This window comes from Impatiens glandulifera, chromosome 3 (genome assembly GCF_907164915.1).
Source record: "Impatiens glandulifera chromosome 3, dImpGla2.1, whole genome shotgun sequence".
Classification (NCBI taxonomy): Eukaryota; Viridiplantae; Streptophyta; class Magnoliopsida; order Ericales; family Balsaminaceae; genus Impatiens; species Impatiens glandulifera.
In genome coordinates, this window is record NC_061864.1 from 1926963 (window position 1) to 2146804 (window position 219842).

The following is a 219842-nucleotide window of genomic DNA, read 5'->3' on the forward strand; positions in this document are numbered from 1 at the left end:
CAAAAATTTTTCTTGGTCTAGAAATCATACATGTTGCCAATGGCATTCATGTGAATCAAAGAAAGTATATATTAGATCTAATAAATGATGTTGGTCTAATTGGCTGTAAACCAGCTAAAACCCCCATGATTAGGGGTATCAAATTGCATGAAGAATTGCATAAATCTATACCTGAACCAAGCAGGTTTATGAGACTGGTCGGGAGATTGCTTTATTTAAATTATACTCGACCTGATATTGCATATGCTGTGCAACAACTATCTCAGTTCATGAATGAACCGTCTATTTGTCATTGGGAAGCAGCTCTTCATGTGGTAAGATACTTAAAAGGTAATGCTTCTATTGGGACATTTTATCCATTTGACAATGAAATTAAATTAAATGCTTATGCAGAATCAGATTGGGGATCTTGTCCTCTTACTAGAAAGTCACTCACATGTTACTGTATTTTTCTTGGGAATTCTATTATCTCTTGGAAAACAAAGAAACAGTCAACAGTCTCTAGATCATCAGCTGAGGCTGAGTATCGTTGTTTGGCGGCTACGTCTTGTGAAATTAAATGGATTTCATATCTGTTTACAGATTTTCAAATTGAAATGTCAATTCCAGTTACATTATATTGTGATAATCAAGCTGCAATTCATATTTCTGAAAATGCAGTATTTCATGAACGTACAAAGCATCTTGACATTGACTGTCATATTGTTAGGAATCATTATTTGGCTGGTTTTATTAAACTGACATATGTTTCTACCAAGAATCAAATTGCAGATATATTATCTAAAGCTTTGGATTTTCCGATGTTTAATTATCTTCGATCCAAGCTATTTCTCCAAGATGTTCATCTTGAAGGGGGAGTATTGAGATAAGTAATATTAATTTGTTATTTATAATTTTATAGTAACTAATTTGTGAGTTAATTTGTGCAGAATATAAAGTTTAAAGATAATTTGTTAGTATAATAAGTTCAATACCTTACTTAAATATAGAGTAATATTTTGAGGACTATTGTATTATTTGTTATAACTGAAAGAACAATCGGGGCAAATGACCCTTGCTATGTATCAAACATTGGTGTTAATCACCGACTACTTTTTCATCAATAATATTTTTCAGACTTTCTACTTCTTGATCTTGATTCATCAAATCCATGATTCTTCAAGTCTTAATATTAAAGAACAAAATAATATCCATATAAACAAAACATACATGTCATAAAGGTTAAAACTCAAAAAATTCTTTCAACTTAAATGATTAAGAAACTAATTTCTCTGTAGCTTTCTCTGTAAAAAAATAATTTACATCCCAACTTTATAGTATGATTTGAAAATTTAATGATAACAAATAAAATTATTAAATAACAATGTACTTAATTATTCAAATCATCCGGCCGAAAAGATTTGAGAACTGAAATAAATGAATGTCGACATTAGGTTCAGTTGTGACATTAAAATAAAAAGTAAGGATAGAGCATACAAATAACTCATTCAAATGATAATTGTGTGTATGTTTGTAAATTAACTTATTCCGGCATTAAACTGAAAAAATGAAACATAACAAAAACATACATTTCACCTATGTTAAAAATATACATTTCAGTCGAAATGAACTGCGTCCAAGGCTTCGATGAACTGCACCCAAACTTCGATGATGAACTCGCCCAAAATTTAATATGGGAATCACAACAACGTCGAGAGACGAAGAAGAAGATAAGTGAGAGTAAAAGAGATACAATCTAGGGTTTTTATTTATGGCTTTTAATTTTTAATTTTATTTATTTTTAATACGTGGTAATAAAAAATTTTGTGGCAGGAAAAAAAATACGAGACGAAATCTCAAATGGTTAAATATGTGAAAGTTAATCCCCATATGGATCATTTGAAAGTTTGAGCCCCATGTAGATATATATGAGATCAAATCCAAACAATTAGGAGGAAATTGACGAAGATCAAAAATGAAAAAGTTCGTTTTACCTAGCTAATTTCTCGATGCAGAAACCAGGAAAATGATAAATTCAGCGAAAGAAAGTAATGTCACGAATCCGACGTTGACCCCACGTCAGAATTTGAAAAAAAGTCCTGAAATGCACATTTCGGGTTTGGGATCCGAATTTTTATTTTATTTGATGAACCTGAAATGTGACATTTTTTATTTTTCTCTCTCCTACTCATATACATTCATATGCATATGCATGTGTGTCATTCCTGGACTTAGTTTCTCTGCACCATCTCTGAATTTATCATTTTTCTTAAAATAAATACTTTAACCTTTTTTGAAATTATTTCCATACAAATCAATTGAAATTATATACAAGTATATTTCATTTAATGATGTGACTAAGAGATTGTTAAATTGATTAAGTTTATAAAAAAAAGGCTTGAGCTTAGAATATCTTACTCCAAATTTCAATATATACATATATAATTATATGTATAATGAAAATCAACTTATAGAATCACAAAATAAACACAAGTAAGAGATATGCTAGATAGAAAAAAGGAGATGGGTTCTAAAAAACTTCAAACTCTAGATTTTTGTTAGACTTTTTTTTATTAAAACCAAACAAGCCCTTAGAGTGGGAAAATAATTGGGGGGAAACAACTAACTTCCCAAACCGGCGCTGCTGCAGAGATTTTGGTTCAATTTCTTGAAGCTTTGCCCGGTTACTAAAGAGAGATTCTCTGCGCTCATCTTAAACGGTTCAAATTTTTTCCTAGGGTTTCGGCGAGGTTGTATTGTATGGCGTCCGACGATGTGGTAGTGAGACGGCGCCGGTGACAACCATCGTCAATCTACCTGAAGAGTCGAAGATAGCCAGTGAAGGAGTTAAGGCTCCTACTCATGCTTTACTCAATATCTGCAAGTCTCTCGTCGCCGGTGGCATTGCTGGAGGAGTGTAAGTTCTTTCCCTCATCGATGCAATGCAAGCAATGATTATCTTTTATGAATATGCTTTCGAGTGAAGATTATATATGGATATTGAACATCAGCAGAAATGAAAATTGAGTTTGATTCACTTTAAATCAACTTTGGAGGGTGACAACTGACATGAATAGGTTCCACGTTGTTCATAGATGAGAGTATCAACTTGATGTTTCCTTATTCAATCTTTGAATTCCTGCAGCAATTGACCTTATCCTTATTGTGCGATTCTCCTGATGCATAAATGTTAATCGCAGCTATAGAAAAATCTCATTATTGAATGGGCCTTGATATAGTTATTTTTGCCCTTGCATAACCATGCATAATTTATGAGTCTATGACTTGACCTGATCTGCTTGGCTTCTTCTGGTGTGTTGACTGAAATATTCTTTCACCTTTTATAATCTCTAGTTTCTTTGTTCTCCGAAACTATGTTGATCACTTGAATTTTATGTCTGTATAGACGATTTCCAGATTTCTTCATGTTCATATTATTATTTTTTTCTTATAGAACTCATATCTAAAAGGTGTCATTCACAAGTGCTTTGTGATAATATATATTGTTGCTAGTACTGTATAATATAATAAACAAAACTACAAAAGGAATGATTAAGGTAGGGAAATGGAAGAGGAGTTACTCTCCCCCCTATCTGATTTAAGTCATGACTATTTGAATGGAATTCGAGCATACATTTCCAGATGCAAAATAACACATTTTTTAGACTCTAGATAGTAATTTATCTAGAATATGGTCTTTTGGCGTTATTGAAAGTATATTGGAAATGAAGATGTCACTACACTGTAATCTAGAAATGTGTTTTCAGTGACCAATGTTCTGTAGAACTCATTCTTAAGTTCATTTGTGTAGATTTACACAAATGTGGAAACCGGTAAGAATCTCTATGCCAAGACAGAAGTTATGCGCTACATTAACAGGAACAACATTACACAAGAGAGTCCTCAACAACCGGCTCAGTGGAGCTCTCCTCAACAGCCAACTCCTCTACAACAGGTTCAGTGGAGCTCTCCTCAACAGCCAATTCCACTACAACAGGTTCGGTGGAGCACTCCGCCACAGCCAAGTCAGCAAGAGAGGGTGACCACAGAAGATGAAGCTAATAACGGAACATTGCCAGTAAGTGTGAAGTTTTACACATTTGTTCCCGTTGTTTAATTGTTTCTCTACACTTCAGTTTACTTGATTTTTTATTTATCTTGTGTTCCATTTTGTTTGCAACTCTTTTACAAGACAAATGAAATGCTGGACGGGTTGCCTTCTGGATGGAGAATCGAGGTGAAATCTTGTAAAAGTGGTGCACATAAAGGGAGAGAGTACAAGGTAGTAAAATATGGGTGATTTTTGTGTATTTGCCAAATATTTTCCTGGCCAAAGAATTTGTTTAGGTATTGTATTATGTGTACTGTTTATCTTCCATTTCGTGGACTATTTAAAGGCAATGGCACTAATTGTGCCCGCATAGTCCCCAACTCAGCAGTCAAGTTCTTTAGCTATGAAGAAGCATCTAAGTATGTTGCCTCTCTTTGTTTCATCTTCAAATTATATACCCCTTTTATAAGCAATAATTTGAACTAGATTTCTTCATGTTATATGATCTTAAGCTCCAAGAAGATTTATAGTTATTTTGTACCTGCATGAAGTCTGAACTTGACTGCTTTTCAAGTGGTTTTACTTTTGATGCTATTCTTTTTTCTTTGTTGGTTCTTCTTAAAGCTGCATTAAGTTTGAACATATTTCCTATTGATCTCATTCTCTTTGTCATATTTAATATTTTTAATGTATGCATTTCAGTATCCCTTATGTTTATTTACCATTTGGCATCAAACAGGGGAATTCTATTGCTTTATCAGCGGCAAAGTGGAAAGGGTAAGTTTATCCTTCCTTTCTCGTTTATACTGCCCTTTAGTTTCACTCGTGACTAAGATCTGGTTATATGTGCAATGAGCCCGTGAATGAATTTGAGAAATTTGTATAGGCTCAGATTTATTAAAAAGTATAAACTATAAAATTGTGGGTAAAAAATGAGTGTCTACAAGTTCAATTAGATTCAAATATAGAAATTCATGTTGAACTAAATAACTAAACAGAGAACTAATCTTCTTCTTCATCAATGGCTGATTGCTTCTGCTTTTTCCATTTGTATGCAGCTTCAAGTATCTTCAGAGTTGGTGCTTGCGTTTCTTCTGGGAACAAGTAGTCAATGTATTCTTCGTAACTGTTCATTTTTAAACCAATATTATTCCTCATATCTTCTACCAAAACCAAACCAAAACAAAACAAAACAAACTACCCTTCAAAACCATCCTCCGCTCCTATCTGCCGTCTCCTCTTTAGTTTCTTGGAATCTTCGAACGGACTAAACTCTCATCACCCAACTCTCCAAATTTGCGTTCAACATCCAACCACTTCTCCAACAGCATATCTCTCTCTTCTTTCAGATCCGGGGCTGATGTTCAAAAATGGTGATTTATGGCTCTCTCAAATATTCCTGAAAATTCAAAGGGAGATATATCAATATAAACCAACAAAACACATAATTCAGCATCGGTTGGTTGGTTTGTTGCTTACCTTTGCTTCGTTCAAGGCATTCGGCTGAGTCCAGGCTTTCCTCAGCAGACGCCTCGAATTCAGCATAACTAATTCAAACCTTAACATGCTTTGTTCTATCCAAAAGCCTGTCGTAGAGTTCTCTAGCTCTTTTTAAGAGAATTTTATTAATGAAAGACAATTTTCCAGGGATGACTTAATTTTTTCCACATGAAAAGTTTTCGTTTTCCAAAATTTGGTTATTGGCTGCAGAGTTTGAAATAAGGCAACTCAACATGAAAGCTTCTAGACAAATCCTTGGAAACGCCATTGGAAGATGCCCGAAACACAAAGTGAGTAAGCATCCATTTGATTTGTAACATTAATAAAATATACTTAGCTTGGTTGATTGCTAAAGTGATAACCCATGCGTTTAGTAGTTTAGAATTTTGATATGAATTTGCATTTTCCGGGAAACAGATATTCAAGAAGTACATCGAGATAGAACTAAACCTTGGAAACATTGATCGTTGTCGAAAGCTATATGAAAAGTATTTGGAATGGTCCCCCGAGAATTGCTACGGTTGGATAAAGTATGCAGAGCTAGAGAAAGACCTAACTGAAACCGAGAGGGCTAGAGCTATCTTTGAGCTTGCAATTGCTCAACCAGCTCTCGATATGCCTGAAGCTCTATGGAAGGTAAATTCCTTTTCTTTCTTGAAACTTGAAAGTCAAATATATTATTATTATTATCTAATTTTGTGCATCACTTGTATGCAGAAATACATTGACTATGAAATATCATAATCAGAATTTCAAAGAGCTAGAAAAATACGTAGAGACTTTTGGATAGAACAAAGCATGTTAAGGTTTGGATTAATTATGCTGAATTTGAGGCGTGTGCTGAGGAAAGCCTGGACTCAGCCGAATGCCTTGAACGAAGTAGACGTAAGCAACAAACTAACCAACCGATGCTGAATGCGGGTGCAGATCCAAAGGATGTGTAGGTCGATCTTGTTGGTGGATATGGAATCTAACCACTTGTTCAGGCTTATCTGTCATTACAATTTGGTCGAGATTCAGCTCACCATTTCGAAAGTGAATGAATGATATATGCGCGAGCAAGTGATAATGGAGAAGATGATGATGTTCTTCTACTACTAGAAGAGATGGATTGGTTAGAAAAGATTTAACACAAAAGGGAAATTCATGAGGTTTAAAATTTTGTATTTTTTTTTTTAAAACACTATTAGTTTTAAATAAAAATTACTTTTCAGAAACAAGAAACAATGTTTGAAAGGAATCATATTTGTAACTTGTATGCTATTGAATAAATTATCAAACTTCTAAGGCTTTTAGAAGAATAATTAATTTCCCGATCGACTACATAACACGAATTTCAGAAAGCGTCGTAATAATAATTTTATAAATGATACATATTAAACGATTGCGATCATTTAAGGTTCAATAATTTCTCTTCAACCAGATAGTTTACAAAAAATAATCGGGATAATAACTTAAATATGTAGGTTCTGTTATAGAGTTGGGCATAATACCTAAACAGTTATATTCGTCTCGGACAATTCATGTTATACTTTTAATCGTGCCGTGTTGAAACTCATTATCTTATGTGTCGTATCATGTCTTGATCCGTTCAAATTATCATGATACACGGGTCTATTCGCGTCGTACTAACTCATGTCAATAAGTTTATTCGTGTTTTGTTAACCCGTCTTCAAATTCGTGTGTCGTGTTGAGTCGACTAGAACTGATCATCGTGTCGACCGAATCGTATTGTGTCGAATTAACGTGCCTTAACTTACTCAAAATATTATAATCCAGGTCCATTCAATTTTATTATCTAGTTTTTCAAGTTTAATCATGTTAACCCTTATTCAAGTATATTTGTTTTTGTTGTGTTCATTAATATTATTATTATAATATATATATATATATATATATTATGATTATTTAATTTGTCTCCAATTATATATATATATATAGTTTACGTGAGTCTATTGCTCAACTCTAATTTACAAAAATTCTCATATTAACTCTTTGAGCAACGGAAAAATCTCCGAGCAATAAAACCAAGTCACCGGCCCTATTCCAATAAATGACGCCACTAAAGTTGAGAACCAATGTAGCCAAATCAATAGCACATGTTAGCATTCTTCTTCGACTTACTTATAATTGTTAACCATGCCCCTAAACTGATGCTATTATTATTCCCGTACAAAAACACCACCTTCACCCAAACCAGTCAAATCAAAATAAGTGTCGTCTTCACAACTCGATCTGACAAGAACCGTCGTTAATAACTTATGATTGTCACCGGTAATTCCGACTTTTTCAATTATTTTCGGACTATATAAAACCATGACGGCTTGTCACGTGCTTGTTGAAACAAATTAACCCCAAAAGTCACCCATGACTATTTTTTTGCGACGATTATCTAAGGAAATTCCAACAACTTTTTTAATTTTGACTGGGTTGAGGTTTGCCTCGTCCGGCGAGTCAGAGATGGTGAAGGGTTTGTTTAGCTTTGGCAATCCGACCTTGCATCATAGCCAACGGGATGATTTTGGCATTACTAACACTCCGGACCCATAACCATATGACTTTTAAACTATTTTCGAGAAGGCGGAATTGGATATGTTTGGAAATTATATATTGATCATGGTTTATATGAAAATTGTATCAATTAAATTAAGACCCAAATTTTATTCTAAATGACTAATTTTAGTTAAGTGCTAAGATGTTAAATAATTCAGGCAAGGATGTGAGAAATCTCAAACGGGACGCAAACAAGATCCCGGTAATATAGACTGGAGCAATTCCATAGCGTATCGAACGCCGACTCCGACTCCTACCACGAATCGGTCCACCATCAGAAAAACGTAAATAAGGGCGAACCCCATCAACACGACACAAAAGAAGAAAATAGTCGCAGCACTTACAATGGATCAAGTTCGATGTCAATAGATCCGACGAGGGAATAAATATTGAGTATCCCCGTCAGAACCTCCAGATGAATATAGGATAATTTAAGATCTTTTATGCTTGTATTGTGTTGTATTCGTGTTTGTGTCTTGTCGATTTGTAATCGTGTTAATTTGTAATTTTGTCGTGATTGTTTTATCTCATGCTTTGTCGTGTCCAACCCACAACTCGAATGAGATAATATTGTATTGTGTCGTTTCGTACCAATATCGTATTGAATCGTGTTTATTCGTGTTGACCTAACTCATTGTTCTATTCTAGTCCGTCTCTCAATCTAAAGTTTTCAAATTATAAAAAAAGTTAACAAATATATTGACGAAAATTATATAAAAAAATATCTCAAACAAAAAGTTAACAAACATATTGATGAAAATTATATTAAAAATAAAGTAAGGTAACCAAAAAAAAAAGATAAATTAATTTCTTTAAGGAAAATCAACACAAGACTCCTCAAAATTTATCATATACTGTCTTATTAGCTATTATTAAAATCTCATACTATTATTTGGTCAAACTTGATTATGAGAATTGAGAATAATAATAATGAAGAGTAAGTTTATTTTGACTATAAGTTTGGGAAATCTCTAAGTGTACGTACGGTTGGAATTGGTTAACGGTACTAGAAAAGAAAAAGACGATTGAAATAATTAATTAGTTAAAACATGACATGGACTGAATTGGAACACGAACAAAATCAATAAGCCCTATTCTCTTCTCTTCTATTATTCTAAGTCCTTTCTAGAATAACGCGGTTCTACTAATTGTTCATCTTTTTTGAGGTGAATAAAACAAAATCTTTAATTCATTTATTACATAATCTAAAATTTCCTATAGAGCAAAAACATTACATTTCAACATTACATCTGTTTTAGTTTTTTTTTTATGTCATCATGATTAGAATGAAACCCTTCAATTAATCAAATTTAAGACATATAATCTCTTAAATAATATTTTGTCCCTTAAACTAGCATTTCTGTTTACTAAAAATTAGTTGTGGAGAATACAAAATAATAATAATAAAAGTCTAAAATACTTTTCATATAAAAATTAAAATGATTAAATAGCAAGTTTTAGAACTATTAGTTAAAGTATTGTTGTTATATATTGACTTAAGAAGGATGAGGGGAGGGGAGCAAAGCATTATTAACGCGGTTTTAAGATTCTATAATCTCATCATCAATTTTAATAATGATAGATTAAATCACATTAAAAATAATTAGCCAGTTTTGAATTGGTCAGCCGTTGGTTGGGACATCATCCCGTACACTATTACACGTCTTTACTTTATTTACTTACTTGCTTTATAATATTGAATCAAATTTACTTTTCAATAACCTTTTACTCTTTTGAGCTTAGTTTGACTTGGATTTTTGAATTTTTATTTATTATTTATAAATTCTTACTATTATTATAATCATCAAATTATTTATTTAATTAATTAAATTATTATTATTTTATCTTTATAAAAAATAAATTTTAAATAAATAAAAAAATATTATAACAATTTAACAAATAAAAAATTCAAATAAAATAATTTTACATCAAACAATTTTATTTTATTTTTTATTTATAAAATCAACCAAAAAAATACCTATATAAAACAAGTCATTTGTTTCTTATAATAAAACTTCGATAAATGAATGTTCGGTAAATGATTTCGGTCTAATGGACTTAACGAATAACATTGCAGAATGAATTAACGAATAAATACAAATGAAGTTTTTATATGTCTTATGTAAATATAAACGAATAATCACTATATTTCAAATAATATATTTTCATTTATATAAAATATATCATAAATACATTTTATTTAATGACTAATTTTTAAACACATTAATAAGTGATATTTAGGAGGTATTGAGTAAATATTTTAACTCCAACTACATATATACATTTAGAATTCAAAAAATATGAATGTAATTAAAGTTTACATTAAAGTTATAACTAAAAAATAATAATTAGAGTTATAAAATGATTTTTCATAAAGATTAAAAACACATGCACAAGAGATAAATGATGAAATTTTAACAAATTCTGGTTTGTTTTTCTCTTTTCCTATATGATTTTTCACTTACTTCTCATTAATATATATATATATATATATATATATATATATATATATATATACATGAATTTTTTTTGAACTTTAAAAACTAAATAACCCTACACCACTTAGTTATGAATCTCATTCCTTTTTGTCTTGCATTCATGAAATTGTTTTAAAAAAATATAAATAAATGATTGTATCATAAATTGTGATCCTAAACAATCCCTAAACATGTGGACTTCCACAGTATACCAAAATAAAATAATATAGTATCAATTATTTTTGGAAAAAGGAGCCCCCACAAATAGGATGGGAGAGAGATAAATTAAGATCCCTTTTGAATTGGTCAGCAGAAAGAAAACAACATGTGGACATTCCACACTATAATACTTATACTCTACTCGTTTTCTCAGTCAAACTTGTTAAATGAATCTCCATCTCTTTAAATTCAAATCAATTCCTCCTCTCCATTCTCATCATCATCATCAATCAATCATCACCATATCTCTAAAATGGAGAATGGATGTAAATGGGATCAAAATGCTCTTATGACTGAGCTCAAACAAGGAATGGAGTTAACCAAACAGCTTATTAATGATATACATCCAAATGTCTCTATCCCTTCTCCTCTTCCTCCTCAACACTTCCAACTCCTTCTTCAAAAGATACTTTCTTCTTACCAAAACTCCTTACTTATCCTACAACCTCAAACAGTGCCCGTGGTAGTCGTCGAATCCTTCTCTTCTCCCCATCATGTCGATGATGCCGAATTCAGCCCCTATTCAACCTCCAAAAAAAGGTAAACACTCTTCTACTTTTCCACTTCCAAGAAAGAAATCACCAAAAGACCTTCAAACTTACAACTATTATTGTTTCTTCACAGGAAGGTGTCATCTTCTTCGTCATCAGCAAGGACAAAGCAAGTGAGAATTCGATCGGAGAATGGACTCGAGAGCCCTAGTGAAGATGGATATAGTTGGAGAAAGTATGGTCAAAAGGACATTCTTGCCGCCAAATATCCAAGGTTCCCCTAACTGTTCTTACACACAACTATAAATAACTGCTCTTTTTCCAAACTTGTTTGTTTAAAAAAAATTATTCTGTTTATGCAGAAGTTACTATAGATGCACTTACCGAAATGTTCAAGGCTGCTGCGCGACTAAACAAGTGCAGAGATCGGACGAAGACCCTTCTTTGTTTGAGATTACTTATAAAGGAAATCATACCTGCAATTTGCACAGATCTCTTCCAGATTCTCAAATGCAGGAAAATCAACAACAAATCAACAATGAAACGCTCTCGAATTTAAGAAACAGCTTAAGAGTTGATACCCATAATAATAACGAACAGACGATGGCGGCTCACTTCTCTTTTCCTTGTACTGCGTTTGATCCATTCTCCACCCTCTTTGCTGACGACGACAATTTACTAGCTGGGTTTTCTTCGTCGGATTACTCAAACAACAACTATCTACCGAATAATTCATGTGAAAGGAATGGATTCGGAGGGTTTAATGATCTTTCAGAGATAATTTCAGCCAACACTTCAGTTACCAATTCGCCAGTTGTAGGCTACAACCTGGATTTCTCTATTCTGGATTCAGCTAATAATTGTAATTGGTATTAGAAATCAATTATATTACCTTGAATTGAGGTTTTTCTTCTTTCAAAAGTAAGCATAATATGTGTGTCTTCCTTCACTCTTGACAATATACAATGCATTTAAAAAAAGAAAGAAAAGGAATCTACAAAGGTGGGTTCTTCTTCTCATCTTCAACAATGGCGGAATCTGACACCTTTGCATCCTTGAGTTTCCTAAGAGCTCCCATTAGTCCTAATACAATGAATAAATTGGTAAGGGTGAGAAGCGATTCAGCTCCGCCGTGCAGCCAGTCTACATTTGATAAGGATGTCCCGTAATGCACCTTTGCTGATCAGGGTTTGATTTAGTTAAGTTAGTTTCACTGTTAATTTCGTATTAGGGTTGAAAACTTATGATCAGAAGACAATATGTACATACCGTATATTCCAGCAGGAACTGTTCGAAATAGAAAGAGGGAACAAACATGGAGTCAGAAAATTTAAAACCCTGAACGAATTAATTGAAGAAAAGAGAGATTAGGGTTTAAAGTAGTCTGACTTGTGGCGCCTACAAAGGCGAGCAGGAAATAAAAGCCGAAGAGGGTGAGCTTTGGGGCAGTGTTGGATTTGGTGAGGAAGTAGAGGAAGCCGGCGTAAGGGAAGATGGAGAATGCAAAGAGCTGTGACGCTATGCTCTGTGAATCAATGCTGGGTGCCCATGGATCAACAGGTAAGAACCCACCACAGATGATCCGACGACTGTCTTTCATGTTCTTCCCCAAATATCTTCTGTTTCCATGAAACTCGACGTGTCGGAATGACCCGGATAATTTCGATTGGAACGATGACGAAGGAACAAGGAAAGCTGGGTTCTTGAGAAAAGGCTGAACAAAGTTAACGATCATTTGATCAATCTGTAATTCAACTAACCTTTCCGAGTTCTCTAATGGCAGAAAGAGAGTGAAACAATTTGGAAGGTGTAGATTGCTGATTCAGTAAGTAGATAAGTCAACAAATATCTTACAACCTTTTTAATGGAGCTGGAGATGGTGATTGGTGAATTTAAAATAACTTCTTTTATTTATTTATTTATTTATTATAATTGAGATGATCAAAATTGTAGTTTTTATTTTTTAAAATTTATTTGATATGAAATTATGTTTAACTCGTGATTCAAATTATAATATAATTTTCTACTTTAGTTAGTTACTATATAAGTTTTCCAATCATAATTCAAACTATTTTTTGGAAAATTACCATCTAATCTAAAATCTAATTTTGAGCAAATAAAAAATGAGGAGAAAAATGGCTAGCAAATACAATTTCCAAGATGAAGGAAGAAGTTACATAAGATTGGATAAATAACAAACAAACAAACATTAATGATTTTAACTCATCTCATCATCCAAAATCAAACAAGAACAAGGTTTCTACTAAGATCGTATTTAAGTGGCGGTTGGCTCAAGAATAGCCTGTTCACGCCAAATGCCATTAAGGTTGGATTGCCACAACCTAACCGCCCCATCGCTCCCAGTTGATGCCAGTGTCATTCCACTCATATCCCATTCCATCTGCCAAACCTGTAACCATATGTTAACAATAACAATCATCATCATCATCATCTCCTCACAATTCTTGCAGATAAGATGAATGAATGAATGAATGAATGAATACCCACCAAACCGTTATGACCAGAGAGTGATGCGACCTTCTCCACACCAAGCCTTCCGTCCATCTCGGGATTCAGTCCCAAATTCCATATTGAGATTCCCTTCTGAGTTGCTACAGCTATCTGTTCATATGGCCTATGTATATGCAAATTCCCAGTCAGCTAAAAGAACTGACTGTGATCTTAAGCACAAGATAAAGTGTAATATCCTTCTAATTTACTCGTTCTTAATACATTAATCAGCATTACCTGCCAACATTAGGTGCCCATGCAACAGAATAAACAGGATTACTTTTATCCTCTGGTAATGCTAACTCTGCAACTGGAACCCATCTTTGATGATCTTGATCAAACTCCCACACCTGCAAATTCACTCATGAGATCTCTACCAAAACTTGGATCTTGTTTTGATGTAGAAATAATTTAGAAATAATCTGTTTAATTTTTTTATAAAGAAATCTAGTTTGATGTCAAAAGTGATTTATTGGGTAAAATGACTAAAATATCTTTAGTATTTAATATTCTAAAATGTTATAAAGAATAAAGTACAGGGTATTTTGGTTGATGATGAATATTGATATGATTGAGGAAGTGAAGGTTGATAGGATATGGTTTATTTGGAAACAATCTCAAATAATCCATATCAATCAAACAAACTCATGGTGTGGTGGAAGGAAATTTTCCTATTTCTACATTATCTGAAGGATTTCACACCATATGAATAACTTCCAAGAATCTGTATACTTACAATTGTTGTAAATGTTACACCAACTATAAAGTACCAAATTGTTAATTGATATATTTTTCCAAAATAGCTTCACGGCATATTAGTCAAGAAAACGGACAAATACCTTGGCAGAATTAAGTTGGCTTATATCCGTATTGTAAGCAATAACAAAACTTTCTTGCCGGCATTCACCTATTTGGACTTTCCAGGAAATAGATGCAGACAAGCATGTACAACTTCCAATTTTTGAAACTGTCCCAATGACATTCTGATATTCAGCCTACATAAATGGTGACCAAATTAGTGTAGTTAAAAAACTCATGTGTGATCAAAGGACATTAAATATTCCATTTTGCATTAGATTTTGTTGCCAATTTAAGAAAGACAAGGACAAATAGCTATTAACTAACAAATATATTACACCTCTAAACCTAGTGACCAGGAAACTAATAATGTATTTCAGTTTCTAATTATAAACTTGATTGATATACGTATCCTAAGCATTAGGAGTCTAGAACCAACATATAAGCATTTTTATTTTTTGAGACTAGGTTTTCCCTGGAGGAGGGTTAGCACAATATCTCACTGTCATTACCCACAATTAAATCAAGGGGCAGTGGGAATCGAACATGAGAGCTTAGCCGCTTAGTTTAAGACTCTTATCACCTAAGCAACCCTGGGTGGGTTGAACCAATTTATATGCGGTAAATGAGAGAAACAGAGACAAGAAACAAAATTAATCAAGATGAGTATATATCTTATGCATAAGAATTTCTTTATGATGGAGAAGGAAAAACAAATTGAACTGGATAGCAGTAAAAAAACAAAAAATAAAAAATCACAGCTTTTTCAAGCTTCCCCAGTAATAAACAATCACCTGAAGTTGCCATTTCCTCAGGTCTAGTAGGTCCAAGAGCTCATATATTTTCACATAGCCATCAGAATATGCAGCAACCTATCATATGCATAAACTAAACTGTCAAGAATAGATTAATTGTATAATTATTTACATATAGTTGAGCCAAACAATGCTAGAAAATGACCAGCATGACCGTCAATTAGAATAATAGACAACTGAATGATTTAAACCACAGAAACATTGCGATTTTTCAGAAAAGTATTTACATAAATGCAAATAAACAGGAATGATAGGAGAGAGAAAGAGAAATTGTGGAAGAGCCGATCAACTCTCAAAGGGACATGCTCAACAACCAAATTAGATAATTCATCAATAACTACGTATTTGATAAATTACATCATTATTTATAAATGAAAGGGCGTTGGATAATAATATAATTACAACAAAAAAAGTATTTCATGATAATTTATATAGTATCCAGTCACCAATAAACTGCCTAAGGAAGTATACAATCAAGGAGCTATTTCTAAATGAAAATGTTATTTAATTTTTCTCAAAAAAATAAAAGAAAATGTTCTTCAGTGATTCTAAAGATAAGTGTTCAATCAGTAGTAAAACACATTTTGATTCCTCTTTGCAGGTAGAAAACCTGGCTTCTTTAAACCATGTCCTTTGCTACTACAGCTCTAATGGAATTATAAGTTTATATTAGCAACTTAGAGTAGTTTACAAATATGTGAAAGTCATGAAACAAAGGTAATATATGAAGTCACACGACATACCAACTTCAAACTTTTAGCTGAACCTCCAAATTGGACATCTAGCACTCGGTTAGAGCCTCCCTGAAAAGTTTTGCAGAGCTTCCACTCAAGAGGTCCTGACTCTAGAGAATCAAACATGACAGAACAAAAGAAAAATGTCATTAAATACCAAGAGACGGTTTGGAAATCCACTTTTTTTCTCATTGCACAAAGTTTTACAGCATAGCAATCATCTCTTGCAAAATTTTTTACCATTTTATATAGCATCAACCATTTCCCACAGCAATAATTCCAAATGATCAGGCACAAGCAATTCATCATCATTTGGAATAAGAGCTAATTGGTAAACACACATGATAATATTACAAATAAATGAAGACTGTGAGAAGGGAATTCTAACTAATTACCTTCTGAAACCTCTTCCCACAATGACAAAGATCCATCTGCTAATATACAAGCTACTGCATCACCATATTCCGGAGGAACCCAAACTAATTTTGTAACACCACTGCCATCGTGAATCTAAGAACAGAACAAACCATTCAAAAGAAGCATAAGAGCTAATTGGTAAATACACATATGATATAAACAAAATGATTGTAATTCAAAATGGCAGGAATAAAGGAGCAGGCACGAACCTTGGTTCTCGAGGTACATGTGAATGAAGAAGAAGAAGGGTCAGTCGATTCGAAGACAGCTAAGGTTCCGTCAATGGAGCCAGTGGCTAATCTCTGGCCACAGTAGTTCCACGCCGAGCAGGTAGCTCCTTTGTCAAGCGACACCAATGACTTTTCCATCTCTCTGACTTCCGCAAGCATATCAAATTCACAGCATTGTTTGAATCTTAAGCGCCAAATCAATCTCCGGTCCGGTCACTGCTAAAACCCCGCTAGGGTTTTTTTTCGCAATTCAATGCTCCAATTGGTTTGCGAAAACGACGTCACTTTTACGCTTTGTAAGGGAACCGATCGATGTTGCTCAAGATGACTGGAATACCCTTGAATTTATCAAATATTATAATTACAGCCAGAAGCTTTAAATTATATTAATTACACCCTGAAAATTTAATTTTTATTCTCTAAAATAAAAGATAAAAAGATTATCTTCATAAATTAAATATATTGGTATTGCTATATTTTGATATTAAAGGCATGCATGCATACGGAGAGAGTTTTATAATAAATAAATGAAATGTTTATAATTTAATTATTTAAGTACACACAATATTTGATTAAAAACAATATAATAGTTTAATCTAAAAATTATCAAAAAAAAATAATGTTTTTCATCCACTCCTCTTCACCTAATAATATTTTATCTAATTTAATTGCATCTATAATGTCAAAATGAAAACAAAATCTCTTTCACTTTTAACAATTTTTTAAAAAAAAACTCATGATTATAATAATAAAAATAGTAATTTTCAAATAATTTCAGTTATTCAATATTTAACTCCACTGTCACAACTAACCTTAATAATTATCCTAGGGTAAGCTCTTAATTAACAAGGTAATAAATCAATTACAGTACTAAATTATTTTTGTATTAACTTTAATCCATGTATTATTATATATCTCAATTTAAAAAAAAAAAAAAACACACAAAAATGTATTAAAAAAATTCATCCATTTATAAAATTATTTTATTTTTATTTTTCAGATCAACTAATAATATATATTAATATAGAAACCTAACTTTATAATCTGACAAAGTTTTTTATTTTTTTTATACAAATAAATTAGGTTATAAATCAACTAGAAAATATCGATACAAATTACAAGGACCAAGAGCAGACTCACCGAAATAATTCTACATAAATGTTTCCATCTGTTGTACAAATTGTTTCACGATTACTAAATTGAACTTTGAATTCATGGTTGGGGACGTAAAAAGAATGGGATATTTTAAAATCGAAAATTTTCAATTTGAAATAATGCTCGAAGAAGATGATACATATCAGTTACTACATTTGCGTCCGATTTAATGAGATGAGAAGTTGTTTAAAGAGTTATTAGTGCATTTTATTTAAGATTTTTTAAATATAAATATTTTTTTATCTCTTGATACATAATATTCCAAATATATATATTAACTTCTCATTTATATTTCAAAGTAATATATAATAATTAATTGAAATAAGAGATCGTGAGAAGAGCGTATGAGAAAAAAAAAAAAAAAAAAAAAGCAAAACGAAGACAAAGGAGAATACATTATTAATTTGTCAACTAACATAGAATTTGGATACCCATGATCAAGCGTACGTCAAGTGAAGAACATGTTCATAAACAATTAATTAATTAATTAATATATTATTCCACAATAATAATAATTAAGTATTGTTGAATCAAATAATTAAGCACATGAAATATCGAGCGGAGCGGGTTCAGTAAACCGCTCCGATACAGACCGTCGACGCCCCACCAACGACGACATCTCCGGCGAGAAGCCGTTTCTGCCGACAAAATGACCTGCCGCCGCCGACGTCTGATCCTGGGAAAAAACACTAGACCTCGTAGAAGAAGAAGATAAAGAAGAAAGATCAGATCCTCCGGACTTGTAAATCTCGTCTTGCATCTTAAACCGAGAATCAGTACTACTAATTGTTTTATTATTAATCTCATGATGTTGACGATGTCTTGACCGGAAAAGCATCCGAAGAAGCTTCTGAAAAGGGTTGATGAATAATTTGGAAGACTTTTTGGCTGCAGGAGGTGGCGGCTGCGTTTGTCGACGACGATCGGACAAGTGAGGCATGGAGAGGGTTCTTGAGGCTATGGCGGATTTCAAAGTGTCTTGAAATGATTTGAGTTCAAATGAATCGTATAGAGAGCTACCAGTGTCCCAAACAATGGGCTTATAAATATTATGCATCTTCTTCTTTGTTTCAACTTTGCGATCTTCCATCTATCTATCTATCTATTTACTTTACAGACTCAGGAAAAAAAAAATGATGTTTCGAAACGGAGAGTACGCGTTCAGTTTTAATTTAAGGACGTCAACTTATAATTAACAAGGAAATTAATTTCAACCATTAAATTAATTAATTAATTCTTTCTAAAGGAAGTTTGGTGAAACACCGTCCATACTTTAATTTACACGTTTCACTTCATATTTTAAGATCCTCATGTTTTGCATTTATTTACTTTTAATCAATAGGTAGGTGTAATGTTTTTATGTATTTAATTAATTGAGTCTTATATATATGATTTGGTTTAAAATTTTACATTTATTTTTTTGTTTAAATTTACTTTATAAATACTTAAAATTTGATGACACTATTAATTTGTATTTTTTTATTTTATTAAGTTCAACCTTAGACAAATAGGTGACATTTGTCTTTAATGTCTTTGTCAGTTTTATTTATCAAACTACACTTCTCTCCATTTTCTTGAATTATCTCCTTCAATTTCAATATTTTTTTTTTATCTTTTAAAGATCATTTTGGGAACTCAACACAAACCAACAACATCTAAATATTGAGGAGAATAATTCGTCGTCATAATTTCCAACAACGTTGTCTGAAAATGGAACAGAGCATGCACTTGTATCGTCATTTAAGAATATGTGAGAGTTTTGTCCCTAATAGGACTTAAAAAAATAAAAAATATAGATATGCCACGTATTTGAGTAATCTATGTTTATTTTCAAAACAAATTAATGGTGTTATAATATTTTAAATATTTATTAAATAAATTTTTAAAAAAATGTATAATAACATAAACATATTATATATATAATAAATTAAAGATTAAAAAAAAGCACAAAAATTGATTGAGCTCACTTATAAATAAAATAATATTAATTATTTGATTCCTATTTTAAGTAGCTCAAAATGAGAATTATTTTACTAAGTAACATAATAATCACGGGATTTCATATTAATTAGTGAGGTATTGTGCACTCTTACAAATCTTACTATATAAAACAAAATATACACAGTTTATAAGAAAATAAATAAAAATCTTAAGTTAATGTCTAGATGGATAGTTAATTAATAAGAGAAAAAATCATTTGGGAATATTAATTATTGATAAAATATACTAAATAAATATGTAGAGGTTCACATGAAATTAAATATCAATACATGGGACCAATTAACATTAACTATTTTCTACGTACACATTTGCAGTTGAAGAATATTTAATATATTTAATTAGAATGACATGACATGTCGATCGATAATACATATTAATGTATATATATGCACGTTATGAGCATAATAACTGCTGATTGTTTGCCAAATTTCTTACATAATCCTGGAAATAATGGAAGACAAATCCATGTTTGCAATTTGGTGATGACAGTAATTATGTTAAATAATTAATCATTAAATTTGAGTAGTAATAATCTTATCTAAAATAAAATAAAATTTACAAATTCAATTTTTACCAAATTCGTTTAATCTTAAAATATATATATATATATATATGTGAAGGTAGTGTTATCTTTTAAAATTATAAAAAGAATAAAATATATAAAATAATTATAATTATGATGTGTCTGCACAATTGAGACATTAATGGTTAAGATAGAGTATTATAGATATTGAGAGTTCAATTTCTTAAGCCAAGTTTATTATTTGAAGAAATTTACTTCCCCATATACTACATAGTAAATAGTTTTCTAACTTAAAAGTATTTTTACTATAAAAAAAATGATGTAAAACAAGTAACCATTTAAATTAACTTAATCATGAGAGAATGACATAAAAAAATGTTTAGTGAGATAAGATGTGGAGGATGATCAATTTGATTTGCAAATATATGTCTTAATTTTTTTTGCATGGTCTACCCTAGGCTAAGTCAATTAGGCAGCATTTAGGGCTAACCTAACTCAAAATAAGAGAAGAAAAAAATGCCTAATAAAATTTGAACAAAATTGTCGAACACTATTTAAAGATAGAGTACAATTAGAGAGCGGAAAATTAATATTATTAATGGTGTCGGAACTGATGTGTCAATTGAACTTAAATATAATGACGGGCTCGAACACAGAATCTTTTAAAGAAGCTGGACCTCTTTTTGTTGCCAGACTAGAAGAGAATATTATTATTTTGCTAATGACAATACAAATTATTATATTAATTCAAAATAACAAAAAAATATAATAAAATAACTCATTAAAAAATATATTTATTCAAGATAACATAAAATATAGTAAAATAACTCATTCAAAAAGCTCAGATGACAAAATTGATTTCTACTAGTAAATGTTTTATACTCATGAAATATATATATATATATATATATATTTTATTTAGGACCTCCTATATTTCTGAGTCGCTAATACTATTCATTATTTGTATTCACTTATTAATTATAAATGTCATTTTTAGAGTTATAAAATTTGTGGGTGGAACTTATACTATTCGTTATTTGTATTCAAATACTTGTTAATTATAAATGTCATCTTTTAGACTTTTAAAATTTGTGGGTGGAACATATATTTTATTTTATTCATTTTTTTAAGGTGAAACTAATTCCATTAATCCCTTCTTCTTCTTTTTCAAAGTTGGCACAAGAAATGATAAAAATCCATCAAACATAAATTTGTTCAAGTTATTCATACATTAAGAAAAAATAAAACTCTAAAGAACAAAAAATGACATTCAAATAAGTTTGCAATTTTCTGTTAACTAAATTAACCTACTGCTATAATACATACAGTGTGAGAATACTGTATAGATTTAATTTATTTTTTCTGGCATTGAGATTTTAACACAGACCAAATAAAACTTCAAAATATTCCTCCTTCAGAACAACTGTACTATTCATTATTATTTTTGAAAATAAAATTAATTAAAAATCAAAATTAAGATTATTATTAATTTCTTAAATTTAAAAATAAAATAAATAATTGTAACTATTGTGTATGATTTATTAAAAAAATTGTGGTGGGTCAATTCTCACATATTTAAAGTTTTGTCTTTTTAAGTAAAATTTATTATTGAGAAACAATATGAATATTAACTGGTTCTTGTAATATATGTTACCATAATATCGAAATCAACTTAGATTATGTTAATTTTTTTTAATAATAATATAAATTATTATATTTATTTAATATGAATAAAATATATAATCTAAAATAAATAAAAAAAATAAGAATAAATTTTATTTTTGGTTTAGGATACTTAACTGAGGACATCTATTGATAATATGCAATATGGTTGAAAACTTAAAACGGATGTTAATGATGCAATAGACTTATTTTGTTCAATGGATGATTGAGATAAAAGATGTGTATCATCAACTTATATTAGCTTTATATTATAAGAAAACTAATTTCATTAATCCATTATTTGAAGAGGATATAAAAACAGTAAAATTTTATAAAACAATTAAATTTCAGGTTTTGACATGATTTTCTATTATGTTAAAAAAACCAAAAATTTCACACACCAAAAAAAGAGAAGAAAAAAAGCATTACATTCTATATTAAATAGCATTGGGGCCTCAAAATCTTGTACAATAAGACATAATAATATTGGGAATGCATGAGATTTTGTGTCAAGCATAATTAACCTTGTTAAGAAGTTTATAAACTTCTTTTCATTGTACATATTCTTAGCTATTTCTCCTTTTCATTTATTTGACAGGATCTTCTTCTAAAAGATGTTTGAATTATAAGTAGGGTCGATTTGGATAAGCCCGCAAGCCCTCAGCCCAATATCCATTTCAGCCCATTTATCAAAACTACTAAAGATATTTAGTTAATTTATTATAATTTTAATTGAAAATTTTATTTGGTTATTAATTCAAATTTTAAAAATAAAATAATATATATATATTTTTATCAATTTTAAAACTAGACTGTCATGAACAAATTTCCAACCTTCAAGCTTTTCTTATTCTCATTTTCTTGAATAGTCTTCAAGTTTATTATAATACAAACAACATTTCTTTTGAATTTCAATAGCATCATTCCATCCCAAAATTTATCACCAATTTCGCAACAAAAACAATAAATTGAAGGCAGCTGTTCTTCCAGCTTTACATCCATTACTTTTCTAGTTTGAAATGTTCTTAGATTGATTGATTAAATAAAATATATATACAATAAAATAACTCAAATCAATATAGAGAAGACATTAGAGCTCTGCTTTTTTCTATACACTTTTTTTTTTTCCTAAATATAATCAATTTCTGCTGTTTGGTGGTGTATCCATTATCCATATATGTTTGTAAGCCTAGCTAACTAATCAACAACCTCGCTGCTGAAGAGCTTGAACTTGTTAGCATCAAGAACTATCTTCCTTACAGACGAAAACGCGCCCAAGAGCCCCGCACATGTGAAAACCACAATTATGATGTTGTTCATCCAGTAAGTAATAGATGATCTCTTAGGCTTGAAGGTCATGTTGTAAAGAACCATTGGGAGTACAAAGTCCAAAGGAATGAATCCTATTGCCCCTACAACAGCGTTAATATCTCCGAAAAAAGGCAACATAGCAGCAAAAAACCCACAGAAGATCATGTACAATGTCCTCAGAATTATCCTCGGAACTAGGTTTCTTTTCGAGAACATCCCCTTCTTTACGTCTGCAGTTTTCTTCTCCATTATCTCAAACGCAACTTGAGAGTAAACCTACGATCAGACAAATTAAAGAAAAGAAACCCTGTTATTTTTCTCAACTGAAGAAGAAAATTCATTGCAAACCTTACCAGACCGATGGCTAAGAGTTGAAGAAGCACGAATATAACCGCGAGAGCTATAGCCCATGTAGGAGCTAGAGCCGGTCCTTCATCGGGCAATAGATTTTTCAGAATATTTGAATTGGATTTGTTACCAAATACAAAATATCCAGATATCGCTGCAGAATAGAACGTTACGAAGATTACTGAGTAACACATTATCAAACCTTTCACCATCTTCCCAGTGGTTGGTGGTGCAAGAGTTGCCTGTAAATTTACACCATTAACTTTTATTCCAATCAACGTCAAGAAGAAGAAGAAGAAGAAGAATTACTTGAATCTCTGGGAGTATTCCGTTCCCAAATATGGCTGCGATTATTGAGATAGAATTGAAAGCACTAAAAAGCTTGGCTGATTCAGAAGACTCTAAAGAATAACTTTTTTCAGGGGCGTGTTTAGATAAACCTGCAAAAACAAATATTAATTCCGGTTGAAGCATATTATCAAACAGGTGGAGTGCAAACTTAAAATTGAAGAATTACTTACCAGCACCAATGCAGGATAGGACGACGAGCAGAGTGTAACCCAAGCTAAGAAAAAGTGATCCGAGGTTAATATGTCTGAGGGAATGGAACGAAGGAAGTTGAGAAAGAACTATCATAACTAGAGTCACCATAGCTATGAACTCGTACAGCTTCAGTGGGCCGTGTGGAGATATGTTCGAATACATGAGCTTTGTAAACATAACAGAGATGGAGATTAGGAAAAGATTAATGTTTGACGGAAATGGAATCTGGAATCTGGAAATAGAATTAATTACCTGTAGACATTCACCGGCGAGAAGAATGGCTCCGATCCCTATACCAGTATTGATGGCTGTTTGGATGAAAATCACAAAATAGAACATCCATCCTGACCCTATACATTGTTTGAAAGAAAGAGATTAAAGTTTACAAAATTTTCAAATAATCAATCAAAACAGAGCTTTCTTCTCCATAGACACAATTCGCCGGAGGGACAGTAAATATGGGAAATCAATTAAAATGACAAAAAAATAATTAAAAACAAAAAAAAAACGTGTTATTTTCCGGCATCGCCTTTAAACGCCAAACCCAATTGACAGAACCGACCGACAATCGTGGGAAGAGAGAGAGAGATACCTAAGACGTCGGCGGCGAGTTCGCGGAAGCGAATGTGGCGGCGGCCGTCTTTCTCGCAGTAATCTAGGACACGAGACATTAGGTAATAAGAGTAGAAAGTTACTATTCCCATTACCGTTAAGGCCATAAACCCTAATCCCCATCCCAGGCCACGGAAGGCGTACGGCAGCGTCAGAATCGTGGGTCCGACGATCGCCGTCGTGAGATGGTATCCGGCGTGCCACCACTGCCCTGTACAGGCATCCGATTATGAATAAAACAGTAAGGAATGATTCAACAATAATTAAACCGGGGTTACCTTTAGATTCCAAAACGAAGGCGGCACCTGCATCGTCCTTTAACCGGTTCGCCGGAGAGATGTTGTTGACCTGTGAAAGCTCTATTTCCATATATATGGGGGGTAATTATTAAGTTTTGAAGGTGAAATTGAGATAATGAAAACTCAAGATGTAGAAGGAAATATCGAAGAAACCGGATTAGTACTAGTTCTTAATGATGTATGTATATATGTATGTATGTTAGAGAAGAGAAAAACTGGTAGCTTTAGATGATGGGAAAACGGAGAAGGAGACATTTGTAGAGAGATTAAAATAAATAAATAAATAAATATTTGAGATTGTTCTCCTTTCTGACGTGATTTGTTGCATATTTTTCTCAGTTTGTTTTTATATTTTATTTATAATCAAAGGGTGTGAAGAGGGAGATCTTTGTTTTTTGAAAACAACTTTTTTTTTTTTTAACCACTTTTTTTTTTTTTTTAATATATTTGTATGAATATTAGAGTTTAGCCGATGGAAGAATGAATGGCGACAATAAAAAAATAAAAAAAAAAAAAAAAATGAAAGAAGGGAGAATCGATGGGAGGAAGACAAAGGCATCTTTTGCGTTATTTAATCTAAAAATGACCGTTTTACCCTTTCATGAACATTGTTATCGATAATTAACTAATGTGAAGTGTTTAGTAATATTATTGTTTTTAGCAATTGGATTATATGGGTTGACTAGCTTTCAACGTTAGGTATAATTTTATGACGGCGACAGGATCTGATTCTGATGTTATCGTACGCTTTATTTTGTGTGGGATTTGGAGTAGTGACTTTCTACTTCTATTATTTCATTTTCTCGATTGATTCACTAATATTTTAGATATTATTCTGTCTCGACAGTGGCGCGACAATATGTAAATAGTGTTAACAATCGTTCACAAATAATGAGTTTGAGTTGTGTAATAAGATGCAAAGATCGTTTTAGATCAAATCAATTTATTATGATCATGTCACAATTTATATGGCATTATATATGTTTATATTTAGTAGTTTATCATATGTAATCACTAGGTATTATGAAATAATATTTATTTTCTCACTTAACTAATTAGGGAGAGTTCTCTTATTACCATGCTATTTTTTTTTCTATGTTTTATAGTTTATTATATGCAATCACTAGATATAGTCTTTTCACCTAACTTATTATTGTGTGTTCTCTCTCATTACAATCTTATTATATTATTCATATTCTAAAATAGTATCATCATCCAAAGTATTATGAAATTGGAAGAAGGATTGTAAAAAAAAATGAGAAAAAAGTGTTTAACTTTTTAATATTTTAATTGATTATTTGAATTATTTTATAGTGAAAAAAATGAATGATGCCAATAATTTTATTTTGAACAAAATATAACACTATTTTGATTACCTTCATTAATTAATAAAAATTGCTAGCAAAATAAGTAATCATCACAATGGGCTATAAAGAAAAACTCTTTCATTTTTATATTGATCATTTTCTCTTTATTAAGGAGTTTTGAATAAGACATTAAACTAACAGTGTAAAATTGATAAAATAAAATATTTGCTCATGTTTACAAAATAAAATAGTGTTTGGTTGGTATAGGTTACGTGGTCTATTTTATGATGATATGTTTTATATTTATTCCAATTAATTGTAAATATCACGGTTTGATATTAATATTTTGTAACATTTAAATACTTACTCAAATAACTAAGAACTCTAAAATAAATAAATAAAAAATCTTACCTGATTTGATTAAAAACAAATATGGTAATAATAAATATATATATATATTTTTTTATAAATTTCTACATTATTCAAATGGAGTCAAATCTGCTATACCAGATCATGTTTCATTTTTTGAACCATCCTTCAAAAACAAATAAACTATACATTATAAATAGATAAAAAAATAAATTTTATTATTGACCCCTATTCAAATAATAATTAATTTATAAATTAAAGGAGTTTTAATTTAAAAAAAAAAACTCAATTAGACATGTGTATCTGAATAAATAGCTCACTTATGAACTAAGTTCATTTAAATCTACTTATTATTAGGGTCATTTAGTCTCTTTTAGTAACCAAGTTTAATTGTTTTTTAAAATTTTAATATTTATTAATTAAATATTCATTTTTTTTATCTTGTTCTTTTTTTATTAATTAATTAATTTATTATCTATTTTTACTATTTTTTATTAATTAATTAATTCATTTATCTTTTTTTACTATTTCTTCTTTTATTATTTAATTATATTTTTTTATTATTTTGTTTCTTTCTATATTAACCTAAATTATTTTAAAATTAGTTGTGATTAATACTTGAATATTATAATATATAAAGTAGTTCAATGTTTTTGATACTCTAATATTTTCATATTTTATTCAAGTATTTTTATTAAATAATTACTTGTATAATCTTTTTTCAATGAATTAAACAAGTTAAACTCAAATTATGTAGTCTGTCATATTTATACAAATTAGAGTAAAAAACACAAAGAGGACAAATGAATATATTGTTTCTCATATTTATACAAATTAGAGTAAAAAACACAAAGAGGACAAATGAATATATTGTTTTATAAGCCAGTTAATTAAATATTATGGTAAATATTAAACTACTTTATACATTACAATATTCAAGTATTAGTCCTAAAAGAGATCAAATAATTTTAAATTAATCTTTATGATATAATAATAAGTAAAATATAGAAAAAATAAAAAGAACAAAAATTAAATAACAAAAAAAATATAGTAAAAAGAGATAAATGACTTAATTAATTAATAAAAAAGAATACACAAAAGAAAAATAGTTAAAAGAAACAAATGAATTAATTAATTAATAAAAGAAAATAGAGAGAAAAAATGAATATTAAATTAATAAATATTATTTAAAAAAATAAAAATAATCATGATTACTATTAGATGCTAAATGAACAAATTTTTAATATTAGGTCCATTTAAATAATTTTTTTTTAATAGTAAATACATTTAAATAATTTTTTATTAGTTTATACTCAAAGTAACTGAGATAGTTATATATATATATATATAAAGCAAAAAAAATCAATATTTTTTAAATTTTAAAATTAGTAGTATATGAAATTCTTTTTATTATTATTTTGTAAATGACTTACATTTTAAAGTATTTTAAATGAAAATTAAACTTGTTATTTTTGGTCTTGAATAGTACTTTTGACCATCTAATTATTATCTATTTTATAAAATGATCATTTAATATAAAAATAACACTAATACAATTTATGTTATTCATTATACTGTAGATCAAATATTCTACCATCTTATTATATTCTATATAAAATAATTGTATACTGAATATATATTTATAAAATAAAATATAATTGTTCAATTTTTTTTTCTGAATTTAAGTTTGATTTTAGATTATAATATATATATATATATATATATATATATATATATATATATATATATATTCTAGTTTAATAGTTTAAAAATCTTGTTTCAAAATGAGCCAAGTTCATATTAAATAGTATTGTGTTTCTTTTATTGGTAGATAGTTGAAAATATATAAAAAAATAAATAAATTGACTTAATTATTATGTCTACTTTAGTGGTAGCTTCATTATATGTTTGAAAGTAAAATTAACTTTGCATATATATTAGTTTCATTTTTATTTTATTTTATTTTTTAGTTGATTTAGTCAAATAGCTAATGGATGTCAAAACATTTAATATATCATTTATCACCACGCCAACCGACAACCAAAGTGGCTATTTCAATTCCCACCCGCATTTATTTAAAGCATGTTTCATTTGTTTTTCTTTTGTTTCCAAACAAAATGGTCAATTTAAATACTATTTTATCAAATAAAAATTAAATTAAAATGACTTGAATTAAACAAAACTTTCATTTTTATTAATAATTAAATGAGAATGGTTATTGATAATGAAATATTTATTAGTGTACAGTCACAATAAGACGTCATCATTACATAAAGTCAAAATTCAAAATATATTGAAAAATTAAAAAATATCATTTTATAAGACATTGTTTGGTATAGGTTTAAAAAAAACCCATAAAAAATCAAATATCATTTCACCCCTTTTTATCCATCACATCACTCAAATCATTAATCAAAATACTAAAATACTCTCTATTTTAAATTATTATTTTTTATTTTATTTATATATATCAATACCTTTTAAGTCTTTTTACCAAAATAATCATCACCTCCTCAAAATCATCACTAATCATTATTTTTTTCTCCTTCTAGATTTTAAAAATAACTCAAACCCGAAAAAACTCTAAATATAGAATAGCTGAAATGTCATAAACTTTTTTAAAAATAAAATAAAATATTAGATATTTTTTCATTAAGAATGCTTGATTATACAGAAGAAGAAAAACTGATAAAAAATAGTATAGCTCATTAAAAAGACATGAATTACACTATTATAAGACACTTCTTAATAGTAGCATACTAATCATTTCAAAAGTATTTTGGTTCATTCTAGGCGTCTTAATTTTGGTTTTTGTATTTTCTTTAAATAGTCATAAAAATTCAAACTTATAAGTTATTGAAAAGGAGTTTTATATTTGATTACAATGAATAATAACATATTGTCTTCTCCTCCATCTATCGATTCTCTTAGGCAATTTCGGTTATAATGTCAACCGTTGTCCATAAAAATCGTCTCAAAATAATGATTACCTGGTTTTTGAATAAATGTCATAATAAATTATAAGAATGTGGATAAAAAAAAAGAAGAACAAAAACAATATATGAAAATATTATATATGGGATAATTATATATACGAATGCATTAAGATTCAAATTAATGTTTAGTAGGGGCAATGATAATTTAGTCTTCAATCCATAATATCATAACAACTTAGAAATTTACCGTCCCTAAATTAAAAGGGTACAATTAGAGATAATTGAGACAGATTGGAAAGGAAAATGAACTTATCATTCCAGTCTGTTCAACTTCAAAGAATTTTCTTTTACTAAAGTTGGTATTGTACTTAACAACAAGAATCTCATATGCACGATTAAACAACCATGTTAAATCTTTTGTATTCCTTTTTAGCTCAGATCTATTCTTTTAAATTGTTCCTTTAGTTGAATTAATAAAAAATGGAGTGAAAAGTGAAAGGCTTTCCAACAGTGGAGACAGAGCAAACAAAATCAGTCAAACGAATATGAAAAGACTGTCGGAGCCTTATTCTAACCTTAACTGGTCGGGTACAATGCTTTGATTCTTCTTTAACTGTTTATAAACTATAAAGTTCGGTTGAGTGTGTTTATAAAATTAAAATATCTAGAGGAATATGTACAATTTTTTTATATAATTTATTATTTTTATATGATTAGATCTGTATAAGCAACCTAGCTCAAGATTCTTTTATCATATCCATAAATATATAATCTAGGATGCCCATTCTAGATAAACAATTAGCATAATCTTATTATAATTCATACTTTATTGAGATATCATAGCTTTTCTTCTTTTCCAGTTTGCTTTTCCATTAATGTCAATCAAACAAAACGATTCCCAAGCTACTATTTCATAATCACACATCTTATATATTTTTAAATAGCTTTAGATTTTTTTTTTTAAAGGATGTCCATAACTAATAATTCCATTTTAAACTTCACAACCAATTCTTGGATGATTTTCACATTGGTTTCTATGTTAACAATTTTTTAAAAACTAAAATATATTCTGCAAAGTTAACTAGCATGACTCTCTACTCAATTCTGGGGCCCTGAAGATTGGATATAGTTGGATCTTATGCTAACTTTTTTTTTTTCAATCTCTTTTATAAAAGAATATAAAATATATAATATTTAATGTTAAATTTAATAAAAATAATTTAACTTATATAATTAGTTATGTTATTTATAACTTTAATGGTATAAATGAAGGATTCAAAATTCGAGAATATATATATATATATATTTAACCTGAATCTATGTTACTTAACCTATATTAGGTATATTGTATCACCATATGAATTGATCATGTCCCCAACTTCAACTTAAACGATTTTATTGGGAATCAAATCTAAGTTTTTTTTTTTTTTTTTTTGTCTCTTTCCAAACTTCAGTTTATATTATTCTTTTAAGATAAATGACAAAAACTAATTAGCAAAATTTGAATAAGTGAAGGAGAAACATACCTTAATATGAAAATGTAACATTATATTTGTCAGTTTGACAGGAATCTTGGGACTTTCATTCCATATCCACACATCTGTCTTTGAACTCTGTTACAAAAATAGGAATAAGAGTAACTAATTAACAATTGAGTAATGACAAATAGAGACAATAAAGTATTTTAAGTAAACTCACGTTGGAGCAAGTTGGCCGATGCTTTTCAGCTCATGGCCTGTGTACTTATCAAAAACTCTACCAGAGAACAAAACCACATAAGACTTATTTCTTGTAGTTGGAAGGCCTCTGTTAGCAAGTAAATCTAAGTCTCTATCGTGTAGTTCGCGTCCATTCACGTAGATTTCAGTGTTTCCGCCTCCACAGCGATCTGGCATGGGACAACTTAATTCCTCGATAAATGGCTGCAAGATAATTGCACAATTATTGCTTGAAAATTTAAAAAACTATGCCATTATATAATCTCTCACAGGGATTATTCCAAGGCAAGGATGACCAATTACGCCCCAAAATCCAGCTTGGAAATCATACCTGATCGATCAGAACAAGACTAATGATTCGAATCGAATTGGAAAAATCCAGTAGAAAGTAAAACGGAAAAGCTAAAGATATTTTTACTTACCAGTAGTTTCCAGGTTGAATAGGTCCAGCAAACTTTTCAGCTTTCTGGACTATATGATCTGCCAAAGGTTTCCCATTAATAAATACATTTGGTTTCATTTCAACACTTCCACTGGAGCTTGGGATTTCCTTGCCTAGATCAGTTTTATTATGATTCCTTTCTTGGCTAATCCCAACTTGATCATCCATTTCAGTTTCTACTGATGTATCTTCCTTATGATTTGTCACTAGGCATTCATTCAATTCAGTTTTCATCGTTCCATCTCCTTCTTCCATTTTTTCATAGGGGGAAATGCTTTTTTCTAAAGTAGCCTTCTCCTGATTACCAAATTCACTCTTTCCCACTGACACTATATTGGATTCAGCGACTGTGAAGTGGAAATCGAAACTAGAATTATCAAAATCAATGGAACAAGACTCTTTGGTACCAAATCTTTGATGGTTATAAGTATGTAAGTTTGTCCCTGATGTACCAACTTCATTCAAAACCTGATTGGATGCTTTAGGAATGGGAACAATCTTGTTCTTCTCAATTCTGATAAAAAATATAGCAGAACAGTTTCCACAGCAGAGTTGTTGTTCATTTCTGACATTCATGACACCCTTTCGAGGCAACTTCAACAATTCAAAGCAACTAGTGCACAGCATAAATGGGGCACCACCAGCTATAGGCTTATAGACCAATTTCTTTCTAAGGGAATCCACCATCTTTCCAGGAGACTGATGAATAAAGTCAGAAGTCTCTGGAACTAGGATGTTATCAGCATAACATTTCAAGCAAGAGCAATCAGGCTTATGATAGAAAGCTTCACGGTCATCATGTGAACGATTCCCATCAAAATTCCTGTGATAGTTTTTCCCTGGGTAATGAGATTGTATCTGGTCTGAAGGCCTTTTGGCTGTTTGATTTGGAGACCAATTACCGTTATGAACAGGATAAACCTCATGTGCATCCAGATTGAACTTATGGATGGGAGGAAGAGGTCTATGATTATATTCGCCATAAGATTCATGTGAAACGTGCCTATTATGCAAATTGTTTGAAAGATTTGGTGTGTAGTATCCATGCCCGGCATAATGGTTAGTCCCAGTAGGAACTATTCTATTCTTGTGAAATCTTTGCCTAGGGCTCTCTGTCACAATATCACAAGATCTGATAATTTGATCCTTTAGTTCATCAATCTTCTTCAGGAGCTCGTCTCTTCCATTGTGCTGCACGTGGTCAACTCTATCTAAGTAATGGTTAGCAGTTGTTTGCTCATACTGATCGACATAAGGTAAATTTGAAAACCTCATTCTTCCTGGAAAACGTATGCCGCTCCCTTCAATTCCAATCTCATTCCTCCTAGAACTCAAATCTTCTATGTAAGACCTAGTTCGTGATGTACAGCCTGCAGGTCTACCGCCATTGTTTTGCTCCATCCCGTTCATTTCCACGCCATGTCCATCGTCGAACACTGATTTATTATAACTTGTCTTTCTAATATCATCCTTCAAGTCATCAAACGTAAAATCCATATCTCCAAACACTTTCTCTTACTTATTACATGCTACCATAAGATCAAGTACTACTAGCTAGGTTATTTATGCTATTAGTTTGTTTATCCTTCTTAGAACCCTAACTAAGCTCATTGCAGACAAAGTCTCCAATAATTCATTACTGATCAAACAGCTTATGTTTGCTTAATATCAAATCCAGTCATCCAGCATCACATAATTCTCAAGAACTTAAGATGTTGCGATAAAAGTACGTAGGAAACAGTTATGAAAAGAGAATCACACCTGAAGAACAGCAGCGAGAGGCAGCTACGAAATGAGATTTCCGCGCTTCAGGCATCCAATTCCAATCACTTTCATAATCATAATCATCATCTTCCTACCTTCCATATGTATATACACCACAGTATAATGGATGGAATTGTTCAAAGTTCTTGACGAATGCCATTTGTTCTCTTCCTTCAGCAATATATATGAAGTTGAGAGTCGGTCGTTGAAACTGCCATTAAATTTATTGCATTATAGCAGTTAGTCTAATTAAAATTTATATACCATATTTTCATTATAATACACTGATAACTTATAATAAAAAAGTTTATTTTGTTTGCGCAATAATATACAGTACAAATCAAAAAGTACAAATATGATTATTATGTTTAATAAAATTGAAAGGGAGGTGAACCAACTTAAATTTCCTGGTGACCCCTTCTTCTCCAATTATATATGTGATTATTATTATTAGTTATTTTTATTGAAGAGTTGTTGATTGACATAAGATAAGAAGAAGACTTTATAGGATTTGCCATCCACTTTCAATTATTTAAAACTATTGTTATTTTTCATGACTGCACGTACGTACGGTTGAATATTATGCATGATTAATTGCTTATATTATACTGTTTTAATTAACTGTAAATATCTTATGCCAACTACCTAGATTTAGTGCTTTAACACAATCTTTGCTTATCAGAAATTAGACTTTAAAATATATAATTTTTAGTTTAAGAATTAGTACTTCTCTGCATTATTATGTTCTTTCATTTCAACTTAAGACATTTTTAGTAGGAATCAAGTATAATTTTTAAAAAATAAACTCTTACCCTATTATGTTAAAATTTTGATAACCACTATATTTAACTTATATAATTTGTTGACTTAAGTTTTGTTCTTGTCATTGGTGTATTGTTGCCACCATGACTTCTTCAACCATTAAATTAGAAGTTGACATTGAGGGAATTGTTCAACTACTTGAAAACATGACTTCTTCTATTTTGGATGGTTCCTATATATACACAAATTACAATGATGAGTTTATTACAAAACCCTTCCAAGCCTGTATTTTAAAATGTTTAAAAGTTTTGATATAAAAAAATACAACTACTTAAAGAGATTATCCATGGATTACGGTACAATGGTTTGAAACTATTATTGGAATAAGAGACTATCTATGTTGATAAAATGTTTTAACTATTATTGGAATCAGAAATCGATTTACATTAGGTTGTAGTGGGCTAAAGCTCACCAATTTTCTTTTATTTTTTTTTTAAAAAAAATTGCTCACCCTAATTTCAAATTCTAGATTTGCCCCAATTGAAATGTAACTTGAATCAATTAATTATTACATATTTTGGTTGTGGTTTTGTTCTTCTTCCATAAACCAAAACTCTTGAAAATCCCATGAAACCTAAAATTGTGTGTGTGCTTGTCCTTGACCACGTTTGTTGTTGCAGAATCAGGAGACCTAATTATTTTGTTTTTGTTCCACTTGATAGGGCTGCTTCTTGCAAAACATGATATTCTTCTTCTTCTTCTTCTAATATCTTCTTCCTCCTCCTGCTGCGTGTTGTTCTCTTTCATGTGACGTTCGATATGGCGGACGACCGAAGCCAATTCGTAGGAATCATACAACCGACTTCCACAATCCCATATTGTGTTTTCTTTTCTGTCTCCCTCTAATTCATCTCTTATCTCCATTACAATATAATTCAGCCGACAATTAGGAGGAGAAGATCGAGATATGGCTTCAATTCGTTCTTCTTCCTAGCTAATTTCTCGATGCAGAAACCAGGAAATGGCGTTTTGGGCGGTCTCTTCTGATTTTTGTATAATAATAATATTATTATTATTTAAAGACATAGAAGAATAGGTGATGTGTTGACTCTTAATTTGGATATTCATATGTGGCTTTTCAAGTATAAGATGCCGATTAAAATAAATACCTTAATTTTCTTGGAGTTATTTCCATAAAAATCAATTGAAATTATGTATATCAAGTATATTTTATTTAATGATTTGACTAAGTGATTGATAATTTGATTAAGTATATAAAAGGGCCTTAAACTTAGGATATCAAAGTCCAAATTTTATTACATAATGAAAATCACTTTACAAATCACAAACAATACAAAGATTTTGGACAAAATAACAAACACCACCACCTTAAGGATTTTGGACATTAATAACTTAATTATAAATTTTTTTTTGGACTATTGTTATTTTTTAGATTCTAAAAAATAAACAATTATTCTCTAAGAAAGTTAACTATGAAAATAACTTATTATGAATCTGACGATAAAACAATTACACATAAACAAATAAGAAGTTAAATTTAGAGTTTGTCAAAGATTTATGTTAATATCAATTTCATATATATATATTTCCTTTAAACTATATATACGGAAGGGAATTGGAATTCTCAAGATCATCACTAATGATAACATAAAAAAAAAATCATTAAAATTATTAGTGAAAAATGTAACATAAACTTACGAATAACTTTCCGACTAGAATTTCAAAAGAAGATCTCTTTCGACTTAAAGTTGTTACGTTCATGTGTTCTCATGTCAGCGTCGTTCACTAGAATTTTTTTTTTTTTTTAAATATAGAATAGTACTCAAGTGTCTTTGTTCCTATTTTTTTTTAAAGATTAAATGTCTAACATTTGATTTACACTTAAAAACAACTTAAAGTTGAATTAGATGATCAATAATCCACCAATTTTTTTTTAAAAATAAATCTCACAAAGTGTTGCAATAAAATTAATTAAATTTTACATAGTAATGTATTGGTCATATATAAGTCTTTGTTTGAATACCATATTCTTGTTTGAGAGTCTAACCAATATTCAGATCTTATTCCAATATTTGCCTTTGAAAGAAGATGGGTTCTAAAAAACTTCAAACTCTAGATTTTGGTTAAACTTTTCTTTTTATCAAAACCAAACAAGTCCTTAGTAGAATGGGAAAAGAATTGGGGAAACAACTAACTTCCCAAACCGGCACTTGAGAGATTCTAGTTCAATTTTCCTTTTAAGCTTTGCCCTGCATCTCGCGAAAACAATTTCATTTTCCTTTTCTGCTGCAGAGAGATTCTCAGCGCTCAGCTTAAACGATTCAATTCTTCTCCTAGGGTTTCGGCGACGTTGTATTCTATGGGGGCGTCCGAGGATTTGGTAACAAAGTCGACTGAGACGGCGCCAGTGACAACCATCGTCAATCTGGATAAAGAGCCGAAGATAGCCGGAGTTAAGGCTCCTACTCATGCTTTACTCAGTATCTGCAAGTCTCTCGTCGCCGGTGGCGTTGCTGGAGGAGTGTAAGTTCTTTCCCTCATCGATGCGATGCAAGCAATGATTATCTTTTTTGAATATGCTTTCGAATGAAGATTATATATGGATATTGAACATCAGCAGAAATGAAAATTGAGTTTGATTCACTTTAAATCAACTTTGGAGAGTGACAACTGACATGAATAGGTTCCACGTTGTTCATAGATGAGAGTATCAACTTGATGTTTCCTTATTCAATCTTTGAATTCCTGCAGCAATTGATCTTATCCTTATTGTGCGATTCTCCTGATGCATAAATGTTAATCGCAGCTATAGAAAAATCTAATTATTGAATGGGCCTTGATAGTTATTTTTGCCATGCATAGTTTATGAGTCTATGACTTGACCTGATCTGCTTTCTTCTGCTCAGATCTCGTACTGCAGTTGCACCTTTGGAGCGTCTAAAGATTCTTCTCCAGGTAAAAAAAAATGCGTATCAAGTTTTCCCTGACTTCCTCGAGTTAACTAGCATGCAAAAGTTCACGATTCATCTTCCAACTATTTTATTTCTGGAGATTATTTATGGTTGGAGTGATGGATATAGTATTCAAAATGATATAGCTGAATGACTAGATTTGTTGACATACCAAATGTGTTATTTGTGTTAGGAACCTTCAAAGAAATATAATAGACATGTTTGATGCATATATAGACATTCAGAACAATATTAGATAATGAAACATTGTATTTCTTTCTTACTCTGTAATCTGAGCTGCTGTCTGCAATTGCAGAAAGATAGGGTGTTTTGCAGTCTTTTTCATGTAGAGTTGTTTATGTTTTGTATTGGAAAATTTTGCAGGTTCAGAATCCTCATAGTATAAAATACAATGGAACAATTCAAGGTTTGAAATATATATGGAGAACTGAGGGTTTTCGTGGACTATTTAAAGGCAATGGCACTAATTGTGCCCGCATAGTCCCCAACTCAGCAGTCAAGTTCTTTAGCTATGAGGAAGCATCTAAGTATGTTGCCTCTCTTTGTTTCATCTTCAAATTATATACCCCTTTTATATGCAATAATTTGAACTTTATTTCTTCATGTTATATGATCTTAAGCTCCTAGAAGATTTTATAGTTTATTTTGGACCTGCATGAAGTCTGAACTTGACTGCTCTTCAAGTGATTTTACTTTAATATTTGGGCAAGTGATGTGATTTTACTTTTGATGCTATTCTTTTTTCTTTGTTGATTCTTCTTAAAGCTGCATTAAGTTTGAACATATTTTCTATTGATCTCATTCTCTTTGTCATATTTAATATTTTTAATGTATGCATTTCAGTATCCCTAATGTTTATTTACCATTTGGCATCAAACAGGGGAATTCTATTACTTTATCAGCGGCAAAGTGGAAAGGGTAAGTTTATCCTTCCTTTCTCGTTTATACTGCCCTTGAGTTTCACTCGTGACTAAAATCTGGTTATATGTGTCAAGTTTGATCATATTGTAGTGGGTTGTTTTCTTTTTCTCATTTTGTTCTTTCTTTCTTGGTTGGTGCAGAAGATGCTGAGCTTACACCTCTGCTACGGCTTGGAGCCGGAGCTTGTGCTGGAATCATTGCCATGTCAGCAACCTATCCAATGGATTTGGTGCGAGGGCGCATTACAGTCCAGGTATATTTCTAATTTCACATCTCTTCTCCGGTTTAACAGTTTCCTGCCTTATTTGATTTCTGGATACCTCAAATGACAGACAGAATCATCTCCTCGCCACTATAGAGGAATTTTTCACGCTCTATCAACTGTTTTTCGCGAAGAAGGTCCACGTGCTTTATACAAAGGATGGCTCCCTTCCGTCATAGGAGTTATACCCTATGTGGGCCTCAACTTTGCGGTTTATGAATCTCTGAAGGACTGGTTGATCAAAGCTAGACCATTCGGACTAGTTGAGGAGTCTGAGTTGAGCGTCACAACAAAGCTTGCATGTGGAGCAGCTGCTGGTACGGTTGGCCAGACCGTTGCTTATCCTCTAGATGTCATCCGAAGAAGGATGCAGATGGTCGGTTGGAAAGGAGCTGCATCAGTCGTAACAGGCGGGGATGGAATGGAAAAAGTTGCACCACTGGAATATAAGGGTATGATTGATGCTTTCCGAAAGACAGTTCAATACGAGGGCATTGGTGCTTTATACAAAGGATTGGTTCCCAATTCTGTTAAGGTCAGGTCAATATATATATATATATACATATAATCAACAAATTTTCAATACTTTTTAAGACTTTTTCTTCTTTTAATTCAGGTGGTACCATCTATTGCAATTGCATTTGTTACATATGAGATGGCGAAAGATGTTCTTGGAGTGGAGGTTAAGATATCTGATTGAGCCATTTAGAGAATGATGTATATATTGTATTGGGAAGAGCAAGCAGTCTGGACTGGAATTAAAATGAGTAGCCTAATAAAAGAAAGAAAGAAAGAAAGGGATAAATTTTCAATGAATTGAATACTTGGATGCAAATTCATTCATTCTTCTTCAAATCTCTTGATTATTTGTTATTGTTATTTAAATAATGAATGTAATATTCACTTCTATCTCAAGTAAATACAACTTGAATAATTATCTTAAAACTAGTTCTTAAATAATGATATATGATTCGAAGAAGGTAACAGGTTGTTGTAAATACAACTATTGCAACTTTCAAATAATTGAGGATAGAGGGATAAAAGAATTTTCACTTCTAAAGAAACAACTGCCCTTTAGTACATACAACATGGTCAATTAGCTTCAAATACAGAGATTCATGTTGATCACAAAACATTAAAAAAAAGAAACAGTGAACTAATCTTCTTCTTCATCATTGGCTGATTGCTTCTGCTTTTTCCATTTGTACGCAGCTTCAAGAATCTTAAGAGTTGGTGCTTGTGTTTCTTCTGGGAACAAGTAGTCAATGTATTCTTCGTATCTGTTCATTTTTAAACAAATATTATTCCACATATCTTCTACCAAGAACAAGCAAAGCAAAGCAAAGCAAAACAAAACAAAAGCATACCCTTCGAGACCATCCTCCGCTCCTATCTGCCGTCTCCTCTTTAGTTTCTTGGGCATCTTCGAGCGGACTAAACTCTCATCGCCCAAATCTCCAAATTTGCGTTCAACAACCAACCACTTCTCCAACAGCATAGCTCTCTCTTCTTTCAGTTCCGGGGCTGAGGTTCTAAAATGGTTTATGGCTCTCTCAAATATTCCTGAAAATTCCAAGGGAAGATATATAAATATAAACCAACAAAACACACAATTCAGCATTGGTTGGTTTGTTGCTTACCTCTACTCCGTTCAAGGCATTCGGCTGAGTCCAGGCTTTCCACAGCAGAAGCCTCAAATTCAGCATAACTAATCCAAACCTTAACATGTTTTGTTCTATCCAAAAGCCTCTCGTACAGTTCTCTAGCTCTTTGAAATTCTGCTTGTGATATTTCATAGTCGATGTATTTCTGCATACAAGTGATACACGAAATTAGTATATTATACTATATATGACTTTCAAGTTTCAAGAAAGAAAAGGAATTTACCTTCCATAGAGCTTCAGGCATATCGAGAGCTGGTTGAGCAATTGCAAGCTCAAAGATAGCTCTAGCCCTCTCGGTTTCAATTAGGTCTTTCTCTAGCTCTGCATACTTTATCCAACCGTAGCAATTCTCGGGGGACCATTCCAAATACTTTTCATATAGCTTTCGACAACGATCAATGTTTCCAAGATTCAGTTCTATCTCGATGTACTTCTTGAATATCTGTTTCCGGAAAATGCAAATTCATATCAAAATTCTAAGCTCCTAAACGCATGGGTTATCCCACCCCAATCACTTTAGCAATCAACCAAGCTAAGTATGTTTTATAAATGATACAAATCAAATGGATGCTTACTCACTTTGTGTTTCGGGCATCTTCCAATGGCATTTCCAAGGATTTGTCTGGCAGCTTTCAGGTTGAGTTGCCTTATTTCAAACTTAGCAGCCATTAACCAAATTTTAGAAAACGAAAACTTTGCATGTGGAATTAAATTAAGACATTCCCTGCAAAATTGGCTTTTATTAATAAAATTCTCTTAAAAGAATTTTGAACAATTCTAAGCATGAGCCCGAAGTAAAACTTACCTGTATACATCTCTAGTCCGGTTCATATCTTGTGCATCAAGTTCTTCATATAAAGCATAGTTAATCCTGAATTAGAAATTAAGAAATTAAAATAAAACAGATAAGAAAATATGAACTACTGGAATATGATGGAGTTTCATGTTTCATTTATACCACAAATATATATAACGCTGCCAATATCGCTTCTCTTCAGCTGGAGGAACGTTGGCGATAGATCTCTCGTAAACCTCGCGAATTCGATCTTTGTTTCCTGCGCTTTCTTCCAACTTAATGTAATCAAACCACGTGTCGTAGTTCATTGGGTTCTTCCTCACTTCATCCTCGTACTGAAACCTTCTCTTCGCAACAATGGCATCCTCTATACCATCCTTATCACCGTATTGCTTCTCAAAAGATACAAATTTTCTATACAGGTCTTCTGCACGCCCTTTTGGGATGTGATCAAGTGAGTATTTGTAGATACACCTCGCTCTTTCTATCTCCTTACACCGTTCTTCAAATTCAGCAAACGCGACAAACAGCTGCTCTGCATCTTCGTCTTCAGCAAGCAACCCTACAGCCCTTTCATAGCAATTCCTTGATCGTCCAACCTCTCCGTTCTTCATTTCAAACTTACAATATCTAATCCAAGCACTGACTTTTGGATGACACTGCACAAATCTCTCGAAGATTCCTCTTGCTCTTTCGATTTCGTTGTAACGGAGTTCGAACTTTATGTAGGAAAGCCAGCCTTGTTGATCGGGTGACCAACCCATCCACCTCTCGAAGATCTGACGAGCTCCTGCAACGTTTCCAAGCATCTCCTCCATGTGAATGTACTTGTACCACAGCTGATCAACTCTAGGAAGAAGAGTAACGGCTCTATCCCAGACATTTCTTGCGTGATTGACGAACTTGTTCTTCATCTCAGTTTCGGCGTACTTTAACCAAAGAGTGTGATTCCTGTAATCGACTTCTAGTGCTCGTTCCCAAATGGAACGAGCACGGTTGAAATCCTTCTGTGATTCCTCCCATTGGGCGTACTTCACCCATACGCTAATGTTCCATCGCACGCGGCGGATTAGATCTTCGAATTCCTTGCGCTTGCGGAGACAATAGTCGTTCAATTCGGTGACATCTGTGATCTTTTGCTTTGGTGGTCGGATTTCAGCCTCTTGCCTTTCTCGTGCTTCACGGAGGATCTGCTCCGCAGTGATCTGAATCGAGGCAGGAGTCTTGTTCTTGACACGAGTGGGACGAGGAAGCTTAACTTCAGTGTCTTTCTTGGTAAGAAAACCTAGGGAAGGGTCTGATTCCTTGTTATTCCCCCCCATCTTCTTCTTCGCTGGCTCAATCTAACCCAAGTCTGATATTTTAAAGCAGGACAAAGTTTGTTTGTTTCAAATGATGATAAAATAGCAATTAAGTCTACTAGTGTGGTATTATTTTACACATTGACAGTAAGCATAGAATGAAATCTACAATAGTCTAATTCTAACAATGCAATACATCAACTGGAGTGTTCACCATCTTATGTCATATCAACAATCACAACAGAATCGTCTTCCAATTTAAGTAATGTTAAAGTTAATGATGATAAATTCCAGAAGATGCTAGTTCTCAAAATTAACATACTAACATCATCATCATAATTCAGCTAATTCAACCTAAACTAACAGTCTAACACTACGAATATCTAATTAAACTAACCTACTTAATTAAACTAAGAATTGATCTATGTGCATAAGACATTTAGGAATTAGGGTTAAACTTTTAAGAAGAAGAAACATAAATTAATCTAAGAATTCATCTACGTGCATAAGACATTTAGAAATTAGGGCTTAACTTTTAAGAAGAAGAAACATACCAATACAAAGTCGGCTGTCGTTCGCTCGCTCGCTCGCTCGCTCGCTCGGAGAAGACGGTAACTGGAGCCTGCCTGCCTGCCTGCCTGCCTGGAGAACAGAGGAAGAGCTGCCGCTCTAGGTCTGGAGAAGAGGAAAATCGCCACTCGCTGAAGAAAGAAGGAAAGGCCTTTTTCGGATCGATCGGGGAATGAGAAAAATAAAATAATGTGGATATATGAGTTAGGGTTTCTTATTATAGATAATATTGTAATTAGGGATAGTATATATATATATTAGAGAATAAATATATAATATTATTAGTTATATTTTATTTATATGAATATAAATGTTTTTTTTTTAATAATTGTTTTTATATTTAATTTTTTATATATAAATGATTTAATATTAATTTTATAATGGAAGCAAATGTTGGATACGATCACCAAATTGAACGGATTAGTTTTGATTATAATCTCATCTTTTCATTTTCCCTAAATTCTTTCCAATAATAATATTGCTATTTAGTTTCTAGGAACAAATATTTGTAGAAGAGACAAAGGTTTACAATCTATTGTCTTGAAGAGACATCTTAAAGCACCTTTCATCAGTAATTGGGAATCTGTTTTGTTTTCATTCTATCTCTATTGCTGGGAAGGGATATGCTGCATAACTGGAACAAACTGAGAGTTTCAGACTACTTATGTTATAGAAATTTAGTGTTTTAATCTAACAAGGGTTACATGATCCTCATAGAAAAATGTTACATTGGTTTAATATTGCTTACAGGTTGGTCTTACTTAGTTTATATATTTTCGAGATAAAAAATTTTGCAGCATTAATTAGTTATAATGATTAGAAAATTATTTGGTTTTGTTGGCAGGCATATGTAGGATATGCAAAGAAAGAATGACCTTGCAGGTATAAATAATTTATAAGTTTAAATCCATAACTTGATTAGCTAGGTTTGGCCACATTCAAGTCATGTCTAAGAATGACCTTTTTTAATGGATCAAGGTTCATGCATACATTACTGCAGCTTACAGAATTGGGTTCAAGATCTATACTGATGCAATGGTAATTAAGATGATATGTTTTTTTACTTGTAAAGCCATATTAGATAAGATGATTCATCAAATTTTTTTTTTTGTAGGGTTCTTATTTGTTTAATTTAGTTGATGAAATCTGATCCTTTAAAATATATGTTGTTGTATATATATATATATAGGTTTTCCCAAACTCTATCATGATCCACATCACATGTGTTAATTCAGATAAATCCTTTCAGATTAAACTTATTACTATGCTCTTTTCATATGATTTGGATATGAAAAGAAGGAAGTCTTTTTGAAAGACTAAACATCTTGCCTTGACCTTGGTAATGAGATTGTATCTGGTCTGAAGGCCTTTTGGATGTTTGATTTGGATACCAATTACCGTTTTGAACATCCAGATTGATCTTATGGATGGAAGGAAGAGGTTTATGATTGATTATATTCGCCATAACATTCATGTGAAACGTGCCTATTATGCAAATTGTTTTGGAAGGATTTGGTGTGTAGTATCCATGCCCGGCATTAAGGTAGATTTGAAAACCTCCTTCTTCCTGGAAAACGTCTAACCGCTCCTTTCAATTCCAATCTCATTCCTCCTAGAACTCAAATCTTCTATGGAAAGCCTAGTTCGTGATGTACAGCCTGCAGGTCTACCACCATTGTTTTGCTCCATCGCGTTCATTTCCCCGCCATGTCCATCCATCATCGAACACTGATTTATTAGTAGGAGGCTTCGAAGGTTGTCTAAATCTAGAATCGTAATAATATCATCCTTCAAGTCAAAAATACAACTACTTAAAAGATTACAAAAACCTTCCAAACCTATATTTTAAAATGTTTAGAAGTTTTGACATAAAATTTACAACTACTTATAAGATTACCCATGGACGACCGGTATAATTGTTTGAAACTATTAGTGGAATCAAAAGACTATCCATCTATGTTAGTGGAATCAGAAACCCAACTACAGAGATTCATGTTGATCACAAAACATTAAAAAAGAAAACAGAGAACTAATCTTCTTCTTCTTCATCAATGTCTGATTGCTTCTGTTTTTTCCATTTGTACGCAGCTTCAAGTATCTTCAGAGTTGGTGCTTGTGTTTCTTCTGGGAACAAGTAGTCAATGTATTCTTCGTATCTGTTCATTTTTAAACAAATCCAATTCCATTATCCATTATATATATCTTCTATCCAAAACAAGCAAAAACAAAACAAAAACATACCCTTCAAGACCATCCTCCGCCCCTATCTGCCGTCTCCTCTTTAGTTTCTTGGGCATCTTCGAACGGACTAAACTCTCATCGCCCAACTCTCCAAATTTGCGTTCAACAACCAACCACTTCTCCAACAGCATAGCTCTCTCTTCTTTCAGTTCCGGGGCTGATGTTCTAAAATGATTTATGCCTCTCTCAAATATTCCTGAAAATTCCAAGGGAGGAGATATATCAATTTAAACCAACAAAACACACAATTCAGCATTGGTTGGTTGGTTTGTTGCTTACCTCTACTTCGTTCAAGGCATTTGGCTGAGTCCAGGCTTTCCTCAGCAGACGCTTCAAATTCAGCATAACTAATCCAAACATTAATATGCTTTGTTCTATCCAAAAGCCTCTCGTAGAGTTCTCTAGCTCTTTGGAATTCGAATTCTGATATTTCATAGTCAATGTATTTCTGCATACAAGTGATACACGGAATTAAATAATAATAATAATAATATAACTGACTTTCAAGTTTCAAAAAAGAAAAGGAATTTACCTTCCATAGAGCTTCAGGCATATCGAGAGCTGGTTGAGCAATAGCAAGCTCAAAGATAGCTCTAGCCCTATCCGTTTCAGTTAGGTCTTTCTCTAGCTCTGCATACTTTATCCAGCCGTAGCAATTCTCGGGGGACCATTCCAAATACTTTTCATATAGCTTTCGACAACGATCAATGTTTCCAAGGTTTAGTTCTATCTCGATGTACTTTTTGAATATCTGTTTCCGGGAAAATGCAAATTCATATCAAAACTCTAAACTACTAAACGCATGGGTTATCACTTTAGCAATCAACCAAGCTAAGTATGTTTTATTAATGATACAAATCAAATGGATGCTTACTCACTTTGTGTTTCGGCCATCTTCCAATGGCGTTTCCAAGGATTTGTCTAGCAGCTTTCAGGTTGAGTTGCCTTATTTCAAACTTAGCAGCCATTAACCAAATTTTAGAAAACGAAAACTTTGCATGTGGAATTAAATTAAGACATTCCCTGCAAATTTGGCATTCATTAATAAAATTCCCTTAAAAGAATTTAGAACAATTCTAAGCATAAGCCCAAAGTAAAACTTACCTGTATACATCTCTAGTCCGGTTCATATCTTGTGCATCAAGTTCTTCAAATAAAGCATAGTTAATCCTGGATTAGAAATTAAGAAATCAAAACAAAACAGATAAAGAAAATATGAACTGGAATATGATGGAGTTTCACGTTTCTTTTATACCACAAATATATATAACGCTGCCAATATCGCTTCTCTTCTGCTGGAGGAACGTTGGCAATGGATTTCTCGTAAACCTCGCGAGTTCGATCTTTGTTTCCTGCGCTTTCTTCCAACTTAATGTAATCAAACCACGTGTCGTAGTTCATTGGGTTCTTCCTCACTTGATCCTCGTACTGAAACCTTCTCTTCCCAACAATGGCGTCCTCTATACCACCCTTATCACCGTATTGCTTCTCAAAAGATACAAATTTTTTATACAGGTCCTCTGCACGCCCTTTTGGGATGTGATCAAGTGCGTATTTGTAGATACGCCTCGCTCTTTCTATCTCCTTACAACGTTCTTCAAATTCAGCAAACACGACAAACAGCTGCTCTGCATCTTCGTCTTCAGCAAGCAACCCTACAGCCCTTTCATAGCAATTCCTTGATCGTCCAACCTCTCCGTTCTTCATTTCAAACTTACAATATCTAATCCAAGCACTGACTTTTGGATGACACTGCACGAATCTCTCGAAGATTCCTCTTGCTCTTTCGATTTCTTTGTAACGGAGTTCGAACTTTATGTAGGAAAGCCAGCCTTGTTGATCGGGTGACCAACCCATCCACCTCTCGAAGATCTGGCGAGCTCCTGCAACGTTTCCAAGCATCTCCTCCATGTGAATGTACTTGTACCACAGCTGATCAACTCTAGGAAGAAGAGTAACGGCTCGATCCCAGACATTTCTTGCGTCATTGACGAACTTGTTCTTCATCTCAGTTTCGGCGTACTTTAACCAAAGAGTGTGATTCCTGTAATCGACTTCTAGTGCTCGTTCCCAAATGGAACGAGCACGGTTGAAATCCTTCTGCGATTCCTCCCATTGAGCGTACTTGATCCAAACGCTGTCGTTCAATCGGACGCGGCGGATTAGATCTTCGAATTCCTTGCGCTTAAGGATACGATAGTCGTTTAGTTCGGTGACATCTGTGATCTTCTGCTTTGGTGGTCGGATTTCAGGCTCTTGCCTTTCTCGTGCTTCACGGAGGATCTGCTCCGCAGTGATCTGAATCGAGGCAGGAGCCTCGTTCTTCACATGGGTTGGACGAGGAAGCTTAACTTCAGTGTCCTTCTTGGTAAGAAAACCTAAGGAAGGGTCTGATTCCTTGTTATTCCCTCCCATCTTCTACGTTGGCTCAAAATCTAACCCAATGCTGATATATATCACAAGAAGAAGGACAAAGTTTGTTTGTTTCAAATGATGATCAAATAGCAATTAAGTCTACTAGTAAGCATAGAATGAAATCTACAATAGTCGGATTCTAACAATGCAATGCAATGCAATGCAATACATCAAATGGAGTGTTCATCATCTTATGTCATAACCTAAATAATCTTCCAATACAATGCATAAGACATTTAGGAATTAGGGTTTAACTTTTTAAGAAGAAGAAACGTACCAATATGAAGTCTGAAAAATAGAGGAAGGATTTAACGGTTGAGAATTTAAAAAGGAAATAATATATTAAATTATTATATATTTCGATTATTTTAAATTAAATATATATATAGGGTTAGTTTGATTTAGTTTATTCTCAACTTATTGACATCAGCTTATTCAGTTTATTCTTAATATGATTTCAGCTTATTTAATCGTTAAACTTGAGTATGTTTGATAGAGCTTATACACTAACTTATTTATTTTTAATATTTATAATAATTAATATTATTTAATAATTAATATTATATATAGATATAATGTTATATATATATATATATTTATTAATTTAATTTTAAATATTAATAAATGATTTAAATTAAAAAATAATATATATTTAAAAATAAATTATATTAATATATTATTTTTTATAAATTTTGTTAATATATAATTTTAGTTATTAATAAATGACTTGAATTAAAAAATAATATATTTTAAAATAAATGATATGTATATATTAATTTTATAAATATATAATTTTAAATATATTTAATATAAATATGATATAAAAAATATATAGATATATATAAAAGTATTTAATAATATTTATTAATATATTTTTTTCATATTTTCACACTCCTCCTACCCAATTTTTAATTGTCAATTTATTTTAGTGTTTTCTCACACTCTTAGTGTTATCATTCATTTCGGGATTCATCTCAATTGTAATCAATATTTTGACTAGTTTAATTTTTAAAACTATAATTATAAATAAAAAAATGTCAAAGTATATTTATATTAAATATTTTGTTAAATTATTTTATATATTAAGATACATTTATTATAAATAATGAATAAAAATATATTTAAATGTATGTTTTTTATTATAATAATTTTATATAAAAATATAAAAATATTATAAATATATGAAATATACAAGAGAATGAATAAAATAATTAGAAAAAGATTAAATAGATGAAAGATAATGAATAAAATAATTAAAAATAAATGAGAGAGAATTAATAAAAAAATATTTAAAAATGATGAGAGAGAAAAATGCATTATAATTTTAAACATTGAGATTATAATCTTAAAACTGAGGAGGGAGGTAGAGAGAAAATTGAGTTTAAACGCAGTGTGTGTTTGATTGTAATTTTTTGCCTGAACTTATTACACTACTGTATCACGGTTTATAAACAACGCTAAAATTAATGAGACCATTAGAGAATCAGCAGCGCACAAGACCTCTGCCCTCTTATTTTGTGAAATCAATATTCCACATCAGCAAAAAGCGGACACATATTATACTTGGCCAAAACACTCAATGCTTCCGTCCGTCCTCTTATCTAAATAATAAATTTTATTTATACTATTTTAAATAAATAAATAATTTATACTATTATAACTAAAGCAAAATTTGAGATTTTAAACCCTAAAACGTATTAATATAATTAATAAAAAATATATATTAATTTATTTAAAATATATATTTATTAATTAAATATATAAGTAATATTCCTGTATTATATATATTATAGGAAATTTTGAAAATTTCATCCTTAAAACATGTTAATATAATTAATAAAAAATATAAAATATTTTTATAATTTAAAATATATTATAATATTAAAAATATTACAAAAATAATGAATTACAATAAAACACATAAAATTTTAAACCTTACGGACATTATGGACATTATAGAATTGTGAAATATGCTCCACCAAATCGGTTTGTAATTGACGAAATTTTTGTTTGTCACAATATAAAACATGTTAATATAATTAATAGAAAAATATATTAATTTATTTAAAATATATATTTACTAAATAAATATAAATATAACTAATATTAAATACATTGAAATATAAAATATTTTTATAATTTAAAATATATTATAATATTAAAAATATTAATAGAATAAATTTGAGAATATAAAACATATATTCCTATATTATAGGAAAATTTGAGAATATATAATTAATATTTCTATATTATAATAAAATATAAAATATTTGTATAATTTAAAATATATTATAATATTTTTATAATTAAATATATAATTAATATTATAATAAAATTTTAGAATGAACGATTAAAAAAATATGTTTTCAAAATCATTCACTTAGTTAAGGTAATTTTATTTTCCTAATTTATCTCTCTCCTAATATATATATTTCTATTTTTTTATAAAAATTATGATAATTATTAATTTATATCTCTTTTTATATTTATTAATTTTTTATTATTTTATTTCTCATTTATATATATATATTATTTTCTCTTCATTAATTTTATATAATAACTTTTATATTTATATATTTAATATTAAATATATATTTATTTTTATATATAAATATTTATAATATACATATTATTATATATAACGACGCTTAAAAAATAATCTCTCCTCGTCATGATATCAATATCAATTATCTTTCTTAATTTATCTTAATTATTTTTTCTCTCCTAATATATATATATATATATATTTTTTTTTTTTTCTTTTTTAAATATTTATAATAATAATAATAATCTTTAAACAATATATATATATATATATATTATATATATTTCTCTTTTATAAATATTTATAATAATAATAATAATCTTTAAATTTTCTTTTTATGGTAATTACTAATTTATTTTTGATGAAAGATTTCATCAAAATTTAACATCTTTTTTATTATTATTTTTATTATTTCTGGATGAAATATTGTTACACTAAATTCTTTTTATATTTTAGATATTATTATATTTTTTTAATATATTATTTGTACACATGATTAACATCTTCATCAATTTCTTCCCCAATGACTCAATCCTCTCCACCTTCACTTTCGCCATCTCTAATTCTCTCCTCCTCCCGACGTCTATCATTGCCGGCTTCAACTCCCGCTATAAGATTTGGTAATAATAACAGATTAAATTTGAAAATGAATAAGATTAGATATGAAGAAACAGAGCAAAAGTGGAAACTAATAATTTTATATATAAATATTTATAATATATATAATTAATATATAACGAGGTTTAAAAAATAAACTCATCACAATCATTCATATGATCCAGATAATTTCTCATTCCTAATATATATCTTAATTATTTTATCACTCCTAATATATATATATATATATATATATATTTATTTCTCGTTCTTTTATAAATATTTATAATATATATAGTAATAAAAATCATCCAATTTTATTTTTATAATAATTATTAATTTATCTCTTATATATATTTATATATTATTTTTTCTCTATTAATTTTATATAAACTCATTAATAATTTATATATTTAATATTAAATATATATTTATTTTTATATATAAAAGAAGAGCCGTGGTCTCCCGCTCTATTGGAGAAGAGGAAAAGCGCGACTTGCTGAAGTAAGAAAGGAAGGAAAGAAAGAGAATATGGGCTACTGGAGTCTGGGCTGAATGTCTTCGGGCCTGTACATTTTTGTTAAGAAAATGGGTGTGCCGGATCTGTCTATATCGTTGGACCTGTAGCCCGCACGCCTAATAACATGAAGGCCCATCATTGTGGAATGGGTAAAAATACAAAGAAGGCCCATGTGACATGACTGTGTAGTGGGTAATACAAACAAGGCCCATGAATATGCTCAAAAATCATCAAAAAACCAAAACAATAGTCCATCCTTTATAAACTTTAAAAATTTAGTATTTATTAAAAATAATTGTTTAAAAAAATACTAATTATATAATTAAATATAAAATTAATTTAAGAACCAATGAAACTAAAAACTAAAAAGAAGTTATTCATTTATTTTGATAAAAAAAAAATAATAATTTATAATACAAATTTATTTTTATAAAATCTTAAAATCATAAAATTTAATTAGTTTATTAAATTATTTAAATCACTATAATTTTATTTTTTTTAAATTATAAAATTTAAATCAAGTTTTAACTGCTTTATTTACACCACAAACTTACATACTTGGTATGCAGAGAACAGGTTAACATATGGTTTGATCCAGATTGAAGTAACAAAACAAAAATATTTAATTATCTATCAAACAATTTTTTAAAAGTAATTTTAGATATAATTACTTTAAATAACATTTTAGATTTGATTATCTCAATATCTCATTGGCCGACCTTCCTATTTTCTTTTTTTAAATAAAGATTATCACATAAACAATTCTATATGGTAAAACAAAACCTCTGTCTTACCATGAAATTGCAAACCGTGAAATGCGGAAAGAAAGACGTGACTATAATTGTAATTGTATGTGAAAAAACAAAAAGAAAAATTAATAAAAGAAAGAAAGAAAGAAAGAAAGAAAGGTGTAATGTTTGTTGGTTGTGTAAGGTCGGAGAAGCACGTGGTGGTCGTTGGCCGCCGCACGAAGGTAGAACGTGGTGGGTCCCACTCACATAATATTGATGATGGTCTGTCTGTCTGTCTGTCGGTCTCTCTGTTTTGTTTACTTAACAACAATTGTCAGTCAGCAGCTGCATGCAGCAACAAATAACCCTCCATCAATCAATCACATGCAGTTTATTGTGATTTTTTTTTTTATTATTATTGAATAAAGATTATGGTATCATATTTTTTTTTATTATTATTGAATAATGTATGTTGTTATGTCTTAATTTAATTATTTACTTTTTCTGTAATAATATTATTAATTTATTATGGTATCATACATACATTAACTATTGACTATTGATCATAGTACAGAGAGAAGTATTGTTGGTAAGAAAAATATATGAAAACTGTTTCATCCTTTCAAAATATTTTTAATTAAAAAGTAAATTAAGATATTAGCTATTTTTAAGGTTATGGTGAGTAGTACATAGTTTGTTTTTTGGTTGATTAGATGATAACCGGTTAAACCTTTTTAGCAGTTTGAAACCTTTGGTTGCGTCGTGGACCTGTTTTATATATGGTCTAAGAAGTCTTGGAAATGTTGATATTAATTAATATGATTTAATTTTATTTTTTTAAAACGATTTACTCTCATTTAATTAAAAAAATTTAAAGAAGATAAATGAGTTTCAAGAAACAAAGCTAAATGCTAAACAGATCTTAGTTTTTGATGAAAACACTAACTGAATTACAGAAACAACAAACAATTGAATTACAAACAATTCATCAAACAATAACTATTTGAACCTTCTTTCTTTATAATTATTTTATAGGAAATATTCTACATTTGACTAAATTTCAACTGTCTTCATTAATTATAATTCCCCTTCATGTATGTATGAGAGCATTGTCATCAGAAACAATATTATTTCAAATTTTTATTTTTGTTCTCTTATTTATGATATGAATTATTGTATTTATTTCTCTCTAGGTATGGTAGACTAGGGCTCCAAAGAAACATTTGTAAACATTCGCGTAGAAGCTATCGCTCCTAGCATTTTTCTTTACGAGTTCTATGATTTAATTTCATATATTTGAAAAGTTAGTGATATTTATGTTCGGAATAAAATTGATCCACAATTTGGATACAAACACGCACTTTCCAAATATGTGGTCGATGCTTTCCTTTTTTTACTGCGCAGGTCGGGGCAATTGAGTTATTTGAGCTATCTTTTATTCCTTTTGTTTAATTATTAACATATATGTACGTTGATGTTGTCTAAATTAGATCAAACGGGGTTGAAAGATTATTTAACTTTTAAGAGTAAGAAAATGGAATGATGATTAGAATTAAGAAAGACATGGAGACAAAAGGATATGTTGGGAAGTTGTGCATGTTTCGGCCTTCGTGGTGGGGGCTCAACGCGATTGCTGGGGCTTTCCAAATCTACTATATATACACATCTAGGGTACTGTTTGGATTCTTCTTATATCTAAAATCTCATAATTAAATTTGTTAATTACTATATAGAACGTCGGCATGTTTTGTTAATTATATAGCCAATGGGAGTTGATGTTTTAAGATCCTGATCATGGATCATGTTTTTTATTTGTTTATTTTGTAGGCTTGTAACTTGTATCCAGTACCATATATTCATCAATCTTTATTTTTATATAATTTGATGATCTGAAAGTAAGTTTATTAAAGACCACAACTTCGACATTAGATATTTAATGAAGAATAAAGTTGAGGGACAAGGATCATGATTTAACACTATGTATATGGACCCTAGCTATTACAAAGGGCTAATCTTTCAATAATGTATACTTCTTTGTGCTTAGAAGAATAAATGTTTGGGGTCCTTATGACGATACCCCATAAATACAAGATGATGGTTGAGATATTATTGCATGGTCCATTTTATCATAATTTTGCTTAATATCTTGATAGAACATGGGGTTGTCTATTAAATCTATAGGATTCTTTCACATTACTAGCTAAGATTTGATTGATAAACAACAGTTGATTTTAATTAATTTCATTCCCTGATCGTTCCAAGAGACTTAGATCAATGTGGGCACGGTTCCAAAACCGACAACCCACGTGAGAAAACTAACTATTGTGTTATTTGAGGACTATGATTTGCTAAGAATTGAATTTTGTGGTTCTAAAAGATTTTTCAATGTAGGGTTTTAAGAGGATTTATACCCTAAATCACTCAATTCAGTGACAAAAATATTAATGTACCTTTATTTTTTATTCAAAATTTAAATATAAAAAGTATTATTTAAATTAATTAAAAATTCAAAAATAAAACCTATTCTTTCCTCAATAATAAAATAAAACCTCAAATAAGTTAAGTATATACTTCTCTATCAATATTGATAATTTAACCAATTATGGAATTTAATAAACTAAAAGATAATAATATATAAGGTATTGTTTGGTTGGATTATTCTTTAAATACAATCATAATTAAATATAATTTATTCAAGTCTCTATTTATCAACATCACTCAATTCAATAGTTAAAATATTAAAATATTTATATTTAAAATATATATATTAATATTTTTTTAAGTCTTTTTACAAAATAAAAACAAAAAATCACAAAAGAAAACCACCCGTCCTCAACATTTTTGTAAATAAACTCATACTTATTTAAATAACCCCGAACTCAAAACCTAACGGAGCCAAACGAGATCTACAAATAACTCGTTATTTTGTAGTATTATCTATTTTGGGTAGCTAGTGATGATAAACAGAAAATTAGTTGAATATTATTACTGCAAGACATTTATTCTTATGGAAAACTTTCAATGCTTCTAACATGAAGGTGTGAATCTGAATTTGAGCCATGTGAGTATCTTAGTGATCGGGAAGGAAAGAAAGAAAGAAAGGGACCGACCTCAAACGGACATTAAAGAGCATTGATCATCTATTTATCTTCGAATCATATGATTGGGTTCACACTAGTCTTCATTCATACTACTGTTTCTTTATTTTTTTTTAAAAAAAATTGAGCGCTATCATTCTTGCTTTATGGGCACGTTTGATTCTATACTTGTGTTTAGCGTTTGAGTAATAATCTGATATATTAATTTTACGTAATAAATTAAATATAAAAATTATAATTAATCATATTTTACGTTTAATTATAATCTAAATACATGTATATTTAATATAGGTCATGGGTTACAATTATTAAAGCAAGGACCGACCAATGATTAAGTCTCACGAGTATGAAACCATGTTAGTGTGTTTTTCAAGTGGGCCGGGCCTTAACAGTTAGCTAGCAACCGAACCATGTTGATTGACACATGTAGTGTTGCTGATTAATTAACCTTAGCTTAGCTTAGCTTAGCTAGTTTGGCATAAACCCATGTTATACTAATTATTTATGTTATTTAATATAATTAAACCCTATAACTGGATTATTATTTATAATTAACAGCCGCGATTAGTTAAACCGGTTCCAGACGGTGAGGATTCAGGTTATGGGAACGCTGAACACGCCGTGACCGTCACAAAACCGGCGCTATCCGGTCAATACGGAAACCTGTCGTTTTGACTGATCCACTTTTAATTTTTCTATTTTTTAAAATAAATAAATAAATAAATAAAAGGAAAAAGATAAAAATGTTTGTTTTTTCCTTTGGTCTTCCACTTCATCGGCTTCAATCGCGGGAGAAGGCCTTTCTATTTATTTATTTATTCATAAATTAACAGTTAATTAATAATTATATGTAAATGTAAACGCCACAGCATCGTCGGTGGCCATTTCTTTTTATTTTTTATTTTATTTTTTCGGTTATAAAAATAGTACAGTCAATCTTGAAAAAAATGTAGATGAGTATTTTTTGTCGAGTTGTCGAGCAACCGAATCACATTAGATATGGCTACTATTCAATACTCTTTTTTTTTTTTTTCTTTTTCTTTTTTTAATTCATATTTCCTTATCAATTTTATCTTTCAAATTATTATTTTAAAATAAACACTAGATCAAACAACAGTTATTCTATATAGTAAAATTCATATTTCCGGAACTAATACTCCATTTAAATTAGATATATTTTTAAATAATCTAGATATTTAAAATTTTATTCAGTTTTAAAATTAACATCGTTTTATTTTTATTACAATTTTTAGTATCTAACCTACTAAATTAAAAATAAAATAAAATTGCTGCCTATTAAAAATACATTGAATTGATATGGAAGTTTGTCTCATATTTAGGAGTCGTAATAACCTATTAAATTAAAATAAAAAGCATTAATTTCAAGTGAAATTTAACTAACAAGAATTAAGCCTTTATGATGAATTCAATTATAATTTAAAACATTTTAATTATAGTAATATGATATTAATGTTAGTTCAAACTAACTTCATAACTAATAAACAATTAAACAAAACTAAATTTTTAAGTGATTAAGCCTGATTTTGTAATTTAAAATTATATATATATATATATATATATATATATATAATATTTATATTAAAAATATTTGTAGAGTGGTATTAAAATTTGTATTAATAAAATTAGTGTAATATAACTCTTAATTCTCATTAACATATGGTAAACAATATACAAAAATAGAAGAGTTTTTGGAAAAAAAATTATTGGAATGATTATCTAAAATTTTGATAATTTTTCGATCTTATCGAAATTTAAAATTATTTTGTAGTTTTATTTATTTATTATTATTTTTTTCTTCACAATTATAATATTTCAACATATCTTTCACTATTTTTAATAAAAGTTTATTTATTTTTTTTAATAAAAAACTCTCAATAAAAAAATAATAAATATTTAGACTAAGTTTTTAGCACTTGGTATACGTTTACTTTTGAGAACACAATCATTCTTCAGTAGCATTGAATCATTTTAAACTTGAAATTAATTTTCTAAAAGTCTCAAATATTATATTTTCTTTAAATATTTTCTGAAAAAATGATTTAATCAGTACGTAATGTTAATAATTTTGATATTTTAAAATTCTTTTGTCCAAATAAGACACCTAACTGCTACTAGTCTAGTACTAGTGGTAAGTTGTAACTGCAACATGTGTTTAACTTTTGTCCCCCACTAGGTAGTTACAAAATTGTTAGGAATGTAATTTTATTTTTATAAAATATATTAATTAAGAAACAAAAACAGTTAATTTAAAAATAAAATCCCACATCACATTGTTCTATGTAATAATATATACTGTATATATAATTGTTGAAGAAATGCAGTAATTTCCTGCTATGCTATGCTATGCTATGATCTGTAGAAGAATCCAAATCCCACCTTCCCAGGAAAGAAGCTCTTTAGAACACTCTGTTCTTCTTCTTCTTATTATTACAGAGTTACCCTCTTTCTTTGGTTAAATTCTCTCCCTCTCCCTTCTTCCATCCATAAATACAAATCCTTCTCTTTCCCCAAAATCCCATTCCCTCTTCTTCCTCTTCTGAGCTTAATCGATCAGCATTGTTAAGTTGGTCGGCCTGTAATTAATAATGTCTCCTTTGCTTCTTCTGCTCTTCTGTTTTCTAATTCCTGGAGCTTTCGCCGGCGGCCATGATTATGCCCAAGCTCTCACAAAGGGTGTCATGTTCTTTGAAGCTCAGAGATCTGGTTATCTCCCTAGTAATCAAAGAATCCAATGGAGAGGCAATTCTGGTCTCGCGGATGGAAAGATCAACGGGGTATTAATTATAGATTAGAATCAAAATGTTATAACTTTTAATCATGGAAGTGTAAAAAAAATGGGTATAACTAACTAACTTGGTTTTGATGCAGGTGGATTTGGTGGGAGGATATTATGATGCAGGGGATAATGTGAAGTTTGGATTGCCAATGGCGTTCACGATAACAATGTTGTCATGGAGCACACTGGAATACGGAGGGCAAATGGGTGGAGCTGGAGAGCTTGATAATACATTGGAAGCTATTAAATGGGGAACTGATTATCTCATTAAAGCTCATCCTCAGCCCGAAGTTCTTTACGGAGAGGTATTTATCTTATTATTTATTAGTATGAACCCTAATAATAATGTTCATTAATAATTCATTCATTGATTGATTGATTGATTATAGGTAGGAGATGGGAATACAGATCACTACTGTTGGCAGAGACCAGAGGATATGACTACATCACGTCAAGCTTACAGGATCGACGTTAACAATCCTGGATCTGACCTCGCCGGTGAAACGGCCGCCGCCATGGCTGCCGCTTCTATTGTTTTCCGACACCGTGACGCTTCTTATGCCAAGGAGCTTCTATCTCATGCTCAACAGGTGTGTGTGTTGTCTGGTTTTGAAATCTAGACCGTTCAAAAATATGATTAAAAAAACATTCAAACTCAAGACAAAATACATGTGCCCTGTATTAAATAGGGGGGATTATTTTCCATTGTTTTACGCTGCTTCTTCGTGTCAGCCATCCACGTTAAACATCCGTAAAAATCGGTTCTTTAGGATTGTCGGTGCTATTATAGTACTAGCTAGCCTGCTTAATTGGTCCCACCACCTAATTTGATTTCTTTTTCTTTTTACTTTTGATCATTTCAGCTGTTTGAATTTGCGGACAAATACAGAGGGAAATACGATGGCAGCATCTCCGTTGCTCAAAAGTACTACCGATCAGTCAGTGGATACGCAGTATGTGATCTGATCCCAACCACATGAAGAATCTAGAAAATATTTACATAATTGTAAAATATATATTTATAAGATTGATTTGTAAAATTATTATAGGATGAATTGCTTTGGGGAGCAGCCTGGTTATACAAGGCCACCAACAACCCATATTACTTAAGCTATCTGGCTAACAATGGTGAAGCCCTCGGTGGAACGGGTTGGGCCATGACCGAATTCGGATGGGACGTCAAGTATGCCGGAGTTCAAACCCTTGTTGCTAAGGTAAATCAAATCAAATAAAACAGTTTTTTGTTTTTGATATTTAATGTTGTTGTTGGTGCTAATTGCAGCTACTCATGGGAGGGAAAGCAGGTTCATATGTAGATGTGTTTGAAAAGTATCAAGAAAAGGCAGAGTATTTCATGTGTTCTTGTCTAGGAAAAGGAACAAACAATGTTCAGAAAACACCAGGCGGTCTCATTTTCAGGCAAAGATGGAACAACTTGCAGTTTGTAACCAGCGCTTCCTTCCTCCTCACTGTCTACTCCGATTACTTGTCATCGGCTAACAAGAACCTCCATTGTGCCTCCGGCACTGTCTCCCCTGACGAGATCCTTTCGTTTGCGAAATCTCAGGTTGGTTACTTATAATTTAAAACAATTCAAACCAAATTATCAATTCTTACAATAAATTCACTCAGGTGGACTACATTCTTGGAGACAATCCGAGAGCTACTAGTTATATGGTTGGATATGGAAACAACTACCCACAACAAGTTCATCACAGGGGATCTTCAATTGTTTCGTATAAGGTTGATTCGACTTTTGTTACTTGTCGGGGAGGTTATGCCACTTGGTTTAGTCGTAAGGCTAGTGATCCGAATCAACTCACGGGTGCAATTGTTGGGGGTCCTGATGCCTACGATAACTTTGCTGATCAAAGAGATAACTATGAGCAAACTGAACCTGCCACCTATAACAATGCTCCTCTCCTCGGCACTCTTGCCCGTTTACATGGCGGCCAAAGCAGCTATAACCAGCTCCTACACGAGGGTAATTAAAGACTTTTCTGGATCTAGATTAAGCTCATTATCCGTTTGAGTTTTATTTAGCTAAACTTTTGGATCATATTTGTTTTTGTTTTTGCAGAAATCATCTTTCCAGCATCGAAAACAACACAACCTAATCCAGCTCCTGAAGCCATAGTCTCACATGAGAAAAGTACCTTATCTTCAATTGACATTGCCATTGAACAGAGGAAAACTTCTTCATGGGATCACGAGGGGAAGACTTACTACAGATATTCGACAACCCTGACGAACAATTCAGGGAAAACAGTGAAGAATCTGCAGCTGTCTATATCGAAACTCTATGGTCCTATATGGGGGTTGACGAAATCTGACATTGTCGCGGATTCATACGTGTTCCCAGCTTGGATGGAATCATTACCATCGGGAAAGAGCTTGGAATTCGTTTACATTCATGCAGCCTCTGAAGCAGACGTATCAGTTAAAAGTTATACGTTGGGATAGAAGATTACATTGAGAAATCTTGATGGAACTACTAGTACAAATGTGCATTACTTTGTTTAGTTTAGTTGTCAGTTACTTGCTGATGATGAGTTGTTAGGTTTGAAATAAGGAAAAAAAAAAGGTATTATGAAGATTGGATGGAGGAAGAAGGGAGTGAAGAGACGAAGATTTAAGATGAAGTGCTCATCCTCTTTCTCTCCTCCATTTCATAACTTCTAGTTCTGCTGCATTATTTCTTTCAATGATCATGATATATAGTTTAGTAGAGTGTGTCCTTTGAGAAAACAAGATACAATTTCCTTTCATTTCCTCGAACAAAATATCTGTTTTTATCTTCGATCACTCTTTATTGATTTGTTTGTGAAATTAGTTAGAAAAACTTTTCTTTCCCAACTAAAAAAAGTATGGGGAGGTTAAGCACATAGCCCAAACTTGACGTCTGACAGGCTCGAACCCAGAGGTTAAGCACATAGTCCAAACTTGGCGTCTGACGGGCTCGAACCCAGTACCTCTCAAGAAAAAAAAAATGTGGCTACAAGGGAGTTAATTGTTAAGCACATAACCGTAAACACATTTAATTTGGCGTAAAATTTACCGGATGTTGGACTTTGGACTCGTACATCTCAAAAATATCCGACTCTTATTGTTACTGTAACAGACTACCTAGTAACGTTAATTCCCCTTCAAGAAAGGCATTTCAAGAAAGGCATTACCTATTCAGGATATGTCACATATATCTAAGGTGTTCAAAAATTATAAAGGATATATATATTGTTTTTTTGGTTAAATGATCACATTTGAAAACATTGTTTTTTTATGCATAAATCTTTTAAAAATTAATTTTGTTAAAGAAAAAATAATAATTAATTTTTATTTGTTTAGTACACTACATACCCAAGTTAAAGAAAAATAAAAGGGTTTAGTCTTATGTAGTGCACTTTAGTTATAAAAACTTTAATATTTAAAAAAGTAAGGGATTGAGAAATCCAGATCTAGTATGTAGGTCTAATTTCACCGCATGAAGTTTGATCTTCACTGTAAGTGATTCGATTTCAAGTAAGGGATTTTGCTAGAACCCATTCTAGCCAAATTCCACGGCACTTGTCCGATTTCTCCTAATCGGATTCTCGATTAAGCAAGTTTCGAAATGATTGGTAACTCGATGATTCAAGTCTCTGCACACCCTGCAGTGCTATCTTCTCCTTCATCATTCATTTCTAGCGCTAACATCCATGCCAAATTCTCCCCTTATTTGCCCCCAAAGCCGCACAAAAGGATCTTGAGAACCAGAGCTGCTGCTTCTTCTTCTTCTTCTTCCTCCGCCGCCGCACAACAGCCGTCAGATTCGAAGAACAACTCTATAGCCAATATTTTCGATGTACCTCGTGCCCTTTGGAGGAAAACCTTACGCCCTATGCGCGATTTTGGGTTTGGCAGAAGGAGCATTTGGGAAGGTGGGGTTGGGTTGTTTCTTGTGTCTGGCACGGTTCTTCTAGCTCTAACTTTAGCTTGGCTCAAGGCTTTCCAGGTCAGGTCCAAATTCAGGAAATATCTGGCCGTATTCGAGTTTTCTCAGGCCAGTGGGATCTGCACCGGCACACCGGTTCGTATCCGAGGAGTTACCGTGGGCAATGTTGTTCGTCTTACTCCTTCTTTGAAGAACGTCGAAGCTGTTGTCGAGGTTAATCCCATTCATTTCTCTTAAATCTTTTAAATCTTGTCCTGCTTAAATTCTGCATTTACTGACATATATATATGTATGTATGTTACGATCGGTTTATTATAGGTTGAAGATGATAAAATCATTATACCTAAGAATTCGCTTGTTGAAGTGAACCAGTCAGGTTTATTAATGGAAACCCAAATTGATATCACACCTAGAGACCCAATTCCATCTCCTTCGGTTGGACCCCTTGATGCCAACTGTATCAAAGAAAATTTGATTGTATGCGACAGACAAAAGATGAAGGGTTCTCAGGGTGTGAGTTTGGATGAATTGGTTGGGATTTTCACTAGACTTGGTCGTGAAGTTGAGGAAATAGGTATTGCCAATGCCTATTCCCTGGCTTACCGTGTTGCAGCTGTTATAGAAGAGGCAAGACCATTGCTGACAAAGGTGTGATTCTTCTCCTTATCTGAATCTCTTAACTTTGTTTTCTTCGATAACACGAATTGTTACTTCCTGGAATGTGCTTTTATGTTTCACTAGGTTGGGTTATCACGATCTTTGCTACTGCAATGAGAGGATATATTCTAATGCAGGTAAATGTTGTTTTTGGTTTAGTAATGTTTCAGATACAAGCCATGGCTGAAGATGTTGAACCATTGTTATCTGAGGTTCGCGAGAGTGGTCTGTTAAGGGAAGTTGAAGCCTTAACCAAAAGCCTTACACTGGCTTCGGAAGATTTAAGGTCAATTATATTGTTAAATCTCTTTGTCAAATGTGTTCCTATATATTTGGATAATGATTTTACTAATGCAATGCAGAAGAGTAAACTCGTCAATTATGACCCCAGATAACACCGAACTGATTAGGAAGTCCATATATACGCTAATCTTCACTCTGAAAAATGTCGAGGTACATGATTTAATGTTTTTGATTGATTGATTGATTGAATGAATGAATCTTTTTGAGGTATCAAACATTTGTTTTGTTTTACTGCAGAATATAAGCTCCGATGTTTTGGGATTCACTGGAGATGAAGCCACTAGAAAGAACTTGAAACTGCTGATTAAGTCTCTCAGCAGGCTGTTGTGATAGGTTTGATCCAGTTTTGATTTATGAAGTTGTGTTTTTATTAGTTGTTCATGAAAAAGAAAGAATTTATCCTTCTTCTTCTACTACTGCTGTTGTTATATTGTCACAGATTTACTTGATCATCCTGCAAGTATTATGAACTGTTGAGGGGGAAAGGGAATATATATTTGATTTTCTATTTGACATTTGAATTCCATTTTTAATCTTAATTGCAAGTATTAGTTGAATTACATAATTCATAATTGAGATCCATTCTTGTTTACAGTACATTATTACTATGACTGCTTACCCTTCTTATGAACATGAAGAAACCTTTTGCAGACAAACCAAACAAGACCTATTAAAAAAGAGAAACATCATTTTACATTAGTGGGGGAAAATTAGTCTTTTTCAATTTCATGAGAAGACATAATCAACAACTCTTAAGAACTTCTAGAAACCAACAACAACAAAAAAAGAATGATAAAATGAAAATTCTTGTCTGCCAAACAAATAATAATCACACAACAGACTTTATTACGAATGGTTCCAAATTTGACTCACTATCTACACCACAAAGCGAAGCAAAGAATAACACGGCTAAAGTCATTATCAACAGCCAAGCAAAAGTCACATTCAAACACTAATTGTGCTGAAAACAAACAGGGCATAAGACCAAAACAATGCCTAGACAACACTCGCCTCCTAGGATGGAACACCAAATTGAAGCAAACCCTCAAACTCTAATTATACATCAATATTTTCAAAAGCATCAAATCTAATAACATTCTTCTGTTTTGGTTTATCAATCAATATATAGTTTACATTAAACATTGGATTTTCCACAAAGAGTTTTTACTATTCTATCTATAGAACCAAGTAAAACCAACAAATAAATATAGGATAACCATTAGTAAAAATCCAAACAACCCATTACATTCACTTCCCCGAGCTTATTGGACGCGAGACAAGTTACAAACTCGGGGCGGAGGTTTATGATGATAATAATAATAATAATAATAATAAAGTCATTAAAATTCACTACTACTTCCTACCAGTTTGTACTATTTTAAGTTAAGGTCTCCTTCCTTCCTTCCTTACTTACCCACTAAGGCCAATGTAATCACCTAAACAGCATGGATAGGATTGTTGCTGCTAGAGCCGGCTGTTGAATTCCCAGAAGCTGGATTGGCATGAAAAGCAGACTGCCTTGTCGAACCGTCAAGCAGTTTTAGGGATAGAGATGGATCCCCATTTCCATCTGATTCAGCTATGCTCAGTTTAGACATTCCAACAAGTTCATCTACATTGATTGGGCTTTTCGAATGAACAGCAGTTGGCCTAACCACTTGGTGAGTCTCTATAATAGCAGGCTGCTGCTGCTCCTGGTTATTATAAGCAGGAGGAGAAGGCCATATGGGAACAGAATATGGAAAGAATGAAGGGACAAATGCGGGATACAGAACTGGATAATAGCATGGCTGAGCATCTGGAATTTGGGGGACTTGTTCTGGTTCTTCTTCATTGAAGTTGGTGGTGGAATCCATTGATTCTATCTCTATCTCTTCCTCTAGAGCTGGAGGAGATGGTAAGGAGAAAATGCCCTGTGTTTCGCCTTGTGGAGGAGGGTTTTCTGCAAAGAAATCGTGAGACACCATCGGAGCAGCACCGTCTCCTCCCTGTAAAGAAGCAAACAAACAAACGCAGGTATAAGAAGCGTGTATAAACAAAACAAACGGTGACATTAACAAATGTTTCTTTACTAACTTCGTCAGCTACAATGTCAAAGAGGCTGGAGCGTCTCTTCCGTCTGGAAACATTGCATTGCCTGATGAAATACTTCTGAGCATGGCTTGCAACCTGAGTGGGTGTTCTTGAGATGACGAAATTGCGGGATATCCCACGCCAATCTCCTTTTCCCAGCTTCTGCAAACCAAGTAAGAACATTCTATGTTCCTCTTCTGTCCATGGAACACCTGCAAATTCCAAACAGACAATTTGTTTTTGTTTCTCCTCCACTATAATAACAATTGAATTGAACCAATAAATATAGATGTAGATCGTTTCAAATTAGAATCTTCAATCAATGCCTATCAAGTAAGGTTCAGGGTCTTAGCAGAATTTCACAACCAACCAATTTTACAGATCCGAACATAGAAATTCTCTCAAGGTAAAATAATCACAGAAAGAATTCAGAACAAAAGAAAAATCGAACCTTTCTTCCTTTCCCTACTCGAAGATGACCCAGCAACGAAATCCTCAGACGCATATCCGTCTCCGGCACCATGTTCCGGCGTATCCCCAGGTGAATCGTGACTTCCTCCGGCGATTCCGTTCAAAGGGGTGCCGTTATTGGATCCGGATCCCGTATAGTGAGCCAAATTCCCCATGCTGGCACTCTTCCGAATCAACCCGTCCGTCAATCGGACTCCAAATAGCTTGACCCCTCTATTTGGACAAGTACGAGAATTGTGCCCATTGTGACTGCAATGGGAACACCTCCGCGTCATGGCCGCTGCCTCCTCCTCCTCTAAACAGAAATTCCGATCAAACCCAGATAGATAGATAGATAGATAGATAGATAAATAGATAAACAGATAGAACAGCCAACAAAGTTACATGATCCGAAAGAAAGAACAGGGTTTTGCGAATTGTAAGTCCTCGAGATTGTTTATGGGTTTGGTCGAGTATCGGTTGAAGCAAGTATCTTTAAGCTTCCTACAAGTTTACTCTCCTGGCTTGGCTGGCTGGCTGGCTAGCTGGATAAGAGAGAGAAGAAGCAAACGGATCACAACACAAATATACAATCCATAAATTAGGTTTTACACAGAAAGGGAAATAATGGGCTGCTTCAAGCGTGTACTTTCACAGATGGTGTACCTCTTACAAGGACCGTCCATTTAATCCATCATCTTGTTTTTTATTTCAAAGGATAAAACCAGCTTTCACACATTAATTATATCTTTCCTTTTTTATTTTATCCTCTTATTTATATTACATATCCTATTAATTAATCACATCCCAAACAGATATTTAGCTCTTTTAAAATGATCACATTTTTTATATTTATAATTATAATAATAGATTAAAAAATGTGAGATTTAATTCTCACTAAAAAAAAATATTAATATATTACTAGACTAGGAATTATATCAGTTATGACAATTTATTTTTTTTTGTATGGAAGAAGATTATTGTCAAGCTATTTTAATAGATTAATATTATTAAATAAAATAAATAATAAATAAATTGATAGAAATCATGTTATTTTTAAAAACTAATTGTATTAAAAAAATCAAATACAATGAAAATTGATTAAATCTTCATTGAATATTTTAATTTATTTTAGAAATTAAATGATATTTTCTATTAAAATTAAAAGTTATTACCAAATTCAATTGAAAACATTTATGGTATTAAATTATTACATTATTTTAATATAATATTTTTGTTTTTTAAAAAGATTCATGTAATATTATATAAATAATAATTTAATATAATATTATTTTTAAAAGGATAGAATTTAAAATAATATAAACTTTGTAACTATTAAAATATTATATTATTTTTTATTCTTGGAAATATATATATATATTAAAAATGATAAAAATTATTTATACGCATTATATTACAAAAATAAACTAAATTAAATAAATAAAACGTTACGAAACTCGTAAGTATTGAGACGAACAATTAACTCCCGACGGACTTTACCGACTTTTTAGAATTAATTTCAGAAAATATCATAATAATAATAATAATATTATAAATGATACGCATCAGACGATTATGATAAATAAAAATTAGACAATTTCTCTCTAACCAGATAGTACACCAAAAATTAATTGAAATGTTAATCCAATTTTGTAAATATGTCATATAGCCGTATCAATTGAATTTATCAACAACTACCTAAAGACTCGGGCATCACTTAATGAATCTAAGTGATACTTCACAAATGATTTAAGATATTAGACACTCTTCGAAAATTCAAAAGTAAGTAAATTGCCGATTCAACTCCTCGTGACACATACAATAACGACTAACTGTAATACAATTTTTTTTCATTAACATATCATCCGTGTAAGAAAAAAAATATTATTATTATTATTATTAATGTGAAAACATAGTATATATATATATATATATATATATATATATATATATATATATATATATATATATATATATATATATATATATATATATATATATATATATATATATATATATATTCATTTTCTCAATTTTTTTTAATTTAACTATCATCATTCTTTTTAATATATATGGACTATTTAAATATATATATATATATATTATTATTATTATAAGTTAAAATAATTCACGTTTGTTTTTACACTATTAAGATTTTTTTTTAAAAATTCAATTGAATTATTAACAATAACAAAGAAAAATAAAAATATATACTTATTAAACATCAGTCTGTGCACAAATTTATGTTCGTCCCGGTTTGATTCCGCCACATTATATATATAATACCTTTATTTTTTATATTCCATCTAACCTAACATGATTTAAAGGATAATAATATAAGTGTTACATTGTCCCCCTTTTTTTTACTGTATCTATTTGAACCATTCAAAAAATTATATTACAATATTATATTTAAAAAATTCTATCATACGATTACATTTTAACTATATGATTATCAGACATTTTCATATCTTTTAATATTAATATTTTTTTTTACTGTTTAGAGTTGTTTTTAAGGGCATAACACAAACACACAATACCTAAATATGCAGGAGACGAATGAGTAATTATTCTCATCGCTGCCTTAGTCTGCAACATCCATGTTTGGAAATGAAATATAGCACATGTGTTGTCGTTTAAGAAGGAAGTTGAAGTATTCATTTCAAGATGAAGGTGAAAGCTTTGCCTTTTAGGATTTAGAAAAATGAATATACACATATAAAGATAAATTTTTACATATTTCAATAAAAATTAATAGTTTTATAATATTTTAAATGGTTTTAAATATTTAGATATAAATTTAAAATTTAAAATAAATGTATAATAAGTAATTTTAAAAAATATATATAAATATTTACACGGAGTAATTTCAAACAAAAATGAAAATGAATTGATCAATTTATAAAAAAATAAAAAATAAATAAATAATGAATCTATATAATTGAGGACATATTTTAAATTTAATTAGATGTATATGTACTGTTGTACCTTTTTTTCTGATGAATATTCTAAAATGGTTGCAATTTAAAATTTATTAAACCATATATACATTATTTCAATAAAATATTTAATCTAGGTTAGTATATTTATTTTTTAACAACATGATGATTAAATTATTATTATCTATATATATATATTTTTTTTTTCTTCAAAAAATCAATATAAGTTAGTATATAGTATATACCAATATAGACTGATGTTTATTTTTCTTACTCTCTTTTTCTCCATAAAATTATTTTAATTCTAAATATCTTAGGCCTTAAACACGCCATAAAACTGTGGAAATTTCGAAAATAAAGAACTGATTGTTAAAAAGAACAATATAGAAATTATGAAAAAAGGAACAAAACTCGTGAAAAAGCATTAAATTTAAGCCAACTTTGACTAGTTTTTCATTCATCACATTAGACACGTTGATAAATAGACTAATATATATTGACCATCTTTTTGTAAGTGGGTCCTGCGGCTAGCTTTCTAAAAAAAAAAAATAGAGAAACCTTATGTTGAGCTAATATTATTGATCTCATTGAATGCTATAGTTTTTTTTTTTTCTTTCTAGATTCATCTATTATTAAATTCTAATTACATTTTGTTTCATTTAAACTTTTATAACTGTTTGGTTTATCATTGTTAATTTTTTCATGAAAAAAAAAGAATACCAATTCCAAGATAGCCCTAATCGAATCAATGGTTCCAAATTTGATCAAATAATACTAATAATCTTATTTTTTTTGGAGATGAAATATCTTGATGATCAATTTCAGATCTAGGAAATTAGTGCATATAGGGGCAATTTAGCATACCTTTTACCAATTGTGTGACAAATTAAAAACTTGTATTATGTAAGTTTGTTTTTTTAGGATAATTGATTTTGTTTAGAATATTAATGATTTTTTTACTTCAACTTTTTTTTTTGAACTGCATATTTTCAACTCATTTTCTGTTTCGATATAAGAGCTCGCTTTATTCAACTTAAAACTCAAATTATAGTTTCATTATTTATCAAATTAATCTGGTGATCTCAATTTTAAGTTAACTATATTGTTTTCGTAAAAAAAATATTTATCTTTTATCTTTCAAAATAATAGATTGATTCTCAACCAATTCATGAATATATCTTTAATCACTTACATGATCTCTTATTATATCATTCAGTTTGAATGACTAGCCACATATATAGAAGATATCTTGCACAATTTTCTTTGAAAAATTACGTTTAATAAACTAAGTATGATTTTTACAAATTTGGGTCGTTCACTAATTCAATTGGTCATTAATTAACCTAATTTAAATGTTTTTTCAATGCATATTTGATCAGATTTTAAAGTTTTTTAAATAAAAATAGGCATCTATATCTTTTTAATAAAAAAATAACTTATAATCTTAACTTTAAAATATCAGCAATCAGGATCAATGGAATATATTTTATACTTTCAAAATATGGACCAATTTTTTATTTTCGTATAATTTAAATCAAGAACAAGTCATGTAAATCTCTACGAGATATCCCAAATCTGTGAATATTAACAAATATTAAAGGATTAAATATTAGAGCTTGTTTGATCTTGGATTATTTTGAAGGAAAAAAAATATATTTAATGTAAAGTTTTTTATTTTAATTAGTTGTATAAATAACTAAAATGTTTTTAATATTAATAATTTAAAATATTGCATTATTTAAGTTGATGATTTTAGGATGATTTTTTTGACAAAGAAAAAACAATATTTAATTTGTAGCGGAAAATACAAATTCAATAATGTGACATATTTAGACATGAACATCAACTAACCTTAATATATATATATATATATATATATATATATATATATATATATATATATATATATATATATATATATATAAAAGGATATGGTTTTTTTATATCAAATTTAATTTTAAAAATCTACCCAAATAGAATATAAAATAAAATTTCACATAGTGACAATGAACAAAACTCAAATGGAAACAATAAAATAAAAATTGAAATGAAACCAACAACTTAAGATACCTTCTTACTTTGTTTATGCATTCATTTCCGTCCAAAACTTATTCTTTTATTTCATCATTCTTATATTCTTTTTTTTTTTTTATTCCATTTTTAAATAAATTTCGTATTCGGATGTAACAAAAGATCCTTCAGGAAGCACAAAACCTTTAGGACTTTGGCTCCAATTCGTTTCCAGATAATTTCAAACAAAAACACAAAATTCCTCTAAAATTGCTTTGGATTTAAGTATTTTTTTTTTAAATATTTGATTATTTGTAAACAATTTCAATTTTTCATATAAAATGGTTATGTTGGAAATAATGAAACTGAGTTTGATACGAGTTTAAACGAACAAATATTATTAAATTTGTTAATATTTATATTATTAAAATATATTTTAAAATATTATTTCATTTAAATTAACATCTTAATAAGATATTTAAAATTTTTTAAAAATCGGCCAAATCCAACTCAAACTTCGAAGTAGTGCGTAGGAGTGAGCAAATGGGTAAAACCAATCTGTTTTGTCTGATCCGTATTAAATTCAAACTAAATTTATCCAATCCGTAATCCAACTATTTTACTAATTAATACGGATCGGATACGGATTAGATTGAAAATGGTTTGGATAATCCAAACTAAAAAATATTTATATATATCAACTTAAAATTAGTCAACATTTTTTTTTTAAAGAAAAATTCGAATTTTTTATTATTATTAAATTTGAATCTGAAAAAAATAAATAATAAATAAATAAATAAATATCGTTGTCAAAATATCCTAAGTAAAATATATATTATATTAAGATGAAATTTAATTTAAAGAAAAATAAATTAAAAAAAATATTTTTATTTAGATAGTTTGGATAATTTGGATAATCCTAATCCAATCCGATTTAACTTAATCCGATCCAATCTCAATCCAATCTAAAATATCCAATCCGAATTAGTATTTAGGCTTCAGATTGGATTGGATTGAATTTTGGATTAATCCACCTAATGCTCACCCTAGTAATGCGTTTTCAAACTGGACCAATTGCTTTCAATACCAACAAACTCTTAGGTTTGCCTCTTTTAGGGAAGAATGTCAATTTTATTACTGAACTACAATGGAATATTCACGTATATCACTGAACTAATTTTTGTTCGCTCATACCACTGAAGTTGAGATTAATATTCATTTATATCACTACTTCACCAAACATCTAACTCCGTTAAGTTTCTGTTAAATGAAACGACATGTGGAATTGACATGTCATCTTTTTCAATTAATATATTGACATGTCATCTTTTTTTAATTAATATATATTATATATTTATTTATTTATTTAAAATTATAAATAATAAATTATTTACAAAGTCATTAATAATTTCTCTCTCATGCCCTAATTAACTAAACCCACAATTCTTCTTTTCTTATTCACCTAATCAATCACATAGATTCACCTTTCTAAAACATAGATAAATAAATGCTATCCTCATAATGCATTTTTGTTGATAATATAAACCATAATCAATCAGATAGATTCATCTTTTTAAAACGGAACAATAATCTAGAAATATAGGAAGAGAAAGAAGAACAAACTCTGAATAGATAAGAAAGCATATATGAAGAGAACAAGAACAATAATCCAGAAATAAGCCTTCAACAGAAAGAAGAAGATTTGTAAACTTCATTACTTGTCATCATTGTTCATTGTGAACTTTGTTTGAGACTGGTCGAAGTAAGAAGAAAAAGTTGAGGTCTAAGGCTCAGCTAAATGTCAAAGTTCGTTGTGATAGGGTTCTGAAATCAAAATCTCATCTCACATTGCCCTCAATTCTCTCGCTAACTCGTCAGTCTCCCTTCGGTTCTTTTATTTGAGAAATCGAATCTTTTGAAAACAATAATCCAAGAAGAAGAAGAATTGTGGGTTTAGTTAATTAGGGCAGGAGAATGAAATTATTAATGACTTTATAAATGTTTTATTATTTATAATTTTAAATAAATAAAAATATATATAATATATATTAATTAAAAAATATGACATGTGAATATATTAATTAAAAAAGATGACATGTTAATTCCATTTGTCATCTCATTTAACAAAAACTTAACGGGTTAGAAGTTTGGTAGAGTAGTGATATAGATGAATATTAATCTCAACTTCAGTGGTATGAGCGAACAAAAATTAGTTCAGTGATATACATGAATTTTTCATTATAATTCAGTGATAAAATTGACATTCTTTCCCTTTTTTTATGTGTGGATAAAATAGGAGCAACTAGAAATATTAGTGTAGAGGAGAATAATTATGTGTTGCCAAACAAGGAACAAGAAGAATAATATATAAAAAAAAAAGAAAAAAAAAAAAGTAAAATTGATCGATAATGTTATTTCACGGCTGAAATTAGGCTCACCCTAACGTTGGGTTGCGTAGTAGCCATTAATTGTTCATCTACTTTTCAGAAACTAACAGGATTCTTACACGTGGATGATTATTGCAATGAGAGGATATTCTTCCGCATATAATCTAGCACAATATAATTAAGTAATATAAATCCTAATCTTATCCATAAATATCCAAACTTTTAAATAATTTCATTACCTGTCATTCAATAATTTAACTTATTTTTATTTTATTAGATATAATCACCAATCACATAATATTACTTCTTTTAAAAAATAAAATATTATTACCAAATTAATTAATTATTTTATTTAATAATAAAAAATAAGAGGGATAACATATAAAATTGGACGGTTGCTATTTCATTATGGCCCACGTAATCCCCCTCCCAATGTATTTTAAGAATTTTTCTTGTTCCCATATCATATATATATGGTTATCTTCTTCTTTTCTAAATAAAAAAAATTGAACTCATAAGACATTTTCTAGTACACAAAAATTATAATCATGATCACTATTTAATTTAAGTTTTTTTTAGTGAAAATTAAACAGAAATATTTAGTATATATTTGACACAATTTTTTTCACTAACTTAGTTAATAATATTCTCATATTTTTATTTTATCAAAATTTATAAAATTAAACATATGAATTATTCATAAGCTGTCAAATCAAACATGCCTAACATGTATGCAATGAAAAATTGGGGCAAGAAAAGTTTCTAGAGCCTACCAAATAGAAGAAATATTATATATATTCTTAATTAACTTAATAAATAATAATAAAAAAAGGATTAGGTAAGATCATGATTTCATATGCTTAAGTTTTTCCATCTAATGTCAAGTTAATAAAGCCAGATAGAGAGACAGGAAATAAATAGAGAAAAAGAAACCAGAATTTCATGTTAGATGGATTTTTCTAGCATTGGTTCTTCTCATTTAATTTATTTTTAAAAACTATTGGGGTTTGGTAGACAATAAACCGGGGTGGCAAACAAGCCAAGTTGTTCGCGAGCTCGGTTAAAATTCGACTTGAGCTTGAATTTTTCAAGTTCAAGCCGAATCGTTTAATATTTGAGCGCCAAATTCAAAAGTTCATATTTAAATACTCAACGTCATATCATATTGTCCTATTCCAAAACTCTAATAGGTACCCTAATACCTAATCATAGCCTAGATGTATTATAATAAGGAAGTTAAGTTCCTTCCATAAACAAAATTTATAACTAATATACCAGACTACCAGACTTGTTGTCACATAATAATATACTCAAGTTAGAGATTTTCAATTTTCAAATTTGTACTCATATGCTAAGAACTGGATATTTCAATTCAGAATGAAATTTTTATAAGACCACTGTTTGTTTATTAATTGCTCTTAATACATGATATGAATCGGTGTGGAAAAGCCAGCCATCTAAGGTTGTATTAGGTCAGGCCCATCAATGCCTAGGCCCATTAAATTAATACCTTTGAAACTCTCATAAGGAATTAGTGGCGGTTCTGGGTTTTTACAGCCATAAGCTATTTTTAATTTTTTGAAAAAATATGTTATTAAATAAAGAGACAAAATTAATATTGGCCTAACTTGAAGAAAAAAAATATAAGGGGACGCCTTATGAAAAGACCCACATTGAGTATCACTAAATTTGAATAATTAAGAAGATGGTTTTAAAACCTCACGATTCTTTATATTCGTAATAGAAAATTAGTAAAGTCCGTCGGAGAGTTAATCGTTTTTCTTGAGTATTTACGAGCTCAATAATCTATTGAGTATTATCGTTATATCAATGTTTTTTTATTATCATTTTTAATATATATAAACTTTTTAAAATAACAAATAAAATAAAATATATGAAAATAATCAAAAGGATGGATAATGGATAGTAAATGAAAAAACTGTTCATACAAAATAAATAGAGCATTCTTATAATAACGTTAAACAAACTAATTTTTTTTAATAATCAAGGTTATTATTTAGTATAATCTCTATGGGGTCTTGTTTTTCACTTAAAAAGCTTTCAAATAATAAGATTTAATTATGATAAAAAATGAAGTGTTAAAAGTTAAAGACATATATATATTAAAACTTAATTGTAAAAGTAAAAAAAAAAAAGGTTAGCACGGGGTGTAAATAGATATAATAGCTTTTCTTGCACGACCATAGGACATATAAAACGGGCAACAAATATTTTGTGGGATTATTATTAATTAAGATGTCTTATTCTTCTTCTTCTTCTTCTTTATGAATCGATCGGCACGTTGACTAGATCTGGTTTTGACCAGAAGTGTGCACGTGGGATACAGCATGTACACGTGTGCTTTGCTGGACTTGATTCTCGTGTTCCACGTAGGATTCACGTTCCACTTCACATACAAAAATGGTGGTATCAAACTTGTCTCTCTTTTTTAGATGCCCCAGACAATATAACGTGCCACAAGATCCTGTTACTTAATAATTATTACCCATCATTGCTTATCATAAACATAATTAATTAGCTTATTATAATAATAATAATTATTATTATGATTGTGACGGTTATAAATGTTTATTTTAATCAAACATACTTAATTTAGATACTAATTAGAAATCCTTACAATTAATTAGGAGATAACTTATAAATTCATACAACAATTAGACAAGGATCCTTATTGGATCCATTATACAATCCCTCAATAACTGTGTTTACTCCAAGTCCATGAACAATATTGAAACCCAAAATATTGTGTTCAATAGTTAGTTAATTGAGTAGCTAGGTAGATTGGGAATTGGATTTGAATTTTAATAGAAATATATATATTAATTTAGATGAAATAATGTGTTAAAATATACTTTAATTTTATTTATTAAAATTTCATTTCAAACTTAATTCTATCTCACCTCTCATTGAAATGTTTTCATATATATATATATATATATATATATATATATATATATATATATATGTTTTCACATTAGAGATATATTCAACTCTTTGAAATTATTTCTGGCAACCCATCAATCATCATGACTCTGAATAGTACTCTATAGTTTAAACAATAAACTCATATTAAATAATGTAGTGATTGATTTTAATATGGATGATCTAGAATCTAGATCCACATATATATATATATATATATATATATATATATATATATATATATATATATATATATATATATATATATATATATATATATATATATATATATATATATACGAAAACCTTGTTTAGATTTGATGAAAATATCTTTGAAATTTATTTATAACTAAGTTGGCTTGCTTTGGTTTTGGTGCAGGCATGATGAGGCCTTGTATGGTCCAGGAATATAAGTATTGACTATTTATTCATTCTCAGGCCCTTGTTAGAATTAGGGTTATTTGATAACCGCTATTAATGAAGTAGATTGACAAAACTAATTATGCATTAATTAAAATACTTTATTTATTTATATATTTCGGAGTTTAATATTAAGTTGTTTTTTTGTCACAATCTCTTCATTTTCTTTCATTTTTTTAAATAAGAAGATATTACAAAAGTAAAAAAAGTATTTATATTGAAATACCTGGAAATAAGATAATAATGAAAGGCTAAAAATAAACAAATTAATTAGCATAAATTATTTTAAAATATCTATTAACTAATATGTAAAATTTTACAACTATCTTTATAAATGTATTAAGTTAAAAATGAATATCATGAATATAAGGATTAAACTAACTTTCTACATAAATAAATAAAATTAAAAAAATCCGATCTAAACCGCACATAAATGAACGTCAGTTTGGTCAATAAAATAGATATAAGTTAAATTTGAGGTTGTTGAAAGTTTGACCTGTTGTTTCAATTATATATTTATCACAAAACTACTATTGCAATCATATTATTCACTTTTACAATTATTTTTTCACTCAGGGTGACGTCATTTTTTAAAAAATTTTATATTTTTTTTATTAACTCAACTATTAAATTTAAAATTTTAAACTACTAAATAATTTAATTTATCAATTAATTTATTTAATTATTATTGGATTTTTTTATATAAGGTTATTTAGAAGTTTTAGTATATGTAAAAATTATATCCATATTATTTTACAAAATATAAATTATTTAGATTTTAATTAGTGAATTATTATAATATATTTTTTGTATTTAAGTTTTATAAAAAAAAATTAAGAATATTTTATTATTTTAAATGAATAAATTGAATGATTTAATATTAAAAAAAGAAATAAAAAATTGAAATTATTGGAAATTGTAATAAAAAACTGAATTGGAAAACAAGGATAAGAATTGAGAGGAAGGGGGAGAGGGGGATAAAATGGTAAATTGTAGAAGAGGAGGAGGAGGGAGAGCTGTTGGAAGGTATTGTCACTGGGCCGGCGATTCACGTGGAAATCACATGGAGGGGGGAGGAAGCTGCGTACGGACGAGAGAGAGAAAGAGGAGAGAGAAGGAACACGTGGGACAGCTAGCACGCACCCGTGGGACAGTTAATCATCATCACCCGACAACGTGTCGGACCACTCATCCATCAACTAATTATTTCTCCTATCATTAATAAATATATACACTCCCCCCACCCTTTCAGCGCGTGTAACCCACCTCCACCCCAACTCACTCATTTATTAAGGAATTATGTTGACCATTATCAATCTTCCTAAACCCAAGGAATTATTAACTAAGATTTTCTAATATTAATTAATTAATTAATTAATTAATTGCACGCTCATATATTATTATTATTATCCTAGCCTAGCCTAGGGTTTCTCAATTCCTTCCACCCGCTGCTGCCCTACTTCTGTTGTTGTTGCGGCTCTATATATAATTATTTAATAATTAAACACAATGATCACTTTGACCGGTGCTAATTAATTCATTATCATTCGCTTTAATATAATTGTTGTTATGTCAAGCATGTTTAAACTTAAAACATTTATTAATTTTGTTTTTAATTCAGAAAAATAAAATTGACATTATGTTTAATAAAAGAAATGATGGGTGGTAATTAATTAATTAATTTAATTAAGGATTGCATGAGAGGAGAGGAGACAGAAGAACAGACCCTCTTCCTCCTTCTCCCCTTCCTCCTACAAATATTTAATAACTAGTCACATGTATGCAATATTGCACTGCATGCATCATCATCACATATATATATATATATATATATATAATAATAATGATGAATTGATGATGATGATATAGTGTTCATAAATTGGGACCAAATGATAAGCTCATATAAGTAGCAGGGCCCTGACTTGTCATTTTCATAACAATTGCGGTTGCACTCATTTTCTATCTATTTAATTATTATATATATATAAAAAAAAAAAAGGAACACCACCATCCAATCCCATCCAACCCATTATTATTACTATCTCGAATGTCAAAATCATACTTAAACAACAAGATTAATTTTTTAAAATAATTTAAACATAGGTCCTATATAATAATTAACTTGCAGTAAAAAATATTTTTACCATGCATGCAGGTCCCACAACTGTGTGTATGTGTGTGTGAGAGAGAGAGTTCAAATGATTGTGGAGGATATTGTGTGTCGGATAAGCTTGAGACACCCTGACATGCACGGCTGTTTAGTCTCCCCACATAAATTGTTTTCTTCTTCTTACCACCATTTTTAAGGCCTAATTATCTCCTCGTCAGTGGCCCCTTTAATTATTCGGTTTCAATTATTTCATATTCATCCCAAATAACCATACATTATTATTCCATTTTTAACCACAATATATATATATAAATAAATACATTTAAATAACTTTATTTAAGTATTTATGACATAAAAATGGGTTAGTGGGGCTTATATGGGTAAAAATAAATTTGTATTGGTAACAAATTAAAAATTAGAGTCTGGAGGTGAGTGTAAGAATTTGAAGTAGCTGGAAACAATAAAGAAAAAATAAGGGATAAAAGAGTTAATAAATTTGTATTTTATTATTATTTTTTTAAAACAAATAAATAAAACAAAATGAAAAAATAAGAAAATTAACCGTCTTTTCACATGTTTATTGTAAGAAAATTATTTTTCTCATAACGGGGCATAAAATTTTAAGGCGGGCTTAAAAATAATAAAGAAAACTAGTATATGAAGATATATTTTATTATTTTTTAAAAATTATATAAACAATTTTTTTTTTATATATAAAATGAAGAGGCGTGTCATAAAAAAAATTATCATTATTTGTTTTCAAAGTGGACTGAAAAACACATTATTCCTAAAATAAATTACTATTAATAGATGCGTCCCTCTTTGTTCTCCTATTCTAAGCATTCTTACCTTTACTAAAATTCTTTTAATTATATTTTTATACTAAATTTAATTCAAACAATCTTTTACAGTCTAATCAACAATAAATTTATTCAATTCACCTAAGATTCAAATTCCTCCTACTTTATTATTTATAACTGAACTTAAATAATCAACTTGTAAAAAAAATATAAACATAATTATCAAATATCTTAATCTATGGTGATTGAATAGATATAGATTAAAAATAAGTGATGTTTGATGTTTCTATACAAAATAAATAACCAAAATCAACTGAAGGAAATGAAAATGGTGTTTGTCAAAAGGTACAATCAATCACATTCAATTTGAAATTAATTATTTGAACAAAAATGATGAGAGAATAGAGATATATCATCTTTTCTGTTCAAAAGATAAGGTTATATAAGAATAGTTACCGACATCTAAAATGAACGTTGAAATGTTAAAAAATAATATCATTTAAATATTATAATTAAACATATTTTATCTTTAAATTAAAAAAATTATATATCTCCTTTTTAGTGTTTAAACTTATATACACGCTTAATAAACATACCCTCACCCTAATTTAGGAATACTTTTAGTTTTTGCAAGTGAAAGATGGAATATGAATATTTTATGAAGGATATATAAATATATTAATTAGTCTCATTTGATTCATGAGACACGTGTCCACCACCAACGCATGTTTCGGGGCACGTGACTTTGAAATGTGGTCAACCAACAGCTGTAGAGAGAGAAAGAGAGAATAATGAAGTAATTATTAGAGCTTGTTTGATCTCAAATTATAATTTTATTTTAATAATCAAAATAAAAAGAAAATATAAAAGTATATGAATTAAACAAGGTGTAGTTTGAGTCTTAGTCAGTCAGTCTCAGTCAAGTCCCCCATGTCACGTGAACTCCACCATCCCTTGTCCGACTTCTTCTTCTTCTTCCTATTCCTTTATTGGACCCCATTTTGACAACCCACTCTTTTGTTTTTCCATTTCAAATCCAAAAAATCATATTAATAATAATAGTAAAAATTTCATTTAATGTGACATCGATATGTTGCCACAATTAATAAGTAGGAGGAACCAACAATAATATGTTGATACAAAGTAAAAAACATATATATCAATATTAAAATAACAATTATATATTTATGTAAGTTAAATTAATAATATATGGATGGAATATTTCCCTAAATGTCTATATAAACAATCAAAGGAGTAATGATTTTGTTGATTGGAGAATGGCATGCAGTTGGCTTCATTCAGAATATTTGTTTGTGTACAATGATTTTGGGTTAATAATTTCAGAACAAGCTGCTAGGCATAACTAATAATTAATACTCATGACTATGTAGAAAAAATAAATAAAATTATTTTTACATATAAATAATTGTCATATAACTCTAGTTCAAGTCTAAGATTTCTTAAATTTAATTCTCATTAATAAATAAATAAGGTTGTCTATCTAGAACTTGACAAATTTTCATAAAATAATAATTATGTCTTAATTTATCGTTTGTTCAAAGAAAATTCCTCTAAAATTCAGTCCAAATATACGACCAAAAAGATAAACAATTAAAAAGGGAGGGTGGAGAAATGGGGTTCTAAGAAGTACCTCTATTATTTAGAGCTTGTTTGATGATGGGGTTATTTGAAAATTTTGTTTTTTATTCAGAAAAATAATTGTTTGATTAAGAGTAAGTTATTTGAATTATTATATTCTTTTAAAGTATTTTAATTAATAGATTAATTAGATATTATATATTATATATTTTTTTGAATTTTTGTTTAATTGGTTAATATAATAATTTTTAATTTTATAAAAAATAATTTAATATCTTGATTTCTAATTTAAATAATTAGATGATTGAAAATGATATAAAAAATTAATAAATAAAAAAAATCAAAATTTCAATATGAAACTAAGGGTTTGTTTGAGGAAAGGGTTTTTGAGTTTTATCCCAAAAACTCTTATTTGATAAAAAAAAAAACTGGTTTTTAAAATTTGAAGACTAATTTACTTTTTGACTTTAGAAGATATGGTGTAAGTGAGAAAATGATGATTTAGAGAGATATAATAAAATTAGAAGGTAGTTTTAGTATTTATATGATAAAATTATTTAATTTAATAGCTGATAAAATATTTAAATTTTGGGATAAAAACTGAATTTTAAACTTTATAAGCCAATAGAAAATTATCTTGTAATAATAATTAAAATAAGAAGTGTCCAGATCCGAATGAGCAGCTCTATTATACATGCTATTTTATATTTTTTTTACAGGTTTTAAAAAAATAATTATATTCCATTTTTATGATTTTAATTTTTAAATAAGTTAATTTATGAACTAAAATATTTCTATCAAATATAAATACAAAAATAAAATGAGTCATTATTTTGAATAAATTTGAAATAACCCATTATTTTATCCAAGTTAAAAAAAGAAAATCTAATAAAAAACAGGCCGCCCATGACCACTTTTTGTAAATGTGTAGACATGAATGATTATCATCAGACAGACAGACAGCGATGCATGAAAACCGTTCAATGCACTTGCCTTGAAAATACTCAATGACCCTAGCAAGCTAGTAAAAATAAATAAAAATTTTGATTATTAATTATAGAAGGGTGTTTAATTATTTGTATTATTGGAAGGAGGAAAAAGGTGAAGAAAAAGACAGAGAGAGAGAGACTTGAATGGTAAGAAATGAAATGTGAATGGGACCCAGAAATCGGTGAGGAGGTTGATCTGTTAATCCAATGATAGCTAGCTAGCCTATATATAATCTATATCCAGTGATATTAGAATGGTCCCTCCATCAGGTGATCCTGGACCCGTCCCTCATCTTAGCCATCCGGCAACTTATCGTGATTCAATTAATCTTTCTTATTCTTATTATTATTGTGTGCTCCTCTGCCCCCATTGTTCTAACAATGTTCTTGCCCCCACCCCCTCCCTCACCCTCATTCATTCATTCATCATTCCATGTGCTTCTTCATTTCCCCCATTAATATCTTATGCAATCTTTATTCAGACATTTCATTAATGTCGATTATGATTTATTCAACTTATTTATTGCCTTTTTTTCTTTACCTAGCCAGGGCAAGGAAAAATATATATCTTCATATCTTGCCCCGGTTGGCTTGTTCTTTCAGGTTTAACCTACTTTTTGTTTTCTCAGTTTTCTCTTGTTTATGTTAAATAGCTTGTTTAATCTTGGATTTTTATGGGTTTTGTCTAAGAACAAACTTTGTTTGATTAAAATGTGGATTATTTGAGATTTTTATTAAATTATTTGTCGTATTTAGAATTTAAATATATTGAAAGAAGAGTTAGGGTATTTTGGTAATTTAATTAATAATTTAAATAATTTGCGAGTTAGAATGACATTAATGTGATAAGGAGAGAAATTTAAAAAAATCTAAAAAAACCCAATATCAAACGAGATCTAATAATGTTAGACTATTGAAATCAAACATCATTTCTCGATTCTTCAAAGAATAAGCACATGTGTATAGTTTAGAGTGTTGATGATTTATGCATTTTCTTGGTATGGATTGTATTTTTTTTATTTGATTGGCATGTGTTTTTAAGTATGTGAGGAATATATTTGTATATTTTTATGGTAATTTAACTCATTCGCTACACGTTTTAATACAAATTTTTCGCTACCATATTATTACTCTATACTTAATATATAACTTACATTTTTGTAACACTTTTCACAAATTGTTTTAATACAAATTTAATTAATTTATTATTTTAAAGATAAATAAATTAGTTAATTTGGTTTAACAACTAGCTAATTGGGTTGTTGTTTTCTTGTCTATATTTTTGATTGTTTCATATAATGGAATGCAAGATTAAAATAACATATATGAAATAGACTTGAGCATTTAGAAAATTCAAAGAAACATGTCAATAAGTGATTATAGGTGGTTGGCGTATTTAATGATTTTTTTCCAAATTAGATTTTCCTCCATAAAGAAAACCAAACAAGTCAAAAGCACGCATTTCTATTTTGAGTACTTAAGTGTGAAAGAAATATATATTTGTTTGACATCTATATTTACAGCTTAACTATTTATTTGGGGTTGATAAATTCGTTGAGAGAATAAGACATTAATGATTTATATTAAAAATACAAAATCTACCGGTAGATTATGATATATATATATATATATACATATATATATATATATTATATTTAAAAAAAACATAAAAATTTAATCCATTATAAAAGTCTTAAAGAGTTGTATGTCATACTTTTTTATTCTTTTTATTTTTAAAAACAAAGATCTTCGTTTTTCAATAATCTCTATCTGTTTCATCTTATAAAATTATTTGGATTCTGTTTTTATTTTGTTGATATTTTATCAAATTAATAAAAGGTTAAAATCATTCAAATAAATATTGAGTCTTTTTTATATGAAAAGAAAAACTAAAACAGTTGAATGTAATATCACTTTTTATTAAGTGGAATATGAGATTATATCAAACAATCACTTTTTATATCAATAAAATCAATTCACTTTTTATCCTAATGTTAATTAGGATAAAATATCACTTTTAAAAAAGTTTAATCTATTTAATATGAGATTATCTTAATCATATATCAGTAATCACACAAGATTTTCATATAACATTAATTTCATTTACTTTACATTTTGTTGACCATTTTAATTATTATTTAACTCTAATAAAATATTTCATTTTAAAAAAAGACCAAATATATTTAACATGAGATTATTTTAATCACATATCAACAAATACTTTTCCTACCAAATATAATTAAATATATTTTTACTTTTTAATTAAAATAATCATTACTTTAAAAAAAAAAAAAAGACTCAATATTTAATATGAAAATATTTAATTACATTTCTAAATCAACTCTTTTGTATTAAATATAATTAAAATTATTTATTTAATTTTACATAAAGGTGAGTTAGTCAATAATATATTGGGGAATAGTAAAATCTTTTATAAAATAAAAAAGAAAAGAGAAAAAGAAAGTAATTGTTTAATCTCTCTCACACACATGTACACACACATCTATTGTCATCATTGAAACTTCGTCTTCTCTTTCTATATAACCCCACTCTCTCCTTCTTCCTTTCCTCCATTCCCATTTCCATTTTCCAATTTCCATTTCCAAATATTCAAAATGATGCAGCAGCAGCAGCTGGAAAAGGAAGATTTTGGATTATGCCTCAGCTTGACCTTCCCGGAGAAGAATCAAAATCCTCATCCTCCTCCTATTCACTTCAATCTCATGCCTTCACTCCCGTCCATCGCCGCCGCCGCTCCGGCGACCGTCGCGCCTCACAAATCTCTATGGAACGAGACTTTCTCCTCATCTATAGGTAATTAACTAACTAGATCTACATCTGTTTAACTCCTCCTCGCCGGATCTACTTCTAGATCTCTATTTTACTTATCAATCTCTATGAATATTGCAGATCGGAGTTTCGAAACATGCAGAGACGATACTAGATCTTTCCTCAAAGGAATCGACGTCAATCGGTTACCGTCTGTCATAGACTGTGAAGAAGAAGCCGGCGTTTCCTCTCCAAACAGTACTGTATCCAGCATTAGCGGAAAGAGATGCGAGAGACTAGAACCTACCGGCGATGATCATGACGGCGACAGAGATTTCCGTCAAACTATCAGCGATGAAGAAGACGGCGATCCTTCCAGAAAGAAACTCCGTCTCTCCAAGGACCAATCCGTCATTCTTGAAGAGAGCTTCAAAGAACACAACACCTTAAATCCCGTAAGTGTACCCCCTGCTAATCTCTTCTGCTATTCCGATTATATTTGAGAACTAAACTGGAGGATATTTATGTAATTTCACAGAAACAAAAGATGGCTTTGGCTAAACGGCTTGGGTTAAGGCCACGCCAAGTGGAAGTCTGGTTTCAAAACAGAAGAGCAAGGTTAGTTAGTGAATTTGTTAGTTCGTTAGTTTCTAATTGATTATATTTTTAATTCTACTCTCAACGGTGGCGCGTGTAATTTACGATTAATGTATTAATTTATCTCCGGCCTGTCAATACAGAACTAAGCTGAAGCAGACGGAAGTTGACTGCGAATTCTTGAAGAGATGTTGCGAAAATCTGACGGAAGAGAATCGGAGGTTGCAAAAAGAAGTTCAAGAGCTTCGAGCTTTGAAAATGTCTCCACAATTTTACATGCAAATGACTCCTCCCACCACCCTAACCATGTGTCCTTCATGTGAGCGCGTGGCTACAGCACCGCCTTCCTCCGCCGCACCGCCGTCGCAAATCGCTCATAACCACCAACACCACCACCACCGACCCATGCCCATCAATCTGTGGGCCGCGGCTCCTCCTCCGGCTACTCGGCAATTTGACGGCTTACGCCCTCGTTCGTAAATAAGTTGTTTATTATAAGGATATAATGGGGAAGAAGAAAGTACTCTCTCTCATCCCTTTTTAAGGGTTGGGCGGTGGTGGTGGTGTAAAAAAAAGATATGGTAGTTGGGGGTTGAGGATTTGCTGGGTGTGACATTTTTTTTTATTTGTTAAAAAGGAAAAAAAAAAGTAGTTTTTTTTTTTACTTATTACTAGTGGTATAAAGGAATCGACATGAATGTAAAGGATATTTAATTTCGAACTAATCAAAGGTTTATTTAATTTTGTTTCAATTTATCTCTCTCTAAGGAATTTTCCAAATTTGTTGAATTATTATTTTCATTGGGGTCCCCTGTCCGGAATTATTTGATAAGATATAAATGGAAGAAATAAATCTTTTTCATAAATTCCTCAAAATAATTAATATTCTTAATTTATCTATTACTACGATTAAAATAATAATAAAAATTAGTAGTAATTATTGAAAAAAAATAAAAAAATATTTGGTTTCATTTAATAAGAGAAAGGGCATGTTACATTTATAATAAGGTGGGACAGAATCTTCCTTAATGATTTCGATTCATTAAATGTCTTTGTCCCACCCTTTAATTCCACCACATAATGACATCTTCTTCTAATGTATCCCACTTTAGTTTTCTTACTTAAATTATTATTATTATTATTATATACAACAACAAAAGCTTAAAAAATTATTTATATAATTCTTTTGAGATGTATATAGTTGATTATGTACTTGGAATTATTTAATATAATTTTCAATTAATTGATGCAAGAACAAAATATTCTATAACCCTTCTCCCCCTTAGATTTCTCTTTCAATTGCATCCTCCACTTAACCTAACTTAATTTTTGTTATGTTATTTTTTATTTTATTTTGTGAAATTTCAGTTCAAATATACATGCATTGTTGTAAATAGATTTTTAGTCAATCAGTTGTCTTTTAACAATATATATATATTGAATTAGCTCATTATCAATTATTCATATCATTACTTATTATTTAATTTATTTTGTACAAATGTATACGGCGTAAGAGAAAAATGAAGTTTGAATTTAACGTTACAAGGACTGACTGACTAATCAACAATATGCATGAGAAAATATGGATTAAGTTTTTGACTCATTATTTCCACGCCCTACTGACATGTAGCTTATTTTCTAGAAAAAAATTGAATCTTGTTTTTTTTTTTTAATTAATTATCAGGATTTAAAAAAAAGGATAGAGGTATTGAATTCTAACTAGTTCTACTATAATAATAAGAATTAAGAATCTAATTTTAGACAAATCTTTTGTCAATTAAGCTATTATAGCTGGGTTAACTAAATTGTTATTTTTTGAAATAAAATTCAGCATCGTTTTCATATATTATCATAATAAATTTGATACATTTTGTGTACCATAAGGTGATGAAGGGTCAAAATTAGACCAAATGAATTGAAATGAAATAGAAGGACAACAAGGATGACCACCACCATATAAATATATATAATAATACTAATTAATGAGTCCACAAAGGGGTAGAAAATATTTTGTGTCTTGATTGAATAATTAATTAATTAATTATGTAATGTAATTGCTAAGAACCAAGCTATGATCCCCTACCAAACATTACAACACCTTCCATGTTTCTTTCTTCTTTCCTTTTGAATTTACCGAGTACATATTTTGTCAAGTGATGACAGATTTTCAATGTTATTAATTAGCAGGTTGTTGACATATAATAATTATTAATCAATGTAAGATATATATACTGTCAACCTAAGTAACCTTGAAAATCTACCATATTCATTTATGTAAGGTGGAAAAATACCAAATCTGATTTCATAAATAGTTAGTAAAATGGGAGTTAGTAATTAATGTTTTTTTTTTGACCTAGTTTCATGTTCTGTTTTTTACTCATCTATCATTATCATACATCTCTTTTTTCAACTACTTAATCATTCAATTTATCGACTAAAATATTTTTATTTTATTTTTATAAAATTTAAATAAAAAACATTATGATAATTCATCAAATTAATAATTTATATATATATATATATATTTATTTTATTTTAAAAAAAAAATCAATAAAAATACCACAAATAACCAAACATTCAAACAAGGTCTTGATGCATGGGCGGGCTATTGACTGAAGAATAGTTCAACAGGCGGATGGATGGATGGTATTAACTGCTCCCTCATCAATATATATATATATATATATTTATTTATTATCATCATGATGAATGATGATGATGAGATGGTGTAAGAAAAAATAATTTACTTTTTTAAGAACGACTCACTCATGACTGGCTGGCTGACTAACTTGATAATAATAAATAATAATAATATGTTGAAAATATTTCTTTGACAAGTAATGGATAGATCATAGTACGTACTACGTAGTACTCGTACATTTGTTAATTATTATAATTAAATGGACTGGTCGATTTATGGCTTAATTATTTTAATTAGTTAAATAGACCGGTCCAATATGATGTTTTTATGAATCATTTTATTCAAAATGGAAATGAAACACGTCTTCTATTTGTGTTTGTGTACGTACAGAATTAATATTAATTTATGCAGACAATATTTTTACAGTTTTTTTTTCTAAAGAAATCAAATGTTGTTAAGTTCGATTCTCACTTTAATCATGTTTTTGAAGTGGAGACGTGGGATTGATGGTATTTAAATATTAAAAATAAAAAAAAATATATAATATGGTTAACAATGTCAAAAAATGGCAATTCATAATCAACGTGACCTGTCCACTAATATTATTCGTACAACTTCTTTTAATAGTCTCCCGCACTTGCATTGATTCACATTCAATCAGACAAAACAATCCAAATCTAAGAAACTACCACTTAACTTCGCAAATTTCTCTTAATTTGTCAAACTATGAATAATGAAATAATCATATAATATTGAATATTGAATCACATCAAAACTACTATTAAAACATTTCACATTGATCTACTATTTAAATATGAATCAACTTGAAACCTTGAGATAATAACTCTCATACTATCTAACTCAAGTTAGAATTTCTGAACATAAATGACTTATAAGGTAGTTAAGTTGGAGCATCTTTTCTTGCTGTTTGACATGGGAACAACAAAATTTCATTATACAAGTCAAAAGATTATATATATATCATCATGACATTAATATACAAATATGGATTTTTATATATATAGATAAAAATATATAGATCTAGATCTCAAGAGTGGGATAAAAGAGTTGGGGAATTAAAAATCTTCGTCATCATCATCTGGTGAAGAAGAAGAATCCTCCTCATAATCAACCCTACTCGAGGATCCACTCCCCGACAAGTAAGGGACAATGTATTTCTTCATATTGCGATTATCAAGTGACAAGTGATCATCATCGATCTTCAGAAACTTCACCTTCCCAGCTTTGTCTAAAGTTTTCAAACCAATCCAGTCCTGCGTATAAAGCTCTGTCTGCACATAAATTTGATCAAATGTTTTCTAAATAAATAAATGATCATCATCTATAAAATAATTTTATACCAAATATAAAATTTCAATTCATTTTTGAGATTTTCCTCAATGGGATCTATATATATATATAATGATGCTTAATTTTTAAAGTGTCCGGATTGCCGGGTCGAGAGCTGTGGTTAATTTGGATATTTGGGTCGGATTGTGGGTTTACCCGTTTTTAAATTTAAAACGGTTAAAAATAAAATTAAAAATGCTAGAGGTATGTTTCGAACTTGCAACCTAACAAAACAAGTACAAATCTTTAACCAACTAGGGTACAAAGACTTTATATATTAAATTCAAACACCAAATTTGATAAATGCGGGACGTTTTAATATTAATATAAGTTCAACTTTTTAACTAACTAATATATAATGATGTTGAGTAAATGGATACTTGGGTCGGATTACGTGTTGACCCACCCATAAATTTAAAACGGTTAAAAATAAAATTAAAAATATTATCCGTAATTTTTTTCACGGTTTTTTATATTATTACTCGTGCAAATGCACGGGCTAAATTCTAGTTGTGATTATGACAATATAACATTACCCAAATGGAATCGTTGTTACCTTTCTTGGGGATAAAACCGGGGTAAAAGCTCCATTAGGATAGTATCCAAACCAGGCTGTTTCTTTTGGAATTAGCACTGCGTCATCCTCAAACTGACATTTGTGGATAAAATCCATGATACTAGTAAGTATAACTACAGTCTTATAAAGCACAAAATTGTATATAGACCGAGTAGTGTAGTGTAAACTGTATAGCAAATTTTTGGCCCAAAACAAAGTGAATTAATTAATGATAAGCACTTACCATGATAAGCACCAAGGATTCTAAGCTACTGAACCGCTGCTTGTAAGTGACATTTCTTGCGTGGGGGAGTTCATTATTGAGCTTTGGAAGAAATCTACATTTTTTCAAATATGAAGGAATATCCTGGAAGGAAAGGTGGAAAGTGATTCAGATCTAAAACTAATTTCAATATGTGTATTGACTTCCTAACTAGAATCAACAACAGAGTACTAACATTTGGTAGCTTTACATAACCACTTGGGGCCAAGTGAGTCTGCAAACAAAAGGCTAGAGCCTGTCAGAACCTTTATCTAATCAAAAGCCATTGTCAAAGACCACAAATAGAGGAGTGCATGGTAAAAAAGAAGATCATATGTCATTGTTTTAATGTAACTAATAGATTTTCAAGCTTTAAAATTATATAGTTGCAAGAAAAAGATAAATAATGAAAAAAATAAACTGAGAATACCTGGACATAATCGCTATAGACCTCGGACTTAATTAGGTTATCAGCCACAATGCAAAAAATTCCAGTCTGCCAGTACAAGAAAGTAACATTAACTACTGCCATGGTAATAAAATAAGTAATCTTCTCATTAATTAGACCATTACAGGCTTTACAGCAACTTGAAAACCATAAAGCAAACATTTTGACAGAATTAACCCCAAGACTAACTGGCTGATTAAGAAACTAATAAGTGATACTAGACATAATACCAGGCTTTGTTTCTTAATAGGCTTTGTTTGATGTGAGTTGTTTGGGATTATTTTCAAATAACCCACATTAATTTAATCATCATTCAAATCATCATAAAAAAATACTCTATATTTATAAAATATATATATTTATACACCTAATAATTTTTTACTCAAATAATCCCAAATAACTTGATTTTTCACAACCTACATCAAATGGGATTATTTGAAAATAACACCTAGTTATTCAAATAACCCTTTGATTATTGCATTTTGATGTTTGTATAGTCTCAGACTGTTTGATTAACTTATGACAAAAGATGCCATAACTTAGTATTTTTTTTGTCGGATGTAACTCTGTAATTTTTGTTTTGTTTGAATGTAGGAAGTTAGCATAACTCCCACATTCATGACTTTCACTTTAAGGCGAGATGTATCTCTGTAATATTACTGCAATCTTCTCATAATGCAGTTTAATGAAATGGTTTCATCCCTTACAAAAATGGTTATTCAAATAAACCCAGATCAAACAAGGCCTAAAATTTGAGCAGGGAACTGATGAATAAAATTCCAGTAAAGATACAAAGTAACCTAAATTGTAAAAATACCCAGGAAGGGGATGAGAAAACAGAACCTTGCCAACTCCAAAATTCACATTTTCTCTATTGATCTTGGTATTTTTTTTCTTTCAGGTATGCAACAATTTCATTAATTGGATTAAAACAATTTCATTAATCCAACATTTCCTCTATTGACCTTGGTATTATTTATAGAGCTCTCTGGATTATTAAGGTCTGTTGGGATTGCTAAATAGTGGGACTTCAATTTTTTCTAAGCCCTCATATTTTTATTAGCCTTCATTAACCCTTATCACATCCTCCTCCTTTTATCATTTTATCTCTTCTGTAATACATCTAATCTATTTCTACTTATCTAACCTAAGTACATCAGGGATTCAGGAACCTAATTGTAATTTGAATGAGAACCACCCTCTTACACCTCTTAAAATACATAATTAGTCTTCCTCTCGGATTTGAACCTTATGACAAAGGTTCTGAAGACATAAATTTTAATGTGTAGCAATACTTGAACTTAGGTAATATGAGCTTGGTAAACATACATGAAGGCAAGCATCATGACAACTAGAGTAATTCAAACAAAGATGAGTATTCAAGACTGTGGAAATCCAACCCAGACCCTCATGGATGAGTCAATGTTCTTTTATAAATTTTGCTTGTATCCTTACTTCCTCATGCAATGGAAAATTATAACAAAATAAATTCTTTACTAACTTTTGTATCCCATTAAGAGAGATGAGCACTTACACAACCAGGAACAGAAGCAGTACCAGCATGAGGTCCTCCTAGTGATATAAATGTTTTTACCTATTCCATGAAAGAGAGATTCCTAAGAATCTTACGAGAGATTGTTTGAGAGTTGAACTGATGAATACTTACAGGGGGTGCACCGTCACAATACTGTATAACACCTCTGGCTATCAAGTTTCCCTGAGTAGAAGGAAATTTTTTAAATATCATAAACACTAAAGAAATCATATCCTTCAACATACATGAAAATGGAGTTATGTCCAGCATTTAGATAAGAACAAAACAAAGTGTAAAAGAAGATAAATTATATATTCACGATAAAAATAAGAATTGTGATTCAATCACACCTGAGAAAGACCAACTATGTTGTAACCAGCCTTGAGTTCTACCATTTTTTTGATCTGCAGAATCACATCAAAATATCATGATTATAAATGTTAAACTTACAAATTGAGTCAGTGAGTAATTTAAGGCAACAAGACTGAATACTTGCCTTTTCACAAACTTCTGCAACCTGTGATAAATATTGCACCATCCAATTGAAAGTTGAATTATGAATGCACTTAGAAGATAATGAGAAAAATAAATAAAAAAAACTACTGTTTATGTCCTACCTGCACCTCCAGGGGCCTAAACCAGGAATCCCATAAGCCATCTCCAACTTCTCTATAACAAGGAACATTACTGTTAGGTAAACAGAAGAAAAAAAACTCATGTACAATTGAAACAAAATCCATATTCCTCACAAGGCAGAAGATACTATCTCTACTTTCAAACAATAATAGTACGAAGGTAAGAAGTGAAGGCTGGACCTTAAAAAAGAAGTTTGTCTAATAGCTTACTTTTATTGCAACTGACGCTTCATACACCTTTGGCTATGTTTAGTCATGTTAATTATCATAAAATTGACGTTCTTAATTCATGTTTTAACTCATCTACAAAAGTATAAATGATACATAAAAATGTGAACTGACCACGTGCAGTATAGGAATAATATATAGTAAACTATAGTGTGTAACGGCGATAAGATCAACAAGCAGTAAAGAGAAGTTATTCACATAATATAATGCAGCATCACTCATAAATCCCTATTGATCATACATGCAATATCCTTTATAAGAGGACCACTTGCTCAGTTTATGGGTAAGCTTTATCATTTCTGGACTGATGCATTGATCTCCAAGCCCTGCGATATCAAGACGCTCGAAGTCAAGCATTTGTAGAACGAATATTGACTAGTGAAAAGGCACCATAAAATCGATAGATGTAATGTATCACGAAATATTGAAAACAGTGAGTAAATAGAGAAGTAAATCCCGAGAAATTAATCAATTCACTTATAAAATGCTAAACGAATGTAGAAAATCTTCAAACGCAATAAAGTCGTGTACAATCAAAGAATATAACTGCTCAGCTAGGTCAAGTGGAAACTATATCTAACTTACCATTCTTTCCACTAAGCTGGACAGAACAACGAACAGAATTTTGTACCACCACAAACAGTAATAATGCTAAGGAAAATTTTCACTAGAAAGACAGGTTTACTGTAAATGAGACTCTCATCAGACGAATAAGGATATACGATCCTCAATTAGTATTGTTAACTTCATCTACAGAGAACGTTAATTAGTAATAACTACCTAAAATCTAAGTAGCCTTCCCTCTGATGATATGTTAGAGATTTACTATGAAATTTGAGTGAAATCATGATTATAAAATCAATAGAAGCATACTCGCATCAGAGAACCTATATTAACATTCTATTCTTCAACTGAACACTTGAAAGTTCAAACGCAGATATGTAATTATGTCAGAATTTATCTGTAAACGCCTATCTATATGCAGCGATTACCATGGAACACAACGAACGGTAACGCGGTTGAAATCGAGACGAAGCTGGAAGCAACAACTAAAATTAGCAGCGCGGTGATAATCAGAGATGGTGAGAAATGGCGAGCCATGAGAGTTTCAAAAGCCAGTTCTTCTTCTTCTTCTTCTTCTTCTTGCTGATGAGAAGCAAGAACGTTTCTCCGGAAGCTTTTTCCGACGATCAGTTCCCGGAATCGGATGTCAGTGCTTACAACTCTGCCAGTTCCGTCTATTTGAAGTCTGGAAATTGAACTGTCCAAATATGGAGAAACTTTAGATAAAATATCATACAGATCCTTCAACTTCCTTCCATATGTTCTATCAAATCCCTCAAACTCTTATCATTGAGAATTCATCATTATTACTTCTATAATTATATTTTCATCTTGTATTATTAACGTAACAAATCATGTGATTAGGTTATGCTTTGTCTATCTTAATTATTATTCTTTTAAATTTATAATTTTACATTCATATTACCTGTATCATTTATATTCACGTATCATATATATTTTTTTAATAAAAGACTTGTGACTTTGTAAAGAAGCCTTAGAATATCTTCATTTTTAATGGGATACAACAATAAATGTTGTCGACCTTTAGGTCAAATTGATTAATGGAGTTCTAACAACAACATCGCGAACGACTGAAAATCAATTCTCTTTATCATGTGCATGACGATCTCAAAATAAAGAAATAGAAAGAATCTTCGAAAAGAAAAATTACAAGTTATAAGTATGATTGTCACAAATGATTCATGTTACACGTTTGTTTCAAATTTGAAATAAAGGGCTTGAACGTGATGATAACTTTTAATTGGCATTTAAAATTTTTACGTTATTGTTTTATTTTTTTTCTATTATCTTTGTAACGTTTTTATGCATCTTGTGTTTTATTTTTTAGAAAATGACATTTTTATAGAAAAATATATATTTTTAATATAAAGATAAATTAATATAACAAATCTCATGTAAAGACTTGTAACTTAATAAGCTTCAATGATTTAAAAAAAGAAAATCTCATAAATAATTTGTGGGTACTTACATATCTTTTAAATATTAAAATTTTTATTAATACAAAAAATACAAGAAAGTTAACACTATCTCCCAAATCATCATTTTTAATTTAAGACAATTGAGAATGAATTGAATTTGAAAATTTTGATTTATTGGATAAAACTTTAAATTTATGTAAAAATTACCATTGAAAGAATCATTCATTCCGATTTATTAACCATTTTCTTAATTTTTCAACTAAACATTAATAATTAGATCTGTGTTTGAAACAATTGTATGATCTGTTTTTATATATAGTCATTTTCAAATAATCATAGTTCAGTGCCCAATGTTAGAAGTGATAAGGGTAGAAATACAAAAATGTTATGATTCCAAGGACCAAATTAATCTCCAAGAAACTGCAATATATTTTTTATTGATAAAATGAAAGTCCAAATGTTGAAATCAAATGAGCAGGCATGGGAAATTTCCTGATTTTTGTAAAAATTAAATAAAAGATATTAGAGATGATAATCTTGTTCTCATGTGACTCATGTCACCCCAATATATTGATTGCAATGACAATAATCAATAATACAATAATATATAGTACTAATCCACTAACAATGACAAACATTGTTTCGCTTGTATCCTTTAATTTCAAAATCCTTTTGTCTTTTACCATATAATCATTTCATAAAATAAAAGTAATCAACACTCATCAATAACACTATATAATGATTCCTATTTGAAAATGATTTTTTTTTGTTTCTTATATTAGCACATAAATAGATATAATATATTATTGTTTGAATTGATTTAACTAGTTTAATAAATAATAATAAACGTTTCTATATTAGAAACTTATAGAATATTGAACCACAAAAATTATTTTCAAACATGATCAATAGACCTTTCTTAATTTATGAAACTCCAAATAAATTATTCCACTCTTGTCCTCACCCAACAATTGGGTAAGTTCCTTCTTTATAGCTCCCCTAATATGCTTTTATTTATTTCTAAATAGTTATAATATATATTTTAGGTCCACAATTCTATCTCGAAGCGATTTAAATGAAAGCGGGTAGTCATGAGTGGTAGGTGTAAGGCTAGTTCTTCTTATTTAAATTTTTTTTTTTTAAAAAAAAGTTAAAATATAATTAACTTATATCTAATATTTTAAATTGTAATTGAACGGGTCAATTTTTTTTTAGAAAAAAAATGTGAAAAGAAAAGTTAAAAATACATTTCCTTCAATGAGTTTGTTTAGTACCAGATAATATAATATTTATCTTACCATCACTCAAATTTGAGTTAGTGTTTTATTTTATTCAATACGATATTTTACTTAGTCAAACTAAATTTTTTATTTCGAATTTTTGTGATATGAAAAATTACTCCAAATCTTCGGTAAGTCATTTATTGCTCATATCTTCTGATTGTGTTGATGATATTTTTTTCTTATTCGTCCCCCTTTTAACAGTAAAATAGACTAAATTATTGAATTTGAAGTTGTTTTTCCTATTTTCAATATTGAGTTATTAGATTTGATCTTTAATATGAAGACCCTCTTATAGGTATTCCTCCATAATTTGTACGTTTTTTTACTATTTCGACCATATATGTAGATGATAAATTATAATTTTTTACCAATCATTGACTGATAATAATTTCAACCATAGCTTATAATATATAATATTTGGTAGAGATTATTCTAATATCGTTTCATTAGTTCATTCAGTTTACCCTACTTCAACCCTCATCGTTTAAGAACTTAAATGAATTCGTTCTTTAGGTGACTCTCAACAAATTGTTTGATGGTAGAATTTTGTATATTGGAAATTTCAATTTTATAATCTACATCATCAATTATTTGTATTAATTTTGTAATTTTTTTTATTAATTAATTTTATATATAGAATTTCCAATTATTATTTTTTATAAAAATAAAAATAGTAATTGAACCTCCCTTATAATTTAATGTAATGTATTAAGTAAAAATTGAATTATTTTTTTTTCTTATTTTAGTTGTATTTCTTAGCACGTGCTATACTAATGAATTAATAAAATAATATATTAATTATTAAAAAACACACTATAACTAAAATGGCAATAATAGTTTCTAAACAAAGATAATAATTTGGAAATAAACATTTTTTTTGTACATTCTTTTTTTAATCCAAACATTATTTTATTTATACTTTTATTAATTATTGTACAAATCTGAGGCGACGCATCCAATATGAGCAACATATGCGCATTCCATACAACGGTAAACCGGATGGTTTGGAACCCTTCGTTGTTCGCAAGCATCGCAATAATATTCTCCACTTTCATCTTCAACGTAAGAATGAACAAACCCTAGCTCATGGTAGTGACGAGAATACGCAGCTTTAGACGGAAGAGCGCACCAGACGCAGAAGCTCACGTCGCATAGTCCGCAGTGGAGATACGGAGAGCAAGGAAGTTCTTTCCTACACTGGTTGCAGTCGCGTTTTGGATCGCGCTTCGTGTTTTGTTCGACGAGCGCGAGCTGATGACCGTGTAATGTGCTTCTAATCATCAACAATTCTCTGAATGTGCATTTTGATTCTAGGTAGAAATTGCAGTTTTTGCAGCTATAGATTTGGCCGTAGTGACAGTTGTCTCCACATGCATTGCAAATTCTCGTCGATTCCGAATTCGTTGGTTCTAAATCGAGCGAGAGTGTGTGCGCTGGATGAAGACGGATGTGATGGAACTCTTGTGGATAGTTAATGCAAAACTTGTGGATTAGGGTTTGGTGGTCGTCGCAGGTGTAGGCTGAGCCCCATATTGGAAGAGCACAAACGCAACAACTTCTGTCGATCGCGTAATAGAAACCTTCTTCTCGTATTAGGTCGAAAGGGGAAGGAGCATTAGCAATGGCGGATAGATCGTGATCGCCGTAGTCGAGACAAGACACTTTTTCCAACATATCGCAGCCGGTTTGAACTAATAGATCGCATTTTGTGCAAAGATTGAATGGAATGTCAATCGATCGTAGCTCACAATTGGAAGAACAAATATCGGTACTAATCACCATTTCTGTATCTCCCCCTCCTCCTAAATTCTCTTGACTCCTAATTATGAAGAAACGTTCAATCTTCGCAAGCAGAGTGTCGTAATCCCATAATGTCATATCTTTGGTTCTGTCCATGAAGCCGGAAAAACCATCCAAACTCGATTCTCTTTCCGGGAAGAGTAAATCCGTTACGTTCATCATCAACGACGCCTGCTCCCGCCGTGTCTCAATCATGTATTGGTTCCACGAGGTGTTCGACAAAATGCCAGGTGAGTTCGATACCTCTAATTTAATTATTTCTCCTATAGAATCCTTATTCATGATAGATGTAATACAATGAGCTGTCGAGAATTGCAACTTAGACGCCTCCACATCTTCCCCAAGCCTTTTCATCTCCATATCTAGTTTGTCCATAGTTTCGTCGTCATGAACACTCCCGAAGAATGCGTTGAAAGCTTTCTTAAACCTCTGACGTGCAAAATGAATCTCGAATCCGAAGGAATGAACAAACTTGAAGCAATCCAACCAAGACCAAAGATGAAACTTGGTGATCTCTTCGTCTTTAGTGCAACAAATATCAAACATGGCGTGGCATAAAACATTGAAGAATAATATCTTCGGCCTTGAACTACTCAATATGGAGTTCTTACTAAAATCCCCATAGTTAGCAAACAAGAGCTCCATCACCGGTGCTAGCGTTCTTGATATAGAGTATTCCCAAACCCCAACCACAACAGAATCATGATATAGATTAATGGAATCCATCGCATTCTCCACTACTCGAGGCTCGTAATTTTCAAAGAACTCGGTAAATAAAGGGTGGATAGAAAGCATTGAGAATTCAGTAGTTAGCGCCTCGTTTGACCATTCATTTCCGTCGCTGATGTTATTAGCAACGAGATCGTTTAAATCCTCCAACTCCATTTCGCAACACCAAACAATCTCTTCCCTCAATGTAATAGGAGGGTCTTTTATCACAACAATGGATATTTCATCTCCAAGTTTATGAGCAATTGATAGATTCTCCTGAGAAAGTTAGTTAACATTTATAAGATGGTCAGAATAGTAAATTAGTATATATGTGTTAGTTCCTCAACCCATATAGACAGTCTATACTCTTCTAAGTTCTATCAGATCATTACAAAAATCTCGCAGATATGCTTCTGTGAATTGAATGTTATGTCACTATTTTTATAAGAAATATAACACAGTTTACCTCCATGAGTGCGCAATAACAATGCGCAACAATGCTGCAGCCAGCTTGAGGACATTGATATACAGGAAGATTTGAGTATCTTGTTTTCTCACAGTGGTCACATATAAGTTCCTCATCTTCAAATTCATCGTCTTCTTCATCTTGATCTTCTTCGTGAAGCTGGAGAATATGTCTGTGATGCGGGCTTTCGAAAGTGGGTTGAAGGACACAATGGATATGGAGATAGAATCGACATAAGCTGCACCTGAAGAAAGCCATTCCACTACCAATTTCCTTAGCACAAACCCTACAAACAGAAGTTGAATCATCCAAACTCGAGGCGGAGTGGATGGTAAGAACGTGGGCCACAGCTTGATCGCTACACTCCAGGATTGTTGGTGGAGAAAACATACAAGAAAGGCAGAATTTTGATGGGAAATCACATTTCCGGCAACTGTAACTGAAGCCAGAGCAGGTTGTAGAACATCCCCTGCATTTAAAATCATTTTCGGAACTGATTAGAAAGAGGAGATGATAAGAATGGAGGTCGTGTTTAAGCTTGGGTGGCAGTTGTAAGCAGAAGTCATGGAAGAAGATTCGACAGTCAAGACATCCGTAAGAATTAGCAGATCCTGGGATGATGTTGTGGTTGCAGGCGGAGCAGATCGTTAATCCGGGCTGAGGCGGGGATTGAAGGAGGGAAAGAGAATGTGACATGTGAAATGGGTGATGGATGGTTGTCGGAGATTCTGCGCAAGAGATATGGAAGAATTGTCTGCATTTTTTGCAGCAGTAGTTTGAGCTTGAGTTTGAGTTCGAGGAGGCATTAATGGGTAAAGAGCAACCGGAGCAGATGATGAAAGGATTAGGATTGTGATCATTACCATCATCTTCATGGTACAACTTTAAAGGATGCTTGTGGGCATAGTAGTGAAGGTAGTTTTTCTGGGGATGGATTTCTATAGAGGTTTGAATTTCTTTCAGAACTTGTTGTTGTTCTTCATTCTCCATTATTATTATTAACAGTATTTCTCTGCAGTTGATAATTTGAAAATGAACACAAAAGTCTGGCTGGCAGTCTATCTATATATCAAATTATAAACAAAGCACAATGATATGGACGTGCAAATGTCAACGCTTTGATTTTCAATATTCAACGATGAGTTGTTCTGAGAAAACAAAGCAACAATTTTGGATTCAAATGCATGATGCATCATACTATTGTCTTTCATTCACATTAATTAATAACCATTCCTTTCTAAAATAAATTTGGAGTCTTGTTCAGAGCAAGCCGCCCCAAGATTTTCAGTTTTTAATTTTTTGTTAGTATTTTTAAATTCCAACTTTGTTAGCTTTAATTTTTTAATTGATTTAGTTTTTTAAAGATATATTTTTTATTTTGTAAAATTATTTTCATTTATGTTTTAAATTTGTGTTTTTTTCCTTTTGATGTTTAATTATTTTTCGAATGGGATCGGCTTAATCCTCATCAGGAGTGCATTAATCACTGGACCCACTTTTATAATGTCCTTGATTCTTATTTATAGGAGTGGATGTGAAGTTGCAAACATTTTTATACAAACTTTTATGGAGTTCCTGCAATATGGGCTTGGGAATAAGGGATTTGATTTCATCTAACATTTTTTTCTTTTTTGGGTCAAAATAGTGCAACAAATGTTTTTTTAGAGCTTAACTTCCATGGTTTATTATGATCAAATATAAATATGAATAAAATTAGTCTATATGAACCGTATCTCATGTAGAGGTTGATTGTAGAAATTGGTGAGACATCTCTACTATATATATTCTACTATATATAAGTTTTTTTTTTAATATGCAGTGAAGATTCTCGGTAGACGATAACTCAATCAACTTTTGGGACAATATTTAATGCATTGTCAGAAGTTTTGCCTTGTCATTCTCGACACTTGCTTTGGTCGCAATATGTAGAAATGCTTCGATCAAAGACATTACCGATTAATGTTCGAATTAGTTTCTAGTAGAATCATATACAGAAGAAGACTTAATGCTAGAGAATTAATCTTATATGAAGTGATGTTTCTAGAGGGGCGCAATGTGATGTTTACTTGTTCGTGTGATATCTTACCTTGACAAAATATTAATTCTTGTAAAGTTAGTTATTGTTACATTTTATTTGCGAAGATTATCTTATATGTAAGAGAAGTTGTGAGATTTTAAATTTTGTAAAGATCTTGTTTTTTTTTTTATAAAGTGTGGTGTAGCATGAAAAAAGAGTGTTTTATGGTTAGTATGTGTTGTGTGAGGAGGTGGAGACACACCTCACATACTTTGGAACATAATTGACATTAAGTGGGCTGTGAATTGAATAATCGTTAGTTAGTTGAAAAGTTTGTATAGAAATTGCGAGCTCGGTTGAATTGAGTCGATATATCCTTATTTTAATTATTTTTTTTTTAACTATTTGACTCAAAGAATCGTAGAACGTTCAATGATGCGTTTGTTTTATAACGTTATTATTATGACGAGAGAACATATTTTGGTAAAATTATTTGAGACGATTGGTAAACTCATTGATTTTTTATAGAATCTTTGAGCTCATTGAAATTAATTTTTACCATTTTTTGTTGATGAATATTTTTACTTATTTTTCAGTTTTGTTTTTCAAATGATTAATTTTTTTCCCCTTGTTCAGTTACTTTTTAGATATAATATTTTTAACAATTCTTATCTACATATTTTAAAAAATAATCATTAATTAATTTGTATGACTTAAATTTATTTTTAAATTCAGTTTTCTTAATTATTATTTTATAACTCCAATCTTTATTTTTTATATTTTTTATCCGTTTAATTTTTAATTTATCTACTTTGTTTTTTAATTACTCACCAAAACTGGAAAGCCAATTTCAAGAACTATTGTGCCAAGTTAAGAAAGTGTATAATTATATTTTCATCTTTTTTTAGAATTTGTGCAATTTAATTGCATTCAACCTGTTACATTATTATATTATGCATGTTTGTTTTAATTCCTTACTTTATTACACTTAAATTTCTTTATATTTTATACATGTTTCAAGGAATATTATTGAGACTATTGTATATAATATATTTAAAATTTGTTTAAAAAGAAATAGAGATAATTCAAAAAACTAAAAAACATAATTTTTTTAAAGAAAATATGAAATTAAAAAAACTGAATTAAAAAAAAAAAGTCATCAAAAAATAATTAAAAAATTGAAATGTATCAACATTAATTAATTGTATTTTTAATAAAACTGTCTTTTATATATATATATATATATATATATATATATATATATATATAAATGAAAGTTCTACTCTTATGTCTAAATTAGCATTTTTTTAAATATAAAATTTAAATTACAAATACAATAATAAAAAAACAAAATCTGGAATTTTAAAAGTTAATCAATAAAACTGAATTATATATAAAAAATTGGTCCAAATTGACAAATAAATAGATTGAGAACATAAGTAAATTAAAAATAATAGTTTGTTTTCATATAAAATAATTTTAAAGAGTTCCAAAACACTATATATATAAAAGGTAAAATGGTTTGAGTTCAATAATAATAGACATTTACAAGTGTTAAATGAGAATTCTAAATATGAAAATATTTAGGATATTGATAAATTTGATAAAACTTTGTACATTTCAATTTGTCATTTAGGCTTAAAGGTAATTTTATTAATAAATGGTGCTTTTAGGCTTAAAGGTAATTTTATTTATTTATTATACAAAATAAAAAATAAAAACATTTTGTTATTTGATATCATCATTAATTTGATTATTATTTTTATTTATTAAATTATACAGCCTACCAAAATAATTAAAGTAATAAGAACAATGTCAAACAAAAATAAATAAATAAATAATTCAGTTCTCACTACTAAAATGTAGTGGATGCTAACTTGTGTTTATCAATTTATAAAAAGTGAGTGTTTATCAAATTATTCTAGATTGAGATACTTAATGTTGAAATTTATTTGTTTTATTTTTTCAACATAACATAATAAATTTTATATGAAAAGGTAAGAAATTAATAATAAATAAAATTAAATTTAGCTAGTTAGAATAAAGTTAACTAATTTTTTTAATACAGAAATCTAGCACACGTTCACTTCAACATTCTTAAATTCAATCTGTAATATTTAACGTTAACACATAGCAACTTTAGTGACTTAATAAATATTACAAATTTAGTATATATTTTAAACAAATGGTTAGAAAAGACTATTTATAAAATGATTAGGCAAGTTTTATTAGTTAGACAGAACCAATCAAACAGGTTTCAATTATAAAATAATTTGTAAAAGGACACAGAACCAATCAAACAGGTTTCAATTATAAAATAATTTGTAAAAGGACACACAAACAAACGGTTTAGAAAATGACGGAACGAAGCATAATTTCAAATACCGAAAACATGAAATTTGTTTTTTTTTTTCTTTTTTAATTAAAAGAACTAACATGACACCAACCACCTAGACTCCCGTTTTTAACATAAATTCAAAACGTTTTCAGATTAAATTTAAAAGCAGTTATTGTCTCTCAATTTATTGTTAGATGTTAGATGGGCAGGACAGGTTCATTAATAGATAAATCGGAGATGACACATCGAATATGAGCAGCATAGTTACACTCCATACAGCAGTAGATGGGAAGCCATTCAACCCTTGGTTCTTCGCAAGCATCACAATAATATTCACCACTATTGTCTTCAACGTAATTTTCAGTGATCTGAAGCTCATGGCAATGACGAGAATAGGAAACTTTAGCCGGAAGAGTGCACCAAATGCAGTAACTGAGGTCACATGTCCCGCAGTGGAGATAAAATGACTTGACAAGCTCTGTTTCACACAAAGAGCAATTGCGATCTGGATCATACTCAGTGTTTTGTTCGACAAACATGAGAGGATGATGACCGCATGAGCGTGATGAAACTAATGTAACCATGGAGTCCTGGAATATGCATCTGGGCTCCAAATAGAAATTACAGGTTTCGCAGCTATAGACTCCTCCTCTGTAATTACAGACTTTGTTTCCGCATGCATTGCATTTCTTCGCCACTTCTTCCGAGTCAGTACTCTTCCGGCGGTGGTTCAAATTATAACTTAGGGAGAGAGTATGCTCCGGATGAAGATGCTTGTGATGGAATTCTCGAGGGTAGTTTACGCAAAACTTGTGGATAAATAGAATATTATTGCGTTTATATCCATGTCCATGCCCATAGAATTTGTAGGCCGACCCCCAAATGGGTAAATCACATATGAAACAAGTCTCGTCTATCTCATAGTGAATGCCTCGGTCTTCTTTGAGGTTGAAAGGGGAAAGAGCGGTGGGAATGACAGTTAAATCATGAGGGCGATTGTCGGAACAAGAGGTCTTTCGAAGCAATTTGCTACCGGATTGAACTAATAGATCACATTTCTTGCAAAGATTGAATGGAATGTCAATCAAGTGTAGTTGCATCGGCTGATCATCTCCTCCAAAGAGGTCTCCGCCAGCTGCATTCATTTCATGATGGTTAATCAAGAAAGCTTCCATCTTGTGAATGGGAGAGGAATAGTCCCACAATCCCATATCTCTTATTTTCTCCACGAAACGATATGTAGAACCAACTTCGTTCGGGTCCATGTCCTGGTAGACCATGAGTATCATTAATGCGGAGAGCCCGGGGAATGACTCTACTTCCTCCCCTCTTGTCTCAATCGTGTACTGTTCCCACGAGTTATCCAACTCTGCCGTGTTTTTTCCTTTGAATTTAACCGCTTCTGCGTATTCTCCCAATTCTACACACGATGTCTCCTTATTAATCATTATTGATGTCATATTACTATGAACAGCAGAGAGTGGCGAATCCGGCTCTGATATATCTCCAAAAATCATTATCATGTCGGTATCTAATTTGTACATGGCTTGGTAGTTGTAGCAAACATCTCCCCCGAAGAAAGAGTGCAGAGCTTTCTTAAACCGTGGCAGTGCAAAATGAATCTCGAACCCCACAGAATGAACTAACCTGAAGCAATCTAACCAAAACAAAAGATCCTCTTTCGAGATCTTCTCATCTTCTTCTATGCAACAGATTTGCAACATCGACATGCATAGAATATTGAAGAAAAGTATTTTCCCCATTGAATTGCTCAGTAAGAAGTTCTTACTAAAATCCCCATAGTTAGCAAACAAGAGCTCCATCACCGCCTCTAATTTTGTCGATGTCATATATTCCTCAAGCACAGTCATAGACAAATCATCGTATAGCTTCAATACGTCCTTAACACCATTAGACTCGTGATTTTCAAAGAACTCGGGGAAATCAGGGTGGCTAGAATACATTGAGAATTCAGTCGATAACGACTTGACTGACCATTCATTTCCTTCTATTTTCATCTTTTTGGCAACAAGAATCTCTAAATCCTTCAAATTATCCATAATATTAGGAAACCGAGCAATATCTCTCTTCAAAGTAGCAGTAGGAGGGTCTTTTATCACAACAATGGATATGCCATCCTCGTCTTCTCGCTCTCCAAGTTTATGAGCAATGGATAGATTCTCCTGAAAGTAATTATATTAGTAACCATATAAGATTTGCATGGAAACCCACGCAATTATTACAACAATAGACCAAGCTATTTGATGAGGAATCCCCAATGCTTATGATTGGTTAATATTTGAACATGTGTTAGACTAAGTTCAGTTTCAAACATGAACTGATATGAGAAATTTGAATGAAAAAAGTGTACGTTTCCAAATGGAGTAAAAAAATAATATGAATTGACCAAGTATTGAATTTTTATATTACCTCCATGAGTGGGCAATAACAATGCGCAACAAAGCTGCAGCCTTGTTCAGGACATTGATAAACAGGAAGATCTGGGTATCTAGTCTTTTCACAGTGGTCACATATCAGTTCTTCTTCATCATCGTCATCTTCTTCTGTTTCTTCTTCTTCGAGGTGGTTGTAAGTAAGTTTGAGAAGATGCCTGTGATGTGGGCTTGTGAAAGTGGGCTGCAGGACACAATGGATATGGAAATAGAATTCACATTCATCGCACATGAAGAAAGCCAATCTACCCATTTCTTTGGCACAAACCCGACAAACACAAGTGGAATCATCCAAACTGACGGCGGAGTGGATGGTGAGCATGTGGGCCACCTTTGCAGCATAATATTCATGGATAGTTTGCAGAGAAAACATGCACGAAATGCAGAATTTTGATGGGAAAATATCATATTTCCGGCAACTATAACTGAAGCCAGAGCAAGCTCTAGAACATCCTCTGCATTTAAATTTATGATCACCTCCTGAACTCAGAAATAGGGGATAAGGATAAGAATGGAGGTTTTCTTTGAGCTCGTGTGGCAGTTGTAAACAGAAATCATGGAAGAAGATTTCACAGTCAAGACAGCCGTAAGAAGCAGATGATCCTATGATGATGTTGAGCTTGCACGCCGAGCAGCTTCTTTCCGGCGGGGATTGAAGGAGGGAAAGAGGATGTGATATGTGAAATGGGTGAAGGATGGTTGTTGGAGATTCTGCACAAGAGTTATGAAAGAAGTGTCTGCATTTTTCGCACCAGTAGTACTTTGAGGAGCCATTGACGATGGGTAAAGAGCAGCTGGAGCAGATGATCTCTTCTTCTTCTTCTTCTTCATGATTCTCAGATTGCCTTCTGTCAACATCATCTTTTTTATCATACAACTTCAAAGGATGCTTGTGATAGTAGTAGAGGTAGTTTCTATTGGGATGGGATTCCACAGAGGATTTAATTTTTTTCAGTAAATCTAATTCTTCCTCATTCTCCATTTCTTATCCAATAATACTACACACACCACCTTCCTTGTCTTTCTCTATATACATCATGATCGTGACCAGAACTTGATCCAGAAAAATAGTATTATAATCTATATTATAAACTGAGCCAAATGATAAAAATAATTAACAATCTCATTTCAACTTCATAATTTATAACCAACCAAGGCGTTTGTCAGCTCAATGATCAAAGAGTATACTATTATTATTATTGAGGTTGACAACTCCAGTTGGTCCGTCACAGATCTATCTATAAAACGTTTTGGACTTTCAAAAGTCAATGCTTTGAATTTCCACAACACTTAAAATATTCAAACTGAGTTGTTAGTTGAATCATGCGAGAGATACCAGCTACTCTTATTTTAGCACTAGGACCAAAAAATAAAGTAAAAGTAATTCTTCTTCTTCCTCATTCTCCATTTCTTTTCCCCTACTTCACACACCTTCCTAGTCATTTTCTCCCCCTCTCTCTCTATATATATATATATAATTCAGATCATGATCATGACTGGAGCTTGATCCCCAGAAAATAGCATTATATCAAATGAAGCCAAATATCAAAATGATAAAAAATAAACAATCTCACTTTTAACTTCAGAATTTATAACCAACCATCCTGTCTTACAGTTCAATGATCAAATAGTGTATTCTTCAGGCTCTAAAATCCAGTTGACCCCTCAGAGTCAGAGAGATCTATGGATCAACAAAACGTTTTGGAAGTCCAAAAGTCAATGCTTTGACTTTCCACATCATTTAAAATATTCAAAATGAGTTATTATATGAATCATGTTAGTTCTTCATATAATTATTAAAGAAATTTGATCAGGTTCGACTTTCATTAATTAAGAACAACGTCCTGAATGGTGAAGGTCGGCAGTGGTGCTAGCTTTATCTGGGAATAAACCCTGATTTAAAAATAATAATAATAATAAACCATGAAGGGGATTTGATTCAATCCCTTGATTCTGTTTGGCGCAATCTACTGATGTTAGCATGGTTGCCACTGGCACTGACAAGACAGGTGACTTAGCAATGTGTCACCTGCTTTTTAACACACCTTGTGTTATAGCATACCAGAATATTTGTGAATTGGCCCTTCTGACCTTATCCATAATGGTTTGTTTCCCTTCAGAAATGAAGATCAGAAACAAACCCAGAAATGGGGATAAACTAGTCCCCATCAGACAATAAAGTGAAAAAAGATACTGGGATGATTTATAAAATGATTGGGCAAGCTTTTATTAGTATAGTTTGTCAGCATGTGTCTGGATTCTGTTACAACAAATTGATGTCTGAGAAAACGTACAAGTAGAAGAAAAGGAAATGATTAACAAGCGAATATCTCGCCCAAGGAAATGAAAAATCAAAGACAAATTAACTTGCCCCAGTAAAGGGAAGATTCGTGTGAAGAGAGAAGTGGTGGCGGCGGTGGTGGTTCAAACGGAGAAGAGACAGATAGCTCATACAGTATAATGTGGATTAACATCAATGTCTAGTCCTCTTAGCTTAGCAAATGATTCCACCTTCCCTTTCAGAGTGTGGATCTCCCTTAGTCTGCCACCAACCAAATCCCACAAAAGTGAAACATATTCTATGTTTTGGCTTAGTTAGTTAGTGTCTGTTGAAAACACTTTTTGTTTCTGAATCCATGCAAGAAACAACCAATCAAATTTTCAAATAATTTTGTATCTAATTTCTGATCTGGATCTGACAGGAAAAGTGTTTCCAAATGATTGATTCGGGAGAAAAGATTGTTTTGCTTCCTAAACTTTAAAAAATATTTCAGTCAAAGATTAAGAAAAAGAAGAAACTGTGTAGAGATAATTTAAGAACTTAATTAATTTGAGTCATTTTTAAAAGTAAAGAGAGTAATCCATTAACTTTCTTCAAGGTTGAAAATTCAGAAGATGATTTGATTTAAATGTGTATTTTATTGCTTGAATAGTTCTCTAATATCTCCTATATTCAGGGTCAAATTTATACTAACCTTGCGATTTCTGCACGCCTTTTAGCTTCTTCAGCCATGATGCTGATGTCCCTAAGAGTATGTTTATCAATTATTTTTGACTCCATGGACTGAAGGCCATGAAGGGTCCTCTGCTCAGTTGCCCATGCCGCCTCCCTTGCCTCCTTACCGAAATCCTTTTGGGTATTGAAAGCAGTCTGACAAAACACAATATAAAAAATATATTGGATTGGGTTGAATCTGAATAATGGAAAGTTGCTTGGAATTTCTTTACCTTCTGGTTCAATATAAGGTTCCAGGCTCTCCCACTAAGTGCATATCGAACGCCAAATTTGATAGGATCTAGAAACAAGTATGTTATAATATTGTACAACCAGATGACACCTGTCCATCCCCAACCAATCTTTGCGATGTTTGTGAATTCCAACGTAACCTCTGCTGATACTAAAGTAGCAGCCTGCAAGGTGTAAAAACAATCAAAAATTAACAGACAAACTGACATGCTATGTTGCTGATCTGTTTTAGAATCAACTCCAAAAATTTAGGAGAAATGAAATATAATGCCTCATTTGGAAACATAATTAATTTTGTTTTTGTATCCAGAGATACACATGCGTTTGGAAACTATACTATAGTCTATTCATAAATTTATTGGTTGTTTCTCCAATGGTTTTGCAGGATTCGGCTACAAAAACAAGTGTTTCCAAACTTACCAGTTGTGCAATGACAAAGGCGGCAAGAAGAAGAAGGCCGGGTCTTTCAGTAAATGACCATCCTCTGGAGCGAGTAACAAAAATTAAGGCTTGACTAATGGTGCTGACTTGAAGGTACACAGCAGATGCTAGCTGTGCATTTAGTTCCTTGGTAGCCTTAAGGTTATCAAACTTGCTAAGGTGATGGTTGAAATCCTTGATATTGAAATGATTCTGAGGAAATTCAATAGCAGAAAGAACATATTACTTCTCCAAAAAGAAATCCAACAAAGAAAACACTAATATATTTATACGGTACTTACCGCAAAGAAACTGGTTTCGTACATTAGATAGAAAAACAGAACAGTTGTCAAAGCAAGATAAGTCCCAATGACGACCCCAGTGGCAAAAATCTCACTGAGTCTCCAACTGTCGGGTAATGGAGATGGTTTGACTCTGTCTTTGGATATTGTCATGATGGTACCTGGTCATTGAAGTCGGTTAAGTAACTTAGCGAGAAATGGGATAAATAAAGCACTTAAGCCGCTTACCATCGTTGAGTATTGCAATTACAAGAACCATGAATGGTGGGAAATTAAATTTCCATAAGGCAGACAGCAATAGAAATCCGAGCTGTTATAAGAAGCAGTTTACCATTCAGAGGACTAAAGAAAACAAAAAAATTAATATGTTTTTTAGGTTTTGTGGAAACTTACCACAATACGGATTGTAATAGAGACTGCATATATCTGGAAATAGCAAAAAAAAAACAATTCCAATACTTTAAACTCAAAAATTAAGAGAGATTAAGGAATTGAAGTCGCAAAAGGACAAAAGAATAAGAAAATCTTACAGTGTAGTTCTTCATCCTCTGAAAGATGGCACGGCTAGTTAAGACAGCACTTATGATGACACTCAATCCAGGTTCAGTCAGAACTATGTCGGAGGCACTTCGAGCAGCATCAGTTGCATCAGCCACCGCAATTCCTATGTCTGCTTTCTTCAATGCAGGTGCATCGTTGACTCCGTCGCCAGTCATTCCACATATATGCTTTCTACCTTGTAATATCTTTACAATCTCATATTTGTGCTCTATTATAGAAAGAAAGAAAAACTTATTTCAGCACTAGGATAAAAAAATAAAAATAAATTCATAATGTTCCATGTTCTTGCAATGTTGTTACCAGGAAAAACACCAGCAAATCCATCAGCTTTTTCAATGAGCTCCTCAACTGGTAGAGCTGCAATAGAATCATCCTTATGACCACCTAGCAGAGATGATGATGGATACATGTTGGTACCCATACCAAGCCTTCTTCCAGTCTCCTTAGCTATTGCCAGTTGGTCACCTGATAGGGTCTAATTATTAGTATTATTATTTATAAGGCTTGTGATCTAATGAAAACCATAAACTGGATGATAACGACTGATTGTGATTCTTCTTTTTTGCATGAATTATTTTCTAGTTCCTAGGAAAGGTAGTCAACATATTTCCTCAAAGATAGAAAATAGACAACATGAGTAATTCTCTGCTAGCACATTAAGGATGAGAAACAGAGAAAATTATATCAAATAAGCACCACTGACACTTATATCTTTTTCTTTTATTGAATTCATGAGCACACATGTCATGATTTGAACATATTTGGTTATATTTCAATCATAGCCAGGCTTCCGTGTTGATTATGGGTTTAATGGGATTCTCATTGATTTGTTTTAAAAAAAAATATCTACTGGGACAAACCTGTTATCATCTTTACACTGACTCCAAGATCTAAGGCTCTTCTAATTGTCTCCGCACTATCATGGCGAGGTGGATCAAAGAGAGGAAGAAGACCAACGAATTCCCATGGTCCTCCTGGACTCTCTTTGGTTCCAGCAGGTACTTCCTGTGGAAAGGGTAAATCTAAGAGAAATATAATATAAAAATAAAAAAATGACTTTACCATCCCTGTGCTAAAGAATTACCTGCATTGCAACTGCAAGCGAACGAAGTCCACGCTCTGCAAATCTATCTATAATAGAGTGGACCTTTTTCTGGATTTCTGATTTGTTGCGTGCAAGGTTGAGAATCTAATAATTGTATAAGCTCAGGATTAGTGACTTTCAGGATATACTCCATCTTAAAGAAGACGAATCAAATCAAGAGAATATCAAGGGCCGAAAATGAAAAGGACAAAGATTTTACACTATAATTGAAATTTGATTTAATGTGGCTAAGCAATAGCATCTGACATGTCAAGTACCTGTTCTGGTGCTCCTTTGCTCACTCTTTGCATTTTGCCTTTACTGTCTATATATGTCAGTGCTGTCCTCTTATCAGTGGGATTAAATGGAAGGAAGTGAACTTCTGTAATTCCAGCTCGTGCCTTCAAATTAACCAACAGATTGAAAATCCAATGTCACATTTTAATCTAGTAGGTAATAATATATTGTTTCCAGATGAAGTTGCCCCTTTGACTAACATGAGGCTAAATGTGAGTGAAAGTGAAGAAATGCAAGGCAAAAAAAATTCTAAGCAATGCTAATAAGACTTTGTACCTCCTTAGGATCCGCCAACATTGAAACAATGGCACAATCAATTGCATCCTGGTTCTCCAATCTGGAGGCTCTTGCAGCCATTAACACCACCATATCCTTATCTACACCTTGGGCAAAAACCTATGGCAATGATTTCATTGTATAAGGGGTTGAATCATTTGTAGTACAATCAAACACAATTGGACGTATTTTAAAGGTTTCAATTTTATATTATTAATGAGCAGCAACTTTATGTTGGGTATTGATTCTATTTTTCTCAAGGCTACAATATATATTTTTTGATAATTCTATCTGGATTTTTTTTTGTAACCAGGGTATGTTCAGGCAGCTTCCGCCTTCCGCGCACCTCAACTAATCCCTGGAGGAGGTTAGCACACCAACTCACCGGCATGACCTCCTATTTTAATCTGGTGCTTTTAATAAGAATTGAACCGGTGGTGAGCCCCTTAATCCAAGCCTCTTGGCACTGGGGTGAGTGATTCTATCTGATTTTAAATATAGTATTCAATCACTTTTAGCAAAAAAAACTTTATTGTTGAATACCTTTAGTTGCATTTACTCTTTCTAAAAAAACTGAACATTCACAAAATGGAAACTTGTGGAGGTCACAAATTTTGAGGGGAAATATATGCAAAGTTTCAATTTCGTCAAGCAAGACTATGCACAGGCCTTCACAAGTATATTGGACATAGGTTAATAGGAACAAAAGGAGACAAGAATTATCACCTCAACCATATTTTTGTCCACGGAAAGTTTGTTAAGTGTTAGAGTGCCAGTTTTATCACTGCATAACACGTCCATACCAGCCATTTCCTCAATAGCTGTCATTCGTTTGGTTATGGCACCCTGTAAATTGTAATAGAGTACTAACGTTGAGTAGACTAAAATTATTTAGAATAACAAGGGAAGGTTGAGGCAGCATATGTGATGAAATATTTTTTTTTTCAAAAAATAAAATAATAATAATTTGGTGGCATCAATAAACCTGTTGTGATAAGCGATGAGAACCAATTGCCATTGTAACAGAAAGAACAGTTGGCATAGCAATGGGGATTCCACCGATAAGTAGTACTAGGAGATTATCCACCGCTTCACTAAAATCTTTCTTTTCACGAGCACAAACCACGATGACTTCAATTACCATCCCTGTAGCTATTGAGCAAATACAGAAATTTCCAATTGCAGTCAACACCTGGAATCGTCAAAACAAGCACACGAGTCAGTAAATTAGTGATTATGAATCTTATGTTCAACACCATGCAGCAACATCACTAACTTATGAACAACAATTATATCCTTCCATAATATATTAAACCCCAAAGAATAACACATAAATGTTAAAAATCTTAATTCCCAATCTCTTCTTCCTGTTTTGGTGGAGTTAAGTGAACATGTCATTATGCAAAAAAACACCAAATTAGCACGCAGACCTTCTGAAAATGCCCTATATGGATGGTAGTTTCCACTAAATGAGCTGCCTTCCCAAAGAATGTGTGTACTCCAGTTGCAATAACCACTGCTTCAATTTCACCTTGCTTACATGTTGATCCAGAGTATACACCGTCTCCAGGATTCTTTGTCACGGGAAGTGACTCTCCTGTGAGGGCAGACTGAAAAAAAAAGAACATATTTATTAGTCCCTATTTTTACACTGAGAAAAGACCAGTCAAAAGTGAGAAAAAAGCTAGATCTAAATGTAAATCAACTAGCTGTTTCGGTATGCATATTTTTCATCTGGATAATGATGCGAAAAATATACATTTGTTATGTTCGCCAAAAATCACGTTATAATATGGTTCGTCATAAAAAAATATATTGGATCACAATAAAATAAAATCTTATAACCAAACAAAAAGTCACTTTCAGTTTTAGCTTTGACAATTTTCCAATGAGATCGTAATTGCGAAAAAATATACATTTCTTATGTTCGTCAAAAATCACGCTATAATATGGTTCGTCATAAAAAAATATATTGGATCACGTTAAAAGAAAACCTTGTAACCAAACAAAAAGTCACTTTCAGTTTAGCTTTGGCAATTTTCCAATGAAATCGTGATTGTGACCAAATTTATAACAAAATACTTTGGCAATTTCTCTTTTGTAGCGTAAATATGTTTTTTGCAAAATAAAACTCAAATGCTTTGTAACACGTTATTATGTGCAGAAGTTTTCAGTAGATAACATCGAACATTTCAAAGAAAGTTTCTCTGAGTGTGAAATGTGAAACAATGTTGAATCAGTATCATTGATTTAGAGAAATGGATGTGTACAATGTTTCATCTTATCTACCATCCATTACTAGTCAATTTTGAACTTTTTTTCTTGAATAGTATCTTCCATTGAGATTTGGCCACTATAATATCGGTTCTTGCATGATAAACAATAAGATCGAATTACCATATTAGATTTATGATACTATTGTTGCACACCTGATCAATTTTCAGAGGATCTCCTTCAAGGAGACGTGCATCAGCAGGAATTATGTCTCCTAGTTTGATACTGACAATATCCCCAGGAACCAAAACACAAGCATCCTCCTCACTCCATTTTCCGTCACGTAAGACCTGATGAGAAAATTTGCATTCAAAATAAGTAATCCGCAAAAACATCAGTCATGTAGTGTCACAAAGAATAAAAGTTGAATAGACTTTTTCATCTTTGAAAAATAACCTTAGCTTTTGGAGCCAATCGAGCCATAAGAGCAGCGGCTGCATTTCCAGCATTGTTTTCCTCTATAAAACTGATGGTTGAGTTTATTATAAGGAGCATCACAATGCCAATAAAATCAGGGTAGTCCACTACTGGGCCGTTGGAGTTATGCTTCCAGAAAAAAATCCGTAGGTTAATAATATTGAGATTTCCTCCAAACAAACATAGCTCAAATATGTGTTAACGAAAGATACTTCAAAAGCTTACCGACTTGTGTGGGACACAGATTGCCATGATTGCTGCTACTTCCATGACCCATGACAGAGGATTCCACATGAAACCTAGAAACTTGAGTATCTTATTTTCCTGGAGAAGAAATAACAAGGCTATGAGTTTAAGAAGACATCATGAAAACACTAGAGAAAGGAACAGCTAAGTTATAAGGGACCTTTTTTTCTTCAAGCTTATTATATCCAAACACTTCTAAACGCTTTTGGACATCATCAGTACTAAGACCTTCTTTTGTACAATTCAGTTTCTCAAAAACTTCTTCAATAGGAATGTTCTCCTGCCATAAGCAAATACAAGATTAGGGATAATAGGTTATGAAAAGATGACAATTATAGAATTCCAGTTAATAATCAAGTAAACCTATCCACTAACCAGATCAACAGCCTCTTTGTTGATAGCCTCGAGGGAAATTGTCTTGTCTGCTTCCATTGCAGATCACCTCTTTCAGTGCCAGGCCAGAAGTAGAAAAGCTGCAAGAACAGCATCTGTCAATTCTCTTCACATCTGTCCTTTTAGGTTCTCCTCTCAGGCTTGCTTTCAATAAGCATTAACTCACAATACCAGCAAAAATTACAATAATCATTACAATTCTTCTAGGGCCAAGCAAGCAAGCAAACAAACAACAGTGGTTTCTCTTTCTTTTTTTACCAAACAATCGAATAATTAAAGCAACCAGGAAAATGAATCCAGATAAGACATTCCAATTGGAGAAACTTGTTTTTATTGCCTACATAACAGTAAGAAAATTTAAAAATTATGAATGCACTTGGCATGTAGAAAGAGTCCATTTATAGTGCTTGTAGGCAAAATATGAAGACCAGTAATTTTCAAAATCAAATTAGGGGTGATTAATATCCTTTTTATGGTTTTGAACTAAGTGCCCTAAATGGAACAGTCAACTAAATTAATTTATACTATCATCTAAACATAGATAATGTATGATGTGATCAATCTTGCCTCAATAAGATGAAATGCTAGTCTGGATGAAAGAACCGTACCAGATAAGCTCCTTAAGGAGTTTGTTTAATAAAACGAGAGAACAATGTCCGCCAAAATAACTTGTTCTGAATGAAGTTTGAGATAATGTATGAATAAAACAGAAGGTCTGTGGATATATAAGCTGCAACAAGTTCACATAAAAGTTATCAATTCGATTCATTTTAGGTGAACATGCTGTTGAATGCTGTATTCGAACAATACAAATATTGTGAGAGACAGAGACAGAGATAGAGATAGAGATTGTGAGTAGCTAGCTAAGTACCGGATAGGAGAAGCCATGAACGAAAAATCCATCCGATAGAAGACGAAAATGGTGCTTTTGGGACTCCGTCGCCAGCATGCATCAAAGTTGTATTGAAAGATGAGATGAAACTCAAATACGTCGTCTTCAATGCTTTCGTGCCTTCTTCTACGACTTGCCATTTTCGCTTCTCTCCTGCGTAACTCTTTCTCCATCTCTTCGTTTCATAGACTCGCGAAAGTGAGGCCGAACTCTGTACCTTTATTTCTCTTTTATATTTATTATTAAATAATTTTATTTTTTATAATGATTTAATTCTCGCATTAAATATAAATAACACAAAATAAAATCTACTCAATTAATTCAAACAAACAAGAATCAACAATCATACAATTTATCGAGGAATCCAAAAAATAACCAATAAAACGGTATCGAAAAAAATTTTACAAAATATTATAAGCTACAATTGAATTTATCATTAATCGAGGGTTGACAGCACCAGAAAATGTTCCGCTAAATTATAATTAATCATCCACCTCTATTAATCATAAAAACAATGGAATAATACATGTAATATGATTTTCATATTAAAGATCTAACTTATTATTGAAAACGTGAAAAATAACTCTAAATTTAATAATTTTGAATTATATTATACATGTGCAAATGATCTCATACGTCGACTCAAATATTTTGTCATATTTACTCGTTTAATATTATATTTGATAGGTATTTACATTTTACAATATACTAAGAGTTTTATCCCCTTTTAACGGCAATAAGAGGTGATACTAACCTTAAGTTCTTGGTTCGAACCCGTCATGCGACAAGTATGATTAAGTATGTTTGCGGACTATCTACTTAATTTATTGTCCCATTTTTTCCCAAAAATATAAAGAGTTTTAAAATTAACTTTAAATTTAATTAAGATTTAAGATGAATTTACAAATTTGGTTTAATATGTTTTCTTATTATCAGCTGAATTGAATAATAATGAAAGATGACAAAAAGGAGTATACTTGCATATAGGAACAAAGAATAATCCAATGGGATTTCGAGAAAATCTAGTTGTTACAAGAAATCTCCCAAAGATTAAATAAAATAATGCTAAATGCACGTTTCTGTTACAAGAAATGCTTGAAGTCTAATTTTATTTTATTTTTATAGGTATAACAATGTGTGCAATTTATTAATCTATTTTATAACACAATGATTTGTTATAAATTTTTAAATTATTATTAATCTTAGTTTTGAGTTATCTATATAAATATGAATTCTTTAATTTAAAGTTTTTTTTTTAAATTGTCTCAAATTTAAATTTTGAACAATTTGTTAAAAATTTAAGACAAGACAATCAAAAAGCGTGGTAACAAAATATAAACTATGATTTTCAAAAACTTTTATAAATTTTACAATTGTGTGGTTCTTCATTATTTATATACTTTCAAAATCTTTTAAGATTTTTACAATTGTATGGTTCTTCTTGATCTATATAAACCTTCAAAAACATTTTAAAATATAAATTTTTGAAGATTTTAAATTTTACTATATTAAATTGGGAAATTGGGCCCAACCCAAATAGAAACTGGCAAGGCAAATAATTAATACAATCATGCTAAAACATAACATGATGCCACATTGCCAATTGAAACACTAATCTCATCATTGTCGAATTTTGGCTGTTATGAACATTATTATTTAATTTAATTTAATTTAATTATCTGGAATAGACATGGTGGCAGACTGGCAATGGCACTATAAATTCGAATTATATATATATAGCATTTCAGATTAATTAGGTTATTTCTTGAATTGTCTAAAGTGAAATTGAATCTGTTTGTATACATGTATTTAGTTTAGTTTAAAAATATGTAATAAATTATAAAAAAAATTATTGGAAATAAGATAAAAAAAAATTGGGGGTAATTAAAAAGGAATGAGAGCACGGATATACAAGAAAATATCAAATAAAAAAACCATTAAAATGTGTATTTTGTAAAATAACATGAATAAAATAATCTTAACCAGGATATAAACAGAAAAATAGACTAAATTCAAAATAATGCCCTCTAGATAATATTTTATTCATTAGAAGTCACACTTTAAAAATAGTAAAAAATAATTTAACTCACTAATAATTCTAACTAAAGTGATAAAAGCTTTATTTAAGGAATTAAGAGTTTAAGATTCAATTAGATCACACAAAAATAATTAATTTTCTAAAAAAACATATTCTCTATCATTATATCTTATAATTTGATGTAACTTTCCTTTAACTGTTCTCGCATTTATTTAACTTTATGTTATGGATTAAAGTATAATTAAAATTACCTTCAATCATTTCAAAAGTTTGTAGGTTTTTTTTGTACCCAGTTAAATTATTAAATACATATATAATTAAAATTCAAATAGAACAATTTGACTTAACAAATTATTTGTATTAAAGACTAATATGCGTAATAATACAAAATAATTTAATATGATAAAAATAAAGAGTAAGAAAAACAAGTAATATTAATTACTGAAAATAACTTATCCAATATAAGAACACATGGCAGTCAAATAACTGCCACATTAACTTATTTTAATGGCGGGATCTAGTACTTCTAAGATTCAAATAAGTCTATTAACAACTGCCCTACCAATTATGATTATTGTAATTATTTTTTTAATACAACATGAAAGAGAAATGTACGTAGACATTAAGCAAAAATATTATTATTTTTATCTTTACATTCTCATTAACATGATTTTCTAGAAACAATGGTTAAATCTTATCCACAATCAAATTATATACATTATGTTTTTATTCCTAATCGTGGTCACGAATAATGTCGTATGAAGAATCCACTATCAATTACTTAGTTCATATTCAGAAATAGACGATTAATTAACACTTTTAGTTTTTATTCTTAATTTTGTCTTGATTTCAAATGAGGTCGGACAAAATTGATATTCAATAACAATAATTTCAAATATGTAATTTCTTTTTTGTTTTATAGAATTTTAAATTAATTTACAATTGTTTTGAAAGAAGCAAAAATAAGTAGATTAATAAATAATCTACAATTAGATGACCAATATACTTAAAATTATAATAGTGTGAATTTATTAAAAAATTTTATGTCATAATCAATTACAGTTCAATTTAAATATTTTTATTTTGTTTTATGTTTATTATAAAAAAAAATGAAATATTTTCATATAAAAAATGCATAAGTCGAGAAGTTGGCATGATTCATGAACGTTTCTATTGGATCACGTTTTTCGTTATCTTCCATTTTTCTTTTATTATTATTATTATTATTTATTTATTCGTGTATTATAAAATAAAACAGCCAACAAAATAAATTGATACAAATTAGAGATGGGTCCACATAAGCTTTATATTCCGTTTAAATGATTCGGTACGTTTAATCTTGACCTACAGTCATGGCACGTGTTATTCGATCCGCCACGAGCCGCCCATAGTTTCCTTAAATATAATTATTTATAGACACTAGATAATTAATTAATTATTTAATAATAGTATCCTTATTATATATGAGAAACAAAGAAATGTTCCTAGTTTGATCCAATTTCTAATGACTTATCCAATTAGTTTAAGGTTAATTTGAAAACAATTTTTTTATCATTATGTCATGTTTAATCTGATATGAGTTAACTTAAATTAAACTACATCATCAAAAATAAGTAATGTCCAAATATTGATCAACATTAATTAATATAAGATGGGATTAATTTGAAATTATTTAAAAAAATAAAAAAGTGGGGTCGGACATGCGTGATCCATTCATATAAGCATGGAATTAAACCGTCGATGTCTCCGATGAGAAATAACTTCTCCATCTACAGCGACGATAATTAAACGAGCTTATGGTGGTGGGACCATCACTAAATCCAATCCAGTTATATTAGTATTAATCGAATAAAAACGACCCATAAGATTTTGAAATAAAAAGAAAAACATCATTATTAATAATGTTTTTTTTTTTGTTTTTGTCTTTTATGTCTAAATCCATTGCATTTAAATGATCCGTATAAATCAGCAGTTCTCTCATGAGCCCTAAATTTCTAATTAACCATTATTGATTGAATTAATTTCAAATAACTAATTTTACTTTTTTATTTGTATGATAAGGGTATTCATTTGCCTAAATAAATTATTAAAGTACCAAAAGTTTAGTTTGTTTTGTTACTATAATTATTTTATATCCAAAAAAATTACCATGAAATCAACACAATGAGAATTACTTTGATTCAACTTATTCATAATTTATTTAAATGTTCAAATATTTAATTTATTTGAATAATTGTTATTGGGATGTTTGATGCACTTAATTATCTTTATATTGATTTAATATTATATATTTAATTTAGTGTTAAACATTTAAATATATTTCATTTTATTTTTTTGGCTCTAGTGCTGCAAATGAGTCAAGCTGAGCTCAAGGTCGACTCGATTTATTATTTATTAGCTAAAAGACTAAATTCAAGTTAAACGAGTTTATAAATTTGAGTTCGAGTTCGACTCGAAAGCTTGAATAAAATTAAATTTTAAATCTTGAGATCGAATTAAAATTAAAATTAAAATAATTATTTTTAAAATAAAAAAATATCAAACTTTTATACATATTTAGCATTCAAAACATGATATTTTAAAATAAAAATATGAAACCATAGTAACTATTTAAAATTTCAAAAATGATATATAAAAAAATTCATTTTCTTCTTTGTCGCCAAATAATTTGTTTCTCATTGTAAATAGTTGGACAAATAAGAAAATGTCAATTTGAATGAAAAATCAATTAGAGCAAGACGAATCATGAATGACAAATAACATCATAAAGAAGATATCGATTTAACAAAAGCACATTAGACATTTTAAGTGGAGTCTATTTAGAGAAACTAGTCGATACCAGATATAAACAAGACTATAAATGAAATCATTAAACACCTATAAGGTCTCTAGTCCCTCTCACTGCAAATATGCATCCCAAGTTGAATGTTTTTAGACATAATAGTCTCACGTTTGGTGTGAATGACGAGAGATTAGTGTCTTCAAATCAAACGACTAGATAATCCTCGATTGCCTCCTGTAAAGCAACTACAGTGGAGCCCTGAAATCTCAGATCCATTTTGAAATCTTGTACAATCTCACGAACAAGTCTTTGGAATGGAAGCTTACGGATCAAAACCTCCGAACTCTTTTGATAGTTACGAATCTCTCAAAACAACAATTTTAGATCTAAACATGTGAGCCTTCTTCACATCTTCAGTAGTTGGAGAAGTTTTCTAGCCGTCTTGGTCTCCAGTTACGGCACCAATGCCTCCAGTCGATTTCCTAGCAGGGTTTGTTTCGTGCGCGTTATATGAATAAATGAGAAATAATATAAATAAATAAATTAACATTGTGAATGAGTAAAAGAAATAGTTTAAGTGATCGATTATATGAAAAAATGAAGTAACTCTTGTGAATAAGTGAGAGAAATAATGAAGATGAAAAGTCATATAGGATAAAATAAAATAACGTGAATCGTAGATCAACGTGGCATATGAATTTTAAAGAAAAAAATTGAAGAAAAAAAATTTATTTTAATTTTTAATATTAAAATATTTAAAATATATATTATATATTATTAGACTCGAAAAAGATTGATAAGATATTGAACAAATATTATATAAATCGAACTCGTTTTGAATATTAAACGAGCCGACTCGAGCTGTTTAATCAAAGTCAAGCTCAAATCTAACATTGGCAAGCAACTCAAGAATCGAAGGTCTTGTATCTTCTTATATAATTTGTAGCTCTAATTAGCCCATAAGTCTAAGCCACTAGCCTTAATAAATTGATATTGATAAAGAGAGGAAGCCACGCAACTTCTTAACTACCAAAGAGAAATAATTTATTTTGTTTGCTATAAAGTTGATGAATTATTACCATTGACAAAAATGTAGTCAAGAGAAATTAAAAGATTTATTATTATTTATTTTATGTATACACGTGAATGAATATATCCACTTGTTTCTGATTCAGAACCTTCTCAGAAACCCTTAATTTAAACAAAATCTTTGAATGGATTAAAATATTAATCTTCCATTACCCTATATATACAATCCATAATTTCCCCTAACCCTAATCATACTCTCTCTATATATATATCTCTTGAACTTAACAACAAGATCATAAAAAAAAGAAAAAGTTTATCTCAAGTATAATATTGTTTGAATCCCAAATTACTAAGATGTATCAACAAAACGATTTTGACATTGATTTCACTCTTCTAGAATCCCTCCGACAACACTTGTTGGGGGAATTCGACGGTCCGGATCAGTTTGTCGGCTTCAACGATTTCTGGTCGCCGGCATTGCCCATTCAAGATAACTCTTCCGATGACATGTTGGTTATGAGTTTCCTAAATGACTCCACACCAGAGACGACGGTGGTGGTCTCCGATTTTGTAAAACCAGAGCCGGCTGATTTCTCCTCCTCCTCCTCCAATGTGACTGTTATTGAAGGAAATGGAGTAGTGTCTGGTGAAGTGAAATCGCCGGTGCCGGCGACGGTGACGGTTCCGGTGCAGGAGAGGCATTTCAGGGGAGTGAGACAGAGGCCTTGGGGAAAATTCGCGGCGGAAATTAGGGATCCGGCGAAGAATGGAGCCCGGGTTTGGTTGGGAACTTACGAGACGGCGGAGGATGCTGCCCTAGCTTATGATAGGGCGGCGTTTCGTATGAGGGGATCTAAGGCATTGCTGAATTTTCCGCTCCGGATTAATTCGGGTGAACCCGAACCGGTTAGAGTCACTTCTAAGAGATCTTATTCATCTCTTCAAAGAACATCTTCTTGTTCTTCTTCCTCTTCATCATCATCGGAAAGTATTCCAAAGAGAAGGAAGAAGGCGATTGCTGCTATTCCTCAAACACTGAAATTCGAAGTTGGACTGACAGAAGTTCCACGTGGCGAAGATTTATGGGTTGGTGAGTGGTGATGACCAGAAAAATGTAACTGTGGAGCAGTGCTTAGATGAGTACTCCCCCAGACCTACTGGTTTCTTTTCTGATGTGAATAGGAAAATCGATCGACCATTTGTTTCTTCTTTTATTCTGCTGCTGCTGTAAAACCTCCATATTAATTTTGAAGTCATTGTTTTATTTGGTTATTCCTATAGTTCAAGATCATTTTAATAATGTCAACTGTTCATAATTACACTAGTAACCTATCTAATTAAATATAACCCTAGATAGCTCACAAAGTGACATACAAATTATGATGTCGATTTACAGTAGATTAATTTGATGTAACAAGATTTATATTAGGTTTGGTTCTACGTACACTTATACATTGAAGGTATAGGAGGAGGATGTTCATTTTTAATAATAGAAAGAAGAAGTGGAATTCATTTTATAGTAACACACATGGTCATGTTAGACTATAATTTAAAGTGACTATTTATATGGGAAGAATTTCAATTTTATCACTGAACTATAATGGAATATTTACGTATATACTGAACTAATTTTTGTTCGCTCATACCACTGAAGTTGAGATTAATATTCATCTATGTCACTACTCTACCAAACTTCTAACCCCGTTAAGTTTATGTTAAATAAAACGAAATGTGGAATTAACATGTCATCTTTTTTAATTAATATATTGACATTTCATCTTTTTTAATTAATATATATTATATATATTTTTATTTATTTAAAATTCTAAATAATAAAATATTTACAAAATCATTAATAATTTATCTTTCCTGTCCTAATTAACTAAACCCACCATTCTTCTTCTTCGATTCACCTAATCAATCAGATAGATTCACCTTTCTAAAACAGAGATAAGTAAATGATATCCTGATAATGCATTCTTGTTGATAATATAAACTTCAATCAATCAGATAGATTCATCTTTTTAAAACAGAACAATAATTCAAAAATATAGGAAGAGAAATGAGAACTAACTCTGAAAAGATAAGGAAGCATATAGGAATAGAACAAAAACAATAATCCTTTAAAAACAAGAATCGGAGAAGAAGAATGGTGGATTTAGTTAATTAGGGCAGAATAAGAAAATTATTAATGACTTTGTAAATATTTTATTATTTATAATTTTAAATAAATAAAAATATATATAATATATATTAATTAAAAATATGAAATGTCAATATATTAATTAAAAAAGATGAAATGTTAATTTCACATGTTGTCTTATTTAACAGAAACTTAACGGAGTTAGAGGTTTGGTGGAGTCATGATATAGATGAATATTAATTTCAACTTCAGTGATATGAGCGAACAAAAATTAGTTCAATGATATACGTGAATATTCCATTATAGTTCAGTGATAAAATTGGCATTTTTCCCCTATTTATATTATATAGTTTAATTGTAATTTGAATAAAGTATAAGGATACTTTGTAATATTGTTGCATATATAAAAAGGGAGGCAGTTCCCTCAGGATCTCCTACGTTTTGTAAAATATTTTACTTCTAAACCCTAATCACATCGATTCTCTTCATCTATTCTCAATCGGAATTTTTTGAATAACCTAGAAAAAAAATAATAATGATAAGTGATTATTTTGAAGAGATAATGATTATTTTTAGTAAAAAAACTAAAAGGGTATTAATATATATAAATAAAATAAATAAATAAATAAATAATATTTTAATATTTTGATTAATGAATTGGATAATATAATGAAGGAGAGGGGAGTGAAGTGATGTTTGATTTTATATGGGTTATTTGAATAACTCAAACCGAATAAAACCTAAAATAATATATATAATAATTTTGAGGTATAATAACACAATGTATCATAGAAAATGGCCCAAAAAAAATCGAACACATTTTATAGAAGGTGATGAGATTAGCGCGCATGTTCAATGTACAAGAAGAAGAAAAAGTAGTGGGGTGGGACATGATGTCTGTCGTTTGATTGTAGAAGAGGCGTGGAGTTAAGCAGTTGATTAAATCCAATCTAGCTATTCTATTATTAACCAAACAATAATAATGTCTGTTTAAATAGAATAGAATATAATAAAAGAAAACGACCCATTAAGCAACGTATGTACGTTTAGGACAGAGAAAGAAGGGGTTGTTGATACCTGATGGAGACATTTACTTTTGACAAATGAAAATAAATTAATGTTTTTATTTTGTTTTTGTCTTTTATGTCCAAGTCCAATGCATATTTGAATTTACATCAAACAGTATCCCCAACCCCACGAGCCCCTAAATTTCCCATTTCATCCCAAACCAACCAATATATATAATAATATTAATCGAGCAAACTATATCATATAAATATCATGCTTCACGTATAACTAACACAACAGCACAAGCTGCATAAATTTATAAGATATAAAAGAAGAATTCGTATTAAAGCATAACCGGATCTAATTTCGTTAACATTAATAATAAAGAGCAAGTTGTGATCAAATTAATTATTAATATTATTATTATTGTACATGTGCCTTATATGCCTACTTGCTTCTTCTTATTCTGAATCAGAACCTTCTGAGAAGTCCTAATATATAAATTATAATATTTTCAAAAAAAGCATTTTTATAATATCTTTGAACGATTTTAAATATTAATTAATGTTCCATTCACCCTATATATACAATCCTCATTAATCATAAATATATACTCTCTCTTGATCAAGCTTAACTTTAACAAGATCATCATCATCAATCAAGAAAAAACTATATTGTTTGATTCCATTGAATCCCAAATTTATTAAAATGTATAATTTTGATGCTGATTTCTCTCTTCTTGAATCCATCCATCAGCATTTGCTTGGGGAATTCGACTTTCCGGATCAATTTCTCGGCGGCGACGTCGACAACTACTGGCCGCCGGCACCGGCGTCACTTCCCCTTCATGATAACTCTTCTTCTTCCTCCTCCTCCTTCTCCGACGACATGTTCGTTATGGGTTTCCTAAATGATAATAACAACAATAACATTGACGTCGGCTGTTCCTCACCCGTGGTCGTAAAACCTGAGCCGGCTGATTTCGCCGGAAATGTAGTAGTGACAAAGGCCTTGGTGCCGGCTGAATTGCAGGAGAGGCATTTCAGGGGAGTGAGACAGAGGCCATGGGGAAAATTCGCGGCGGAAATTAGGGATCCGGCGAAGAATGGCGCCCGGGTTTGGTTGGGAACTTACGAGACGGCGGAGGATGCTGCCCTGGCCTACGATAGGGCAGCGTTTCGCATGAGAGGATCCAAGGCTTTGTTAAACTTCCCGCTCCGGATTAATTCGGGCGAACCCGAACCCGTTAGAGTTACTTCCAAGAGATCCGCTTCCTCTTCTTCTTCTTCATCAGAAACTATTCCGAAGAGAAGGAAGAAGAAGACGACGACTGTAGCTGCTGGGGCAGAGTTTCCACGTGGCGATCATCTATGGGTTGGAGAGTGGTGACGACTAGAGGAGTTATTGTGGAGTAGTGTTACACCCAATCAATGCTCTTTCCTTGTCAAAAAAACAAAAAAAAATATAAGTGTGAATGATTAATACGGAAAGTAGAAAGTCCGATGGGATGGACCATTTGTTTATTATTTTATTTATTTATTTCCACTTTGTAAAGCCTCCATATTTGAGACTCCTTTTTTACCTACTTCATTCTAAATTATTTTTACTTTTTTTATATTTTATATTTTATTTCAAGTTGGATTATTTATAATCATTTAAATTAAAGATTGTTATTTTTTTTGGTTAGACTGAGAATTGAAATTAGAGGCTAAATTACAAATGTGGATTTAAAATTTAATTATAATGAAATTGAATATATCTATAACTTTATGTTTTAATTACATAAATTTTACAAACATTAGAATTGTATTTTGTAAATTAATTCCATTTATTTTTTTATTAAATTTTAAATTTTAATTCAAATTCAAATTATATATCAAAAAATTGTCATCTAACTCACACAACTAAGTTGGGGTTTGATCCCTATAAACCTCGCCCATGCTAGTTGAATGATAAGGATCGATTGTTCATATCATGTACACTAAAGTGTGTCAATTCTGTAAATTAAGTTTCTTTTATAGATTTATTTGGGTTTACATTAACATTTTATGTTGGATTTTTTTTAATTTATAGAATGTCACACTTCAGAACACATAATATGAAACAATAAAAAAATCCTCCCTTCGAAATATATCAAGTAATGTAATAGAGATCACAACCTCAGTCTAAAAACATGAACCCAATATCTTTTGTGCATATGGTGGGTGGAGATGATGTGAAACCTATTCACAAACTTCGATCAATCTTTTCGACCATTTGCGGAGTTTGGGTGTACAATAATTGTGGGAGATTTGGTTCTTGGGAACCTTTTCGAGTATAAGTGATTACAGCAATTTGTTGGAAGAGTTTAATATTATTAGTAATAATTGATTATTTTTTGAAAATATCATATTAAATAAATAAAAATTTGTGAATCTAGTTTTTTTTGTGATGGTTTAATAATTCCAGTCATTATCCTCAACTTGAATGTTATTTTTATTAATTCTTACAATCATTACTCTACTTTAAACCTCTTTTTAAAATGTTATAAATAAGAATTGAACCCGTAATTTTTAATCCTTTATAAATTAGTTATATTATTTGAGATATCTTAACTAGTTTTTACAACTTAAACATTAGTGAATTATATTAAATAAAAGTTACATATGGTGAATTATGAGGTTAGTAAAACTTGACCACTTAAAAAAAAATTAGAAAATAAATAATAAATGATCATATTAGTTTTTGTGGTATTCTCTGGGATAAATTATGTTTAATTCAGATTATTGTTTGGGACAAAGAAATGACGAAAATATCTAAGCAAAAAGAAAAGAGAATAAATAATTATAAGGTGAAGGCAATGATAAGTTAAGTTTTACTAATTAAAAATAATTATGATAAATTTGAACAATTCTTAAGAAATGTGATAATTTGAATTTGTGGTCTGAATGCGGAGAAGATAAATAGTATATCATTGAGAAGTCACATTAAAATGTTGACCTTGACTGATGTTTGACCATATATTACCTTATTTGTTTTCACATTAGGGCACGTACGGGTGGTCTATATATATCCAATTCATTCAATTCAATTCAAGATGACAAATCATTAATTGAACCGGTCACTCTATTATCCAAACATGCTAAATTACTCACAAAATTCTTTTTTATCATTCTAATTAAGTACAAAAATACAGAAATATATACTTAGGCCTGTTCTCTTTAGGTTATTTAAAAAACCCACATAAAATCCATTTTCCAATCAATCACTTCTCATTCATCACATCACTCATATCATTAACCAAAATACAAAAATATCTTCTATATTAAATTATTATTTTATATTTTATTTATAAATATTAATATCCTTTAAGTCTTTTTACCAAAAATAATTATTATTTTCTCAAAATCATCACCTATCATCTAAATTTTCTCTCTCTTGATTTTTTAAAAAATCCAGAACCGAACAAACAAGCCTTTACACAATACACGGCTTGTTTGAGGAAAAGATATTTTTTATTTTACTTTGATTTTACTTGGTTTTATTGAAAAAATTATTGGTAAAAATTAGGAAAAAAATAGTTTTTAAAATTTCAAGACTAATTTATCCTTTGACTTTAAAGCATATGGTGTAGATGAGAGAATGATGGTTTGTAGAGAAGATAAAATTAGAGGGTAGTTTGGTATTTAAATAATAAAATTATTTAATTTGATGGTCGATAAAATGTTTGAATTTTTGGATAAAAATTATGTTTTATCTCAATAACTCTATTTTTATTTAGATAAAATTAGTTTTTGTAGAAGTTTATTTTTTCAGATTTTATTCCCCTAAAATTAAACTCAGACACTATTTATTATCAAACAAAAACAAAAAATTATTGTATATGTAACAACTCACCCAGTAATTCTCCCACTTCAATTTAAGGAGTTTTTATTAAAAAATAAATATAAGACATTTTATTATTTTAATTAAAACTATTTTAGTATAATCATACCTTTTAATCAAATGTAATAATAATAATAATAATACATCTTAAAATAAATGACAAAATCTATTTGACAACTTTTTTTCATCTAAATTAATAGGTAATAAGTCTCATTTTAACGTTAATGATTTAATTATTTTTTCTATTCATATTTTCATCCTTGAATCATTATGCAGATAAGAAATCAAACATTATTTAATTTCCAAATCTTATATATATATATATATATATATATATATAATTAAAATTAAATTTTATTTTATTATTATATATTCATATGTTTTTTTTAAAAAAAAAATGTAACTCATCAAACTTATCACTCCTCAATTTTTTTTAAATAAATCAAATTTATTGAATAATCTATCTACAGTCAAATATCAAATAATACCATGAATGTTGTTACTATGAGAAATAGTACTTTGTTTTGCACACAGTTTTGTACAGGGAAGACTACATACAATACAAATATATAATTGGAGGATAATTTAATCACAAGTTGTAAATATATAATGTACTATTCATAATTAATAAAATAATAAAACCGTACGTGGACTTGGTTCCTTTCTTGGGTGCTGTTTTTTTATATATATATATAAAAATATAATTTTCTAATTAAATTTGATTTCACACTATCAAGTTTTGACTGTTGACACTTCTACTCATACTTACTACTATATACTTCAATTCAATTCATTATTGTGGTCCTAAATAATAAGGCCGCCAAATCATTCCCATCCAATAAGTCTTCAAAATTAATAACGGCTTTATTTTTACATTTTATTTTTTGAAAATAAAATTATTATTATTATTCTGATTCAACCTAGTTACCAGTATTGCACACAATTATATACCTTTTTTTTTTTTTTTTTAATGTTAGCTTGGAATTATAATTTAATTTTGAAACTTATAGAAAATCAATTATAGTGTTTCCGGTCCTTGAATATGTGCATTCGAAAAAAATAAAATTCAATCGATCCACACCTACGTGAATATATGCGAATAGATTCAGAAGTCCATATTTATTAACAACTCAGTCTCATGCATGCATCCCTTAATTAAACGACTGTTTCTCTCTAATATATAATATCTTCTGGTTACAAGGAGTAACTTACTAGTAGTTTTTATTCAATCTCTCACAACACTCCTGTATTTGGTAAACCTATAATTAACATTTGGTGGGTCAAATTCCAGTTTTCAAGTTTGGAAGATCTTTCGATATTAAGATTTCAAATCGGAATTACAATTTCAATGAAATTTATTAATATAGTGTAATTTTATAGTTCTAAGCTAACTTATTTTATGTCGAAATTGTAATTTCAAATTTTATTTTTTATATGTTTTTTCAAACAAAATAACTTAATATTTTATCATTTAAAACACGATTAAAATTTTCAATCGATAATTTTTTTTTTTTAAATTAGAATGTTAAAATATAATATCAAACCAGTATTTATTTTTTATTTTTAGTGAGTTAACATTTTGAACTATAATATATATATATAATTTAAGAAGTTAACATTTTAAATCGATATATTTTTTTTTAAAAGTTAAAAATGTCGAACCAATATTTTATTTTTTAAATTTATAAAGTTAACATAGGTAACCGATATTTTTTTTAATAAAAACAAAACATAAAATATATTTTAACATTTGAGCTATCCTAATTGGTTATATCGAATGAATTTTTTTAATAAAATAGATAATATATATTAAAATTGTTTTTATTATATTTTCTTTAAAACAGATAAATTGAAATTTTTTCCAAAATAAAAATTAAATTATAATTTAATTTCAATTCTCATGAAATTGGAAAATTCCAATTCCAAACATAACTTTACTGTTTTTTTTCCTAATTTTCCATTTAGGATTTATGTCCCCGTTGACATTTATGACATTATACTTAAAAAATCTGCAAGAATTAAATAACCATCTTAAAAATAAGTTAAATTGAAACTAAATTTGTGGAGGATCTTAATGATATAATCCCCTTCAAAAATTGGTTTATGCCACTATTGGCAACGAACACACTGCACACGTCTTCTTTAGTAAAAAAAATAAAGAATATTCACTTTTATTTATAATTTATATTTTCTCCAATGTCTATCCTCTTTCGTTTCCCCAACTTAGGGTTTGCTAATCTATTTGGTAATTTCATTAGTTTAAAAATATTGTTTCATATTTGTTACAATATATTTTGTGCATCTCCTATCAAACAATATTAAAACCAAGTTATAGCTTTTTAAGCTTAACAATATTTATAGAATTGTTACACATTCGATAAAATACATAGGACCAAGTGGTAATCTCTTGTCAGACTAAGATTTATACACTCTTAGCTACAACCTGTATGGTGGACTGTATAAATAATTTGAATTAATGTACCAAAATATGTGGGCAAGTGTTCAAATATTAACATAACCATGAGGCTATCAAAGAACTTTTAAATCTTTGAAAATCCCTTATTGCCAAAGAATGAATATAATAAGACTTTCAATTTATGCTTCAAAATCAAATTTAGTCTAAAAATACATCACATATTAAACTTTTGATAATGACAAATAAGTCTGCTCCATTTAGGGAACCTTGAATACAAAAGTTGTTAAAATGAATAAATAATTAAAAATAAATGGAGAGTTATAAACCTTATTTAACTAGCAATTCCAATTGTTAATAACTATTAAAACTTAATTATCCTCAGGAAGAATCACAAGTAAATTATAAATGTATGATTAAAATGTTAACATGAGTTTTACATCAAAATATCACCCTAAACTTAAATGTAAGACACTAGTAAGAAAATGTTTAATCACAAGTAACAATACTATTACAGAGATTTTAAAATAGAATAACATTTTTAACTTTAACTTGCAGAGGCCATCTCAAGAAGATGGCCAATTCAAAAATAAGCGTATGCCACATATAGCTACGTACACACGGTATTCTTTAGTAAAAGGCGAAAGAATAGTTCGCTATGTGTACATTGCATGGCTGCGTGAATATTTGGGAACGCAGCGGAACTATTATATACATGGGGCGGATCTTGGATTAGTGTTGTCTGTCCGATGTGGGAAAACAAAATTTCCCCAGTTTCTCTCACTTCATAAATATTTAATCACTTAAAAAAATATATATTATATATAGGTTTCATCTATTATTACTTTTAATTTCTTTAATTATCAATTTTTAGTTGATATTCTAATGACTTCTTCTTTTTTATAGTTTACAAATTATTTTATAAATTATGATTAATGCATCCCGAACATAAAAGTCAATCACTTATTTGTTACAATAAAAAATCATTTATAGTTGTTAAAAAACATTGATCAATTCTTTTTTTCTAATTTGAACTACACATATATTAAAATGTAATTATTTGTTATCAAATTTTCAAATTAAAAAATGATATAAAAATTATTAATGAAATACTTAGGAGTTGTATATGAAAATAAAAGAGAGCTAAACTTTAAATAGTTAAATTGTTGTTTTTTTTTATGATTAACATTTAATTGACTAGTACAGTGTATATATACACTGGTTGAGAATAATAAACAAAATGTTATAAGTAAATTGACATTTGAATACAATTCAATAATCTCTTAAAATAAACCCAAAATTTTATACAAAGATGAATTATTGGACTTAACTCTTAATATTTTGAAAATTATGATATTAAATTCTTTAATAAAAGCATTATATAAATCTATTCAGACCAACCAACTATAGAATACTCAAATTAATATATATAATAAATCTCACCTAACAAACACCAATTTATATATAGGCACTCAAATAAATGAAAATCAAGTTGTAATAATTTTCTCTAATACTGTATTTTTAATCAATTTTTAGATGGAATTTTCTATCACAAATCAAAATGATGCAACAATAATGCTCAAAGCTCTAAATCTTGTAAATATATTTATTTTGTTAATAGATTTTAAATTTCAATATTTATACTGCTGCTAACTATAATAGTTATAGGTGGAGAATAATAATAATAATAATAGATTTCAATATTTATGTTCCCGATAAGTAAACTAATTACAAATTTATATATAACATGTGATTTCAATAATAGATTGCAACACAGAATATCACCATATATATATATATATATATATATATAAACATTCACCTGGTTTGTAAACTAATATAACTTTTATAATTCTGCATAATAAAACTAACATTAAATAGAAAGATGTAATATTAATTTCAAGCTCAAATTATTGATACTATCTCAAGAGGTGAATCCCTAAAAAATAGGTGTATGCTACTTATAGAACCATGAATAGTAAATTGTATAAATAGGGGATATCGGATATCGTATTTGACTCATTTATTCCTCTTCAAATATTTAACCATTTTGTAATGTCGACAAGGGTTTATACATTAAATTCTCTAATTTGTATGAAACTAACTTTTTGTGGCTAATTTCTTAATTTAAATACAAGGAGGTCTTATAATAGTGTAGGGCATTAAGATAAGAAGACTTATTATTCCATCAATCGTTGCCAATTTTACTTTGTATTGTTTCTGGTTTTGTTTTTATTTATTTGTTTTTGTATGTGTGTTCTTTGTATTGGAAATTTCTCATATTTTCAGCTTTTATGTAACTTACGGTCTATAAAGTTTAAATAATAAATTAAATCAAAATCCGATGTCGTCCAGCGGTTAGGATATCTGGCTTTCACCCAGGGGACCCGGGTTCGATTCCCGGCATCGGAATTTTTTCTTTTTCTTTTTTGAATCTTGAAATCATAAAGCTCAACATATATTAGTCCTTACAAATCCATCCTTCAATTTGGAGAAAGAGGCTTTACAAAATAACCTAATATTCCATTATGCATGCAGCAGCATATTCATTCATGAGAACAAAAAAATATCTTCTCCAGTTATTTTGAGTGTAATTTCTTAACTTGTTTGATAACCTCAATCTTCAATGGTGAGGAACTATGAAGTTTTATCTCAATTTTTTTTAATTGTATTAACAATCTAAGCTCTCTCAAACAAAAAGAAAAGAAAGAAAGTGAGGAGTGGGAAGTAGCTCAACTCAGGCATAGTTAAAGAAGTGCACATTAGATGGCTAGAAGGATTTTAAATGGTTAAGTAAAACTCTTTTATAAAGAGGGGTATCTTATTTTGTTCTATAGCCAGTGTTGGACAAATAACATTTCCAAATTTGAGAGTATCAATCACTCTTCTATCCCTTTTCAAATACTTAATCATATGTTATAGGAGTTGGCATTTATTTTATATCACAAGAGTTAAATTATTTTTAGATGAAACTATGTTAGTTGTCATAGGTCAACTCTTTGTCTAACAGAACTTAATTGTCTTCCATAGGAGGTCTCATAAAACTATTGTTCTACACCTTCAAACAACTGTATTGAGGAAGTTGGGACTTGGGATAGCAATACTAGATTTTGTTTTTACTTATTTGTATGTTCTTTATTTTAAAATCTTGTTTTTCATCTTTTATATAACTTGAATTCTAAAATATAATAAATAAGGTCTCTCAAGATCCGATGTCGTCCAGCGGTTAGGATATCTGGCTTTCACCCAGGGGACCCGGGTTCGATTCCCGGCATCGGAATTTATTTTTAGGACTTGATTTTTTCCACAAGTATAAAGGGTTTTGCCATCAACTTAAATCCAGACACTTCAATTATAAAATAGATGGATAAAAGTTTATGAAAAATAAAAATAAAGAATATCTTTTTCTTACTGCTGTTTTCATTGAAGCAAACCTTATAGATTTTAAAAAAAAAGTTGCTTAATTCTAATCATCGAATTGAACAACTCTTATATACCTTATAGAAGTTCACCTTTCATAGTTTCTTTGATATTTCAGTTAATTTGTAGCCTGAATGAGTCGATTACTACATCGGAGAAGTTTGTATGCAGGACAAAATACTATGGAAAACGAGGGAGAACTGGAGGGCTGATTTGGCTAATTGAAGGTGGTATTAATTGAGAGAGGATATTCAAACACATCCACACTGCATTACGATAGGGGATAAGCTTTATCATTGTAAACAGTAAAAAAGAAAAATGTAATAAATCAAACTATTTTGTGGGTTGTATGGATTGGCTACTCTAATAAATGAACATAAAGTTGTATTTTGCTTTGAAGATATATATATATATAATCAATCATCATGGCAAAATATTAATTACACATTACATACTGCTAGAACAAAGATGATCAAGAAGAAGAGGAAAATCCCTATGTTTCTCTATAAGCACTCATTTTCACTGCACAGACATCAATTGGGCCAGTCACACAAAAGAAGATTATAAATGAAACAATAAAAATAAAACTTCAGTACTAAGTTTGTGAGGCTATCAAAACTGATTAACACCTTCAAAAATAGGTGTATGCCATTTTAGCTGCGTGCACACGGTATTCTTTAGTAAAAGGCGAAAGAATAATTCGCTATGTGCACACAGCATGGCTGCATATTTCTTTTCTTAAGCAGCGGAAGTATTATATACATGGGGGCGGATCTTGGAAATATGTTTCCTTCCGATGTGGGATATCTATAAAACACCTCTGAACTTTTGAGAGATATTCAAATATACTCATGCCGAAAATCCTTGAGTTTCATGTTTCAAACTTGCAGGGGATTTTGATCTTGATTTATTTGGTTCTTTTTAAAATAAGTTATCACAATACACATTGTTTTAACAATTAAATAATTTATTTACCAATTAAAATACTATATATTATTTTAAAAATGAGAAATTATTATTTGATAAAAATAATTAATGTGGATTAAATACGGTAAAATATCAAATAGTTTATTATTATTTTGTTTGAGAAATTCAATAGGCGGGAACTTGGAAATTGGCGCTTTATAATTCTCAAAACCTGCAAGGGTCGGGGGTTTCCTTGCCGCTCCTCTCAACTCCGGCGGAGGGCTACGCATTTTCCTCATTAAGCATTATTCATCGGAAGTATAAGGTTTGAATTCTCTAGATCCAGACATCCATGGAGTCTCAGCTTACCTCATCATCCAGAACGCAGTCGATTGCCAACCTCGAACTGCGCAGTGCCTGGCATCTACTTACTTTTCTTCTCAAGATCGGTCGCCATGCGTCTTCTTCAGAGATAGCTAGCAGATGCACTGTGTTTCATGGACAGACTCATCTAGTGGAGCGCCTTTGTTTAATTCCAGATTCTCCTTTGCTATTGACAGGAGATCGTTTTGTGGCGCCATCCTCAGTTGCATTCGCGGCGCTTCAAAGATTCTTCTTGAAGTTCAGTTTGAGGGACGTAGTTTTTGGACCTAGGAAACTTTGCGATGATATTATCTTGACTTATTCCAGGAGACGAAAAAGGAAGAGATTGGAGTCTGATTTTCTTCCAATATTTAGAAGGAGAGTTTCATTGCAAACTGTCGTTGGTATGATTCTTATTTTGTTAGTTGATCTCTATAGACCTTTGCTGTATGACTTAAGTATGCTCTTTCGGTGATGAATTGCAGAAAATGAAGATAACCGAACGGACTTTCTGCTGACAGATGAAGCTCGACTCCCCTCTCCTGAGGTAATGTATTAATTTGCCTTTTGTTCTTTCATAAATGTCATTTTGACAGTGTCAATCAGCAATTTGTAGGGATATCTTATTGATTGAAGTAATAATCTAAATCACTTACAGAGAAATCTTGCACTATGATTCCATTATGTTTGGCTTTAGAGCAAGCACATAGTTGTTTCTGTTTTCTTTGGATATTGTGTTGAAGAAACATAAAACTGCATCGATTAGAAATTCTGTTTGATGGTGTTCCTAACAAGGTACTATTTATGTTCTCTCTTTCAAGCCTTTTGCATTGTGCATATATAACAGTGACATGCCTTGTGGTATTCATTCCATCCTAAAATTGTTTCACCTCATGGTGAACAATGATCCTCCAGGTCAATATTTTGGATTGACTTTATTTGCAATTAGTAGTTTTGCTATCTGGTATTATGTTTACTGCAACATCCAATTACTGTATAACACAAAATCTACCTTAACAAGTTTCTGTATATGCAGGATGCAAATATGACCATCATGAAATGCGAACACAATTTAAATAATGTAGTTGTTAACCCCCCAATGCCTGTGCATCTCAAAGGAAGAGAATTGATTTGCGGATGGGACTACTTTGAATACAATGATAGTGTAGAAAGCCAAATCTTGGGTATAAAAACAAATTCAACTGAATATCTACCGCATCATGCAATGTTATTTCATTTTCTTAGTGTTGAGCATAAACCTGATGTAAAAGATGTGGCAATATCTGATTCTTTCTTCCCTCATATTTTGGAACCTTTTGAACTGGATGACCTTGTAATTAGAAATAGCACCAGTGACAGTGCTGCATATTGTGAAGATTCTGTGGGGCCCAAATTTTCTTTGTTGGAGGCCGAGTTGAATCGTCATGCTTGTGAAGATACAAATGTTGGAACAATTGAAGATGGACTGTTTGGTGATGTCCATACTGGAAATACACTTCATTTTGCACAGGATGCAGATTTTGGTAATGTTATTCAATCCGTTGCTTCAGCTCAAATGAAAAACTCACATAAAAGTGAGTCTCGAACAGTAATTAACAATAAGAGTTCATGTTCAATCAGAAAGAAAGGAATTGTTCTGAACCAGGCTCTTCCTCCTGAAAAACAGTTGCCTTCTGTTCAGCAAAATCAGTGCAAGCCTCATTCTTCCAAATTAGATCTCTCTCTCCCTCTTAAAGAAAACCCTACTAAGCAGCAGGCTGTGTGTGAGCAGTTGATCAAGGGAGTTGTTTCTTCCAAAAAGCAATTGTCAACAATTGATAATAATTTAGTGCAGTTGAAGTCCAAGTCAAAGGAGACCGAACAAAGGAAGAATAACAAGGACAAGGAGAAGTTGGATTGTTCCAAAGACAAGGAGACCGAACAAATGAAGAATAAAAAGGACAAGGAGAAGTTGGATTGTTCCAAAGACAAGGAGACTGAACAAACGAAGAATAACAAGGACATGGAGAAGTTGGAATGTTCCAAAGACAAGGAGACCGAACAAACGAAGAATAACAAGGACAAGGAGAAGTTGGATTGTTCCAAAGATAAAAGGGAAAATCACATTACTACTGCCATAAAGGCAAGTTTCTGTTTAGCTGACTGTGCTGGATTTTTTATTTTGTTTAAACCTATTATATTTGTGAATGTTTTTTTCTCAAGAATGCATATATTATTATATTCTATTAAATCTTCAGGAGGTAAAACCACTACCAAAGTTTGATTCGTTTATTGTAGAAGAGGAGGAGGGTTCAGGTACATACAGATTTACAAATTGCTCAACTTGTTCTTGTTATGACTACCATGTTCAGGAGATAACTCTCTAACTGGCTTCACGACCTATGCAGGTGGATATGGAACTGTGTACAGGGCAAAGAGGAAGGAAGATGGAAAAACATTTGCCATCAAGTGTAAGTGGGATTGCACTTGCATGATTGCATTGTTTGTATTTTGTTGTAAATTCATGCTAAGAGATATACCTGCAGGACATTATTTTTAGTTTAATGACCTGCATATGCTAAATAAGATATGACCTAAGAGCAATTTCTTATTGTTGTCAATTTATGCAGCTTGTATTATGATTTTGAATTTACAGGTCCTCATGCCAAAGCCAACAAGTACCATGTCCATAATGAGCTGAAAATGCTTCAACGATTTGGGTAATCAATCTTGACCCTGAGTTTATTTTGTGGATTATGTCCTAAAACTTCAAATCCTGCAATCTTAGAGTGGTATTTCTATTGCAGGGGTATGGACTTTGTGATCAAACATGAGGGCTCTTTCAAGATTGAAAATTGTGAATACCTTGTTCTACAGCATGTTGAGCATGAGAAACCTGAGGTAAGATAACGTAACCAAAACTTCCCTCTTTCACCTTAACAGCCAGTGGACCAAGTTTCTTCTTTTACTTCAGGTTTTGAAGAGAGATATAAACATTTTTCAACTTCAGTGGTACGGCTATTGCATGTTCAGAGCCCTTGCAGGTTTACATAAACAGGTGAACTATTTTGATTTATAGTTCGACTTTTGGGATTATATTTCTTTTTCCTCTGCACAACTAACAGAATCATGTTTGTAACTTAGGGTATAGTTCATAGAGATATTAAACCAGGCAACTTCTTGTTCACTCGCAAGTTCAATAAAGGCTTTCTCATTGACTTCAACCTTGCCCTGGTGAGTAATTTATGTTCCACGTTCTAATTGTATGTGTTTTTTTCTTTCTAAAAGGTTCTAAATGGTGTTTGAATGGGTAGTTGGGTACTTCAATTTTCTCAATATACCAACCCAAATTTATATCTTTCCATCCATCTGTTTGTTTTGCAGGATTTGCATCACAAGTATGGAAATACTGGTAAGCTAATCTACTTAATTGCTGATTTATTAACAAGCATTGAAGATGTTTAGGATTTTGCACTTTCTGTCTGAACTCAGATTTATACCTTAGCAACCACTGTATATTTAAGTGAAAAACATAAACAAAATTATAAAAATTGAAAATTAAGTGTCTGGAATGCTGAATTTTTTTGAAGTGTCGAATTAGTTATGTGTCTGAAAATTATATGCGAAATAAACCAAAAAAAAAATCTAAATTTAAAGTACTTGATATTTAAGTTGATTTGATAAATATTAAACTAATGTTAGAAATGTACTTAAAGTACTTAACTAAGTTTTTTTTGTGTGCAATTTATTATTAATCTTTTCATCTATGATGTTAAAGACCTACCATCCTTTAAGAAAGATGAGAAAAGGGTAAAAAAATTAAATTATATTAGAGTTTCTCCTTCAAATATTCTCCTATTTGTTTTTAAGTACAGTACTACTGCTTATATGTATTGTGCTTTACCTTTGTAGAAATTATATTAAACAATCTTCAAAGAATAACAAGAGGAAGTAGTTTCAAAATAAAGTGTGTACAGTCAGTTCATAATTTTCTTCATCATTTACAATTTCACAGACAAATCAACTGTCACATCTACTTCGAGCTTGAATAAAATTCCATTCCCTCCTACCAAATCAATTCTTCATGGAAAACAGAATCTTCCTATTGGCAAAACTCCTAAAGCAATGGATATTGACAGAGGAAGATGCTTTCAATCAGTTGCATCATCCAAGCACCAGAGGAAGAAGGCTGGTGAGCATAAAAACGGCGATCCAGAATTAGATGGCAATAATAATAATGGATTGAAAAGCCAAGGTGAAAATGGCTCTGGACTGACAAGCACTAGAACTCCTTCTGGAGAAAAGTTGAGGGAACCTGTTCCATTCCAAGGTAGAAAGGAATTACTGAGCTTTGTTCAGAAATCAATGCAGACTCAGTCCATTCCAAATAATGAATCATCACTCAGTCTTGCATCTTCCAAAAGAAAGAGGGTTTCAGCCTTTCCTGGAAGAGCGGATCACAAAAGACAGGTTTATTGTACTCCAATGCCGTTGCATTCTCATGGCATGCCAGTTCCAGGTGCTGCCCTTGCATATAAGAAAGGTGCTTTATATTTTTTCCTTCCCCATTGTAAGAATAGTTCTATTATTATTTGTTTTTCTCTTTTGAGCCATATCCTATCTGCCTGTTGTAGGGGATGGAAATCATAAACGGGAAGGTCCATGTGTTGGCACAAAGGGCTTTCGAGCTCCTGAGGTAGGAATTGATAAATTAACTAATTTGGCTTCAAAATATAGTAATTTCACAAATGTTATAATTATTATTGCGTTTCACTTGTCCTAAAGAAATGAGTAATATATTGTTGTTGATTTGATAAATGAAATGAGAGAAGGCCTTATTATTTGATGTATGTTACTTGCAGGTACTTCTAAGATCAACACTCCAAGGGCCAAAGTTGGATATCTGGTCTGCTGGAGTAACATTACTCTACTTTATGATAGGCAAACCGCCTTTTTCTGGCGAACCTGATCAGTAATTAATTATTTTCTCTCTTATAGCATTTCAAATATTATATACAATATTTTAGTCATCAAATTCATTTATTTAATGCAGAAATATAAAGGAAATTGCTAAGTTGAGTGGAAGTGAAAGTATCTGGGAAGTGGCAAAGCTACATGACAGAGAAGCTTCATTTCCAGAGGTACAATCACTTGAACTTTAAAGGATTGAAAATAGAAATGAGTAAAGTGTGTATATGAATGAATGAATTAATTAAGATTGGTACATACAACAGGAGCTTTTGGACACAGAATTCTTGGGTTGTATGAGTATAGAAGAATGGTGCAAAAAGAACACAAAGAGAGCCGAATTTATAGAATGCATTCCAGAATCGCTGTTTGATCTGATAGACAAGTGTTTAACAGTGAATCCAAGATTGAGGTTAAGTGCTGAAGAAGCCCTCAGGCATCCTTTTTTCGACATGTGCCATCAGATGCTTAAAAAAAGACTGCTCAAGTATAAGCAGCAGCAGCAGCAACAGAAGCAGCAGCAGCAGCAACAGCAGGGAAATACTTCTTCTTCTGCTTCCTGTGGAGATTCCAATATTTTAGACACTGTGTGTTAAAAAAAAGGGATATTTTTATTCATCTTTTATCTCAGAATGCTATACTTTCCTTCTTTCATTCCCCCCTGAAGATTTAATTATTCTTTTATTTTGTAAAACCTTAGATTTCAACTTTATATTCTTCTCTTTATTTGATGTGGGACATACAGTGTAACTGCTTTCTTTCCAGAGACCACCTTTGATCTTAAGTCTGAACTTGAAATAATTTGTTTTCCCATTTTCTGTTTCCCATTTTTGAAAAGGATTTATTTAAATAAACTTGAGTTTATTTAAAATATGTTTAATGACAGTCATTTTGAGGATTTGTGTGCTTTTTTTTTTATAAATAAATGAAATATATTTTAGTTAGTAAATTGAGAAATATAATAAGATTAGATGGCAATATGTTTAATTATGGTTGAATTTTTTTTTAAAAATGGAACCAAAATAAGAAACATATGTAATTTTAACACAGAATAATTAAACTATATTTATTTATATATATTATCATAAACCTAAATCGATTTCTCTCGTAGAAATAGCTCCGGTCTGTCCCATCTTTAGCAATTGAATCATTTGATTATCTGAAGATAATTAGAGTTAGAGTGAGAGAGTAATCTACAATGAAGAAACTGATAGATTTCGGGAGGAAAACATTGTTCTACATTAGGGTTTTGTCAGGATACGAGGAGCGTCAAATTCGATCTCATAGATTGCACCTGCAGAAGCGACTTCAAGAGGTCTTACTATCTTTCTGGTCTTCTATATATGTGCTCACTTATTCAGATACACCTCTAAATTTCACTTTGTATATAATATATATTGATAATTGAATGAATGCGTTTTACATGAAACCAAACTCCATTTTATATTTGAATCTTTTGATTTTTAGACTCATCTCTTTTCTGGGTTGTTTCTTTTCTAGGCAGAAGTTAGGAAGCAAGCTCTGAGAGGGATCCCGGAAAAGATAATCTTGACAGAAGTTCGTCATATGGTAGAAGAGATGCAAAAATTTAAGAAAAAGTTTGAAGAAATGGTGAGATATGCTTGCTTTAAGTTTAAGAGATATTCATCTTTTAACCTAGAACCCTAGCTAGCTAGCTATTGGTTTTGTTTCTTGATTGCTGTTTTAATTTGTTTTATATATTTAGGAGGTGGCTATTGAAGAACACTTAAAACCACTTGATATGGAAGCTCAAATGATAATGAAAGAGCAACTAGAAGGGGAAGAAAGGAACATGAAAGAGATGGTGAAAGTTATGCAATCCCAAGCTATAATGCGACAAGCTGAAGAAGAAAGATTTGCGGTTTTGCAACAGAAAGTAGAACCAAAGGATGATTCGTCGGAAAATGAAACAAAATCGACGAACTCCTCAGGCTGAGACCCCCATATATGTTTTGGAATGATCTTGTATGTAATTCTCACAACTAGTACTAATGCTAGTGTTTGAATAACTACAATGGAGAGAATACTAGTGTGTGATTTTTTGCATCAAATGTTGTGTGTTATTTTATGGATTTACACAACTGTTTGAAGTTAATCTTATATTTCATGTACTTGAATTTAAAATAATTAACCATTTATGTTAATTTGTACAAAAGTTAGAACATTCATTCTGAAAAACAGATGATCCCTAGTTACAAGCAAAATTATATTGAAAGAGAAATCTCAAAGCTGCACATGCCATTGTTACAATTGTTTGATCTTGGATTAGAATAATAATAATGCTATTTGTGACCTTCAATGTAGTTAATTATTTGTACAAATTCTAAGGTTGAATAACAATATAGTTATCATTTTGTTTTGATAATGTATTAATGTTACTTGTAGTGGCAATGAACAATTTGTTTCATATATAAAGTTAAATTTCTCCATTTATAAAAAAGAAAAAGAAAAAGCTATATACAAAATTTAATTGTTCTGTACTTGTAGTTTTCCATAATAGTTGTGCTACACCTTCAACAATCAGTTCTTATTATGGATTTAGATTTGTTATTTTATGTAATAAAACATAACATGATCCGATGTCGTCCAGCGGTTAGGATATCTGGCTTTCACCCAGGGGACCCGGGTTCGATTCCCGGCATCGGAATATTTTTTATTTTGTTTGTAACTTTTGCTGGTTCACAATTAATTTGCATAAGATGATCGGATCCTATGTAAACTCAACAAGAACATTCAAATTAAGTTGTTCTAAACAATAATTAGATTGATTGTAAAAGCTTTAGTCCTTCATACTATAAATCCAGACACTTCAATTTGGAGAAAGAAACATTACAAAAGATGAAGAAAGAAATAACCCCTTTTCAGTCATTAAGTAGCTTATTCATTCATGAAGAAAAAACATTCATAACAATAAATAATCTCTTCAATAATGAGGCCTTGATTTTCTCCAAAAATATAAGTTGATAAAACAGAATTCCCACCCTCAAAAACAATAGATAAATCAATCTTCATGGCTGAATTTCCTCTCACAAATCAAAATGATGCAGCACACCTCACAACTCTAATTCTCAAATACATCTTTCTTTTTGTTCTTTTTTTTTTTTTTTTTTTTTTAGTTTCACAGTTCATATACAAAATCAAGAAGGTAATCTCCCTAGGAAGTTAATTGCCAAAGTCCCATGTTCAAGGATCCACATTTTCATCAATATTTGATAGTTTTATTTTCATGTGTTCACAAATGGAATGCTTGTTGATAATAATAATTCTTAACTCGAATTAACTGCATCCTTCTCTTACTATATCACAAGAAGCTTAGAAACTACCTTGCATCCTAAGAAAGAATGGAAGGTATATACTGTTTGTTAGAAAACTTACAAGATTTTTACTTGTGAACATAATATATAAGAGACATCTTTTCACCTTTCATCCATGTTCAGAATACACATAAATTGGAATCAAATTACCACTACAAGTAACAATGGAAATCCTGTCAAAGGAAATCTAGTAAGACATTAGAAAACAATGGAAATATTTGGGATGTTCAGAACCAAAAACCCTTTTGCAAGAAGACTAGAGTTTAACATAAGACTATTTTGAACTAAAATTTATGGAGTCTATCTTAAAGATAAACCCCTACAAAAATAAGCGTATGCACACGGTATTCTTTAGTAAAAGGCGAAAGAATAGTTCGCTATGTGCACACCGCGCGGCTGCGTACCTTACTTATCTAGCAGCGGAAGTTTTTTATAGACAGAGAAGATCCTTGGAGATGGGTTTCCTTCCCGATGTGGGATAATTATGAAACACCTCCACATTTCAGATAACCCTTTTCCTCTCCCTCTTCATATATTTAAGCATTTAAATGTAAACAAGATAGATATAGGTTTCCCTTCAATTTTTTTTTTTTTTTTATTTATCCTTCATATGATTTTTGCTAACCTGTAATATTTATAAGTTTTGAACTGAATATTTTTCTTTTTAAATAATATTGTTAAGAATTATAAACAAAATATTATAATTATTTTTTTACAATAAAATTGTTAAGAATTATAAACAAAATATTATAATTGTTTTTTAAGTATGACAAATGATTGTTAGCTTAAGGACTTACAAACAATAGATTGACAACAAAAACTGCCTGATAGATGGGCCAAAAACTAATGAAAAACATATCATTTTTTTAAACATAGTAAAGGACTTGAAGTGAGATTTATTTATGAATTAAAAGTTATAAACACTATATAATAATTCTACTTAACTTAAGGTTAATATATTTGAAGAGCAATATAACTTTAATATATTTGAAAATTCTACAACAATTTATATTTTTAATATATAAAGTATCATAATTTTCCCTATTTGAAAACGTGGAACTGAGTTTGAGCGATATTTTTGTTTTATTTCACTTAAAAAATACATTTTATTTGAGTGTTAATTTAAATAAATTAATGTATGAATTGTACTTTAATTATATATATATATATATATATTAACAAATTTAATAATATTGATTCGTTTAACTCTAATTACATAGAAGCCTTCCTGATTTTCAAACATAATTAATATTTTTGAAAATAAGCCCATTTTTGCATATTAAGTTTCCTACTATAAATTTTCAACAAAACAAGTATCATGATCCTATTATGACTTATGAGCTGTTATTTTTTACACTTTACAAACATCATAATCAACGAGCCATTTTAATTTATTTTTTTCATATTACAATAACAATTACCTTCAACATTATAATTAAATTTTTGATATGGAAAAAGTTAAATCAATTTTATTTATATTTTAAATGAATATTGATTGAAATAAATAATTAAAAGTTGAATAAAAAATGTTTATAGATTATGTAACAATTTTATTTTATTTTTATTTTTTTTCCAAATGGTTAAATTATAACTTCTTCTTTGGACTATTAATATTTTGGATTTGTTCTTACGAACGTCATAATTTGTGTCTCATTATTATTAGTTATACAAAATTTTGTTAATCGTTAACCTTTATGAATAAATAAAAGATTTATGTCACTAATTTAACTACCGAATTTTAACTATTTTGAAATTTGATAGTTAAAATCATATATTAATTTCAATAATTAAATTAGTAATATCAATATTTTATTCATTTTTAAAAAATTTCAAAATCTCACAAGTTATCTCAATTTTACAATTAACTAGGCTTTTTAACAAATGAATTTATTTTTTAGTTTTGAAAAATTTAGATAGCAAATTATAATATTATTTTTACAAAAGTTAACCTAAACTGATTAAATTACTACGTGGAACGGACTAAGATCGACAAGGTCTGGTCACCGTTGGGCCTGAGGTTAAGGAAAACGCCACCACAGGCAAATCGGATAATCCGAGGAGGCCTGCAGTTGTTAAGACCAAGAAGAAGATCAAGGAGGCTGTCGTCCTCACCGCTTAGGTTTGAATCTCTTGCAGTCCATTTGATTCAGTTATCAGTTTGAATTTGCTGCCACATTAAGTTTTGCTCTTAAATTGTTTGTTCAATGCAGTTTGATTGGACTTGATTGGTTTGTTTCTGTTTAGTTAGTTATTCACAGTAGTGATTGATTATTTTGTCGCAATTTAGGGCTGAAATTTGCATCACGATTCACGACTACGCTTTCCACCTACGAAAATAACAGCTCCAGGTAGAGACAAAGAGATTGAAGGGGAATTTAGTAATCTACAATGAAGAAACTGGTAGATTTCGGGAGGAAAGCTTTGTTCTATATTAGGGTTTTGTCAGGATACGAGGAGCGTCAAATCCGTTCTCATAGATTGCAGTTGCAGAAGCGTCTCCAAGAGGTTTGGCTATCTTTCTGATGAATTTATTCTCTGTTTTTTGTTTTGTTTTGTTTTACTTATTCAGATGATACACATGTAAAATTTAGAAATTTCATTATATGTTATGTAAACCTAGTGGAACAAACATCCAATAAAGCTTAGGAAATAAGAAGGTTTCAGTATAGTTATTCAAGAACATACAGACTGAATGAATCTAATACTATCTCGCTTTATGTTTTTCACATTTGATCTTGATGAGGCCTTTTGGGCTCCTCTCTTTTCTGGGTTGTTTATTTTCTAGGCAGAAGCTAGGAAGCAAGCTCTGAGAGGGATCCCGGAAAAGATAATTTTGACAGAAGTTCGTCATATGGTAGAGGAGATGCAAAAATTTAAGAAGAAGTTTGAAGAAATGGTGAGACATGCTTGCTTTAAGTTTAAGTGATATCCATCTTATAACTCAGAACCCTAGCTAGCTAGCTATTGGTTTTGTTTCTTGATTGCTGTTTTAATTTGTTTTATATAACCAGGAGGTGGCTATTGAAGAACACTTAAAACCGCTTGATATAGAAGCTCAAATGATAATGAAAGAACAACTAGAAGGGGAAGAAAGGAACATGAAAGAGATGGTGAAAGTTATGCAATCCCAAGCTATAATGCGTCAAGCTGAAGAAGAAAGATTTGCGGCTTTGAAGCAGAAAGCTGAACCAAACGATGCTTCCACTGAAAATGAATCAGTAGAGGTAAAGAAATAAGAGTCCCCCTATATTTTTTGGAATAATAATGTATTGTTAAATTATACAAATTTTTGGTGCCAAAAATTGATATGTAATTCTCACAACTAGTACAATTGCTAGTGCTTGAATAATTCTGGATTTTGTTCATCTTCCATTTCTACTACAATTGAGAGATACTACTGTGATTTTGCATCACATAATGTTTATTTACTTTAGCACAACTATTGCAATCAATTTATATTTCCAAGTAATTTGTATGTTTATTATTATTATTATCATGAGATCTTCATTATTTACGTGTATTAATTTCTTATAATTGTGTAAAGACATGTAAACTATTCATCAATGCCACGGCTTCTAATATACTTGATTCTTAACTGGAAAATTCATTATCCTAATTTCTTGTTGAATTTTGTCACAACAGAGTATTGTATTAATCAAAGCAACGCACAAAAACAATATCCCTACAATCGGCTTTTTCATCTTTTCTGCAGGCTAGTTGTGGTTGTATTGTAGTAACCTTCTACAGTGAAGTGAAATGCAGGACTTGAAACCAACTCGTTCATCAAATGGCTTCTAAGTAGTAACAACAAGATGATGCCAAACTGGTCTGGTCTGATCTGTATTAGAGATAAGGAGAGCATCAACAATAAGAGGCTTTAAATAAATAATCCCCAGTAACAATAAGTAAAATCCAACATCCATTGTGGGTATGGGATTACAACAACCTGAAATCTCAGAGACATGAAACACTATATGAGCTGTGCTTTTTTCAGGTCAGAAACCACTCCTCGATCTTCCGTGCCCTTCTCATTGTAAACAACCTGCTCCAAGTCGAATTACAGAATAATATTGAAAAAGCGTCCGAATTACTGAATTATTATTTGTCACGAGGAGGTAGTAAGGAGTGTTAATAATACCTTATCAATGATGCCATACTCAACAGCCTCACTTGGACTGAAGTATTTTGGCCGCTTTATATCTTCTACAATTTGTTCAACAGTCTTTCCCATGTGCTTAGCATACAATTTTACCTTTTGCCAAATAATTAAATTATATTTATATACAGTTTACACCAACTCTTAATTGGCGCTGAGAGGAACTACTTACCAATTCTTCCTTCACTTTCTTAATTTCTTTTCTTGCAAGCTCCACATCTGTCGCCTGCCCTTGGAACCTTGCAATTGGCTGAAAAGAAAAATCATTTTGAGGAGGATATGAGCCTTTTCTTTCTTCGTCAAAATAAATGTTTATGCAGCACATGTCTCGGCTAATAAGATAAAGATGATTCACCTGTTTCATCATAATGGTTGATGATGGCAACGCAGATCTATTGCCTTTTGCACCAGCAGCTAAAAGCAAAGCTGCTTCTCCCCAAGCATTACCCACACATAGTGTGAAAATAGGTGGTTTAACATAGCTGCAGTATTATTTACGAAAATAAATCAAAGTTTTCTGATTCGTTTTATGTTAACAGAAAGAATCACAAAAATATCTTATGACCTCATGACATCATAAACAGCAAAAGCTTCTGTCTCATAACCCAACTTCTCTCCACCCTGGATTAGATGCAAAAGATATTAAGATCAAGATCATATTAATATGATGCTAAAGACGCCCAAAATCCGTAGACACGTGATGCAATTTCTTTTATAATTTTGCTTATCAAAAGTTATAAACAGGTAGATAACCAAGGGTTTGTTACTTTTTTTGATGTTTAGCTTCAACTATGAACTCATCAATCTAATCATAAAAAAAAATGCCAAAACACCCTAGCTTTTCAAGTCTGTTTGTTATACACCCTAAATCCTATCATCAAAGTTAAGGGTATATGGGTAAAAGAACCAAAATAAACATTTTTTTAAGTATTATCAAACAATTTTTTCTACCCATAATCCAGTTAATATTTTTTTGGCAAATAAACAAAACGAAGATCAAACAAGCTCCAAGTGTGTAGAAGTGTTCACCTTTGTTGTGCCAGTTGAGTTGATGTAAAGATAAATTGGCTTCTCTTCATCTTCATATTGGAGGTAAAGAAATTCTGCCATTATTAACTCAGTAACAGATGGAACAAGAGACATGCCTAAATAGACAATGCGATTTTTATACAAGTAAGATGCTAGATCTGGAGGAGGCTGCTCCCATGCACTTCCTCGTGAAAATGGAATTACCTGTTGTTCGAGAAAGGAAGAATAAACATCATCATCTAATAGGATAATAAAAGTGGGCAAAACCCGACATGCATGACAAATCTTTTTGTGGTCAAATAAGGAAGTTCTCGAGAAGCAAAATATCTTGTTTTTATGGCAGCAAGGAAGTTTTATTGCCATGTTCATCATAACTAAAGAAACATAAACTGTATCTACATAAACCTGGAAAGATGAAACAATCAACAACTGATAAAAATGATACAAAGCCCGCATTTACACATTTGTTTAGATCCCCACAAAAGCATTAAAAAGAGTGCAAGTATTAAGCTTGTTTCACCACAGAAGCAGATGAATCAAATGACATACCTTCTTTAGCATAAACTTTATGAACTACCAAAAGATTGCAAGTTTATAAAAAAAAGTAATGCACAGTTGAAAACCCATGTTCCAAAAAATAAGATAACCATTGGCCCAGAAAGGAACACTTAGTCATATGCTACAAGAGTCTGTATATATATATATATGCAGTCTTCAGTCTTCACTTCATGAGGATTGTGAACTTTAAACATGTAAGACAAATCGTATGGGGAAATCCCAATATTCAGAATTCCTTACTCGTTTAGAATCATATGGGTACTACTCTGTTCTGTTCAAACATTTCAACAAAAAATGACATTTATCAAATTATCTAATCAGCTACAAGCTAAAGCTTGGGGATGAAAACTTCAATTAACGAACTAATTCCGTTTAAAAAGATAACACCTTTAACAGGATTTCAATACTTTAAAACTAATTCCGTTTGAACCCTAAATAAGGGTGATTGGCGAAAAAAACAAAACTTAAAAATTGAGTTTACAGAAGTACCATGGTGACGACCGGCCGCTTTCCGCTAGATCCTGAAGAGAAATTGGGGTTGAGAGAAGCAGGACGGATCCTTTGACCGGAGAAGTCGGCAGTGACACTGCCGCCGGAGTAATGAGAAATGAAATTAGTTGAAAGTGAAGCTTTAGGAGAGGATGAACTCAAACTTCGGGCTTGAAACGAATTTCGGGAGCTATTCATTGGCGAAGAAACGCGCGCAACTGGGAAAAAATGTGAAGCTACGGTCGTCACTTCCATGGCTAAATTTCTCTATGAGAGAGAAAGAGAAAGAAGAGCTGATGAAAAAGATCAGGCGGATAGTTTGGATTACAAACGGGTTTACGAATTACGATTATGTAACGGTTCGGATATTCCCAATCGGGTTTATTTCTTATTGGGCGCGTATGGCCCAATTCATCACTAATTGGGTTAAATTCTTATTGGGCTTTTGCATTTTTTTTTTTAAAAAAAAATGCTTTATTTAGAAAAAAGATGAAGAAGTATATATCCATTGAACATTGATGATAGTAACGCATAGAGACTTGCAAAATAGATGACATTTATGAGAATCTATTAATAATGATTGGGATTTAGCATTTGTTGGGTTTTTCTTTTATATTATTTTCATTTAGAAATAGTAATTTTATTTGTTTATTTAAGATAATTGTTTCAAAGTATTTTTTATATTAAAAAGTTAACAACTATTACAATAAAGAAGAGACTCAGTCTACATTCTACACGTATGGGAGTTTTATATTCCTTAATTTTGATATGTAGCGATGTAACCAATAATGTCATTCCACATATATATTATATATATATATACTTTATTCATCTCTCTCTGAAATGATAATCGATGCTTTTCTTCTTCTTGGTCTTCCTTCTACACTAGCTCTTTTTTGATATCTTGTTTGATCAAAGTAATAATGGTAAGTAATTATTAGCAAATTAAGATATGATCATTTGGGTGTTAATTAGTTGTAATTATTTCCCAGGAGAAAACATTGAAAGAGACAGGTGTGGTGGTGACTGTGTATGTGGAGACACAACAACTAAGAAGAAGATTATCATCAAAATCAAAATCAAATGGTAACAAATATTATAACAGGAAAGCTGAGCTCCTCAATTATTCAAGGCAACTCAGACAATCTTCATCATCATCATCTCCTTTCCCTGCAACTCATCTTTCTTCCACCACCACCACCAACAATAACAGTAATAATAATACCACAAAGGTACGCTAAAACATTATTGTCTTTAGATTGTTTTGATCAAATTGTCAAATGGGTTCTCATGAATTTCTTTAATTTTAACATTAATTCATGTTATTAGTTTCTTCATCACTAAAGATTGCACCTTTATTTGGTCTGTGATGATTCTTCATTTTGCACAAATGGGTTCAATTTGCAGAATGAGATAACACAGATAAGTAGCAAGTCGAAGAAAAGTGGTGGACAGCCTACTTGTTGGGGGAAATGGGGTGATACAGTTTCAAGCTTCTTAAGATCTCTAACCACCACTATCCATTTCAAGAATAGGAAAGAGAGCAAGAAGAGATTCCTGTAATAATAATAATGCTGTTTGACGACTACACAAATAAATTAAAACAGACCATACCCTGAAAACATAATAAGCTACATCAAACATGTTTATTAAGAAAATTATATAAAAATATTTCAACAAACTTGTAGATTTTTTCATGATTGATAGAGTACATTGATACAGAGATTAAATAAATGACTATACCATTTCTATAGAACCTAAATCTTTCTATCAAATTAATTTATACCACTCTTCCAGGTTTTCCAAATAAATGGCAGGAACATTGTAGTCCCACAAGATAAATAACAAGAACAAACAGACCTTTCCTTTTATGTTGAAGAACAAATTCAGCTCTTTAGGGACATTTGCTGTCGAGTATATTCCCATAGTGCAATGGCACCGCTGACATGTACATTGAGTGATCTCACAACACCCAACTGCGGTATTTCTATACATTTATCTAGCATATGAATTATGTCCACCGGTATCCCCTCCTTTTCACGCCCAAGAACCAACACCTATTATATCACCACCACCATGAAAACAAAAATCCCTTCAGTTTCTCTATTTTTGTTTTAAATTTATTACAACAACATAGAGCCCATTTGGAAAAAAAAATACTTATCAGCAATACAAGAAAAAGGCTTTTCCACATGGGCCCTATAATCTTCATTACTTCGTCTACGTACCGTTTTTTGGGGGAAAGCATACTTGTCAAGAGATACACTGTTTGCGGTTTGCTCTAAACCCAAGATAGCAAAACCATCTTGCTTCTTTCTCTCTAAGAAAACCTTCAAACTATTAACTGGGACTTCTATCATTGGAACCCACTTCTCAGCTGTCACACTGCATGCAAAACAAAACATTTTATTTTTTCACAATCATGAGATAAATTTTTTTTTAGACTAAGATTTTTTTTTTCTCTGGAGGAGTCTAGCACAACATCCCACTGCGATCTCCTCCCACTTCAATCAAGGTGCTATAAGTGGGAAACTGGGAATCAACCCTGTGCGTCTTTGTTCAACACTTGAGTTACTCTAGGGTAGGTCCATTACATGACGATAGTAGTTGAAAATAAAATATGAATCAATAATTCAACAAAAATATGGCAATGTCACCATTGTCAGACCTGATAAGTTGAAACTGCTTGTCTTTCATTATACTTTTGTCAGCAACAACTAAACCAGATGCTTTAAAAACCTGAAGAAGAAATTAAAATATCAGAATAAAACCTTCACAAAAAAATTATTAGTCACATCTAAAGTTTTAAGTTGTAAAACTATTAGGACACAAACCTCACATGTTCGTGCTAAGCCAGCAAGGTTTGGAATCCTGTCAAGTAGTGACGCCACAAGAATTAAATGTTGACGACCACCTGTTATCTTCTCTACGGCTGCAGCTTCTGAGTGCAATAACTGATCAAGAAGCTGATCTTCCTTTTCCATTGCTGATTCCAACCCAGTACAAACCAAATGTAATATTGTTATAAGCACAAGTAATGTATTATTTGAAGGAATGGATGAAATAGTATTGAATCTAAATTATTTCTCTGAGGTTTAGGCCATTCTTTATCTCACTTACATTTCCTTAAATAATACATACTCTTACTATTTATAAGCTACTAACCAACTAAGTTACTCTATTAATTACCATACTATCTTTATAATTGCATATTACCCCTACACTAAGACTAATATATCATAATACTACCGTTACAAAAGATCCTATGAAAATCTTAGTAGAGTTGCAACCAATATGTGCAAAGATGCAAACATTGTAATTTCTGATAGTGGAAAAATTGGGATTACCAAAGAGAGGAGCTAAGTAGTCTTTGTTACTGAAGGAATCATTATGATCTGAAACTTCATGCTTCTCATGGTTGGTGGACACAGTAATCTTTCTCTGGAAATTCATTAATATATCATCATGAGCCTGGCTAAGCAATTTCTCTCTGCCTTCATCATCTAACATTCCTGCACTTGGGGGTTCCTTGGTAAGTCTTAGGCTCTCACTCTTGATAGTTTCAGCATCCTTAGCCATTGAAGTTCTAAGGCCTTCTCTTACTTCCTGTGGATCTTAAGTATGAGTCACCCTTTACATCAGAAAGTATCAAAGGAATTATCTAGAATTCTTACATTTAGGAAATTGATTACTTGTTCCATAAGACACATTGGTACACATTCAAACTCACTCTCCTTGAATAGAACAAAAAAGGTCAATAATTAAGATATCCAAAAATATGAATCATAGGTAAAGCTTGAGTATAACACTAACATCGACCCGGTTAGAAAAAATTCCAGCAGGGGTGACAGAGTCCTTTGGATTAAAAGCATCCAGATAGCCTTCCATTGATGTTCGTAAGCTGGAAATAAACCCAGGTCACAAAAACAGAAAAAAAAAAAAGATAGGCAGAAATCAACTTAAGGATCCAAATGGATGAACAAACATACCGTGTACAATCAGGGCTCTTTGCTAAGTAGGATTTCAAATCTTCAAAGCACTTTTTTTCTAGAGGCAATATTTCGTAAGTGGAAGAGTCCAGTGAAGGAAGCAACTTCCTAAAAATTTGGTAAACAAGTAACTGCATCAAGAAACAAGGGAAAACATGTTACAGAGCTGCATCAAGGGGTTGGTTGATTTGGATTCGGACTATTATCTTTAATGATTTTAGGATTAAATATATATATACATATTTAATAAAATCTAGGTAATGGGTGTTCTCGAATCATTAGTTCTACAATAAATCAAGGGAGACAACAATTGATCAAAGCTATTTCAAAGTTAAGGGACACCGCAAACTGGATAAATAAGAGAATCATTTCATTAGTTTTGAATGACTACAACTAGAGTACAAGCCTCTATGTATACACTTTACATCCAACATCTAAGGAAATATGCTAATATATAAAATATAAAATATTTCTAATTTGAATAGTAAGAATCTGTGACCAATTTTATGCTGAGAATCAATTTTTTAGGGAGAATCCTAGTCTCCCCAATCAAGGCCAAGTTGATACAATTCATTTAACAATAAGGAAGAATATTGTCAAACCTGTGTAAAACCTCTTAGACTGTGGTGATGTGAGGTCAACAATGGGATTATGGGGGGAAGCAATTCTTCCAAGTGCTTTTGCTGAACTTCCGGTGATGCATGCATAATGACATTAGCAGCAATAAATACGTAAGAGGACAGAGCCTGCAGTCCATGTATTATGTTAGTATAGTTATATCAGTGCAGGAATTTGAAGGAATGGCATATCCGAGGTTCTTTGATCAGAAAAGGAAAAAAAAGACAACTGAGGCTTCATTTAGTCGTATATTTTATACTGGCTACCATGAAAAGTTTGGAATCCAATGGGCCTTCAATTTGTTCCTTCAAAGTTTACAGATGCAAGGCATCACACGTTCCAATAGTACAAACTTGGATTACATCAAAGCGATTTTCTAACAACTGAACTGTGATGATACTGATGCTATAGACTTGAGGAAAGAGAGAAAAAACTTTGCCAGCTAAAGTGGGGATCAGTATTATTTCTGTATTCTTTTTGGAAGAAAAAGACCATATATATATAGCAAATAGACCCAACATTACCCTCCATCATGGCAAACCCAAATTTGTAGTTAAGCATATGACATGGCAAGCTGATTAGGATGATTGATGTCTGACAACGTCCCTATTTGCCATGGCAATGATCACCATTAGGTCTCTTTGCATCATTTATCAAAAGTTCACGAGTAATGTTGCTTTTTAAATTAGCTCCTATATATGTGTTAGCTCCTTCTGAAAAAGTTTGTGTATGTGATCTCATATTTCTTCTCTATTTCTTACCCATTTCTTTCTCATCTTTGATGATCATGCAGTTAATCAATAATACTTTTGTCCACAACTTTTCCCGTCTAAATACTCTTTATTGTAGTTTTAATTCTCTTTCACTCCTTTAATGCAAGTCCCTCCCTCCTAAACCTACTCTCCATGTTTCCCATCCTTTGGTGACTAGTCCAATCTCTGAAACTAAAGTTTAATATGCTATCGACAGACAATAATAATACATACCTGAGGCCTCATATCGTAGTCAAGAAAAATCGGAAGTAACTGATCCTTAACCTGCCATAGAAATAGCCATAGTATTTGTTTTTAGTACCTAAGTCTTGTCTAGATACGAGAATCAAGCAAGATCTATTAAGAGCGTGAGGAGAATGAAATCATTGAGCTCAGATAAGGCAAGTATAAATTGGAATGTTTGGTATGGTTAACTAATTCTAGAGATCCTAAATTCCCATCATTAAAAGGAAATACCCAGATGAATCAAATGAAAAAAAATGGTGTGGAATGTGATAAAACCATTAAGATAAAGCAGATATCAGAGAATGACAACATGGAAATATCACAACTACTGAGAATTATATGGATAGACTGAATGCAAAAGAAGGTTCACATAATTCACAAGAACAGAGTTGCTAGAATCTTGAATCAACACTAACCAGCAATGGGAATTTCAAATATATATTGATAGCAACAGTTTCCAAGTATTGGCGAACAGCTGGTAGATTGTTTCTCTGCAATGAAACAGGACACCGTTAGTGAGGTGACCTACTTAGTCTCATTAAAAGAAGATGGAATAAAATCGAATTGAGGTGTGATACTATGAGTTCTTTGCAAAGTCATCAAACAACACAGGACTGATATGGAAACAGAACTAGACGTGATTGCAGTGAACACAAGAAATGATCTCCTTACATCGAGGCAGATGTGCATGGATGATGTAACTTTGTCCACTGTTTCTTCATCAACAAATGGTGACAAAATACAGATCATTTGCCAAACACGAATTTTACGCCTGTGTACCTGTTAAGGATACAGAATGGTAAATAAGAGTGCAGAATACTAATATAACTAGGTTAAAATTAGAATTTTTGAAAGTATGGACAAGTAAATCAAATGACAACAGCATACAGGTCAATAAGAATTATCTGAACTTCCTTTACTGTGCCTATTTTTGTGATACCATGTTTCGCAACAATCTAACTAAGATATCTTCTTTTTTTGCGACCTAAAATTATTCCCTGGAGGAGGCTAGCACAACATCCTACCGACATGATCCAACTTAAAATCAAAGTGTTCTTAGTGAGAATCAAAATTGAGACCTCAGCCTCTTAGGTGAGTGAAAAGACTCTTTCCACTTGAGCTACCTGGAAGGGTTACTAAATATAGATATCTTAAAGTATAAATATGAGAAAAATAGTGTTTACCCCACTATACTTTTTGTACAACTCCTTTGAAATCTCTTTGTCATTAACCTGCATAAAATAATATTACAAATGATTTAGAAAAATAACCAATCAAGTAACACATTCAACAACTTTACAAAAAATAAAACATCATTTTTACATTAACATAAAAAATGAAGGATGCAGAGCACCAGTTTTTTATGGCTCAAGTTTATAACGTCAGAATCTAGTCATTTGATTATTTTAATTGATGTTAACTGCTAACGATTTGGCATCATCATCAGTAAAACGCATACCGCAAAATCCAGCAACTCAAGCAAGAACATTCTGCCTGATTCAAGGGCAACATGGCAGACTTCCTTGATATTATCTGAGTCCACTTTAGCCGCTAAATCTGCCAACTTCTGGAAAAGAACAGCAACTGATACACGAGCAAACAACTCTGTGTTGACAAATTCCTACATAAAGGAAAAATATATTTAGAACAGAATTAACGACACAACAAATGTGATCTTTAGAAGATATGGTCTATTCTTGAGTATCTGAGGTTGAAAATGGAAATCAATCTTATAATGAAATTACGCTTACTTCAGTGAGCTCAGCATCTGGGCTTTTAGCTAACAACGCCAATTCAGTTTTTGCATCATCATTACTGATCAGCTCCGCTGCAAAGTCCTCATCAAAGGCAACTGGCAAAGAACACGTAACAGTAAATCATTCAATGAACAACCTCTAAATGAACTTGGAGGACAAACCCAACAAGGGGGTGGAAATGTAGTGAGCATATTCTAGGCTTCTAAATTACCAGAACCATAAAGAGTCAACTGATTCAGCTCCTTCATGTAGTACTTTATAGTATGAGGATATAAGAGCCATAGCCCTGTTAAATGAAGTGCTGCAAGACGAGTAGTCCGTGGACTTCTTTTGCCATCTTCAAGAATTCTCTCAATGAACTGATTTCAAAAAATGGAATAGATGTTTGTAAACCCCATGAGTACTGTTTGAAGATAAATTTTGCCATAATTTTATTTTTAGCACAATAAGATGTGATGTATCACTGACCCACTTTAGAGGACCAGGTTCAGAGTTAGATTCATGCATGTTTTCATTCGGAAACAATGAATAATGCAGAACAGATGACAAAAGTGCAGCAATAGGTGCAACCCTGCGCTTACTGCTGTTTGCATGCAATATCCAAGAAGATTGAACCAAACGCCACACTATCTGCAAAAGATATAGAGGATTTTAAGTCAGCCGATACCATTAAACGTATTGTATTAAATACCAGCTAGTTGAGAGAAGAGAGTATAAAAATTGCAATCTGGCCCATAAAGGGTTCAGTCAGGGAGATTTTACAATTCCTAGGAAATACCTAACCATAAGACTATGAGTTCCAACTTCCATTATCAATAGACAACTAAAGAAGAACAAGCACATTCTATCACCAAGTTATGAGAAATAAAATCACAAGTGCCCTTTCCGTTTTCACTAACTTGCAATAGAAAATGTGGGAGGAAGATCAAACCTGTACATCCGATCCATCAACTGAGGACAAACTCGAGCCCACACCGATGGAGCCGAACAGTTCCAGTACCAATCTGATTGACCTCAACATGGGCAAAACTGAAGCATCCCCAGCATTCTCAAGGCTGAAATTGTTTAGAGAAATTGTGAGCATAAAGCAGCGTAGAAGAAGAATCTTACACAGATAAAAGCCAAATTCAGATAGAGAAGCAGCTATTTTGCCTTCACTTTTGCATAATTGCTAAACCAAGAAAAACTAGCAAACAATTAAAAGGCAGGTGTAAATCTGGTTCAATTAATGTATTTTTGACAACTTAGGCCTAAAAACTAAAATGATCAAACCGAACAAGTTCACATAATTATCACCATTACTTGTTTTGAATAAAGGGTAAACTTTTCATTAATGAAAAAATTGTTGTGAATGCGAGAAGCATTCGAATAATTATCACCATTTCTAACATAGGATAAAATGAAAACGATCCAGAGTAAGCAATCTCGTACAGTAGGGCAATCATACTCAAGCACATGATGTATTCATATCAAACCTATCAACAAGATCACCAAATATCTCTTGAAGCCTGGTTTTTGAGAAGAAATAAGTGTTCTCTTTAGAAACTCCATCCTGAAAAGCACGGCTTGGAATTGACAGCAAAAGTTCCAGGCAGGTCCACTGAAAATGATCATAACAAATTACTTGTAATGAGCTTACTTGATAAGCAAATCTAAATAACGTTTAAGACAAGAAGATATAGAACTTGCTCAATAACATGATTGATATACACCCAACTTCAATTGCTTAGAAAGAGGAGCCACAAATCCCCCACCCACCCAAATATGTATACATGTGTGTATGTGTATGTGTATATATATATATATATACATTGTTAAAGTCTTAGAAACTAAAAACATAACTTAAGAAGCCGGCATGGCATGTCAATGGATAGAAGGCTATACATATATAAAAGTAGAATACATTATTGAGGGAAATAAAGAGGAATAGTGCAGCAGACATCAAGACACATTTGGCACTATCATCCTTTCCATGGTTGCCACAATGAGAAAGAGAACAGTACAAAATCACCTTCATGTTGATCAAAACTGCCCGGCGACTACGTGCTAAATGTTCAACTGCAATGAGATCACTGATGTTCTGGACAAAAGAAAGGGCTAGACCATCTAGTGGACCACAACACTCTGCGTTGCTTGACAATAGTTTGTCATTGTTTATAACAATATCCAGAGATAAAGGAGTGAATGCAAACACGATGGTCTTTAGAACATGAGATAGTGCTTCATATGCCCCCAGGTAGATTTCTGCTGCAGTCTGTGAAGATCAATTAAATTGAATGTAGTTAACAGGATAGCACTTTAGCAGGCTTGTTCTTCAATTCATATTTTTGTGATTGAACTAAAGGTACCTCAGAATCACATTTTGGAGATGAAACAAGTTTCCAGAAGAAATCCCACAAAAAGGTGAAAGCAAACTTGAGAGAATGGCCACTTTTCAGCTTCACACACCACAAAGATATGGATGCAACTGCCTTCACAGAAATTATCTGTCCAACGGGAAGGACAATAAAGTAGCTTCTATGAGAACTAATATAGAAATAAATAAGTTTATGAATCTGATAAGCACACTACATGGCAATCAATATGACAAGCAAACTAGCACAAACCACAGTGTGACTGCAAGTGTTCATGGCAGGAGATAGTTTATACTATGATGAAAGCTTTTCTAAAAAAGGAAAGCTATTTATTAAAACCATTCCACTAAGCATGAAACCTATCTTCATCAAGATAAATTAGTCATGAACCTTGAATTTTATTCCTACATGATGCATGAAATAGCGATATCAGTTTATATGTTGCAAGCCTCATGGGAGTGCAATCTACGAGATATCCAACATAAACAACAAAAATAGTACCAGTTCAACGTGGCATGATGGTTGAGACATTCAAGTCCAATGTTCAAGACTTAGTATGGACATTATTTGTATTATTAGAACCGTGTTTACAACAACTCAATTTATTTCAAACTTTAACATTTAAAAGAATCCTAGTATAATCAAATTATCTAGAAGTACATTTTTTATAAGAAAGCACTTTTATTAGTATAAAGGACATTAAGGTAAACAGATCAAGATCACAAGTATTATAATTTGGCTAGTGATAGTTAATAAGTGAAACCAGATCAGACAATGAAGAGAGCAAGTGATGTTAAAGCAGCAAGCTCATAAACATTCCTCACTCAATGAGTCAGCCAAAAACCATCCAAAATAAGTTAACATAAACCAACAAGATGAGCATCTATGTGGTATTGATGTTCAATATAGAAAGCAGATGGGGATCATACAGCTTGTAGCACAGAAGCAGTAGTAGATGATGAAAGTCGACGCTGACTTGGTCCTCCAAGTTTTCCTCGAACAGAACAAGGTAGATTGTTGTCTACCATCAAATCACCAGACCAAAACACGGAGCAAGAGGACGTGGCAAAAGAAACAAAAGGACCCTATAAATGATAAGCAAAAACTATCATAATAAGTGGTACAAAAGATTATAGCAGTAAATTAAATTGATCATTTTATGGTATAATACATACCAAGAATGAGAGAAACAAATCAGCAAACTTCTTGAAAAGGGTGTTAGTTGCCGCAGAACTAAAATGGTCAACTTTGTATGTAACATCTCCTTTGGTGCTTGTGATTTTCATTCCACCGTCACTGATTCTCTGTTGCATAATCTCAAGCTCTTGAACTAGACTGGAAATAAGGATAAGAAACTTCACAGACGTGTCAGACTGATAGCTTTCTTTGCAGAAATCAGTTCCCTGAACTCGAAGAAGCTGCAAGAGTAAATGTGTCAATCCAAGATTGCCAATCACATAAGTAGTGATATCGCACACAAAAATTAAGCTGTCCCTTAAATATAAGTATGAGATGCATCGTAATAGAACAGAAGACACCAATATCACCACAGATATTCCCCATGTATTAGCATGGGACCTCTGTATCAAAATAATTTAATTCTGTATGATGAAATGAGTAGAAACAGATTAAGGTTGATATGTGGATATCTCTCTTAACTGGAGCATGGTATGAAGAAGCCCATATGAAAATAGAACCAAAAGAAACTGGAAACATGAGACAGATTGAAGCAAAACATATTCTGAAATCACACTCTTCAGCTAAACGGTTTCTCCAACTAGCGAATAAAACAATTTATATCTTATGGTACACAGAAAAATCAATTTAAAATCTTGTATCAAAGTAACAAGTGCAGTATTAACCTTTAGTGCAATTGTCACTAATATAACCCAGCATTAAGGGAAATAACCAGCACACGCACAAGGATGCTAAGAGAATGTCACTTGGAAATGCATAGTGCATGATAATGAGGATAAAATAGCACTGCAAATTAAGAAAAAAATTCTGAATACCAGTGATAAAAAAAACTAACCATCAATATGGGGTCTAAATCAGAATCCCTGTTGGTTACAAGAAAAACAACTTTAGCCCATCTCTTTGCTTCAGATTCCCAGGCATCTATCTCCTCATCATTGTAAGTAACAGGAATACCATTGGAACAGTTGGAACGAATGAAACTTAAAGGAAAATTACTAATATTTTCCCAAAGCTTGGAGCACCAACAACTTGAATCAAGATGCTTGTGAATTGGAGCTTGCAACCATTCATGTACTTTCTCATATAAAGGACCTCAAATTGAGAAAAAAAAAACAAGTAGATGGATTCAACAAACATCCAAACAGAATACCAATAAGATTACAAATAGGACAGAAACATGAAGCTGGAGTTTGAAGTGCAAAAGATGAAAAGAAGGCCACAGATAGTCCTACCACCATAATCAGAAAATTCCCGGGGCACGGCTGAAATGAAGAGCAGAAGGACCTCAAAAGGCACATCAAATGCATGAATAGTTGAAGAAATGGCATCCAGGATCTTTTCACAAACTAGATATTTAAGAAAATATTCAGACACTATCATTAAACTATCCACTGATATTTGCTCAACCAATGTAAAGATTAGTATACAGTAAAAGCTAAACAGGAAAATGAACAGAGACCTTGAAGACGATATTTAGGATTGAAATGTTGTTTGCTATTCTCGATTACATATCTCAAAACATCCAGCAATTTTATGTCCTCACTGTGAGGGACACTTTCTGTAACAGCTTCAACTGAGACCATGTCAGGACCATTGGACAATTTAACAACTCCATTCCTGTGAACTCGAGCTCCAATAGCAGCTGAAGCAATGCATTCTGCAAGGCTCATCAATCCAGCTCGCCCAAAGGAATGCTTTCTAGCAACAGAGGCTAAATTCCTCAGGAAACTAATATGTTTCCTGCAGTCATACGCCACAATGAAAAGTGAGTTAAGTGGAAGAAGTACTCCATTCTGCTTGTGCAAATGATAAACTTCATAACAATTCCAAGAGACTTGTAACTGGGGGATAATCAACTTTTATTAGTTTCTCAACAAAAATAGGAAACATGACGTCTGTAGCTAATTTATGGATAAATGCATCTGGAGGCAACTAGTGTAACAATCATAACCAGCTGTGACTCAAAAAAGACTAATTAACAGTATAGAGTACCTTGAATTTAGGTAACTAGAATATTGGTGAAAAAATTTCACTGCACCTTTGATAGTCCTTGAAGAGTAGTTGCCTTTAGCTCCTACACCACAAAAATGATGAGAAGTACAACATAAATAATCAGCAGTATTACAGAACACATAGTACAATAAAATAATTACTTGAACCGATAGAGCCCAACAAGTAGTGCATATGTGGTTATAAGAGAACTATTTATCTATTTGATCACAGTACATGCAAGCATAATCTAATCAAGTTACTTATAGTAATATTCAGAAGTCAACATACAAAAGGCGAGCACACGGGAATTCAGGCTGCACAATTTGTACTGGAGGTAGCTAAATGTGTATAGCTTGGAAGCAGAGGTTAAAATGAATGATGGTGCATGGAGTTCTTTCACCAATTAACCAATAATAGAAATTTGAGAAAGTACCAAATTCTTTATGATGCACAGGATCATCTAATCCTTTAATAAATGGACCAAGCAGGAATACTTCAGGGACAAGTTTCACACAACTTCCATAGCTGGACCACTCTATGTCCAAAAAAGAGTCCATGATCAAGGATCGAACTGCAGTGCAACAAACCAGAAAATGTAAGAACTGGAGAATCAACAATGAATCACACAAAACTAAAACAAGAAGTCAAATAAATCAAATTTTGTAATAAGATACTAATACAACAAATGAACTTTAATTAATTTTTCAATACCAGCACCAGTAAGTTATAATACCATGAGGGTTATCATGTGAGAATCCCCTCTCCCACAAAATAATTAACCAACTAAACATTTCTGATGATGCCCCTATTTCATTCTGATGAAGTCCTTCACAAATATGGCTTGAAGTAACACCACATTCTACGGAAGAATGCAATAACAAAGTTATCTGCAAAAGGCATTGTACTATCAGTTACTTATAATGTAAAACAATAATGTTGAAGCATATTGCTAAGAGATTGACTAGACCTTGGATATTGAAATCTCAACAACCAAGAGCATTCAAAATGCACAAGGATTTTTACTATATCATAGGCAATATCACATTCCATGGTCACTAATATACAAAGATCAAATTGTAGATAATTTTCACTCTTGCAAACTATAGCCTATAACCAAGTAAATTTCTTTACTCAAAATTATCACAAATATACGAGATTCTGAACTTATGCAGAAAATAGATATGTGTACATTGCTCATTCCATCATCCCTGTCAGTCAATAGATTGATAATGAGCCTATTTGAAAAAACACTTAAGTTAAAATTTTGAAAGTAATTTAATTTTTTTGGTATAAGATTGTTTCTAAATTATGATCAAATTATTTTGTTGGATCATCGATCATCATCCAGATTATAGTGTGAATTTTGTTGTTTCATTTGGTAGACAAATTATTTTTTAGATCATGATCCAAATTATATTGTATAGAGAAATTTTTTTCACAATCATCACTATGACTATTTTATGGATCATGATCAAATCATTTTTAGATCATTGTGATTTTTCACAAATATAACAAATTTGTATCATCGTCAAAGTGAAAAAAAAATGCTGATAAAACAGCCCATTGTGTTTTTTAATTTTCATAAGTAACCAGCATAGAGCATATTCCCAATACTCTGGAGCCAGGACTAACTATAGGATTTCGGAATCAAACGTTGGATGAATTTGTCAAAAGGAAGCATGATAACCTGATGGTTCCAAGCGGCTTCAACCAGGTGAGTACCATATTCTTCCAGCATTTCATACAGAAGAAAGAATGCTCCCCATTTATGATGTGTGTCATATTCTTTCCCAACGCCCAATGATTTGGCTTCAGTTTCAGCCCATCGCTCCTTTTTTGTTAAAGCATGAGTTGTAGAACTTTTTGAATTTGACAACCTATCAGAAATGTCTGGATGAATTAACTCATCTAACTGTAAAACCATCTTCAGTATATGCAGTGATTGTTTCCTCACTATGCCCTCATCATCAACCTACAAGGAAAAATACAAAAAAGTTGAAAACTCTTCAAAAGAAACAAAAGAAGTTGGTATCCAGGATCCTATACCAAAAGCAAAACAAGGTATTGGTAAATAACAGGGGCAGTAAGTACCAAGCCTCTTTTTATTTCACTCCAAAAATCTGTTTCCGCTCTAATATCAAATCCTTTTCCCTTGTTAATTGCATTAGATCCTTCATATCCATTAAGGAAATTGGAGAAATACAAAGAAAGCACACTATATGCATCTGCTCTCTCTATCCTTCCCAATGGGAAAAGATCTCTGCAGCACATCCATATTTTCTCAAAGAAATATTCCCTGAAATTATAAGTATGATGTTAAGCTGTTAAAGAGGTAACTAACTCTGGCTCCAAAGTAGAGGTCACAAGAGCATTTTACTTCACAGAATAAGTATATGATAGTATTTTCATTCTATTACCTGGAAAGGACGTTTACTTGTCCACCAGCCATAACTTCAAAAGAATTGCAAAAAAGAAATGCTTTGAATATGCTGGGTAAAAGAACTCTTATTGCGGAAGATCGAGGTTCAACAGCATCCATAAGCATTCGTAGGGCCATGCTACTTAGATCCCAAAGCATATTTCCTGCAATCTTTCCAGCAACAGGCCTACTTGAATATTGACTCAGAGCAATCTCCAATACTGATGCTAGAATTTTGCAAGAAACATGCAATGGAATTGCATCTGCTTTGATTTCTGTATCAGTTTCTTGATCCTTGCAAGTCTGGAAGAAGGAGAATCTACTCCATTGGTAAACTGCCATCTCTTCACTTTGGACCATTCCCATAGACGTGCCAACCAATCTCAGGAAAAAGGGAAACAAAGTTGTTTCTACAACCTCCCAATTATTTGTCTCATTCGCAGCATCAATGAATGAAGCCACAGTCTGGGTTTGAAATAATGGGGAAAAATAGTAAATAAGCAGTCCATACTTCAACAAATTTATGATACAAGCCTTAATGTATAGAGGAGCATATAAATTCCTACTTCACCTCACTGAGTATGTTAAAATCATCTGGGTGCAGTTGCCTTGTCATCGGAGCTAAAACGTAGCGAAAATATGCCTGCAATAGACCAAGATTTGCTCCTGTAAAGGAAATCCTAAATTAATCTTTCCATAAGCATACAAGTAAAGAAACTAAATCATGTGCCATAAAAGTATGCAGCTATCAAAGTAATTGTAATATGAACACCTAAATCTCCACTTGAAAAATCTGTTACATGGGTTTCTATCTAGTGTAAATAAAACACTTACCGGGCTTCTTTAGCAAGTGACAAAGAGCGGAAATGAAGGACCTGAGATAATTACAAGTAACAGTATCGAACTTTTCACCACGGTGGAGAATGTCCTGCCACGATTATAAGAAAAAAACGTAATTAAGTTGAGGATTTACATTTCAACTCGGTGATATGAGCTAACATGCATATGTTAAGACAGCAGACCATATTGCAATAAGCTCGTAAATGAAAACATAATGAAATAACATGTTATGCAGTCACTTCAAAACCTAGTTGAGGGTCATGATTTAGATTTGGAAGCACCTTAGTAAGATGAGGAAAAGCATCCAAAAGCGCAGATAAGAGAGACGATGGGGTCAAGCTTGTGGAAGCAGTGACGCAGTCCAACATTGCCGGTACGGCCACCGGAGGGACTTGCCGGAAGCTGTTGGAGAGAGAAGAAACGTATGCATCCATTGAAGTGGTGTTGGATGCTCCGGACATCTACAAAGCTATGAGATTGACTAGTGAAAGTTAACTATAACAGTAAAATACAAGTGTGTAGTCCTGCAATTTCAACAGAAAACGGCCATTGATAAACCCTAGTCTTAAACCCAGGGATTTTGCTCTCAAAATAATAAGAACAAAAATAATGCTTAGGATTATAAATTAAATAAGATTCAAATTTTTATGTTTTTTCTTCCCGTTTTTTTTTGTTGATAAAAAAATTGTTTCATTTTCCTAAATTCAAATTTTATTTAATTCGAAAATAATGCTCCATTCAAATATATTTTTTTATTAAACCTTTAAAAAATACTTAATTTTTTTTGGCTAACATATATATATATATATTATGGATCTACATTATGCTACTTTTAAAATTTCAAAAAAATAAAATAAAAATAATAATATTTTTTTTCTTTTTAAAATAAGGTCAAATTAATCTTTAATTATCTAACTTTTTTTAATATAATTTATTATTATGTAAAAATTTATTTTATTTTGTTTTTTAAGTCACCCATTTTTTTTTAAATTAACCTAACTCTAAATTTATTGTTTATTTATTTATATATATATATATATATATATATATATATATATTATATACAGATTTAAAATAAGAAAGCATATTTAAAGATTGTTTCAAAAATATTAAATATTAATTTGTTTAAAAAAATGAATTATTTTATGTTATGGCACTTTTAAAAATTTTATAAAAGTTTTTGGTGATTTTTTTTATCATGAGTTTAGGTTTATTATCATGAGTTAATATGAGTTTATTTTTTTAATTAAAATATTATTAGTGGAAATAAATTTAAAATATTTTTAAATAAAATATTTGTAAAACTACTATGATAAATTAGTTTTAGTGATATAGAATAAATTTATTATAGCATTGTATATATTCTTATAACTTATCTAGATTTGACTGCTTCCAAATGTCTCTTTCTCACATTTTTTTTCTCACAAGAGAGTAAAAAATGTACTAAAGTCTAAAAAAAATTGAAAAGGAAAAATGGGAGCAATCAAATTTGCAATAATTTGATACGCTAATATTTTTTCCGTGTGTTTTAGAACAAGGTTAACCAACCTATTAACTAATCAATTACAATAAATTGGATCCAATTTTGCAATTTTTTATTCTGCAGTATCTCGACATCGACGTGACATAAGCGTGAAAGAAGTTCAATAATCAGTTTTATTTTTATAAGGGCTAAAATCACTTATTTTAGCTTTTTTACTCCATATTGTAAGGTGGATCTCGAAAGATACGAAAAATTTCCCTCAAAGCCGTACATACGACTTTCATCGAATACGGCTATGATTTAAAATGAGATTCAAATTCTTTCCGATTGTCAAGAAATTGTTAATGATATAAATTTTATGAACAATTTTTCTTATTGGCAAACTAAATCAATCTGACATAACATATATCAATCCCTTCAACAAAATCAAGAATACATAATCGAATGAATTCTTATAACCAACAATCTCACTGCACATTAGATCGCAAAAAAAAGAATAAAATTTTCCAAAAGAGTGGACCGAACAAAATAAGAATATATTTAAACTTTTATTTTTCAAGAATTTCGAACGATCCAAAAACTGAGGAAGAATAGTATAAAGGGAGCAAACAAATCTAAGTCGACGAAACGATGCAGAAAGTAGAACAATGACAAATTAAGTGAGAGATGACTTACCGAGAACTCGGAATCCGTGCTCAAAGTAGTTTTTTAAAATTTGAAATATGACTTAATTTAAGTATATTTAATTTCTTATATGTGGTCTTTTTTTCATTTTTAAGTAAAATATCACGTATCAAGCATTCCTAAACATTATGAAATATATACCTTTGAAAAAAAAATATATAAAAAAAAAAACAATTTTAGTCATGCTAGCTTAGCTATATTTAAAAAAAATTGCTAATAACATATAAAATGTTTTATAAATGTAAATGTAACATTGGGATTAAAGTTATTAAAAATGAGTTATAAGTACATAATATTAAGAATATAAATAATAAGTTAGATGTGATGTAATTTATTTATATTTTATTAAGGGATTGATTAATCTAAAAAAAACCTCTGGTCTAAAGCTGACTCAGAACTGAGTTCCCAAGTGCCATCCATCTCCTACTACCACTTCCAAAAAGTACAACTGACGCCAGTGAGGGAGAGAGCGCTTTACACGCATACACATCAGAGAGAGTGTGAGTCGCCGTCTCTTCTCCGGTCCTCCCTCCATACTCCGAAGATGCAGAGCTTCTCAGTATGCTCTCTCCATTCACGCTTTCTTCTACCAATCATTCTGAGTAAGTATAATCAATTAACGCTTTCATTCTCTTCAAATTGTTCAATTACTCGTTTTTTAATTCATAGCTTCGATTGAATAACGTCCAACTATGGAAACAGGTATTCTCCATGTCGCGCTGGCACAGGAAGGATTCTGTTCTCAACCGTCGTCGTCGATCGTCAATTCAGATTCCATTACCACGCCTCTCTATTGGAAAGTCACAAATCCCACGCTTTCTCCTTCCCATTTACAAGGTCAGCGCCGGCAAATGCAATAGATCTCAATGAATACAAAAAAAAACATAACTATTTCTTTATTCTTTGATGCTAATCTCTGCTTTTGGTTCCAGTATTGCTCTCTATTAGTTAGCAGAAAGAAAAAAAAGGAAACATGCCAGTGTATTCTCCAATTGCATAATCAAAACAGAGTTTAGGATAACGGTTTATTTATGATGGAAATGAGCTCCTTCAACCATTATAATGCTTCATAGCTATTCAGGAGTTACATAGTTTTGTTTGTTTCTGGCAGATTTACCAGGATTTACTCGCAGTGTGTACAAGAGAGACCACGCTTTAATCACGCCCGAAAGTCAAGTTTTCAGCCCTTTGCCCGACTGGTATTATTATCTCCACCTTCAAGCTCAGATACATTGCAATAGATTTTTAGCTCTAATCCAACTCAACTTTCCTTAACAGGACTAATACTTTAGGAGCTTATCTCATATCACCAGAAATGGGAGCACATTTCGTTATGTACCTTGCTAAGATGCAAGGTTAGTTTGATATAAATGAATCTAACCAATGTGATTTCTACGTATCAATACATTTTGCTTCTTCTTTTTTTGGTGGCAGAAAATTCAAAATCTGCAATTCCTAAAGATGATGTTGAAAGGTGGGGATTACTTTACTGGCTACCCAAAGGAAGTTGGTTGTGAAGTACTTTTTTTCTTTTCATGTTTTTATGTCTTCTGTTTTACTGTCTTTTCTAGGTTCATTTTTGTGGTTCAGGGCTCAGCGGTGTTAACTAGTGTGTCGAGCCTCAGCCAAGAATTGTCGGTACATGAGTTTGATTGACTTCTATTTTCTCGGATTTATGCAGGTCCCTAATTGATTACATAATGCTTTTTCAATACCATCTTCTTCTCTCTCGAATGCAGGTAGATTCATATGCCTACATACCTCCAAATCTAGAACACTTGATCACAAGTACCTATGTAACTACTGTTCTTGTTGTATTTGAGAGAAGGTTTGGATCTTCTTTTGTACAACATTGATGAACAGCCTCCATCAAATAAACAATTAAATAAAAAAGAAGATTTGTGTATGCTGTCAATGTTTCTGAATAAGCTGAATTATTCTTTCTTCTTAGTTATGTTGCGCTGAAGAATCATACGACGGAGCTCATTGTGAGTTCAACAGATAGACAACCACTTCTCGATACTCCTGGGGAGGTAATATTTTCACTGCTTTTGATTCATCAGACTCTGAAGTGTACAGATTGAAATCAGTTGTTTAGGACATTGTTACATGATGGTTCCCGATTTTTAGGTATTTGAACTCAGGAAGCTTCTTCCAACATCAATCCCTTATGACTTCAACATTCATGTGAGTATCAAATTATTTTCTTACCACTTTTTTCTGGGCCGATGTAACATGTATTGAAAATAACTGTATAACTGTATGCGCAGATAATGGATTTTCAGCCAGGAGAATATCTTAATGTCAAGGTATTATTGTTTATCCTTGCCCTTTTATAGTTGAACAATTTCCTCATTATACTATGGCATTTTATAGGAGATCCATTACAATCAGCATGGCTTGTTGCTTTTAGAAGGACAAGGGATTTATCGATTAGGTGATAACTGGTGAGTTTCTTCGCATCAGCTGACTTGGCTTGCGAATTGGGGTTTGATTTAACAACAAAACTTCATCATCTCTTTTAGGTATCCAGTACAAGCTGGCGACTCTATTTGGATGGCGCCATTTGTGCCTCAATGGTACGTACAATACAAAGAACAAACAAACAGTCTATTATAAGATCGAAACTCAAACTAACATCTATCTATCTTCTAGGTATGCAGCACTTGGTAAAACTCGAAGCCGATATCTGCTGTACAAAGATGTGAACAGGAATCCACTATGAAGAAAGGTTTATTGTCATGTATTTGTTTCTCTATTAGTAGTACTAAAAACAAACCCATAAATTACAGTCCATGAATGGGAAAAACACCACATTCATGAGGTCATAATACATCTTTCACTTGGTTTGAACTTCTTCAAATGATCGATCAAGATTCAAGATAGAGAAATGAAGCAATTATTGGAAACTAAACTATTTATATATTATATATTATGATTAGATTATGCCTGAGTCTCATCAGGTTTCTTCTTCTTCTTCTTTTTAGTTTCCAATAATACAGTAAGGAAAGCATCAACTATCTGTCTCTGTGATTCCAGTATCAATTCATTACGCTTCATTTCCATTTCCATTCTCGTTTTCTCAACTTCCCTAGCCATCTCCATCTTCATCTTCTCCATCTTCACAAAACCTTCTCCCAGCATCTTTATAGAAGATGCCATCTCAGAAATTGGACATCCTTCCTTCCTCTTCTTAAAAACTCCTCTGTTCTCCATCTTTCTTCTATCATCAAATGGATTCCCCCCATCACACTCCTTCATCCTCAAAACCGAAGGAACCGAGATTCTTTCACCGGAAATCTTCAAGCAGAGACCACCACTACCGTCGTTGTTGTGTTGTTGGTAATCGTGGTCTGGATTATTAACATAAACCTTCCCTGTTTTTTTGGCACCGTAACCAGCAGCAGCAGCGTAAACAATGTTATGATTTACCGGTAAGTTTGCACTAAACCCTATAATACCGGCGCCGTTGTTGATTGTGTTGTTGAAATCAAAACCAGCCCGGTTTTTTCCCGGCTTCTTTCCGTTAACGTGAAGATCGTCATCATATACGTAGGAAGAAGAAGAAGAATAGATATTTGCAGTCCTGGGATCAAAATTAGGAGAATAACCCTTTGCTGCTGCCCTAATCCCAAGAATGGCAGAATTTTGGTCGCCTGGATCGGTTCCATCATGATGACCGTATGTCGATTTCCCTCCGCCGCCAAGCTGCTTCTTCTTATTATTATTATTGTTACTAGTACAGTTGTTGATCCCGAGAAGTGAATCGGGGAAATCACGATCGTTGACCGTCTTGATCCGGATGACACCACCACCGCCGGCAGTAGCAGCAGATTCAATTCCATGTTCAAGTTTCTTATGATTGGGTCCATTTTCCATGGAATCCATATTATCGAAGAAGAACCAGGAGGAGAGGAATCGACCTGTTAAAGAGAGAGAACGTTGCTTTTCGGTTCGATAGCGCTGGCGGAGCTTCTCCATCTTGTGTCGGCATTGAGCGGAGGTCTTGGGGAGTCCTTGGGCAGGGCATCGGGTGGCGATGGAGGCGGAGACGGCATCCCAATCGGCGGTGCGGAGATAGCCTCGGCGGAGGGCGTACCATCTGTCTTTGTAAGATTCGATTAAGGCAAGGGTCTCTTCTTGAGTCCAACAAGGAGCGGGGAATTTGCGGGGAGGCTTTTCGGGAGGAGGAGAAGGATTAGGATTAGGATTAGGAGGAGGGATAGTAGTAACAGCAACAACAGTAGTCGTCTGAGATTGAGGTTCAGGATCGGCCATGGATGATGATAGATATCGAGGAAGAGGGTTAAGAGAAAAGCAAATCTGGATATATTTGTTATTAGGTGGAAGAAGAAGATGAAGAAGTTAGGCAAGATAGCGGTGGGAGCATTGAATGAATAAGGGGGGTAAGAGTGGTGGAAGTTGCTAGCGTGCGCAGAGTGGTGGGATATGCACACGACAACAACTCCACCAGTCTTTTCTACCACCACAAACACTCACCCCCCACCACCCACCCACCCACACCCATTTTCTCTCTCCCCTTCTGTACACGTCTATGTGTGTGTGAGAGAGAGAGAAAGAAAGAGAGAAAGTGCTGCCACTTGGCCACCGTAATATGAATGACGTCGCAGGGTGGTGGCAGACGGTCGGTCGCGGTGGGGTAGTTATGTTTTGCAGGCTTGCAGCTCTATCTCTATCTCGGCTTATGAAATTATTTACCATAACTATTTATAATATAATTACAACATATTATAGAACAGTTTCCCAAACTAACCTTGTTTGGCGTTCACTTTCCCAAACTAACCTAGTTTGTTCATTTATTCCCAAACTAACCTAGTTTACTATTCAAACTCAGTTTTTTTATTTTTTTTTTAATTTTTTTTTTACATTTCAAATTTATTATATATATATATAGATATATATATATTTAAATTATTATTTATATAAACTAAATTATTTATATTTTAATATATATTTTAAATTATTATTTTTATAAATTTGATTATTTATATTTTGATATATAATTTAAATTATTTTTTTATAAATTTAATTATTTATATTTTAATATATATATATATATTTACATTTCAAATTTATTATATATATATATATTTATATATATATATATATATATATATGTGGCAGTATGATTTTCATCCCCATAAATTTATTTATTTTACTATTCAAATTATTATTTATATTTATTGGGTTGTCTTTTATTAAAATAATTTTGACAACTTTTCGTTCAAATTATTATTTATATTTATTGAGTTGTCTTTTATTAAAATAATTTTGACAACTTTTCATTCAAATTATTATTTATATTTGTTGAGTTGTCTTTTATTAAAATAATTTTGACAACTTTTCATTCAAATTATTATTTATATTTGTTGGTTGTCTTTTATTAAAATAATTTTGACTTTTCATTGTGATATAATTTCACAATAAATTTTTTATCAATTTTTAATATGTTGTATTTCTAACTTAAGGTCGTAAAAAAATATGTCTTAAGTTAATGAACCATTAAATATTTATATTAAAATATAAATAATTAAGTTTATAAAAAAAATAATTAAAATTATATATCAAAATATAAATAATTAAATTTATAAAAATAATAATTTAAAATATATATCAAAATATAAATAATTTAATTTATATAAATAATAATTTAAATATATATATCTATAATAAATTTGAAATGTAAAAAAATAAAAAATAAAAAAATAAATGAGTTTGAATAGTAAACTAGGTTAGTTTGGGAATAAATGAACAAACTAGGTTAGTTTGGGAAAGTGAACGCCAAACAAGGTTAGTTTGGGAAACTGTTTCCATATTATAGGCCTTGTTGGTTTCAAAATAAATAAAACTGGTGATGATTTTTGAGAATTTGGATATATATATATATATATTTTATTTCTTTTGTAAATTTTAAAAAATATATATTAATAAGAAACGATAGAATAAGAGAATTTGAGAAAGAAAATTTAAGAAAAAAAAACAATTTTTTTTTTGATACAGTGACACATTGATATTTATCATACAAGCTTATATTTCACTCATAAGATGACACATATATACAATAATAAGATGACACATATATACAATAATAAAGCATCACTCTTCCTTATGTCGATCTATTACTCTTCTAAATAATAATATAAAATATTTTAATTAATTAATTAATTGAATGATATATTAAAGACGATGAAATTATATTGAATTTGAGAAAAAAATGATTGAAATAAATAAAAAAATTCTCTCTCCTCAAACCTTTTTCTTTTACAGTAGAGTGATTAAGCAAATCTATTTATTTATATACTTTTTTATTTTTATTTTTTTAAAATACAAGACAACAAACAATTATATTTTAAAAGGAAATATAATTATTTTATCAATTTAGATATTAAAATTATTTTAAGATTTGTTTGATCTTGGTTATTGGAATAAAATTAAAATTTTATTTTAAAACTCAACAATTATATTATATATTTAATTATTTTATCAATTTAAATATCAAAATTATTCACTGCTTAAATATTTTAGTTTATATTTAAAAAAAATATTAATAAAAGACATATTTATTTGGGATATTTTGGTCAAAATAATTTAAAATTAAAATTCTTCTTTTAATTTCATCGAACATGGGTGGTGAGAAAAACTAAAAAACCCAATTTATCAAATGGAGCCAATTTCCCTAATTTGGATTATTAGACATGCAAGTTCTGAAAAATATTTTTTTATTAAAAAGATAATTATATTTTAGTATTTGAGCGGATAATAATTATAATTAAGGGATGTTAAATAGAGAATTTCATAGAGAAAATGACGCATCAATATATCATTAACATGGAAAAAAAAAATAAAGGGTGAAAAAAAGAAGAGAAATTTTTTATTATTTTTAATGAATCATATGTGTCATATCATTTTTTCCCTAACTATTTCCTAATTTTATTAGTATGTTTGATAATTTAAAATTTTAGAATCTAATTTTTAGGTTGGTTGGATCATTTAATATTAAATTTATAATTCTACTCTTTTTAATTTAGAAATATAATTTTAATATTTATTTTTATATGTTTTTTCAAATAAAACATCTTTTTTTTATTTCGGAAGTTGAAATGTCGAATTAATATTTATTTTTTAATTTAATAAGCTACAATTTTAAAAAATATACATATATTTTTAATTTAGAAAATCAATCTGTTGAGTTTATATTTGTTTTTTAATTTAGAAGGTATAATGTTGAATCGACTAAGATATTTCGATTTTTCTTGTTTCTTTTCTTTGATAAAAATAGAGATTTAATATATATATATATATATATATATATATATATATATATATATATATATATATATATATTTATTTATTGGGAATTAAACTCTATACAAAATTTTGAAAATTTAGTTATCTAGTTGAATTACAATTTTATAGTTTTCTTAATTCGGTAAGAATTATAATTAAAATTGTAATATCAATTCAGTTTCTAATTCTTATCCTTCAAAGATACCCAATTGACAAGTGAATAGTTAATGTTTAATATCATTAATCAATTCGTTGAAATGATCTTTAATTTTGTGATGACAAGGTATAGTCGGTAGACAAAGCATCCTAGATTAAAGAAATCGATAACAAAACCCATAGTTTTGTCCATTTCCTTATACCAAATTATAAGCATAAATTTTAAAAACTATTATATATTTTTTCTTACCGTAAAAATAGTTTATATTAAAGAAAAACTAGGTCAACTGTTTATACTTTAGATATTTTTTCACAAAAAAGAAAAGAAAATAAAACTTGTAAAGTTTGTGAACTAAAAATTGATAAGTCTAATGATTTAAAGTCAACTTGAGGAATAAAGTTGATTATCTCTTTAGAGTTCAAGGGTTGGTATGGATTTGTGGCCATGAAAACAACTTTAAGAATTGTTTGGTTTGAGATTTTCTTTTATTAAATTAAATCCAAATTTAATTTGTTTTGGTAATGTGATTATTTTTTACAGAAAACATCAAATATCCTATTTAAAAGGTCAATTTCTCTAAGAATGTGTATGTATATATACTTACAAAAATAAAATTATGATTGAAGTTAACTATAATTATATTGTCAACTCAAAAAATTATATATTGACAATTTATAAACATACAAATTATAAAATTGTAACTTATAAGACTTGTTTAATTTGATAGATATATTATTCTCATTACTCTAAAACAAATAAGGTATTTTGATTGAAAATGTTTTTGTCCAAGATACCAAATACTGAAATCATATAAAAAATCAAACTATAGTTTAAAAAAGAATAATAATATTTTTATATTCAAAAAAATAAGAAAAAAGAGTGATGTTGAAGTTTCCATAAGTAAGCAAAACAAGGCATGTGCAGATGTATAGACTCTCCCTCCCTATAAGTAGGTTAAAATAGCCAACACTTTGAAGAAAATGGTCATACACATTAAAATATGTATTTTCTTCATTTCTTATGAATCAGAATTCAGAAATATGTTTTCTAGTTTTAGTATAAGTATTTTTTATATATAATTTAAAACTTTCCCAGTCTATTATATTGATTTTCATCAACTAATACCACATAAATCAAATTAATTTAATTATTCTCCAAATAAAACTTAAAAATGTAATCTCAACAAATAATAAAGTGTCAGAGCCAAAACAAGGGATCTTCTTTATTTAGCAAATATATGACTTTATGATGTATTTCATTAGTATTAATTTAAAAAATCACCACCAAACTAAATAATAAATATTAAATAACTCACTAACTTTGCATGAAAGATTCAAATAGTCCCTCTTTTCATATATATATATAAATCTAAATAGATCCTAAAGTTATTCACACCAATTCGATTTTTAGGGTGTTATTAGCGACATAATTATGTAAATTGTCTTTTGCTTAAATAAACAGTTTAGAACTCTATTGAAGTGGGTTATTTTGAATATTTATACAAGTTTGAGGAGTAATTTGACTCTTTTTTTTTAAAAAAAAATATTCATTTAATAAAAAATATTTAAGTACAACTATAAATGAAAAAAAAAATTATGTACAAATTGAAAAAGAATAATTAATTGACTTTCAAAAACTATTACCTTTTATTTTTTATTTTCTCTGAGAGGTAATTTTGATATGGTCCTTCGCAACTGAATGGAATATGCACTTTTCCCTCCTAGTTTGGGTCCTTTTGCAAATAGGGAGAACAATTATAGTAGGTTTTTAGGGTGTGTTTGTTTGAATCAATTATGAAAAGAAGACAAATTTGTTGATAAAAAATCTTAAAAATAGTATCGTGAATCTTTTTTTTTTTTTTTTCTGTTTTAGCAATCTGTTTGTAAACTATCAATCTTCAATTAACCAATCAAAACAAAATATAAAAAAACACGAGTTTTAGTGTAAAAATCCCTTACACAAAGAGTAAAAAATTTAGATCTCTTAAACCGTTTAAACTACCTACTATATTATTTATAATTTTTACAAATTAAAATTACAACCTAACCAATTACCCAAAATTTTAAAAATAAAATGATCATTAAAGTTACACATATATATCATATTGTATCTCCACCCATTGGTAAAAATATATAAACCTAGGTTTAAAAAAATTATTAGAAAGTAATTGAAGAAAAATAATTTTTATTCTTGACGTTTGTATTCGTTTCTTATATCTTTATATTTTATTTTCTCGTCTCTGTTATTCTTTTTAAAAATCCTTGTTTTATTGTCTATTATATAATATAAAATAATATATTATATTATATTAGTCTAAAGACTGGGAAATTGTAAATATCTTGTAGGCTCCAATATAGTATTGGTCAACTTTATTAAATAATTTTGATTCACCTGTATATACAGTATGTTAAATAAAATAATGTTACATATATAAATTATAATTTGAATATTTAAATACACATTTTAATGAATGAATTATAACTTTTCCAAAAAAGATGAATCCTTTAAATTCCTCCAATTGCGTTTCTTATTGTAAAACACTTGTTTCGTCCAATAAAAAAATTACTATGCTTAGAGGAAAATAATTCCCAGTAGGGAGATTTGTTTTTTTCTCTTAAAAGTGAGATATTTTCTAAATATTTCATATGAGATGCTGGAGTTATATTATATATAAAGATAATTAGGCATTGTTTGACTTGATTTATTTGGAATCAATTCTAAATAACTTAATATATAATCATTTCAAATTAATAATTAAAATATATAAAAAATAGTTATTATATATTTATACTCTAATATCATTTTAGGCAAATAATTTCCAATAATAATATTTCTAACGGAGAAATGATAGAGAGTTGAAAAATATTGATAAAAAAATATAGAAAAATGTAGAAAAATTACAGAGAGGACAAGAAAATATTAACAGAAAAATATGAGTAAATTGAAAATTTAATAGGAATTTTTTTTTCGAGATTTTTAATTCTGACACATATCAATATTTTGTTGCTCTATCATTTATAATAATAGACATCAAATAAAGTTACTTGAAAACAATTTTAACTCAAACAAAACATCTTTTGTGGTATATTTAAAAACAATGGTTTATATTTAATATTTAGTTTTGAATACTATATTCTTCATTTATTATGAATAGACTATTTAAAGAAAAAATAACTCAATTAATATTAATTTGAATTAATTGCTGTGTAATATTTTTTCTGTAATAATTATTTTATTAAAAAAAACTTGATTACTTTTTATAAATTTATATTACTATACTTTTTTGAGATTTATTCTAAAAATTCATTGAAATTGGTCATCTCGATCATTTATTAGATCATAACTTATTGGGTAATGTGAATATTGTATATATATATTTTTATGTCATGTTTGTTATTTTATTTAAACGATTTTTTTATCATTTTTAATATACCTGAATTACAACCAGATACGTAGGACAAATTAAAAAATAAGAAAACTATTTTCTTACCATTCTTATATTTTTTCATAAACTTTTCAAGTTTCATCTACTTATTATATTTTTCATATTAAATGTAAATACATTTTTTTGTGATAATTTTTAAAATAATTAAATTTTAAGTTTTAATGTAAAAATATATAAATGAAAAGAAAAGTTGACAAAATGAGAAAATATTCTGTAAATTCCTCTGAATCTCGCGGCGAATCAAAGCCGTCAAACAATTTTTTTTTTCAAATAACCCTAAATATAATATATATAAGAAGAAGAACCCCCCGAGTATTATTCCCATATCACCTCTTGCAGACAGAGCTTTCTTCTCTTGTTCATTCTAGAGCATTTTTTTTTTTTTTTGCTCTTTCTCTCTTTGATTTCGAAATTTAGATTTGAAAAGGGTCCTGTTCTTTTGGCTTTCTCGGTAGGAGAAGTAGGTATGTATCTCTGGACCACTAATTAATTCCGACGACTGAAATTTGGTTTATCTTCAATGTTCACAATTGAGTTGGCCATCATTTCCCATTTCTTCAATCCTTGAATTAGAATGAAATCTTTAATGTTTGGCACGCCACTGTTCGTTCTTATATCCATTTTTGTTTCATGGGTTATCTAAAATTTGCAGTCTTTCATCTATTTCTCATATATGACCATTGATCAATGGATATGATATGATATGATAAGAAAATCGTTTTTATTGATGTCGCAGTGAAACCTAGGCGCCTGTGCGTGTCTCTGTGTTTCATTTCTTTCTCTTTCCGTAAATGGGCTGCTTTCGTTCAACATTGAGAAAACAATTTCCTGGATATGAAGATCCTTCTTGTCTAGCTTTAGAAACATCTTGTGAGTTCCTCCCAACAACCCATTTCATTTCATGTCATTGTTTAGTTTGTTTTCACAGATTATAATTCTCTTTTTTTCAGTTAGCGTGAATGAAGTTGAGGCACTGTTCGAGCTGTATAAAAGCATTAGCAGTTCTGTAGTTAATGATGGTCTAATCAATAAGGTATTGGATTTTGCTATAGGCATATGAAATTGAATTATATCTGTTGTATGTTTGAGTTTCCATTCAATCTATGGCTGCCCTTGTAGGAAGAATTTCAATTGGCTCTATTTCAGAACCCAAACAAGGATAATCTTTTTGCAAACAGGGTAAAGTAATATTGTTCTTGAAGCAAACATAATATTTCTTTTGTTGTTGTCTTGAAATTGGACAGTTATTACTTGCAGATCTTTGAACTGTTTGATGTCAAACATAAAGGAGTAGTTGATTTTGGGGACTTTGTAAGATCGTTAAGTGTCTTCCACCCGAATGCCCCTCTAGAAGTCAAGATTGATTGTATGTTTTTAACTTTTGATTAATTCATTGATATCCTCGAGTTTGTATCTAATTTTAAACTCTTGCAGTTTCATTTAAGCTCTATGATTTAGATGGAACGGGATTTATTGAGCGTAATGAGGTTAAGCTGATGTTAATTGCACTTCTTTGCGAATCTGAACTGAAACTGGCAGATGAGACCATTGAGATTATACTCGACAATGTAAGTTCAATTTTAATCTGAATTTGAGTAAACTTGTTATTATTTTTGTTTCTGCATTAACTTGTTGAATATTATTGTGACCAGACATTTTTGGAAGCTGACATGAATCAAGATGGGAAGATTGATAAATCTGAATGGCATAGTTTTGTTAGTAAAAATCCTTCACTGATGAAGATAATGTCTCTTCCTTACCTAAGGTAGTAAACATAATTATTCAGATGTTTTTGTCTTCCATGTTATAGTTTAACATTTTTACAACGCAGGGACATCACCACCACGTTTCCAAGTTTCGTGTTCCATTCCGAGGTTGATGAGATTGCCACCTAACAGATTCATACGTCGGTTCGGTATTACTATTATGCAGCTGCATTCTTTACCTGCAACACTTTCTGGTTTGGTCATTCATTTCAGAACTATATTGTAACCAGCGTTACTTTAAACAGTTATAAATATAATTCATGAAATTGAATCAATAAAAAATGGAGAAATTGACATCAACTTCTATGGCTTGTGCTTTTGTTGTAAATGTATTGAAAAGTCTAATAAAGATCATAACAAAAATGATAAAATTAGGTCAAATTACCTTACAAAGGATGCAAAAAATGTCATGTATGATGATAGATAATAAATCTTTTAAAGTATGTCATTGGTCATCAATTTACCATGAAAACTAAGCCAACTTGATGAATTAACTTGTGGAGTCCATGCCTTGAAAGAAGACAAGGGTTATTGATTTCCACTATTTGAGTAAAATGTCGTGTCTAATAAGGTTCATGGGAAGGGTAAAAACATAGTATATGAGTAAATTGTCGAGTTAATAAGGTTTGTGGGAAGGGTAAACATAGCCGATATTAATCTTTCATTACCTTGTTTTCCAAAGTAGACTATTTCATTTTCCTATAGCTATTACAAGGGCCCATTCTACTAAATGTAGGGGTAGTAATGGAAATGTCATTTGGTGTCAAGACTAAGTGTCTAACCAAAACAGAGATGTCACGCTAAATCAATCTAAGAGCTTATTCGGTAGAGAATTTTTAAAATAAACCTAGAATTATTTACAAAATCTTGATTGTTGCTGATTTTGAAAAGTTAGGTTTTTGTTTATGAAAAAGATTTAAAGGTATCCTACTAAGGTAGTCTCAGTAGTAAGAGTCGGTTTGAGAAATCAAGTTCGATTCCATCTGAAAACGCTTTAAATTTAAGCGGGGCATAACTGTGAATTTGAATGTGCTAATATATATCGATAAAACCTAATAGTGATAGTTCTAAAACAACCAAAAGATAAGGATTGAAGGAAGAATCTAGATCTAGTCACAAAATTTTGGAACTCTTTAGCATGGTCCCCTCCTTTGATAGGTATTTTAGTCCAATATCTATCTTGATCACCAACTAGATTCACTTCCTATGGAAAATCTAACAAAAGATGTGTCTCCTAAAAAATTAAGTGCATGGCTTAAAAAACTGTTTGTTTTCACCTAGACAAAAATTCTTTAATTACTAAAGGAAAATTATTCAAAAAAAGTTTAAAAGGAAAATGATGAAATATGTTAAATCTTACACTTTATTTTGTCAAAAAAGTCCAAAAAAATTTTATTTGACGAAAATTCTTTTTCAGTAATAAAGGCTTAAAAATTAAAAAAAAAAACCTTTTCAGTCTAAAAATTCTCTAGCAGTTACCATTTATAGTTAATTTTAAATAACTGATTATCAATAGTCAATAACCCATTCATCAATCATTAAAACAATAAACTAAAATTTTCAAATTTTAAGACAAAATATATTTGTAGCCACTTGAGTGAAAATTAATGTTTACATATTTAAATAACCGGAGATAAATAAGAGCGGCCAACTAATTGTTTACTCCTCCGGTGTAGCTTCTTCATCTCCAAGATTGTTCTTTTGGCTTTTCAAGAAAGGGCAAGCAGGTAATGCAGAGAAAAGCAAAGAATCTCCATTATTGTTCTTGAATGCATTTAAGTTTTCTTTGTTATTTATTGATGTGATGTCGCAGTGAAACCTAGGCGCCGGTTTGGGTCTTGTGTATCACTTCTTGCTCTTTCCTTACATTGAGATCAAATGGGCTGCTTCCCTTCCACACGTAGAAAACGATCAACCCCTGCTCTTGTTCCTGCTCCTGCTCCTGTTCCTGTTCCTGGACATGAAGATCTTACCAGACTTGCTTCAGAAACATATTGTGAGTTTTAATTATTCCCTCTTTGTTAACAGGCCTCATTTTGAGTTTCTTTTCTGTTTCAGTTAGCCTGAACGAAGTTGAGGCATTGTTTGATCTATTTAAGACTATTAGCAGTTCTTTGGTCGATGATGGTCTGATAAACAGGGTAAAATCATGTCTTTTCTTGTATGTTTGTCTGTCTCTGTCTGTTTGGTGATTCATTAAGAAAAAAGATGTTTTCTTGTAGGAAGAGTTTCAACTGGCTCTATTCCACAACCCAGAAATGAATAATATTTTTGCAAACAGGGTATTCTTTCTTTCTTTCTTTCTTTCTTTCTTTCATTCATTCATTGAGGTTTAAGAAAGAAGAACAAACAGAGTAATTAGGATTTGTTTATCTTTTACATGTAGGTCTTTGATATGTTTGATGTCAAGCACAAAGGATTAATTGATTTTGGTGATTTTGTAACATCCCTTAATATCTTCCATCCTAATGCCACTCTAGAAGACAAGATTAATTGTATGTTTTTTTTAAGAAAACTTTGATTAGTTCATTGATATCCTCAACTTTGTATCTAATTTTAAACCCTTGCAGTTTCATTTAGGCTCTATGATTTAGATGGCTCGGGATTTATTGAGCGTAACGAGGTTAAGCTGATGTTAGTTGAGGTCTTTTACGAGTCTAAAACAAAGGTGGCAGATGAAACCATTGAGATTATACTCCAAAGGGCAAGTTTTAATAATATAAATTGAGCTTAAATCTAATTTGTTTCTACAGTCTCTAATTATTTTTGTTGAATATTATCAGACATTTTTGGAAGCTGACATTGATCAAGATGGGAAGATTGATAAATCTGAATGGGATTTTCTTGTCACTAAAAATCCATCATTGATCAAGATATTGACCCTCCATGATCTAAAGTAGTAATCATAATTCACATGTTTGCCTTCAACTTCTAATTTAACTTACAAGCGACAAATTTACATGTTGTTTTGTTTCGTTGTTGTTAATATGCAGGGATATTACGATTTTGTTTCCCAGTTTCATATTTCATACTGTGGTTGAAGAGATTCCGAATATTCCTTGATTTATTAGTATTTTTGCAGTTGCATTCTTTCGAAGACACGCCGTGATCTAGATGTATAGTAACTATTAGTTTTAGAAACGTTATAAATCTAATGCAATAAAATGAATTATGATCTTTTGTTTTCAATTGTCATTCATTATTAAGTATATGAGTTTTAGTTTGAGATAAAAATTGACCAATAAACAGTTAAAGAAAATAATATTGGCAGTTAATGAAAATTGGTTAAACTCAATCTTGATAACTTTCATTCTATCAAGTTAAAATTAAAGAAAATGTTTGAGGGTTACTTTTAACCTTAAAAAATTATCTAGTGAAATGTAATTTCACTTCAAAATCTGATAAAGTGGAAACAACTTGACATAAGTTGGAGTTCTCATTTTATTTTTAATAAAAAGAACTAAAATTTTAAATAGAGCCATTGCACAAAAAAAAAAATCTACAGAAATCAAAGTATAAATGAGAAAGGTAACGAAAACAATTAAAGATGTTATTTTAGACCCTCTCCAACCGAAAAACCCATTTTCAAACTCATTTTGGTGTAAATGTCACATTAAACAGTAATTCTACTCTAACCGAAAAATTCATTCTCAAACTCAAAAGAATATTCTTATAATATTCTTTCTTACATCAACTTTTATAACTTTTAATATCACTCATATCTTTTACAAACTTATAAATTACACCACAATATTATAATATCATTCAAATATTTTAAACTTAAATATAAATTAATTATAAAAATTTATTAAAAATTCAAAAATTATACTACACTAAAAAAAAATTTGTATGTGTATTTTTGTTTTGTTGTGTTGATGTATTATTTTAGTTTATGAAGTATTTGTATTTTGTATATTATTGTAATGTATTTGGTAATTTTTATAATTATATATAATATAATATAAAGTAATTTTTTTTAATATTATTATAATTTTTTTAAATTATATTATAAATTTATGTTATATAAAAAATATTATATAAATTAAATTAATAATTATATAAATAAATTTAATATAAAATATAAGATAAAAATAAAATATAAATAAATAAAACATATAAACAAATTAAAATATAAATAAATTAAAATATAAATAAATTATATAAGTAAGTTTAATATATAAAATTAATTAAGTAAAAGTTAAAGGGCTAAAATGCAAAAAGAAAATATATATGCGATTGTGAACAGTAGCAACGCGTATTTGCATTTTTTGAAGAGGGAAAATGAGAAATCTCATTTTGGGTTTGGTTTTGTAGTTCGGTTGGAGGAGAAAACCCATTTTAGGTATGCGTTTCCAGTACTGTTGGAGATGGTCTTAGTACCCAATCAGCCACCAAATTAAATTATTTAGAATTAAAACAAATTAATATATATATATATATATATATATATATATATATATATATATATATATATATATATATATATATATATATTAGGATAAAAATTAAAATGGGACGATAATGATATATGTAGGTGTCAAATACAAAGATTAAAATATGAGAGTTATTATTTTTTATATTTGAAAATTAATTATATATATATTTTCAACTGAAAACTTATAGGTTTTAAACTGAAAAATTAAAATATTTGATTGACTATATAAGTTATATTATATTATTAAATAATAAGTTTTTTAAATAGCACACTAAAAGTATTCTAGTTATTACTTAAATAATTCTTTTTTTATTTTTAGTTTAGAAGATGGTAAATTATTATTTGCTGTCTCATCTAGGAAATCTATATTCATCTTTCTAGTTTTTGTTGTATTATTTTTTGTTATAAAATAATAATAATTATGAAACGAAATAAGTAGTTACATATAGAAACATTAATTTACCAATAATAAAAAATAACATTTAAAAAATCAAATTAAAAAAAAAATCTTTTAAATAATATAAATTTACAAAGATTAATATTTTAATTAAAATAATCCACCAATCACACATTTTTTTAAAGTAATCTGAGCAATAAAATAAAATAAAAAGTATAGTCAAATAATAACAAATAATCTACAAATATAAATAAAATAGTGAAAAATTTCATTAAAAAATACATATAAAGAGGGCCTCTAAATTTAAAAACCCCTCTTAAAAAGATAAAAATCCTATATTATATCTCATTTGATGAAAAAGAATAAATTTTAAAAACTCTTTATAAAAATAATAAAAAAGAAGATCAGATCCTATGATGCATCTCAAATAAAAGAATGGACACAACATAATTTGAGTTTTTTATTGTCGTATTATTAACTTATTTTAATCATGTATCCAGACACTTCTATTATTATAGTAGTTTGTAATATTATTTTTTAAAACATTTGTGTTAATACTAATGCAATGAGAATATTATATTTAATTAATAAAATTAACATATCATTTTCTCCTGCATTGTGTGCAGAAGCCGTATTTGTTTTTTTTTAAAATATGATTAAAATTTAGTGGACGGGAAATTTGACTAGCCTTAAAGATAGTTTTATTTGACTTTTTAAAAAGCGCATAAAATTAAATGTGCTGGGAACATTTTTTTTTTGTTTGACGATTTTGCCTTTGTCGCGAAACGTTCGCATTCGCGAGACGCAACCGACAATCTCGAAACGCAACCGATAATCGAGAGTCAATTTTTTTTTTTGCGTCTCGCAATAGGGACATTTTCGTCCAAAAAAATTAAAGGTGTTGCCAGCGCATTTAATTTTTTTGCGCGGGTCAAAAGCTCAAATATGAGCATCTTTAGTGTCATTCAGTCAAATTTCACTAGTGGGTGATATTTGAGTTTCTCGATACTAAAGGAGAGGTTTGAATCGAATTAACATATATGACATGCATAATAGTTGAGTTTATATTCTCTTATTTTTTGTGAATTATAAATTTCATTATTTTATTTTTTTATTGTCATGTTTTATTTATATCGTTTGGTTGTATTTAAACCAATTCAATTTTTGAATATTTGATGGATCATTAAAAAAAAATGGAGTTTTAATATAATTTATATTTGAAGAAATGAGATTTTTTTGTTTTTTTGGCCAAAAGAAAATGAGAATCCAGTGGAGTAGTTGTAGTTTTCTGGGTCCTACAAAGGAGGAGGGGGGTCGATGACAATGGTCATCTTCTTCCTAATCCAATCTGCATTTCTCTGCGTCCAAAACGGCTGCTCTGCTATCTATCTATCTTTACTGTCACATACAAATCACCAATTTCACCCGCACAGAGATATAAAGCCACGTTCTTTGTTGCTATCTTCTTCTTCATCTTCATCTTCATCTTCTCTTCTGAATGAGTAGCTAGATGACGCGTCAACCCAAGTTCGATCTCGAAATCCAAGTCCACGACAACGCTTTCTCTTCCGATTTTAACAACAAACATCTTCAATCGCAGCACCAGAACCATCTAATCCTTCCAATCCTTACTGATTCTTCCACTCCCCATCAAAACCCGACACGAAATGGAGCCGTTGTCGATAACCCATTCACCAAGAGCAAGAATCCTTTCTCCATACCCCAGAAAAGACCACATGTAATGTCACATACACCTTCTAATCTCTCTCATTCAACTCTCATCAACAATCGGCGCGGCGAACCAGTACTAAATTCCAGACCATCCCCTTCATCTTTTCGCTGTTATTCCTCCATAGCAATCATAAGTCTTGTTGTTAAATCAATCGTCTACAGAATATTCTGCCGTTCTTGCCGTGTTCGCCGCGTCCAACTTCATTTACGAATCGTAATCCTACTTTCATTACCTTTCTTATATTTCTTCACCTCTTATCACTATTACACCATCGTATTCCATATTCTCTTAGCAACCTTATTCATTGGAACTATTTTGATTTCATTAAATCTCGCCCTTCCCTGTCTCCCTTCAATTCGATCAACAGTAGCTCGTTCACCATTCATAAATTTCCGTCGACCAACTGTTCAGAAACCTCCACGGCCACCAGTTATTTGGTCAATTTCCCCAAAGAGAAAACCTGAAAACGGACCGATTTCAGGGTATTGGGTAAAGATGTATAAGAATGGAGATGTATATGAGGGTGAGTTTCACAAAGGAAAATGCTCTGGGAGTGGGGTTCATAGATACTATATGAGTGGGAGGTATGAAGGGGATTGGATTGATGGGAAGTATGATGGATATGGGGTGGAGACATGGGCGAAAGGGAGCAGATATAGAGGACGATACAGAGTTGGATTGAGACATGGATTTGGTGTGTATAGGTTCTTTAGTGGGGATGTCTATTCTGGGGAATGGTATCATGGTCAGTTTCATGGCCGTGGAGTTTATACTTGTGATGATGGGAGCTGGTATTTTGGTGAATTCAAGTTGGGTGTTAAGCATGGCCTTGGACAATATCATTTCAGGTAACCTTTTTTCACATTTGCTTTTTTGGTTAATCTTTCTTCATACCCATTAGAGTGACACCTATTGTTGTGCTGAAAGAGGTAGAGTTGGATAGACTCAACTCATTCATAGAAAACTAATCCACCTAAGATGATAACTCATGTGTAAAGAGTGTTGAACTAATAAGAGGTTGGTGTCTTAGGTTTGATTCTCATTAAAAACACCTTGATTTGAAGTCAGACTCACCAAAAATCTATGACAGTTATACGATGTGTTAGCCTATTTCACGAAAAAGTTCCAGAAAAAACTCTAGAATGTGTTAGAGGAACTTGGAGAATGATTGTATTATCCCATCTTAGAACATTACTCTCAAATCTCAATCCTCCATTCTTTACATAAGAGCCAATTTTGCAAAGAATTCCAAACTCTTCTCCACCTGCAAATAAGAGCAAGCCCATTAAGATTGATTTCTTTCCAAACCTCCTCTTCATTTCTACTTTACCTTAGCAAAAACTCCAGTGTTTCTTTCTCTCCACCTTATAAACCATTGCACCAAACATACATTTGTAGATATTTGAAAAAAAACTTTCTTCTTTTGTTTCCTTAATGAGCCATTTCATAATATCTTTCCATTTTTCTAGAGCATTAGTCGCCATCATACACTTGTTCACTCTCCTCCAAACATCAAGAGCAAATGAACAAACACAAAGAATGTGATCCAATGTCTCCAACTCATTCATGCAAAATGAGCAATTGATATTCTCAGTTTGCATGAATTTACTAAACTTATCTTTAGTCATTAGCCTTTATTGGAATGTCAACCAAAGGATAAATTGATGCATCAAAATCACTTTGGCTGACTTTATTGCCTCAAACTCTTAACAGATACCATGCTTTGTTAGTTAAAGACCTTTACCACTTCAGCTACCTGGGTAAAATAAAATAAAAAACTTTTGTTCTCTCCATGCTAAAAAGCATTTCCTTCAAAAGTAGGTCAAATTCTTCCCCCAATTGTATTCATACACGCAAACTCTCAATTTCTTCATGTAATCTTTAGCACGACAAACTATTGTAAGTGTTGCAAGAGTACTTGTAGATATGCTATTAAAATGACAAACTGGAAGATTTGTTAATATTAGTCTATTGATAATGAATTGTGTGTGGGAGCAGAAATGGAGATACATATGCTGGAGAATACTTTGGTGATAAGATGCATGGTTTTGGGGTATACCGGTTTGCAAATGGACATACGTACGAGGGAGCGTGGCACGAGGGAAGAAGGCAAGGATACGGAATGTACACTTTCAGAAACGATGAAATCAAGTCAGGCCATTGGCAAAACGGGGTTCTCGAGGTTTCAACCACCACCCCATCATCTGCCTCATCATCTTCTTCTTCTTCCCATTTATTTATTGATCATTCAAAAGTTGTGAAAGCAATCCAGGTAACTTAATAATCTTATCTTGTTTCTTTCTTTATTGAAATAAAATATGTTCTTTAAATTTGATGAAAATTAACCAGGAAGCACGAAGAGCAGCAGAGAAAGTATCTAACATGGAAGAAGTGGAGGAGGGAGTGAAGAAAGCCATGGCAGCAGCTAGTAGAGCTGCAAATGCAGGTAGAGTTGCTGCTGTAAAAGCTGTGCAAAACCATGCACATAATAATAATAATTACAGTAATGACATTTCTTAAATTTTGCTGTCACACTGAGAGAGGGTCAGATTTAAAAGACCCTTTATCTCTATTGTAGTATTTATTGTGTAGCTTAATGGTGTGTATAAGTTTGTTTCTTGTTTATTCTTGTAATTAGATGTTACTAATATGTGCATCCAAACGATGCAATTTTTACAGCCTTGGCGGTTAGTTTGGAAACTAGAGAATCTCGAGAAACATATCTAGTTGTCCAAATAATAGTAAAAAACACGAGCATATCGCCCGTGTTTATTCAAGCAAGATATTGAAATTGCCATCTATTTTTTTTTTTCTATTTCGATTTGGTTAAAAGTCTAAAGACTTTCATTTTCCAAATGACATCATATTATGTTCATTGTTATGGTACTTTTTCCCTAAATTAGAGAGTTTCATGACCCTAGTGGTAGTATTAATTTGAATTAAATTAAGCCATATGTGCACAAAAGGTAATCTTCAAAGTCCAATCTTTTTTGGTTTTATTTTGTAAAACATTGAAAGCTAAGTCAATTAAAATTTTGAATTAATTTTTAAATTTGTATTATTTTATAAACTTTTTAAGTTTAATTATTTTAAGTTTATCATCTTAAAATTTTACGAATTTATAAATAATGTTAATTAAATAAAAAAAAAATGAGTGATAAATAATTTTGTTAAAAAAAACGTTAAATAAAAAAAAAAAGTTAAAAAAATTGTGAGACAGCTGTATGAGTGGGAAATTTGATAATATGACCTTGAAAACAAAGGTATTTTGAAATATAACCTCCATAATAATTTTTTTGTTTTTTAATCTTTTTTTAAATTTTTTTCCAATTTTACCCTCAATAACCTTTTTATTTATTTTCTTTTTTCTTTTCTTTTCTTTTTCTTTCTTTCCTTTTCTTTTCTTCTTCCCCCGCTTTCCCTTTCCCCCGATCGTTGCCCTCCCCCCCTCCCCAGACCCTTCTTCTTCCCTTCCGTTCTTCTTCCCTTCCGTTGCACTCCGCCGACGTTCGCCAAGAAGCTCAACCCTTCCAGCCAGCCTCTTCGTCGATCGCCAAGCCGAACTTCCAGCCAACGACGATCGCCAAACCTCGGACGATTCTAGCCCAACGATTTGAGGTTAGTTTAGGTTTATTGTTTAGGTTTATTGTTTAAGTAATCTTAGTTTAGTTTAGGTTTATTGTTTTAAATGCTGAGAATGCTGAGATTGATATAGTTTGAAATGCTGAGAATGTTTGTGAATGGTTTGTGAATATTTGCTTTGCATGTTTTGATTAGGGTTTTAGGGTTTTAGTTTATTATGAATGTTGAGAATGAATGCTGAGAATGATATATTTGATTAGGGTTTTAGGGTTTTAGTTTAGGTTTAGGGCTTGGCGTGGGGGTGGGGCGTGGGGCGTGGGTCTTGGGCGTGGGGCGTGGGTCTTGGGCGTGGGGCGTGGGGCGTGGGGCGTGGGGCGTGGGGCGTGGGGCGTGAGGCGTGGGGGTTGGGCGTAGGGCGTTGGGTGTGGGGCGTGGGGCGTAGGGCGTTGGGAGTGGGGGTTCGTCGTGGGGCGTAGGGCTTGGGCGTGGGCTTGGGCGTGGGGCGTGGCCCTTGGGCGTGGGTCTTGGGCGTGGGGCGTGGGTCTTGGGCGTGGGGCGTGGGTCTTGGGCGTGGGCGTGGCCCTTGGGCGTGGGGTCACGCAATATGTATAACTAATTAATAAGTTTCTTAATAAATGAGGATAGCTTAGTTGGGAGAATGTCAGACTGAAGATCTAAAGGTCAGGTGTTCAATCCACCTTCACTGTAAAAGGTTTTTTTTTTTTTTTGCCTTTTACTTTATAATTAATGAAACAGCGAAGCAGAACTTACAAAATTGAAATTGAAAATAGGAAAAATACCCAACATTCTCATTATCTTCAATGTGAACTTAAGTTTCTAATATGAGCTAAGAAGGTAATCTTAATCTAGGATGAACCTTGCTAAATCTATATTCTTGTTTTTGTGCTTGCATTAATCGACTATAACAACTTTTATTATACATATCTATGTAACAGCAGCAAATGTACAAAGTCTTCTGGTTTTTGGCAAAAAGAAAGAGGTATTACAGTGTGCAATTGAGGGTCAGTTATGGAGCTTTGTTGTTGTACTTGCAGCACAAAATGGAGCTTTATGAAGTAGAAATTTGAACAAATTACTAATTGTTGTGTAATATATATGTTGTACTATTTGCTGCACTTGAGAAAAGTCTCCAGTGTGTAATGGAAGGGTGGGATTATAAGTAAGTCAGGTACTTATTTTCACAATTGTCTCTTTCTCTCAACAATTTGTAAATTGAATTCACTGATGGGATTGTGCAAATCATGTATATTATACATACATTCTTATTCTTGAAAAAGAATCTCAATTCTTTCGTTTATATTTTATAAATCTTGTATTTTTTTGTATATATAAAGATTGTTTACTTAAAATTATTGAGAGCACAAAGCAACAAATAAGTTGTTTTTTGCCCAAAGGAAAACAACAAGTGCGTAATATAAACAAAATTCATCATTAACCAAAACATAGACAAAAGAAATAGGTTTGAAACTTAGAAACTAATTATTCAAATGGCTTGTTTAATAATTTTCTATTTGAATGACTTTGAGAAGATTATAATGTAATTTTTATAAGTCACACAAACACCATTCATTTCTATTTATACTAATTCAACATCTATGAAAGAATCAATAAAACAAATAAATTACTACACAATAAATAATGAAATTGAATTAATTATTCGCCCCAGGCCCATAACACTTGTACACCCCGAAAAAGGCAGTCCTATATAGAAAATTCAACAATTAATATAATATGCATCAAAAGTACATGAATGTTTAAGATTTGTATATTAAAGATGTATACTTGTTCTTGTTACTGATGTGGTCCCAATCATCCCAACCACCATGAACCACAATATTAGCGAAATAAGTATGAGTGTAAACAATTCTAGAGTATTGGCCCAAGAAAAATTGTACACACAACCATTTTGAAAGAATATTCATACATATCAAAATCATTTCAATGTTGTACACACAACCATTTTGAAAGAATAATTCATACATATCAAAATCATTTCAATGTTTATATATATCATCACTCTGTTTAAAAAATTTCCAATAGAAAAAAAAACTTTTATAGTGAAGGTGGATCGAACACCTGACCTTTAGATCTTCAGTCTGACATTCTCCCAACTAAGCTATCCTCACTTATTAAGAAACTTATTAATTAGTTTTACATATTGCGTGACCCCACGCCCAAGACCCACGCCCCACGCCCCACGCCCAAGGGCCACGCCCAAGACCCACGCCCCACGCCCCACGCCCCACGCCCAAGACCCACGCCCAAGCCCCACGCCCTACGCCCAAGCCCTACGCCCCACGAAGAACCCCCACTCCCAACGCCCTACGCCCCACGCCCAACGCCCTACGCCCCACGCCCAACCCCCACGCCTCACGCCCCACACCCCACGCCCAACCCCCACGCCCCACGCCCAACCCCCACGCCCCACGCCCAAGACCCACGCCCCACGCCCCACGCCCCACCCCCACCCCCACCCCCACCCCCACCCCCACGCCCACGCCAAGCCCTAAACCTAAACTAAAACCCTAATCAAATATATCATTCTCAGCATTCATTCTCAACATTCATAATAAACTAAAACCCTAAAACCCTAATCAAAACATGCAAAGCAAATATTCACAAACCATTCACAAACATTCTCAGCATTTCAAACTATATCAATCTCAGCATTCTCAGCATTTTCAATATTTAAAACAATAAACCTAAACTAAACTAAGATTACCTAAACAATAAACCTAAACAATAAACTTAAACTAACCTCAAATCGTCCGTTGGCTGGAAGTTCGGCTTGGCGATCGACGAAGAGGCTGGCTGGAAGGGTTGGGCTTCTTAGCGAACGTCGGCGGAGCTTGGCGTCGGAGAAACGGAAGCTGACGGGGGAAGAAGGGGACCTGGGGAGGGAGGTGACGGAGAAGAAGAACGGAAGGGAAGAAGGCTGGATGGAAGTGCAACGGTCGTCGGGGGAAGGAAAGAGAGAAAGGGGAAAGCGGGGGAAAAGAAGAAAAGAAAAGAAAGAAAAAGAAAAAAGAAAAAAAAATAAAAAAAAATAAAAAGGTTATTGAGGGGTAAAATTGGAAAAATTTATAAAAAAAGGTTAAAAAACAAAAACTAAATTAGTAAGGTTAAATTTCAAAATACTCATATTTTTAGGGTCATATTATCAAATTTCCCGTATGAGTGGTTTAAACGGAAGACCTTGTCGGAAAAATATATTCGCAGTAGTTAGTAGAAGAAGCCGGAAGCCCCATTGACGGAAAAAGGAAATCAAATATCCAAATAGGTCAAATTTTGGCGTCCAGTTTCTTCACATTTTCCTCCGATCAGATCCATTCTTGATCTTCATCCCTTCCCTCTACATTCTTCTGATCCGATCTTAGATCACGAATCCCACTTCCTATTTCATCCATCTTGACTACATTACCTTCACCACTCACTTCAACTTACAGTTTCACTGATGGGTTCTCTATCTGCAATCAGCGAGGAGCTTGCAGATTTAGATGGAAAAATTGCCGATATCTTGCGAGCTCTATCGTAAGAATCTTCACATCTTTACTTTACTGTTTACTGTTTAGATCTCTCTGTAGACTGTATGAATAGGTGATACAACAATAATGTTATAAATCTTTATTTCAGAAATGGGTTCCAGAAATTGGATAAGATTAAAGATTCCAACAGGCGAAGTAGACAATTGGAAGATCTAACAGAGAAAATGCGGGAGTGCAAGAGGTAATCACTAATCAGTAATTTCCTAAAATCCATTTGATTAGTTACTGACAGAAACTGTATTATTATTTGTGTTTCTCTTTAGTCTGATTAAAGAGTTTGATCGAGAAATTAAGAATGTGGAATGTAATCCAGATACCACTAAGATGCTCAGTGATAAGAAACAATCAATGGTACTATACTAATGCTTTCTTTAAAACCAATCTTAGAACATATTCATTTCCTTTTTTGTTTTGTTTTGTTTTGCAGATCAAGGAGCTGAATTCTTATGTTGCTTTGAAAAAACAGTAAGTGAATGAATCTGTGAAACAGTTTTTGTTTTCGGCATACTCAACAATGGTGGTTTTTCATTACGCAGATATGCGAGTAATCTGGAAAACAAGCGGCTCGATCTCTTCGATGGGACAGCTGAGGGGTTTGCAGAAGACAATAATGCTTTACTAGCTTCAAGTAGGAAGACAATATATATTTCTGTTGTTAAACTTTTGTTTTTTGAATCAGTTTATTGAGTGTACTACATTGTCTGTGAATTCTTCGCAGCTATGACGAACCAACAGCTGATGGACCGTGGCAATGAAATGATGGATGATACTGATCAAGCTATTGAGAGATCAAAAAAGGTTTTCTACAAATCTCGATAACCTTCTTTGCAATGAAAACCATAGGAGATCGTCTAGTATTGGAAAAGTAAGTTTCTTTTCAATGATAGTGTTATATATTAACTATATTTGTATGTAGGTTGTTCATGAGACTATTAATGTTGGAACAGAAACAGCAGCGGCTCTTAAGGCACAGGTAGTTTTCTGGAGAGATTTGAACCTGTCTCTTCTATGTATATATACCATGTTAAAGTGATAATCTTTGACTTCTTGATTATCTTGAATGTGAATTATAATAGACTGAACAAATGAGCAAGATTGTCAATGAGCTCGACTCTATTCATTTCTCACTCAAGAAGGCGTCAAAGCTGGTGAAGGAAATTGGTCGACAGGTCAAATTCTAGATAACCCAATATTTCTTACCATTTCTTCTTCATATACGACTCATCTTGCGCTCTCCTTTTTTTGTTCTAACTCAGGTTGCAACAGACCGGTGTATAATGGCTTTCCTAGTACTTATCGTTATTGGCGTCATAGCAATCATTATTGTCAAGGTTAGGATCTTAATATTGGTTGGTTGGTTGGTTGGTTTAAAAATAGTAGATGTTGATAACCTTAATTTTGACAGATTGTGAATCCAAATAACACAAGTATTCCAGATATCCCAGGATTGGCCCCTCCAGCTCCAAGTCGCAGGTTGCTTTGGGAATGAATTAATCATATTTTTAATTGCCTATTCATCAGATTCTTTTCATTTTTCCCATTCAAAAGATAGAGTTGTTGAGACCTCTTCAAATTGTAATTAATCAGAAATTTGTTCTTCCTATGAATGGAATGTTTTTGTGTCTTTCTGCCAAATTCTTCCATTAAGAAAACGTCTTTCCTTCAAATTTGGATTGCTTACAAGTAAAACAAAAAGACTACCCCCACTCAAAAACCTTTTATTATGTATGAATTCATTCATTAGATTTCATGATGGTAAGCCTATTAATTAAATCCTCTTGTTCAAAAATATTTATTTTAATAATGATTTAAGAATATAAATTGTTTATCTATTCTGACTATTCTTCTACCATAAAAGAAATGGACATTTGTTAGCTGAGTGTGACTAGGTTAGTCAAGATTTGTCTATCTACAAAGATAGTTACAATGAGTTATGATTGGGACAGAACTAACCATAGTTAATAATATGTTTGAAAAGTGTGACAATATTAATATTTTTAATTGAAAATTTGGAACTATCGTCTTTGCATTCTTTTATTTAATTTGTTATAAAACGAATGTTTAAATAAAAAATGAAAAAAAAAAGTAGGTTGGGACCCATCTGAGGTTTCAAAACGCGGGAGGTCATATTTTTCTTGGTCTTCTTTGGAGACTATAACATTCAGATGGTCTCTGTGCTATCTTCTTTTGCCGTTTCATACACGCGTTTCTCTCTTCCACATGGGTTTGATTCATTTTTACTGGGTTCTGTATTTTACTTCAAATTCACAAGCTTTTCGGCTAGTTGATTTCTCTGGTTGATGGGTTTTTTTAGGTTTGCCGTGTAGGATTTGAGTTCACACCTTAGTCTCGTTGTCAATTGTTGTTATCTCTACTGTTTCTCCGATTAGCTGTAATTAATGTTTCCTTCCTTAATTCCGTCGTTTCCCACTTCTTTTTCTCTCTTATGCTTACACAACATGTTTACCCATATCATCATCACAATCTTTCCTTCTACTTCCGTGTGTCATCTTACTTCTTCTTCTTCTTCTTCAACCTCTGTATTTCCTTTGTTTCATTTCTGGGTTTCGCTTTAATTTCCAACGCATGAACCCTAGATGCTTTAATCTCCAATTGTTTCTTCTCAAGTTTTGCTAAGATCAGACAAAATTGGTATTCTAATATCTCGACCGATGAAGTGCTTCTCAATTTTCAAAGACAAATCGAAGCCTTCCCGGGGAAAATCTGCTCCGGAGTTGAAAACCCAAATCTCATCATCATCTAAGGATACTCCGGTGGTAAATAGGGCGACAAAGTCGGTCGGTGCGACGTCGTCTGTGACGAAAAGAGGTCCGGAAATGTATAGAGAGAAAAGGCATAATAATTTGAAGGCATTTTCTCTGGCTGAACTGAAGGAGGCTACTAATGGTTTCAACAAGTTGTTAAAGATAGGAGAAGGTGGTTTTGGGAGTGTGTATAAAGGTTCAATTAATCCACCAGATGGTAGTAATGGAGATCCAATTATTGTTGCCATTAAAAAGCTTAGTTCTCAAAGTTTGCAGGTAATTAATCAACTACTTAATTGGGTTTGAAAAAACATGAACATTGTCGATTGAATTGATTTTGCTTGATCTGTTATTGGATAGGGTCATAAAGAATGGCTGGCTGAAGTTAAATTTCTTGGAATAGTTGAGCATCCAAATCTTGTCAAACTTTTGGGATTTTGTATGGAAGATGGTGGAAGAGGAATTCACCGTTTGCTGGTATATGAATACATGCCCAACAAAAGCTTGGAACATCATCTCTTCAACAAGAACATGCCAACTCTTTCGTGGAAATTGAGGTTGCAAATTATGCTTGGTGCAGCCCAAGGACTGTCTTATCTTCATCAAGGATGCGACAGACAGGTTTGGTTTGTTGGTAACTTAGGTGCTAAAATGTTTGAACTCTGTTCAATTATTCGAAAATTTTAATTTTTAAAACTTATCTTTTGATATAGGTTATATATAGAGATTTCAAATCATCTAATGTTTTGCTGGACCAAGAATTTAGTCCTAAGCTTTCGGACTTTGGGCTGGCAAGAGAAGGTCCTGTTGGCGAACATACCCATGTTTCAACCGATGTAAACAAGCGAGTTTAAGAATTGAATTATTAATCTAATCTAATCTAATCTGCATTTGTGTTAAAAGGTTTGTTTATTTTTCTTACTCACAAGGTGGTTGGGACAATTGGATATGCAGCCCCAGAATATGTAGATACGGGTCATCTGACATCTAAGAGCGATATCTACAGTTTTGGAGTAGTCTTATACGAGATACTTTCGGGTAGAAGGACAGTTGAGAGAAACAGGCCGCCATCTGAACAGAAACTCCTAGAATGGGTGAAGCTTTATCCAGTTGAGACAAGGAGCTTTGCTATGATAATGGATCCGAGGATTAGAAACCAATACCCACTAAGCTCGGCTAGACGGATAGCCAAGTTAGCAGACAGTTGTTTAAAGAAAAATGCGAAAGATAGGCCCGATATGAATGAGGTGGTTGAGTGCTTGAAACTGGCTATAGAAGAGTCAGGAGAGGATGAATCATTGTCTAGGTTATCTCAAACTGCAGGACTTGTTTCGAGACAGAAGAATGTGATGGCTCGGCCTGGTGTAACCCCACAGAAGTTGCCTTTACCTCGGCCTAAGGATTCGTTACCTGTTAAGGTTTAATCGCCACAGAACTTGTTCTTATTTTTAGCATAATGGATGGGGAAGTTGGATTGTTGTAAAGTGAGGAAACAAGATTGAGAGTGCAATATTATTGCTCAGGGAGATTTGGGATGAATTCAAATTTTGTTTCATATAATAAATTCCAGAAATTAATATTTAATAATCTCTATTTTTTTTTCTTAAGTACTTAATATTCACTAATTGAAATGGATCATACCAAAACAATAAAATTATGACTCATTCACACTCGTTGATTTAGACTCACTCTTTGTCTTGATTTCGATTCTTAGAAAATTGAGGGAGACATTTGAATTGTATTAAGTAATTTTTATTTTGATTAATTTATGACAAATAATATAATGATTTAAAATTAGATTTAGTGTTTGCTTGAATGGTTCATCATCAAGAGTTAAATAAAATAAAAAAGATAAAAGGGACCATGAACAACAATTCAATAGCTTAACATTTTCCAATATAATATCTTGTATCTGAAAGGTGCTTATTAAGAATTTAACTTTTTTTTTAATATTTGATTAGAAAACAAAAATTATATATGTTATAAGTATTATAACAAGAAGAAAAATCAAAACTTTACAAAGATAGAGATTTCAAATTAAGATAAGAATTAAAACATATTTATACTAAAAATGATATTATAAGCAATTTAGCTCGTTTATCCACAAATTTAGATGATTAGTCTGAGTTCTACTCATTGTCATACAAATGATAGTACGATGTTGTGACAAATACAAAATTAATCTTCTTGGTTATTTGGTTACATTGAAGCATTTCAAGAATTCATTAAAGATTTCGTCGTACCTATCCAATTGACGATCCTCCAAATCAATTATTGTGTCATCAAATAAGTCGTCACTCAACTTGTTTATTTGTTCTTGCGTGTCAAATAACGCCCCGCTATTAGGATCATGCAAAGTATCATCAAGAATGACTAGGTCTTCGATATGTGTAGTATACGACCCACGATGAACATTATTAATAATTGGCTCGTGGATATCCTCAAAACAAGACGTGTTAGGAAGAGTAGTTACTTGATGATGAGGATGTTCTTGTACATGATCATCAAATATTCCTCCATCATTCCAACTAAGTACATCAAATCCCGCAGGTGCTACATTATTATCCAATTGATGATCCTCCAAAACAAATATTTTGTCGTCAAATAAGTCGTCGATGAACTTGCTTATATCTTCTTGAGTATCAAATAACACCCCGCTCTTAGGAACATGGAAATTATCATCAAATATGACTAGATCTTCAATATTTGTAGTATTCCACACATTATTAATAATTGGCTCCTTCTTATTCATAAAACAAGATGTGTAGATAATGTCCATCGGTACTGTTTCACTTTGCTGTTGTATCAAATTATAATGGTTATTAATATTACAATTATCAATATAAAGAGAAATAGTAGGAAGAGTGGTTACATGATGAAGACGACGATGTTCTTGTACATTCTTATGATCATCAAATATTAATCCTCCATTGTTCCAATTAAATACGTTAGAGCCCGCGTGTGCTACTTTTTGCTTTACTTGGATAGAATAATTCCATGGATTAATTAGACTATTCATGATGATGCATTGTCGTTTGGCAATATTTGTAGTCCTCTCGTCTTCTTGAATGGTTAATCTTTGCCTCTTCAAAGTATTACAGACGGGTTTCCTTTTTATAACAACCGCGACATGCGACTCAAAAATATTTAAAGGAATAATCTTGTTTCTATATCTGCATTCTTGCTCTAGTTGTTGGGCCAAGTGACCGTAAATGCTGAATTCTTTCATGATCCAATCGTGCTCATTAATAACATTCAATTCAAGTGGTTGTGTTGCTCGGGATGATTTATTGGCGTATGAGAAACATTTCGCTCTCCCGATCACTTGTTTTCGTTGGTCAAAAACCGGAACCCCAACGCTGTTTCCCTTCCAATATCCTCCATTCTTGGATCCCGCAATATTACGACGAAAGTTTTTTCCACGCGGGCACATTTTCTTTACTTTTGTGAAGCAAAGTAAACAATCTTCTTTGTCGCCGTTGAATCGAGTAATGGATCCCTTGTTCTCTTCAAACAATTGCCATGGTTCTTTGTCTCCGTAAACATCAATCTCCTCTATAACATAACCTTCACTTAATCGAGGATCTCCCATTATTTCTTTGGCAAGATAACATTTTAGTAATATTTCTGGGGTGAGATGATGTTTATCATTCATGATGTTAGGATGAAGTTGTAAAAGAATTAATGGAGGACTAAGAGATGTATATTTATAAATAATATCAGTTATTTAGTTGTTAGCTGTTGGACTGTTATACCATCTAATTAATTAGTTTTGTAAAACTGATTGAAATGGTTTATCATTTTTCTCTTCTTCTTCAAAAAGTAATAAAAATTACAAAAGTAGCTTAATGATTTATTTGTTGTTGTGAATATGCTAATTTTATCCCTTTCTCTATCTCAAACATTTCATAATTTGAATTTGAAACTACAAAGACTTTTCTTTTAGATGTGACATTTCAATCAATTATCCATATGACTAGTCATTGTCATTTTTTTAAGTCTAACAATTAGAAAAAAATGTAGATCAAGATCTTTACTTTTACAATAGTGAAATAAATAAAGACTTAATTAAACATACAAACAACTTCTAACAATTTTTCAAACAATTACAAGTCAATAAAAACTACTCTAAAAGACTATCTCTGAATCAAGTTATTGTCTTCTAGTAACGTGTTGTTTCTTCGCTCTCAAATATAATTTTCGAATCCCATCAAGTTCTTTAATAACATTTATAATGCTCATTCTGTCGCTCGGTTGATCGACTGAGCAAGAAAGTCCGACTCGAAGAATTAAATTTAGACAAGCTTTCACATTCTCTGTGCTAACACGAGGAATTGTCTCGTCTTCCTCTAACATGATATTTGAATCCACGACCTCCATAACTCGATCTGGAATGAAATTTTTCACGTAACTATGGAGGTTAATACCGTTTGAAAATGTGACATCGGTTGGCCTTTTATTGGTAAATATTTCCAATAATAGAATTCCAAAACTATAGATATCACCCATGGTAGATATCTCTGCACCCATACCATACTCTGCAAACCAAATCAAATTTAAAAAAAAAACACATCAAATTAAGGGTTTTAAAATTTTCAAATAACCCTAATCAAACAAAAGTCAGATCTTTACCTGGTGGAACATATCCTACAGTGCCACGAACAGCAATAGAACTTGAATGACGAACATTGGAAGAAGTATCTAAAAGCTTTGCTAATCCAAAATCGCCTAAATGGGCACACAGATCATCGTCAAGAAGAACGTTATCCGGTTTCAGATCGCAATGCACAACCGCCGCCTCCGAATGAATGTGTAGATAGTCCAAGGCGGATGCAACATCAATGACAATGTTCAATCTCTGGGTTAGCGTCAAAACCCACCTGGATTCATCTGATGGATTTGAATGGATCCATTTCTCCAAACTTCCATTCGACATATATTCGAAAACCAACGCCTTGAAATCCCGGCCTTGGAAATCTATGCTCGAGCACGACGTGATGATCTTCAACAAGTTCCGATGGCGAATCGCTCTCAGGGCTTTGCATTCCGCCGTAAAACTCTTGTTTGCTCCATGCCCTTGAAGATCAAACACTTTTATGGCGACTACATTCTCTTGGCCGCCGGATGTAAGTATCCCTTTGTAAACAGACCCGTGTGTTCCTTTACCGAGTAGATTCGTTGATGAGAAACTGTTCGTCGCCTGGAGTAGTTCGGCGTAAGAGAGTTTTGGGTATTTCTCTTCAAGAGATGAATCAGCAGATTCTTGTGGTTGTCGAGATCTTCTAAATCGATAGACTGCAATCATCAATCCAATACACAGAAGAATCGTTGAAATGATAATAACGGGTACAATAACTTTGACATTGAAATCCTTCTTCTTCTTATCCAAGATTGTTGCAGGACAATGTGGCAAGTTTAATTCCTTGATACCTCCACAAAGCTTGTTGTTATTCTCAACAGAGAAGGCACTGATGTTCTTAAACACTCCTTCACTTGGAACTTCACCTTCAAGCATGTTATTGGAAATATTTAGATATTGAATAGGTAAATCTGCCAGAATCACTGGAATCATGCCGGAAAGGTTATTCATTGATAGATCCAGTTCCAATAGACCTTTCATCTGAGCTAAAGAAGACGGAATCGTGCCTTCCAATTGGTTTCCATTCAAGTAGAGCTTTTCCATCACTTGACAACCACCAATTGTTGATGGTATTTTCCCAGAAAGTTTATTCCCCGACAAATACAACATCTCAAGATTAGCCAATTTACCCAATTCCTCAGGTATTTCACCTGTCAGCATGTTGAACTGAAAAGCCAAAGCAAATGACAGTGAAGAAAGGCCAAAGATCTCTTTAGGCAACGAACCCGTTAGCTGATTATACGATAAGTCAAGTCCAGACAAACTTGAGCAGTTTCCAAATGATGTTGGTATCTTTCCCTCTAGCATGTTTTCTTCTAGTCCGATCAAGCTCAAGCTAGTTAGATTCCCAATCGACGATGGAATCTCCCCTGAAAATCTGTTGGTATGGAGATAAAGCTGTTGTAGAGAAAAGAGTTCCCCAATTGATTCTGGAATAGAACCCGTCATCTGGTTTCTATGCAAGGCGATTGTCCTTAAGTTCACAAGGTTTCCAATTGAGGATGGTAAACTCCCAGAGATTTGGTTTCGAGCCAACAAGAATTGAGTGATTTTCCTAGAGAAATTACCAATGGATTTAGGCAATGACCCTCCTAGATTATTATTGAAGATATCTAGCCCTTGCAGATTGGAGCAATTGGCTAATGAATCAATGAAACTAGCAAACTCATCATATTCTCCAATCTTTCTAGTGTAAAGTTGATTTGCAGGAATATAGAGAACACTCAGCTGTTGAAGTTTTCCAAAGCTCAATGGTAAAGGACCCGTGAACTCGTTAAAAGATAAGCTGAGTACTGAAAGAAAGGAAGCATTTCCAAGTGAGGATGGAATAGGGCCGTTGAATCGATTCATTCCAACTGAAAACCACTCTATATTAGGCATGATTTGGCCTAGATCTTTAGGTAGACTCCCGTGTAAAGAATTATTCACCACGGAGAAAAAGTGTAACTTTGAGGAGGCATTGTATAAACTAGAAGGGATTTCTCCAGAGAAATTATTGTGACCCAATTGAAGCAACCCTAAATTTGAAAGTTTCCCGAGCTCTGAAGGAATGTTTCCATGTAAACAGTTCCGGTCCAGAGTCAGATTCTGAAGTTTCGAAAGGTTTCCTAAAGAAACCGGCATTTCTCCAACCAATTGATTGGAACTTAAGACCAAACTCCATAGATTAGACAAAGATCCTAGGTTCGAAGGGATCTGTCCGGTGAGATTGTTTCCCGACAAATCAATGTCGTTCATCTCGACGCAACGAGATAGATTCATTGGGATTTGGCCGTCAAAAGAATTATTCGAAAGGACAAGAGATCTCAGTCGAAACAACTTGCCAATCTCTTGAGGAATAGTCCCCTGAAAGCTGTTGTTCCTAAGATCAATCACCCTTAGAAAGGAAAGGTTTCCTATATGAGGAGAAAGTGAACCCGACAATTCTAAAGACAACAACCTTAATGCTGTCACCCGACGATGGCGTTGTCCACAGGTAACACCAAACCAATTGCAGAAATGGACAGACCGGTTCCATGAACCAAAGACGTTTTGAGGATCTTGTGGAATGAGGTCCTTTATCGCCAATAGGACTTGGCCATCACTCGCGTTTGCGAATCGAATGTCGGCTGCAGCAGCAGCTCCTATGGCTCCTCCGAAGCCGGCATCAAATATGTATGGAATGGAAGTTGAGAGGAAGAAGATGAGAATGCAAAAGTTGGCAGACATAATTGGCAAAGCTTTCTAATGGATATAGATGTTTTCAAATGATGCTTTATTTATAACAGAAATAAGTGTTACCTTGGATTAGCTTCTTCTATGTACATTTAATTAGCTGTTTATTCAGGTACATTTCGTTCTTTTTTTATATATTTATAATAATATTTAATAATTAATATTATATATTTTTTAAATATTAATCATTTTAACTTTTTAATATTTTTTTATAAATCATCAATGATATATAACTCATTTAATGTTTTTTTTATGTAAAATGATTTGAATATTTTATTAATTAAATAATAATAAATTACTTAAATTTAAAAATAAATTAGTTTCTATAAATTTTTATTAATATATCATTTTAAATTTAAATTTAAATATTAAATAAGTAAAAATGAAATAAGAAAAAAAAAGTCTAACAAACATATACCTAGTGGATATAAAATTGATATAGATTTTGGAACTTGTTTGATCCGGGTTCTTTTAAATTGGATTTTATAAAAAAAAAGATTATTTAGATTTTTATTTGACTTAATTAATTAATAATTATATAAAAAAATAGAAAGAGAAATAAAAAAGAAAGTAAATAATAAAAAAATAAGAGAAAATAATGAATAAAAAATATTTAGATTATAAACTTATAGTATAGAATAAATGTAATGAGAAAATTGTGTTTTAAATGTAAGATATATGTTTAATTATAATATATTTTTTATACACTTATAAACTAACTGAATCAAATAAAGCCTAAAACTTATTTTTCCTCTCAAGCTAAATAACTTTTTTATATATAATATTATAGTAAATAAAAATAATAATTAATGTTTTCATAAAAAAAAATGTAATTATATAATTATTTAAAAATTAATTTAAAAGTTGAAAAATAAAAATAAGCATTAATGATGGTAGACGAAGACTTAAAGTCAGTCTTTGCACATCTATCGCTCTCGTCCTTGAATGAAGAATACCAAAAGTGAGAGACACTAACCACCATAATGTACAAACATTCATTTAAGTTAACGCTTTAAAATTTATTTATTTATTTTCTTCAAATGAACAAAGGCGTTATAAGTTTTTATTTTAAGTTTTCCAAAAATCAATTTTCAAATCAATCACTTTTCATCATTCTCTCGTTTCATTAACCAAAATATTAAAATACCATTTATTTTAAATTATTATTTTATATTTTATTTATATATATCAATACCTTTAAATCTTTTTAAAAAAAATAATCATTACTTTCTCAAAATTATCGCCTATCAATTATCATTCAATTTTTTTCTCTTTTAATTTTTTAAAAAACCCATAAACGAACAAAGCCAAAGAATATAACTCGAATTTACCCGCTTGCTTGTTAGTACTTACTAGATATGAAACTGTTCCTGACACTAATAAGATCCCTAATTGAAAGAAAAGGACACACCACAAATGTCTATTCTAAATGGAAATTTGAAGTATGGGAAGAAAGGGTCATCCAAAGACTTAGGTCTTGTTCGGATGGGGATTTTTGAAAAAACTTAGAAATAGAAAAAAATAATGATTGATGATGATTTTGAGGAGTTGATATTATTTTTGGTAAAAAGACTTAAAGGTATTGATATATATATGAATAAAATAAAAAATAATAATTTAAAATAAAAGATATTTTAGTAAATAAAATTAGTGATATGATTATTGATTGGAAAATTGATTTTGAAGAGGTTTTTAAAAAACCCAAAGAGAACCAAGCCTTAAAGACTTTGAGCTGTAGTGTGTGTCAATTCTGCAAATAGTAACTTCAAAATAGAGATAGATAGATGTAAGGATAGATAGCAGTGAGTTTCAATTCTGCAAATAGTAACTAAGGAGGAAAAATTACTTCAAAATAGAGATACCCACAAAGAGAGATGAGATGAAATGATGAACTCTCAAGTCTTACTGTTATTAGGGTTTAATTAAGGGATGAAAGCCCATATTAGTAGTAGGTTAGAGACAAATCACAAAGATAGATGACAAGGAATTTCTAGTTCATCAGCATATTACTATATATATTATTTATGAGAAATCCTCAAACTCTTCAAGAAAAGAAAAGCAAAAGCAAATGTAAATAGTGGTTTATGAAAGAAAATATTTCTGTTAAAATCCCACATCAATTTTTAAATATTAAACCAAGAGCTTGTCTTTTTTCTATAATTTTCCATACAATCTTTCATACAAGAAGAAAAAGAAGAAGAGAATAAGACACCATGCAGCAGCAGCAGAGAATAATAATATGATACTTTGGTGGTGGTTTGTTCACAGCAGCCAGCCAGCCGACCAACTACAAGTACTTGACCATGCCGCGTCCTTCCACACTCAGCTTTGTAGCCTGAAGCTGCTTCTTCTTTGGTGCTTTCAACTGTTGCAGCTTCTTTTGCATCTGTCCAAGTGAAAAAACAACTTGTTACTTATAAATAATATTTAACCATGTCCAAGGCATTTCAACATGCTTATAAAGTGGATATCCTTGGGGAGTGTAAGATTAAACTAATAATCATGCCCACAAACCTTGATTCGACGCTGATCGTGTACAACTTGCTTAGCGCGAGCCCTTATTGCATCCGGATCAATTTTAGATTGAGGACGAACAATAAAGTCCATGGACATCGCCTCAGGCCTTGTAGTAAGTCGAGAGGATGACTGCCCTACATCTTTACCTCTGCAGTTCAACCAACAGAGCAATGTCATTGCACCGCTCAGCTGCACCAATGAAAATAAAGAGAGCAGCAAATGTAATATAAATAAGCCACATACTGTACTTCAGCTAAGTCAAGGTCGTCATCTCGAGATTGCATTCCTGAACCCTTACGCATTGGCCTGTCAAAACACATTTCCAATGTACAGCAAAAGTGATGAGGACTCAATTAAAGGAAAGACAACAATTTAACAGTAACTCATACTTTTTCGCTGATGGCCTCCGCATAGGAGGTCTCTCATCCTCATAACCCCTCATGTCTTCAAATCTCGTGCTCTTATTGAATATAGGTCGACTCTGCATTTACATTATCAAAAACACTTGATAAGGATTAACCCGTGGGCTTGTTTAGTAATTTGAACAATTCAATAAAGAATATATTATTAGATAGTAGTTTGATGCAGATCACAGGAGGAATTACCCATTTGTCAACTAGTTCCTTAGCAAGTCTTTTGTTCGATGTGGTCTCTTCATCTGACTTTGAAAAAAACATAATGACCTGCAGAAAGAAAAAAATCAACAAAAAGCTCTGCATCCAAACCCATAAATAAAGGTATAGTTATTATTCTCGCAGGATGAAACCGGACTGACCTTTCCAAGACCACTCTTCTTCAGTTGCTCTCTTCTGTCAAATTGCTCTAAATCAATTGGAAACTGCCAAAGGAGACAATACATAATAAGTACATTCACAGCTCAGATATAAAATGCATACAGCATTATTCTTTGGAACAAAGACAGAAGTTCATACATCATGTAAGAGCTTCAATACAGCCTCTCGAATGTTTATATTTGGAAGGCTCCCATCTGGAAGAGGTTCGAGCCAAGTCTTTAGCAGGGTTAAAACTCCATGATCCAAAAACTCAGCTTGAAGTTGTTTCCTGATTCAATTTACATAATGATATATGAGGCGACATGTGAAACAAAGCTTAGGAACACATAAACAAAAACATATATGGGTCCATCCATGACTCTTACTTAGAGAGCACTTCTTGAAGAAGCGGCAGCTTCCTGAGTTTGTTTATAGCTGGCTTGGATTGCCTATTAAGTTCCACATCTTCCTCAGCCACAACTTCTAGTTCGGCCATCACATTTTCAACAAGCATTGATATTTCTGCAGCACTTTTCTCATGTTTCTTTTTTTTCTTTCCCACCTTGAAAAGCTGTGCGATTTCATCGTCCTCCTCACCTTCTTCAGCCTGAAAATATCAAATTTCTTTGTAATCATTGAAAATAATCCACACTTCTTCTTCAAGGAAGTTGAGAGAGTTCCTCACCTGAGGGTATCTACTAGGAGAATGGCGTTCATTATCACTTCCATATCGATCTGCAGGATCAAGGCCAGCATCATCAATGAAGTTATCGTCATCAAGCGTCCTTTTACCATCATGATCATCCTAAGACAAATATGGGTGATAGGTCATATAGGAGTTCAACCAAGACAACCCTTTTCAATCTAATCATACAAAAAAAGCTCGACAGTATTCAACAAGGAATAAAATTATGTCAGCCTTATTGACACTTATCTTAAACAGTCCGCATTCGATATGGTAACAAAAAGAACGTATCCGAACCCTAGTTACTTGTTTCTAAACTCGTGAATATGATCCTAGTATCTAAGGAAATTGAAGTTATATGTCTAATTGAAAGATAGATTACATAAACGAAACCTTAATACTGTTGACTTATTTACCAGAGAAACTAAGGTATCAGAAATCATAGGAAGATTCATCTAACAGTAGGCAATCATGCAACAAGGGCAGAAACCCTAGAATAAACCATTGAAAGTACCTCAGAATCACCGCCGGCTATTGTTTGCCACATCTCATTGACCTCCTGATCTCCATCATGTTCCCTCTGACGCCCACCAGCCTTCCTCACCTTGAATTTCGTCCCACCCTTATCGCTCCCATGTCTCTCTCTTTTGTCAAATTTTTCCTTCTTATCTCTCTTCCTACTGCCTTCGCCGCCATAATCATTCTCCGACTTCTTTCTCTTCGCACCGCCCGATGACAACCGGGCATCGTAATCAGATTCATCCCTCACAAAATCCCCCATATCTTCGTAATCATTTGCGATCCCATGATCAGGGCTAGTTTCCCTGGCCGCATCCTTTTTTACAAGACGCTTCCGGGGTTTCGATTTGGAATCGGACTGGTCAAATACCGGGGTAGGTGACCGATCCTGTCGCCGCAAATCTACATCTCCCTCCAAACCAGTATCTTCACGGTAATTGAAGTGATCGACTCTCTGCTCCTGATCGGACTGAACACCTTCATCATCAAAATCCATCAATGGCTCTCCATCCTCATCGCGATACCTGAAGGAAAAGAACAACACAAAAATTATAAAAAATAAAAATAAAAATCAGAAACCCTAACCCTAATATTGAGACGAAAGGAGGATAACATACCGATCGTCCATAGCTCGAAATGGGTTCTTTGGCAATTGAATCGCAAGAGGAGATCCAACTATTATATATATATATATATATATATTTGGCAATTGAATCGCAAGAGGAGATCCAACTATTATTATATATATATAATATATATCATAAAATATACTTATTTATTCATTTAAATAATTGTTATTTTTTGTTATATTATAATTTGAATTTGATTAATCTGAAATAGATATAATATATCATTAAAAAGTAATTATTAAATTTATTTAGTTTGTAAGTTTTTGTAATATTTGTTGTTTATAAATCTAATTGACACGCATAACCACTATTTTGCCCATTTTTTCAAGATGACCTTTAAACTTTTTTTTATAACTTTTGATATTCAAATTGATACTTTAATTTATTTATTTTTACTTTTAAGATAAAGAATTATAATATTTTTTAAATGTATAATTAAATTATTAAATTATTTTATATTTTAAATTTATTGGATACGGTTTGGTTCAAATAAATGATAAAAGGAATGGAATTGATAGATGTGTGGAATAAAAATGAGTATGAATGATAAAAGTGTAATGTTTGATTAAGCCCATATAATAACTATCACTGTGTTTGATTTGGTTAAAGAATACTATTAATAATATTTTATTTGTACAGTAATTAATTTTTATATATTTATAAATTTTATTAATTTTTGTTTATTCTCTTACTATTATTACTCAATTAAAAAAAATATTAATTAATTTAATTTAATATATATATATATAAATAAATAAGAAAAAAGAGAAATTATTAGTCAAAGTAAAAAATAATTATTAATAAATTTTATAATTTAATATATTTATAAATTTTATTAATTTTTGTTTATTCTCTTTTTATTATTACTCAATTAAAAAAATATATAAATAAATTATTTAATTTAATATATATAGATGTAAAAATAAATAAAATGATAAATTATTAATCAAAGTAACAAAAATTATTAATAAATTTAATATTTTATTCTCTTTATATATATTTATTAATTATTAATATTGTAATTTTATTTATTTTTATTATAAATTTTAACGTGTTTATTTGAATTTGATAATTATTAATTTATGACAAAATATTTTAGTATTTGATTTTAATATGAAAAAAATTATTATTTTATATTAAAATTAATTAAACGAGAATCATTATAATTATAAAATATGATGTTAAATAAAATAATGAGAACCACTAAATATATATTAAATCACACTTAACATATAAAATTTATAGATAATTCAGTTATAATAATTTGATTTAAAAAAAAATATTTTTAATGAATCTTATATAAAATTATATGTAAAAAAATAAAAATAATAATAATGGAGAAATGAGAGGAGGAATGAATGAGAAGTAAAAAAATGAGTGGATAGAGAATCATAAGGATGAGAGACTGGATTGAGTTTTATTACTCGAGGGGATTGGTATACGTGTTAGATATGCGGTTGCAGATTTGGTGCTCCACCCTATACCACCTTCACAAAAAATGGTTATTTTATAAGATAAGTCAAAATTAATAAAAAGAGAGAATGAAAAGTCAACATATATTGTGAAGATGGTGTAGAGTGGAGCACGCGGATTTGGTGTGTTGGTATACTGGATTCATTTTACCATTTTACTGTTAATCAATTAAAATCACATATCAAACATCTATATTTAATCTCTTTCCCATTTCGGAGTACAAAACCACGTACAAAGCACACCCGTTTTTTATTAATAATGTTTGATTTTATAGAATATGTTTGTTTATTTAAAAGTATTATTAAATTATTTTGATGTGTATGAAATTATTAATATATAATTAATTTTATCTTAATTTTATTAAATGAATGAGAACACCACAAACTCTCACTTTTCGAGAGTTGTTCATTTCAGTTCGAATACGCGAACTTTGACCCCTCATCTACTTGGCTTTTTTTCTTATTCATGTATTCATCGGCAATGAGAACACCATACATTTCTCAATTATTTGTGAGTGAAAACGTCTAATATGTTTGATTAAGAATTAGTGTTAGGATCGGGATCGACGAAGGAAATGGGGTCTCGCAACGTTGAACGCTTACACACACACTGTTCGATAATAACCATGTTAGAGGTTGATTATCTCGTTTCCACTCTACACAAGTCGTCACAAACTCTTGACAAAGTCAAGTGCGGAACTGTTTGTTTGAACTTGAAACAACAGATGATTAATATGAATGATAAAAAAGGAAGAACACACAACACAAGACACGAAATTTATGGATGTTCGGAGTATAAACTCGTGTGTCACCCTTTCTTCTCAAACATTAATTATTTGAATTGACAATACACTTAAAAGTTATATGAATTATCAACTCAAAAGTTGAATTGACAAATCACTATAAAAATAAGATTGACAAAAATTGGATAAGCAAATCACTATAAAAGTTGATATGAAATGTAACTCAAAAGTTTGATTGACAAGTCATTATAAATATAAAATTGATAAAAGTTGGATTGACAATACACTACAAATATAAGATTTAAAAAGTTTGATTGACTTAAAAGTTAATATGAATTATAACTCAAAAGTTTGATTGACAAATCACTATAAATATAATATTGAATTAACAGATCACTATAAAAGTTAATATAATTTATCTAATTTCTCAAAAGTTAGATGATGGGTTACAAAAATAAGACCAATGTTGTAGAAATAAAATAAAATTATAATGATAAAATATTTAATTTATTTTAACGTTTTTGTAATATATTATATTTTAGTGTATAATATTTTATTTTACCGTTTATATAATATATTTTATTTTAGTGTATAATATTTTTTTTAATATTTATTTAAATTATTTAGTTTAGTTTTAATTATATATTATATATATTATATTTATAAATTTAAGTAAAAATAAAATATATTAATTAATTAATAATTTAGAGATAAAAGAGATTAATTAATAGTTAAGAGAGATAGGAGATAATTAATGTGTTAAGAGATAGAGAGGTGGTTAATTAATGTGTTAAATAAAAGAGAGTTAATTAATGGGGGTTAATTAATAATGTAGAGAGAAAGTGAGTAATTTAAAAAAAAAAAAATTGAAAAAGTGAGTAATTTTAGAAAAATGATTTAAAACTTGGGTAGAACAAGAAATTCTTGAGCAGATTGATTCCTTGAATAATGGGAAACAAGAAATGGTTCATTAACAGACACCACTGATAATGAGTTTTGCGTACTTTGTGTCGGCACGGTTCATTCCACCATTTTTTTTTTTTTCTGAAATGATCCTTAAAACTTATTTTTTTATAACTTTTGATATCATATGCATACATATCTACATCTCCCTTCAAACCCTGATATTCATGTTAATTGAAGTGATCGTCTCTCTGCTCTTGATCGGGACTGAACACCTTCGTCATCAAAATCCATGGAGATTCAAATATATATATATATATATGTATAATGGTTTTGCGTGATTTTAGTCGTAACGGTTCATTCCCTATTTTGACCATTTTTACAAAATTATTTTAAACTTTTTTTATAACTTTTTGATATTTATATAGGCAAATTAATACTTTATTTTATTTTATTTTATTTTATATTTTTATGTTATATAATATATATATATATATATATATATATATATATATATATATATATTTAAAATAGTTGTCTAACATCTTATTTTTTTTAAATAAATTTTTATTAATGATATATTATACTCTTTTCTTATTGTTTTTGTTTGAAACTATTTATCATAAAATATACTTATTTATTCATTTAAACATATTGTTATTTTTTCTGATTATATATATAAATTATATTTTTCTCTATATATAATTGATGATTATTTTATAAATGAAATTTTTGTTATATTATAATTTGAATTTGATTGATCTGAAATAGATATAATATCATTAAAACTTAATTATGGAATGTATTTAGTTTGGAAATTTTTGTAACAAATTTTGTTGTTTATAAATGAGTTAGAGACATTCCAACGTGCCCAATGAGTTTTGCGTGTCTTTGTGTCGGTACGTTCATTCCATCATTTTGGCCATTAAACTTTTTTTTATAACTTTTGATATTTACATATGCATACATATTCAAATTGATACTTCAATTTATTTATTTTATTTTTAAAAATTAACTCTAATTTTTATAATATTATCTTGAAATATTTTTAAAAGGTTTTAAAACATTTGATTCAAAATGATTTAGAGTCCAAGCATAGTATTATTATTGATTTATGATGACTTTTAAAAATATTTGGTTAAGGATAATTTAAAATTTTAAACATCATATTATTCTTAATTATAATACATTTTACAACTATTTGGTTAAAAATGATTTAGTGTAAACATTGAATTAATCTTTATAAAGGATAAATTTGGGTTGTTATTGATAAGTTGTTTATTGAATAATTTTTTTAATTCTATTTGTTCTTTCAAAATTAACTAACATGTATTTACCCTTTAACATTTTATTAAGTATATAAGACCCGTACAACTTAGTACAATAATTCTAGTAATAATAATAACTCTTAAAAATATTACAGAATAATTGGAAAATTAACCAAAATTTCACCAAGAAAATATAATTGCTCAAACAAAATAATGAGATACAAGTCTTTTTAAAATAATGTTACTTTTTACTGCATTTTCACTATTTAATTATGTTTATGTTGTGTATTAAAATCAGGAAAGACAATAAGGCCACTATCATTCCTGCTCCATTATATTATGAAGATTTTTTTTTAATATCATCCTTCTCCATTGGGTTTTAAAGAATTTCAGTTAGGCTCATTTATATTATATAATTAAAAAATAAAATAATTATTTATAAAATTATATAAATAAATATTAATATTATTTATACTATATTATATATTAAAAAATTATATTATTATAAAAAATATACATAAAACTCTCCTAAAATATAAAGAGATGATGGATGATAATTACAATATTGAAAAACTAATAAAAATTTTCATTTCCCTTATACTTCTGTTTTTTTCTTATTAATAACGTGATGATTCTCCATCACTATTTTAAATAAATATATTTTTAATGTTATATATTTAATTATATTTATTATTGTTTGAGATAAAATTAAGATGAAATGAGAGCGGAGACAAAAATATCATTCACATTATATTCTTTTGGTTTCAAAAAATCTCAAAAACCGCAAAAGGCTTGTAATTGTACTCCATGATTAAAATAAATTCTTTAAAAATAATGAGTTTTTCAACCTTCCCAATGTAATTAAAATAAATTCTTTAACATTGATGAGTTTTTCAACATTCCCAATGCAACATCAGGGAATTAGCGTTTAGTGTGAGTAAAATCTTGTAAGTGCTTGTCTCATTTACATATATCAAACATCCTATACCCAAAAAAAGGCCCAAACATATAATTTTGATCAATTTAATATTTTTTTATAATATTTACTTTAATAATAAATATTTTAAAGAAATTACTACATTCCATAGGGTTAACCATATACACGTTTTCTTAAATTTTATTTTATTTTTATATATAAATTAAGAAAAAAAGTTCTAAGTACTTATACTTATAACAAATGAGACATATATACTAATAAGGTCAATTAATACTAATAAGGTCAATTAAACTTACGTATTATAAAATATATATATATATATATATTTTAATTAAATATTAATATATATTTTCTCTCTTAAATATATTTTTTATTTAATCTCTTTAATAAAAATATTTTTTTATTTATTTTTTATTAATTAATTAACTCATAAATTTTTTATTATTTTTATATGAGTATTTATTAATGATTATTAATTATTTTATCTTATATATATATATAATTATATATATATTTTTCTTTTTATATTTTTTTTTATATTAACATTAATTATTAATTATTTTAAAATTGATTGGTCTCCATGTTTGGATATAAAACAATGACTTATTATTTTTACAATAAAAATTTTTTAACAAAAAAATAAATTAATTAATAATCAAGAATTGAATAATAATAATAGCAACTCATTTATCAAACAAGAAAAGATAATAATTAAATATTAAAAAAATAATATTCTTTATTACTATTATAATCCTTTCACAAAAATATTACAGTAAAACATAAAATTCATAAACAAGTTGCAAAAAATTTAAAAAAATAAGAATTTATATGTAAGAGAAATAAAAATTAATAAAAAAAGAAATATTAAAATAAAAAAGAAACTAATATAAAAATAATAAAATATTTAAGAATAAAAATAAATTTAATTGAAGATATAATTAATATTTAATTAATAAATATATAAATAAAAAAATAAAAATTACCTCTAATTTAGAACCGAATCTTTTAAACGTATTTGACGTCTAAATAAGCTAATTTTCCAATTATATTTTTCCTAAATTCAATTTATCTCTATAAAAACTAAAAAATCAAAATAATTTAAAAACAGTAAAAAAAATCTTTAAATAATAAAATTCCAATCTTTCATAATAATTTAACTAATGTAATAATCGATCTCAATAAAAATAAGTAATGTTGATTTAAATAAAATTTACTCAAACATAAAAATATAACAGTACAATAAAAACAAATTCAAAAACCCCTTGAATGAGCAAAATGTCTCCATTTAAATAGCTTTGAAGTCAATACCTTAATGCAAGTACAAGTAAAAAAATTGCATCAGCTTGAGATACACTATTGCAAAGTAATAGAATTAAGTTAGTTAATCCAAAACAAGTGCAAATGCACCATTAATAAGTTGCTGCTGCTGCATTTCAAGCCCTACTAATTTGATGATTATTGGCTTATAGATCCTCTTCATCATCACCCTCGACCTCAATCCCTAATAGCTTAGCCAACTCCCCACTTTCATAGGCCTCAATTGTATCTGCAATCAAATCAATTCAAACCATGAACCCCCTTCAATCAAGTTGTTCTTCTAAGTGAGATTCGACTTCTTTCTAAATGAAAGGATATGAAAGATTAATGTGGGATTATACCATCCGAACCACCAATGTGCTTCCCGTTGATGAACACTTGAGGAACAGTACGTCTTCCTACAAGTTGGCTAACTGCATCCTGAATGTCCCACCCATCATCTGTTTAGAATTGATATGTTAAATTAAGCTGAAAACACCAGTGATTGATGTTTAGCCAAATCCTTCAAAAGATATCCTAATCATATAGCAGGTTTGGATTTAGTTTTGCTGAAAACAAACCTCTCTGATCAAGTTCTACAACATATGCTTCTTGCTTCAACTCTTTGAAAACAGCTTTTGCCTTTTTACAGTACCTGTCAAGATTATATTATGGAAAATTGAGAATGATGGTTATTATGTCATAATTTGACATGCTCTTCACAATCAAAAGGAAAAAAGATAAACCAAAGTTAGCACCACAAAGCTTCTAGTTTAAGTAAAATACAGATCATTCAAAAATCTATCATGCTGCTCTTGTTTCAAAGTTGCTACCGTTTATCTTGATTACAAACCAGCAGGTAGGTACCAGCAATATTTCTAAGTGATGAATACTTTCATGATCAGATGCAACACGAATCTAGCATCTGCGTATCACGAATAATTGAAGTAATCACGCTTTTATATTTTTCGCAGGACAGGACAGATCTATCATCACACGCTACAATTGAAATGTTTTATTACAGCATAGTCAGTCAAGAACAAGAAATTCGTATCAGGTATAGATAGAAGTGGTAGCCTAGGTCATGAAATGAAGCATGACATATTCAAGAAGAAGATAATTTAAAGGAATCAGTAATCAGTCACAAAAGATAAGTAGCGATGGTTGAAAAGAATGCACGATAGATTGAGATCGAAAACGAATGAAATAAGAAATCAGATCTAAAAAGAGACGGAGAAGTGAGCGTACGTACGGGCAATAAGACTTGGAGAAGATGACAATGGGATGAGAAGAGATGGTCTTCTTAACCAATGAAGAAGCCGAAGACGGCGGAGATTTCGATACCGCGATTGCAAAGAGAAACACAGCGGCTATCATCAACATCGCCGCCGATTCGCTCAACATTTTGCCCCCAATCGTCCTCATCCTCATCCACTCTGCCGCCGCGATTCGGTTTCTTCGACTTGAACAATATATCAAGCTAGCGTTTTGGGTTAAAACTTATTTATTTATATTATTTGCTTCTTTCAGATCTGCGGTTACAATTACACTACATTTCAATTTCAATGTCTCTTTAATACATGTAATTTATTATGCATAGTGATAATGGTGTATGAGAGAAACATTGGAACAAGATTAAGGTAATAATATCATCAAATCATTACTATTTAGCATATGTAAAAAAATATAAATTATTTTCAAATTATCAAAACCTCCTATTTTTCAAACGACAATATCTTGAAAATTATTTGACTTGAGAGTTCTGATTTGAGTTGTTGTATATAGTTAGCAAACATAATATTTTATAGATAATAGATTTATTAAGAAAATATGTATATCAATGTGTAATTATCTTAAGTGATTGCACATATAATCTACTATCCAAATGAATTATTATGAGAAACTCACTAAGGTACTTCAAGTTCAAGTGGTAAGAGTGATTCTTAAGAGATCAAAGATCACGGATTTGATTCTCATTTTAAACGTCTTAAATTGAAGTGAATGTTATTGTTGTAGGATCATGTTAGCTTCCAACATTAAAAAAAAATAATTATTACGGAAAATGATTCCAATATTCCATACATTGTAGTTGATTGAGTTTTTCTATTTATAAGTAAGCAAATAACAATCATATCTACCATCCTCATTTTGTTTTTGTAAATTTGTAAAACACACTTTAAGATAATTATAATGATCTTAAAATTTTAGGGTCTTAATTTTTTTTCTTAAATCAAGTTGATTTCATATTTTTCTTATATTAGGTTACAAATTCATTAAAAAGATATTATTATTTTGAATATCTACTTATTTGTTTTATAATATATTATTTTTGTTAGATTTGTTGTTGATTTTATAATGAAGTGAATATTTATAGTTCATTTTGAGCTATTGGTACATCTTCAAACAAAAATAAATAAATTATTCTTTAGTTTTTTACTAATTACTAAATGCCAAAAGACCATTATATTTATATTTATATATACATCTTATATTTATCTATGTTATATATGAATAAATATATGTAACTACAGTATTAAATTTAAAAAATAATTTTTTATTAATATTTTGTTTTCAAGTGTTATAACTCACTAAGGTAAGGTAGCTCAAATGAGTGGTTCCTACAAGATCAAATATTACAATCTCGATTCTCACTTAGAAAGCTTTAAGTTGAAATGAGTGTTATGGTTGTGGAG

General features: G+C 30.9%; 35 protein-coding genes, 1 long non-coding RNA gene, 5 other non-coding genes and 1 pseudogene across 44 annotated transcripts; 21 read left to right on the forward strand and 21 right to left on the reverse strand.

Annotated features, from left to right (window-relative positions):
* The first annotated feature begins 3761 nt into the window (after positions 1-3761).
* Positions 3762-4403, forward strand: LOC124928839. The gene is made up of 3 exons (XM_047469092.1): positions 3762-4057; positions 4172-4261; positions 4377-4403. Exons 1-3 carry the CDS (start codon positions 3842-3844, stop codon positions 4401-4403), a joined length of 333 nt encoding a protein of 110 aa, XP_047325048.1. The 5' UTR covers positions 3762-3841.
* Positions 4404-4971: 568 nt separating this feature from the next.
* Positions 4972-5677, reverse strand: LOC124929094. Its single transcript, XR_007098626.1, has 3 exons — positions 5510-5677; positions 5232-5429; positions 4972-5156 (listed from the first exon to the last, which is right to left on the reverse strand). It is a non-coding gene; the product is annotated as an uncharacterized LOC124929094 (long non-coding RNA).
* A 2-nt stretch (positions 5678-5679) lies between these two features.
* On the forward strand, positions 5680-6375 carry LOC124929093 (crooked neck-like protein 1). The gene is made up of 3 exons (XM_047469362.1): positions 5680-5820; positions 5948-6166; positions 6248-6375. Exons 1-3 carry the CDS (start codon positions 5764-5766, stop codon positions 6272-6274), a joined length of 303 nt encoding a protein of 100 aa, XP_047325318.1. The 5' UTR covers positions 5680-5763; the 3' UTR covers positions 6275-6375.
* Positions 6376-10984: 4609 nt separating this feature from the next.
* Positions 10985-12197, forward strand: LOC124929091 (probable WRKY transcription factor 41). Its single transcript, XM_047469359.1, has 3 exons — positions 10985-11319; positions 11404-11544; positions 11633-12197. The coding sequence occupies exons 1-3, from the start codon at positions 11033-11035 to the stop codon at positions 12144-12146; spliced, it is 942 nt and encodes a 313-aa protein (XP_047325315.1). The 5' UTR covers positions 10985-11032; the 3' UTR covers positions 12147-12197.
* LOC124929092 lies at positions 12123-13099 on the reverse strand. Its single transcript, XM_047469361.1, has 3 exons — positions 12660-13099; positions 12540-12557; positions 12123-12449 (listed from the first exon to the last, which is right to left on the reverse strand). The coding sequence occupies exons 1-3, from the start codon at positions 13003-13005 to the stop codon at positions 12265-12267; spliced, it is 549 nt and encodes a 182-aa protein (XP_047325317.1). The 5' UTR covers positions 13006-13099; the 3' UTR covers positions 12123-12264.
* A 307-nt stretch (positions 13100-13406) lies between these two features.
* On the reverse strand, positions 13407-17029 carry LOC124929090 (protein SEH1). Its single transcript, XM_047469358.1, has 8 exons — positions 16755-17029; positions 16524-16638; positions 16138-16238; positions 15374-15451; positions 14621-14776; positions 14019-14131; positions 13779-13905; positions 13407-13680 (listed from the first exon to the last, which is right to left on the reverse strand). Exons 1-8 carry the CDS (start codon positions 16932-16934, stop codon positions 13546-13548), a joined length of 1005 nt encoding a protein of 334 aa, XP_047325314.1. The 5' UTR covers positions 16935-17029; the 3' UTR covers positions 13407-13545.
* A 1439-nt stretch (positions 17030-18468) lies between these two features.
* LOC124928841 lies at positions 18469-19020 on the reverse strand. Its single transcript, XM_047469094.1, has one exon. It carries the CDS (start codon positions 19018-19020, stop codon positions 18469-18471), a length of 552 nt encoding a protein of 183 aa, XP_047325050.1.
* A 4130-nt stretch (positions 19021-23150) lies between these two features.
* On the reverse strand, positions 23151-25449 carry LOC124929087 (probable GABA transporter 2). Its single transcript, XM_047469356.1, has 7 exons — positions 25209-25449; positions 24911-25141; positions 24571-24668; positions 24297-24483; positions 24085-24215; positions 23781-24017; positions 23151-23703 (listed from the first exon to the last, which is right to left on the reverse strand). Exons 1-7 carry the CDS (start codon positions 25297-25299, stop codon positions 23314-23316), a joined length of 1365 nt encoding a protein of 454 aa, XP_047325312.1. The 5' UTR covers positions 25300-25449; the 3' UTR covers positions 23151-23313.
* A 5915-nt stretch (positions 25450-31364) lies between these two features.
* On the reverse strand, positions 31365-33906 carry LOC124929086. The gene is made up of 4 exons (XM_047469355.1): positions 31982-33906; positions 31830-31890; positions 31540-31763; positions 31365-31454 (listed from the first exon to the last, which is right to left on the reverse strand). The coding sequence occupies exons 1-4, from the start codon at positions 33496-33498 to the stop codon at positions 31397-31399; spliced, it is 1860 nt and encodes a 619-aa protein (XP_047325311.1). The 5' UTR covers positions 33499-33906; the 3' UTR covers positions 31365-31396.
* A 2860-nt stretch (positions 33907-36766) lies between these two features.
* LOC124929089 (mitochondrial adenine nucleotide transporter ADNT1-like) lies at positions 36767-39569 on the forward strand. Its single transcript, XM_047469357.1, has 7 exons — positions 36767-37071; positions 37455-37503; positions 37884-38047; positions 38401-38438; positions 38582-38694; positions 38774-39238; positions 39320-39569. The coding sequence occupies exons 1-7, from the start codon at positions 36908-36910 to the stop codon at positions 39401-39403; spliced, it is 1077 nt and encodes a 358-aa protein (XP_047325313.1). The 5' UTR covers positions 36767-36907; the 3' UTR covers positions 39404-39569.
* Positions 39570-39686: 117 nt separating this feature from the next.
* LOC124929085 (crooked neck-like protein 1) lies at positions 39687-43216 on the reverse strand. Its single transcript, XM_047469354.1, has 8 exons — positions 43019-43216; positions 41326-42517; positions 41173-41238; positions 40947-41091; positions 40591-40809; positions 40344-40512; positions 40071-40266; positions 39687-39983 (listed from the first exon to the last, which is right to left on the reverse strand). Exons 2-8 carry the CDS (start codon positions 42483-42485, stop codon positions 39860-39862), a joined length of 2079 nt encoding a protein of 692 aa, XP_047325310.1. The 5' UTR covers positions 42486-42517; positions 43019-43216; the 3' UTR covers positions 39687-39859.
* Positions 43217-44938: 1722 nt separating this feature from the next.
* On the reverse strand, positions 44939-47845 carry LOC124929870 (crooked neck-like protein 1). Its single transcript, XM_047470255.1, has 7 exons — positions 46531-47845; positions 46380-46445; positions 46154-46298; positions 45808-46026; positions 45555-45723; positions 45276-45471; positions 44939-45190 (listed from the first exon to the last, which is right to left on the reverse strand). The coding sequence occupies exons 1-7, from the start codon at positions 47688-47690 to the stop codon at positions 45064-45066; spliced, it is 2082 nt and encodes a 693-aa protein (XP_047326211.1). The 5' UTR covers positions 47691-47845; the 3' UTR covers positions 44939-45063.
* Positions 47846-57679: 9834 nt separating this feature from the next.
* LOC124931261 (endoglucanase 6) lies at positions 57680-60546 on the forward strand. Its single transcript, XM_047471691.1, has 8 exons — positions 57680-57976; positions 58071-58283; positions 58368-58568; positions 58842-58931; positions 59028-59192; positions 59261-59545; positions 59611-59962; positions 60059-60546. Exons 1-8 carry the CDS (start codon positions 57788-57790, stop codon positions 60439-60441), a joined length of 1878 nt encoding a protein of 625 aa, XP_047327647.1. The 5' UTR covers positions 57680-57787; the 3' UTR covers positions 60442-60546.
* Positions 60547-61421: 875 nt separating this feature from the next.
* Positions 61422-63390, forward strand: LOC124932272 (protein TRIGALACTOSYLDIACYLGLYCEROL 2, chloroplastic). Its single transcript, XM_047472888.1, has 5 exons — positions 61422-62122; positions 62228-62557; positions 62737-62852; positions 62929-63019; positions 63107-63390. Exons 1-5 carry the CDS (start codon positions 61589-61591, stop codon positions 63197-63199), a joined length of 1164 nt encoding a protein of 387 aa, XP_047328844.1. The 5' UTR covers positions 61422-61588; the 3' UTR covers positions 63200-63390.
* A 704-nt stretch (positions 63391-64094) lies between these two features.
* LOC124931339 (transcription factor MYBS3) lies at positions 64095-65960 on the reverse strand. Of its 2 annotated transcripts, XM_047471783.1 has the most exons (4): positions 65798-65959; positions 65394-65708; positions 64946-65154; positions 64095-64857 (listed from the first exon to the last, which is right to left on the reverse strand). In XM_047471783.1, the coding sequence occupies exons 2-4, from the start codon at positions 65686-65688 to the stop codon at positions 64306-64308; spliced, it is 1056 nt and encodes a 351-aa protein (XP_047327739.1). In that variant the 5' UTR covers positions 65689-65708; positions 65798-65959; the 3' UTR covers positions 64095-64305. The 2 variants fall into 2 exon arrangements, with proteins under 2 accessions (XP_047327739.1, XP_047327738.1); XM_047471782.1 differs by having other exon boundaries at positions 65394-65960.
* Positions 65961-84149: 18189 nt separating this feature from the next.
* On the forward strand, positions 84150-85707 carry LOC124930669 (homeobox-leucine zipper protein HAT4-like). The gene is made up of 4 exons (XM_047471003.1): positions 84150-84403; positions 84500-84813; positions 84897-84976; positions 85099-85707. The coding sequence occupies exons 1-4, from the start codon at positions 84205-84207 to the stop codon at positions 85433-85435; spliced, it is 930 nt and encodes a 309-aa protein (XP_047326959.1). The 5' UTR covers positions 84150-84204; the 3' UTR covers positions 85436-85707.
* Positions 85708-88407: 2700 nt separating this feature from the next.
* On the reverse strand, positions 88408-93861 carry LOC124931043 (palmitoyl-protein thioesterase 1-like). Its single transcript, XM_047471431.1, has 12 exons — positions 93602-93861; positions 92851-92935; positions 92364-92415; positions 92243-92263; positions 92097-92150; positions 91879-91929; positions 91747-91806; positions 90195-90260; positions 89961-89999; positions 89747-89869; positions 89503-89595; positions 88408-88888 (listed from the first exon to the last, which is right to left on the reverse strand). The coding sequence occupies exons 1-12, from the start codon at positions 93708-93710 to the stop codon at positions 88673-88675; spliced, it is 969 nt and encodes a 322-aa protein (XP_047327387.1). The 5' UTR covers positions 93711-93861; the 3' UTR covers positions 88408-88672.
* Positions 93862-96819: 2958 nt separating this feature from the next.
* On the reverse strand, positions 96820-99862 carry LOC124928843. Its single transcript, XM_047469095.1, has 2 exons — positions 98873-99862; positions 96820-98682 (listed from the first exon to the last, which is right to left on the reverse strand). The coding sequence occupies exons 1-2, from the start codon at positions 99860-99862 to the stop codon at positions 96820-96822; spliced, it is 2853 nt and encodes a 950-aa protein (XP_047325051.1).
* Positions 99863-107879: 8017 nt separating this feature from the next.
* Positions 107880-116266, reverse strand: LOC124929190 (ATPase 11, plasma membrane-type-like). The gene is made up of 22 exons (XM_047469484.1): positions 116069-116266; positions 115180-115277; positions 114965-115084; positions 114784-114882; positions 114538-114687; positions 114297-114431; positions 113298-113477; positions 112853-113059; positions 112594-112713; positions 111868-111987; positions 111573-111695; positions 111295-111399; positions 111071-111215; positions 110511-110675; positions 110180-110418; positions 110043-110075; positions 109878-109959; positions 109650-109810; positions 109348-109560; positions 108909-109091; positions 108656-108831; positions 107880-108222 (listed from the first exon to the last, which is right to left on the reverse strand). The coding sequence occupies exons 2-22, from the start codon at positions 115234-115236 to the stop codon at positions 108129-108131; spliced, it is 2907 nt and encodes a 968-aa protein (XP_047325440.1). The 5' UTR covers positions 115237-115277; positions 116069-116266; the 3' UTR covers positions 107880-108128.
* Positions 116267-122292: 6026 nt separating this feature from the next.
* Positions 122293-123039, forward strand: LOC124928845 (ethylene-responsive transcription factor 2-like). Its single transcript, XM_047469097.1, has one exon. The coding sequence runs from the start codon at positions 122293-122295 to the stop codon at positions 123037-123039; it is 747 nt and encodes a 248-aa protein (XP_047325053.1).
* Positions 123040-125746: 2707 nt separating this feature from the next.
* Positions 125747-126578, forward strand: LOC124933000 (ethylene-responsive transcription factor 2-like). The gene has a single exon (XM_047473722.1). The coding sequence runs from the start codon at positions 125798-125800 to the stop codon at positions 126476-126478; it is 681 nt and encodes a 226-aa protein (XP_047329678.1). The 5' UTR covers positions 125747-125797; the 3' UTR covers positions 126479-126578.
* A 5346-nt stretch (positions 126579-131924) lies between these two features.
* LOC124933129 lies at positions 131925-132043 on the reverse strand. The gene has a single exon (XR_007098842.1). It is a non-coding gene; the product is annotated as a U5 spliceosomal RNA (small nuclear RNA).
* A 1663-nt stretch (positions 132044-133706) lies between these two features.
* On the forward strand, positions 133707-133778 carry TRNAE-UUC. Its single transcript has one exon. It is a non-coding gene; the product is annotated as a tRNA-Glu (tRNA).
* Positions 133779-134574: 796 nt separating this feature from the next.
* TRNAE-UUC lies at positions 134575-134646 on the forward strand. The gene has a single exon. It is a non-coding gene; the product is annotated as a tRNA-Glu (tRNA).
* Positions 134647-135395: 749 nt separating this feature from the next.
* Positions 135396-135511, reverse strand: LOC124933130. Its single transcript, XR_007098843.1, has one exon. It is a non-coding gene; the product is annotated as a U5 spliceosomal RNA (small nuclear RNA).
* A 431-nt stretch (positions 135512-135942) lies between these two features.
* LOC124932817 (probable serine/threonine-protein kinase cdc7) lies at positions 135943-141769 on the forward strand. Its single transcript, XM_047473500.1, has 15 exons — positions 135943-136459; positions 136541-136602; positions 137092-138177; positions 138293-138350; positions 138443-138505; positions 138691-138754; positions 138842-138935; positions 139009-139092; positions 139179-139268; positions 139419-139446; positions 140050-140577; positions 140669-140730; positions 140897-141006; positions 141088-141175; positions 141269-141769. Exons 1-15 carry the CDS (start codon positions 136045-136047, stop codon positions 141596-141598), a joined length of 3162 nt encoding a protein of 1053 aa, XP_047329456.1. The 5' UTR covers positions 135943-136044; the 3' UTR covers positions 141599-141769.
* Positions 141770-142146: 377 nt separating this feature from the next.
* Positions 142147-143173, forward strand: LOC124932628. Its single transcript, XM_047473286.1, has 3 exons — positions 142147-142317; positions 142503-142613; positions 142729-143173. Exons 1-3 carry the CDS (start codon positions 142201-142203, stop codon positions 142957-142959), a joined length of 459 nt encoding a protein of 152 aa, XP_047329242.1. The 5' UTR covers positions 142147-142200; the 3' UTR covers positions 142960-143173.
* Positions 143174-143598: 425 nt separating this feature from the next.
* TRNAE-UUC lies at positions 143599-143670 on the forward strand. The gene has a single exon. It is a non-coding gene; the product is annotated as a tRNA-Glu (tRNA).
* A 931-nt stretch (positions 143671-144601) lies between these two features.
* On the reverse strand, positions 144602-144735 carry LOC124933131 (annotated as a pseudogene).
* A 1567-nt stretch (positions 144736-146302) lies between these two features.
* Positions 146303-147789, forward strand: LOC124931356. Its single transcript, XM_047471804.1, has 4 exons — positions 146303-146456; positions 146625-146842; positions 147123-147233; positions 147349-147789. The coding sequence occupies exons 2-4, from the start codon at positions 146726-146728 to the stop codon at positions 147571-147573; spliced, it is 453 nt and encodes a 150-aa protein (XP_047327760.1). The 5' UTR covers positions 146303-146456; positions 146625-146725; the 3' UTR covers positions 147574-147789.
* A 104-nt stretch (positions 147790-147893) lies between these two features.
* LOC124931355 (ATP-dependent Clp protease proteolytic subunit-related protein 4, chloroplastic) lies at positions 147894-150883 on the reverse strand. The gene is made up of 8 exons (XM_047471803.1): positions 150570-150883; positions 149523-149726; positions 149059-149114; positions 148849-148975; positions 148666-148743; positions 148476-148589; positions 148284-148379; positions 147894-148175 (listed from the first exon to the last, which is right to left on the reverse strand). Exons 1-7 carry the CDS (start codon positions 150822-150824, stop codon positions 148308-148310), a joined length of 906 nt encoding a protein of 301 aa, XP_047327759.1. The 5' UTR covers positions 150825-150883; the 3' UTR covers positions 147894-148175; positions 148284-148307.
* A 546-nt stretch (positions 150884-151429) lies between these two features.
* On the forward strand, positions 151430-152250 carry LOC124928867. Its single transcript, XM_047469115.1, has 3 exons — positions 151430-151495; positions 151562-151801; positions 151977-152250. Exons 1-3 carry the CDS (start codon positions 151493-151495, stop codon positions 152130-152132), a joined length of 399 nt encoding a protein of 132 aa, XP_047325071.1. The 5' UTR covers positions 151430-151492; the 3' UTR covers positions 152133-152250.
* Positions 152209-167325, reverse strand: LOC124928866. Its single transcript, XM_047469114.1, has 35 exons — positions 167015-167325; positions 166728-166821; positions 166465-166559; positions 165892-166358; positions 165566-165770; positions 165162-165446; positions 164208-164361; positions 163908-164045; positions 163475-163556; positions 162942-163222; positions 162715-162828; positions 162318-162574; positions 161461-161703; positions 161215-161370; positions 160280-160417; positions 159943-160185; positions 159407-159531; positions 158863-158986; positions 158400-158561; positions 158143-158290; positions 157926-158026; positions 157634-157795; positions 157359-157406; positions 156847-156954; positions 156591-156665; positions 156163-156213; positions 155161-155304; positions 154559-154689; positions 154383-154470; positions 154244-154303; positions 153917-154175; positions 153404-153555; positions 153238-153308; positions 152798-152954; positions 152209-152626 (listed from the first exon to the last, which is right to left on the reverse strand). Exons 1-35 carry the CDS (start codon positions 167192-167194, stop codon positions 152456-152458), a joined length of 5469 nt encoding a protein of 1822 aa, XP_047325070.1. The 5' UTR covers positions 167195-167325; the 3' UTR covers positions 152209-152455.
* Positions 167326-169314: 1989 nt separating this feature from the next.
* On the forward strand, positions 169315-171697 carry LOC124930069 ((S)-ureidoglycine aminohydrolase). Its single transcript, XM_047470437.1, has 13 exons — positions 169315-169502; positions 169603-169737; positions 170012-170099; positions 170179-170255; positions 170335-170374; positions 170472-170538; positions 170640-170728; positions 170852-170933; positions 171031-171087; positions 171171-171209; positions 171277-171347; positions 171426-171479; positions 171556-171697. The coding sequence occupies exons 1-13, from the start codon at positions 169445-169447 to the stop codon at positions 171623-171625; spliced, it is 927 nt and encodes a 308-aa protein (XP_047326393.1). The 5' UTR covers positions 169315-169444; the 3' UTR covers positions 171626-171697.
* Positions 171663-173432, reverse strand: LOC124930068. The gene has a single exon (XM_047470436.1). The coding sequence runs from the start codon at positions 173176-173178 to the stop codon at positions 171844-171846; it is 1335 nt and encodes a 444-aa protein (XP_047326392.1). The 5' UTR covers positions 173179-173432; the 3' UTR covers positions 171663-171843.
* Positions 173433-180147: 6715 nt separating this feature from the next.
* LOC124930743 (calcineurin B-like protein 1) lies at positions 180148-184497 on the forward strand. Of its 3 annotated transcripts, XM_047471091.1 has the most exons (8): positions 180148-180274; positions 180547-180680; positions 180761-180843; positions 180930-180989; positions 181068-181176; positions 181245-181378; positions 181463-181575; positions 181642-181882. In XM_047471091.1, exons 2-8 carry the CDS (start codon positions 180602-180604, stop codon positions 181703-181705), a joined length of 642 nt encoding a protein of 213 aa, XP_047327047.1. In that variant the 5' UTR covers positions 180148-180274; positions 180547-180601; the 3' UTR covers positions 181706-181882. The 3 variants fall into 3 exon arrangements, with proteins under 3 accessions (XP_047327047.1, XP_047327048.1, XP_047327046.1); XM_047471090.1 differs by lacking the exon at positions 180148-180274 and having other exon boundaries at positions 180444-180680; XM_047471092.1 differs by lacking the exons at positions 180148-180274; positions 181463-181575; positions 181642-181882 and adding an exon at positions 184360-184497 and having other exon boundaries at positions 180439-180680.
* Positions 184498-187777: 3280 nt separating this feature from the next.
* LOC124931688 lies at positions 187778-190816 on the forward strand. Its single transcript, XM_047472213.1, has 3 exons — positions 187778-188988; positions 190139-190412; positions 190490-190816. Exons 1-3 carry the CDS (start codon positions 187919-187921, stop codon positions 190658-190660), a joined length of 1515 nt encoding a protein of 504 aa, XP_047328169.1. The 5' UTR covers positions 187778-187918; the 3' UTR covers positions 190661-190816.
* A 4150-nt stretch (positions 190817-194966) lies between these two features.
* On the forward strand, positions 194967-196923 carry LOC124929305 (novel plant SNARE 11-like). The gene is made up of 10 exons (XM_047469633.1): positions 194967-195274; positions 195377-195469; positions 195552-195639; positions 195716-195753; positions 195825-195916; positions 196007-196086; positions 196205-196261; positions 196365-196457; positions 196545-196619; positions 196694-196923. Exons 1-10 carry the CDS (start codon positions 195198-195200, stop codon positions 196775-196777), a joined length of 777 nt encoding a protein of 258 aa, XP_047325589.1. The 5' UTR covers positions 194967-195197; the 3' UTR covers positions 196778-196923.
* Positions 196924-197480: 557 nt separating this feature from the next.
* Positions 197481-199632, forward strand: LOC124929304 (probable serine/threonine-protein kinase PBL19). Its single transcript, XM_047469632.1, has 4 exons — positions 197481-198329; positions 198414-198674; positions 198767-198889; positions 198983-199632. The coding sequence occupies exons 1-4, from the start codon at positions 197961-197963 to the stop codon at positions 199475-199477; spliced, it is 1248 nt and encodes a 415-aa protein (XP_047325588.1). The 5' UTR covers positions 197481-197960; the 3' UTR covers positions 199478-199632.
* A 2546-nt stretch (positions 199633-202178) lies between these two features.
* On the reverse strand, positions 202179-205411 carry LOC124928626 (probable LRR receptor-like serine/threonine-protein kinase At3g47570). The gene is made up of 2 exons (XM_047468861.1): positions 202686-205411; positions 202179-202591 (listed from the first exon to the last, which is right to left on the reverse strand). The coding sequence occupies exons 1-2, from the start codon at positions 205399-205401 to the stop codon at positions 202206-202208; spliced, it is 3102 nt and encodes a 1033-aa protein (XP_047324817.1). The 5' UTR covers positions 205402-205411; the 3' UTR covers positions 202179-202205.
* A 2051-nt stretch (positions 205412-207462) lies between these two features.
* Positions 207463-210618, reverse strand: LOC124931389 (protein IWS1 homolog 1). The gene is made up of 11 exons (XM_047471839.1): positions 210519-210618; positions 209897-210425; positions 209383-209502; positions 209084-209304; positions 208857-208986; positions 208700-208762; positions 208530-208607; positions 208314-208405; positions 208168-208230; positions 207922-208072; positions 207463-207793 (listed from the first exon to the last, which is right to left on the reverse strand). The coding sequence occupies exons 1-11, from the start codon at positions 210527-210529 to the stop codon at positions 207695-207697; spliced, it is 1557 nt and encodes a 518-aa protein (XP_047327795.1). The 5' UTR covers positions 210530-210618; the 3' UTR covers positions 207463-207694.
* A 6502-nt stretch (positions 210619-217120) lies between these two features.
* On the reverse strand, positions 217121-218641 carry LOC124931990 (glutaredoxin-C4). The gene is made up of 4 exons (XM_047472584.1): positions 218402-218641; positions 217731-217804; positions 217512-217610; positions 217121-217399 (listed from the first exon to the last, which is right to left on the reverse strand). Exons 1-4 carry the CDS (start codon positions 218578-218580, stop codon positions 217317-217319), a joined length of 435 nt encoding a protein of 144 aa, XP_047328540.1. The 5' UTR covers positions 218581-218641; the 3' UTR covers positions 217121-217316.
* Positions 218642-219842: the final 1201 nt, after the last annotated feature.

Bases quoted from the DNA above. Each gene is read 5' to 3' on its own strand.
- LOC124929093 (XM_047469362.1), top strand. From the start codon at position 5,764: ATGAAAGCTTCTAGACAAATCCTTGGAAACGCCATTGGAAGATGCCCG. The intron at 5,821-5,947 runs GTGAGTAAGCAT...TCCGGGAAACAG, and splicing joins GAAGATGCCCGAAACACAAA to ATATTCAAGAAGTACATCGA. The intron at 6,167-6,247 runs GTAAATTCCTTT...ACTTGTATGCAG, and splicing joins TGCCTGAAGCTCTATGGAAG to AAATACATTGACTATGAAAT.
- LOC124931261 (XM_047471691.1), top strand. From the start codon at position 57,788: ATGTCTCCTTTGCTTCTTCTGCTCTTCTGTTTTCTAATTCCTGGAGCT. The intron at 58,284-58,367 runs GTATTTATCTTA...GATTGATTATAG, and splicing joins CCGAAGTTCTTTACGGAGAG to GTAGGAGATGGGAATACAGA. The intron at 58,932-59,027 runs GTATGTGATCTG...AAATTATTATAG, and splicing joins GATCAGTCAGTGGATACGCA to GATGAATTGCTTTGGGGAGC.
- LOC124929304 (XM_047469632.1), top strand. From the start codon at position 197,961: ATGAAGTGCTTCTCAATTTTCAAAGACAAATCGAAGCCTTCCCGGGGA. The intron at 198,675-198,766 runs GTTTGGTTTGTT...CTTTTGATATAG, and splicing joins ATCAAGGATGCGACAGACAG to GTTATATATAGAGATTTCAA. The intron at 198,890-198,982 runs GTAAACAAGCGA...CTTACTCACAAG, and splicing joins ATACCCATGTTTCAACCGAT to GTGGTTGGGACAATTGGATA.
- LOC124929092 (XM_047469361.1), bottom strand. From the start codon at position 13,005: ATGATCGTTAACTTTGTTCAGCCTTTTCTCAAGAACCCAGCTTTCCTT.
- LOC124931356 (XM_047471804.1), top strand. From the start codon at position 146,726: ATGAAGAAACTGGTAGATTTCGGGAGGAAAGCTTTGTTCTATATTAGG. The intron at 146,843-147,122 runs GTTTGGCTATCT...TTTATTTTCTAG, and splicing joins TGCAGAAGCGTCTCCAAGAG to GCAGAAGCTAGGAAGCAAGC. The intron at 147,234-147,348 runs GTGAGACATGCT...TTATATAACCAG, and splicing joins AGAAGAAGTTTGAAGAAATG to GAGGTGGCTATTGAAGAACA.
- LOC124931688 (XM_047472213.1), top strand. From the start codon at position 187,919: ATGACGCGTCAACCCAAGTTCGATCTCGAAATCCAAGTCCACGACAAC. The intron at 188,989-190,138 runs GTAACCTTTTTT...GTGTGGGAGCAG, and splicing joins CTTGGACAATATCATTTCAG to AAATGGAGATACATATGCTG. The intron at 190,413-190,489 runs GTAACTTAATAA...AAAATTAACCAG, and splicing joins AAGTTGTGAAAGCAATCCAG to GAAGCACGAAGAGCAGCAGA.
- LOC124928845 (XM_047469097.1), top strand. From the start codon at position 122,293: ATGTATCAACAAAACGATTTTGACATTGATTTCACTCTTCTAGAATCC.
- LOC124930068 (XM_047470436.1), bottom strand. From the start codon at position 173,178: ATGGCCGATCCTGAACCTCAATCTCAGACGACTACTGTTGTTGCTGTT.
- LOC124929305 (XM_047469633.1), top strand. From the start codon at position 195,198: ATGGGTTCTCTATCTGCAATCAGCGAGGAGCTTGCAGATTTAGATGGA. The intron at 195,470-195,551 runs GTAATCACTAAT...GTTTCTCTTTAG, and splicing joins AAAATGCGGGAGTGCAAGAG to TCTGATTAAAGAGTTTGATC. The intron at 196,087-196,204 runs GTTTTCTACAAA...ATTTGTATGTAG, and splicing joins CTATTGAGAGATCAAAAAAG to GTTGTTCATGAGACTATTAA.
- LOC124929089 (XM_047469357.1), top strand. From the start codon at position 36,908: ATGGGGGCGTCCGAGGATTTGGTAACAAAGTCGACTGAGACGGCGCCA. The intron at 38,048-38,400 runs GTATGTTGCCTC...GGCATCAAACAG, and splicing joins AGCTATGAGGAAGCATCTAA to GGGAATTCTATTACTTTATC. The intron at 39,239-39,319 runs GTCAGGTCAATA...CTTTTAATTCAG, and splicing joins TGGTTCCCAATTCTGTTAAG to GTGGTACCATCTATTGCAAT.
- LOC124931355 (XM_047471803.1), bottom strand. From the start codon at position 150,824: ATGGAAGTGACGACCGTAGCTTCACATTTTTTCCCAGTTGCGCGCGTT. The intron at 148,976-149,058 runs GTCATAAGATAT...ATAATACTGCAG, and splicing joins GCTGTTTATGATGTCATGAG to CTATGTTAAACCACCTATTT. The intron at 148,380-148,475 runs GTATTATTAACA...GACTTGGAGCAG, and splicing joins AGTATGGCATCATTGATAAG to GTTGTTTACAATGAGAAGGG.
- LOC124932817 (XM_047473500.1), top strand. From the start codon at position 136,045: ATGGAGTCTCAGCTTACCTCATCATCCAGAACGCAGTCGATTGCCAAC. The intron at 139,269-139,418 runs GTGAGTAATTTA...TTTGTTTTGCAG, and splicing joins TTGACTTCAACCTTGCCCTG to GATTTGCATCACAAGTATGG. The intron at 140,731-140,896 runs GTAGGAATTGAT...TGTTACTTGCAG, and splicing joins AGGGCTTTCGAGCTCCTGAG to GTACTTCTAAGATCAACACT.
- LOC124932628 (XM_047473286.1), top strand. From the start codon at position 142,201: ATGAAGAAACTGATAGATTTCGGGAGGAAAACATTGTTCTACATTAGG. The intron at 142,318-142,502 runs GTCTTACTATCT...TTTCTTTTCTAG, and splicing joins TGCAGAAGCGACTTCAAGAG to GCAGAAGTTAGGAAGCAAGC. The intron at 142,614-142,728 runs GTGAGATATGCT...TTATATATTTAG, and splicing joins AGAAAAAGTTTGAAGAAATG to GAGGTGGCTATTGAAGAACA.
- LOC124928841 (XM_047469094.1), bottom strand. From the start codon at position 19,020: ATGGAAGATCGCAAAGTTGAAACAAAGAAGAAGATGCATAATATTTAT.
- LOC124928867 (XM_047469115.1), top strand. The intron at 151,802-151,976 runs GTACGCTAAAAC...TTCAATTTGCAG, and splicing joins GTAATAATAATACCACAAAG to AATGAGATAACACAGATAAG.
- LOC124931043 (XM_047471431.1), bottom strand. From the start codon at position 93,710: ATGGCTCGCCATTTCTCACCATCTCTGATTATCACCGCGCTGCTAATT. The intron at 92,416-92,850 runs GTATGATCAATA...TCCTTGTTATAG, and splicing joins TCTTATAAAGGATATTGCAT to AGAAGTTGGAGATGGCTTAT. The intron at 90,000-90,194 runs GTATTCTCAGTT...TTTTGTTTGCAG, and splicing joins TCTATAGCGATTATGTCCAG to ACTCACTTGGCCCCAAGTGG.
- LOC124929087 (XM_047469356.1), bottom strand. From the start codon at position 25,299: ATGGAAATAGAGCTTTCACAGGTCAACAACATCTCTCCGGCGAACCGG. The intron at 24,484-24,570 runs GTAATTAATTCT...ATGTTTACAAAG, and splicing joins TCGCCGGTGAATGTCTACAG to CTCATGTATTCGAACATATC. The intron at 23,704-23,780 runs GTAAGGTTTGCA...GTCTGATCGTAG, and splicing joins AACTCTTAGCCATCGGTCTG to GTTTACTCTCAAGTTGCGTT.
- LOC124929086 (XM_047469355.1), bottom strand. From the start codon at position 33,498: ATGGATTTTACGTTTGATGACTTGAAGGATGATATTAGAAAGACAAGT. The intron at 31,891-31,981 runs GTAAGTAAAAAT...CTGATCGATCAG, and splicing joins ATTCAACCTGGAAACTACTG to GTATGATTTCCAAGCTGGAT. The intron at 31,455-31,539 runs GTGAGTTTACTT...TTTTTGTAACAG, and splicing joins ATCGGCCAACTTGCTCCAAC to AGTTCAAAGACAGATGTGTG.
- LOC124930669 (XM_047471003.1), top strand. From the start codon at position 84,205: ATGATGCAGCAGCAGCAGCTGGAAAAGGAAGATTTTGGATTATGCCTC. The intron at 84,814-84,896 runs GTAAGTGTACCC...GTAATTTCACAG, and splicing joins AACACAACACCTTAAATCCC to AAACAAAAGATGGCTTTGGC. The intron at 84,977-85,098 runs GTTAGTTAGTGA...CTGTCAATACAG, and splicing joins TTTCAAAACAGAAGAGCAAG to AACTAAGCTGAAGCAGACGG.
- LOC124929085 (XM_047469354.1), bottom strand. From the start codon at position 42,485: ATGGGGGGGAATAACAAGGAATCAGACCCTTCCCTAGGTTTTCTTACC. The intron at 40,810-40,946 runs GTGAGTAAGCAT...TTCCGGAAACAG, and splicing joins GAAGATGCCCGAAACACAAA to ATATTCAAGAAGTACATCGA. The intron at 40,513-40,590 runs GTAAATTCCTTT...ACTTGTATGCAG, and splicing joins TGCCTGAAGCTCTATGGAAG to AAATACATCGACTATGAAAT.
- LOC124929090 (XM_047469358.1), bottom strand. From the start codon at position 16,934: ATGCTTGCGGAAGTCAGAGAGATGGAAAAGTCATTGGTGTCGCTTGAC. The intron at 16,639-16,754 runs GTTCGTGCCTGC...TTCTGTTCTTAG, and splicing joins CATGTACCTCGAGAACCAAG to ATTCACGATGGCAGTGGTGT. The intron at 16,239-16,523 runs GTAATTAGTTAG...TTGATTCTCTAG, and splicing joins GTGGGAAGAGGTTTCAGAAG to AGTCAGGACCTCTTGAGTGG.
- LOC124933000 (XM_047473722.1), top strand. From the start codon at position 125,798: ATGTATAATTTTGATGCTGATTTCTCTCTTCTTGAATCCATCCATCAG.
- LOC124928866 (XM_047469114.1), bottom strand. From the start codon at position 167,194: ATGTCCGGAGCATCCAACACCACTTCAATGGATGCATACGTTTCTTCT. The intron at 162,575-162,714 runs GTAGGACTATCT...TCTCAATTTGAG, and splicing joins GGAATTTTCTGATTATGGTG to GTCCTTTATATGAGAAAGTA. The intron at 152,955-153,237 runs GTCTGACAATGG...TTTTGCATGCAG, and splicing joins AAGCAGTTTCAACTTATCAG to TGTGACAGCTGAGAAGTGGG.
- LOC124929091 (XM_047469359.1), top strand. From the start codon at position 11,033: ATGGAGAATGGATGTAAATGGGATCAAAATGCTCTTATGACTGAGCTC. The intron at 11,320-11,403 runs GTAAACACTCTT...GTTTCTTCACAG, and splicing joins TATTCAACCTCCAAAAAAAG to GAAGGTGTCATCTTCTTCGT. The intron at 11,545-11,632 runs GTTCCCCTAACT...CTGTTTATGCAG, and splicing joins CTTGCCGCCAAATATCCAAG to AAGTTACTATAGATGCACTT.
- LOC124930069 (XM_047470437.1), top strand. From the start codon at position 169,445: ATGCAGAGCTTCTCAGTATGCTCTCTCCATTCACGCTTTCTTCTACCA. The intron at 171,088-171,170 runs GTGAGTATCAAA...CTGTATGCGCAG, and splicing joins CTTATGACTTCAACATTCAT to ATAATGGATTTTCAGCCAGG. The intron at 171,348-171,425 runs GTGAGTTTCTTC...CATCTCTTTTAG, and splicing joins TATCGATTAGGTGATAACTG to GTATCCAGTACAAGCTGGCG.
- LOC124931339 (XM_047471782.1), bottom strand. From the start codon at position 65,688: ATGACGCGGAGGTGTTCCCATTGCAGTCACAATGGGCACAATTCTCGT. The intron at 65,155-65,393 runs GTTCGATTTTTC...TGGAATTTGCAG, and splicing joins GAGTAGGGAAAGGAAGAAAG to GTGTTCCATGGACAGAAGAG. The intron at 64,858-64,945 runs GTTAGTAAAGAA...GCTTCTTTACAG, and splicing joins TTGACATTGTAGCTGACGAA to GGAGGAGACGGTGCTGCTCC.
- LOC124930743 (XM_047471091.1), top strand. From the start codon at position 180,602: ATGGGCTGCTTTCGTTCAACATTGAGAAAACAATTTCCTGGATATGAA. The intron at 180,844-180,929 runs GTATTGGATTTT...CTGCCCTTGTAG, and splicing joins ATGATGGTCTAATCAATAAG to GAAGAATTTCAATTGGCTCT. The intron at 181,576-181,641 runs GTAGTAAACATA...TTTACAACGCAG, and splicing joins ATGTCTCTTCCTTACCTAAG to GGACATCACCACCACGTTTC.
- LOC124929190 (XM_047469484.1), bottom strand. From the start codon at position 115,236: ATGGAAGCAGACAAGACAATTTCCCTCGAGGCTATCAACAAAGAGGCT. The intron at 113,478-114,296 runs GTGTGCAACAAT...TTTTTTTTTCAG, and splicing joins ATCCTCTGAAAATTGATCAG to TCTGCCCTCACAGGAGAGTC. The intron at 109,092-109,347 runs GTAAGTTTGGAA...TACACCTTGCAG, and splicing joins CCTTTGTCATTGCACAACTG to GCTGCTACTTTAGTATCAGC.
- LOC124932272 (XM_047472888.1), top strand. From the start codon at position 61,589: ATGATTGGTAACTCGATGATTCAAGTCTCTGCACACCCTGCAGTGCTA. The intron at 62,853-62,928 runs GTCAATTATATT...AATGCAATGCAG, and splicing joins CTGGCTTCGGAAGATTTAAG to AAGAGTAAACTCGTCAATTA. The intron at 63,020-63,106 runs GTACATGATTTA...GTTTTACTGCAG, and splicing joins TCACTCTGAAAAATGTCGAG to AATATAAGCTCCGATGTTTT.
- LOC124928839 (XM_047469092.1), top strand. From the start codon at position 3,842: ATGCGCTACATTAACAGGAACAACATTACACAAGAGAGTCCTCAACAA. The intron at 4,058-4,171 runs GTAAGTGTGAAG...CTCTTTTACAAG, and splicing joins CTAATAACGGAACATTGCCA to ACAAATGAAATGCTGGACGG. The intron at 4,262-4,376 runs GTAGTAAAATAT...GACTATTTAAAG, and splicing joins ATAAAGGGAGAGAGTACAAG to GCAATGGCACTAATTGTGCC.
- LOC124928843 (XM_047469095.1), bottom strand. From the start codon at position 99,862: ATGGAGAATGAAGAACAACAACAAGTTCTGAAAGAAATTCAAACCTCT. The intron at 98,683-98,872 runs GTAAACTGTGTT...TAACTTTCTCAG, and splicing joins GTTATTGCGCACTCATGGAG to GAGAATCTATCAATTGCTCA.
- LOC124929870 (XM_047470255.1), bottom strand. From the start codon at position 47,690: ATGGGAGGGAATAACAAGGAATCAGACCCTTCCTTAGGTTTTCTTACC. The intron at 45,724-45,807 runs GTAAATTCCTTT...ACTTGTATGCAG, and splicing joins TGCCTGAAGCTCTATGGAAG to AAATACATTGACTATGAAAT. The intron at 45,191-45,275 runs GTATGTTTTTGT...AAAAATGAACAG, and splicing joins GCGGAGGATGGTCTTGAAGG to ATACGAAGAATACATTGACT.
- LOC124928626 (XM_047468861.1), bottom strand. From the start codon at position 205,401: ATGTCTGCCAACTTTTGCATTCTCATCTTCTTCCTCTCAACTTCCATT. The intron at 202,592-202,685 runs GTAAAGATCTGA...TTTGGTTTGCAG, and splicing joins TGTAGGATATGTTCCACCAG to AGTATGGTATGGGTGCAGAG.
- LOC124931389 (XM_047471839.1), bottom strand. The intron at 208,073-208,167 runs GTATGTGGCTTA...GTTGAACTGCAG, and splicing joins CTTGACTTAGCTGAAGTACA to AGGTAAAGATGTAGGGCAGT. The intron at 207,794-207,921 runs GTTTGTGGGCAT...TCACTTGGACAG, and splicing joins ACGATCAGCGTCGAATCAAG to ATGCAAAAGAAGCTGCAACA.
- LOC124931990 (XM_047472584.1), bottom strand. From the start codon at position 218,580: ATGAGGATGAGGACGATTGGGGGCAAAATGTTGAGCGAATCGGCGGCG. The intron at 217,805-218,401 runs GTACGTACGCTC...TAATCTTGACAG, and splicing joins TTCTCCAAGTCTTATTGCCC to GTACTGTAAAAAGGCAAAAG. The intron at 217,611-217,730 runs GTTTGTTTTCAG...AATTCTAAACAG, and splicing joins TGTAGAACTTGATCAGAGAG to ATGATGGGTGGGACATTCAG.